This window comes from Heloderma suspectum, chromosome 16 (assembly GCF_057233095.1).
Source record: "Heloderma suspectum isolate Gila_16-S chromosome 16, 16-S_ref, whole genome shotgun sequence".
NCBI lineage: Eukaryota > Metazoa > Chordata > Lepidosauria > Squamata > Helodermatidae > Heloderma > Heloderma suspectum.
This window is the reverse complement of record NC_139473.1, coordinates 3397100-3629419: the sequence shown is the minus strand read 5'-3', so window position 1 is coordinate 3629419 and position 232320 is coordinate 3397100. Positions and strand designations below refer to the sequence as shown.

The window sequence follows — 232320 nt, the reverse complement described above, 5'->3', positions numbered from 1 at the left end:
GCAGCAGCTGATAAAAACTTCATCTGGAAGGACCCAGGAAAAGAAACTGTTCTCCCTGGCCTCAGCACAAGACACACTTGCCGAGAGGTTACCGAAGCATAAATTTGCAGATGTCTCTATTGCTTCAGAGAGCAACACAGCTAGCAAGAGATCATGCTAATTCAGTTAGAACTGCAACAGCTTTTGACTCTCGTGTGTAAATTCTCAGTGTGGCAGTATACCTCGAGATGGCTTCTTGATAGGGCGGGTGCCAAGGGTAGGCATGGTTAGGCACTTAATGAGGGCCCACACCCTAGCAGGGGCCCACTGACAAGAGCTCCCTGCTCCTCCTCTTCACCTCTGCAACCTGCTTCTTGCTCTGGCCCAGACCACAGTGGCAGTGAGGAGGAGGAGCAGGAGATGCCACGGCCAACTTGCTGACCAGCTTTCTGCCTGCTGAGCCAGCAAGCGGTAGCAATGAAGGAAAAGAGGATGAGGAGCAGTAGCAGCTAGCGACCAAAGTGGTGGGAAGGTAGTCTCATTGAGGAGGGGTTTTGCTCCAAAACCTGGAGACGGCACTGCTTCTGGGCTAAAAAAACAACAGAATAATGCCAAGCCGGGAAGTTAAACAGATTGGTGTCTATGCTTCCTAGTTTCCTTCCTTCAGCTACCAGGACCAAATCAGACGTGGAGACAGAATCCTCCACCAGAAACACAAGCTCCACATCGCACTCAGCGGGGGAGTTAGGGGAGGCTGAGTACAGATTCTTGTGCGGCTTCTGTTCCTTTCAGCGGAGCTTACACAGGCAGGAGGCATTCCGCGTTGCTCCAGTGCTCTTTGATACCATCAGTCTGAATCACAAAATGGGCAGCCTTCCCAGAAACTTTGTTCTGCTGAGTCACTGTCATACAGGCATTCCCCTAAGCTATCACACGGGGTGTGGGAGAATGTACTTTTATACCTCAAATATTGATCCATGGCTTATCCTCCTTAGAAGTTAACTTTGAAAGTCACGCAATAATTGGAAAGTGTTTTACAATTTCTAGTCTGTTTTTTCTTTCACCTTCTTCTAGAGACGTGATGGCCTGGAACCCCCCCAGAAAAAAATGCGGAAATTAGGGCAAAAATGTTTCCCCCCAAATTTTGCCTCTCTACCCCATTTTTCTGTTGGTTTCCCCAAGCCTTCAGATCTCTGCACTCTTCTCACCGCACTCCTAATCAGAATATTTTTCTACTAGATGTCAGTCTATCCAGGGTTATTGGGAGGTATACTTTGGCTAGACTGAGTAACACTGAATAATACTTTGTAGGGTGAAAACACAATTTATTTATTTATTTTATTTATTTCATTTCTATACCGCCCAATAGCCGAAGCTCTCTGGGCGGTTCACAAAAACTAAAACCAAACAACACACAATAAAACAATTTAAAATATATGGAACATTAAAACCACAATATAACAATACAACCACAATAAAACCTAGCAGCAGTACAGGACTTATCCACCAATACATCCTATGTCTGGACTTCCCAGAGAGAGATCCACGTGGCTGCTCTGGGAACAAAGTGCTAGAGTTTTAGATAGGCCTTTGGCCTAATCCAACAGGGCTCATTATTATATCCTTATCTTGGAAGTGGAAGAATGGAACAAAATGATTCCACGTTCCTATTCAAACAGCTTACTGTGCAAAATGGATGGAAAAAACAACAACCAGGCACGATGCAGAGGGGGAATGAACATGCAATGGAGTGGTCAGTGGTGGTGTGGGTTCACAGGGTTGAAGCCCTGAGATGGTTTTTTGGAATGCTGACATCATCCCCCGCCCCGCCCCGCCCCGCCCCGCCCCCCACTCCACTTCCTTGTTCCCTCTGAGCTTAGCTGCAGTCCTCATAGTAGCTGTGGGAAACAGATTTCCCCAACAACAATATATTGCTTTCAGCTATCCCTAATGCAATGCAAAGGATTTGGGGGTGGCTTGGTCTTGAATGGGCAATTAAGACCCATTGGCTTTACAAAAAGACCTACTCCTGATGGAGATGAAAGCTGCTGGGACTGGTTTGCTGATCTTGAGATCAAGTGCTTCTCCCCTGGTGCTGGGAACTCCTGGAAAAATACCCTTATGCTGTTTGGGGACAATTTGTATCCCTCTCTTTCCCTTTCTCATGCAATCTTGGGTCTCTTCAGCCAAGGTTCCACACACAACATTCAAGTAAACTGTGTCCCTGTTGAGTTAAATGGGAGTTACTCCCAAGTCAGAATACATAGGATTATTGTCTCAATGAGGCACATTTTTTTTTTTTATTATTGCATTTATATCCCGCCTTTTTTCCTCTTGCAAGGAACCCAAGGCAGCTTACATGATCCTCCTCCTCTCCATTTTATCCTCACAACATCCCTGTGAGGTGGGTTGGGCTGAGAGTCTGTGACTGGCCCAAAGTCACCCAGTGAGCTTCCATGGCCGAGTGGGGACTAGAACCCGGATCTCCCGGCTCCCAGTCTGTCACTCACCACTACACTACACTGGCTCTCATATGTCTCTTTCATGAGTAAACCGTCTCACGGGGAAACACTCCAGTCTGCCTCTTGATGCCCAGTGGAGGAGAGAAAAGGGGTGTAAGTAGCGAGTTTTAAAATGGGGATGAGAAACTTTATGTTGGTAAAACTCACAACAGACATGGAAAGATGATAGCGGGGGAGAAAAGAATGGCTGGAGAATGGGAGGGTTATGAGTTCAAGATGCCACTGTTTGGACCTCTGTAAAATTCCATGAATGAGGCAGGGCCATAAAAGCACCCCATGGATATCCAACGACCTTCCTTCCTTGGTACAAACTGAACGCAAACAAGTTTGACCTGCTGAGGTGGTTTGTGGAGGATTTCAGGTCTTTATGCTCACTGCTGAACAGGTGTAGGTGTGGACTGGAATTTTCGGCAAGCAAAAGGTGTAAATGAAGTGACTCATTTTAAACCACTGGGATCCATTTAGAATCGGACAGGAAGCATTTATTTTTGTCTCCTTCCTAAGTGCTAGAAAAAACAAGAGTTGCCAAAACTGGGGTTGTTCTTTTAAGATATTTTGTATTTATTTCTACTTTTAAAGGCAATTCCTGAAAAGTTTGATCATCAATGGTGGAATCTGGCTCTCGGGTTAGGATCCCCCCCCCGCCTTGTTTCTTTAAAGAAATTTCCAATCAACTCTGAGGACCACTTCACACATGATGCTCAAATCTTACTGTCATGCCATGCATATGTGTGAATGTCATAAATGTGGGATAGGAAGTGAGATGCTTTTAACTGGTATATACATCTGAGCCATTGTGGGTTTTCACTTTCAATTACAGGCAATGGAAATGCAAAAGATGGTTTAAACACTGCTTTGCGTGGGGTGAAACGCTTGTGTGGATCGGATGGGTGTTTCAGAATTCTTCATTCTATTTCTTCTGGATTTGTTTTGTTCCCAAGGAGGTGAGGTTTCCCCTTCCTTTTTCCTGGTGAAATCCCCCTGGTCTGACCAGACTGTATTTTCAGTTTTCCTTAAGTTGGCAGCCTCCAGATGTTTTGAACTACAACTCCCAGGATTCTTGACCATTGGCCAGCATGGCTGGAGTAGATGGGAGTTGACGTCCACAAGCAGGTTGGGAAGGCTGCTTGCTATAGATGCTACCAGCTCCCACCTATAAACCTTTGCTATGCCAAACCAGGCCACATCCCAGCAAAACCATTACATTTGAAACACAACATTGGCACCCCTATCCAACATCAAGGCTTGAGATATTCTCACGTAGCAGGCAACATGCTCAGAGGCTCTCTTGCTTGGTCATGGCCATGCCCTGCCATTAAAAATGGTTCTGGGGCTGAGTGAGCCTTAAGAAGGCCGGTGTTCAAATTACTACTAGGAAGAACTCCTGGAATGTAGCAATGGAACGGGAGCTAATTATTTTCTGTGGTTCAGTTTTGGGGTTCACAGTATCCAGTTCCCATTATCAGGAGTGACCTCACGCATCATTAAGTGAGTCACCGGATTTTAAAAAGAGGTTGACATGCATCATCCATGACTTACAGCTGAGTCAGTCCTGCTGTTTTTAGAATGCCTTGGCCTGAGGCATTAGCATTCTAGACTTTTAGCTCTGTTTTAAATTTGTTACTGTATTTTAAATCTCTGCATTGCTGCTAGGTTTTATGCTGGTTGTACTTTTATACTGTAGTTTTAATGCTTTTATATTTTTTTATTGTTTTTGGTGGTTAAATTTTTTATGAACCTCCCAGAGAACTTCGGCTATTGGGCAGTATAGAAATGTAATAAATAAATAAATAACCCAAATGGAGAAAAGTATCTAGTAGATCCCCATTTTAGGGTGATAGTAATAATCCTGGCAGGGCCGCGGTGGCTTAGTGGTTAAGACGCTGAACTGCAGACTGGAAGGTCGACAGGTCAGCAGTTCGAGACCCGAGTGCTGCGTGACGGAGTGAGCTCCCGTCTTCAGTCCCAGCTTCTGCCAACCTAGCAGTTCGAAAGCAAGAAATTGCAAGTAGATAAATAGGTACCGCCTCGGCGGGAAAGGTGACAGCGTTCCGTGCACCTCGGTGTTCAGTCATGCCAGCCACATGACCACGGAAGCGTCTTCGGACAGCGCTGGCTCTTCAGCTTAGAAACAGGGATGAGCACCGCACCCTAGAGTTGGACATGATTGGTTGGGGACACCTTTTACCTTTTTTTAATAATCCTGGCAGGGTAGGGCCAAGCCACTGGCCAGTTTCTGGTAGGCTGCCTAACAGGCACCTGCTGGCTATTAGGATCCAAAGCAAAACATAGTCCCTTGGTCCAGATCAGAGAGGCAGTGTTCCTCTAAGTACCAGTTGCTGTGAGGAGCAAGGATGGAAGAGAGCTCCGTTGCCATCTTGTCCTGCTTCTGGCCTTTTCCTGGAGGCATCTGGGTGGCCATTTTGGAAAGCCTTGATAGTTTCACCAGCAAATGAAATCACCAACAAATGCCAGCATATTTTAGCTTAAAGATTCTACTGCTAGTAACTAAGCTTTTGGAGAGGCATCTAAACCCTTTAGAATGGGGGGTGGGGAATGTACAAATGCTGGAAACCACCAAATGATTGGTGGCTAGGGGAAAGGGGTCTAGCCATTTGGGGAACCCCAGAGGACTAGATTGGGATTCCCGGAGGGCCGGATGCAGGCTACCAGCCTGAGCTTCTGCCCTCCTGAAATAGATGGACCTTTGCTATTAGGGCTCTTCTGGTGTCTTTTTGCTCTCTCAGTCCTGCAGTCGCTACTGCTGTCATCATGTGCTGTAGTGAACGGGCCTCCTCTCAATGTGTGCTGCTTTTGCTTTGCCTTGGTTAGAAAGGGGTTGGATGCTCGGCTGGTTGGACTGGGCCATGGGCGGCTCCTTGCTCTGTCCTTATGTTTAGAAGCAAGAGAGACATGTGGCAAGCAGAACGCAAGCTCTGACCCATACACTATGTTCAGCGTCTAAGTCCCTCGTCCAGGTGCCTCCTCCAAGGGAGGCTTGGAGGGCAGCAACAAAGGAGAGGGCTTTCTCAATGGTGGCCCCCCAACTGTGGAATGATCGCCCTGATGAGGCCTGCCTGGCGCCAACATTGTTCTCTCATTGCCAGGTTAAAACTGCCTTCTTCTCTCAGGCATCTGGTGGCATATAATGAGTTTTTAATCAAGTCCTGGATTGTCTTTGGTTGTTTAAACATTGTTTTTAGACATTAGTTGCCTCTGTGTATGCTATCTGGTTATATGCTTTTATGTAAATGGTTTTGAACATTGTATAATGTATTTTAATGGGTTTAACTTTTGTAAACTGCCTAGAGAACTTTGGCTAGGGGGTAGTATAGAAATATAATAAATGAAATGGTCCTACAATAGTTTTATAAAACAAAAAGATAGATGAATTAAAGGATGAAATGTCAATGATTCAATGGCTAAAACTAGCTGGGGGGATCAGCCCTTATTTGCCTCTCTCTCTTTTTTGACCTTAGCAGTCCTAGGACGTTTCTAGATACACGGCTCCTAGAGCTAACCCTCAGAAGGTACTGTGCAGCTATTCTTTTTTCTCCTTAACGGATTTTCCACGGTTCAGAAAAGAAGAGGCAGTGGGAGAACACGGGAGGGTTATGAGCACAAAATGTCAGGACTCCTTGTAAAATTCCATGAATGGGGCAGAGCAATGGTGCGATAAAGCCTCATCTGGAGGCACCCTAGGTTGAACCCGAAATCTGCGTAGTGCCTAGGAGCTCGTGATCTGATGCTGGCTGGTTGGGGATGCTGGTACTTGTAGTCCAACACATCTGGAGGGCACTAGGTTGGGAAGCATTTGCTCTGGCTGCTTCCAGATGGAGCGTTCCTAGCACAAACCACCAAAGGGATGGTGTGTTGCTATTCTGTCTTCCCTGAACAGGATTTTTTTTTTTTTCCAGGTAAGGGGAAAGACAAGAATTGGTGGGAAAGCCCCAGAGGGCTACAACGGCTGGACCCTTTGTGAATGAGGCTCCATAAAAGCCTGACCTGGATTTTAAGACAGTGACTAAATGCAGATTTGGCAGCTCCAACACCAATCCAGTTTCTTCCCCCCACCCCACTTGGTTTGCTTTACATCCATCCTGATGCAGAGTTCAGTGGAGCGCGAAAGCTTGCTCTCCATTTCATGACGTTCTGGTTCGTCCCGAGAAGGGTATCAGCCACCGTGTTAGGGTGGCCGTGTCCTCTTTCACAGCGGACTGCCCTCTATTGAAGGGCCGTCCTGTCCAATTTCGGCTTAAACCTAAAGAACCGTTAAAGCGAGTCGCCCATCGCCAGCGAGCGCCTGGAGAGGCCGACACGGACGTGCCCTGCGCACGGTGTCTTCCGCGCCGAGGTGCCCGGACAAGACCATATTTCCAAATGCGCAACTCTGCACAGTTTCTGTCTAAACTTGATGCAAATCACTGTCCACTTCTGTCTTGGCGATTCCTAAATGGGCACCCGACTTCCTCAGGGCCAGCGGGGCCGCCTCTGCTTTCGATCCCTTCTTCACCGCACCGCCCCTTCGGCGTCCCCCGTCCCCCCCAGGGGAGCTGTTCCAGCCAGCCGCGAATCGCGGGGGCTGCCCCTCCTGCAGGCCCGAAGGAGCCTCCCCCTCCTTCCCCGCCGCCGCCTCTTTCTCCTCCGCTCCTCCTCCACGTGGCTCCGGATCGGAGGATCTGGTACGGCTCTGCGGCGCCCCCGAGCGGCCAGGCCCGCGAGGAGCTCAGCCGGGCCGCCCCCCAACTCCAGCGCCACCATGGGCAAGGCGAGGTCCCCGGCGGCGAGCGCGAGGCGCAAAGGCCCCCCGGGCTCCGGGAGGAGGCGGCCTCCCGCCGCGCCGAGCCTCCCCGCCCGGGACCGGGCCTCCAAGGACAAGGGGGCGCCGAGCAAGGAGCCCCCCAAGGCGGAGCCCCCCAAGGCGGCCGCTCCGGGCGATCGCTGCGCCCTGACCCTCGGAGCGCAGAAAGAGCGCTGGCTCCAGTTCCAAAAGCGCCAGCGGGTGAGCTGCGAGGAGGCGGCCAAGCTCTTGCTGGACACCTTGTGAGTAAGGGGGGAAGGGCACGATCCCGGCCACGCCCTTCACCCCTCTCTGCAGCCGGTTTGGGGCGCTTGTGCTTTTCTTTTCTTTTGGGGGCTGCAATGTGCAGGGCGAGTCACCACTGCTAGCGCGTTGCCCGCCTGCATGCAAGGATCCCCTTTGGAAAGAGCTTTGCTTTTGTAGCTGCGGGGGCGCATTGCCCCCCCCCCCCGCGCTAGCATTGTTGCTGGTTTGGGACTCTTTAGCTTAGAAAAAAGGCGAGTAAGGGGGGAACATGATCGAGGTGTGCAAAACGATGCCTAGTGTGGAGAAAATGGATGGGGAGAGGTTTTTCTCCCTCTCCCGTAATACCAGAACCTGACCAGGTCATCCCATGAAGCTGAATGGTGGGAAATTCAGGAGAGAGAAAAGGAAGGACTTTACACAGCGCAGAGTTCAGCTGTGGAACTGCCTACCACAAGATGTAGTGGTGGCCACCCATTTGGGTGGCTTTAAAAGGGGGTTGGATAAATCCATGGAGGAGAAGGCTACCATTGGCTACTAGTCCTGATGGCTATATAAAAGAGCAGTATATCTGTGTATATCAGCTGCTGGGGAACGTGGGCGGGAGCGTGCTGTTGCACTCCGGTCCTACTTGTGGGCTTCCCATTGGGGCATCTGGTTGGCCACTGTGGGAACAGAATGCTGGACTAGATGGACCCTTGGTCTGATCCGATATGGCTCTTATGTTCTGCCGATTAGATAGCCCTTTGGTCCATCCCCCAAGGCTCCTCTTACGTTCTTCTGTTGTGGTGCAGCTGCATAGAAGGGTACATGGAAGCCACATGGCTGGCATTACTGTAAAGCAGAGTGAGGTAGCTGTGGGGGTGTCATGAAAGAGTAGCATGTAGTTATTATTGTTGGATTTTTGCTGTCAGGGAAGGGGGAACAGACATTTGTGGGATTGTTTGCCTCTGGTGCCAAAATAATTTTACTAGCCTTGAGTCCTATGCCCCTTGGCTTGGAGGGTGTGCGTGTGTTGGAATTTGCTCTTCTGCCCTATGTAGCAAAATGTCTTGGGCCAGTCTTGAGCCAGCCCTGGGAAGCCTCACCCTTCTAAACAGGAGCCCTCGTCTTAATGAATCATGTGAGTTTTCTGGGATTGTTTTTGAAAAACATCTGGAAAATGCCCCGATGTCCAAGACCAAATGAACAGGGACCTGAATCTCGAACTTGTTTTTCCCCAGTAACAGTGCAATCCTATGCATGTCTACTTAGAAGTAAGCCCCATTGAGTTCAACAGGTCTTTCTCCCAGGAAAGTGTGCACAGGATTGCACCCTAAATGTATTTGAACAGAAATATTTTATTGGGGCTGGGGGGAAATAATCAATAAAGCACACTGAACATGGTTTAAATGTTATATAAGATGGGGGATACGTGGCTCAACAACACTACAAGCGAGAAGGATCTTGGAAGTGTTGTCGATCACAAGCTGAATATGAGCCAACAATGTGATGTGGCTGCAAAAAAGGCAAATGCTCTTTTGGGCTGCATTCATAGAAGCATCGCTTCCAAATCCCGGGAACTACTAGTTCCCCTCTACTCAGCACTGGTTAGGCCTCATCTGGAGTCCTGTGTCCAGTTCTGGGCACCACACTTTAAGAAGGATGCAGACAAACTGGAGAGGGTTCAGAGGAGGGCAACAAAGATGATCAGGGGACTGGAAACAAAGCCCTATGAAGAGAGACTCAAAGAACTGGGCATGTTTAGCCTTGAGAAGAGAAGACTGAGGGGAGATATGATAGCACTCTTCAAGTACTTGAAAGGTTGTCACAGAGAAGAAGGCCAGGATCTCTTCTTGATCATCCCAGAGTGCAGGACACGGAATAATGGGCTCAAGTTACAGGAAGCCAGATTCCGGCTGAACATCAGGAAAAACTTCCTGAGTGTCAGAGCAATACGACAATGGAACCCATGACCTGGGGAGGTGGTGGGCTATCCCACACTGGAGGCCTTCAAGACGAGGCTGGACAGCCATTTGTCAGGGATGCTCTGACTTGGATTCCTGCACTGAGCAGGGGGTTGGACTCGATGGCCTTGTAGGCCCCTTCCAACCCTACTATTCTGATTCTATGATTCTATTCAATTCAAAAAGCATTTACTTGGAAATTATTTTTACTGGAAATCTTGTAAGCATTTTAAGGCTGCCCAACTGCATACGCATCCCTTACATTGTTTAGGTTTTAAGGAGGGAAAATGAAGCCACTGAAAACATGACATATTAATTTTGGTGTGCCTGCAGTGCTGTGCATCAGATATATGGGTATCTCCTTGGTATAGTCATATGAAAAAGTTAAGGACTGAAACTGCCCAATTTGGGAGGCATTGCATCCATTCCTGATGTTACCAATTACTTTTATGAAACAATGCAATTTTAGAAATGGCTAGGGCTGATGGGATTTATAGGCCAAACCATCTGGAGAGTCTTAAATTGCCAACTCTGCCATAATCCTACCTATGTAAGGACCGGCTGTGGCTCACCTGGACGCAAAATGGAAATTTTTCTCTTTTCTCCAGCCATCCTCAGTATATCTGAACCTTGTACATCTAACGTTTTAGTTCAGTTTAATTTTATATTTTAACTAAATTAAAATATCTCAGGGCAAGGTGCACACTAGGGCACTTACTTCGGGATGTGAAGGATTACCTCAGGATAACAGTGTTCATGAGTGAGAGGCTGGTATTGGAAGCAGTTGTCACATGCAAATGAAGGCCAGCTTGTGGGTTGCACAGAGCTTGTTTTCAGGTAGACTCACTAAGCACTTTCTGCATGTTGCTGGTTTGAGAAGTATAAATAATTGTGCGCTAAAGGCAAGCACTGCTTGGATGAATGAAGTGAATGGATGAGATGCAGGACGGATAATGACAAATCTCCATTCTTCCTCTGTCTCTTCCTCTCTAGCGAGTACCAAGCTTTGGTGAAACACACAGGGGGATGCCACTGTGGAGCCGTCCGTTTCGAGGTCTGGGCATCGGGCGACCTCCACGTCTTTGACTGCAAGTGAGTGATTGAGCTTCCCTTGCCATGGATGCCTTATCCTTTGTAGAGGAGGGGTGTGTTCGCGTTACGAGAAACCTGCAGAATGCACGTCCGACAGATGACTACTTGTTTCTGGTGAAGTCTTTTCACAGGCCTACCGATGTAAAAGGCTGCTCAAACACCAGCTGTAGTTAGAGAGATTTGTACCTGAAATGTACTGCTCCTGAAAGTTGTCAGCCATCCACCTCCTATTTCTCTCCATGCTTCCCCCTCCTCGCCTGGTCTCCCTCTTTTTTGTAGCATCTCGCCTGATGAAGAGATCTGGAGGTCTCGAAAGCTTGCACGCTTTTTGTGATCATTCAGTTGGCCTATTAAACGTTGTACGCTGCAGGGATTTTGGAATGTTTCTCATGGTTGACCCACAGCTGCCCGTTTGTTGTACTACTTGGGGTGTGATGGGGTCAGACGCTATACGATGAGTGGATTTTTCAAAGCATGTTTTCCTTCTCCTCTCTTTCTCAGTTGCAGCATCTGTGTTAAGAAGCAAAACAGGCATTTCATTGTTCCCGCCTCTCGCTTCAAGTTGCTGAAGGTAGGTTGAGGGAGCAGGGGGAGGAAAGCAGGCGTCTTGGTTAGCCGTAAGGGCTGTGGGACCATTCTAGCCAGATTCTGGGTGGTGGAGAAAGTGCCTCCTGAGAGGCAACACATCCAGCTTGCAAAACCGTTGGAAGGTTTATTTTTGACCCTAGTACTGCTACAGAGCACCTGCCACTGTGAAGTCCTGGGAGGCTGAGAGGACGGGCTGTTCCTCACTGCTCATTTGGCCCATCTCCACCCTCTCCGTCTACAACTGCACTTGTACCTCGCATCATGCAGTGGTGCACTTAGGCTGGACCAGGGACCAAAGCCCAGCACCCCTCAACCAAGGGAATCCCAAACAGCCGCCCAGGGAGCTGCAGGTCCAGAAGCAAAGTCCCATTTTATTCCTGTACTTGTGACGGTGCTATGGTTTAAATGAGGTTAAAATGCAGAACTGCACATGCTCAGAACAGTTTTTAAAATCCCAATTGGCAAAAAAGTTTTGTTGCTGTTGTTCTAACATACAGGGAATGGAGAAGCAGTTGTAAGGGATGGGATGGCTGTGAAGGTTGTTCTGAAGACAATCTTTAGAGACATGTAAGCCAGCTTTGCTGGCTGGGGAATGCTGGGAGCTGTAGGGCGTCTTTCTGTCTAAACATGCATAGGATTGCACCTTTGTTTATTTATTTAGAGTTGTACCCCGCCTTTCTACCAAAAATGGCACTCAAGGCGGCCCATAGTCACTAATGAAACTTGATAAAAACTCATGTCCTGCTTGAGTTACAACTTGGTCTGATCCAGCATGATTCTTCTTATGTTCTGATGTTCAATAAAAAAATACATTAAGCACAGTTAGGAACGATTAAAAACACAACAGTAACAGAGTAAAAACAGCCTCCAGCTCAACAGATCTGTTTATACGCCAAAGGCCCGCTTGAATAAAAAGCTCTTTGCCTGCCGGCGAAAGGACAGCAGAGAGGGAGCAAACCTAGCCTCCCTTGACAGGGAGTTCCACAGGCTGGGAGCGGCCACCAAGAAGGCCCTGCATTGTGCTGCCGCCAAACCTACCTCTGAGGGTGGCAGTCTTGAAAGAAGGGCCTCTCCAGAAGCACCTGTCTGAAGGGCCCCCCACATAAGATCATTACGTCTGGGGTCTAAAATAACCTAGTTGTACCATTTCTTGTTCCAGGCAGAGCTTAGCTGCCCTTCACACTCTCTGGCGTGCTGTAACTTGCCGAGAAACATGCCTGAGAACCGAGAAATAAGCTCTGAGTTCAGATGTTGCCTTAGTCATGACAGCAATAAGAGGGAGTGATCCTTTCATTCTGCCCCCCCATCCCTAACCCTGACATACCTTATAGGGTTGTCACAAGGAAGGAACAGCGCGCACGTACCGCTTTTCGCACTTCCAAAAAGCTAAGCATTGTCCTTCTTTCTGCCAAGGGTGCTGACAGCCTCACCACATACACCTTCAACACCCACTGCGCCCGGCACACTTTCTGCAAGACGTGTGGCGTCCAGAGCTTCTATACGCCCCGCTCCAATCCAGACGGCTACGGTAAGGACACGTCCACCGCTCGTTTAATTCAGGATGGTGGGATCAACTTTGTTTTCTTACTAGAAGCCCAAGATCCACAAACTAGAGCACGGTGCCAAATGGCGGCTCAGAGGGGCGGAGCCCGGTGCCAAATGGCGGCTCAGAGGGGCGGAGCCCGGTGCCAAATGGCGGCTCAGAGGGGCGGAGCCCGGTGCCAAATGGCGGCTCAGAGGGGCGGAGCCCGGTGCCAAATGGTGGCTTAAGAGGAGGAGCTGGTTACTAACGACACCCCCTGAGCCGTGTACTGGGATGCTGCATCTCTAAGCGCAACTCTACCTCTGGGTGACTACAGGGGAGGGATTCTAATACTGCTTTGCAGTCTCAGAATGGAGCTTTCATTCCTTCTGCACAAAATTCCACTCCTGGTTTTCCTGCCCAGGCTTCCTTAGTTTCAGCAGCCCAGTTTGAAGCCTTTTTGTGGTCACAGTTGTTAAACGACTGGGGGTCAGAAGCCCTTGGCCCACCCTGCCCCGATCTAGTGCCCCTCCAGCTGTATTGGACTGCAACTCCCAGAACCCCCCAGGCCAAATCTGGCCACCCTGGGCTCTCAGTTTAGCCCTCTGGGGTTCCCCAGATGGATACACCCCCTGCTCCTGCATCCCCCTGACCCCCAGTATATTGATGGTTTCCCAGCTTTTGTGCAGCTTTTTCCCATCTAAAAGATGGAAATGCCTCAGGCTTAGTTAGCAGGAAGAGCTTCAGGTGACAATATGCTGGTACTTTTGGCCCTGACACCTTTTGCTTTTGGGCTCACTCCCTTTGCTTTTGGCTCCATGCACCTCTGGAATGCCCCCCCCCCCCGAACTCCTCCAAAGTAGAATTCAGCCGTTGGGATGGAAGAGGTTCGACGCCTTGGGGTCTGGCTGTCAGGGGACACCTCTGTGAGGTGTACAGAGTTGCCTTGTCTGATACAGCTCTCTCTCTTTCCAGGAATTGCTCCGCACTGCCTGGACGAGGGTACGGTGAGCAGCGTCACCATGGAGGCCATTGACGGCAAGCAGTGGGAGGAGGCCGTGAAAGCTCACCCCAGTATCAGGAGCATGTCAAAACCGTGACCCAGCCAAGTCCAGAAGCATAGGTGCCCCCAGCTGGTCACATCCCACCCCAGCTCATCCATCTCAGCTCGCTCAGCATAAGGTCCCTGTTCCAAATACATTTAGGAATAAAAGTTATATTTTTGTAAAAGAAGTCGCTCTCTGCTGCCCTTTCTCGCGCCTGTATAAACTCACGGAATAGAAACAAGGCTGCTCCCCGAAGAAGAACCTTAGCTTTTATAGATAATTTAAAAAAAAAGACTTTGCTACTCCTCGTTGTTGCAACCAAAACTGCGCATATAATGCTTACTAAAGGCTCAGGAGCCAGAGAAGGGATTCTGTTGGACTCTGTAAGAATTAATTTTAGATCGAGCCTCTCCTGTTTTCAGCAACTAATGTAGGGAGATCTCTTTTCTGTCAGAACAGGATTTATCAGAAGAAAGAGCCTTGCTTTCTGGGGATATAGCATGGCGACACTGAGATGGTGTCAGTTTGTTTCTTTTTGTAAGAAGGTTCCTGGTTCTTGGAAGGGCCCTTTTTCATCTAGTGAAGCCCTGCGCCGTAAGGGTGCAAACCATTCCATTGCTCCTCTCGTCGTATGCCCTGATCGGCTCGCCTGATCATCCTCCCTCAGCAGGAGTAAAGACAGATGAACAAGGCGATTCGGGCGGGGCAGAAGAGTTCCTGGGCCTCAGGACTCGGAGATAAGGCACTGATAACGGCCAATGGTGACTTGAGGCGTGAGCCAAAGGTGAGGCCCTGGAAATGAATAACGTAGCCCATCCTTCCCCAGCCTGGTGTGCTCCAGATGTGTTGGACTACAACCTCCAGCCAGTATAGGTGGCTGGGGTGATGGGACTCATAGTCCAACACATCTGGAGGGCTGGTGTAGCCCCTCAGAGCGCAAGTCTTCAGCGGATGAGGTACAGGTACGGCTGAGCAGCTGAGCTTTTGGGACTCCAGGTATCTTCTGCAATGTCTCGAGTTAAAAAATGTGCGTTTCTATTTATGTTGCATTTATATTCCACCCTTCCACCAGGGAGTTCAGGGTGCCACGCATGGTTCTCTTACGCGTGCGCGCGTGCACACACACACACACAATTTTCTCTCAACAAACCCGTGAGGGAAGTTACACTGAAAGAATGCACAGTGGCTCAGGGTCACCGAGTGAAGTTCATGGCGGAGTGGGGATTTGAATCCAGTCCTCTCCAGTCCCAGCCCAACACTTTGACCACTGCAACACACTGTCTCCGTATCTGTCTCCCACCCCTTCCTCCAAGAAGCTCAAGGGGTAGTGTTAAGTTACTTTTATCTGCACAACAACTCTGCAAGGTAGGCCAGGCCAAGAAAATGTAACTGATCCAAGGGGACATTCTCGGCCAACATAAATGTTAAGTCCATCCTCCAAGCCTCCTTCCATGTAAGCTGCTTGGAGTGGGACGCAATATTAAGAGTCAGTGAATTCATTTCAGTGTAGTAGCCCCTCTGTCCTTAACGTTCTCAGTCAACATTTCAAGTTAGCATGTATTCTTTCTTTTTTTTAAAAAAAATATATATTTTAAATATTTATAGTGTCCTGGTATGGTCGTTTTGGGGTACCTCCTCTTCCACCTCCTTTTCTGGTACACCACATTGGAATGTTTCCTCTTGCCCGTCTTCATGGGAACTGACGCAAAGCCATCATTAGTTTTCTGGGCTTTTGTCAGCACAGCAAAAACGTAACTGGTGGAACGGTCATCGGCGGGAGGGAAAATCCTGCACAGCCGCGTGGAAGAACTTGCACAGCCGGATTCGCTGTGTGGCGGCGGCTCCCCACCCATTGGCGTAGGTCAGTCTGGAGCGGCCGCTGTTCCATTCCTCAGCTCAGCGAGATCTCGGAGGAGCCACACGTGATGCGTCTGTCAGTCTCTCTTTGCCCCCAGTCGCCCTGATGCCTTGAGCGAAGGCCCTTTCCCATTAGAGGGAGCGAAGGGAGTTGATCACCATGTAGCGCGAGAAGAAGGCGTGCAGGCGGCGGAACCACAGGAGCTGGCTGCGGTGGCACAACATGGCTCTCTGGAGAAGGGCGAGAAATACAACGCCCCCTTTTAAAACTGTCTCGGGCAAGGTCTGGCTCGTGGGACAAGCGTACGGAGAACTAACAAGGGGATGCTCTGGATGAAGCCGTTAGGACAGGAGTGTTGCTCCTCTTTTAGCCCAAGGGCTGAATTCTGTTTTGGAGAGGCTGATGGGCTGCACTCTAAAGGTGAAGCCCCTTCCGTGCCCGAGACTTGGGGGCCACTGCCAGTCACAGCAGACAGCACTCGGCTAGAAGGACCTATGGTCTGACTCTACGAGGCAGCTTCCTACGCTATTTAAATCAGCCCCTTTATTAAGAACCATGAGGACTGGAATCTTACTTTAATTTAAAATGGAAGAACCATAGCTCAGCGGCTGAGGAGGCAACTTCTAATGTTTCATAACACCAGGGGGTGGGGTGGGCGGGCTGGGAAGTCCCACACAGCCCTCCAGAGTTTTATTCAGAAACAGCCGTCTATTGCCTGGATGAGGACACAGTGTGCAGCATCCCTTGGCTATGCTGGCTTGGGCGGATAGGGCTTGTGGGCCAAAAAAACCAGTTGCCCACCCCTGCTGAAGAGGCTATCAAACAATCGGTCCTCGAACTCTGGAGCAAACCCCATTTCGCCGAGTAATTCCCCGCGGGAAACCTCAGGCAGTGCAAATCGAGAACAGAGTCTCTCTCCCGCATCGGAGAGTGGGGGCGGGATTATGGCGAGGGAGATGCAGCCCATGTGGGCTTCCCTGTGTGCACTTCCCTTCCTGAAGTGGCGGAGCGGTGTATGTGGAAGAGGCTGCAGTGGTGACTGGGGGAAAGTGCATTTATCCAGAAAAGCCCGGAAAAGGGGCGGTTCCCAGCACAGCTAAGGGAGGGAGAAAAACACCCCAAATTCACACATGGCTGGAGTGGGGAAGAGAGGGCCTTGTCGGGAACGCTGGATACAGTGTGGCTCTCACCTGTGCCAATTTGGCCTCCTCTTTTGTCAGCACAAACATAACATCTTGGCTGTGCAGGCAGCTGATGGGGGCATCTAGGATGGAGAGGTACTTCCGGAAAAGGTTGACTGTCTCCAGGGTAAGGACCTGACAACCTGAGCGAAGGAGCATAAAGATTGGGGAGATCCAGCAAACTCCCTGCCTTCTCCCCTTTACAGCGCAACCCTATGCACATTTACTCAAAAGTAAACTCAACTATGTCCAACAGCGCTCTCCAGTTAAGCAGGCATAAAATTGCAGCTTTAGATTTGAAAACTATTTATTGTCATCATTAATTATTATTAATTCACCTCCATGAAGGCTCTTTCTCCCTCAAGTGTCACTAACAGCAGCTGTTCCAGCAGGCTGTTCGGAGGGGGATGAGAGAGGGAAGAGAGGCCATTCCACCAGCCCAGCTGAAAGGTAGATTCCCCCCCGCCCCATTCCTTTTCCCTTGGGTGATGTGTCTTCCTAGATCGTAAGCCTGCGAGGCAGGGGCTCTCTGGTTTTACTGGTTATGTGTAACCCCTCCAGAAGCCTATTTGGCTGGGGAACAGAATTTTAAAAATACTTTAAATAAATATTATTCTTCCAACAGGTTACGGTAGCAGAATCTTATGCATGTATATTCAGAAGTAAGCCCCACTGCGTTCTAGTTCTTTCTTTCTAATATGTATACCTTGTACCTTCAATGTCAATTAGCAATCTTAGCTGACTTGCCAAAAACAGTGAAACACACACACGCGCGTGCACACACACACGTATGTGTACACAAAGTTATACAATGAACAGAACATATAAAACAAGCAGTACAACAGTAGCACACTGCAGAAGATAACAACTTCACGATCGTCTGGACTTTCTCCCTGGCAAGTGTCTACAGGACGGCAGCTGCTGTGTTTTGATTTCCTCTGTTTTAATGCTCTCCTCTTCTAAATTATTTGATGCTGGTCTTATTTGCTTCTGGTGCTGCTAATTATGAGCGCTGTTAGCTGTGTGTGTTTTACTGTTTTAAATGTAATTAGTTTTATGTTGTACCCTACTTTGATTGTGTGTGTGTGTGTGTGTGTGTGTGTGTATAAATAAAAATATAAATAAAAGCAGGATAGAAATACATGGAAAACAACAACAACAACAACAAGAGAAGGAAGAGGAGGAGGAAGAGGAAGAAAGATTGGTATCTTGCTTTTTCACACAGGATGTTGTGGGTGGATAACAAAGTAATATTTATTTATTTCATTTATATCCCACCTTTCCTCCATTGTGGAACTCAAAGTGGCTGCATGTGGTTCCCAGGTGGTCTCCCTTCCAAGCTTGGACCAGACTCAGACCAGGAGGGTCTAGCTTCAGCACAGTGGCTGCCTCACGTGCCTAATTAATGGCACAATCCTAAACACGTCTACTCAGATGTAAGCCCCCTTGAGTATAGTATGCGTCAGGGGTGGGAAGAAAGTAGATTTCCAGATGTTTTGGACTTCAACTTTCTGACCACTGGCCATACTGGCTGGGGCTTCTGGGAGCTGAAGTCCAAACATCTGGAGATCTACCTTCTGTGCCCATCCCTGGTCTACACTCTTGCCTGGGAATAAATCCCACTGACCTCAATGGGGCTTACTTCAAAGTACACAATATAGGATTCCAGCCTAAACAGTTAAAACACAATCTAACAAAGTAAGCCAAAAACAAATAGCAGCAAACAGCAGATCCATGCTAAAGCAGTCAGATAAGGCTTGTGTTCTCAAGCAGTAAAAAGCCTGCTAGAAGAGAAAGGACTTTGTCCTCTGGCAGAAAGCCAACAAAGAGATGGGCAGTGGAAAATTTTGATAATGGAGCAGAATGATTTAGACACCCGGGGTACAAATGGAGGAAGTGAAAAGGTCAGAGGAACCTAGCTTTTCTGTCCCAAACCTGCCATGACTACAGCGTATTCATTCCTGGCTCCATTGGGGTTTGCAAGCTAATCTAGGTGTCTGTAGAGGTTAGAAACAGAGCACTATTGCCTTGGGAGGTTGCATTCTGCAACCGGAAGCCGGTAAAAAGCACACGTCTGTGTCATAAATGGATAATCCCAACAGATGGCACTGTCCAACCCAAAACACCAACAGCCAAACCTGAACCAGGGGATGGATAAAAATTTCAGTTTGATTTTGATTAGAATTCACCAACATTCGCAACGTTCTCCATATTTAAGACAAAAAGAACGAGAGATTAAGGATGCAATCCTAGGTATGTTTAGACATAAAAACATCCTACAACTCCCAGCATTCCCCAGCCAGCCATGCAGGCTGGGGAATGCTGGGAGTTGTAGGAAATGTTTCTGTCTAAACGTGCCTAATAACAATGTGAATGTGGAAGAAACCGAAATGGACAGATTCGTCCCTCCAGACCTCTGAGTACTTAGCTCTTAAACGTTTGGGTTTAAGCCCCTTCGTATTAACCCACATAAGTGCTGGATTAGGCTTACCACCTCCATTTTTCCCCGAGAGGCTCATCATCTTGCAAAGCTACCTGGCGGGCGGGTACAACATGGTCCTCTCCACACTGGAAACAGCTGAACATACTCAATTTGGCTGGTGCACGTGGGCGAGAATTTCAGTTGGCTTGTTGTTTGAGAAGGACTTGCCAAAATTTGCAAATTTCTTCCTCGATGGGATGAAGAAACCTTTTTTTTTTTTAAGGGATGTGGGAGAGAGCAAAACCAACAGATGCGTCAGTCCCTGGGAGACGGACGCTTGTGGGCTGTGCATGCTTTATCCCAGACAGAGAGAGTCTCTTTGAGGTCAACGGTCACTTTGTTCCCTCCCAAGCTGGATTTGGGGTGGAGACAGAGTGGCTGGACCCAGGAGGAAGATGAAATATGGGTAACTGTCTGTGTTCTTTTCCCCTACTCTTAGAGAAACAGTCAGGAACAGACAGCAGTAGCTACCAGGGAAGATTGTAACGTTCATTCTGTATTAGCTAAACTGGAGAAATGTCATCTTTGTGTTCTATTACTTTTGGATTTTTGCCTGAATGGGTCTTATGGCTGTAATAAAGTGACTGACCAACTGTAACATCCGGGCCTTGTCTGAAGGTACAAGAGGCAGCCTCTTTGCTGAAGCTTAGCTGGTTGGGGTCTGGTCGGTGCTCGGAGGGGAGACCACCTGGGATGGAACTGCATGGAGCCACCTTGAGTTCCATGGTGGAAGAAAGGTGGGATAGACATGTAATAATATGTAAAATAAAAAGCAATTACGTGCATTGTTGCAGGGGCCACAGCCACACAGGACAGCCCGGGTGAGCTTGGACATCGGCCGGATGACAGCCTATCGGATTTGCTGGCCCCCCACCCCGTTTAACAGACAAGCGAGCAGGTGGCCCCAGTGGACAGATGTGCCTTTTCAGCTGCCTTCCAGGCCCTGACGTCATTGGCTTAAGCCCTTCTAACATGACAGCCCCTCACGCCTGCCAGATCGAATTAAGGCATGCCGGGAGTTGCAGCTATATTCGGAGTGGCTTGGCCTGAGCGGTGGGGCGGGAGTTTCCCCCAGCCTCGGGAGATTGTGGGTCAGGAAAGAGGTGACGTAGTCCAAGCTGGCGGTGGGCTGAGGGGTGGCAGGAGGAACCCCTTGGGGATGGGGGCACTTATGTGAAGCTGTCCCGATTGCCGCTGGAGCAGTGCCCAGAACGTTGGGTGACCCTTGTGGAAACAAAAACATGTTTGCAGGATCTCTGGGGGGAAGAGATGCCGGTTGAGATGAAAAGGGGCTTTAAAAGGTTAGACAATCCACGGTGGAAGAGAGGTGTAAGTGATGGCTATGGTGAGATGCAGCCTTCCCCAACCCGGTCCCCTCCAGAGCTGTTGGACTACAACTCCCATCATTCCCAGCTGGAAAAGGCTGCTTCCTTCGTGCCCTGCATGGCGGCTTTCAACAGGCACCTGCTTAGCCACTGTTAAGAACAGGATGCTGGAAAAGATGGGCCTTTGGGCTGATCTTGCAGGGGGCCCCTTATGCTCCGAGCCCAGTATCCTGTTTCCAGCAGGGGCCAGCCAGATGTCCCCGACTCCCCTGGGAAGTTCAGGTTGGGCATGAATGTGATCATTCTCACCTACTTTTTGACACCCCCAGTCTCCTGGTATTCAAAGGTATACTGCAGGAGTGTCAAACCTCAGCCCTGGGGGCCAAATCCTCAAACAGTCACACTCTTTTTATCCCCTATGATTGTTTTATCGTTCTCCTGCAGCCCTAGGACTGCAAGCAGCCCCCGGACAATTTCATGCGGCCCTCGGACTCATTTCAAAAGCCCTGTGCACAAGATCAGTTCAGAGTTCTGGCAAGAGTGATCTGTCGCTTCCCTGGCTGCCCACTGAGTGGGAAGGAGGAGGAAGAGAGAGAAAAGGGGATAATGGAAAGAGAAAGAAAAGGGGGTGGCAGGGAGAGAGAAGGAGAAAAGGGGTGACCCCATCCACTGCTGACATGAAAAGCAGCCCACCCTTACCCTACTGCTTCAGTAGGGATCGTTCTTTGGTTGGGCTCTGCAAGGGCCCCCTTTAGGGCCAAAGGTGCGGGATAGAAACCGACTTACAAACCAGCATTCATGCACAGACCTCAACGTTGCAAAAGGGAAGAGCAGGGAGAGGGACAATGTAACACGGCGCATCACGTGGGGAAACATTTGTGGCGGCCTTGTAACCTACCTTCTGGAAGTTTCCCCTCTGTGTGCAGGTACCTGTGGAAGACCAACAGCACCAACGTCAATCAACATGCCATGGGGCAGTCCCCCCACCTCAAAATGGGTGTACTTGGTAGAAAATCCAAGTACTTGGACTTTCTTCAAGGGAGGTGACTATTATACACCTGGTACCATTCCAGCTAGGGAAAGTGGGCACTGTAATCCAACCCATCTGGAAGGAACCACGTTGTCGGATGGTGCATTACAGAAATGTCCTAAAGGTAAGAGTAGGGATGTATGAGAAATTCGTTTCAGTTGGTTTTTTAATCAGGATTTACCAAGTGCGCACTTTCCGGACTGAACATGGACTCAGACACAATCTGCAGTTGAAGTCTGTACATTTCCGAGCTTCCAATGGGATTTGCGGACCCCCCCAAATGTGTCCGTCAGCATGAAAAAATGCATACTTTTGAAAAATGCACACAAATACACTTTAATCAATGGGAGAAGAATGCGTACATTTCAAAGATGTGCACAATTGATGCGTACATTTGGGAAAATATGCACGGATTTTTGTGCAAAAAGAAAAAAAGCAATGCTTGCAACGTGATAGGGACTCGAGTCAACATGAGCTTCGAGAGGGAACTTGGAGACTTTTGACAAGCTCGTCTTTTGCTGATTCGTGCATCTCTCGGGAAGAGCTGTCTGACTCCAAGAACAGTCTGCCTCCAGGGGTGGAGCATTCTCCTTCGCTGGAGATATTTAAGCAGGAGCTGTGTGGCCGTCTCTGAGGAATGCTGTCGCTGCATCCTGCATTGCAGGGCCAACCCTGAGCAGGGTTTTTTCCCCAAAGCACCTCCGAGGTCCCTTCCAATGTTGGGATTCTATAGGTTGCATCCAGACTCAGTCATACTTCAGGGAGACCCGCTGAAAGAAAAGCGGGTCTTCAATGAATCCTGAATAATTTCAGTCCCACCGATTTCAAATCAGAAATCACCGATTTCAAATCATCCAGACTCAGTCATACTTCAGGGAGACCCGCTGAAAGAAAAGCGGGTCTTCAATGAATCCTGAATAATTTCAGTCCCACCGATTTCAAATCAGTCATCTCTAAGTGTGACAAAGTCTGGATCCAACCCTGCAGCTGAGCCTACCTCACAGGGTGGTTGTGAAGGAAATGGGGGCTGGGTAAACCACGCACACACACTCAGGAGGAGGAGGAGGAGGAGGAGGAGGGGCTAAAAAAGCAGACTGTGTGTGCACGCGCGCGTGCGTGGGTCTTTCAGCAATTTAACACTATGCTCCGAAGCTGCTTTATATACCCCTCTCCCAAATCCAACTGGCATGCTGCCTATAGATGGCCAGCAGGGGGCATCCTCCTCCTCCTCCTCCTCGAACCAGCCCTTTTCCCTTGCACATTTAAAGCATTGCACCATGCCCCATATGGCCTAAAAGGCCGGCATGAGTATGTGGGTCCATGTTGCAGCTACCTAACCCCCTGAACTATGGAGCGTGTTTCTTATTGCCTTGCCCCCCGGGGCACATCGTCAGACATGGGCCAGAGGCGGACAGCAGCTGCCTTTCCCCACCCCTGCTTGCTGATCCCCGTGCTGACCGCCGGTGATCTATTGAGCTTGCGCTTGAGGAATGAGGACTGGCCACAGGTGGGCAGAGGTGCAAAAATGGGTTACGAGCAGCCAAAGCCAGGGTGGGAGGGACAGAGGCAGGCCGGGATAACGGGACGCGGAAGAACGCAGCCAGTGGGGGTATGTTCTACGGCCAAGGCAGCCTTCTCTTGAAGGAAGGGGCGTAGCTCAGCGGCAGGGCTCCTCCTTGGCATGCAAAAAGCCCCAGCTATGATCCTGGGCTCGTCCAGGCAGGGCTAGGAAAGCATCCTGCCTGAATCCCTGCCAGACGGGGTCGGCAATCCTGGACTCAGTCGGTCTGATACAGCAAATCTGCGAAACTGCGAAAATTTCCCAAGAGTTGCGTTTCTGCTTGTGTCCGCGATCGCGAATGAGGCATGTTCACGTGATTTTTGAACAGGAACGAAATTCTCGTGCAACCCTATGCTGAAGCAGTTCTAACGGGTGGAACGGCTGCAGAGGGGGTGGGGAGAGAGAAATGTTATCTGTGTGATTCACAACTGAAGCCATGCGCATGGCCTTCTAACGGGGAGGGGGACCATCATATCCTAAAGTCCAGGGTCTAAAATTAACCAGCTTCACCTCTGCGGGGAGAGACAGTAGCTCAGTGTGGGTTCAACCGCTGGCATCTCCAGTTAAAGAAGGTAGCACCTAAGGGAACCCCCCCCCCCCGCCCCATGGGGGATGGGGCGGATCCCACTGGCGTATTATTCCCCCACACACCCCGTTTTGAGCCCATCTGCCAAATCCTCACATTTACTTTTCTCTTCTTACGAGCCAGACCCCGCCACGAGTCCCAGCTCTTTAAAACAAACACTCCCCAAATGGGAAGACGGTGCTCAGCCGCCCGCCGCAACCTCTCCCCTCGTTGGAGAAGATCCAAGCCAAGCCGCTCTGGTCACTCACAGGCTCCGAGGACAGGGCTGGGGGAGTGGAAAAGAGCTTAAGCGCTCGCTGTCTCCCCCCGCCAACCTCTCGTCTGGGTGTCTGCAAACGTAACTGAGCTTCCTTCCCATCTATAGACCTAAGAGAAAGGCCTGGATGCTTTGGGAGGGGTCTTCTCAATCCCCCCTGGAGGATTTCTTCCCTGGGGGGTTGCTGTGTCCAGCCCTGTGGCTCCGCTTCAGGGAAACACCCTCGAGGAAGCAGCCATAGGAGCGGCAGAGGAAGCGGTCTTATATCCCAGGCCATCTAGTCCAGTAGCGTCGACCCGCCAGGGTCTCACAGACTTTTTCAAGCTCTGTCTGGACACGCCAGGATTGGATGTGGGACCTCTGCGTGCAAAGCAGGGGCTCTGCCGCTGAGCTATGGCCCTTCGCTTCCACAGTAAAGTAAAGATTCCCGTCCTCATGGTTCTCAGCAGAGCCAATCTGGGGCAGTGGTTAGAATATTGGACTGGGACTTGGGAGATCGAGGTTCTAGTGCCCCGTTTGACCATGATGCGCACGGTGGGTGACTTTGGGCCAGTTGCTGGCTCTCAGTGGCACCTCCCTCACAGGGCGGTTGTAAGGATGAAATGGGGAAGAGGGGGACCATGTAAGCCACCTTGGGCTCCTTGGAGGAAAAGCAGGGAATAAATATAACGAACGAACGAAGGACTGATTTAACTAGGGACCCAGGACGCTTCCTTATGCAAAGTCAAGTCTTTGCCCATCCGGGCCAGTACTTTCTCCTCTGACCGGCACTGGCCCTCCAGGGTGGCTCATGAACTACAGGGTCCTGCCCATCATCCTGAGAGCCTTTTAACGGGAGATGGTGACACATTCGGCCTCACCTTACCTCACAGGGTTGTTGTGAGGATAAAATGGAGAGGAGGGCCACGTAAGCCCCTTTGGGAGAGGAAGAAAGGTGTGTAACTGTAAAAACAAGAGCTACAGCAACAAAAATGTTTGCCAACCCCGATTAAAAATATACTCATGCACTCTGAGCATGTGCCGGCAGCTTTGCGTCTGAAGCCCCCTTCGATCACTGCACCGTCTCGGCTACAGGAATAAAATGGAGTTCGCTTCTGCTGCCATCTGCTGCCGCTTTCTGGGGGTCCTTTCAGGGGCTCTTTGGGGCCCTGGACTTTGGTGCCACGGTCCAACTCTAGGGGTCCAACACTGCCTCTCCCAGGGACACAGGGAGCTGCCTCACACGGAGTCCGAGCATTGGCCCACCTAGCCCAGTACTGCTGACGCTGACTGGCAGCATCTCTCCCCGACATTAGGCAGAGAAGAGTCTTCTCTTGGACAGGGAACCTTCCGCATGCAAGGGAGGACCCTGTACCCGATTTGAGAGCTCCCTTTATACGCAGGGCCAACCCTACTATTCTATGATTCTATGTATCCCAATACTCCTGGAAAGCGCAGAATGCGGCCTCGGGCGTGTCCTTTGGAATTTGCCCGGAAGGGAATCCGGCCCTGGGGCCCTGTGGTCGACCGTACCTGACTGCGGCGTAAAGGGATCTGTGGTTGGCGTGGCCGCTCACCCCTCCCGCGTCGAAGGTCACGACCTGAAGGGGAGGGGGAACGGGGGAGGACCAAAAAAGACAAGAAAGAAAAGAAAGGCTCTGTCGTATTCCTCTTGCAAGCGGCCTTCTAGACGTTGCACAAAGGCAAGATGTGCATCTCTAAGGAATAAAAGAAATGAAGGCCGCTGAGGTTTGGGCAGCAAGCGCCCCTAAACGCCACGCCCGGGGGCCCTCGCTTTCAGGGGATCTGGCACGTGCTTCTGGGGCGCTTGATCCTAAAAGCTTGATTCGGTGCAGTGATTTATGTAGAGAAAGGCGTTTTGGGGTGGAATTAAAAACAACAACAGTAAAACAAAGCAAAAAAACACCCCCAAATTAAGGGAAACCAGGGCAGAACAAAATGTTAGATTAAAAACCACTAATTGGAATGCCCGGGGGGGGGGGGGGGCAAGATTGACGGCCCACTGAAATAACCTCTGAAAAACTAAGAGGGAAGGAGCAAGGGAAGGAGGAGGCCCTCCCTGGGAGAGGGAATTGTGAAATATGGGAGCCACAGCTGAGAAGCCCCCCCCCCCCCCCCCGGTAACTATCAGCCGTGCTGCAGACGACGGCACAAAGCAGAGTTCCCTCGGCAGATCTCCATGGATTGCGTGGGGCCAGGCGTTAAGTATCCTGGGCCCAAGCTGCCTAGGGCCAACCCCAGCGTGCTCAGGCTACAGGCCTGGCTTGCCTTCTCGTCCCAAGAAGCGCTGCCTCAGGCCAAAAGAGCCATTCTGCTGAGCTAGCCAGGGGCCGCATCTGCCGTGTCTGCTGCCCCCTGCGGTATCCTGATGCGACTGGCCTCTGCTGTGGCCTGCTCTGCCTCAGCCCGTGGGAACACAGGCGCGGAGGCGGAACGCGCGGCCCGCCCAGCAGGCCGGGGCAGCTAGTCGGGGGCTGCGAAGCCCGTCCTGAGAAGAGGCACTTCCCCCAAAGGCCTCCAGAAAGTGCTCTGGATCCCTCTTTCAGGGGAGAAACAATGGCGCAAAGTCCGGGTCCCGAGCCCCCCTTCCGGCAACGGAACTAGCCTGTGATGTGCCGGTGGGTGGCGTCCGCGAGCGCTGCTGTTTGGTGAGCTGAGGTGGCAACCGGCGTGGGCCAGAAAAGCCTTGCCGGGCCGGTTTGGCTCCTCAGGGGAGGAGAAGCCGTGCTGCTGCCAAGGCTGAGGCTGAGGCCCGGGCGGCTCCTCCCAGCCGCGTCCTGGTTGCACAAGGCCGCGCCCGGAGGCGGTAGGGGAAAGGCTGGAGAGGGAGGATCAAGGGCCTGCTACCGGCTGCTCTCCACCCTGTCAAGGGGAAGGACATCTCTCTCGGCGAGGAAGGCGGGGAGCAGCCCAAACACCCCGAGGCAGCCGGGCTGCTGGGCTGGGGTGTGGCCCGCAGCCTCTTCCAAGAGGGCTGCCTGCTCCAGGCGGGAGAGGGAGCCCGCTCTTGGCGTGTCGCTGCCTCGGCACCCGGGCTGCCTGCAGAGTAACGTTCACGGCTTCCATGGGGCTGCTCATAGAGGAGCAAAGCAGGTGTCGCCAACCCGGCGCCCTCCAGATGGGTTGGACTACAACTCCCAGCATCCCCTGGCTGGGGATGCTGGGACTTGTAGTCCAACCCATCTGGAGGGCGCTAGGGTGGCGAAGGCTGGAGCAAAGGTGCTTCCTTTAATACAATGATAAGCCAAAGCATTTAAATCCTACATGGGAAGAGCCTTTGACCCCTTATCACCACCTTCTGCAAGCTGGGGCCCTCTGGATCTTTTGGACTCCGATTCACAGCATCCCCTGGCCAACAGGAACTGTAGGCCAGAAACAGCTGGAGCACACCAAATTCAGGAAGGTCGAGTGAGGTAGGTCTCCCTCAGGGGGGCATTCAGCAGCCCAAGGCACCGCCTTTGAATACCACCCCTGCTCAAGTTCCTGATATTGACGCATTTCTAGGATCACCTGCCAATGTTTTCTGGTAAGAAGGCTGAACATCCAGAAAACTTAGCTTAGGGGTGGGGAACCTCAGGCCTGGGGCCAAATCTGGCCCTCCTAGTGTCCCAATTTGGCCTTATAGGCTTCTCCATAAGACCACCACCCCTTTCCCCCAACCACCCCATCGGTGGGTGATTTCCCTGCTTTTGTGCAGTTTTTCCCACATTCTAAAAGGTCAAAATGCCTCTCCTGAGGCTTACTGACTGGCAAGAAGAACTTGAAGTGACAATATGCTGTTGTTGTTTTTTTAAGGCCCCCAAGAGCTTCTCCGAAATGAAATGCAGCTCTTAGGCTGAAAGAAGTTCCCTGCCCCTAGATTAACTGATGCTTTCAATAGCTCACGGGAAGCTGCCCTTTTATACCGTATCACAAAATCTGGGGAGGACCCCAGGTCAGCTCTGCATGCAACAGGTCCCAGGGCTCAATCCCCCTGCACCTCCAGTTTAAAAAAGGCTCAAGGCAGAGGTGATGGGGAACACCCTTCTTCTCTGCCTGAGACCTGGCAGGTGAGTCGACAAGGTTTGTTCCACCGCATGATTTTGGGCGGTTTGTTTTGGAAACAAAACTGGCTCCCAAGAGGTGACGAAAGTGGGTCAGCGGTCAAAGCTCCCCTCCGGCAGACAGGAGCGCCCCCTGCCTCTGTCACGCCAAGGGAGGCGAGCAGTCCGACCGGTTCTCTGGAAGGAGAGGCTGCGGCAGGTCGGCCTCTCCCGATGGGGCGGCTGTTGGTGCAACAGGAGCCCTGGCGCTCCCTTCTCGGCACTTGCTCTGCCGCGGGAGTGGCTGGTTTTCCTTGTCCGAATGAGCTTGGGCGGGGAAAATCATCCGAGGGGGAAATGGGCGAGGGGCTCAGCTCAACGCAACCTCAGCAGCCCTTTCCAAATGGGGTGGGGGGAACTGACTTGGATGTTAAGAGGAGAAGGGAAATCCACCTGCGCTCCTTTTGCAAACAGGAAAAAAGAGGAAGTTACGATGTATGGACTGGCACCAAATTGCGCTTCAAAGCACGGATCCATCTGCCAATGAAGCTTCTCTCTCTCCCTGTCCCTTCTGCTGTGGATAATTCAATAAATTAGCACCCTGTCAGGGTTAAAAGTGACACTCTCCCTCCACCTACACATCGTGTTGATAGGCCTAGCTCTCCTGAAAAGACCATAGGCCAGGGGTGGGGAACTGGATCGGTCATGCTGGCTGGATTTGGTGGGCCAGATGATGTCAGGAGGTGGGGAAAAGCCCCTCCCCTGATGACACCAACCTCCACCCCTTCCCCAAAGCCCCATCTTTTTCTTTTAATAACACCTTTAAAAATGTCCGTGAGTCTGTACTCTGTAGAAACTACTGCTTTTAGTCATTGGGTTTCTTTAATCTGCTGATCACCGTGTTTAATCTCGCTGGTTTATTTTATATGTACAAGAAAATTGTATTTTCTTGTCTTATAACTGTGTGAGCTGCCATATGACTGCCTGGTAGCTAAAGGCAGAATACACATCCCATAAACATAGACAGATCCCAGGTAGAAAGTGGCATATGCCATTTGAGGTTCATTTGGGGCCGACAAAGGACTGGCCAGGAGTCATTTCAGCCTTTACCGTCTAGCTGCGAAAAGCTGGGTTTTCCTCCGTTGACCAGGCACACAGGAAATCACATTTCCAATGGCCATATCAATTTGGTTCTGGCTTCCAAGCACAGAGAATTTTTCTGCGATGGTCCTAACTAGAGTTGTTAGGGAACCTAAGGTAGGGAACCTAAGGGCACGGGCCTTAGGTTCCCTACCCCTGCAGTTCAGTCTAAGGGATTTCCCCCTCCGTGAGCTATTTCCACCTCAGCTGCATTAACCTCATCCTGGGAGGGCAGGAGAAGACGCAGTCATGCTGAGGAATTCTGCGTGTGCTGCTGCATGGACCACGGGCCACAGAGCACACCTGCCCGGGCTCTCAGTTGCACCGCTGAAATGGAGAGCTATTCATTTCATGCCACTGTACCGCAGAACTCAGGCAAAGGTTCCACCCACTGGCAGCTATGGGTGGAAGCACAGCAATGTGCTTCAGTGCGCTTCGGCATCAATCACCTCACTCTGGATGACCCCACACAGTGTGCCAGCCAAGGGTGTGTGGCGATGGGGCTAGCGGAGGTGTTAAAAGGAATTGTAACGAGGGCTGCAAAGGCAATGGCATCCTCACCGCTCAGTGTGCACAAATTGTTACGTCTCTCTACCGACGTTCTGCCCGACGGTTATGCAGGAAAGAGGGGGTTTAATCCCCTCAACAAATAACCCCCACTCCCCCCACAATATATAACTATCATGGACAACAGTCAGGACAAAAAGCCATGGGAGCCAATTGCCGTCACTGCCTCTGGTTTCAGAAGGAGCAGATCCTAAAAGATCCTAAAAGAACGAGACGCTCAAGGTGTTTCGTTACCAGGTTGATTCGGTTGGTTTCAATGTGCTGGAGGATCAGGGCAGAGAGCAGCCGTGTGTCCCATTCGACAGATGGATGGTCTGGAAGGTCCCTAGGAATAATAATAATAATGATGATGATGTTGATACGAACAACAACAGTAAACATAAACCCTAGTTATTCTATCAACTCAGAAGGAATTTGTGGTACTTTGAAGAACACTGTTTTCTGTGATGAGCGTAAGGGGCCAGAGCTCAGCCGTAGAGCCCCTGTGTTCCACGGAGACACCCTGGAGGGCCACTCCCGGTCTCAGTAGACAATCTTGGCCTAGATGGACAAATCGAGGAGGCAGCAACTGCTTCCTAGATTCCTTCCCTAGCATCGCATTAAGAGGATCTCATTCATGGATTCCATTTCTATACTGCCCAATAGCCAAAGCTCTCTGGGCGGTTCACAACACGACAAAAGTCTAAAAACTGTGGATGTTGAAACCTGTAAAACAGTTCGAAAGCAAGTTAGAAACAACAGAAAGGATCAAGTGGCAGGGGGCGTGACAGACCCCTTCTCTGATGGAGACACTCCAGAGTTATTGGCCAAAGGTCTGATGCCAGGATAGGAGAGCTTCATATCAGGGCTGTTGAAACTCTTTGAACCCAAGGACCGAATTCCATTCCCGAGAAGCTTTCGGGGGCCACATTCCGGTGGCGGGCAGGGCTGCAGGCAAAAAAAGCGGGGCCAAAAAACAAAGAATACCAGTGTATTTTAGCTTACGGACGGAATCCTATGCATGTTTAGGCAGAAAAGGTCCTACAACTCCCAGCATTCTCCATGCAGGGACCTGCAGGACATTTTTCTGTCTACGCATGCATATTTCAACCAATCGGTTTTATTACGGTCGCAGACCAGCAAGTTAAAAGATAATTGCAATTACAACGTTTATGTAAACGATCGAATCTAAAATCAAAAGAAGAAATATCACTAAAAAATGGCATAGGATTCTGCCTTAACGTTCTTACTGCCAGTAACTGAGCATTCGGAGAAACATCTCAACCTTTCTGAATGGGGAAAAGAACGCCACAAAAGCTAGGAAACTACCCAGCGATTGGGGGGAAGCAGTGTGGGGCCAGGGAAAGCGGGTGTGGCCTTTTCGCAAACCATGGGGGGCCGGACTGGGACCCCGGGCTTCAGGTACTGCATCTGAGCTTTGTACGTTCCTGTGCACGTGATGCCCCGGAACCAATAACAGAGCACCAGACCAGGGAGGAATAGAAGAATGCCATTGTGGGGCCCGTCCCTTGAGATGGCGTTTCCCAACCCAAAGCTTCCTGAGGAGTTGGAGCACAGCTCCCATCGTGCCCAGCAAGCACGGCACTGGCTGAGGACAATGGGAGTTTGCAGCCCAATAGAAAATACCACCCCCCAGCCTCAAACATACAGTTAGGAGCCCTGGCTCCAAAGCCACCTTAGCTGTGGATCCGCACACCAGCTCTGCCTCTAAAACACCGCCGGTCAGCCAGGCAGGTTTTGACTCGTTTCGAAAGAGGAAGGTCACTTGAGTTCAATGGAAACCAACAGCTGGAGGCCGTGGATGAAATCACAGCGCTGTGACAGCGAGCCAAAATTAAATCCAAGGTCTGGCGGGGAGAGATAGGCAGAGAGAGAGAGAGCGTGTGCGTGCGTGCGCAGAGCGGGGCTTACAACTGCGCTGTGTGATGAAGGGAAAAAAAGTGGGCTAATTGGTCCCACACATTTTTGCCCATGAATCCACAAAAACATTCCGGCAGAAATGTAAAATGTATTCCGGATGAGACTCCTACAGTTCAGAAAGGGGTTGAAGCCCGAGCAGCGGTCTCTGAGAGACACATGAGCAGCGGTAAAGCGTGACATGCGGGCGCTCAGCGTCATGGTCCCCACAGCCACGGCCCCCAGGAGCACCCAAAATTGCAGGCGGTTGCATGGATCCATGTCAACAACCCAGTTCTAGCCGTTTTCGTCTCCACCCGGAGCAGGTCTTTCGGAAAGCCAATGGCTCTTATTTGCCCCTCCAAGATGAAGACGCCCCAAAATATGTTGCATCGTAACAGGGAACAATATATCATTGCTGGGAAAATTCATCTGCCCTGCGCTACTCCAGCCTACTGTCTGGATTGCAGCTAAGCTTGGGGGGGAAGCGGCCTTCAGTGCCAATTTTTGGTAGAAAGGCGGGGTATCAACCAAATCAATCAATTTGTTGGCTGGAGGTGGCAGGTGCCGTCGGCGTCCCTGCTAACCAAAAAGTGCTGCTGTGGCATCCTCGTACGTCCTGGCTGTACTACACCACTGTTACTTACCCGCCACTGCTAACTTTCCCTCCACCCTTTTGGTTGTAAATATCAGCAGCTTCACCACCTCTTTCTCCCTTGACTCCCTCTCGCAAATTCAGCCGAATGTTCTCTTCTGGAGGATGTCTGGCTGACACCACTCAGAACCGCCTGCTCTTTCGTGTCTTGCTTCCAGCCCCATTGTTTCTCTCTTCTGGGTGTGTGTATTTCACCCTTTCTCAAGGGAGCTGTTGGCCCCTCTTTGCCCTGACCACTGTTTTTACTTCCCAATGATTCCCTGGAATTGATGCCATGAAACAGCACAGCTGGTTGCCATTTTAAGGGAGGCGACTGGTGGGAGGCTCTGTCAAACTCCCCTCATTACCCAGAATTCCACCCGGAATGCCGAGACATCATCACAATGTGTCGTTCCAGGGGATCATGGGAAAAAATTAACCATTCCCTGTGCAAGGAACCAAGAGGTGCACCATTGAGTGGTGCACCCTAGTTCTTAAAATTCACATTCATTACCCCCTCCTAAATAGCTAAAACGGCCCTCTTGCATTTGAGGCCCCTGAATGGGGCAGCAAATGGGGTGATTTTAGCTCAGTGCTAGCCTGAAACTTGTTCAAGATGCCAAATCCATTCGGGTGGTCTTTGGGAACTAAAAAAAAGGGGGCAAGAGCTGCTTATGCCACCGTACGGAGTAAGGAAGTCAAGGGGCTACTGCGTTTGCCGTCGCAGGTTCCACTATCGTGGCCAGAGCACGGCGGGTGGCTCTCTGCACATCACAGCAGAACCAGCAGAACCTTCAATTGCTCTTTGGAACATCTGGATTGTCCCAAGTTGTTTGGGGACAACAAAACCTTTGGGCCCTGGTGGTGAGTTTCCAAACCCAAAGATGGGTAGGAGATGGTTTGACTATGCCAGGGCCAGAGCGCTGTGGCAAAGTATACCCTCTTTCAGCCAGATGGCTGGAGTCTATTTTGGAGAAGCTCTCGGGGTCCGCATTCCAGTGGTGGGCAGAGCCAACGGCAAAAGGGGTGGGGCCAAAAATAACAGCACAATTTAGCTTCAAGCTCTTCCTGCCAGTCACTGAGCCTTAGGAGAGGGATTTCAACCTTTTAGAATGAGGAAAAAACTGCAGAACAGCTGGGAAACCACCCATCGATAGGAGCTTGGGGAAAATGCAGTGGGGCCAGGGAAAGGGGGCATGGCCCTCTGGGGAAACCCAGAGGGCCAGATGGAGACCCCAGGAAGATTGGATGTGGCCCCCAGACCTGAGGTTCTGCATCTCTGGTATAGCATGACCTTTCCAACAACACAGGCAACTGAATCCAATTTAACTGTTTGGGGGTCTCACCAGGTATTTTTGGCATTTACCAGGTTAACTTGGCCAAGGTGCCTGGCTGCTTGGGAGCTCAAGGTTGCAGGCCTTGAGATAAAAGAGCAAAGAGAGATGTGAACTTTAACATATTTCCTGGAGCCTGTTTCCAAGGACGCATTCCCCCTCCCTCCCAGTAATCTCCCTGCTTTTCATCCTCCGATCCCATCCCTGGACCTCACTGGGCTGTCCGTCACACCAGCCGATCAAGATATGAATCGCAACGTTGCCAAGCGGAGAGAACTGGAAGGATTATACATTTACAGCCAGTCCGAACCCGTGACGAAGCACAGAGGGGCAGGCTGCATCCCCCATGGCTGCGGAAACCAGGGTGCCATGCCAAGGTAGAGCATGTGAGAACAGGTCGAAGTTCAAGCAGGAGTCTGTGCCCTGCTTTCAAACTTGGCTGCAGACCAGCTCAACCCCGGAGTGCCCTGTGGTTAGGTCAACTCATATTCTAGGTGCCTTGCTTGCTTCAATTAGGCAGTGGAAATCGTGTCCCAACAGTCTCGTCTGTGCAAGTTTGGTTCCAAGAAGCAAAGAGGGCTTTTTTTTTTTTAAAGGAGGAACTTGCACTGTATGAGAGAACAGGTCTCTGCCCCAAGGGGCTTACAACAAAAAAACAGACATAAGGGAGACAATAGAGGAAGTGGAGGCAAAATGCAGATGGGGTAAACCAACCAAAAGCGGGTAGGCAAAGTTAGCGGGTAGGCAAAGTTATGCCCCAGGCCTCAGTGCGCCCAAGGTTCCCTATCCCTCCTGAATGTTTAATTCAGAAATTTCCTTCCTGGTAGGTAGGATTCCTTCAAAGCAAAGCGAGGGCTTCCAAACTCTGGCATCGTCATTTCCCACATGGGGGCCCAGGGATATCCTTAGGAAATGAAGACGGTGAGTGCAGGCCGATGCTTTCCTTTGCAATGCGTGCAGCCACCAAGAAGGAAAAAAATGAAAGAAAGAGGGACTCCTGTCACTTCTGCCTGGTAAGCTAACCTCACATGGCAGCCATTTTGTGGGGGTGCCCAGGAGTTTTTCTCAACTTGCCAAACGTATCCCTGGGCCCAAAGGTTTGCCTTGTTGTTGTTGTTGTTCAGTCGTTCAGTTGTGTCCGACTCTTCGTGACCCCATGGACCATAGCACGCCAGGCCTTCCTGTCCTGCGCTCTCTCCCGGAGCGTGCTCAAGTCCATATTCATTGCATCAGTGATGCTATCTAGCCATCTCATCCTCTGCCGTCCCCTTCTCCTTTTGCCTTCAGTCTTTCCCAGCATCAGGGTCTTTTCCAGAGAGTTTTCTCTTCGCATTAGGTGGCCAAAATATTTGAGCTTCAGCTTCAGTGTCTGTCCTTCCAATGAGCAGTCAGGGTTGATTTCCTTTAGGATGGACTGATTTGACCTCCTTGCAGTCCAGGGGACTCGTAAGAGTCTTCTCCAGCACCACAGTTCGAAAGCATCAATTCTTCAGCGCTCAGCCTTCCTTATAGTCCAGCTCTCACAGCCATACGTTACTACTGGGAAAACCATAGCTTTGATTAGACGGACCTTTGTTGGCAAGGTGATGTCTCTGCTTCTTACTATGCTGTCTAGGTTTGCCATAGCTTTCCTCCCAAGGAGCAAGCGTCTTTTAATTTCATGGCTACAGTCACCGTCTGCGGTGATCTTGGAGCCCAAGAAAGTAAAATCTGTCACTGCTTCCATTTGTTCCCCTTCTATACGCCAGGAAGTGATGGGGCCAGATGCCATGATCTTAGTTTTTTTAATGTTGAGTTTCAAACCAGCTTTTGTACTCTCCTCTTTCACCCTCAACACGAGGCTCTTTAGATCCTCTTCGCTTTCGCCCATTAGGGTGGTATCATCTGCGTATCTGAGGTTGTTGATAATTCTCTTGGCAGTCTTAATTCCGACCTGTGATTCATCCAACCCGGCGTTTCTCATGATGTACTCTGCATATAAGTTAAATAAGCAGGGCGACAATATGCAGCCTTGTCGTACTCCTTTCCCAATTTTGAACCAATCGGTTGTTCCATGTCTGGTTCTTACTGTTGCTTCTTGACCCTCGTACAGGTTTCTCAGGAGACAGGTAAAGTGGTCTGGTACTCCCATCTCTTTAAGAATTTGCCACAGTTTGTTGTGATCCACACAATCAAAGGCTTTAGTGTAGTCAATGAAGCAGAAATAGACGTTTTTCTGAAATTCTCTTGCTTTCTCCATGATCCAGCGAATGTTGGCGAATGTTGGTGATTTGCCTACCCCTGCCCTAAAACAATGATTAAAATGGTAATGCTGACTGATCTTGAAAGGACTCAGACGTACCCATCATGTTGAATTTAAAAAAACACCATCTTAAACAGCTGCCCCTTTGCAAAGGATAACAAGCCTTGCTGGGAAGCATCTCTTATGAAGGCTCCCGTGACGTCTCCACAGAAACCCTCCAGATTTCAGGCTGCCTTGCGGGAAGCGTTCAAAGTATCTCCTTCGAACGATGCGTGTCGTGACGATAGATGATCATGAATTCTGGACAGTTTCCCAGCGGGAGCCCTAATACCTGTTTCTCAGAGATGACACAATGGCTTAATGTGATGTGAAATCTGGTCTTCGTCTGATGTTGGTGCCTCGACAGCCTGGCGGTGATCGGGGGGAGCGCAAGGTGCAGCAGGAGCAAGTTCGTATTCAAAGGGGAACAACCGGCTGTTGGCATGTGGGTGGGCAGGAAACCCGAGGGCGTGGGCATCGGTTTGGAACAGTCGGCTTTGTGTGGAGCAGGGGTGGGCAACTGGCGTGTGGCCTACTGGCCTTTTTTGCGGCCACCATTGCCAAATTTGGTGGGGAAATGACAAAAAAGCAGCGTCTTTTCCTTGGGGATGAGGGACATTGGAAGCTTTCTCCTTGACTTGAAGGAGAATCGCACTCCCAGAAGTTTTCCAGGAGCATAGTTTTGCTTCAAAACAAGGCGTGCAATGGCTATGCTGGTAAAAGTGGCAAACCCGTTGCATATCTGCATGGGATAAAATCACGGAGGAGGGCTCGTCGGACAGGAAGCCTGCGAGCAGGGCATGGAGAATGTCTGGCTGTCCATGGTTAGAAACAGGATGCTGGGACACTCCTTAGCCTATTGCAGCAGAGCTATCCTGATCATCTTGCATTAGAAGTCAGATCCAAAGGGTCGGTCCTATTGCTTCCTTCCTCCTCTGTTTATGCCGTTCAGACCTAATCTTGGCTCAAGGGGTTGATGAGACGATGCAAGAGAGGGAAAGGGAATGCCACCTTCTACCAAAGCCCCAAAGCTTTGAATCATCTGAGAAGAATCCTAGCATTGCAAATGGCATACGGTCCACAGAATCTTCTGGCCCTCATGAAGTACTATCACTGGCTGGTCCAGAAGCTTCAGCTATTTCAGAATGATGCGCCTGATCTCATCTGATCTCGGAAGCTAAGCAGGGTCAGCCCTGGTTAGTACTTGGATGGGAGACTGCCTGGGAATCAGGGTTCCTGCACTGAGCAGAGGGTTGGTCTCGATAGTCTTGTAGGCGCCTTCCAACCCCATGATTCTATGATCCCCCCCCCCTTACTCTGCATTTATGGCACTTTAAATGATGATTAGACCAATTCACGGAGGAGGAGGAGTCTATTGAGAGCAACTCGTCATGATGGCTGTATTGCACATCCACATCAAGAGAGTGAAGACAAGCCTCCCCCAGGGCGGTGCCCTCCAGCTGTTTTGGACTCCAACTCCCATCATTCCCAGAATTGCAATCCAACACATCTGGAGGGCACCAGGTTGAGGGAGCTGCAGAACAGGGATGGGCAGAAAGTTGATCTCCAGATGTGTTGGACCACAGCTCCCAGCATGCCTGAACGCTTGGCCATGCTGCCAGGGGCTTCTGGGGGTTGGAAGTCCCAAACCTCGTGAAAGTGACCTTCTGCCCACCCCTGCCATGGGAAACCAGTGGCAAAGAAATGATGGGGGGAGAGAGCGAACCCTTCCAGGTCCTCCTTGCAGGCTCCCCGGAACCAATTTAAGGAAGCCCTTGTGGGGAGCAGGGGGCTGGGATGGGCAGGCCTTAGGGCTCCTCTTAGGTCCTTCCATGCAGCCTCTCTGTCCTGGGATGAGACACAAGGGCGAAATGGAACCTCCTTGTTCAGAGACAGACTAGCCCAGCAAAGCAGGGGCAGGCGGCAAACAATCCAAGGAGAGCACTTGCCCCTCTTTGCCCATTCAGGCATTGGTCAGCCACTGTGGGAAACAGGAAAGTTGAAGTCGATTTGCCTTCTCTGACCTGGTGCCGTCGGCCATGCTGGATGGGGATAACAGGAGTTGTTGTTTGACACTTCTGGAGGGTACCAGGCTGGGGAAGGGTGGAATAGGCAGACCTCTGGTTTGATCCAGCAGGGTGCTTCTTATGTTCGGACTTAAAACACAGAGCCTTACATTGCTCAGACCGCAAAACCTGATGGAGTGCCTTTCCTGGCATGATGTTACCCATACACTACGCTCAGCATCTAAGGCCCTCCTCTGGTTGCCTCCTCCAAGGGAGGCTTGGAAGGCAGGAACAAGGGAGAGGGCCTTCTCAGTGGTGGCCCCCCAAATTTGGAATGATCTCAACAAGGCCTGCCGGGCACCAACATCGTTATATTTGGGGGCCAGGTTGAGAACTTCCTCTTCTTTCAGGCCTTTGGCAGCATATGATGAGGTTTTAATCAAGTCCTGGGTTTTTTAATTGTTTAAAATTGTTTTAGATATATGTGTGTCTCTGCTTGTGCTGTGTTTATACGTTCATATGTAAATGGATTTTATAATGTATTTTCAAGGTTTTAATCTCTGTGAACTGCCCAAAGAGCTTCAGCTATTGGGAGGTATAGCAACATAACAAATGAACTGAACTGAACTGAAATGTTTCCCCGTCTCTGGAAGGTGTCGTAGGGGAGGAACTGAGGCAGCAAATCCCAAAGAAGCTTCTGCCTTCCAATTTCTATCGTGTCAGGCAGGAAATCCACCCTGCTTGGCACAATGGAGATGCCAACTGGTCAGACAGAACAGGAATTCAGTGTGCTTTTTTCCAAGTCACTATTTTTTTAAAACACACACACGCACAAGAACAACACTGAAGCAACAGCAGGCTGGTACATGGTGTTCCCATGTAAGAAGGACTGGGTCCTGCTGCAATACACACGTCCAGGGAAGAGGGGAACAAAACCTCTCTCAATGTAAACCAGCAACGCTGAGGAGTGGGTGAAATACGGAGGTCCCCTGACAAACGAAGGCAGCCTTTGCCAACCTGGTGTACTCCAGATGTTTTGGGTTTCAACTCCCATCAGCCCCAGCCAGCATAGCCAATGGTCAGGAATGCTGGGAGTTGTGGTCCAAAAGATCTGGAAGGCACCAGGTCTGGGAAGCCTGTCCTAAGAACTTCCTACACTCTGGTCTTTGCCCCGGTTTCTCCTGGACATCTGGTTAAGTCATGCTGTTTGTTTTCTGGGCCTTTCACTGCACCGAAGGAGCCAATAAGGAGCTGCCTTAATCCGGATCCAGGCCAATGGTCCATCTAGGCCACTGCTGTCTCCCCTAACTGATAGCGGCTCTCCAGTTCTCAGGCAGAAAAGGGTCTTCCCATGCCTGTTCCTTGATCTCTGGAGATGCCAGGCACTGAACTTGGGACCCTCTTCATGGAAAGTACGGGCTCTCCATCAGGCTGCGGTCCCTCCCTAAAAGCCATTCCCATGTCAACATCGCAACCCTCTGGGGAGTCGGCCTTCCCACTCCCTGCCCCAAATGTGTAGGAACCCAGAAAATCCACCATCCTGTGGGTCGTTGCCATATTTACAAAGGAGAAGAGTCAGACCAAACCAGAGAACATCCAAAATAACCCGATGGAAAAGAGAGAAAAAGTCTCAGGATGGGCCAGTTTGGATGATACGACAGCCTGTCCTGGGTTCATTTACCTGCGAGGAGCTGTGGTGCATGCCATCCGACATTCTGAATACGTAACAACCCCCATATAACCCACGGCCTGTTGTAGGTTTATGCGAGGGTTGTTTAACCCTCAAATAACCCCTGCCACCCGAGTTTGGATGACACGGCAAACCACAGCAACTCAGTGGACGAGGTGAGCATATTCAAAATGTCGCACGGCACACGCGCTGCAGCCGCTCAAGGATACAGGGACGTTTGTAAACAGCCTGCAAAGTTCTCTGAAAAGGCGTCTCAAAGAACAAATCTGTTTCAGAGATCTTTGCAGGCTATTGACAAATGTTAACCCTTGAAGAAGGCCCAGAAATATATGCCACAGGGCCGAAATGTCTTGGGCAACTTGGAAGAATACAACTTTATTTACACTGAAAAAGTCCCCCATTTTGTTTTGACTCGCCTTTTGGACGGCTGTCCTTGCAAAACCTGAGTAAGGCCACAATCCTATGGAGGTACAACTCCCAGCATTCCCCAGCCAACTGGGAATGCTGGGAGTTGTAGGACTTTTCTCTCTCTAAACATACATAGGATTGCATCCTGAGATGATTACTCTTGAGTAAGATGCTGACTTCTGCAGAAGCATGGCTTCCACAGAAAATTGGCCTATTAGGTCTACATTGAAATTATATATATATATAACCCCAACCTGATTTGTTTTCAAAGTCTAAACTTTGGTCAGACTATTGGAAAACAAATTTTCTCAACTCCGGAGATCAAGAGGAGCCAAGAGGATCATTTTTGCATACTCCTTTTACCCATAGGCTGTATGCAAAACATTTTTTTTGCTTTGTATGCTTAGGCTGCAAGCCTAGACACACTTACTTGGGAGGAAGTCCCATTGTACTCCATGGGGCTTACTTCCCGGTAGACGTGCATAGGATAACGCTGCTAGAGACGTAACATTTCCAGAAATTAGGAAGCTGGGAATGGGGGCGTGCGTTTTCCTCACCCAAATTTTTCTATTTTTTCCCCGTGCCTTCATATCTCTATGTATACTTTAAAAAGACGAAGATTCTATTAAATTCATGGTTGAATTGATCTTTGTAACAGCTGTTGGCTGCACAATAAATGGAATGATGGAAGGAAATATTTTGACAGAGCTTTCCCCAACACAGCGCACTCCAGATGCGTTGGACTACAGCTCCTAATACCCCCAGTCAGTGTGGCCACGATGGCTGGGGACAATGGGATTTGTAGTCCAACACATCTGGAGGGGGCCAAGTTGTGGAAGAAGGCCGTATTAAAACAAGGCCAGTGTGATGGAGGCTTGGCCAGGTGTCACCGCCTGAAATTGCCTGTCAGATACAAAATTCACTGGAGGGACTTGAGGAAAGGGTAGTGTGCTCTCTCTCTCTCCTTCTCCCAGACTAACTCACTGCCACGGCTGTTGCGAGAATGAAACAGGCGGCGGCGGCGGGGAATTGCACAACCTCCTTCTGAACGCTGAAAAGAGCATGTGGCGGATTGCGGGGTGAATTGCCAACAGAGATAGGTTGCCCTGTTGGGGAAAACACACACAGACACTGTGGAAATCATATGCGGGTTTTCATGTGGCACTCCCCACTCCGATGAGTGGCTGTTCCATAGTTGGTGCGATAGGAACAGGGACGTCGGAGGAATCCATCCGGGGATGGATCACGCCTTGCTTTTATCGGATTGGCCCCTTGGACTTCAGCTCGTTTTCCTGTGAGCTGGACCAACTTGATCTGCATTGAGTCAGGCCAGTTCACAGAGTTGGGGGCTGGGCCCCCAGCGTTCCATGGGCTCCAGCCCCAAAACTATTTCCCAGGGCATCAGATCTATTCTACAGAGTTCTGGGTGTCATTTGGTGCCAATGGAAGGGATTTGTTTTGTCAGCTTAATTGCCGTGCAGAGGGCAATTCTTAAGGGAGGTCACAGCTGCGGAGACTCTCCCCTTCCCACATGCTGCCAATTTCCCCCCGTCCCCCAAAACCTTGCCTTGCTTGGCAAGGTTAGAAAAAAACACGTTTCCATTGGTTTGGGACGATCCAGATAAAATTAACTGAACAATGTGTTCTTTTGAGCTGATTCGGACGAGACATTAATTGGCTTTGCCAACTGTGAAACTTAAACCAATCCTAGTCATTATTTCTAAATGTGCAAATACAGATATTAATTAGCTTCCACTGACAGGTCCCCTGGGATGCCCACTCTGGCCTCCTCCGTCATCTGGTGAACCAAGGGCCGCTGGGAGGCTGCACCCCCTGCCTCCGAGGGTGAACATCACGGCAAGCAGGGAGACCAACCTGGCCCCATACACCGGCCAGAGGAGGAACAGCTGCAGGGAGCTTGTTTCTCCCTTCCCTGCCAGAAAGAACACCCCTAAGAACTTTGAAAGTAAGAACTGGTGCTTTTTCCCTCCTCCCTCCCCATCCCTTTTCCTTTGGTGTCATGTCACTGAGGTTGAAGAACACCTCTGAGAACTCTGAAACGAAGGACTGGTGCCTAAGTGTTGCCTTTCCCCCTCCTCCGTGCCAATCCCTTTTCCTTTTGCATTGCATCTTTTAGACTGCAAGCCTGAGGGCAGGGACTGCCTCACTATTAAACTTTACAGTCCACCCTGGCAGCCCTTTTTGGTTGAAGCATCAGGGTAAGAAAAGCTGTAAAAAAAGAAGGAAGAGCCAATGCGATGTGTCGTGATTAGAGTGTTGGGCTGGGGACTCAGTAGACACAGGCTCTGGTCCCAACTGGACCATGAAGCCTAGTGGGTGACGTTGGGCCAGTCCCTGACTCTCAGCCTAACCTACTTCACAAGGTTGTTGTGAGGAAACAATGGGGAGGAGGAGGAGGAAGAGGAGGATCATGTAAACTGCCTTGGGTTGCTTGCAAGAGGAAAAAATATGGGCTACAAGTGTTGGAATAACAAACAAACAAACAAACACATTCGCATATGCCAATGTTATGCAGGCTTGTATCCTATGGGCCTGGAGCCTAAATGTTTTAAGTGCCTAGCAACACCCCCAGGGAGGGTGACAAGCCTCCATATCCAGCTTGGGGTGTTCCCAGTAGCCCCCAGTCAGCTACTGAAGGGAAACCAGACCGACCTTTGGTCTGATCCAGCAGGGCTCTCTCCCAATGTTCGTGTTCCTTAAGAAGGGGAGGCTTCCAAAGAGCCAAGGCAGGGAGAACGAAGAGAGATGAACCAAACAACCTTCAGTCTTTTGCCATCTCCCTGCCCCCACCTTGGCTCAAATCTCTTTTTAGTGCAAACATGATGCAACCCCAAAGGGCTCCGCCACAGGAACCACAAGAGGAACTGGTGCGCCTCCTCCTCCTGTGAACTAGAGTAACCCTGGGCGCGGCCCCAGTGTGCACGGCCTGCTCTCGCCACAGGGACCCTCAACTTTGGCCTGCAAGAAAAGCTGCCCGCTTTGACAGATAGGGCTTGCTCAAAAGCTGTATACCCGGGTCACATGGTGGTGGGGAAGGACTCCTGGCAGCACATCAACAAAGAAAAAAAGGGAGGAAGGTCAGGAGGGGAGGGTGACTCTTCCGGGCCATGGTTTCTGCCTGCTCCCATTTTTGTTTGCTATTGCAGCGGAATCGCTGTTATTGCAAGGGCACGTTGACACTCATTCCCTTCCAGATCCTGGTGTGTGTGTGAAGCATGCAGAATTTCCCATGGTCCAAAAAATTAGCAAAGGATCCGGACGAGGTGCAGGGGGTGGGAGGAGGCAGCCGGGGAGGGTTTTGAAGCTCCTTTCAGGTATTATTTGGGTCCCTCTTGGTTTCCCAGTTGGTGCTGTGTCTCCTTGCACTGGACAGCGCAACAGCCTCTCGGGCGCACCACCCTCTGACCTCTAAGAAGCCAAGTTCGATCCCGGCGGCCTTTAACCTGCTTTTGGCAAAATGGATTTTGGATGGAAAGAGGAGGAGGAAGAGGAGGAGGGGGAGCGGGCTTCTGCTGCCACCCCCAAAGTGCAAGACAAAAGGTTGGCTCAGTGCGCGGCCGAAGGCACTGGAGCATGTCGTGATCTCAGCTGACGGTGCGGAGCCATGGGTGGCCTGCAGGGGAAGTGGAGATCACTGGCACAACTGTACCAGGGAGCGCGCCCGCCTGCCCATGCCACCCCCATCCAACCGCATGGAAGCAGAAGCCGCCAGCTGGACCTTCTTGGCAGGGTCTGCACAAATTATTCAGGGAACACGCCACTGACCAAATAGACCAGCCTTCCCGAAACTGGGGCCCTCCAGCTGTGTTGGACTACAATTCTCAGCATCTCCCAGCCAGCATGGTTCGGCAAGGCTGAAGTAGGTTATCTCCAAATCTCAGCTTGAAGCGATCTTTCCCAGGGCCAAATCCATTTTAGTCCTTTCCGAACATGCCTCAGAGCTGCACATTTCTCCTCCTCTGGCCAGAGCGGCCACATCGAGGCGACTGCAAGCAACTGGAGAGCGGCAGTTTGTCATTCATGTCTGAACTGGGACAAACTGGTTAGTTTCAGCGATGGTTTGTGCGAACTGCTTCAAACCACTGTTGATGATCCTGGCTTGTTCGGATAAACCTTCCTGGTTTGGATGAAACAACAAACTGTGTGTTTTTTCCAAAGATGAATCCAGTGTTCCAGTCTCCTCGTGGCTACACTGCGGGAGAGTGGTGGGGAAGCAGAGTGATGCTCGTAACGCTAAACTAAGGTTTAGACCAGGAATGGGGAACCTCGGGCGCGGGGGCCAGATCCAGCCCTCCAGTGTTCTCCAGGTAGCCCCACCCGCTTTTCCCCAGCCACTGATTTTTTGGTGGGTTCTTCCCTTTTGTGCACTTTTCCTCATTCTGGAAAGTTGAAATGCTTCTCCTAAGCCTTAGTTACTGGCCGGAAGAGCTTTGAGCTAAAATATGCTGGTATTTTTGGCTCCACCCCCTTTTTCTTCCACCCAGCCCACCCCTGGAATGCGGCCCCCGAGAGCTCCTTCAAAACGGAATCCGGCCCTTGGGCTGAATGAGGTTCCCCACCCCTGGTTTAGCGTTATGTCCGAACCAGGTTAACGTTTGCTAAAAAAACACAAACAGCACCTCAGTTCCCATGCTGCTTACGTGTCAGGTTATAAGAACCCCAAAAACTTAGTGGACATTTTCCTTTAAAGCAGAATAAATGCCCTGCCTATGCAGGCCCGTGTGGGTGTTGCGGGGCGCAGGACTCGAACCAGGAGCTCGGAATGCAGGAGCTATCAGGTTCGGAGTGCCTTGTGGTCTGAAGTTGGAGCCTTGTGGAGTGGAGTGCTCAACCCTCAGAGCCTTCTTCACTGAGTGAGGAACACACAACATCGGTCCCTGTGACTGGCAGGCAGCGCGAAGCCTCCAGGTTGCCAAGGCCCGATATAGATACCGGGAGCAGTGTCAGCTCCAGCTGTCTGGGCAAGGCACCCTCAATTTGCCCCCTCCCTCCACATGTCGACCTGCTCACCGCCATGGTCACCGGCTGCTCTTGCCCCGCATCCTCTGTCCCCTCATGGCCGCCACTCGCTTGCTTGGCAGGCAGAGAGCCGGGGAGCAAGGAGGCCGCGGCGTCTGCTGCTCCTCCTTCTTGCCAGCACCGTTGCCAGGGCCAGGAGCGAGAGGCACCAGGAGAACAAACTGGTTGCCGTGGGGAAGAGGAGGAGCGAGTCCAGGGGGCTGGGGTCAGTGGGCCCCTGCTGGGGGGTGGGCCCTGGGCAGGTGCCAACGGTGCCTACCACTGCCTCCAGCTCGGACTGGGAGCCTACTCTGGCAGCTGACCACAGCAGGGGCATCAGGGAGACACTAGGCCCTAGCTTTGGGCGTGGAGGCTTCTCGATGGGATCAGCAAGAGGAGACGGATTTCCTCGACAGACAAGCTCACCCGCTGCTCCGACAGTCCTGGCCAAGCGCTCCATGAGAATCGGGCACGCTCCCCGGATTATGCCCGAGGGTCCCACGCAATGCACAGGGCCTCTGTGGCAAGCCTGCCCGCCAGAAGCCTTCCTCGGGAGAGCTGCCACTGTGGAACAGTTCCCCTGCTGGGCTAAACGGCACGTTTTATTACGCCGCCTCCTCTGAAGAGTTCCCTCTGCGGGAGGTGGGGGACTGACATTTGCAAAACTCCGTTCCTTCCAGGAACTGTTGGCAGGCAAAGCTCCCTGTCTGTCGTCTGCACTGCTTATGTTTTGCTGTACTCTGTTCTTCGAGCCAACATCTGTTTGCACTGAAAAAATTATTTTTTTAAAAAAAAGGTCTGGGAATTTCTTTGCCAAGACCACAAGGGGGGGAGGATTTTGGCCTGAATGCTGTTCAGTGTTGTCACCGGCGTGGAAGACCCGTTAAATCAGCGTTTCCCTACCTTGCAGCATCCAGATGTGCGAGATTACAAGCCCCAGCATACTGGCAGGGGATGATGGAGGCTGGAGTATTCCCACACATTTGGACAGGCATCCTTGCAAAACCCGAGGCTGCCAGGCTGGCGGTGGCATTAAACACGGCAAACCCTCTCCAACTTCTCCCTGGCAAAACCCTGACGAACAACAACCCCCATCAAGGATCACTTCCCACGTATCACCAGAAGCTCAGTGGCGGGGTGGAAGGGAAGCCGTGTCGTGGAATTTGGCGTTCCAGAGAAACCACAAAAGAAGAATCAACTCTGCCCAAGCCTGGCTCTGATGGTCAGATCTGAAAGCACAGAATGTGTTTGCCTGTTTGGTTAAAGCCTGATGAAAAACTGTCGTAGGCCTAGGATACGGTCTCACCTTCAATGGCACAAGAGCATCTTTAAGTGCTGCACTGTTCACATTGGCAGATCTGCGCGTGGGCTTTGCATGCATGTGCCGTGGAATCAAGACATGGCTGCTGGCCTCCAGGTGCGGCCACAAAAATTTCAATGCCAGGGGGAAATGGGCAGTGCTTGCACGCATTTATAAATAAAAATACACACCCCTCCCAAATCTCCAGAGGCAAAACAAGGGAGCAGTGATTTTCCTGGGACAAGTACCAGAACACAGGGGCCATCCCTGATAAATTGGGATGGCGGGCACGATACTGAAGTCCTCGAAGCTCCTCTTGACTTTCTGGCTGGTGGGGAGTGTATTTCAGATTGGAGCTGCTCTTTCTTTAATCCTCAGCGTTGGGTTGGGGGTTTGTATGATCACTGAGTCCTTTGCTGGGTGTGTGGGTGTATGCCAAGAAAAATAAGCATGCTCAGAAGTCCAAGGCCGTCTTCCCCAAACGGGCACCCTCCAGATGTGCTGGACAACAACTCCCATCATCCCCAGCCAGCATGGCCAGGGTGGGCAAGGGTGGTCTAAGGCCTTTGCAAGGGGCTGGTCTAAAATTTATTTGATGTTCGGGGTTGTTCTTGTTTTTCCGGAAAAGGGAAAAAGCAGGTCCCTGGGAAACGTCAAAGGAAGCAGATTTCAAAGCCTGCTGAGCGCCCAGATTTAGCGCAAACTCCTCGCCCTGACCTTCAAAGCCCTCCTCCATGGCCTTGTTCTGCCTCCCCTTGTTCTCTTTCATCTCCAGATACATCCCTGCTTGCAGCTGTGGCTCCTGCATCTTCACTACCCTCAACCATGCGAACTTTTCCAGCTCCCTCGAGCGACTCCGCCCCCCAGCTGTACCTTCTGCCTGGAACTGGCTCCCAAAATCCCACCTGCCCCAAGATGCCCCCCTCCCCTCTTCCCTTCAAATCCTTCCTCAGAACCCATTTCTCCATTAAACCTTTGGTGCAATCCCCTAGTCCTCATGATCTGCTGTAACCAATACGAAGAACATCCAACTGAATCGATGTGTATTCCTGTCTCATTTATCCTCGCCTCCCTCCCTTGCTTGTCTCCTTAGCATCGCTATAAGACTGCAAGTCTGTTGGAACAGGCACTCTGTACAGATGGCGCTAAATGTAAAAAAACCCCAGACAATTCACACGGGATGGCCTTAGGGTCTATGCTCTCAGCCACAGAGCTCTACAACCTGTAGAATCAGGGCCAAGCTACCTCTTGGGACCGTTGTACAGAAGACTGAAAGCCGCTTTGGGCGTTTAAGAAACAAAACCCTATAAAAATGCTATTTTGAAAACTGGACAGGAGGACAAAGTGGGCATCGGTTCCCCTAAACCTTTATTACATGGCATTATCCTTGCTTTTCAGCGTGGGGAGAAAAAATTAAGCCTGCTTTCAAGAGGCAGAAGAAAAGCTAGAGAAATTAGTTTGCTCAGAGGCTCGGTGAGAGCAGAAGGCCAGGCAGAGAGGTCCAGCTGCAGCTTCTCAATCCAGTCTTTAGTTATGCTGGAGGAAGAAGTTGGAGACACAAAACACTGGACTGCAGCAGCAGCCAAGCTACTGGCTCAAGCTATTGGCTCAAGCACTGCTCAACAGGAGCAGTCTATCTGAAAAGAAGCTTGAATTTGGTCACAGACCCCTTAAGGGCACTCCTGCCATTATTAGCCCTGCGGCACTGTCAAAATATCCTGCCCTCCGAGTTCAGGGCGAGCGTATGTTTGTTTGTTGACATGATCCTGCCAAGGCAGGAAGGGAAGCCAGCTTTGCCCACTGCTGGGGCTGCCTTTAGTTAAAAAGCGGTCCGCCTTCCATCCACACAGAAGCCGGGGCGGGGAAGGGGGCTCGGTCTGAGGCGTGGATTCTGGGAAAAGGAAATGTACCATCTGTGGTGTCAGCCAAGTTCACTCCTAAACACTAACCACAGTGGTCTGCCCAGCAATAATTGAAGCCCGCTGACCTACTTTCCTGCATGAATCAAAATCCCTCTTGCCTGCCCTGCTCCCCTTTCAAATGCAAATCCGGTTTTGCAGTTTAGGAGAAAAGGGGGTGGGGAATTAACCCCTTAGGCAACCGGCAGAAAATAAGGAGCTAAAAAGCTCCAACAAATTTGTCACTGAAATTTGCAACTGACGCTTACCCCTCAGGGGAATGAACAGACAAACTCCTTAGGCAGTCATTGTAATTATGCTTCTTGACTGATTAAAGCAAATTTGAAATAGCTGGTCACCTATGGCGAATAAGAAACACCCTCCCGGTGGCCAGGAAAGGAGGCTTTTTGAAAGCGGACTCTTTTTTTCCCCTTTTAAGACACACATGCTACAGTATAAAGTGGTGGAAGAATCAATTGCATGTTACTGCACACAGGCTGCGCAACTTTCTGCCTCGGGAAATTTCAGTTGCCTTCCTTTTCTTATGCTTCAGGCGAGCTGCTAAGACATTTTTATTCTACTGAGCTGTTAGTGTGGGTTAAAGTTCTGTCTCCTTTTTATGCTGAATTGTTTTATCCTGCCCTTGGTTTGACTCTGCCACAATGATTTTAATTATTTGGATTTATTTATTTTTACTGTGTTTTATGTCATTTATGACCTTTCTTCATAAGCTGTTTTGAGTTTATTTTATGAAGGAAAGAGGGGGATACTTTTTAATAAATAAACCACTGTTCAAAATTGCTTCCCATGCATTATCTCTGGAATCCTTACAATGACCCTGTAAGTTAGAAGAGTGTTGTTATTTCCGCATCACCCCTTTGTTGCTGAGAGAGAAACCCTGCAGGTGGTCCACAGCCACCCAGATAGAGGTCTACAAAATTATGCAGGATGTGGAGAATGTGGAAAGCGAGGCATTTTTCTCCCTCTCTCAAAATACTAGAACCCAACAGGGTCATCCCATGAAGCTGATTGGTGGGAGATTCAGGACAGATAAAAGGAAAGACTTCTTCACACAGCGCAGAGTTAACCTATGGAATTCACTACCACAGGATGGAGTCATGGCCACCAATTTGGATGGCATTAAAAGGGGGTTGGATAAATTCCTGGAAGAAAAGGCGATCAGTGGCTACTAGTCTTGATGGCTATGTGCTACCTCCAGTACCAGAGGCAGTGAGCCTATGTACACCAGTTGCTGAGGAACATGGGTGGGAGGGTGCTGTTGTGCTCATGCCCTGCTTGTGGGTTCCTGGTTGAGAGCTGGTTGGCCACTGTGTGAACAGAATGCTGGACTAGATGGACCCTTGGCCTGATCCAGCAGGGCTCTTCTTATGTTCTTATATTTATGTGCTTATGAGAGTTCATGGCAGGAGTCAAATTCAAACCTGGTTCACAGTCCTATCTCTTAGGTTATAGCAGCTATAGCTTTGTTCAAATTTAAGTGTGTGTGTGTGTGTGTGTATAAATATAGTCACACACACACCGCATCTCAACTGCCCACCTAGGATGGCATGCAAAATAGCCAGGGCCTTCTCAGTGGTGGCCCAGAAACTGTGGAACTCCCTTCCTATTGACTTGCCCCTTGACCCATCTGAGCAGGCATTTTAGGTCAGCTTTGAAGAAATTCTTCAATGCTGCTTTTAACTTGAGGTCATAATTAGGGTGGCAGGCACAAAACTGAGAAGACCGTTTCTGCGGGGGCCTCATCCTTAAAGACTTGGATGCTCCCATCTCCCTTCAAATGAACGGAAGCCCATTTTTATTTCATATTTTAATTTATTGTCACTGTCATTTTCAATCAGGGGTGTTGAACTGCTTTCAGCCTGAGGGCGGAGTTCCATTTTGCAGAAGCTCTGGGGGCTGCACTCCAGTGGTGGGTGTGGCCAAAGAGAAAGGGGCAGGGCTGATATGCCAAAAATACCAGCATACTTTTGCTTACAGCTCTTCCTGCTGGCAACTAAGCCTTTGGAGAGGCATTTCAACTTCTCAAAATGCTTTCCGCTGCTGTTTGGGCTTAGTTGTGTTTTATATTTGCACATTTTCCCTTGTCAACCGCCTCAAGGCAGAGTTTGCACTTGAGAGGCAGCACAAAAATATTTCAAGCAAATAAAACAAACAACACCTCCTGGGATTAAGTCGAATCAAACGCAGGTCCAAAGGGTGAAGGCGGGGGGGGGGGGGGCTTGCCTCCTTTCTGCACACAGCTCTGGCAAGCAACTTTTGTCCGCGATTCGCCGATTCCCCTCTGTGCCCCCCCGGGTTGATCGCAACAGATAATAGGAGTCGCAGGGGCCTCGTTTCTATCTGAAGTTGGCCCCTTCCTAGCTTGGAAAGCCCCCTCCCAAATTTATAAAGCCTTCTTTTTTAATGGAACGTTGTTGAAGGAGAAGGGGGGGATCTTTTTAAAGTGTTGAGAAGGCGGGCTGTTCTCTTTCTTTTCTCTCCCCCGCCACCCCACTGGAGAGTAAACATTCAAGGCAATTAATGATGGTGGGGCACAAGAAAGACTTTCAAGAAGCCCTTGGCACATTTGCTGTTGCCAGCCCAGAAGGATCAAACGCCAATGAAAAGAAAGGGATCTCACCACAAATGACTGGAGAATTCCTTTTATTTCTTCTATGGTGGCACCGGTGGGGCGGGGGAAAGAAAGCACAAAAGTTTGCTGGGACTTGCCTGTTCGTGGCCCCCTGATGAAAAAAATGGCAAAGCCAGGAAGATCACAAAACAAGCTCTTGGCTCACAGATCAGGCGGGGTTTAGTGACAGCGTCTCAACGTTCGCGTAGAGCTGGACAGGAGCAAACAGGCACACAAATCGAAATGTCCTCATAACCACCATCTTCCTAGCACCATTTTTTTTTTTTAAGTTGGCCATGTTACTTACTCCCCAGGGGCTCAAAAAGATGTTGTTAGAACCCAACTCCCATCAACCTCACCCAGCATGGCCAATGATCAGGGATGATAGGAGTTCAGGTCCAACAACATTTGAAAATTCTCCTTCCTTCCTTCCTTCCTTCCTTCCACCCTTCCATCCATTCATCCATCAAAATTTTATAATAAAAAATAAGTTAATAAAAAGGTTTCCCACCTGTCATTTGCTGTGATAATTATTTAATTATTAAATTTGTATCCCGCCCTTCTTCCAAGCAGCTCAGGGCAGTATCCATGTTTCTCTCTTTCTCCAACTCTCCTTTTTTGTCCTCACAACAACCCTGTGAGGCAGGTCAGGCTGAGAGAAAGAACTGGCCCAAAGTCGCCCTTGTAGCTGAGCGCGGATTTGAACCTGGATTTTCCTGGTCTTAGCCTGACACTCCAATGCAGGGGTGCAGAACCTCTTTCAGCTCAAGGGCCGAATCCCGTTTTGGAGAAGCTCTCGGGGGCCACATTCAAGTGGTGGACAGGACTGAAGGCAAAAGGGGCAGGGACACCCCCTGCCCCCCCCCAATTACCAGCCTATATTAGTTTAAAGCTCTTACTGCCTTCACTAAGCATTGGGAGCAGCATTTCAACCTTTTAGAATAGGAGAAAATCTGCACAAAAGCTGGGAAACCAGCCAAGGATTGGTAGCTGGGGAAAGTGGGCGGGGCCATTGGGGAACTTCAGAGGGCCGGACTGGAAATCCAAGAGGGCCAGCTTTGGCTGCCAAACCTAAGGTTCCGCACCCCTGGTCTACCTACTACACCGCACTGCACTGCATGCATGCGTGTTTGTGAGACAGTGAGGGGTAGCTGTGAAGTTGGTGCTAATTTCTTCTAAAAAAATCTGCTTCCTGGAAACCCAAATTCCACCCCAATAAAAGCTGGAGGTTGGGGGCTCATTAAATGCTGGCGGGTGTTTCTGTGCTCACATGGAATCTCATGGCTTGAGATTCACATTTTTTCCCCCGGGACCGAGAGAAATGGAGACACAAACCCACCGGTCTTCAAAACCCGGCACCGGCCTCGATGTGATTTGTGCCTGAAGCGGGGAGCTCCCTCGCTCGCATAAATCCGGGCAATCACTTTTCCCAGGCAGCCTTCCTGGACCAGACCAGGCAGCGTCATCAGGCAGGAGCCACAATGTCGATATTTATTGGCATTGCCTTGCTGCGGAATGGAAATGCCAGAGTTGCTGCGAAAGACGGCCTGCTGCTGTGGTTGCTGAGAGCTGCAGGGGAAAAAAACCCGAGTTTGTGGGGAGGGGAGGGAAGAGAAGACTTGGGATCCTCTCTTTTGAATTGGCAATCCTCTTCGGGGGGGTGTGCTCGGAGTGGGAAGCAGCTTCAGCAATGTTTCCAGTGTACATCTGGGTGGGCTGGAGCTTTGGGAGAAACGGCCCAGCTTTGGGGGGAGCAACTACTGTCAATAAAAGACCCCTCCTGCACAGACATGTTTTCCTGCAATGTAGGGTGGCCAGGTATCCTCTTTTGCAGAGAACAGCACTCTCTTTGATGGACTGCCAGAGGGCTGTCCTCTATTGGAAGGGCTGTCCTCTATTGGATGGGCTGTCCTCTATTTCAGAGGTAGGCCAAAAGAAGATATCCAGTTGTTTTGGACTTCAAATCCCAGCATTCTGGTCATGCTGGCAGGGGCCTCTGGGTGCTGATGTCCAAGACATCTGGAGATCTACTTTCTGCGTCTCAGGCAGGTGACGCATCTTTCCTAGCCTTGTGGTTCGAGATCCTGCAGTCAAACTGGAGATGCCAGAGTTCGAACCCAGGGACCTTCTGAACACCACTGTTTTACCACTGAGCTATTTACGAGCCTGCTCTAGAACCAGGCGTTTCATCACCCTCAAACGGACTTGTGTAAAGGGACAATTACCCAAGCCTTGTCATCATTACACCCTTCCGCTGTCCTTGCTCCAACCTCATCCTTGCAACTAGGCACTGGGGCCATCGCTATACATAAATGTGTGTGTGTTTGTAGGTCAGCTGTGCCCAATAAAAGAGGGCTTCCTCTTTTGACAGCGGCTTCCTTGTAATATGCCCCCGCCCACCAAAACTCCTCTTGGGAAACTCTTTGGCTCTTGCATCATGGTTTGTTCAATGCTCCATGGGGGAATTCCCCAAGGTTGCCAAACACCATGGGGAAAAGGGCCTCTGATCAGAGCAACGGGGCTCTTGAAACATCTACAGCTGACGCTTACAAAGCAAAACCAAGGAAAAAGAAATAAACAAGAAAAGGAGAAGTGGAGATCATGTCTGGACAAGAACCTCAGGGCCTGAACAGAAAGTGACTCGAAACACAGTGCAAGGGCCTGGTGTATACATTGGTATATAGAATCAGAGTTGGAAGGGACCAACTCGCTTCCCGAGGCAGATGGCCCCACTGCCCAACAGCCCTCGTGGTCAGGAGGTTGCATAGCCAAAACGTGCAACTTCCAGCCACCAGTTCTAGTCCTGCCCCTCTTGGCATCCAAGCCGGCATGGACGCGACGGACCTCATCTGCAAAGTGTCATGCAAGCTGGTCACAACGGTGGTGGTCCAGAGCGCAACAGGCCTTTGACTGCCCCAAAGAACTCCTTTGGGTGACTCTGGACCAAGGCAACGGTGGCGGAGAACACTTGTTCTAGCCAGTATATGGTTGGGCTCTGAGTTTTCCGCCAGCATCGCGTTTGCCCCACCTATTCTATCATCCCAGTTCCCTGGAACACCAGTGAGCGTGACATTTATGCAGACTGAAGCTGCAATGTGCGTAATTTGCATAGAATTTAGGCTGTAGTTTGTGTAAATTGTGGCCATAATATGCTTAATTTGCACAAATCACAAGCGCAATTTGCTCAAGTTATGGCTGCAATATGTGAAAATATGCAAATCACAGCTGAAATTTGAGCAAATTGTAGCTGCAATTTGTGTAAATGTCACTTGAAGAAAAAAAAAACATGAGAAGAGTTCCTGGATTTAGGAAAAAGTCTGCAGCTTGGCTTGCAAATGCAACCCAAACTGGGGGCTCTGGGGTAATCTGAGCCTCCAAAGGGCCAGATTTCCCTGGGATGGCCATCCCCATCCAGAGGCCAACCAGGACTTCAGCATAATAATCTGCAACCATAACAAAATCTAACATTGCGTTTTCTCCCATGTATGCCTCATTGCCCTGTGTCCTCCCTGATCTTCCTCCTTCAGGGCAAAAAGCCAAGCGGATTGGATCCTCAGCAGTTGTTACCCCATGGTGTTGACTCACTGCGGGTTCCTCTCGCTTTCCCCGCAATCGACCGGAGATGACGCAAGTGAGATTGGCACATTCAGAGGAGGAAGGGGCTCTCTCGCCCGCTCCTGTCCGGAACATCCCCACCAGCCCCTTCCTTTTGACTGCTGTGCCCTGCACAGGGCTTCAAGGGATCTTGGTCCACCAGAGTAGAGGTGACTTGATGGGCAATATTTTAAAGGTTTTAAACAGCAATCCTATCCATGTTTAGACAGAAAAAAAGGCTGGGCCATGCTGGGAGTTGTAGGCCTATTTTCTGTCTAAACATGCATAGGGTTGCGCCCTTAATCTTTGTAAACTGCCCAGAGAACTTCGGCTATTGTGCAGCATAGGAATGTAATAAATGAATGAATAAATGAATGAATCCCTGAAGGTCCCGTTATAGCTAAAGCATATTGTCTGCCAATCCCTGGAGCACAGACCCCTGAGAAGCTACACCCCTGCCTCCCAAGAAGAACAGAGAAGGAACAGCTGCAGGGAGCTTGTTTCACCCTTCCCTGCCAGGAAGAACACCTAGAAGAACTTTGCAACTAAAAACTGGTGCCTGAGTTTTGCTTTTCTTTTTGTTTTTCTCCTCCCTCTAACTCACTTTTCCTTTTGTGTCGTGTAAGCCTGAGGGCAGGGATTGTCTCATTATTAGTCTTTATAAGCCCCTCTGGGAACCTTTGGGGGTGGGGCTGAAGAGGGGGGGTAAAAATGCTGTAAATAAATAAGCAAAATCAATCAGGTTGCTATGCCAAGGGGAGAGTGCTGTGGCAAGGAAAAACAAGAGCACACCCAGGCAGCTGCGGGGAGCCTACTGGCTGGGTCCCGGGAGTGGTGCCCATCTGTAGTGCTGCTGACTTTTTCCATCAGAGCTTGTAAGTATCATAGAATAGTAGGGCTGGAAGGGGCTTACAAGGGGCCTACAAGGCCATTGAGTCCAACCCCCTGCTCAGTGCAGGAATCTAAGTCAGAGCATCCCTGACAGATGGCTGTCCAGCCTTGTCTTGAATGCCTCCAAGCGTGGGAGAGCCCACCACCTCCCTAGGTAATTGGTTCCATTGCCCCTTGATGTCTTCCGTATAAGCCTCAGCTTCAGCACCGACAGCCTTAGAGGTCACTCCCAATTCAGAAGTGTGCTGTTCTGGCCGCCCCACTGATATTGCTGAGCCAGGAAAGGGATGCAGGAAAAGGCCATGCTAGCGATTCAGGGGTCTTCCACAGGAGAACTTCCACACCACCACAAACACAAGCCTTTTCAAATGAAGCCACTTTGCACACCGTGGCCTGGTTCGCACGCAGTGACAACCCAGGTTTACAAAGAAAAAACCCGGGTTGTTGTGAACGAGCCAGTCCCTGCGGTTTGAGCACTTGGTTCTTTCTGCTAGTGGGAGCGGCTACACAACTCGCAGACGCTCCATCCCTGCCTGGGTTGTTTAGCGCGACAGCTGAACATGGAACTCTGGCTTGTCTCTCCACTGACAACCTATGGTTTGGTTGATAAAAGGAAGGACTTCTTCACACAGCGCAGAGTAAAACTGTGGAATTCACTTCCACAAGATGGAGCAATGGCCACCAATTTGGATGGCTTTAAAAGGGGACTGGACAAATTCCTGGAGGAGAAGGCTATCAATGGCTACTAGACCTGATGGCTGTGTGCTACCTTCAGTACCAGAGGAAGTTAACCTCTGTACCGCCGTTGCTGAGGAGCATGGGCAGGAGGGTGCTGTTGTGCTCATGTCCTGCTTGTAGTTTCCTGGTCAACAGCTGGTTGGCCACTGCGGGAGCAGAATGCTGGACTAGATGGACCCTTGGCTTGATCCAGCAGGGCTCCCCTTATTTTCTTATGTTCTTAAAAAGGGTGCAGAACCAGATTAAGGTGGGAGCCTAATTGCCCCCTCCGCAGGCCAGATTATGTCAGTGGTTGGGTCCTGGTGGTGGTGATGCACAGTGGTGCCGTTCCCCTACCGCCTGCTCATTTTGCCTTTCTCCGGCTAGCCCCGCAGCTCAAGCACTCCCGCTTGTTTCCTCCTGCCAGCAGAAGCAGCTAAACAACCCAAATGGCTTTACACACGTACGAATACAGGAATCCGTAAATGATAGAACGAAAAAACAACCACCCCAAAATCAATAAAAACCACAGTCAGCACAACACAACAAATAAAAATAAACACCATTGTAACAGAATTGAAAAACCAGACAATACAAAGAGGATTCATCCACAATACACAACACCCCAGACCCCCATTACAGCCCAGAATGAACACCACAATATCAGCCTCAAACAAATGGGCCATAACCAATGTCCAACTGCTTGGGAAAATAAGGACATCTTCGCCTGGTACCAAAACTATTTTGGTGTTGGCACCAGGCGAACTTCCTTGGGGAAGACCAGAAGCGTGGAAAGTTACCTGTGGTCAACAATGGTGATGTTGGAAGAAGGGATCCCCAGCACCAAACAGCTCTCCAGGAGTTCCTTCTTACGGACGTCCCCTTGATGGTAGTAATTCCCTGCAGATACCGAAAGACAGCAATCACGCTCTCTGCCTCAATTTGGAACGTAACAAGAATCTTCCACCTGGCCCAACCAGTTATAGTTTTATCGTTCAGTGATTATCTTGTTGTATTTCATTGTATTATTATTATGTTAACCACTTTGATTGTTTTATCAGAAAATGGTATACAAATCTGTGTAATAAGTATATAAATAAATAAGGCATCAAGCACCTGGCAATAGCCTGTGTTAAAAGTATGGAGCTGGAGAGGGAATGTTGCACATTGGGGCAAAAAATCCCAACTTCAAGCATAGGCTGATGGGATCTGAGCTAGTGGTGACTGACCAACACAAAGATAATAAAAAATTGCAGTAGTATTATTGGGAATAAATTGTATTGCTATAACTAAAACACAAACAAAAATAGTAATTCCATTAGGGTGCCATCCTATGCATGTTTAGACAACAAAAAAATCCTACAACTCCCAGCATGCCTTAGCTATGCTGGCTGGGGCATGCTGGAAGTTGTAGGACTCTTTCCTGTCTAAACATACATGAGATTGCACCCTTAGTAGTTTTAAACAGTTACTACTAGCATGCCAGAAGGTCACAGATGGATAATCGGTGTCAGGTAGGGCTGACAGGAGACGGCACGGCACACTTGTGGGTGGACACGGAGATAAGGGATAGACAATTCTTAGTAATTGTTATGAAAACCCCACATCCCAGCTAGATGACTTCTGCATACCACTGGTTGAGAACCACTTCTCTAAAGGGAAGGTTCCACCACTGAAAAAGTTCTGCTGAATTAATCAGTACATTTGATGTCAAGATCTTGTGCTTCCTCATGTCATTTTTAATTTGCAATTTTTATGGTACATCGGAAGCTGCCTTATATGAGGTCAGAGGATTTGGATCGAGACCAGTATTGCCTATTTTACTCTGGCTGGGAGTAGCTCACCCGGCTCTCAATCAGAAAGAGATCTACCACCTACTACCTGATCCTGTTAACTGGAGATGACGAGGATAGAATCTAGGGGTGTCTGGATGCATTCATATGCGCTGGCAGACTTGGGCACAGTTCAGGAGCTAGGAGTTCAAAAGCTAGCAGTGACTGACCAAGAAAATGATCTTGGGGTTGTGGCGGACAGCGCAATGAAAATGTTGACCCAGTGTGTGGCTGCTGTGAAAAAGGCAAATTCCATGTTAGGCATAATTAGGAAAGGAATTGAGAATAAAACTGCCAAGATCATACTGGCCTTACACAAATCTATGGCGTGACCTCACTTAGAATACTGTGTACAGTTCTAGTCACTACACCTAAAAAAGGACATTGTAGAGTTGGAAAAAGTGCAGAAAAGGGCAACTAAAATGATCAAGGGGCTGGAGCAACTCCTGTATGAGGCAAGGTTACATCTGGGATTGTTTAGCTTAGAAAACAGGTGAGTGAGGGGAAGCGTGATAGAGGTGTACAACATTATGCATGGTGTGGAGAAAGTGGATAGGGAGAGATTTTTCTCCCTGTTCCATAATACTAGAACCCAACGGGGTCATCCCATGAAGCTGAATGGTGGGAGATTCAGGACAGATGAAAGGAAGGACCTTCACACAGCGCAGAGTGAAACTGTGGAACTCCCTGCCACAAGATGGGAGTGATAACCACGCATTTGGATGGCTTTAAAAGGGGACTGGACAAATTCATGGAGCAGAAGCCTATCAATGGCTACTAGTCTTGATGGCTCTATGCTACCTCCAGGACCAGAGGCAGTGAGCCTGTGTACACCAGTGGCTAGGGAACATGGGTGGAGGGTACTGTTGCACACATGTCTTGCTTGTGGGTTTCGTGCGGGCATCTGGTTGGCCACCGTGCAAACAGAATGCTGGACTGGATGGATCCTTGGTCTGATCCGGCATGGTTCTTCTTATGTTCTGAAGAACAAGTTTTCCAAAACACTAATGGGATTCCAGGAAGGGAAGAGCTGGAGGTGCACGTATTTGTCAGAAGTCTGTGGATGCAACAGACTGAAATCCTTCAGGATGGAGACAGTGTTGTAGAGGAACAGGGTAGGTGCAGCAAGGGAGACTGTGGTGAAGAAGCTAGGCTGGTGGGGTGGGGGAAAGGCGCATCACGGCTGGGCAAGCATACCCCCCCGCCGGTTCTCTAAGCTGTGGAAGGTGTTTGAGGAATACATGCTGTGTTATTTCATTTTGGAAATGTGTATCTCTCTAGATTGGCCCTAGTCCATTTGTTTTAGCTTCCACATGCGAAAATTAGATTTTAGTGGGCCAACAGTAGATTGGGAGTGCTATAAAATCTTCTGAGTTTCACAGAACTCTTCATATGGTAGAATAGTTCAGTGGAACTCAGAAGCTTGCATGGTCTTTCCCTCATCTGTGTGGACCTGATAAGAAAATGCCACTTTTAAAAACTCCTTTGTATCTTTTTTTCTATATTATAGCATAGTGTATAGCATCATTATGTTTTCATTCTTGCTGTAAACCAGTGAAATATAGCAGGATGGGTAGTATGATATATATGTCAAATACATAAATATGTATTTATGTACCACAGAAACCATACCACAGAAAGTGGCTACTCAAACACTGTTGCAGGCATATCAATAACATTATTAAATTAATACTATTATATTTTATTATCAACACTATTATTTACTAATAGTAATATTAATAATATTAACTATTATTATTCTTATTAATAACGACAGTGTTAATATGCCCATTTTATGGATGAGGCAAACTGAGGATGAGGAGCGCGCGAAGTGACGTCATACCACGCTGAGCTGCCCCCATCATCCCATCCCATAATACTACCTAGACTTGGGCTGTTTGTGAAGCCTTGACGTCGATCAGATGACGTCACAACGGCCCGGCGCTCGCGCGCGCATCCTCCTAATGGTATAAAATGGCCGAGCGCAGTGACGTCAGCGCGCGGTGTCGTCACGCGACGGCGCGTGAGGCCAACGCAGGGAAAGGTGGGAGAAACCCAGCGGGAGGAACGACGCCAGAGCTGGCGTCACGGTTGCTAGGCAACGCCGCGCACGCCCCCGCTCCCCTCACCTGTGGACCCGCAGAGCAGCCACAGCCTGGATCGAGCCAAGCTGAGGATGGTGGGGGCGAAGAACATGGCTTCGTCATCAGGGTGCGCCGTCACGAACAGGGCGCGGGGCGCGTCATCGCCGCGCCGCGCCGGTCCCTCGGCTAATAGGGTCCGGCCGTCCCGCCCGCGCCACTTCGCTCGATGGCAGCCCCGAAGCCGCCAAGAAGAAACCAGCCACAGCAGAGGAAGAAGGAGAGCGCACGCCACAGCTGCTGCCACCGCCATAACGCGGGAAAAGAAGACGGAAGTCCCATGCAGGGAGAGTCCGGGTGGAAACTAGGGCTGCGAAAGAATGGTTCCGGAATCGCGAGAGGGCCCGACTATTGAGGAGTGGATGAAGAGGTGGTACTCCCTTCACCTGCAGGGCGTGGGCAAAGTCCCCCCCCCCCTTTGCAGAACCAGCAAGAAGGAGCTCCCCCGGAGGGAGAAAGGGCCGGAGCCTTGGAAACAATAAATAAGAGGGCATGGCCTTAAAGTGCAAAGTGTGGTGCATCTGCAAAAGCTACGATGCTCCCCGGACTACCCACAGCTCTTCTTCTTGCCACAGCTGTATTTCCTTGGTCTCGTGGAGGAGAAGGCTATCAAAGGCTACTAGGCTACTAGTCTCATGGAGCAGAAATCTCTCAATGGCCAGTAGTCCTGATGGCTATGTGCTACCTCCAGGATCAGAGTACACCAGTTGCTGGGGAACATGGGCAGGAAGGTGCTGTTGCACTCATGCCCTGCTTGTGGGTTTCCCATGGGCAGCTGGTTGGCCACTGGGTGAACAGAATACTGGACTAGGTGGGCCCTTGGTCTGATCCAGCAGGGCTCTTCTTATGTTCTTATGCCTCTGGTCCAGCACACTGGCTCATTCCATGGCTAATGAAAATCTAAGGAGAGGATCCCTGTGGGATGAGACCAAAAGACCATCAGATCCAGGCCCCTGGTTCTCACAGTGGTTGACCAGATGCCTGTCGGAAACCTGTACCGTGAAGGCCATGGACTTACCCAGTTTTATGTCCCCAGCACCTGAGACTTGGAGATAGACTGCCTTTGAAAATGGAGGCTCAATTCCTAATTATTTTGGCTTATAATAACAGACCAGCCAAGGAGTGGTGGTGATCCAGCATCCTTTTCCTTGCAGGGGCCAACCAGATGCTGAAGGCAACAGCCCCCACGCAGGGTGCTGCCTGTTGGAAGGTCTTGTGCAGCTGTTCGGGGTTTTTTTTCTTTCATGAATGGATTTTCTGTGGGAAGAAAAAAGACAGAAGAAGCAGTGGGAAAGTTTGGGAGGGTTGTGAGTGGAACAAGACATCTGGATGCCCACATAAAATTCCTTGAAGGAGGCTGGGTGATGAGCCCCATAAAAGCCTTGTCTGGAAAGCCCTCCCCAGTAACTGGTATTCGGAGGATAATATGCCATTAAAGTCCCGGGTGTAGCGGATAGTCTTAACCTGGTGGCGAAAAGATGACAGTGTTGGTGCCTGGTGAGCTACAGTGGGGAAATCGCTCCATAATTGGGGGGCCACCATTGAGAAGGTGTTCTTTCTTGTTGCCACCTTCTGAGCCTCCCTTGGAGGAGGCACACAGAGGAAGGCCTCAGATGTTGATCGTAGTGTCCAAGTAGGTTCATGTCAGGAACGGTGCTCCATCAGGTGTTGCGGGCCTGAGATGTGTAAGGCATTGTAAGTTAAAACCAGCACCTTGAATCGGGCTTGGAAACACACAGGCAGGCCAATGCAAGCAGGCCAGAATTGGTGTTAAATGCGCAGACCTTCTGGTCCCAGTTAATCATGCTGCCATATTCTGTACAGGCTGCAGCTTCTGAACAGTCTTCAAGGGCAGCCCCATGTAGAGTGCCCTGCAGTAATCTAACTTGGAGGTCACCACAGCAGAGGTTACTGAATCCAGGTTATCCCTGTCCAGATAGGGGCAGAGCATGAACAATAACAACAAAACTGTTTGCCAACCCTGATTAAAAAGAATAATACCCCTGAGCATGTGCAGTTTTGCATTTTAAACTCACTTAAATCATAGCACCAGCATGACTTCAGGAATAAAAAAGAGTTTGCTTCTGCTGCCCTGATGTACTCATCACTTGCTGCTTTCTGGGGGGTTATTTTGGCCCTGTCTGGGCTGCAGGGCCCTGATCCTTGGCCCTACGTTCCAACCCTAGCTGCACCATTGCCAGCAAGGTACTCAAGTAAGTTGAATGACCACCATAATTTTCTTTTAACAGATGGGCACCTGACAGAGCAATCCTATGCATGTTTTTTGAGAAGTAAGTCCCACAGAGGATGTACTCCCAACTAACTACACAGGCTTGCAGCTTGAGTCCAAGAGCAATTTGTACGCCAAAACATCTGGAGAACTACAATTCCAGCACTCCTCACCACAGGCCAAAACATCTGGAGGGCCACCAGTTGCTCACCCCTGGCTAAGAGGGACTGGCTTGCCAAATTCTGTATGAGGAGCATGGTTGAAACAAATTTAAACTGGTGTTTCTACAGCTACATTCACCTCTGTCTCTAATACATTGGCCTACATGCTGTCGATTATAAGATAAATGGGAGATTTGGGACTGAGCTAACCAGGTTCTTATTTTTTTATTTTGTGCTAGGAAGGAGCTCTCCATTTGTGATTCATTTAGAATACTTTGCAAATCATTCCTAGTTGCTGGGGAATGTTGCTTTGTCTGTTTCAAAGAGATATTTCAACCTCCTGCAATATATCCCTGACGCATTCAGATTCTTTCAAGCCTGAATGCAATACAGATGGTTAAAAAAACAAACACACAAAGCCAGAACCAACCACTTAAAAAATGTGGGCCTGGGAGGGAGGCTATTAATCTTTTTTGCATTCTCTGTTGCTGTACCCGAAGAATTCTTTTTGTACTGGTATTTCTCACTATAGATTTTCTTTTAGTCGTACCTGCAACAGAGACAATGTTATAAATAGGACTAGCACCCCTTTATGGAAAGAGATTAAATGCTTTTTAACAGGTGAGAAAAGGAAGGTGACCCTTTTGGTCCCCACTGCAATTCTAGGAGGGTGGCAGGGGAGACACTTGTTGATTTCTGCCTTTTACACACGTCCTAAAGCTGCAGAGATGCTGTCTATAAAAAAAGGGGGAAAGTTGACAACCCTGATATTAAAACGTATTGATCTGATCTTGTTTGAGAAAGTGTGTTTAGGCGGATGGGTGATTTTCATCAAAGTACAATAAGGAAGGGTGAGGGAATCACCTTTTTGACATGGGTTAGGCCCTTCCATAACATATCAAGGGGAGAGAGACATCTGAAAGATGAAATATACTCTGATTAAAAAACAATTAATGAATTAATGAAATTAATTATATCAATTAGCTATAGTGATTATATTGATCACATGAATTAATGTGATTAATTCTTTTACTTAATCATATTAATCAAGTAATTAATTATTAATTAATTAATACTCTGCAAAAGGCTACACCGGAGTTTTCAGTGAATTACAATAATTGGCAAGGTCTCAGCTTTCCCATTGGAGAACTGCCCAATCAAAGAGATAGAAAAAATAGAGGGACCCATACCATTTCTTTGATAGCGTTCTTCTGGGATTAAATTGGAAGGCATCTTTTTTGCGTGTGTCTCCCCCACCCGGAAGTGAGCGCTGCCTATGGAACTCAATGGAGAAATCCAAGATTGTTGCAATATCCATGGGGCTGCGGCCTTAGCTACATTTGTTGTTGCGGCCAAAACAACAACGAGTCTGGCGGAACCCTTAAAGCCGAACAAAGATATTTTTGCACTAGATGAAAATGGGTACCAATATGTCCTCCCCCCTTCAGAAAAAGTAGTGGCAAAACCAGGATTTTGTTCTCCTTCTTTTGCGCGGGAAAACAAGGTGATTGTTAAAAATTAAGTCTATGGTCGTTTCCCGGAGATATTTAACTTGTTGGTCGCTCTATTTATTTTCGTACCTCTATGCTTCCCCTCCTCTTGTCGCCTTCGCCACGGGGGGGGGGCTCCTCAAGTCTTCTCGCCCATTGGTCGGCTTCTCGGGGCCACGCCCCTTCAGGCCTTGCGCGCCGATTGGCTACGAACTGGTGTCCTGCTCTCCCAACTCCAGCTCCCTCCGCGGGCGGATTCACTGCCGCTGGGTCCTGGAAGGGCGATAGTGAGCGTCCTTGGCCTGAGCGGTGGAAACGCCGCCTGTCTCCTTGTGTGTATTTTTTTCTTGAGCGAATGTTCGGATACATGACTCCCGTCCGGCTGAGGTAAATGTTGTTTCCGTGGTTATAATTATTTCCCGCGTTGTTGTTATCGGCGCTGCCGTGCCGCTGCCAGGACTGAGGGAGGGAGAGGAGGCGGTGGCGGCGGCGGCGGCGGCGGCGGCTCCGCAGGGCCGGGGGGAGGGGGAGCCAAGATGGCGGCCGTGGCGGAGGCGGTGGAGGTGCTGCTGCTGCTGCTCCGGCTCCGCCTGAGGAGGATGAGGTGAGGCGAGGCGCCGCCGAGCGGAGCGGAGCCGCCCCTGGGCTTCGCTGTGGGGAGCAGGGCGGGGAGGGGGCTGCGGAGTGGGGGGGGAGGGTGATCTGACAGGTTGCGGGGAGGGGCTCAAGAAACTGCCCCTGCCCGCTTTGGCCCCGTGCTCCCCCCAGCCCACTTTGGCCCCGTGCTCCTTCAACCCTGTTGCAGGCCAGAGCTGCAACTTGTTTTGGACCGTAACTCCCATCAGCCCCCAGCCAGCATGGGCAGGGCTCAGGGAATGATGGGAGTTGTAGTCCAAAGCATCTGGAGAGCACCAGGTTGGGGAAGGTGGTCAATAAACCACTCCAATCCTAAGCATGTTTATTCCCTGCTATGGGCTTGCTCCCTAATAAGAGTGTGTGCACTTGTGTTGTTGCAGACATGCAGCGCAGTTCTTACTATTTGCACCTCAGGAAGGATATTTTAGAGTTGGAGAAGGTGCAGAGAGGGGCAACTCAAATGATAAGAGCGCTGGAGCAAATCCCCTATGAGGAAAGTTGACAATGTCTGGGACTGTTTAGCTTAGAGAAAAGCTGAGGAAAGGGGAGACAAGGTTGAGGTGTGCAAGATTATGCACGGAGTGGAGAAAATGAAGAGGGAGAGGTTTTTCTCTCCCTCTCCTAATATTAGAACCCACTGGGGTCATCTCATGAAGCTGAAAAGTGGGAGACTCAGGAGAGATAAAAGGAAGGAATTTCTTCACACAGCACAGAGTTCAACTATGGAATTCGCTTCCACAAGATGTTGTGATGGCTGCCAACTTGGATTGGGGGATTAGACAAATTTCTGGAGGAGAAGGCTATCAATGGCTACTAGTCCTGATGGCTACATGCTACCTCCAATATCAGAGGCAGTATGCCTGTGTACACCAGTTGCTGGGGAACATGGGTGGTAGGGTGCTGCTGCATTCATGTCCTGTTTGTGGGTTTCCTGTTGGGGAAACAAATCCCAAATCCTGTTGGGGTTGGCCACAGGTTGAACAGAATGCTGGTCTGATGCAGCATGTTTCTTCTTACGTTGGGGTGGTGGTGGGGGCAGTGGGATAATAAATAGCATGGGGTGGGGAGGAGATGGTAGCAAAAGATCCCCCACTTCTTCCCACATCTCAGATTGTGTTCTGAAGAGAGGGACAGGTTGGGGAAGGGAGAGGGTAAGGAGACTAACAGTTCCAAATCCTGTGTACATGTTTTATTCAGAAGTCAGTCCCATTGAATTCAGTTTCTCCCATGCAAGAGTGGATAGGATTGCAACTGAGAGAGTCCAAATCCTATGCATGTTTATGCCATGGTAAGCCCCTGTTGGGGGCTTACTCCCATGTAAAAGAGTGTGTGTTCAGAATGCAGTCCTTACATGCATGTTTGTTGAGATGAAGAGAAGGAAGAGGGTAACTAAAGTCGCAATCCTATGCATGTTTCGACAGAAAAAAGTCCTAAAATGCCCAGCATTCCCTAGCCAGCCATGCTAATCTCTTGATACCGCCCCTCCCAATGTGGTCTCTCTCCTCCCCACCTGCCTGATCTCCTGTCTCCCCATAACTACCTCTCTCCCCCTTTCATACCCTATACTACCTAATCCAGCCTTTCCCAGCCCTCCATGTCTGGGGAATGCAGGGAGTTGTAGGATTTTTTTCTGTCGAAACATGCATAGGATTGCACTGTAAGCTGCCTAACCTCATCAGGTTCTGGGGAGAGGAGCAGGCAGGGGAGGGAGAGGATAAATAGCCCGAATCCTGTGCCTGTTTACTTGGAGTTAAGTCCCATTGAGTGCACTGGGGGCTTACTCCCATGTAAGTGCATATAGGATTATGGCCATCCTAAGCCTGTTTACTTAGAAGTAAAGGCCCTTGTCTTCCATGGCGCGTCTTCCTTCCTAAGTGTGTCCTTCCGAGCTTTGCCTTCCCATGTGATCCTTAGGCATGCTCAGTGATGCTATGCTCAAGAGGGCCTGCTGTGTGAAGCAGCCTTCCCAGCCACCTTGGATTACAGCTCCCATTGTCCCCAGCTATTGACCAAGCTGGCTGGGGGCTGATGGGAGTTGTAGTGTAAAATGTCTGGAGGCCTAGCTTGGCCTGAGTGCATCTTTGTAGAGTCTGAGTTTAAACAGATCAGCCCTCCCCAGATGGGATGGACTCCAGCTCCTATCAGCCCAAGATGCCATGGCATGATGAGCTTTCAGCACATCTGGAAGGCTGGGGAAGGCTGGATTAGGTAGTACTGGGTGTGGGAGGGGAAGAGGTAGCTGTTGGGAGGCAGGTGGGCTGGGAGAGAGACCACATTGAGGTGGTGGTGGTGGGGATAAGGAGATCAGCAACCTGAATCTTCAGCATGTGTACTTGGAACAAGCTCTACTATCTGCAGTGGGAATCACTTCCTAGTAATGAGTGTTTAGGATTTCAGCCCTACAGGGCAAGCCTTTCAGATTTTTACTCAGAAGTAAGCCTTGCGATGATCAATGGGGATTACTGCCTGGGATGTAAATATGCATCAGATTGAACTGTGAGGTTGCAGTCCCAATGCACACTTACCAGGGAATATCCCTCATGGAAGGTGAGGGGTGCTACTTCTACGTGGATGCGAGTAGGGTGGCGCTGTAAGCGTTGTTGTCTTCCTTGGGGTTTTCTCCCTCATCCTAGTACGTGTGTGAGTGAGAGGACTCCAGCCGCGCTATGCAATTTACCCTTCTATGTTTACTTGGAAATAAGCCCCACTGTGCTCCATGTGGATTTACTCCCAGGGGAGTAAATGTATTGCAAGGGGGGAGGAGATGGGTGTGAGTGGAGGGGGCTAAATTCAGTAGGACTGAGGGCATAAAATTGAGAGGCAGGAGATCGGGCAGGTACGCAGAGGGAGGGGTCAATCTGGGCGAGGTTTTTTTATACATTTCAGATTTATTACATTTATATTCCCCCTCCTTCATCCACAGAGTTCAGGGCAAATTATATATCCCTCCCCCCAGTGTTTTCTTCTCAAGAACCTGATGAGGTAGTTTAGGCTGAGAGATGGCAACCAGCAAGTGTTGCAGTTGGGTGGAGTTTCGAAGCTGGGTCCCTAGTCCAGCACTCCTAACCACTATGCTATTCTCCCCAACCTGGCATCTTCCAGTTGTGTTGGGTTACAACTCCCATCCTCCCCAGCTAACAGCATGGGGCAGGAAGAGGCAGGAGAGGAGAGAGGTGTGGGGAGAAACAGACTAGGTAGTGTGGGTGGGAGGAAGTCATGGGGTCCTGGAAAAGCCACTCTGTGTGTGAGCGTGTCTGTGGTGGTGTTGGAAATAATGTTGATTAAGCCTTTGGAGAAGGCTAATCTTACAAGGGGGCTGAGGTGGGAGGCGAGGCGATGGCCTAGGTGAGAAGTTGAGATGGGTAGGGGGTGAGGGTGGACGTTCAGAGGTTAGGGAGGTGATGAAGAACCAGGGGAGGTGTGGAGGGGAGAGGGCATTTGTTGGACCGTGTGTTACCCCAATTCCCAGCATTCCTGACCATGCTGGCTGGGGGCTAATGGGAGTTGTAGTCCAGCAGCAACTGAAGGGCCCCAGGATGAGTAAGGCTGGTGTCGATAGAACAGGCGTTGTTCTGTGGGAGGGTTGTGTTGTCATGGGAAAAACTGGCAACGGGTGGCTGCACTTGAGCCGGCCTGGGGAAGAGGAACATAACTAGGGGCTTGACAAAGGCTGCAATCCCATGCGTGCTTCCCTGGGAGTAAGCCGCACTGAACTCAGTGGGCCTTGCTGCTGAGGAGAAGCGCACAGGCTGCACTGCGGGACTAGTGGGGGAATGAGATGCTCTTCAGGCTTGGCGGGGGGGGGGCATTGGGGAGGGGGCCTTTCTCTCTGCTTATCCCACCCTGGCGTAGTGCTGGTGTGTCAACAGTGCTGCTTATCCCGCTCTGGTGAGAACTGTGCATCAGCTTGACTGGAAAATGATGAGAGACAGAGGGGCGTTCAGGGGTGTGATGTGTTTCGGGGAAGCGCGCGCGCGTGTGTGTATGTATATATATATATATATATATATATATATATGAAGGATGGATGGATTGACAACAGAGTAGTTTAAATATATTCTTAAATTACTCTGGTAATCTTCCCATCGTATTAAATATAAGTTTATTAGTACACTGAAACTCCTGTGATCCCAGTTGAATTTCCTATGTAATGTTTTTGTTTTCTTAGAATATTTTTATGTGCTCACTGAGTACATTGAAAATATGTGATTAAAACGCAATAAAAATAATTTTTTTAAAAATCTATCCATCGTGTGTGTGTGTATAAACAACAGAGTAGTGTGCGTGCGTGCGCACACAAAAAATTATAGACCTACATCTCCTACAACAGGGGTGGGCAGCTTGTGCCACTACAGCTGTTTTGGCCTCCAACTCCCATCAGCTCTGGCCATCATAGCCAATGGCAGGGAATGATGGGGGTTGGAGGCCAAAACATCTAGAGGGCCGCCCCTGTCATACAGTGCTGGCAACTGGGCTTTCCTGACCTCATGCTCTCCAGGTGTTTGTGGTTACAACTCCCTGTGCATTGGTCATGCTGGCTGGGGCTGATGTGAGTTGGAGGTCCAAACATTTGGAGGGCACCAGCTTGCAGGAAGGATGTCCTAGGCTGAAGGGACGTGGACTGGGTGACGGAACAAAGTGCTTTAGGCTGCAAGTTTTCCTGTTCTGTTGTTAGGTTTCATACAGCGGCCTTGGACACTGGTGGAGCTTTCTGGGAAAAAGCAGAAGCAGGGCTGGAATTGTGTTATATATAGGGGGAGAGGCTGAAGAAAGTGGCCGAGGGCTCTGATTAGGGAGGTGGGTGGAGTGGAAATGGTGGAGGGCAGTGGATGGGTTGGTGCCTGAGGCCGAACTGGAGGTAGGCGAGGCTTTGTTGGGTCTTGATGGGTCAGGGTCCCGCACACTGGTGTGTAATATTTGCTTTCAGGATGGGACAGGCTTCCACGGCCTTCTCTGACCAGAGCCCTCCAGATATGCTGGGACTACAACTCCCAGCATCCCCACCCTGCAGAGCTGGCTGGGGTGCTGGGAATTGTAGTCCCAGCATATCTGGAGGGTGGGGCTATAACATGGATCCCTTACAGCTTGGCACAGTTACATGGCGGAAGTTCTTTTCGGGGTGTAGGTAGCTCATAACACAAGGTTCGATGCAGGCAGCAACATTTGATAGGGCCAGGAAGAAGGGGGGTGGAGGATTCTGGCTAGGGGAAGTCCCCGGCACACGTCATCCTCGCCTTTCTGTGGGCATGCCACAAGAACGTTTGTCTAGACGCAGGTGGGCTGGTGGGCGTGGATGGCTCTCCCACTCCTCTGAGCCCTGAAGGAGGAGGAGTCGTCTCGCCATCCTCCTCTGCAAGGCTGCCCCGTTTAGAGAAGTTGCCTGCTGGCTGAAAAGCATCCCTCCCTCCATGCTGTCTAGTTGCCGGCTGCCCTCAGGTTGGGGCGTGCGTGTCGCGGATGGCAGCGGAGTTCAGCCATTCGGTCTGGAATTCTCTCAGCATGCCAGGCCTCTGATGGTTTGAGCGGCCAAGGGCCCCGAGGAAAGCGGTTTACTCTAAAGTGGCTCTCTGCTGATGTTGCAGGCTTCCCCCTGCAGTGTAGCTCTTCCCCACTTGTGGGTCTTGATTGACGCTGCATAGACTTGTGTCCTGTCCGGTGCATAACCCGCTGTGAAGGTCATCACAGCCATCCAAAGTTATTCTGCCACCTCTCCTCCCTAGCCTCTCTTCCCCACCATACTTTGCCGAAGAGAGGTGGCCGTTCCTCCATCTAAACAATCAATGATTCACAGATAATTTCTCGCTCTGGTGGGTTCAATCATTGTGTCAATGTTTCAGACACTTGGGTGTATGATTTCTGTATCGATTTCTCAACTTGTGAGTGGGAGTGGGAGCTGGTGTTTGGCAGGGTTGGCTATGAACCAGGAAGTCTCCGGTTTGAATCTCACTGCTGTCAGGGGTAGGGTCATAGCTTGGTGTTAAGGCACCTGCTTTGTGTGTAGAAGGTTTCAAGTTTGATCCCCGGCATCTCCAGTTAAAAGGACCAAGTAGCCGGTGATGGGGATAACCTTTCTCAGCCAGAGACTCCAAAGAGTTGCTGCCAGTCAAGAGTAGACAAAACAAGGACATATAGTCTGCCCTGGTCAAAGGCAGACTCCTGTGTTCCATGATCCAGTTCTGCAAATGTCTCTTGTTTTCTCAGGTGGCCTTAGACCAGGCGTGGGCAACTTTTGGGACATCTGCGGCTCATTTTTGCCTCCCCCTATTAGGCTGCATCTGCCCTTGCAGGTGTCAAAAACAGGGGAAATAAAAACAAAATGGCTCCTGGCACTGGTACAGAGTGCCAACAGGGTCAAAATTGGCTTGTCTGCAAGCTAATTTTGACCCCTTTGGGACTCCGTTGCAGCTATGGAGCACAAAAATGGTCAAAATTAGCTTGCCATTTTTTAAAAGATTTTTTTGTGTGTGTCTGCCTGGATTTCGGGGGGTGGGAGGTTCACTGGGGGAGACACATGTGGCTGCCTTAGACAAACTGCTGTCTCCTGGCCTCAGTCTCTCCATCTGCAATATGGGAATAATAGGAACATAGCTGCCTTATACTGAGTCAGACCCTGGGCCCATCTAGTCCAGTATTGTCGGCACTGAGTAGCAGGAATGGCTCTCCAGGGTTTCAGGAAGGAGGTTTTCCAGCCGGGGATCAAACCCAGGACCTTCTGCATGTGAAGGAGGTACGCTCCCAGTGAGCCACAGCCAGGGCCCTATTGTGGGATAATTCCGACCCACTGGAGAGGGCTCCTGTGGGTGAGGTAATGTACATGAAACATACTTGGAAGTGCTCAAGTTTATTGACAAAATTTTAGACTTCTTTCTACCCTATCATAGATGCTCTAAGGAAACTTCAGTCTTCATTTATATCCACAGAGAACCATGTAAAGTTGGTTAGGTTGACTGGTGGTGACTTGCCTAGTGATATAAAATTTCCAGACATTTTGAAACCATAGAAAAATAAGACCATTCCCTCCACTGTTTTTGAAAATCACACACCATGAAACACAGAAATATGGGGGGAAATGAAATATATTCAGTATCTACTTCCTTTTTAAACCTTTGTTTTATACTGCTGTAACAACAAAATGCATTGTTTATAGCTCAGTTAGCATATAAAATTGTGCTATTTGGCATATTATATTAATTTCACAGAGAAATGTTATCTATTTAATTTGATTAGGTCTTGACTGGGTTGTTGTGAGGATAAAATGGAGAGGAGGAGGACCATGTAAGCCATCTTGGGTTCCTTGGAAGAGGGAAAAAGGCGGAATAATTGAGCCCCAAAAGCAGTTGACAACCCATGCAGGTCTGTCAAGGCAAGTGTAATATTGTCCCGATCCCCTGCACCGCTTAGCAGCCTAGCTGCTGTGCTTTGCACCAATTGAAGCTTCCAGACACTTTTCAGGGGTAGCCCCACGTAGAGAGCACTGCAGCAGTCTAAACATGATGTGTTTAAACATGGATAACTGTTGCCAAGTCAGACCTGACTCAGGAAGGTGTACCAAGTATCATCGTGCAAAGGCCCTGCTTGCCACCTGAAGATTCAGCAACAGCGTAGGATCAAGGAGCACTCCTAAGTTACAGGCCTGATCTTTCAGGTGGAGCGCAAGCCCTTCCAGAAGAAGTTGTATCCCACTCCCCAGGTCAGAATTTCTACTGACCTCCATCTTGTCTGAGTTTAGCCTCGGCTTGTTCACCTGCATACAGCCTGTTACCAAACTGGGCAGTATTTAAGGGGTTTGACTGCTTCTTTGTCAGGCGAGAGAGCAATAGAGCTGGGCATCATCAGGATATTGGTGGCATCTTAGTCCAAAGCTCCAAATGACCTTGCCCTGTGGTTTCATGGTAAATATCAATACCAGTAAACTAATTCAATCCCTAACCTCTTGCAACCCCCAAAACAGAGTAGGTTAAAGGAAAACCTTTTATATCCAAAAATATAACAGCATTTTAATATAAATGCTGATATCTCACACAAAATCAAAACAATTGACTAGCAGTCGAAAAATGCCCATCAATGCAGCACATACAGCACTTATCATCATCATCATCATCTGTCAGTTTTTCACAGTTGCGCAAGTGTGCACTTGGGGCTGTCAGATAACGTCTAGCCTTGCCTTGGCATTATCCTTATATGTTTCAGCTGTCAAAAGGAATGAAGTGCAGAGGAAACATACATGGAAATTGACAAGACAAGACTGCATATAGGCTAATTTCACACTGTTTGACAGTGACAGGTTGGGAAAAGAGGACAAGATCGCCTGCTTAGCAAGGTGACCCGCAGGGTGTTAGATGTTGGATGCCTGCTTCCATTCCACGCTTCCCTGAGTATCCAGCAAGTCTTTTTAAGAAAGGTCTAGGCTCCCCACTTTTTGTGGCTCCTATTCGCAGTAACTGCTTTGAATGGGTTACTCTCTGGGATCTTTGTGCTGGTTTTGGCATCATGGTTTGGTCATATGCTAAGTATACCAGGGAGATAGCTGAAAATTAACACAAGAACATTGCAGCCCTGCCAGGCAGTCTGAAACAATACCATAGTCAATGGTACCGGAAGCCTCCAAGAGGCCCAGGAGAACTAATAGCGTTGTGCTTCCTCCATCCAGTTCCCGCTGTAGGTCTTCCACCAAGATGACCAAAGCACTCAGTCCCACACCCTGTTTGAAAGCCCAGTTGAAATGGGTTAGATAAGATAATCAGATGCCACCTCCTCCTCAATCATCTTCGCCAAGAACAGTTCATTTGAGACTGTCCTGTGTAGTTAGATGAATCTCCTGGATCATGGGAAGTTTTCTTTCGTATAGATCTCATGACTGCCTCTTTAAGCAAGAGGGAACAACCCCCTCCCACAAAGAGGCATTAGTCACTTTCCTTAGCCACAGCATCCGTCCCAAGTGGGCTGATTTAGGCAGTCAAAAAGAGCAAGGGTATACTGTTGGTGGCCCTTGCTGCTCCCAATACCCTGTCCATATCCTTGAGCCCTACAAACTGAAAAGAACGCAACACAACAGGGCGAGAGGATGTTGAGCCTCCATCAGTCTGACCTGCTCCAGCCTTTTAGTTCTGTTTTAAATCTGCTGTTGTATTTTAAATCTCTGCATTGCTGCTAGGTTTTATTCTGGTTTTACTTTTATACTATAGTTTTAAATGTTTACATTTTAGATTGTATTTTATATTAAATTGGGGGGGGGCGATTAATTTTTGTGAACCGCCCAGCAAGCTTTGCCTATTGGGCAGTATAGAAATGCAATAAATAAATAAAAATAACTCAGTAGGGGAAGGCCTTGGTGGGGGGAGGGAAAAGTGTCTTTCTCTCCCCTGCTTCTGCCCCCGGGGCACTACAAAGCTCCTCTTCCAGCCTGGGTGAGGCCCTGAACTGGAGCACTCCCCTTAGGGGCTGGGGATACACTATGAAGACACATGGTGAAGGTGTAATTTCAAGCAGGAACTTCCTGACTTTTAATCCATGGCCCACTAGACTGAACCGGCTCTCCCCCAACAACAACAACAGTGCAGAAAAAAGCACTTATTCAAGTTTCTCAGCCCGCCTCTTCTCCGAGTCCTTCCTCCGATTCCAGCTGTGCCTCCTGATAGCGATGCTCCTTGGGGTGGACATGCCATACTCAGATTCTGTTTGCATGTTATCCTGAAGTGAAATGAGTTCTATGTCGTCCCTCCTCCAGCAGGGAGTAGATTCATCATCTCCAAAGTGTTTGGCTGCTGGAGCAAAATGGGGCAAACTGTGGCTGAGTCTCTGTTGTGCTTTTTGCTGTGGAAGAGGGAATTAAAGAGCTCTTTTGCCCAGGCCTACTCACAGACCTGGAAAGGAAGACCTCATTTTGCCGACCCTTCAGCCATTCCTTCAGTTCAAAATACAGCCCATAAGAAAAAAGAGTCGCTGCCTCAGGGAGGGATCATAGCTTAGTGGTAGAGCCCCTGATTTGCATGCAGAAGGTCCAGGTTTGATCCCTGGTCTCTCCAGGGAAATTATCGAGTAGTCAGTGTTTATAACATAAGAAGAGCCCTGCTGGATCAGACCAAGGGTCTATCTAGTCCAGCATTCTGTTCACACAGGGGCCAACCAGCTGTTGACCAGGAACCCACAAGCAGGGCAGGAGCGCAACAGCACTCTCCCACCCATGTTCCCCAGCAACTGGTGTACAAGGCTCACTGCGTCTGGTACTGGAGGTAATATATAGCCATCAAGACTAGTAGGCATTGATAGCCTTTTCCTCCAGGAATTTGTCCAACCCCCTTTTAATGCCATCCAAATTGGTGGCCATCACTCCATCCTGTGGTAGCGAGTTCCATAGTTAAACTCTGTGCTGTGGGCAGAAGCCCTTCCTTTGATCTGTCCTTAATCTCCCACCAATCAGCTTCATAGGATGGCCACATTGGGTTCTAGTATTTTGAGAGAGGGAGAAAAATGCCTCCCTCTCCACATTCTCCACACCCTGCATAATTTTGTAGACCTCCATCATGTCTCCCCTGACCCTTGTTTTTTCCAAGCTAAACAATCCCAGCTGTTGTAACCTTCTCTCATAGGGGAGATGCTCCAGTCCCTTGATCATTTGAGTTGCCCTTTTCTGCACTTTTTCCAGCCCTACAATATCTTTTTTTTAGGTGTGGACACTTCTGTCTAGATGAGAGTATGCAACTAGAGATCTGAAGGCCTGGAACATGCCTCCACCCCATATCCATGGGGAAAACACAAACAAATCTAAAAACCCTGTTTTTTCCCTGAGGGATTTTTGGAAAATTGGGGTGGGGAAAACAGTTTTCTTCCCTGATTTTTTCAGTTTTTCCCCTCAGTATCCCCACCCCCCACCCCCAGTCTTCACATCTCTAGGCTACATAGATGAATAGTGCAAGGCCATTTTCTCTGTCTTTTTAGGGATGGCTTCAGGCAGCCTTGCTGATGAGTGTGTGTCTCTGGGATAACTGCGATGCAGTTTGTCTCTAGCTTGTCTGTATCTGCATGAAATCTCCCGAGGCAGATTTTCTTTCCCTTCATCGTCCATAGGGTCGCTCAGAGTGCACAGCTTATGGGTAGCACAGGTGTGTCGGATCCTCAGGCCCAGGGGCCAAGTCAGGCCCTCCGAGGTTTCCCCAATGGCCACACCCCCTTTCCCCCAACCACTGATCGTTTGGTGGTTTCACGACGCATGTGCAGTTTTTCCCCGCGTCGCAAATGGCTGAAATGCCTCTCCTGATAGTTAGTTGCTGGCAATAAGAATTTTAAGCTACAAGAAGCTGTTATTTTTTTGTATTTTTGGCCCCACCCCTTTTGCCTTTGGTGCCGTCGTCTTTGCTTTCAGCGCCGCCCAGCCCTGCGATGTGGCCCCCGAGAACTTCTCCAGAATTGAATTTGGCCCTTGGACAGAAAGAGACCCCGCAACCCTGGGTAGCAGTTGGACCCCGTTGAAATGGCATTGGCCCCTCTGGAACGGACATTCTAGCGGGGCTCACCCACCACACAATCAGGGCTCCACAGAGTTTTCGTTCCTTGCTGGTCTCAAAGTGAACGGCAACAGGTGACAGTTACTAGCAGCTGCGAATGATAGCAGAGGGTCTGGGGATGGGGTTTCCTCTCTGCCTTAGTTGAAGCTCAGTCTCTCGGCCTCAAACATAAGTGGTGCTATTTTTGAAATCTATGGGATTATCGGTTCAGCTGGACATGGTCCTTTCTCTCTGTTAAGGGGTGGATTCTTTGCAGTGCCTAGTAGAAGGCTGTCATTGTCCCAGGGCTGGTTGGTTAGAGGAAACTGGCAAACCTCAGGGGAGAGAGACAGAACATGAGCTTCCTGTCTCCACAATACACCAGTCCCATGTGTGGCCTATGAATCTAGGGCATAGCTCATCACCACTCATATTTCTGGGCTAATCACCTGGAGGGCAGGGTCTCTGCCTGCCTGGCTAGGGGAGCAACATTCTAGGTGCTGTCCTAAAGAATTCTGCCCTTGGGCGACCAGGCACTGCACTTCCTTTCTGTTCCTAGTAACAGAAGCATCAACCATTTAACTTTTTGCCTGGCACAGGGGAGTTATCAGTCTTCCTCATCTCTAGCTGGGATTTCCACTGCCCTGTCTCATTCATGTTAATTGGAGCTTTGTATAGCAATTCCCTCAATTACGGGAAGTGAGACGGGCTTTATGGGGGCGGTGGTTGATTGCCACAGTCGTTAAAACAATACAGCACCTACTTAGGAAGCACTGGACAGGGCTCTGCCACTTGTCCAGATGTTGTGCTTCCAAGCATATCTTGTATTTGTATCCATAAGGGCTAGGAACTTGCTTCTTGTTTTAAATGAAAGCCAACATTTTCCAGAAGCTGTATTCTGTGCCCATGATTGTGTTCTGTACTTCTTCTCTGCTTCTGCAGCACTGCAATGTCCGCACAACCCTGGCCTTGATGGCTCCTGTCTGCAGCAAAGTTTGGGGCTTATCAGCTTTGCCTCTTCTGTTTGCCTTCAGCAGCTGCCCATCTTCTTGAATAGATGGCCTAGCCTCATTGTGGAGCGTTGGGCTAGTTCGGAGGTAGCCAAACTGGTGCCGTTGAGATGTTTTGCACCACAGCTCCCATAATCCCCTGACCCCCTGGGCCATGCTGGCTGGGGGCTGATGGGAATTGTAGTCCAAAACAACTGCAGGGTGCCAGGTTGCCCATCCCTGGGTGAGCTGCTGTCTTGATCCCCCCTGCCAGCTTTCCCCTGCTGGCTTTGTGTTCCACAAATTGCTCAGCAGTTCAACCTGTCATCTTGGTGACTTGCTAGTCTCAGATGTGACTTGATCGGCTGGTTCTATGATTGCACAGGCTTCCCCGCCCCCCTCCCCCCCGCCCCTTCAACAGGTTTCTGGCTAAGTTGGCTGTCTGAAGAGTGATGTTGCACAAGGCTAAAACTGCACTACCTTGGCATGAAATGTGCATGGGTGTTGAGATCAGAGGTGGCAGAGGGCTGTTGTACAGGCTCAGCCTGGAATAATCATCTCTCTCGGAGCATTTGAGTAGTCACCAGTCCTGCTGTGGCACCGTTTTTCCCTGTTCGCCTATCTTCTGGTGAAGGTAGAGAGCTGCAGCATCTAAGAACACAGAACACCGCCTTATACTGAATCAGACCCTTGGTGTTGGAGCCATGAGGGCTCAATTTTGGAGAAGCTCTTGGGGGGCACATTCCAGTGGTGGGTGGGGCCTAAGGAAAAGAGGGTGGGGCCAAAAACACCAGCACATTGAGCTTTTATGGCCAGTAATGAAGCCGTCGGGGTGGCATTTTAATCTTTTAGAACTGGGGAAAAAACTGCACTGAAGCCAGGAAACCACCAGATGATTGGTGGTTGAGGGAATAGGGGTGTGGTCTTACGGAGAACCCTGGGGGGTTTGAGTTGGCACCCTGGTTTGAGGTTCTCCACCTGTAATGTAAAATTAATTTTAAAAATTGCCAGCACTGACCTTCTCCTCCTTACACGGGTGCTTAACACGCGTGTGTGCTCAACTTCTTTTTACATTGACGTTTTGTCACAAGCTCCTCCTCGCGCTTGGGAGAGCTCGCAGAATTTATTAGCGGAATGCCGGTTGAACCCAGAGGGCTAGAAATGTGAAACGTTAGCCCACTTGTAGTATTGTCCCACTTTGAGCAGCCTGTATCGATGCTAAAATTGTGTCTCACTTGCTGGAGTGTGTGTGTGTGTGTGAAAATGGTGTTGTATGCTTTGCTGTCTGGTTTTTATTCATTCGTTTCATTCATTTATTATATTTCTATACGTCCCATAGCCGAAGCAATCTGGATGGTTCACAAAAATTAAAAACCATTAAAATACTTTACGTGAATGGTTTTATATTTTATATAATGACATAGAACAAATAACACACACGCCACCACCACCACCACCACCACCACATATATCTAAAACAATTTAAAATAGTCAACCAGAGACAATCAAGCCTGGTTTTGAGCCATGTTGTATAGCCCAAGGAAGTTTCTCTGAGGGACAAGGCTGATGCAGTAGATGAGTTTGGCTCATGCTTCGGTCGATTGCCATTTTTGAAATCTCTCCATGCCTATGGCAAACCTGCCTCGTCCTGATCCATGTGCTTTTCTCTTGTTTTATCCAGTGACTCCATTTGGCTTCTGCATTAACCTGCAATATATATATTTTTTTAGGCATTTGCAAGAACAGACTTAAATGCGTGTTTTATCTCTCAAGAACAGATTTTAAATGAATCCTTTGATCTGTTTAAACTGCTGAGGACTGCATAGCAACAGTCGGGGGGAAAGTGTGAAATCTGCTGGATCGCTGAGTTCCAACCTGCACATTTAGTCAGAACGGGGCTATTTCATATCGGAATCTGCGAAAATATTGCTTGGGCTTACCTAGTCCTGACCCTTTGCGTCTGCATGTGGGGTAGGGAGCCTGCTTCGGCTTGCTTGAACCAGCTTGCGCTATTACTCAGTAACGTGGGTGGCCAGACCTCCTGCATGGATGCTGCTAGTGGCAAGCTGGGATCAGAGCAGAAGGGCCAGGGGCTGTAGTGATGGCGCAGAGGACTGGGTTTTCAAACTCTGCACCTCTCGAGGAGGCCTGTCTACAGAACGTCTGTACATCCATTGCAGGGGGTCCTGGTGTGTGCCCTCAGTCTGCAGAGGGCACCAGCTGGTAGAAACCTTGTGCAAACTGAGCACACGGCTTAGAACGGCCTTCTCCCAACTGGCTGTCCTCTCAGATCTGTTGGACTGCAACTCCTGTCATCTCTAGCCAGTGTGGCTATGGGGATGGCTGCCTTAAAACATACCAGAGATCTCGCCCTGCAATGGAGTGCGCAGCCGCAGGAGCAGGAGATGGGCTGTGTTTCAGGGAATCTTCTCTGATCTGTTCCTTCCTTGAAAACCACCAGCATGGAGTTGGCGTAGGGATGTCTGTTGCTGGGAAATCCGGTTCTTTCTTTGGTTCGATAGGGTTCTGTGGCGTATACAACTCACTTTGCGAGCCAAGCTGCAGGCTGTTCCCCAAACTCCGGGAACTTTTTTTGTGCATTTTTTGGAAGGTTCTGCAATCTGCACTGATTTCTGAGCGATTTGCGCAACTGGCCAAATTTGCGCATATTACGCAAATTCAGTCATAGTTTGCATAATTTGTGCATATCCAGCCATAATTTGTGCAAATTACTCAGAATTTTGTGCAAACTGAAGAACCTTCCCCCCAGATGTGCAAAATTCCTGGAAAATCTGCAAAGTGGCCCAACTTGCTGCAGTGGGAACTGAAACAAAGTGCAGGGGTGCTGAGCCTAGGAAAACTCACTGCATTCCACTCTCCCACAGATTTCCCCAACATCCCTAGTTAGGTGTTTCCTCTGGGGCGCTGCCTGTCCGGAGCTGTGCTGCTTCCAGCTTGGCCATGTAGCTCAGCTGCAGAGCCCCTGCCTGGCCTGCAGATGCCCCTTGATTCATTCTTGGGATTCTCCAGCTGAAAGGGTCTCGGGCAGTTGGTGATGGGAGTGCTCTGTCCCTGCTGGAGCCCCCAGGGGAGCCCCTGCCAGTCAGAGGAAATGACACTGGACTGCCTGGACTGGGAGTCTGACATGGTACATAAGGCGGCCTCCCCTGCAACTGGGCTGGGGCAAAGCCACACTGAGGCGCATGCCCAAATCTAGGCCCGAATGCAGCCTTCCCCCAAACTGTCTCCCTCAAGGTGTGTTGTACTCCAACTCTCGCTGTCCCCAGCTAGCATGCCCATTCATGCTGGCTGGGGTTGCTGGGAGTTGCAGTCCAACAGATTTCAAGGGCTTGGGGGAAGGCAGACCATGTGCAAACATGCTTCTGTTCCACTAGCGCCCATCGGTATTTATTTATTTCATTTCTATACCTCCCAGTAGCCGAAGCTGTCTGGGCAGTTCACAACAATAGTCGCAGCCAGGCTGAGGTGAGCTGTGGGACTACCACCGCTGTGAGTCTCATTGGCTTCCTGTCACCCATCTCTTTCCTTCTTTTTCCAGGTGGTTTCCTAGCAGCTCGATGGCTCCCCAGTCTTGATCTCACAGCCCTAGGAAGACATCTCTGAGAATGTCCAGCTCGGGCTACCCTCCGAACCAAGGAGCCTTCAGCACAGAGCAGAGCCGATACCCGACGCACTCGGTGCAGTATACGTTCTCCAGCGGCCGGCACCAACAGGCAAGCAGCGGCAGGCACCGTGGATGGTCTGTGGGGGCGGGCACTGCTAGGATCCCAAGTTTCCATGTATTTGCATGCATGCCAGTTCCTGAGTTTCCGTTCCCTGTTGCAGGGGTGTGGCCAAGAAACCTAGTCTGGGCAGGGTTGGGTATTTGGCTATTCAAAAAAGATCTCGTGAATTGACAGGTCAAATAATGGTCACGTTTTGGGGATGAGCCAAAGCTTAGCAGTGGTACTATTATTTTATCCTTAGTTTTCTTATTTTTATATAATTTGTATTATTGGATTTATTTTTTCATTTGATTTTGATTTATTTTTTCACTTAATTTATTTTCTCATATTTTTGTTCAGTATTTATTATTTTTATGTATTATTTTAAATTATTTTTAGTTAAAAACAGCAACAACGCTTGCCGGCCACCATGCTGGAGGGCCCGAACACATCTGGAGGGGCCCCAGATGTTGGGCAAGGCTGGTCTCCAGCTACAAAACAGGACCAGAAAAATGTAAAACGGAGTCACCACAATTAAAACAAAGAAAATCTGTTTTTAAAGGCAGCAGTCCTAAGGGGGCAGCATGCCAGTCCCTTATCACCATCGTCGTGGCTTCTTGGAATGTTTGGCAATATTTGACGCTGTTCAAATACTAGGTGGTCAGTTGTCAATATTTGACCGGCCAATTGACCGACCTGCCAATCCAAGCCTCAATCTGGGGAGGTGGTTATTCAGATGGAAGCAGGGCCAATTCTCAGTGGCTCCCATTCACTTTTTGAGGACAAGAAAAACAAGCTGCACTTGGCTGGGCTGTCGTGGGAGTGGGAGAGATACGTCTCACCTGAAAACAATGGAGTAGGCCATAGGGGTATGTTTTGTCTGTGGGTGTGTGTTTTAGCCTCTCTCCATAGAACTGTATGGATGTTAGGGATGTTGGAGAAGTCCGCAACAGAACCAAATGAATTAGGATTTTAATGAGTCTGAGCTGCAGATTCCACAGTGGACCGGCTTGTCCCGTCGGGTGGATTCTCTGGCATTGCGGACCGTTTTTTCTGACTTTCCCAAATTTTGTCACAGAAAAATATGCAAAATAAAAAGAACCTGGCCAAAAATGTGCATTTCTCCCGTAGGCTAAACCATGAAAATGCACATTTGGGGGAAATGTGTGCATTTTCGTACATGAAAATTGCACACATGCAAATTTGTGCAAATTCGGAAAAAAAAAATCAGATTCCGGTGATAGGCAGTTGCCAGAACCAAAGGCACCTGACAGTCCACAGAACACGAAATGGATGTTGCACAGTCCATACATCCCTAATGCTGCCATTCGCTCCTGTATGAAAACTCTGTTGGCACCTCAGTTAACAGTGGGGGCAAAACACCCTTTTTCCTATGCCCCCTCCCGCCTGCTAAAATAAGAATACTTTCCTAGTTACAGAATCATAGAATAGTAGGGTTGGAAGGGGCCTATAAAACCATCAAGTCCAACCCCCTGCTCAATACAGGAGTCCAAGTCAAAGCATCCCTGACAGGTGGCTGTTCAGCCTCGTCTTGAATGCCTCCAGTGTGGGAGAGCCCACTACCTCCCTAGGTCATGGGTTCCATTGTTGTATTGCTCTAACAGTCAGGAAGTTTCTCCTGATGTTCAGCCGGAATCCGGCTTTCTGTCACTTGAGCCCATGATTCCGTGTCCTGCACTCTGGGATGATGAAGAAGAGATCCTGGCCTTCCTCTCTGTGACAACCTTTCAAGTACTTGAAGAGCGCTATCATATCTCCCCTCAGTCTTCTCTTCTCAAGGCTAAACATGCCCAGTTCTTTCAGTCTCTCCTCATAGGGCTTTGTTTCCAGTCCCCTGATCATCTTTGTTGCCCTCCTCTGAACCCTCTCCAGTTTGTCTGCATCCTTCTTAAAGTGTGGTGCCCAGAACTTGACACAGGACTCCAGATGAGGCCTAACCAGTGCTGAGAAGAGGGGAACTAGTACTTCCCGGGATTTGGAAGCTATACTTCTATTTATGCAGCCCAAAATAGCATTTGCCTTTTTTGCAGCCACATCACATTGTTGGCTCATATTCAGCTTGTGATCTATAACAATTCCAAGATCCTGGGTATGTAGTCATACATACCTTCCCAGTAAGTTGGAAAGACAAACCTTAGCGCGCTGAAAGATCTGTCGATAGGTAGCAATAGTAAGGATGAGAAACCCTGTCCCGTCCCCCCCTTTCACTATATGGAGAGGAAAAAGCCCAGGTGATAGTGGGGTTTTGCCCCCTCTCCACCAGAAGTACAACTTGTCAAATTCAGGGCAGGGCCTAAGGTAAAGCGGGGGGGGGGGGGAAGAATACCCCCAGTTGCCAGCCTATTGTACCTTGAAGCTCTTACTGCCAGCTCTAAGCTTTAAGCCTTACGAGAGGCATTCCAGCTTTTTCAAATAGGGAGAAGAAGCTGCACAAAAGCTGGGAAACTGCCAAAGGATCCATGGTTGGGGGAAAGAGGATGGAGCCAGGGGAAGGAGGCGTGGCCCTCTGAGGAGCCCCCGGTGGGCTGAATTTGTCCTCCGGACTTGCGATTTGCACCTCTGCTGTAAATACTGACGAACTGTGCCCCACTCTTTATTTTGTAGGAGTTTGCCGTTCCTGATTTTCGCACTTCTCACTTGGAGACTACTCAGATCCTCCAGCAGCAGCAGCAGCAACTCCGGCGGCGTCCCTCCTTGCTGTCTGAATTTCATCCTGGCTCGGATCGGTGGGTGCTTTTCTACTGCGGCTCGGTTGCTAACAGACCACGGACCGGTCCCAGTCCGTGGCCCGGGGGTTGGGGACCCCTGCTTTAAAGCATCTAAATTGGTGCGGATTTGAGGCCGCTTCATGGCAGAAGTGAGACTAGATTGTGGAGGGTGGAATGGGGGGCATTCTGATTCATACTTCAGCCCCTTAGCTACTACTGTAGCTCAGCAACAGAGCATAAGAACATCAGAAGAGCCCTGCTGGATTAGACCAAGGCTCCGTCTAGTCCAGCATTCTGTTCCCACAGTGGCCAACCAGATGCCCCTATTGGGAAACCCACAAGCAGAACATGCGTGCCTATGTTCCCCAGCAACTGCTGTACATAGGCACATTGCCTCTGATACTTGAGGTAACATAGAACCATCAGGACTAGTAGCCACTAACAGCCTTCTCCTCCAGGAATTTGTCCAACCCCCTTTTAAAGCCGTCCATATTGGTGGCCATCACTCCATCTTGTGGTAGCAAATTCCGTAGTTTAACTCTGTGCTGTGTGAAGAAGTCCTCCCTTTTCTCTGTCCTGAAACTCCCCCGCCCCCGTCATCTTCATGAGATGACCCTGTTGGGTTCTAATAGTGTGTGTGTGTGTGTGTGAGAGAGAGAGAGAGAGAGAGAGAGAGAGAGAGAAATGTCTCCCTATCCCCTTTTTTTGCACCATGCATAATTTTGTACACCTCAGTCATGTCTCCTCTCACTTGCCATGACTTTGTCTAAACTCCTTTTAAAGCCCTCCACACTGGCGGCCATAACTCCATCTTGTGGTAGCCAATTCCACCGTTCCTTCCTTTTGTCTGTCCTGAATCTCAGCTTCGTGGGAGGACCCTGTTGAGTGCTAGCATTATGAGAGAGGGAGAAATGTGGCTCCCTCTCCACTTTCTCCTCTCTGCCTGCTTTGGAGAGCATCTGCTTTGCATGTGGACTGTCCCAGGTTCGATCTCTGATATCTCCAGGTTGAGCTGGATCAGATCTCTGGCTGGAAGCCCTGAAGAGCCACTAGCAGTAGGGATAGACTACTGGTCTTTCACTGGTGGCCTGATTTAAGGTGCTGAAAATGTAGAAAGTGGTTTCCCAAATGTATGTCTGGGCTAAGGGTGGGTCGCAGGTCCGAAACGTTTGAAGGCTACTGGCATAGGCAAAACTGAGCTGGATGGACCAGTGGTCTCCCTCGGTGTAAGACGACTTCCTCCCACACCACAGCTACACCCAAACAGGAGCAAACGTGTATGCTGGCCTTCCCCAACCTGGGGCCCTCCTGATGCTCTGGACTACAACTCCCAGCATCCCCCAGACAGGGCCCCAGGTTGGGAAAGGACAGTGCCTGACCTTCAAAAATACGATAAAATGAGAGCTCAGAATGCTTCACCGAGGTCATTCTGCATGGGAGAGGGTGTGTGTGTAAAAGCAGACGTGATTTCCCAGCCTCTGGCCTCTGCTTCTTTCCCCACTCCCCATCACCAGGGCTTCCGTGCCGTTTCTCGGGGCAGATGCTGGACCCCCCTGAACCTTCTCCAGCATTTCGCAGGTGACAGTGGTGTTGCCTCGGTGTTCACTTGCACGCTTTGACACGGATGTGTGCCACAGACTGGGTGCCTCCGGTCCAGACTCCAAGACGTAACCTTCTTGAGATGAGGGGAGGGGGCTGAGCCCCAAAGAACGGGAGCTCAAGCAGTCCCCTGCCCCCATCCCCAGCCAAAACAGGGGTGCATCTTGCTAGGGACGGAGACTGAAAAATAGAGACTGGCCCCCGTAAACGGGGGACAGTTGGACTGTGTGCAGTCATGGCTGCCATTTCTTTATGCTACTGCAGAGGCTCTTTCAGCCCAAGGGCTGAATTCCATGTTGGGGAAGCTCTCAGAGGCCACCTTCTGGTGGTGGGTGGGGCCCCAAATCCCAGCATTAGGAGGGTCTGATAGTTGCCGCTGGCTTTATGTTCTCCCCGCTGCCCAGGCCTCAGGAGAGGAGGTCCGGATATGAGTCGCAGTTCCACCCCGGCCCGTCACAAACTGACCATGACTCGCTGGATTCCAAGAGGCCGCGTTTGGATCAGGTCTCCGACTCACATTACCAGCGGGTCAGCGCTGCTGCGGTCCTACCGCTGGCTCACCAGCTGCAGGAGGGGCTGCGTTCGTCAGACCTGAAGAAGGTAAAGCCCACACATGGCGGGTGTGTTTGTGTGTGTCTCTTAGCTTCTCTCCCCCCGCCCCGGTCTGCTCCCAGCTTGCACCCTTGCCCAGCACGAAGTCACCTGTTCGAGGGCAGATCGCATACGAGGGATTGACCTCAGTGTGCCTGCCTGCAGGTGGATGTGGAACCACCCTGTCACTGGGACGGATTAAGTTATGTAGGGCGCATGTTCGGGCAGAAAGGAGCCCCACAAATCCCAGCATTCCCCAGCTAGCAATGAAGTAACTTAGAGCACAATCCTAAGTTACTAAATTTCAACCGAGAGAGCCTGAATCCTATGCCTGTTCATGCCATGGTATGCCCCTGTTGGGGGCTTACTCCCAGGTAGAAGAGTGTGTGTGTGTTCAGAATGTAGTCCTTATATGCATGTTTGAGAGGAGGAGAAGGAAGAGGGTAACTAAATACATGCTTAGGCAGAAAGGAGCCCCACAAATCCCAGCGTTCCCCAGCCAGCAATGAAGTAACAAAAGGTGCAATCCTATGCATGTTTAGGCAGAAAAAAGTCCTACAACCCCAGCCAGCCATGCTGGGAGTTGTAGACTTTTTTCTGTCCAAACATGCATAGGACCGTGTCCTTGTTTTCCTCTCCATTCCCCCCCCCCCAAAAAAAAACTACACAAGCATTGAAAAAAAGTCCACATAAAGCTCAGGAGGGGGTGGTGGTGGTGTCTGTTTATTTTTTAAAACATTTCTGTGTTGCTGATCAGGTCAAAGGTCCCCAAAGTCACGATTAGGAAGATAAGGCCTTGATTCCAAAAGAAATAAACAAAAGCAATAGCTATTGTATAAAATGGATATCAACAGAACCATAGCGCAGGGGCCAACTTTAATAAGGGGGAAATTGCCTGTTGTAAAAAGCCTGTTGAAACAAAATGGTCTTCACAGGGCAACTAAAAGTTTAAAACAGGGAGCAAGCCAAGGGGCCACCACACAGAAGACCCTGTTCAAAGCAGTGTCCCACCTTCCCTTGCATGGTGCTGGGAAGCAGGGGAGGAAAGCTGCCTCCTGAAAGTTCACTTCCTCCTGTCTGATTTGAGATCTTCAAGTACCCGCATGTTTGGCAAAAATAAGATACCGCTTGGCTCAGTATTCAGTTCCTGGGCTGGCTTGATAAGACCCTAAGTTCAGGCCAAGTTCATGTCCTGCTCGGTGGCTAATATTTAACAGGGGTGGTGTTTTCCTGAAGGGAGCGACAGCTGATGGGAGAGCAGCCCGGGCTCCTGCCCCTTTCCTCAAACTTGGCTCACCTGAGTGTGAGTCGGGTGACTCTTTAACCCAGACTTGGCACATTACCTGTCTCAGCTGTATTACCTGGACCAGTCATGAGCCGGGGCACTAGCAGATGGGAGCGAGCAGCTAAGGGGCATGATATAAAGCCCAGGGATGGGCAACATGCAGCCCATGGGCCACAAGAGGCCCCCGCCTTCCCCAGTGCCCCAGGGAAAGAGTGTGTTTGTGTGTGGGGGGGATATGTATATTTCTCCTCTTCCCTCCCCATTCCTTTTTCCTAGTGTGTCATGTCTTTTTAGGTCATAAGCCTGCGGCCAGGGGGCTGTCTCCTTTAATTTATTATATGCAAGCCGCTCTGGGAGTCTTTTTGGCGGAGGAGCAGTATAAAGATACTTCAAATAGATTTTAAGGAAGAGTGTGGAATACATAGCTCTACGGAGCGCCAAAGAAGGTCACATTTAGCTTGTTTGCAAGCTGAATTTGACCTCTTAGGCACTCCATAGCAGCTACAGATCCCATTTTTTTTCAATTAAAAAAAAAGTATTAATTGTTCTTTGGATCAGCTATGGCCTGCCAGGCGAAGGTTCCGGGAGGAGAAAATGGCCCCTGGACCTCCCAAAGGTGCCCACCCCTCAGATACAGGTTCTGCCAAAACTCTCTGCCGCTGTTCACGCTGCAGGCAGCGGCCATTTCCCTTGTCTGACTTGAGAGAAAAGTAACTGACGTTCCACCTCCTCTAAGGGTGGATGTTGGGAGTCCAAGACATCAGGCTGTAAAACATCTTCCCAATGAAAAAAGTTGCTACAAGCATGTCAACAGGCTGCCGCCACTCACTGCACCTATTTACCCAGGAGCTGCTCAGTCTTCAACGTGGGGCTTGGGGTATATTTTTGTAGCTGTGTATGATTTCCCCCCATTTTTTTTTAATGCAAGGAGCCAGCTTTCGGAGGCAAGCATGACGGGCCACCATCGCCCTTGTCGAGCCAGCAATGTGGGGAGGACCAGAACGCTTCCCCCTCCAAGCTGTCGAAGGAAGAGCTCATCCAGAGCATGGATCGGGTGGATCGGGAGATTGCCAAAGTGGAACAGCAGATCCTCAAGCTGAAGAAGAAGCAAGTAAGCCTCCGGAGAGCGCCGACGGCCCCGGGCTCTCGGTCTGGAAGGGAGCGGCGAGCTCGCTGGCTGCGGGGGGACGTGTGTCGGGTGCCGTGGGGAGGCTGGCCCTCCACCCTTAGCGAGGCTGCAAATGGCCAGAGGCAGAAGGGGTGAGCAGGGATGGTGAGCTGGAGCCAGGGCTGCAGTTCTGTGGCTGAAGGATCTTGGTTGAATCAGCTGGCCAGCTAGAGCATGGGGGCTTAACTTCTTCCAGCCCAAAGAGTGAATCCCATTTCGGAGAAGCTTTGGGGTGGAGGGTGCATTCCACTGGTGGGTGAGGCCAAAGGCAAAAGGGGTGGGGCAAAGATCCCCCCGATCCCCCAAATACCGGCCTATTGGAGCTGAAAAAGCTTTAAGTGCCAGTACCTAAGCTCTCAGAGAGGCATTTCAACCTTTTAGAATGGTGGGGGGACTGCCCCAAAGATGGGAAGCCTCCCAACTGCACAAAAGACAGGAGAATGGGGGTGGGGCCCAGGGAAGGGCATGGCCATTTGGGGCATCTCAGAGGGCTGGATTTGGTGCCCGGGCCCGAGGTTCTGCAGCCCTGGGCTAGAGGGCAAGAGCAGAAGGCAACTCCAGGCAGAGGCCTGGCCTGGGAGCCTGTCAGGTTAGCCCTGTTCCTCCCCATCATGACAGGCTGCCCAGACTGCAGCACGTGAGCAGGCCGTGGAGCTCTGTCACTCAGAGTGGCAGCCAGCTGGCTCTCCCGGATTGCCTGACTCCTGGCACTCGGAGCATTCTGGTCTGTGGCCTCTGGATCCCAAGCCTGCCGCTCCCTCCTCTGGCCTGTGGACCCTTGTGGCACAGGGAGTAAGCGGATCGATGCCTGTCAGGGCTCTAGGTTCAAGTCTTGCTGCACCAGACAGTTCGTGGGCCAATTCAGGGCCGGAGCAGAGCTCCGTGGTTGGGCCTCTGCTTTGCGTGCGGAAGGGCTCTGGTGCATTGTTGTTTACATTTATTACCTTTCTGTACTGTCCAATAGCCAAAATGTTCTAGGCGGCTCACAAAAATTAAATCCCTAAAATGCAACATGGTAGAGCGTAGTATTAAACCTTTAAAAGTTTTATATATTTGATTTTGTGACTGGCACAGCCAGCGGCTCTGAAAATCTGCTCTCCTTCTCGCCTGGCCAGTGTGCACCCTGGCGCACAACTGCTGAGCCAGGTGCTGGCCTTCATCTCTGGTGACTCGTTGCTGGCGAGAGGCCCACAGTGCAGATGGCTGACTCCCTCCCTCTCCTTTTGTCTCCCAGCAACAGCTCGAAGAAGAAGCTGCGAAACCTCCTGAGCCTGAGCGGCCCGTCTCCCCTCCTCCAGCGGAGCAGAAACACCGCAGCGTTGTCCAGATCATCTACGACGAGAACCGGGTAACGCTTCGCTCGCGTGTTTGGCGGGGCGCGTCTCGGTTGCAGATCCTTGCATCTGTGCACAAGGGGAGAGCATGTCCACCCTCCGCGGATCAGCCTTGCTGCAAGTCACTCAGGCCCTGGGGCAGGCTTGGATGGCCACCTGTTGACAGGCGCCAAATTCAGCCCACCTGGGCCCCAGCCTGGCACTCTGGCATTCCCCCAAAGGCCACCCCCTTTCCCCAACCTCCGACCATTTGGCTTTTCCGTGGATTCTCCCCCACACCCATTTTAGAAGGCAGGAGGGCCTCTCCTAAGGCTTAGCTATGGGCAGGAAGAGCTTTAAGCTAAAATGTGCTGGTGTTTTGGGGTTGCCCTGCCCCTGCTGGAATGCAGCCCCTGAGAGCATCTCTGAAATTGCATGAGGCCCCCGGGCTGAAAGAGGTTCCCCACCCCTGCCATAACTTGGCTTGGCTTTCCTAGAGAGCCTCGGCGTATATCTTCCTTTTTCCCGGTCTCTCTTGGCTTGAGCTGCCTGCAGCCGCTCGCTGCGGAAATGCCTTCCTGTGGTGGGCCTGCTCTCTGCTTGCCGCAGATTGTGCTCTGACAGTATAGGCAACTAGCAAGGGGTGTGGGCCGCGGTTTCAGGGCCCCCCCCGCATCTCGCATAATGGGCCTGTTACTGAGTCCTGTTGACGCAGGGGTTGCTCTTCCACCTTGCCCCCTCATTTCGCTTTTCAGGTTGACGGCAGGACACCGGGAGGGGGGGGGGGGCAGGGTTTGTATCAGGGACTGCCAGTTGCGGATCGTGCCCTTTTAGACAGGCAGCCTGGCTAATATGCTCTGCTTGGACTGCTAGTTTGAAGGGCTGTAGTTCAGTCAGTAGAGCCCCTGCTTTGCATGCAGAAAGTCCCAGGTTCAATCCCCAGTGTTCTCAGGTAGGGCTGGGGAAAAGCCCCACCTGAAAGCCTGGGGAGCTGCTGCTGCTAGTCAGTGTTGACAATACTGGGCTAGGTGGACCCAGGGTCTGGCTCCATATAAGGCCTCTTCCGATGTTTCAGGCTGGTACTCTCCAGATGTGTTGAACTCCAACTCCCATCCTCCCAAGCCAGCATGCTGTAGCCCAACATATCTGGGGGAAGCTTGGGAGGGATTACAGGAGTGAGTGGTGTCAATTTGTACCAGGGGTGGGGAAAGTGTGGCCCTTCAGACATCGACGAAGTGCAGTTCCCATCAGCCCCAGTCTGCGTAGCCAGTGGAGAGGGATGATGGACCCAGGGTCTGGTTCAGAATAAGGTAGCTTCCTAGGCTCCTATCCTTGTGTTCATGGGTCTTTCCCCCTTCCATAACAAGCACTGTGTGTATTCAGTAGAAGCTGGTTCTGGGTGCTGTGTTCAGCTTTGCGAGAACCTTCAATGTCTCCTTTAAATCTTAAGTTTCTAGTCCTCATGGCTGTGTGCTCAGAGGTCTGCACATTCTTTTGGCTGGCCTACGAGTATGGGTGACGCCTCCCCTCGCCCCACCAATTTCAGTGCAATCTTGTGCATTTTAATTCGGAACCAGGTCCTGTTGTCTTCTGGTAGATCTTAAATTTTGGTGCGTGGGAGGGGAGCAGGGTCTCTCCTGGGCGGCTCCACCTGCCCTGCAACCAGCAAGCTCCAGCCTTCGTCCTTAGCTTTGAGCTGGAGAGTGGGCTTCGTCCCTGATTGTTGCTGAGCTTTGGAAGGCTCAGTGCGACGACAGGGAAGACCCCCTATCTAGTTTGCAGGTGAGATCTTTTCTGTCATGGTGCTGAACTTACCAAAGCTCTGCTCAGTTGCGAGGCTGATCCCAGCCCCATCCGTAGCTCCAAGCCAGAGAGGCAGGCCAGGACTTCTCCCGTCACCTCCACCGGAGGATGACGAAACGCTCTCTGTGGCGATCTAAAACGTGGCCTTCCACCTCCAGATAACGTCTGGTGAAATCTTGAAAGCCGGCAGGTAGCCATGCAGAACTTCTTACAGGTGGTCTGGGCTCCCCCTGCGATGCAGAGCATGGATACTGCAAGCATTGTTTATATGTTTTGTATGTAAATGGCTTTATATTATATTACTGTATTGCATTTCTAAGGTTTTTAATCTTTGTGAACCGCCCAGAGAGCTTTGGCTGTCGGGTGGTATAGAAATGGAATGAATGAATGAAGCATGTTGCTGACTTGCGATATTGCGCTGGGGGACTGGTTTGCACCCCACCCCGACAGGCCCTCTGGGTGTCATTCCCTCCTGCCCCCCGTGCCCCTTTTAGCCTTTCTCACAGCATGAGGACAGGGACTGAGCTGCACAGAGCAGAGCAGCCGAAGACATAGGATTGCACGACAAGTGAGTGTGTAATGCTGCCTTTCCCAAGTTGGTGCCTTCCTGACTTGTTGGACTGCAGCTCCCAGCTTCCCCCAGCCCGCATGCCTCTCGGTGCATCAGTGTGTCATGCCTCTCAATAGCTGGCGAAACTCTCTGTTTTTCTTCTGCTGACGTCACCAGGAGAGCTCCCCTAACCGGGGCTGAGCGCTTTTTCTGATGAAAGTTCGTGGCGTTGCATTGAGGTCCAGCTCTTTGGTCAGCCCTGTAAGCTGGACAGTGGACATGTTGGGATTCTGGGATGTGGTGTCCTTCAGTGGCGGGGTGGAGGTGGGGACGGAGCTCCTGTGTCAGGCTATGGGAGGTTCCATCAGGCCACTTTTCTCGGGGACTGCCCACGCAATTTGGAGTACAGCCATGGGAACGGTATTCTGCACCCAGTTGCCAAATGGCCTGCCTTGCGCAATGCGACCGTGGTGACATCGAGCGTTCACAGACCTGGCTGTGACCTTCTTGTATGGGTGTGTGTGTGATGTGTACTCTCCTTGTGCAAGAGGGCAGCCCCCTTGCAGAAGACCGCAGTCAAAGAGGAAGGAGAGGTCAGCATGGCTAACTCTCCAGAGTTTGAAAGTTCAGCTGAGCTCGGAGGAGGAAGAAGATTTTGCCCGGAACTGTGAGGGCTTAAAGTTCAGTCCCCAAAGAGCTGTTTGGAGACCAAACAAACCTGCTGCGTCCAGATGCACGTTGTCAAACAGCCACCTAGGCCTCCTTCAGGCATCAGAAACCTGCAGTTCCCCACCCCCCACCCCTTTGGCATAGAGGCATTGCGGGGGTGAGTAATGGGGAAAGCATTGCAACTTGGTTTGTTAGTTCCTTTTTTTCTTTATTTGAAGTGTTTTTATCCTCCTCGTCAGCCAAAAAGGCTCCCGGAGGGGATTACGTACAATCAGTAAAACAAGACGGTCCCTGTGCACCAGCATATGATCTAAAAAGACACGATGTGCAAGAAAGAAGAGATGGCGAGGAAAAAAGAAAATAGCTTTTCAGCAGGGCTGATGGAATGGTCCTGCTTCCCCTTCTCATCTGCCTCTGTGCAGCCTGCTGGAATGGCTGGTGGCGGCAAGGGGCCTTCATGGTGGGAGGTCTTTCAGCAGGGCTGAAAGAGCAGGAGAGGGGGCGGGGAGGAAAAATTAAGGTCCTCTCCCACGGGGCGGCAGTGTTTCCCCTGCTTGTGGGCTTCTCATGGGCATCTGGTTGGCTAGTGTGCAAGCAAAGTTGGACTATCTAGGCCAGCCTTGCCCAACTTTGTGCCTCCAGGTGTGTGGGATTGCAGCCCCCATAATTCCCAGCCAAACATGACCATACCCCAGCTGACATAGGCCTTTGGTCTGACCCAGCACGGCTGTTATGTTCCTTTGAGGTCTGCGTTGGCAACGTTTTGGGAGAGCTTGCTGGGTGGGAGAACCTCCTTGTGAAACCCTTCGGCTTTCAGAATGAAGGGAGCAATCCTTCCGAAAGCCACGTTTTTAAAAAAAGAACGTCCTCTTAGCTGCTCTCTCGGAGTCACATGGCCTGAAATAAGGGGCAGATGATATAGGAAACCTCCTCTTGAAAGGCTTTTCTGATTCTCTGGATAAGTGAACAATGGCTTTTCTTTTTTCCCCTTTGCAGAAAAAAGCAGAAGAAGCCCATAAGATCTTCGAAGGCCTCGGCCCCAAAGTTGAACTGGTGAGCAGCCCTACGCCTTTTTGTGTGTGTTTTGCATCACTGGCTTTTAATGGGTCTTGAGCTTCCTCGGATGGCGATGAGAAAACTGGAGTACTCAGCCCTAATTTTGGGGGGTGAGGGCCAGAGGTGCCCTTGTTTTGGTTAGACTGGCTTTCTGTCTGCTGCACAAAACGTTTGTTTGAGAGGTTTGGGACTAGCGTATTCTGGGAGCACTTTCTTTCTTCTCAGCCTCCCCATGTAGCACAACATGTACAACTCCCAGCATTCCCCAGCCAGGAGTGCTGGGAGTTGTAGGACTTTTTTTTCTCTCTAAACATGCATAGGATTGCCCCCTAACTGTCAGTGATGAAGGTGGAAGCCAAAATGTTTGATAAAAATGCATTAATATACATTTATTCCTGTTTTGCCAATTGCTTTAATAGAAATACAGATTCTTATTGCGGTTGGTCATATCACTCAGGAATCCAGTCTGACTGATTGCATTGCTTTTTAGTTTCTTTGTCTATTAGTCTCTCTCTGTCTTGATTGATAGATAGTCATTTAAATATAGATTGCTTATATATTTGAATGAATGGATATATTTATCTTCATATTTATAGTTATATTTATAATATAAAATAAAATACCTTTGTGTTCTTCAGCCACTTTACAACCAGCCGTCGGACACAAAGGTGTACCATGAAAACATCAAAACGTAAGTACCTCTCAAGAAATCCGGGGTTACATTTACCTTGGGATTTGAACATTGATTTATCTGTGCTATTTTTCGGCCGCCCAATAACACATGTTACCTGAGTGGATGACATAAAGCTAAAAGAATATAATGCAAGGCTGAAAGTAGGCAATACAAAAGCAAGAAGCAGCGGAAGAGAAACAATGCAAAATATGTAAAAACAGCCATACAGTCTAAAATCTAAAATGCCTTAGAAAAGATAAATGTCTTCACCAACATTTAACAGTGTGGGCACCTCCTTGGGGAGGGTGTTCCATAAACAGGGTGCCACCACTGAGAAGGCCCCCTCTCCTGTAGGCAGGCACCTGCCTAAGTTCAACTGGGTGGGGGCGCTAATGGAGAAGGGCCTCCAAAGATAACCTAAGGGTCTGGGCAGGTATATATATATTTAATGTTACTTATTCATTACATTTATATCCTGCCTTTTTCCTTTTGCAAGGAAGTTTTGGATGAGAGCCATACCACAGGCCAAATGATGCCCCCACCCAGCCCTCAGTGGGCCGAATGACATCAGGGGGTGTGGCTGTTCCACCTGGCATATTGACCAGAGCAGCTTTGCCCTGCCCTCTGCCTTCTCCCATTGTGTGAGGTCGTAGGGCGGGTGAGCCAAGCCGGCCGTGTCCCTCCTTCATGCACCACTTGCTATCCCTATTGGGGACATGACACGAAGGGAGATGGCCAGCGCTTGCAGAATTTCCTGCAGTGCTGGCCGAGTGCGCAGTACTTTGTATGCTCCTCCTCCCTTGTTATCTGAAGTCATAAATCAGAGGTAGCAAGAGGATTCCTCTCCCTGTGTCGTCCGCAGGCCCCCGGTAGCCTCCAGGCCAGGGGGCAGGCCCACAGAGAGGGGCTCACGGTTGGAGATGAAGCCTCTGTGGGCTGGATGGGGAGCAGCAGTGGGCCAGATTAGGCCCGCAGCCCAGAGGTCCCCCACCTCTGGTTTAGTGCCAAGTGCATGAGCAGGAAGGTGCCAGAGTGAGCCTCGGGCTCCAACACTCCCCTCTCCTCCTCCCACGTGGCTGGGAGAAGTTGTTCAGAAGCCTCCTTGCTTTGGATTAACCGCAGCTTGTCATCTGGAGCAACAAACTGTGATTGACGCTATGGCTTGTTTCAAACATGCCAACTTCAAACGATGAGTTATGGAATTGGCTTGTTGAAACTTACTGTAGCCCTAACCTCAATTCCTGGTCCGGTCAGTGCAGCAAACCACCCTTCACCTCCAAATCGCTTCTGGCGTAGTTCTGTTACTTACACTGCTCAGTAGTATTCATAGCATTTACAATTTATTTATTTTTGAAATAAGTGTTTGGGATTTTTTTTATTCGCATGCTAAATTGGTGGACGTTACATTTGTCAAAATACCAATGCACAGATTGAGTGGGGCAGAAATCCTCTCTCACCGTGTGTGTGTGTGCGCGCTTTTCTAGGAACCAAGTCATGAGGAAAAAGCTGATCTTATTCTTTAAGAGGAGGAATCACGCGAGGAAACAAAGGGTACGGCTATCTGTCTCGTCTCTGGGTGGAATTTCCTGTGACTGGCCAGCTGATTGTGTGGCCTTTTTATCACCTGCAGAATGGTGCAGCAGGATAGGGCAGTGTTTTCATGCTATGAGTACACATGAAAGTTGTCCTTTGGTCCTGGGCTAAAGGGACAAAGAGTCTGATTTGGTATACGGGAATTTCCTGTACCAAGGGGGGAACATAGCTAAGTGGAAGAGCCGCCGCCTTGCATTCAGAAGGTCCCAAGTTCAATTCCTTGCATTTCCAGTTTTTTAAAAAAGCTCCATTAGCAGCAGATGGGAAAGACATGGAGAGGGGAATTGGGACCATCACATCAGGCCTGCTGAAAGGCCTCCCCCATGAAGGCTCCTCTTGCCTTGGCTGTCGCCCCCAGCAGCCGTTCCAGCAGGCTGTACAGAGGGAGATGAGGAATAGAGCTAGGGCCATTCCTCCAGTCCCGCTGAAAGCCTCTTCATTTTTTTCCTCTTCTTTCCTCATCCCCTTTTCCTTGCATGTCACTAGATTGGAAACCTGCGGGCAGCAGCTGTCTTGTGATTGTACTGGGCTGCCCCTGTCTGCTGTGACTGATGCAGTCTGCTTTGACAGGCAGCTGCTTTCCAGCGTCTCCAACCAGTGGGGGTTGGGGAGAGAGAGATCTTTCCTTATGTCCCGCTGGTGATGCCAAGGCTTGAACCTGGGACTTCTTGCATGCAAAGCAGCTCCTCTTCCACTCAGTTACGGTCACTCCTAAGTCTCCATTTACTCTGAAAGGCACCATCGCCTTCTGATTTTGTGGCGGGGCTCCAGCATGAGCTTCTCTCTCTCACGCAACTTTAATTTTTTCTTTTTTAAACCAGGAGCAGAAAATCTGCCAGCGTTACGATCAGCTCATGGAAGCCTGGGAGAAAAAAGTGGACCGGATCGAGAACAACCCCCGGCGCAAGGCAAAGGAGAGCAAGACGCGCGAATATTACGAGAAGCAGTTCCCCGAGATCCGGAAGCAGCGGGAGCAGCAGGAACGGTTCCAAAGGTAAATTCTGGCCACTGGGCCAAAGCTGCTTCCGGTGATGGAAGTGCTTTGATTTTAGTATTATTATTTTTTGAAATGCCCTTGGGAATTAAATTTCCTTCATTTGAGTTGGACGAATATGGCAATCTCGTCTTTTCTCCGTTTTCCCAATCTTAAGTTCTTTTTGTCCTGAATGTTGTTAAAAAAAATTTTTTTATGTTTTCATGAAAATCTGTCCCTGTTTTTGTGCAAATTTCTCCTTACCCATGAATCTTTGTATGCAGTTTTGCCTAACATACTCATCTTTTGCAACCAGTTTTCCTAACGTAATGTGCTTTTGAATGCACTGTTGTTGTTCAGTTGTTCAGTCATGTCCGACTCTTCGTGACCCCATGGACCATAGCACGCCAGGCCTTCCTGTCTTCCGCTCTGTCCCGGAGCGTGCTCAAGTTCATATTCATTGCATCAGTGATGCTATCTAGCCATCTCATCCTCTGCCGTCCCCTTCTCCTTTTGCCTTCAGTCTTTCCCAGCATCGGGGTCTTTTCCAGTGACTTTTCTCTTCGCATTAGGTGGCCAAAATATTTTGAGCTTCAGTATCTGTCCTTTCAATGAGCAGTCAGGGTTGATTTCCTTTAGGATGGACTGATTGGACCTCCTTGCAGTCCAGGGGACTCGTAAGAGTCTTCTCCAGCACCACAGTTCAAAAGCACCAATTCTTCGGCGCTCAGCCTTCCTTATAGTCCAGCTCTCACAGCCATACATTACTACTGGGAAAACCATAGCTTTGATTAGACGGACCTTTGTCGGCAAGGTGATGTCTCTGCTTCTTACTATGCTGTCTAGGTTTGCCATAGCTTTCCTCCCAAGGAGCAAGCGTCTTTTAATTTCATGGCTACAGTCACCGTCTGCGGTGATCTTGGAGCCCAAGAAAATAAAATCTGTCACTGCTTCCATTTCTTCCCCTTCTATATGCCAGGAAGTGATGGGGCCAGATGCCATGATCTTAGTTTTTTTAATGTTGAGTTTCAAACCAGCTTTTGCACTCTCCATGTTCACCCTCAACAAGAGGCTCTTTAGATCCTCTTCACTTTCTGCCATTAAGGTGGTATCGTCTGCATATCTGAGGTTGTTGATAATTCTCCCGGCAATCTTAATTCCGACCTGTGATTCATCCAACCCGGCATTTCTCATGATGTACTCTGCATATAAATTAAATAAGCAGGGTGACAATATACAGCCTTGTCGTACTCCTTTCCCAATTTTGAACCAGTCAGTTGTTCCTTGTCCGGTTCTTACTGTTGCTTCTTGACCCTCGTACAGGTTTCTCAGGAGACAGGTAAGGTGGTCTGGTTCTCCCATCTCTTCAAGAATTTGCCACAGCGCCGGGTCATTACTGACCCCTAGAGGGACACCGCTTTCACTGGCGTTTTCATGGCAGGCTATAGTGGGGTGGTTTGCCATTGCCTTCCCCAGTCGTGACCACCTTTCTCCCAGCAAGCTGCGTACTCATTTTACCGACCTTGGAAGGATGGAAGGCTGAGTCGACCTGAGCCAGCTACCTGAGACCCGGCTTCCGCTGGGATCGAACTCAGGTTGTGGGGAGAGTTTCAGTTGCAATACTGCCACTTACCACTCTGCGCCACGCGAGGCTCTTTTGAATGCACTACACCATTCCAAACTCCAGTTCCCAAGATGCACCTTGATATCGCGCATGCACAAAAACCTGCAGACATGGGACAAAACTTTGTATTAAAGGCAAACTCTTGCCCAGACTCACATGGATGAATCTGTTACTTTCCATGTCAATAACAAATTCACTTGGGGGTAAATTCGCCCATCACTATATACTCTGTGCCATCCTTCTCTCAACCTAGTTCCCTCCAGGTGTGTCAGACTACAACTCCCATCACCCCCAGCCAGCCTTGTCAAAACATCTGGAGGGTACCAGGCTGGGGAAGGCTGGCCTAATAGTTGTTGAATTCATCTCGCCCTCTTCTTGTTCAAGCCATCTAAGTCAGGAAGGTGGGCAGAAGGTCAGTCTCCAGATGTGTGGGACTTCCAACATCCAGAAGCCTCTGCCCCCTTGGCCAGTGATCAGGAATGCTGGGAGGTGAAGTCCCAAACATCTGGAGATTGACCTGGTTTAGACAGCCTTGTAAAAGAGCCCAGGAAAGTTACCAAGGGTCTGTTAACCTGCATTTCCCTGCTAGTCGCTATCAATGGCCACTAGTCAGGATGGCTAAATATTATCTCCAGTATACCGGTTGCTGGGGAACAGGGGTGGGACGGTGCTGTTGCACTCACTTGCTGCTTGTGGGCTTCCCCACTGGGGCGTCTGGTTGGCCCCTGTGTGAACAGAATGCTGGTCTCGATGGACCCTTGGTCAGATCCAGCACGGCTCTTCTTCTGCTCTAAGGAAGAGGCTGTCAGAGAAGCGACGGAGCGATCCATCCCTTTTCCCCCAGCCTGCTCATCTGTATGGATTTCCTTGTCTCCTATGGGCGACCATGTGAGTTGTCAAACACAATATCCATCACGCCCAGCAGCACTCAGTTCTCCGGCAGCAACAGCCAATGATTGGGAATGCTGGGAGTTGAAGTCCACAATATCTGAAGATCTACTTCCAGACCACCCTGGGTCTCAGCTGGTGGCCCACTGCCGCATCTTCTGGTGTAGTCAGTTTTGCACGTTCCTTCCGTGTTGCATGAAGGAACTTTAAATTTCTGTCCGAATCTCCTGCTGTCCAGGTGACCCTCAGTTGTATTTTTACAGGCAAGAGGGCAAAAAACCAGGTTGTGTTCTGTTCTGGAAGGGTTGAGCATGGTCGGGTGGACTCTGAAACATCTCCCGTCCTTCTCAGATGCATTTTCAGCCTGGCCTTCTCTTCTATTGTGATGTCCCTAGGGTCGGTCAGAGAGGGGCTGGACTTTCGGCAACTATCGCCCGGAGCGAGCACGAAATCTCTGAAATCATTGACGGGTTGTCGGAGCAGGAGGTGAGAGTGGGGGCAGGGGGCTAGGCTTTGTCTGGAAATTTGGGAGAGGGTGTGTGTGTATGTGTGATGACATCTTCTTGTACAAGTACCTCCTTCGGCAAGGCTACTCCTGTTCTCTTTACCCAGACCAGGGGTTTGGAATCTCGGGTCCAGGGACCAAACCTGGCTTTCTGGGGATCCCAGCCCAGCCCTCTATGGCCACGCCCCTGCCCCCAGCCTCAACCTCTTTTCCCCAACTACTGATCATTCAGTAGTTTCCTGGCTTTTGTGTCGTTCTTTCCCCATTCGTAAAGGTCAAAATACCTCTCCTGAGGCTTAATTACTGGCAGGAAGATCTTCAGGCTGAAAGAGGCTAGTCGTTTTTATATTTTTGGCCCTGCCCCTTTTGCCTTTGGCCCCACCCACTGCTGGAATGTGGCCCATGAGAGCTTCTCCAGAACAGAACTTAGCCCTTGAGTTGACAGAGGTTCCTCATCCCTGTCCTAGTGGCGTTGCTGAAGGGGGTATGGGGAAGGGTCATTGCTAGTCATGGGTGATTGGGGACCCAAGTCCTGAATCTTTTGGGGGTGGGGGCGTGTTTCTGAAACCTTGCGGCAGGGGAGTGGGATTAACATTCTCTGCGTGAGGCACTCGTGGCTTTTTTGTCTCGCTACTTTGCCCTCTTTTAAAAACAACGACGATATCCTTCTGCATTGGCTGGCAACCCCCCCCCCCCGGCCCTTCCAAGAAAGCTATATCAGCACCCCCCAGCCTAGCACACTCCAGATGTGTTGGACTGCAACTCCCATCATCCCTAGCCAACATGATGGGATTTGCGGTCCAGCATCTGGAGGGCCCAGGTTGGGAACAGCTGTGCTACGTTCAAGGGCATTCTAGGCATTCCACAGCCACACACAAAAAGATCTGTGGAAACTTGCCTCCTGTTCAAAGGTGGCTCCCTGGCTTGAGGGGCCCGCTTTCACCCTGGGTCCAAAAATCTCCCAGCGAGAAGAACGTCGGCGCCCCTCTGAGTTCCGCAGTTGGGAGGCCCAGGATCCAAGTGACATCGACTCGAGTCCCAGAGCAGGTTCCCCCTGGCTGTTTTGGACTACAAGTCCCATCAACCCTGACAGTACACCAGTTCTGGGGAACACGAGCAGGAGGGGGCTGTTGCATTCATGTCCTGCTTGTGGGCTTCCCATGGGCAGCTGGCCGACCACTGTGTGCACAAAACACTGGACATGGACCCTTGGTCTGATCCAGCAGGGCACCTTTTAGATGCCTATGTCCACTGGCCATTTTGGCTGGGGCTGGTGGGAGTTGGAGTCCAACACATCTGGAGAGCACCCGTTTGGAGAATGCTGATCCAGAATTTGTTTGCGTTTTTCATCAACTTAAATCTTATGCCTTGTCTAGTCTGGCATGCTTTCCTATCCTAATGTGATACATTTAAAAAAAAATAGCATTGGCAAAACCCTTAAAATTTTTGCGGTGGAGTGTAGCTTTTCATGAAAGATTGCCACTGCCTTGCTGTTTTGAGCGTTGCACTGGGACCGGATAGGGAAGCTGTTGCCAGAGAGAGGAATCCTTTTTCAGCCCTTTAATGGATGCCGGGCTGTAACTGCGAGAGCCGGCCCTTTAAAAGCACTTCCGGCTTTGGGTTGGCTGATTTGGGCTCCCATTAGGCATAGCCAGAAGTTGCGTACTAATGAAATGCGTGTGGCTCCCTCCCTCTCCCCTGCTTCTAGAATAACGAGAAACAAATGCGCCAGCTCTCGGTCATTCCTCCCATGATGTTCGACGCGGAACAAAGGCGCGTGAAGTTCATTAACATGAACGGGCTGATGGAAGACCCCATGAAGGTGTACAAGGACCGGCAGTTCATGAACGTCTGGACCGACCATGAGAAGGAGATCTTTAAAGAAAAGTAATCTTTTTGTTTTTAAGTTTGGCATTTTGCATTTCGTGCAAGAGACATATATGTCGCGTGTGGACCACTGTAGTCTTCTAGGGCCCTTTGTGGGAGGGTTGTAATCGAGTGGTGGATCACTTGCTTTGCAAGGAGAAGGTCCCAGTTTCAGTCCAGGGCATCTCCACATAACAGGGATCAGGTAGGAAGAGGTGGAAATAGCCTCTCTCTGCCTAGAGTGCTGCTACCAGTCCTAACAGACAATCCAGAGCTCCCCACCCCTTTTTGGGTCAGTGGGCACTGTTGAGGGAGAGTTGCGGGTGCTCTCGCAAAATGGCTGCCATGGTGGGCAGGGCTTGCCCACTCCTAAAGCAGCTGCCATGACAGATCACGGAGGATTCATTTCCCAGAAACCATCGAGACTGAAAGAAGAAAAGCAGCCTGCCCCAGAACGTAAGTACAAGGTGCACGGGGGGTCTGAGCTCCAAAACAAAACCACCCTTTTTGAACCCAGGTGAAGCAGGCACTGGAGGGTGGCCCTTTGCTGTGCAGCAGGCCAGCCTCCCCTGTTTTAACTGAAAACAAATTCTTAAGGAATAAAATAAAAACCAGGAGGGGCAGGGACCCCAGCAGGTGCCACGAAAAGTATCCGCAGGCACCACGTTGGAGACCCCAGTGATAGGACAATGGCCTGACGACTTACGAGGCAGCTGAGAGCACTTAAAAGTGAAAGTGCGCGAGGGGGCAAAGAGAACCTCCATGGCCAGAGGTAGTCTATCCGGATTCCTGGTTCTGGGGATGCAGCCACGGCCACTGCTGCAACACCGAATGCTGGGCTCCATGGACCGTTTTGGTCTGATCCTCCAGAGGGGCCTCATAAAGACAGGAGCAACTTGCAGTCCGAAGTGCAGGGATCGGCAACCGGGGCTTCCTCCTGAGTTTTTGGCCCACAGCTCCTGTAACCCCTGGCCGGGGCTGATGGGAGTTGGAGTCCAAAGCTCCTGGGCGGCACCAGCTTGCCACCTGCTGCCTAAGTTTATATGTTCATGTGAGCCGCACCAAAATGGGGACAGCGTCTCTCTTTGCAGGGTGCCTCCATCCGATGCAGCGCAGCCGAATTCCCCTGTGGAATAGCCTGTGGGTTGCCTCTGGAAAGGTGGGGATGGTTGGAAGGGCCATTGCTCAGCGGTAGAGCCAGGCTTTGTGTTTCAAAGGCCCTGGGGGAGCGGGCGGCACCTCCAGTTCGAAGGATCTGGTCTCATGTGACAGGAAAACCCCTTTTGTACCTTAGGCCCAGGAGAGCTGCTACCTGTCATGGAACAGAATCGTGGACTAGTTGAGCCATCCCCAACTGGCTGCCCTCCAGATGTGTTGAACTACAGCTCCCGTCATCCCTGATCTTGGCCTCACTGCCTGGGGCGAATGGGAGTTCTCCAAAGCATCTGGAAGTCACCTGTCTGGGCAAGGCTGGCCAAAACCTGGCTCTGGCGACACAGAAGCTGTGGCGTCTGCAAGCCCTTCCTGAGGTGTGGCCAGAGTGCCCGGGGAGCAGGCCTCGCATGGGTTATTAGCCACTGCAGCCGGAAACCTCTCCTCCATTTTCAAGGGCTGTGTATTTCTGAGTCTCAGGTGTTGGGAAGCTGGCAACATGCTTCCATGCAGCATCTCATGGGGGACGCTCATGATGGGAGTTTAGCTAGACTTTGATTCCCAGCCCAAGGTTTTGCCCATCTCTCTTTGGCGTTTAGTGCACCAACAGAGCTTTCTAGAAATAGCCTATGGGAGTTGTAGACCAACTTCTTCATAGAGCAGATCGTTTACTCTTAGTCATTTGAGGCTGTATATAGATTGTGCAGTTTCTGTGCAAGCAGCCCCATGAGGGTGGGATTTGCTACTGGATCTTGGAATGCTCAGCTTTCATTCCAAATACCAAACCCCAACCTGAAGTACAAGTTTCTAGCCCTGATGGCTGTGAAGAGAAACTTGAGACAGCATGGCTGAAGCTGGGTGAAATCTCAGAAGCCAGCCGGGGTGGCTAAGCAGGGCTGCCACTTGTCAGCGGCGCAGTGGTGATGTGCATTTTGCGTGCCTCCGTTTAATGTTTCAACAGGATTTGTGCAGGCTACAAAGGTAATTTAAGGGAGAAATCCAAGGGGTGTCGCTGGAACAGGCTTTGTGTCGGAACTTGACTTTTCTCTGTGTTTTTATACAGGTTTGTCCAGCACCCTAAGAACTTTGGCCTCATTGCTTCCTACTTAGAAAGAAAGGTGAGAGGATGCAGTTGTGTATGTGTGTGTGTATTTTGCAAGATATACCAATGCCGCAGAGTAGAGGGTTCCTCCTTTTCCGTGTATTTATACTGCAGTGTTACTCCATGTGTTCCCTTTCCCTGCCCCAAAGAGATGGGGGGTCTGGCCTTAACGTTCTTGCAGTCCAAATTTTGCAAGTGGAAATGACAATTAGTCATGTACACCATGCCCCAGTCCAGATGTAACTATCTCGACCTGAGAAGCAGTGGTTTATTGGAATGGGCGCTGTGCCTGCGCACTCCCTCCTCCCCTTCCTTTCCTTGTCACACCTCAGTGTAATCCTTAAGGGAGACTGTGGTTTAATAAACCCCAGAAGGCATTGTGTTAAGGTGCATAAGAGGAGAGGGAGCGTGCGTGTGGCACAACAGCTCATTTTCCGGGAACTTGAGCCTCTTTCTGCTTGAGGGCCAAGCTCAGTTCTGGAGACACTTTTGGGGGCCACATTCCAGTGGTGTGCAAAGGGGGCGAGGCCAAAAATAGCAGCACATTAAGCTTTTACTGCCAGAAGCTAAGCCTTAGGAGAGGTATTTTAATCTTTTAAAATGGGGGGAAAGCTGCACAAAAACTGGGAAACCACCAAGTGGTTGGGGGAAAGGGGGGTGGGGCCAGGGGAAGGGGGCAGGGCCATCTGGACAATGTCGAAGGGCCAGATTTGGCCCCTGGGCATGAATGAGGTTCCCCGCCCCTGTTCTAAGCTGGCGGCAGAGAGAGTGTTAGAATTAGATTTTTGCTTTCATTCTGAGAACCGTTCTTTCTTTTTTTAAACCAAACCACAATCTTCTTGCTTTAGAATGTTCCAGACTGTGTCTTGTATTACTATTTGACCAAGAAAAATGAAAACTACAAGGCCCTTGTGCGAAGGAACTACGGCAAGCGGCGAGGGAGGAACCAGGTGCGTTGCGTTGAGTGTTGCGAGCCGCTGGTTTTCTCACGACTGAAAAAGGCAATTGGAAATTATTATTATTATTATTATTATTATTATTGCTGCTGCTGCTACTACTACTATTATTATGAAAAAAACTGTCTTTTGTATGGTGATTTTTGTTGTGTGTTGCCTTTGTTTAAACTCAGTGTTCCTTCTCACCCTTGTCCCCCACCCCAGCTTTTCTGATTCCCGAGGCAAAAGGTTGTTTGCTTTGGATTGAAAATGCAGACGTACTTTGCTCTTGTACAAAACAAAAAGGAGATCACGTATTAATTAAGTAATCAATTTCATTTATAGACTGCCCAACTGGCAAATGCCCAATGTAAAAAAACACCCCAAACAATAAAATGACAAATCAAAATAGTAAATATAACAATGAAAAATATCAAAATATTGCAACACTGAAAATATTCAAAAAGCTGTACAGTTAACAGTTGAAGCAGTGGAGGAAAGTTTAAAGGCCTGTTGGAAGAGGAAGGTCTTAACCTGGGGTCTGAATGTATACAGTGAAAACACCAGGTGGTTTTCCCTGGGAAGAACATTCCACAGACAGGAGGCTGCTGCAGAGAAGTCTCTGGTAGGTACCCATCGCACAATTGTGGATGGCGTCACCCAGATAAGAGCCTTCGAAGATGATCAAGGACATAGAGGAGAACATATTAAAGCTTTCTCAACATGGAGACTCCCCAGTGGGTTAGACTGCAACTCCCATCATTCCCAGCCTGCCTGGGAATGATGGCAGTCCAATTTGGCTGCTGGGCACCAGGTTGGGGAAGGCTGATATATCAATATATGGTGTGTGTGTGTGTGTGCGTGTGTGTGTGTGTTTTAATGAACCCTATTTATTCTGTCTTTGTGCCCCCTTGATTTTTATTTCCTGGTTCTCTGTGTGTTGAATCTGACACTGTTTCATTGATATTTTTTGTTTTCACCTTCTCAGTCTGAATTCTTACTTCGTAGGCTTGTGGGAGCTGGGCCCTAAAAAGGCAGGGCAGAAATAACTTCAAAGGAATATGTTTTGCAAGCAGAATGTCCCAGGTTCAATGACTGGCACCTCCAGTTAAAAAAAGGACTGGGGGGCAGGTGATTGCCAAATAGAATGACCCAGTAGAAGGCAGTCCTGCACTCCTAAGTCTAGCACAAGGGTGTTGAACCTCTTTCAGCGTGAGGGCTGGATTCAATTTTGAAGAATCTCTCGGGGATTGCATTCTAGTGGGGGGTGGGCCAAAGGCGAAGGGGTGTGGCCAAAATACAGAAAATGCCAGGATATTTTAGCTTAAGTCTCGTACTGCCAGTAACTAGAATGGGGCAGGGGTAATCCGCAGAGAAGCCGGGAACCTGCCAAAGAGGGGCCTAGCCATCTGGGGAATCCTGGAGGACTGGATTGGGAGCAAAAGTGGCCCCTATGCGGGGGGGCATCTCTTTTGCCTCCCCCGGTTGCATGTGGCTTGGCTCTTGTGCTGAGTCGGTCACCTCTGTTTGGGATGAATTTGCAGTCTGAGTGATGTGGGTCAGTGTGTAAGAGCATAATCCTTCCTCCTTGGAGAAGAGGTTGGACAAGATAGCCCCTTGGCTCCTTTCCGCTTCGGGAGTCTGTGAATTTGAGCGACAGGGGTGAGGGTTGTGGAGAAAACCAGGAGACTGTCTCGTGCTAAGATTGGCACTCCGCTGCTTCTGTATGCCCTTGGCGCGTTCCAAACCAACCATGTAAATGAAATCAGAACTGCTGTAGGACTCCAGGTTGGGGGAAAGGCTGCCTGAATGTTCCAAGTGAACAATTCCTTGGTGACTAAGGGTGCAATCCTATGCATGTTCAGCTAGAAAACAGTCGTACAACTCCCAGCATTCCCTAGCATGGCTGGCTGGGGAATGTTGGGAATTGTAGGATGGTTTTCTGTCTAAGCACGCATAGCATTGCACCCTCAGTTAAACTTTGCACTTGTTAATTGAGAGAAAACTAGCGGTGCAGCCCTTGTTGATTATGACCTCGCAGCAGCGCACTCTGTGTGCGTATCTGTGCGCTCTTGTTTCAGCCCTTTCGTTGGGCCCTTCCTTGTGGTATCCTGGTCCACCTTCTCCTTGTCACGTTCCATCTACTCACTTGGCCTCCAAACTTGAATCAGTTGAACAAAAGCTCAAGTGTTTTGGTCGATTTTAGCCATTTTTACTTATTGACGGTCCCTTTTTAATCTGCGAGATGCAAAAGCGAAGGGTGCAGCTGTGCATTTGGATGTTGTTTGGTCCTGGCGTGTGACTGTAGCAGAGAATGAAACAAAAGCTGAGCTTTCTTTCCCTGACTGTGAACGATGCTACTTCTTCTTAGGATGAAAATTTACTGCACACGTGCTTCTTTATCTCCAAAGACCTATTTCTGAGTTGAGCGTGGGGTTCTTTGAGATCTGCAAATATTTAAATTTTAAATCATTTAGCCAATAAAGCAACTAAACAATTCATCCATTTTATGCAGTGTTGCTATCAGTGAACATTGTGCCTCAAAGTTTCGTTTAATATTTTATCCATAAAGGACTTCATGTTTTCAAAATGTTGTGCAGCAGTGGCAGAGTACAGAACAAGATTATATTAGACTACTCTAACGCGCTGTACGTGGGGCTGCCCTCCTCTGCTGTACAGAGATTAGGAAAATAGAGTCCTGCCTACAAGCTTCCTTGGCATATGATGGGCTCTTTAATGCATTAGTTGAATTCTTTTGATTCTTGCTGATATTTTAGTTGTTTTATGGGCTGGTAAATAGGTTAATGGATAACTGTTTTTAGCGGTTATAAATCACTAAATTTTTAATTCTGTTTTAATTCTGTTGCAAAATGCCTTGAATCTTTTTTTGAGAAAGGCATCTAAGACCTAATAACAATTAATAATAGTAGTAATGTTACAAATAATAGTAATAAAGGAAGTAACAGAAAGAAATAATGGACAAAATATAACATAAGCCCTACTTAGAGTAGACCCACTGAAATTAATGGGACTTCAGTTAATCATAACTAATGTAAGTCCCCTTTATTTCAATTTGGCCTACCCTAATTAGGACTTGCATTAGATTTTACCCAATGGAAATTATAGAATAGAATAATAGGGTTGGAAGGGGCCTACAAGGCCATCGAATCCAACCCCCAAATAATAATGGAAATTATTATTACTATTACTATTATTTTTGTTGTTGTTGTTCAGTCGTTCAGTCGTGTCCGACTCTTCGTGACCCCATGGACCATAGCACGCCAGGCCTTCCTGTCCTGCGCTGTCTCCCGGAGTGTGCTCAAGTTCATATTCATTGCATCGGTGATGCTATCTAGCCATCTCATCCTCTGCCGTCCCCTTCTCCTTTTGCCTTCAGTCTTTCCCAGCATCAGGGTCTTTTCCAGAGAGTTTTCTCTTCGCATTATTACTATTATTACTAAGAAGTAAATAATATCTAATAGACAATACAGGAGGAAAAACAGATAGGAAAGAAAGAGAAAAACAAACAAACCTAGGAACTAATTCTTCAGAGTTTTCATACACAGAAAAAAGTCCTTGTTCCAGAGGAGTTTAGCTCTCAGGTCGACAGCATGGAAAGAGACAAAGACAAGAGAAGGGAGAGATGAGGGTTAAAAACTCCCTCTGCTGCCAAGTGCTTCAAAGCACTGTGCAACACCTAAGTGTGCGGACGGGCCCAGCTGCATAACCTTGGGGCAGAAATGACTGTGAGTTTCCCCTCCCTGGTCCGTTGTGGGGGTGCGGGACGTGTGCCTGATCCTTGGCTGGGGAGCCCCGGCTACACAATTGGCATGAGCCGCAGTGCCCCCCCCCCCGCAAGCCGGTCCGCATGTCTCTTGCGGCAGGTGGCACAGCTGAGCGATCTGACCAGACGGAAAAGCGCGGCGCGTCTGTGACAGCCAATCAAGCCTTCCTCTCGGCAGGGGGATTACCTCGCGTGACCCCGGCCGGATTAGAAGCCCGCATGTGAGATGGTGAAACTCTCTTCAGTTAGGAGGCTTAAGTAGCTAGGATGACACCGATCCCCCCCCCCACTTCCTGGAATCGAAACTTGGCTGGGTCAGGCTGTCTTCTCCTGCCTTCCCCTGCCCCTTTGAGCCTTAATCTTTGCCTTATTTTTTTTTAAAAGCCCCTACGGCAGCCGCCCCTCCCCAGCTGCGGATAGTAAAAGAGTTTTTAAGCGACAGATGAGCATGCAGGTACGTCGGTCCGCAAGGCTTCAGCCGATCGAAGGTTTGTGTTTCCAGAACTGCCTTTTGGGGGACTTCTGACGGCTCATGTGTTCGGTTTGCCGGATAAGCCAGCTCTGATCCCTGGCTTATTTTGAAAGGGGGGCATCTTTAAAATTGGGAAGCGAGTGATTGGCTCCTTCTAATTGGGGTCAGAGAGGGGAGTCCCCCCTCTGCTAACTTTGCAGAGTTGACCCTTTGTGTCTCAGGTTCTCTGAACTTTTTAAAAACTTGGCATGTCCAACATCTTGTTAAACAAATACTTGGAATAACCAGCTAATGCCAAAGTTCAGCTGTAAACGCTTTGTAGTGCAAGCAAGGTTTCTGCATGCGTTTTTGTTTTAAAAGAGTGTCTCCTGTAGTGCTAAAGCTTTGAGAGGTAATCCTGTTTTTCTTCTAAAAATGCTTTTTTAAAAAAAAGTGCCTTCCAATACTTTTATAATTAAGCTATCTCTTGCTAAGGCAAGGAGGTTTTGGGAAATGCATATGCTGCCTAGTTGTGTACATTTAAGACTCCTTTAAAATAAAAAAGCCCTGCTTTTAAAAGTGTACCATATCAGTTAATAATATGCAGCTGTTTTTTCTTTTGTTCTTTTTCTTAACCCTTTTTATCAGGGCCGGCGTGAGGGATTTTTGTATCTGAGTTGGAAACACCCAACTCCCCCGCCCCCCCGCACATAGTAAAATTTATTTATTTATTTTATTAATAATACGTACATACCACTTAATATAATACAATCTCTAAGTTGTTAATTAAATGGGTTGCAGCATCCAGCTGTCCATGAATTGAAATGGGTTGCAGGATCCATCATGTTCCATGCATAGCTGTCCCCCACTTCCCTACCCCAGTTCACCTTCAACAGGTCTTGCACTGACAAAGAGCCTGGCGGTTTGCACCCCATGGATCAGATTTGCCTTTCTCCCCCCTGTGCTGTCTGTAGTTGCGGCAGGATTAGTTCCCAGTGTGGCGGCCTCTGCCTGTTGCAACCAGCTGCCTAACGGATTGAGAGGTCCAACAAGTTTTGAATCTCCATTCCATCCTAGAGGAGGGAGGGATATTCTTTCGTCTTCCAAGCCTGCAAGTTGAGGTGGTTTTGCCAGTCTCTAAAATTTAGTAAACACTCCCTGCTGCACACACACAAATTCTCTCTCTCTCTCCCCCTCTCCCTCTCCCCCCGCCCCCCAATCTTTCATGTTCTTCATCCCGTCTGAGAGCAACGTGTATTTATTTGGGTTGGCAACCCTTTTGGTTATTCTAAATAAATCACGCAGACAGGGACATTCTCTCGGGTCTTCCTGTGGGCCAGAAATATAATCCAGCTCTCCCCCGCCCCACTTCTACCCGTCCCTGCTCTCCAGCCTATCAATCTAAATATTACTTGGGTATTTTAGGATTGAAACAGCCAACTTCTTGTAACTGAGGCTATGTGTGTTTTTGTGTTTGTGTGTGTGCCCATGTGTGTCTGCATGGTGTTTGTGTGTACAGAAAGAGTTGTCCTTGGCTTGGGAAGAGGAGCATTTTGATTTGCGCATGTGTGTTTTAAGTAAATATTTGTTTTGCCAAACCATGAGTTAATCTCATTACATTTTATATTCCACCCATCCAACGAAGAGATCGGGGGCTGTATACTGAGGTTGCCCCAATCCCCCCCCCCCACAACAACAACCCAGTGAGGGGATTTGGCCGACAGAGTGACCCGGTCCAAGATTCACCGTGATGAATTTCTTGGGCAAGCCGGGATGTAAACTGGGGGCCTCTCTGGTCACTAGCCGCTACACATCCTGAAGCGTGCTCTGAGAAAAAGAAGCCATTGGATTGGGAGTTTAAGACTCCTTAGTTTTGGCCTGAGCTGACCTAGCCCCCAATTCCCACTGCCAGTTTTGGGAAAGAAAGCAGCATATTATTTTAAAAAGTAATTTATTTATTAAAAATATTTCTTAGCCACCTTTCAGGGCAGGAGCCCTCCCAAGGTGCATAGAACAATAACACGCGTAAGAAAAACTGATGTGGCAATAAAAACAGTAATAACACAGTAAAAACAGCGACAGCAGCAAACATTCTAAAAAACATCAAACACTAGCATAAAATAAACCTTACAACGGACAACTGCAGCTACAACCCAGTCTGATAAAACATTCTGGGGAAGGCCAGAGTGAAGTAGTAAGTTTTCAGGGCCTTCTTGAAAGCCTGCAATGATGGGGCCTGGCAGACCCCTGATGGCAACTTATTCCAGAGGTATGGGGCCACTGCGGAAAACGCCCTTTCTTGTATGGATGCCACCCTAACTGCACTCACAGGTGGACAAATGAGGTGGCCTCTCTCGCTGATCATAAAGTGTGGGCAGGCTGATATGGGTGAAGGTGGTTCTTCAAGTCACTTGGTCCCAAACTGTTTAAGGCTTTAAAGGTCAAAACCAGCACTTTAAATTGGGCTCGGAAACACACCAGTAATCAGTGCAGCGGGCGCGGTACTGGCATTATATCAGGAGTCCCCGACCTTTTTGGACCTGTGGACACATTTGGGAATCTGAGAAACAGCTGTGGGCACCACCACAAAAGGCCTCATCAGTGGCTCGCCACTTTGGAGTCTACCTGTCGCATCTATGGATCTTAGGCTGCGTCGTATTCAGCAAAAACTTTTGTTTCATGTCTGTTGGACACCGCACTGTCTCTCTAATAAGGGATTGTCTGATTCAGCTAATTGCTGGTGGTGCAGTGCAGCTAATGCTTCTTTTAAACATGTTTTGGCAAGGTTCAGTAGTTGCTCCTTTGGGGGAGGAGATTATTACACAGATAAATTTTGTACTGGAACAGTCTTTAATACTGAGTAATGTACACAGTCTTTTAAGTTATTTACTTGTTTTATGGGATTTAAGGAAAGGTCAGCGTAAATGGATTCTCCATGCCTTTTTGACAGCTAAAAGACTGATCTTACAACACTGGAATGCCCACCTCCTGTAATGCAATGGACTCAGGACCTTATAACACTTTCAATATTTGAACGGGTGGCATACAGATGCCACCTTCACATGGATACTTACTTGGATATTTGGTCCGCTTTTGTTGAAGCCTATGTATAATTGCTAGAAAGCTGTATGCCTTTCATATGTATTCATTGCTATGGATATATACAAATCCATGTACGTATATCTAAAAACTGGGGAAATAAATATAAACTAAATAAGCTTTTGTGGGTGCCCGCTGGCACCACAGTGAGAACCCCTGCATTATAAGATCTACTCACCCAGCCCCCACCAACACTCCGGCGGCCGCATTCTGCACCAGCTCAAGTTTCCAGGCCATCTTCGAAGGCAGCCCCACAAACACCGCATTAGAGTAGTCCAGCCTGAACATCACTGGTACATGGATAAATTTACAAAAGGACCAATAAATGGAGAGCCCTTCTGGTGCAATGAATGGAAGACACACCGTGTCAGATTAGATCAGGGTCTGCCGAATCAGGCTGGACTTGTTTCCCACAATAGCCAAACAGATACCTCTGGGAAGCCCCCAGCAGGACACAGGAGGGAATCGTCTTCTGCCATGGTTCCTCCACAGCAGCTGCTCTTCCCCAGTAGGCTGCGTCTGGGCCTAGAAGTTCCACTTAGCCACTGTGACTAGTAGCCATTGACACCCTCCATTTGAGTGCTCAGGAGTGTCGGAATGTATTATTTCTTTGAAGTATTTTAATCTTGCTCCTCCGTTAAAAGGCCTCTTGAAGCGTCTTGCATGCAGCCAGGAAAAAGAAGACAGTCCCCTACCTGCAGGCTTGCCATCAAAAATGACACGACACGGAAGGAAAACAGGATGGGGAGGGAAGAGGGGGGAAAAAGAGCTTGTTTTTCAGCAGGGCTGGCCCCCTTTCACTGTCTCCTTGCCCTCTGCGCGGCCTTCTGGAATGTCTGCTGGTGGTGACAGTTGAGGGAGAAGAACCTTCACGGGGGGTGGTCTTTCAGCAGGGCCCAGGTTCAAATCTCCACTGGATCACAAAGCTGCAGGGGTGATCTTGGGCCGGTTGCCACTGATCCTGCCTCACCAGGGGTTGGTTGTGAGGATAAATTGGGCAGAGGTGGAGGAGAAGAAACGTCCACTGCTCTGAGCTTCCTTGGAGGAAGGGTAGGATACAAACACAGAGCACACTGACAAGCAAGCTGGATGAAGGGAAATAGTGAGGCTGCATCTGTCCTCTTGGACCAGGCACTGGACTTGGAGAGGTTTTTGAGTTTGACTAGCAGCTGGCTCAGGCCGTGCAGAAAACAGAGGAGAATTTAAATAGCAGTTTGTCGCGAGCATGTTGAAAGTGCGTTGGAGGGGGTAGGGTCAAAAGTCGCCTTGGATTTGCCTAAAGCAGCCCTCACCCTCCAGATCTGTTGGGCTGCATAGGTGGCTGGGGATTCTGGGAGTTGTAGTCCAATGCCTCTGGAGGGTATCAGGTTGGGGAAGACTGGCCCAATGGTACTGTTCTGTGTGGTAGTGGAAGACTGCAAGCTACGTATCGTCTTCCCCGAGGCAATGCAAAGCCCCCCACAAAGTGAGCTTTCATTGGCTGCATACCTCTGGATTACTGTTGGTGTCCTTCAAGGTGCCCCTTTTATATTAGTTTTATACCCTTCAGCAGATTTCCCCCAAAGCATCCTGGGAATTGTAGTTGAGCCGGGACACTAAATATTCTCTCCTGGAGATCCTTAGCTCTGTAATGGAATGGCATTTCCCAAAGTTCTTTCGGTGTGTGTGTGTGTGTGTGTGTGTGTGTATACAGAATGACTGTTCTAAACCAGTTCAGGTCTGTGGTTTGGCTCTGCTCCCTTGGCAGTAGGCAGGGGGAACATCCATTTTATTTATTTATTATAAGTATTGTTGACTCTAGTTTCTTTCCCCTTGCTGTTAATAATTACTTTTTCCATGAAATTCAGAAGCTAAAGTTCATCTCAGCCCTCTCCGCTGCCCTGTATGTAAATCACCACTTGACTAATCACCTATGGCGAGTTAAGAATTATCTCTAGGTGACTAGGCGAAGAACCTTTTTTGTGGTCAACTGGAAGACGATTGTTTTAGTTTTTCTTTCAGGCCATTCTTGTTTTTGAGGCTGTTTTTTTTCTTTCAGGCATCTGAGATGTATATGAGTGCTTCTAACCCTTTGTTGTGACAGCATTTGCAAGGCTACCCCATGTGGGAGTATGCCATGGCACAGTCTCAATTTTTTTTCCTTCCCAGAACGTCCATTGTGTGCATTTGTGTATCTCACCTTAGTTGGGAGTGAAGAAAGAGTTTAGTGTGTAACCTTATGCGCTCTCATGCAACCCCGGACCCGATCCCCCAGTTAGCCCTGTTGTGTAATTCAGATTACTTCCATTTCAGCAACAAATCACACGTCCTTCACAAGAAGAAAAAGTCGAAGAAAAAATAGAGGAGGAGAAGGCGGAGAAAACTGAGAAAAAGGAGGAAGAAAAGAGAGATGAAGAGGAAAAAGACGAAAAAGAAGAGTCCAAGTGAGCCTTTTCCAATGTTTGTTTGCCCTTGTTGTGTGTTGTATGCTTGTGCATTTGTGATCTGTGTCTGTCTTTCTTAGTATTTGTTTTAAAAGTTAGTGGAAACGTTTTGTTCTGTTCATTAAAAATGTTTTGAGACTGCCTGGTCATCCTCCTGGATACCAGGCTGGCATACAATAAACATTAATAAAACCAATCCGAACAGTACAAATACCCTAAAACCATCATCATAAAATAATTCAGGGGCAGCTGAAAACAAGCCAAGCAGCCCTAATAACATACCCATTTTTAAAATGCTTGGGTGAAGAAATAGGTTTGGGCCTGGCGCTGAAAAGATACCAATGTCGGCACCGGTCCTACTCCTAAGGGGAAGGCATTCCGAAGTTAGGGTACCACTACAGAGAAGGCCTCCTGTCTTACTACCACTTGACAAACTTCCCCTAACAAGGGTACACAGAGAAGGTCTCCTCTGATCTTAAGACGGATGGATGGATGGATGGATGGATTGATTTACAGCACTTATATACCACTCCACATCTAAATACTTTCCAGAGTGGTGAACAATAAAAGATAAAGAGATAAAAAGATAAAAGAAATTAAACATCATATGTAACATTGTAATTTTTAAAAAGCAGAGTACTAAAAAACCATAGCTGGTGAGTCAAGGAAATCTTCCTGGAATAGAGCTGTTTTCCAGAGGCTCTGGAAACAACACAGTGCTGGCGCCTGCCTGAGCTCCAGAGGCAAGGAGTTCCACAGAAAGGGGGCCACCACACTGAAGGCTGTTCTCCAGTTAGACTCTAGTCATGCCATAGGTCCATGGAGGATTTAATTTAATCCTTCATTTAAATTTGAGATGGAGTGGGTCTGATCTGTCCTTCATAGGGTAATGTGCTGTTGTCCCTCCTGTGGGCTTCCCATTGGGGCATTGGATAGAAGAGGCAGGGGAGATAAATAGGCTAGAGGCTGGAAGGGAGAGGGAAATAACAAGGTAAAGAGGGGAGAGAAGGAGCAAGGTTAGAGGCTGGGAGTGGGGAAAAACAGCAAGGTAAAGAGATGGGGCGGGAAACAGTGAAGCTAGAGGCTGGGAGGGGGAAACAGCAAGGCAGCGGGGGAGAGCGCGAGCATGACTAGATGCCAGGAGGGGGAGAAACAGTGAGCTAAAGAGGTTGGGGGAAATAGTGAGGTCAGGAGCTGGGAGGGAGGGGAAATAGCAAGGCAAAGCGGGAGGGAGAGAGAGAGAGAGAAAGGAAGAAGAAGCCTGCCCTAATATTTTCCAGTGTTCTTGTAAAACAATTTTTTTTGAAGGGGACAGGGAGAGCTGTGTGGATGTCTTTGGAGCTGCCTGTGGGCGCACGTTGGGGACCTCTGCAATACTGGGTTAAACGGATCAGTGCCATGACTTGCTATAAGGCAGCTTCCTATGCTCTTATTTAAATCATCCTGCTTTTCCAAACCATGAGGACCGGAGTCTTACTTCCTTTTTTTTTAAAGAAGGAAGGACCATTGCTCAGTGGCCAAGCCCTCACTTTGCACGCAAAAGGTCCCAGAGCGGATCCCCGGCATCTCCGCTCAAAAAGGTTCTGGTCGTAGGTGAGGGGGAAAGAACTTGCACTGCCCAAGGTTCTAGAAAGCTGCTGCCAGTCGGAGCAGGGCAATATTGGGCTGGATGGATAAGGGGTTTGGCTTGGTAGGAGTGAAATTGTTACATGTCCGGGAGGCTGACGGCACAGAGGTGCCTCAGCTTGACTGGGAAAGACTGAAAGTCACCCCTTGAATGACTTTGGTTGAGCAGGGATTCGAACCTGAGGCTCGCCAGTCCCAGTGCGATGCACTGTGCAGCACCTTCTGGTCACAGTTGTTAGATGAATCGATTTACAGTTGGTGGTTTTTAGCTGCCTGCAAACAGACTTGCCCAGCTGTGCTTCCATGTGTGGTTCAGCATCAGGAATGCGGCTTTGTGTTAAAGTCATTCTAAGTTACCCTTTACTGGGGCCGACTTCAGGCGTTGTAGATTCTTCAGGCTTTTGAGTCGCACAGAATTCTTCACTGGGTGGGAGCCTTCCCCCCGATGAAGGGCACTGCGGATACCTGGAGCTCGCTACTTGGACCCGAGCTGGCCCAGTCAAAGGGATTGTTTTACGAGCTTGGGAACTCTTGCCTTTCGGGGAGCAGTGCCCACTGTCCATGGGTCAGGGAGTCACGCTTTTCCTCGGTTCTCTTTGCGTCTCCTTCTCAGGGAGAATATCAAAGAGAAGGACAAGGTCGAAGCTGTCCCCGAGGAGCCCGAGGAACGGGAGCAGGCAGCTCCACGAGGCCGGAAGACGGCCAACAGTCAGGGTCGGCGGAAGGGCCGGATCACCAGGTCGATGACGAACGAAGCTGCGGCTGCTAACGCTGCGGCGGCAGCAGCAACTGAGGAACCACCCCCTCCGCTGCCTCCCCCGCCAGAACCTTGTGAGTAGAGCTCGAAAGCGGATCAGTGCTGGTAGAAGGGCCCGCGGCCGGTCTAAGGCTGCCTCCGTGCGGGGCGAAAATGCCTTTTCCTGGCGCCCTTCCTCAACCCCTGGTTTTCCTCTCATTTTGAAGTACGTTGAAGGAGATTTGAAGCAGCAGTGGGGGGAAGTGTGAAGACCCGACTCTTCGCCTTTGCTGGCTGCCCCCAGAAGGTGGGAGGGGACTGCAGGTCATGGAGAGAGCCCCTGGCTAGCTTGCAGGAGGCCCTCAGGTCAAGCCTTAGTATCTCCAGTTAAAGCAGGGGTGGGCAGCGTGTGCTCTGTGGGACGCATGCCCTCCCAGTGCAGCCCCCCTGCCCCCCTGCCATGCCCCCAAATTAGAAAGCTCCCCTCCCCCATAGCATCTGTAGTGGCTATGAAGCACCCAAAGGGCCGAATCTAGCTTGTGAGCTGCGCTTGATCCTTTTTGCACTCCATGGTTGCTACAGAGCACCAGAAGGGTTAAATTTAGCTTGGAAACAACCTAAATTCAACTCTTGTCGTGCTACAGAGTGGTTTGCCGCTGAATTTTGACTGCAAATCAGTGATTCCCCCCTCCCCTTTTAAGCTGGGGGCGGGGGAGGGAACCCCATAAACTGTGCAGCACCCTGGGGTGTGCCACAGGTGTGGGGAAGGGGGTGTTTCAAGGGGTGGAAATGGCCCCTGGAGCTTCCACAATTGCCCACCTCTGAGTCAGATGATGGGGAAAGAGTGGGAGAACTGCTCTCTCCTGATGGAAGATGAGTAAAGAGGGGTGGGAAAGCCAGAACATTGACCCATGCAGGGAGACAGCAGGGAGGTCTCCTCTCTGGGTGGGGGATTCCAGCCTCACTAGAACTCGCGATCTGTGTCCGCCTCTCTCAAGGCCCGTTTGTACACCTCAGTTTGTGCCTCATTGTCCTAAACATTGTGGGAGTCAGGGAAAGCAGGGGAGAGGAGAACACAGGGAGCTGGTATGTTGCACATTGGCCATGTGCCCCCCTAACATCCAGCTCCTGTGTCGACCTTGTGCTCCCTGAGCGGCCCATGGGAAGCCACGATCAGCCTTGGCAACCCCTCTGTGTGAGATCTAATCCGTTCATGGTTGTGATCTGCAGGAGCCGCGGCTCTGGGATAAATCCATGCTCCTTGCGCACAACAGCAACACAGGTTCAGTTCCTGGCATTGCCTGTTAAAGGATCAGGTAGCAAGTGATGGGAAAGCTGGGAGCTGCTGCCGGTCAGAGCAGGCAATACTAGCCTGGTGGACCAAGGCTCTGACTGCGGCCAGGGCCATGGCTCACTGGTAGAGGCCTTGCTCTGCGTGCAGGAGTTCCCAGGTTCGATCCCCAGCATCTAGCCATGCAGGGCTGGAAACCTCCCGCCTGAAACCCTGGAGAGCCGCTGCTGCCAGTCAGTGTCGACAACACCGGGCTTGATGGACCCGGGGTCTGACTCCCTATCAGGCCGCTTCCTGTGTCCCTGTGATTTTTCCACCTTCAAATGGGCAGGTTTAAGGCAGTCTCTGTAAGCAGTACTGGCCCACCTTACAGGGTGGTTCAAGGAGTGAACGTACTTCAGGAAAGCAGTCTGTAAAAGAATTTGGTGTGTGTATGTCTCGTTACTGAAAAGCATTTCTCTCCCGCCTGGCTCTCGGCAAGACACCCTGGACAGGTAACATAGCCCAAGCAACAGTATCGGAAGGTGCCTCCTTTGGAGTCCAACCATTAGCCCTCCCAGCCCTGCGTCTTCTGCTCTGACACGCAGCAGCTGTCTGGGTATTTCCCGTCACCTGCACTTTTTAACTGGAGGTGCCAGGGATCGAACCTGCGGCCTTCTGCATGCAAGGCAGGGGCCCTCCCACCGAGGTATGGCTTCTCACGCCAGGTCGGCCCAGTATCTGCAGCTGCTGTCATTGGCCTCTGGCACGGGTGTTTCTCATACTTATTGACAGCCTTTTCACCCTGATTCTTCAGCCGAGAAAGGCTCCCCGAGCAGCCGAAAGAGATTAATATTAAGACAGTCCCTGCCCTCCAGCTTACTATCTAAAAGACATGGCACAAAAGGAAAAGGGATTGGGAGGGAGGAGGGGAAAAAGCCAAATTCAGGCACCAGTTCTTTGTTTTGCTCGATGGCAACTTTAGAACCACCTCCTTGCAGCTGTTCCTCCTCTGGCCGTTGTATGGGGCCAGGTTGGTCCCCCCCCCCTGCCCTGACATTCTTCCTGGGACACAGGGTGTGCATGCAGCCTCCCAGGGGACCTTGAGGCAGTATCCAGTGGTAGTCCTACATTAACTAGGCCCATTCACTTCAATGGGTCTACTCTGTGTAGGTGTACCATTGGATACTGCTGTTTGTCCTCTAGCCTTTAGATGAGGCCAGAGTTTGTGGTCCCAGGGAACGGTCAGTTGGCGTTGTTCTGGGGTGAAGCAATTTGCTCCCTGTTCATTTTAAGGGGAGGGGTGGCAACTTGTGGCCGTCCAGATGTTCCTGGGCTGTAGCTCCCATCTGCCACAGGCAGCATAGCCAGTGCTTGAGGTATCATGGGAGTTGCAGGCTGAAACAACTTGCCCACCCTTGCTTGAACAGAAGAGTTTGGGATTTTCTGCGTGCAAAGCCAGGTGCTTGGGCACCGATCTCTCCCTCATAATAGAATAATTGAACATATTGCTAAATTAATATTAATCATGCCACAATAAAACAGCTGGTTATACATGGCCCTAATCACAGTATACAGCACATAAAAAAATAGAACCATGGGCAGTCGTTCAGATAACACAGAACAAAAAAGTATTTTATACACTCACTTTTTCTTTCTGCCCCCCCCCCCCCCCCGCTTTTGTAAATATAGTTTCCAGACAAATTGGTATGAAGCTTTTCTTTTATCTGTGAGGACTGGCTGTCCTAGTTGAAAGAATAGGAGGCAAATAAAAACACATAAACGAGGTCAATCCATCTGCTGAGACATCACACATATGGCATTGATGTTTTAAGAAATTCAATGAATGTTCGCTCTTTACAATAGCCCCAAGTCTGTTAACTGCAATCCATCGCCTGTGTGGGGAATAACTGCTGAATAGATACATCTATGTAGTTATTTCTTTTTAAAAAAATAAAAGGACGAGGCGATGCAATTCTGTGCTCAGGAGATAAGCCGAAACCAAAGAGAAGGAATAAATAAGAAATAAACACCACCTGCAAGCAACGTCTTGGAAAACAAAAGCACTGCTTCATTTAGGATCTCCAAGTAGAATAGTTCCTTCTAATAGTGAATTCAGTTGGTGAGTGCCAACAGAAATGGAGCCACCAAGAAACAAGGAGGACAATAAACAGTATTCAGGGGAACCTCAAGGTTTGCAGAAGTACATATTGTACTTTAAAAAACAATAATGACTTAGTGGTAAAAATGCACACGGGGCGTGCGCATGTGCGCACCCCCCCCCAAAACCGCCCAATGAGGGTTGAACATGCTCAGTAGCTAATAGGAGTAATAGGATGTTGCATGTCTGTTGGGGTGGGAAATGGCTCAGTGCTAGAGCCCCTGCTTTGCATGCCGAAAGTCCCAGGTTTGATCCTTGGCACTCCCAGGAAGGGCAGGAAAAAAAACCTTGCTTTGAAACTCTGGAGAGCAGGCGCCGCCAATCTGTGTTGACATTACTGGGCTAGATAGACCAACGGTGTGACTCTGTAGGGCAGTTTTCCTGTGTTCCTAATGGACCTCCAGGGCTGGGCTGGGGAGTGATATGCCATGCTTGAGCTCCTTTATAGCAAGGGTTTGGGGACAGAGGGCTCACCTGTGTGCCTACAGAAGCTGGTCTCCAAGCCTCCACCATCCCTGACTGTTGGCAATGCTGGCAGGGGCTGGCGGGAGCTTATATAGTTATTGATGACATTTCTGGCCCGCCCAGTTGTCAAAGTTCTCTGGGCGGTTCGCAAAAATGTGAAATCCTGAAGTGCATGATAGAAGCATACTTTAAAACCTTAAAGTTCAAGATGAAATAAAACCAAGAGTAAGAAACCACCAGCAGGGAAAGATCTAAAAACACATCACACCTTTAAAAACAAGAAGGGAGTCCAGCAACTTCTGGGGACGGCCACAGGTGTCCCCTCCCCCCCACCCCACCCCACCCCACCTTGGCTTTCCAGCATCATGGGGGAAGGTGTGTACGGCTGGCCAGAATCTAGCACTACCGGAGCATTCTTGGTCGGCGGTGGGGATATGGCGCAAACCTTTTGCTGTAAGGTCCCGCTTGTACTTTAATCCTGCACCCAGATGGGTGCCTGCGTCTAGTCCTTTGAAAAGGGAGGCTGAGAGGGATCCAAAGAAAAAGAGACGCCTCCACCCCAGCACCTTCTGCGTGAAAAGCCAGTACCCTCCCGGAGCTGGGAGGTGTGTGTTTGTGCCCGACAGCCTAAGCTCTTCCTAAGCGGCTCGGGAAAAGGTGCGCTGTCTTTGAATGCAGCATGCAAAGGCCGCTTTTGAGGGGGGCAAACCTGTCACTGGCTCTTGGACGATGTGGTTCATGCCAGATTTTGGGGGGCACAGAACTGGCATTGCATCGTCAGTCCGGGGAAAAGAATTGTAAGCATCCCCACCCCCAGCTAGTTTGGTAAGGACACTAGTTACGAGCCGTCAGAGGTTCCCTGTGTGTTCAGGTCATGAGGTATAAAAGGGTTCCCCCCATCTCCCACACCCCCAGTAGTTGCCTAAGGGTGCGAGCTATGAGCAGGAAGTGGTATGTCTGCCTCTGTGTCTGCCTGTGGTTCTCTGTAGGTCAGTTTGCATGTCACGGCAGCTGACGGGCTAAACAGCCGGCGGGCTGTCAGGACGAGCAGGAGAGAGTGGGCACACTGCATGCAGCTTGCTGGCCGCTTCCCCTCTTACTCAACGACCCACGAGCAGCTCCTTTGTAGGCTGCTGTGCATGATGTGTGAATCAGGGCCACTGGATTGTTTAGGGGCTAAGCCCAACAACTAGCCATGGGTTAACCCCTGGGTTGTTTCACCCCTAAACAATCTAGCTGTCCGGGTTCGCACAGCAGCCTAGTTTAGGGTGCCAGGCTAGAACGGGGGAGGGGGGCGTTTGAATCCCAGCTCAGCCACAGAGCTCTCTGGGTAGCCTTGGGCCTGTCACGCACACCCTCTCCCAGCCTGGCCTGCCTCACGGGGTGGTTGTGAGGATAAAATTGGGGGAGAGAACCATGCATCCTGGCATGAGCTCTTTGGAAGGAAGGGTGGGCGGTGATAAATGTGATAAAATAAACCAACGGAATAATGAAATGAAACGTGTGGCATAACTTGCCCCCGTGTCCTGACCCTAATTTACACTCTGCATTTCCCTGCAGCCAATCATGTAGAGTGGGGGCAGAGAAATGTACCCTCAAGTGATGGCAGGACAGGGGATCATTGCACTATACATTACAGGGGAGACTTGGGCTGGGCAGGGACTCTCAAGCAGGACTGCTCTGTCTTTCGGTTCGTTGGCCACCCTGTGTTTCTTCTAACGCAGAGTTTTGTTTCACCATTACGCTGGGAGGGGGGCACAACCCCCCCGAAACGTTCGTCTGCACCAGCCCCACCAAAGTGAATGGGAATTGTTCTGCTCCCCGGTCACTTCGATGGGGCTGACTCAGGAGACCTTCCCGGCAGGTTATGCCCCATGTTAGTGTTACCATCCTGCCCGTGGGACACGGAGGGGAGATGTGGATTTTCACAACTGTTTCGTGCGATCTCTTGACATGCTCGCACGCCACCCCCTCATGTTCATGCTCACCTCCTCACGCACAGGGGATCGCTCTCTCTCTCTCCCCACCCCCTCCTCGGTTTTTGATGTAATAAGAACTGACTGCCTCCCGCCGTCAGTGGGCATCTTTCCCGAACGGCCTGAGCAGGCCTTAATGTAAACAGATTAGTAGATTACGCTGAAAGCGCGAGTCTTGGCACTTTCGCCATCTGACGGCGTCCTCCCTCCCCTTCCCTCCCTCCCGCCTTCCCTGTCTCCTCTGTTCCAGCTTCAGCAGAGCCGGTGGAGACCTCCCGCTGGACGGAAGAAGAAATGGAAGTTGCAAAAAAAGGTAAGGAGCTTCCTCTCTTGCTTGTTCTTCCATTAAGAAGAAACGCGTTTGGAGGGCAGGGTGGGGGGAGTTCTGTTCCTGTACGAGATGGGTGTGTGTGACTGATGCAACGTATGTTCTTTCACGGAGACCCGGAGTGTTGCTAACCTTTCTCTTGAGAGCTAGAAACATAGGAAGCTAACGTCAATCAGCTCGGGCCATCGGTCGGGCTGGGTTGGTATGGCCAGGGCAGCTCTCCGGGGTCTCTCAAGCGGGTGGTCTTTCTCTGCCTGGATATGCCCAGGGGAACTTTGTGCATGCAAAGAAAAGTTCTTTGCCATTGAGCTCCAGCCTCTGCCGGCTTGAGGCTTCCACCCCACACCTGAACGACGTGTATCCCCACCCCACCTTTTTTTTTTTTTTAACAGGATGTGATGTGAAGCCAATTTTTTGCTTCTGTTCTGTAGTGGTCCTATTCATGGTTTTGGATAATTCTCTCAATTGGGCCTGTCCTGCAAACAACCCCAAGCATAACGTCTGGGGGTTTGATAGCCCTTTGGAGAACCAATGGGCTGAGGTTGTTCCAGCGTGACAGAATTTTCTAATTTTACAAGGCGGATTGTACTCTGGAATCAAGGCAATGCTGGCGGGCTGAGGAAAAGCCCCACACAGAGGCACTAAATACCATTTCAAACCGTTCTTCCCCCACCTTTTCCCTGGACCGCAAACTAGTGTTGAAGAGTGATAGTCAATCTAGGCCAACGTTCCCCAACCTGCCGCTCCCCCAATGTGTTGGGACTACAACTCCCAGCGTCCCCCAGCCATCTGGAGGGCACCTGGCTGAGAAAGGCTGTCCTTGCAAGCTTAGATGCGCTTGAATTCTTTTAACAAACCCTTTGAGGCTGAAACAGGCAGATACCGGTTAAAGTGGGACTCATTTGTTCGTGGATATTGGAGGTGGGTTCTTGCAGAACTGTTTCTCTGGGCTAAATGTCTGTCTGCATGTGTTCTAGAGGGTCCTTTTCCAAAAATTAACATGCCCTGTGAGAAGTAAACTGTTGAAAAAGTGTGATGCGCATCAGTCGGTTTGTCACGGTAGAGCTCCTGCGTTGCGTGCAGAAGGACTCCGCACCCCGGCTCAACTGGTCCTCAGTAGCCAGGCGGAGGTAGAGCTCTGCCAGAGATCTTGGCGAGGGCTTTTTCTGTTCAGGGTGAAGTCGCATCGGGCCACATGGACCAGCCTCCCCCGTTCCTGTTGTGTTGGACTACAACTCCCGTCATTCTTAGCCAGCATCATGCTTTGGACTACAGCTCCCATCGTTCCCAGTAATAGTTGATGCACCTGGAGGGTAGCAGTGAATGCTTTGGCTTTGGGATCAAGCAGCTTTTTTTGCTCAGACCCCTGATCCCCCCCCCCGCTCCCCCAAATCTTAGCCAAGAAAAACACTGGATAACAGTGATTGACATACCTGGTCACCTGGGATTTTAAAAAAATTATTTTATAAAGTTTGACCACGTCAATAATATTGACCTGCAAAGTGGGTGGAGCTAGTTAACGGATGTCATTCGCTCCAGCTCATTGTCAGCCTCAGGTACAGTGAAGCACGTGGGGATTTAATAGCAAAGTTTTAAAAAAAACAACCCAACATGCCTCGTAGCAAAGTAGTTCTCAATTCGGACAAATGTGTTTTACTCTGGTTTGTTGCAAAACAAAGCAAAACAAAGAAGAGGTTCACGGTGGTGGTGGCGATGATGATGATGATGATAATACAGTTCAAACAGATTTAAATGCTGCTACCATCCAATGCATGTGTTTACTTTGATCTTCTCAGCCCTTGAAAAGAGGGCAGAGGGCAGTTCCCTGGGCAACCTACAAATGTATAAAAACCATCCCAGATGTTTTGGGTTTTCTGTGCTCGTGACTCATTGCGTTTAGGGCCACCAACCTTTAATTTTAATTTTATTTGTTTTTATTTTTTGTTGATATCCTGGTAACTTTACCATTTTTCTTTCCCTCTATTCTGGTTCAGATTCCAATAAAACCTTTACTTAAAAAAAATACTGGTTCAGATTCTGTTCTGGTTTGAAGACCAAGGGAACAGCGAAAGATTAATGTTCTGTCTGACTCACTGACCTCAATATGTCTGTGGGTTATTTTGTTTTGCTTTCCCCCTTATCTGGAGCCAATCTTCTAGTTTCACTTTGCAACACCGCTTCTTCCTGGCTGTCTCACTATCTCTGTCTACTTCCCACATCTGATGAAGTGGTTTTTGTCCCCTGGGGAAGCTTACGCCACAGTATATATTTGTTAGCCTCAAAGGGGTGTATTCAGGGATGCATTGAGCTGCGCTCCCCTTGACAATTTGCCTCAAACTTGCTGCAATCTGCATAGGCCTGGATGCTATTAGCTGGTCACACCAGAATGTGTCAGAACATATTTCTATCTAGGTGACTAGGGCTTGCAATAAAATGTTGTAGTATATCCTACCTCCCCCCTACACACACATAGGGTCCTCCATACCTTCCATCAGGATAACTATGTGCCAGCCTTTCCTCTGGTGCCTTCCAGATGTGTTAGACTACAACTCCCATCAGCCGGGAGGGCACCAGGCTGGGGAAGAATGCTATAAGCTGTAAGGGGCTCGATTCATTATTCCTCACTCTCCTTTCAGTTTTTCTCCCATTTTCTACCTACTCAACATTCCTTGGTCCTGGGTGATGCCTGAGCATGGATGATACTTGTTATTTTCTTTATTTACAGCATGTTAACCCCGCTCCTCAGCCAACACAGGCTCCCAAAGCTGCTTACCATGATTAATACGAAGACATTGGGCTGTTAACGGTGTTTTTTCCCTTCCTTTCTTTGGTACTCCTGCAAGCATCCCCTGAGCACACAGATACCTCCTCCTCATTTCTCAGTGGAACCCTTTCCCTCCGAGGCACTGAGTTCTGCAGTTAGAGGGAACGACAGCCGCAAAGCCGTAGCTCTGCAAAACATCCCTAGGCAGGATTTCAACCTTGCATCATTCTGCTTCCTCTGAATGGGGCAACGTCCTTGCTTTTAGCTCCGTTTTTTCCCCACCATGTCTGTCTGTCTCTCCCTCTCTGCTGCACCATGCTTAATACTGGCTGTTGGGAGGCAGGGGGAGGAGGAGGAGGTTAGCAGCTTTATGGCCTAGGGAGAATTAGGATATGTCAACCAGGGAGACAGCGGATACTGCCGGGTCAGGACAGCTGGGTGTTGTTTTTTATTCTTGGTGCTGACATGGTGTGATCCTAGAAGAGTTGAGCTCATCCCCCTCTCCTCAGAGCACATCAGTCCTGCCATATGGGAAATGGGGCCAATTCCAGTCTTGGGAGGGAAGAATTGTAGGCCCGGCTGCACATAGAGATCCTCCAGCTCTCCCTTCCCCAACCTAGCTCCCTCCAGATGTGTCAGACTGCAACTCCAACACGTCTGCTCCGGTCCAACCTGTTTTGTTTCTCTTTTTTTGTCTTCTGGGGCTTTCTTAAAAACATGGAGAATGCTTGCCCGTCTTTCTCACATCCGCAGCCTCCATTTCTTTCTTTACTTTGCTGGTATCTGTGGTTATAGTCTCTCCCCGCCCCCCAAGTCATTGCATGCTGCAGATGTCTGCTGTGTTCCTTCTGGTGTCCCCCCACCCCAAGAGTCTGTGCTAAAAGTTGAGCATCAATCCCACATTGCGCTTTAATAAGGAAGGAGGAGCCCAGCGCAGAACTGCCTCTCTTGGCCATTCCGCTGCTTCGTCTAGACGTTTATGGAGCTGTATTTTTTTACTTGGGGACTGAAGTTGCTGGCTGTCTTCTCCCTGCATCTCCCCACTGCCATCTGTATTGTGTCTATTGATACTGCTGCATTGGGTTTCTGAGGCCCTCCTCCTCATCCCTTTGCTGTCAGACGTTCGGCCAACCAGTGAGATGGGGATTTTTCAGTTGTGGCACCCAAACTGTGGGCCAGCCTCCCAAGGGTGGCTCATGCGGCACCCTGTTTTTAAACGAGCACTTCAGAGTGCAGCCTAAGACTGTTCTATTTGGGTGGCTTTTTTTAAAACTTAAGAATGTAAGAAGAGCCTGGTGGATCATTGAATCATAGAATAGCGGGGTTGGAAGGGGCCTACAAGGCCATCGAGTCCCACCCCCTGCTCAATGGACTCCTGGGTCAGACCAGGAGTCCATCTAGCCCAGCATTCTGTTCCCACAGCGGCCAGCCAGCTGCCCACAGGAAACCCACAAGCAGGACAGGAGCGCAACAGCATCCTCCGCCCATGTTCCCCAGCAACTGATGTACATAGGCAGACTGCCTCTGATCCTGGAGGTAGTACATAGCCATCAAGACTGGAAGCCATGGATAGCCTTCTCCTCCTCCAGGAATATGTCTGACTCCCTTTTAAAGCCATCCAAATGGGTGGCCATCACTACGTCTTGTGGCAACAAATTCCGTAGTTTAACTCTATGCTGTGTGAAGAAGCCCTTCCTTTTCTCTCTTCTGAATCTTCATGGAATGAATGTGGAAACCTTATTTATTCGTTACATTTATATCCCGCCTTTTCCTCCAAGGAGCCCAAGGCAGCGTATGTGATGCTCCTCCTCTTCCATTTTATTTTCACAGCAACCCTGTGAGGTAGGTTAGGCTGAGAGTCAGGGATTGGTCCCAAGTCACCCAGTGGGGGACTAGAACACAGGTTTCCTTAGTCCCAGTCCAACACTGTGTAACCACTGTACTACACTACGCTGGCTCTCAATGTTTTATCTGTGTGCCAAGGTGTTTTATGATACTGTTATGTGTCTTTCGTTTTATGGCGGTGAATGTATGTGATGATTTATTCCTCATGTGTAGTAAGCCATCTTGAGTGTGCTTGTCACAGAAAAGCAGGGTAAAAAGACTAATCTGAATGAACTATTAGATTGTAAGCAGGTGAGCGGCAAGTTTTTTAAAAATTCAAGGCACTTTGTAAATGAATTGCTGTTCTCTTCTCACTGAGGTGACAACCCGGTGTTTTCCCGCAAGCGTAGGGTGAAAAGCAGAGATTGACTGAGTGTTGTTCTTTTGTTTTGACAGGGCTGGTGGAACATGGGCGCAACTGGGCGGCCATCGCCAAGATGGTTGGGACGAAGAGCGAAGCCCAGTGTAAAAACTTCTACTTCAACTATAAAAGGAGGCACAACCTTGACAGCCTTCTCCAGCAGTACAAACAAAAAGTGAGCAGGGCTGGACTTGCATCGGGCACTGGGGTGGGTGGGAGGGCAAGGCATTCCTTCCAGCAAGGCGAGGTGAGCTCAAAGAGAGCGCATGAACTGAGAGCTGTAAGCCAGGAAGCCGGAAAACCTTCCTTCCTGCGAGGAGAGCTGAGCTGAGGTACCAGGCCCAAAGCGAGCACGTGACTTGAGAGCCATAGGCCAGGAGGCAGGCTGGGGTCACACCTGATGGGTTGGCAGGTGGGTTGGCAGGGCTCAGGATATGCTGCAGGGAGGCTTGTGATGCCAGGAAGGTAAAAGTGGCAAGAGGCAAGAGCAGGAAAGTTGTGTAGAGAGCGTGGGCGGCAGGAGCAGGTCAGGGGAACATCAGGGCCTGATCCGGTTGGACTAACACCCACACACACTTTAACAGGCCTGTGGGAAGGAACATCTGATGTGGACTCCTGCTCGAGTGGATCTGGTTGTGTTGTTCAGTGTTGCCTTTGGGAGGACGGCATTTGTCGCTGTATCTGTTGTATTCTCTAAATGTTGTAAGCCTCTTTGAAGACTCCAAGTCGAAAAGTGCATATATAACTATAGCAAAATAGATAATAAAGGAATAAACCGGTGCCCTCCAGATGTTTTGGACAAGAACACCCATCAACCCTGAGCATTGGCCCTCCTGGATGGGGCTGATGGGAGTTGCAGTCCAGAACCATCTGGAGGGTGCACTGGGCTGGAGGAGGCTTAGCTGATGCTGTTTGCCAGGAGGCCGTTCTTGGTGCTGGATGAGGGTTAAGAGCACAGTGCTGGGGGGAGTCCAGCCAAAGCCACAAGCCCAGGGGTGGGAGGGGATGCGTGCAGAATGCACCCGCGCTGAGACCCCGGCGACTCCGGCCCCTTTTTTCTCCCTGCTTTTTTTAAAGTCTTCCCGAAGGCCCCGCGAGGAGCGCGAAGTCTCCCAGTGCGAAAGCGTGGCCTCGACTGTCTCAGCACAGGAGGACGAAGACATTGAAGCCTCCAATGAGGAAGAGAACCCAGAAGACAGCGAAGGTGACTTCAGAAGTGCCAGACCTGTTAGGATGTCGAGGTTCCAGCTGGAGTTGTGCATTTTGCAGCTTTGCCTGGGCTCTCAAATGGCCTTCAGATGTTGGCTATTTATGACCTGCTGGTTGAAATGCACCTGCTGACCTCTGCAGAGGTTTTTAAGCAGGCATGAGAGATGCTATTCTTCCAGCAGGCCTTCCCTTTTTCAAACCCTTGTTCCATTTGCTGACCTTTGTATACTGCTTTTAAGCTGTGTTGTTTTATTGGATTTTTTAAAATTGTTTTTAGTTCAGAGTTGCTTTTAGTTATATGTTGTTTGCATATGAGCCTCATGTGGCGCAGAGTGGTAGGCAGAAACTCTCCCCACAACCTGAGTGCGATCCCAGCGGAAGCCGGGTCTCGGGTAGCTGGCTCAGGTTGACTCAGCCCTCCACCTTTCTGAGGTCGGTAAAATGAGCACCCAGCTTGCTGGGGGAAAGGTGGTCACGACTGGGGGAGGCAATGGCAAACCACCCCGCTGTAGTCTGCCATGAAAACGCCAGCGCAAGCGGCGTCCCTCTAGGGGTCAGCAATGACCCGGTGCTTGCACAGGAGGAACCTTTCCTTTCCTTTCCTTTCCTTTCCTTTCCTTTCCTTTCCTTTCCTTTCCTTTCCTTTCCTTTCCTTTCCTTGTTTGCATATATTGTCCGTATGCTTTTATGTAAATGGCTTTTCAACTCTGTATATTGTATTTTAATGTTTTAACTTCTGTAAACCGCCCAGGGAGCTTTAGCTATGGAGTGGTATAGAAATGTAATAAATAATAATTAAGGCCACCTTCCCCAACCTGGTGTCCTCTGGATGTGTTGGACTGGAACTCCCATCATTACCAGCCAGCAGCAGTCTGGAATGCTGGGAGTTGGAGTCCAACACATCCAGAGGTTAGGGAAGTCTGTTCTGAACAATGAGAAGGAAGTGGCAGTCGAGTTGTGGATGGGGCGGGGAACAGCACCTAGAAGAGAAGACCTCAGTAGTCAGGGCCAGAGAAGTCTGGAACGCGAACCAGCTGTTGTAGCCAAGGAGACGGCAAAATGGCCGAATTTCCCCCACATGGCAGGGAGCGGTTTGGCTTGGTGCAGGTGGCAGGAATACAGATTAGAAGCTGATCCCCGTGTGCCATGTGGAGCTAAGTGGAAAATCATCCGGCATCCACTTAAAGCTTCTTAATTACCTTTCGGACGTTTACACTCGACTTAATGCCTTTCCAGGTGCCGAAAATAGCTCGGACACCGAGAGCGCACCATCGCCTTCTCCGGCGGAGGCCGCCAAGCCCTCAGAAGATGCCGCTCCCGAGAGTGGCTCTTCCAGGATCACCACCGAGTCGGAGGTTGAGCAGGAACCGGCGGTTACCTTGGCCCCCGCCGCATCCCCTCCCTCGGCGGCTCAGAGCACAAAGTCGTCCGAACACGAGAGCGCCAGCTTGCAGGTAAAGGAGGAGGCGACAACCGAGGTGGAGGAGCCGATGGATGTGGAGAGCCAGGGCCAGCCGGCCGACACCAAACCCGTCCTGAACCTCCCCGCACTTCCCAAACCGGAGCCCGACGACCCCGAAGCCAGGCTCCTGGAGGATGTTCAGGTGAAGACGGAAAATGACACCCAAGAGCGGGACGAGGACCTGCCCAAGGAGAAGCTGGAGCCCCCTGAGGGGATGGACTTCGGCCTGGCCCCACCCACCGGTGCCCAGAGGGTGGACCCCAACTCAGACAATGACTCAAGCGCTACCTGCAGTGCTGACGAGGACGTGGACGGGGAGCCCGACAGACAGAGGTGAGCTGTGCTGCCTGGCACTGTCAAGGGCCCTTCCTCTCCAGTGGAAGGCGGAACTTGGGGAGTTTGCCTAGGCACGAGAGTGAGGAACTGGCGCTTCCGGCAGCGGCCAAAGAAGGAAAACGTTCCGACAGGGTGTATTCCAGCTCCGCTGTAATGTTGTCCAACTAAGGTGGACAGGCAAGCGGTGCCGCACGTCCCCAATTAGAAGGCGCTGTTGGGCAAGGTCCCTTTACCAAGGCTCCTTTATCCAGAGCATTCCTTTATGCAGAGCTAAGAATGCTCAAGTTGGTTGGATTAGCCCAGGGGTGGGCAGAAGGTCAGTCTCCGTAGGTTTGGGGCTTCCAATACCCAGAAGCCCCTGCCAGCATGTCCAATGCTCAGGAATGCTGGGAGGTGAAGTCCAAAACATCTGGAGATTGGCCTGGTTTAGACAGCCTTGTAAAAGATCACAGGAAAGTTACCAAGGGTCTGTTAACCTGCATTTCCTTGCTAGTCGCTATCAATGGCCACTAGTCAGGATGGCTAAATATTATCTCCAGTTTGCCAGTTGCTGGGGAACCCAAGCGGGAGGGTGCTGTTTCACTCACGTGCTGCTTGTGGGCTTCCCCACTGGGGCGTCTGGTTGGCCCCTGTGTGAACAGAACGCTGGTCTCGATGGACCCTTGGTCAGATCCAGCACGGCTCTTCTTCTGCTCTAAGGAAGAGGCTGTCAGAGAAGCGACGGAGCAATCCAACCCTTTCCCCCCAGCCTGCTCGTCTGTGTGGATTTGTCCCCGACAGGCAACCATGTGAGTGTGGAACACTTGGCTGTTTCAGACTGAAGATCCATCAGACCCAGCAGCGCTCAGTTCTCTGGCAGCAACGGCCCTGCTGCCTTGCCCCGTGTCTTTTCATGCACCCGCGATGCCCGGAGCGATCTTGTATCGCTGGGGGATGGCTCCAGAGAATTCCACCTCCTTGCTCCTTCAGAGGGTTCTGTGCCATCGCCGAAAGGGCTCTGTGTGACAGAAAGTTTCCTGTGCCTGGGCTTGGAAGTGTCCCATGGGATGGTCTTAGTTGGGCTTGCCCTGGAGCAGGTGTTAAATGCCAGAGGTATCGAGTTGCTCCATTTCCACTTTTTTCTTCTTTACAAGAGGGTCTTCCAGAGAATCTTTCCCTCAAGTTCTGTGGAGGGGCTGCGATCTCTTTACTTGCGCACGAAGCACCAGACAATGCTTTGGTCAGCATTCAGTTACCCAGAAGATAATAATAATTCACATAACTTGTATTTTCTCCTTTTGGGGATGTCTGAGTTAGTGCATCCAGGATGAGTGATTGCTTAATGCAGGGGTGTTGAACCTCGGGCAAATCTGGCTGCCTGGGGTCCTAATCCAGTCTTCCAGGATTCTCCAGGGGGCCACACACCCCTTTCCCCAACCACCAATTGTTTGATGGTTTCCCAGCTTTTGTGCATTTTTCCCATTCAACAAGCTTGAAATTCCCTTTCCTCAGGTTTAGTTACTGGCAGTAAGTGCCTGAAGCTAATATAGAATTATTAGAATATTGGTCCCCAAGCTATAGGGATGTCAGAGAAATTTGCAATGGAATCAAATGAGTTTGAATTTCTATGAATCTGACCCGCAGATTCCTCAGCAGACTGGCTTTTCCAAAACTGCATGTATTCTACGGACTTGTGGACCATTTTTTTTTACTTTCTGGAATTTTACACAAATGTAGTCATAGAAAAAATGTAAAATTAAAAAAACACCAGCTGAAAATGCACATTTCCCCCATAGGCTAAAGCATGAAACTACGTCTTGGGAGGCAAGTTGCATATTTGCAGTGGTTGCGTATTTGGGGAAGTTTGCACATTTTCACAAGCGCAAATTTGCCCAAATTCAAATTTGCCCAAATTCGGGAAATGGGGAAAAATACAATTACACCAGTGAGCGGAGGATGGAACAAAAGACACCTGACAATCAATATTAGGGAGAAACATTTCTCTCTTTCTCAAACCATTCTTGAGTCCATAAATCTCTAGTTAAAAATCAGTTTTGGAGGTCTGTGGTATTCTAAGCCCTGTGCTTAGTTGATTTATCGCTCTTGAGAGAGCCATGGAACATGCATCTGGTTGCCGGGTGGCTTACAGCGCCTGACTTCTTAACTTCAGCAATAGAATGCAATTCTCTATCATGGGGTGGGCAACTTGTGGCCCTCCAGATGTTCTGGCCTACAACAGAGGGGGCAGATGTTTTGGCCTACAACCAAAGGCATTTGGTATGTTTCAGACGCCTCCCGAAAACACGCTTGTTCTCCCAGTGTTTTCCCAGCTTGTCGTTAATGGCATTTAGTCATATCTGCTCCATCAAATGCTGCTCTGTGTAGGCCAAAACATTTGGAGGCCCCCATGTTGCCTGCCCCTGCTTTTTTATGACCTTTATGTTACTTTCATCTCATTTCCCCCTACTTTCCAGAATCTTTACGATGGACTCCAAGCCTTCCCTGTTGAACCCCACCGGGCCGCTGCTCATCCCGTCTGCGGTCAAGCAAGGGCCGCTGGACTTACAGCAGCTTCAGCATCGGGCGGCCGTCATACCGCCTATGGTACGCTCGGAGCAAGGGCGGGGGGGCTGATCTCTCGACGGGCCACAGCTCAGCGGGAGGGCATGCGAGGCATCAGCCAGCAGCTCGTCTAGGGCAGGCTTGTGCCCATGGGCACAGTTTTCTTGGCACCTTCCAAGAAGCCCTGCCTGTCCCACTTTTTTTTAATTAACACATTTTCTGACCGGTAGCTCAGATTGCTGTGAAATCGGTTTTTCCTGTTGGTGCTGAAAACTGGGTTCAAAGGCATTGTTTGGTGTTGCGATTCAGACTCAGTCTTCGGGGCAGGTTGCTTCTCCTTTGCCACGCCTTCCATGGTGGCCATTTTGTGGCGGCACCCAAGACAGGTTTCCGAAATTACCAAACGTGTCCCGAAAAGGTTGCCAGCCCTTGATCTAGGGCAGCCTTTCCCAACAGGGTGCCCCCTTGCTGTGAAGCTCTTCCTGGGAGGCAAGGGCAGGCTGCCTCTCAGCAGCCCTCAGTCCCCTGCCTGATGGATGAGGCCCAAGGGTGCCTCCCGTTCAGCGGTTGCCCTGGGCCTGCAGGATTGAAGGAGAAGCACCAACAGGCCTCATCCATCGGAGGGCCGCTGAGGAGCTGCACCAGCGGCTGGATGGCAAGGACAGGTGCTGTACAGCTGCCCCTCAATGCTTGCTCTCCTGCTGCTCTCACAGGTCTCTTCGACGTTGCAAGGGCTGCCCCAGGGGATCCCGATGAGCGGCTACACGCTCTTCCAGCAGCACATCAAAGCCATGCACAAATCCACCATGCTGGAGGAGCAGCAGCAGCGCCAGCGGCAAGAGCAGATGGAGGTGGACTGCCGGAGGTCGGCCAGCCCCTGTGGCCCCTCCAAGAGCCCCAGCGTCGAATGGGACGGTAGGTGAATGGGACCCACAGCGACAGGATAGAACCTCACCCGTGTCCCGTTTCGCCCTGGGTTGCCTTGTCTGACTGGCTGCAGATGTCCAGTGTCCAGGGTAGAGGAGGGGCTTTCCCATCTCCTGCTACCGAATCCTTTAACTGGAAATGGCAAGGACCCAACAGGGGGCCTCCTGCGTGCAAAGCCGGGCCTCTGCTCCAAAGGCCCTTTGCTGAGGCTTTGTTTTGGCTGGGGTCGAGGACCAAGGGCAGGGCTGTCGAGCCTCTTCCGCCCCAAGGGTCAGCTTCCATTTTGGAGAAGCTCTCGGGGGCCGAATTCCAGGGGCGAGCAGGGCCGAAGGCAAACAGGGCGGGGCCAAACATAGCCCATTTTAGCTTCAGGCTCCTACTGCCAATGACGCAGCCTGAGGAGAAACATTTCAGCCTTTCAGAAGGGGGTGGGGGTGGAATGTGCAGAAGGCTGGAAACCACGAGATGATTGGGAGAAAGGGGGTAGGGGGAGTGGGGCCTCTTGAGGAATCCTGGTGTCCTGGATTTGGCCCCCGGGTCTCCTGGATTTGGCCCGCAGGCCGGAGGTTCAGCACCCCTGACCAAGGGAGTAGCCTTGAGACCTCATAGGCAAGGCAGGCTTTGAAGCAAGGAAAAGAGAGGGATGGCACATGCAGCTGTTCTGCGAGGTGAGGGCAGTTCCAGCTGTCATGGACAACGAGGGGAAAGTGGCCAAGCTGTTTTAAGGGCGAGCTGAAGGCAGCTGAAGATGCTGGAGTCGGAGAAGTGGAGGCGGCAGACAGGGACACGTGGCAGAAAGCTAGGCTGGGGCAGGTCTGGGGGGTGGGGGGGTGTTAATGTTAGGGACATCTGTTGTTGGGAAATCAAGCCCATTTGGGCTCGTTGGACTTCCACGGTGCACGACTCAGTTTGCATTTGTGAGCTGAGCTGCACATTTTCCTCGAATTCCGGGGACTTTTTCCTTGTTTTTTTTAATTCGTGGAAACAGACATTTGTGCAAATTAAGGCCGCAGTTTGTGTGAACACCTATTTCCGCAAATTAAAAAAAAATAGAAAAATCCGCCAGTTGGCCCGATTTGCTGTGGACCGAGTCGGGCCAGCTGGAAAGGAGTCCAGAGGGCCAAGCCAATGAAAGCTCATCAAGCTCCACCCTCCAGCCGGATTCCTCCAACATCTCTAGTTAAGGGTGAAGGACGAGGGTTGTGTGTTGTGCACAAGCGCCGAGAGGAAACCTGTGAAAACACGGGTGTGCTGTCTGAACGGTGAGGGAGAAGCCAGTGATTTTTCCAGTGAACTGTGGAGCAGGGAGGAGAGGAGAGGAGTTTGCAGATGGTTGTTGTTGTTGTTCAGTCGTTCAGCTGTGTCCGACTCTTCATGACCCCATGGACCAGAGCACGCCAGGCCTTCCTGTCCTCCGCTCTCTCCCGGAGCGTGCTCAAGTTCATATTCATTGCATCGGTAAATGCACCCAAACTCTCTTTAAAAAAACCCCACAACAACCTTATTTTAAAGAGCAGGTTTAAAAAAATCAATTTGAAGCATTTTATCTTGCTCCTCAGCCAAAAAAGCCTCCCTGAGCCGCTTACCTGCAATCAGGAAAACAAGACAGTCCCTGCCTGCGGGCTTACAACTTAAAAAAGACACAACACACAAGGAAAAAGGGAAGGGGAGGGAAGAAGGGGGAAAAGAAATGAAGCTCGGGGCTGGTGGAAGGGCTCCCTCCCCTCCCGTCTCCCCTCTGTACAGCCTCCTGGAATGCAGTGCCTGTTTGTGTAGCGTGCTTACTCTCCACGGCCGTGTCCTGGGTCCTGCGCCAAGCACCGCCACGAGACAGGGACGGAGCTTGAGAGTAGGCGGAAGGGCCCCCGCGGTGGCCGCAGATGCCGTTAGACTGACGGGCCAGTCCCTAGAATCGGGGGATGACGTTGGCAGCGTCTTCTCTCTTCTCGCGTGGGAAAAGCTGGATGTCCCAACTCCTTGGCCAGCCAGTTCCCAGCTGGTTGTGTGCGGTGGCCAAAAGTGGGGGTGGGCAGGTCTAAAAATAGGGAGATTGATGGGGAGGGGAGACCACACGGGTTTGCATCCTTTGGCCATTTGGCCAGTCTGAGCATTTGTCCATCTTGCTCTGCCCTCCAGATGGGTTGGACGACAACTCTCAGCATTCCCCAGCCAGCATAGCTTGTTCTCAGGAGCGTATGCCTGCGCCAGCCGCACACACCCCTTTTCTGCTTTGCCCATTTTACCCAGGCTGCAGCCTTTGCTTTGCGATGCATGAACCAGCCCCGAGCCTCACGATCTAACTTTTACATGCTAGCCCGAAGGAAGAGTGCATAAGGTTGGGGGAGAAGCCCACGCCAGGGCGATGAAACAGAACTTCCTCTTCTCCCTTCCGCCTGCTCTTTGCTTCCTTTGCCTCTTGCTGAAGACAGCCTGCCCCTTCCCAGCCCTGACATCGCTATCCCCCTCTACCACCCCATCAACTGGAAGAGCTGTGGTCCCCTTATACAGAACCCAGCATTGCTAGAGTGTCAGTGTGTTTTTTCTCTCTGGAGCCTTGCCCGGCCAGGTTCTATTTTAGACTTTACAGTATCTATCTTGGGATGTTTTCAACGGGTGCCTGGGTTTCTCCAGCCCCAGCAATGGCTTGTTGATGAATTCCGAGAGCCTTTCCCCCTTGGCGCAGAATCCTAGGTGGATGTGGGTGGGTGGGGACGGAGGTCTCTCCCCGACCCCCTTTAATAAATATGACATGGGGAATAGCACTGGTAGTTGTACTGCAGAGGCCAAAGGCGCATTTTCTCTGCTTGTTTCTGACATAGAAGGTTCAGACTGTTACTTCTCCGTGTCTCTAGCCTCCACCACGACACTTCCTTGGAAGCTACAAACATAAAACTATTAAATCATATATGTGTGTGGATCCAGATAAATTGGAGCGAGTTCCGAGAAGGGCCACAAAGAAGATCGGGGGGCTAGAAGCTAAGCCCCAGGAGGAAAGGAGTAGCCTTGAGAAGAGCAGTCTGACGATGGATCCAAATTCTTAGGGAGGTGGGGGGCTCTCCGTCGCTGGAGGTCTTCGAGCAGAGACTGGGCAGCTGTCTGTCAGGGATGATTTAAAGTGGATTCCAGCACTGAACAGCGGGTTGGACTTGAGGGCCTAAATGGCCCCTTCCAATCCAGCTCTAGGATATTCTCATTCTCTGTGTGTGAGTGTGTGTGTGTGTGTGTGTGTGTGTGTACTGCAACAAGATATTGCAGCGTATTTCGCCTCCTAGCCAGAATGCTCCTGTTCAGGGCACCAGCCAGCCCCTATTCCATTCTCCTGCCCAGCCCAGGTTCTCAGTCTTTCATTTTCAGTGGACACGTGACATTCTGCGGCCAATGAGCATGTTCAGCCTTGGTTGAGCTGTTGTGGGGAGGGGAGGGGAGGGGAGGGGAGGGGAGGGGTGGCTTAAACGTTCTTGTACTTCTGCAAACCTGGGGTTCCCCGAGCATGCTGACACCTCCCTCCTCATTTCTCAGTGGCGTCATGTGGGTTCCAGTTGTGCCGGCACTCACCAGCTGGGTTAACGCTTAGAAGGCTGTTTTGTGTGGACGGACGTCAGAAGCTGCCTTTTACTGAATCAGATCCTTGGTCCATCTAGCCCAGTATTGTTGGCATTCACTAACAGTGGCTCTCCAGGGTTTCAGGCAGGAATTTTTTCCAGCCATACCTGGAGATGCCGGGACCTTCCCTGGGACCTTCTGCCTGCAAAGTTGGGGCTCTGCCACTAAGCTATAGCTCCTCCCTGTTTGAGGAGTGTATGTGTTTACATATAGATATTTATTGACGTTTAAACACTGCCTTATCTGCTAAAAAGCCATCAGGGTAGTATATGACAATTTAAAACAATCAAACCCTAAAACAATGAAAACAAGAATATTAAGAATAGTAAAAACATTAAGGATGCAATCCTATGCATGTTTAGACAGAAAAAAGTCCTGTAGCTCCCAGCATGCTCCAGCCAGCCATGCTAGGTGCTGTAGGACCTTTTTCTGTCTAAACATGCATAGGATTGCACCCTAAAAGATTGAAACTGCATACCTTAAAACGCTAAAATGAGAAAGATGCTCCTTATTAGCATTTATAGATGCATTTATAGATAGATACATTGATAAACACACAAAATAACAAAATTATTAAATGCAATTTCTGTATTATATATCCAAATATCCTTCAGCCCAGCACTCTGTCGCAGAAAACGTCCCCAGGGACGTTTGCAAGCCAGACGTGATGGCTAATTATTTTTGTTCCTGGTACACAGAGGTATACTGTCTCTGCACATGGAGGTTCTGCATGTCTGTCCCAGCTGAGAGGTGTAGGAAAATCCATCTTCGTCAGTGACTCTGCCACTGAGCTGATGGCTGTGACAAAAGCCATGCTGTGTGTGACAGAATGAGCCCAAGCCCCCTGCTAATCCGCTTCGTTTGCACACACCCCAAAAGAGCGAGAACTCCGCTTGCCGCCAACCTCCATGGCCACGTCTTAATCCAGGAATCTTCCATTTTTGCAGGGAAGTCCGTGGCCTACATGCCTTATGCCGAAGTGAAGCGTGCCATGGAGCAGGAAGCGCAGATGCAGAATGCCGTGGCGAGGTCGGCCTCACCCTATCGCCTGTCTCCAAGGGAGGTCAGCAAGGCCTCCCCACAGCCGGACATGACTCCTGCTCGCTATAGTGTCCCACCAGGTAACGCGGGCTGACCAGCCAACCTGTCTCCCGCTGAGATGCTCTTGTTTCCCTTGCTGGGGGTGACTTCGTGAAATGTGTGTCCTCCTCACGCTGGGGCCAGGGTGGGAGAAGCAGCAGGGTTCAAGTTCTCCAGAATTCTCCAGTGGTTCACCTCTGAACTTGGTTTGTGAGCATTTTGTCCCCTTTTTGAACTGAAAAAGTGTGCATTTTTAAAGCACACACTCAAAACGCGCACTTTCCCCGCCATCGACTAAAGCGAAGAATGCTCATTTTTAGCAAGTTTTGGAGGCGAACGCAAGTTTGGGATCTCGCAAGCTTTTTTGGAAAATGTCAGGCCCGTTCATATTCAGCTTTGTGGATGGGGGAAATTCAAAGTGAAAATGAATCCAAATAAAATGCTCATACCTCCCTACCCAAGGGTGTGGGTCCTTTTCTGCCTGAGGGTTGATTGGTTCCAGCAAGCACATCAGGGAATCACATGACCCACAGTGGGAGGGGCCCCTGCTGGCCTGGAGCTCTGTGATGCGATTTCCCAGGACGCGCGCACGTATTGACATGCGCACACGGCAGTCAAGCTTTTAAAGGGGGTGATTTTTCAGCGGGTGTGTGTGCACGTTTGGGAAGGGGGCCAGTAGCCACCCCCTCCCCGGACAATCCTACAGCCCCGCCCCACCCAAGTACTGCAGTTGTGCTTGAAAGAAAGCTTCTATTAACTCCGAAGCTAGATTGCAACAAGGGAGGCAGGGCTCGGGGGGGGGGGGGTCACAGCAATGGGGAAGGGAGGATTACACATCGTGTGCATATACCCTTGAGAGCAAGCCCCATCCCCTTTAGTGAGACTTCCTTTTGAGTACAATGCATTGGATTGGGCTAGAATTATGTCTGTGTGTGGCTTGCTTATGCGTGCACAGCTGTATTTTCAGGTGGCTAAATGGTTTGTGGAAGTTCTTTAACATTATTACTATCATTTATACTACAAAACTGAGGGGAAATTAGAAAAGTAAGGTCCTATACACAACAGGTGCTGGGGCTTTGGAATTCCAGATGTAGTAATCTGAAGAAAGCACTTCTCGAGCTAAAATGGAGAGAAAGGGAGAAAGAAAATAAGCTCCTAGGTGGTATCTTGAAATACAGGAATAACACAAATTAGTAAAATAAATGTATTTGGATTTTAAATATTTCATAATTTAAAAAAAAACTCAGATACTTATATAAGACATAATAAAAGTCCATAATATTTTGACTTAGACATTTATATTATTAAAAGCTAAATTCTGCAGAAAATAATTTTGAGATGGCCAATCCATGGTGCGTTCACCTGGATTATATTATGCTTCCTCAAATGTGTTCTGGTTCAATTGAAACCAGCAAAGATGTAACCTGCTCACCTGCACTGATCTTTGGTTTTCCTGATGAAAAGACCTGGATGGAATGCTGCTTAGTGTAACATCCAGTAAGTGTGAAATCAAGCTTACAAGTAACATAAAAATCATACAGTCACGATAAATATATTGACAAAAAAACTCACCTAGATCCTCCCCTGCCCCCCCCCCCCCGGCAGCACAGCTGGTGGTAGATGGTGGTCTTTACCTGCCCATCTCTTTCCCTCTCCTTAAATTCTTCCCACAGGGCTGTTGATGGTAGATGGCCCAGGGTGCATGGGGGATCAAGCTCAAGCAGGCCCTGAGGAAAGCTTGATAATGGCCAACTAAAAGGCGTTCAAACCGATTTGAATTTAAATGTTAAATAAGTCTTTTGATGAGGGCTAGAAACTTGAAAGATACATTGCCGTGCTTATAATTTAATTCTGAGATCTGCTAGAGATACGGAGCACATTGTCCTGACTCACCACATTGTTTTATTAAGACATCTTCCTTTTCTTCCTCTTCTCCCCCTCCCCCAAGTCCTCCAACCTGCTCCACATCAGGTAATAACTAATCTCTCCGAAGGGGTCCGTCCCCCGACCACGCGGCCGACCAGGCCACCACCCCCGCTGATCCCATCCTCCAAAACGGTGGTGCCCTCCGAGAAGCCATCCTTCATCATGGGCGGCTCCATCTCTCAAGTAAGCGGGAAAGGGGGGAGTGCATTTTAGTAGCAGCTGGGGCTGGAGTACCGCTAGCTCCACCCTTCCTGGGGCCCTTCAGACGTGTGGAACTGCACTGCCCACAATCCCGCAGCCACCATGTGGGATTGTGGGAGTCGTAGTCTCGCAACTCTGGACAGCACCAGATGGGGGAAGGTTGCACTCAGTGTACTCTGGTACAGAGACTAAAGACAATACAGAAAAAGCATAGGTGAAGCCTGTCCTGGCTCTCACTGACTGTTACTCCTTGTTTGTCCATTCTGAGTACAGCTGTGATGAGTGGAGTGAGACCTGCCCCTGCATTTCATTCCTTCACCCCCCTGGGGTTCCGTTTTCCCTCCTCGAACAGTCATTTCGTGGCCACTGAGCACACACAGTCCTTGTTGCGGTGTTTTTGGGGTCCCCCCATTTTTTGTATGCTGGAAGGCTAGGCTTCCCCCCCCCCCGCAAGCCTGCTGATACCCCCTCTTTTTATTATTATTATTACACATCTACTCCGCCTTCTTTCCTCTTCAAAGGCCCACAGCAGCGCTCATAGCCCTCCTCCTCCTCCTTGTTAGGCAGATTCGGCTGAGAGTCCGTGACTGGCCCAGAGTCGCCCAGTGAGCTTCATGGCCGAGTGGGAACCCGAACCCAAGTCTCCTGACTCTGAGCCCAGCACTCTAACCACTGCACCACACTGGCTGTCTTGCATGGAGGAGAAGGCTGTCGATGGCTACTGGTCGTGATGGCTCTGTGGTCCCTCCAGTATCAGAGGCAGTGTGCCTGTGTACACCAGTTGCTGGGGAATGTGGGTGGGAGGGTGCTGTGGCACTCATGTCCTACTTCTGGGCTTCCCCGCTGGGGCATCTGGTTGGCCACTGTGTGAACAGAATGCTGGACTCGAGAGGCCTTTGCCCCGATCCAGGAAGGCTGCTCTTATGCGGGCGATGAAGTTTTGTCCGTGCAACGACTGGCACTCAGAGAATTGAGATGGCTCTTAGTATATATTGGCTTTCCCTGACCCAGGGCCCTCCAGATGTTTTGTGTTACAGCTCCCGTCAGCTGCTTCCAGCATGGCTGATGGTCAGGGATGATAGGGCTTGTAGTCCAAAACATCTGGAGGGCACCAGGTTGGAGAAGGCTGGTATATATGAGGATGGCAGTGCAAAGAGACAGACACAGGTACCCTGAACCGCATGGCAGAGTGGATCGTGTCTGTTCCAGCGTGTGATCGGCCCTTGGATCCAGCTGAGTCTGTGTTCTGCCAGTACTGAGATCAAATTTTTGTCCTGGGTTTAGCTGTCATTGTTACATAACTGCATTACAGGGTTGTTGTTTTGCTTCGCCCCCCCACTTCTAGGGAACACCCGGCACTTACCTAACCTCCCACAGCCAAAGTTCTTACAGTCAAGAACCAGCCAAGCCATCTTCAGGTTCCATCTCTCTTGGATTGCCGAGACCACAGGAGTCAACCAAGCCAGGTAGGGAATGCCCTCAAAAGGGCCATCTCCCCCCAACCCAATAGTTCCCTCATGAGTCTCTGGTGTGAATATTTCACAGAGGACACGAGTAGGGAAAATGGTCAGTGAGGTCTTGTTGTTCATACACTAGAATGGCCCGTGTTTAAATAGCTGGGAGCCAAAAAAGGGACTTGGCTCCAGAACAGGGATGCAGAACTTCGGACCCGGGGTCCCAATTCGGCCCTGCTGAGTTTCCCCCTCTGGTCTCAACCCATTTCCCCCAACCACCAATTGTTTGGTGATTTCCCAGCCATTATGCGTCTTTTCTCCCCATTTTAAAAAGTTGAAATGCCTTTCCTGAGTCTTAGGTACTGGGAAGAAGAGTTGTAAGCTAAATTGTGCTGGTATTTTGGCCCCGCCCCTTTTGCCTTCAGTCCTACCCACCACCAGAATGCGGCCCCTGAGAGCTTCTCTGAAATGGATTCCGGCCATCAGCTGAGGCTCAGCACGCCTGCTCTGGAAAGTGTGAAATATTGACAAAGCGGCAAAAGGCTCTTGGCTTGTGCGGAGAGCATTCTAGCTTCTTCATATCTATTTAGGATGTATTTATTTATGTTGGTGGGGTCCTGCCATGTGGTGCTTAATGTCTAAATCAGAGGTAGGCTGTCTGAGACTACAACTCCCATGAGCCCTAGCCAGCGTGGCCAATGGTCAGGGATCATGGGAGTTATAGTGCAGAACGTCTGTCGAACACCAAGTTGCCTACACTGACTGTCAGCAATTCTCTGGGGTCCCAGATGGGGGGATCTCTCAGCTGAGAGATGCTGGGGATTGAAACTTCGAACCTTCTGCATCCAAAGCTGGCGCTCTACCAATAGGGTTGTCAGAGAAATCCATTTGGGTGTGGCGTTCGACACGTCTTCCTAGGTTCGGCCCTCCGGACTTCATTTTGGTTTGTGCAAATTGCGCAGATTTATGCAAATTGTGGAACCTGCGGGGGGAAACACGCAAAAAAAAATTCCTGGAGTTCGGGGGGAAAGACCGCAGCTTGGCTTGCAAACACAAATCAAGCTGCACACGCCATGGAACTCCATCGAGTAAGAAAAGAACTGGATTTCCCAGCAGCAGACATCTCTATCTAGCACCGAGTGGGGGGAGAGAGTCTGGGCCCCCCTAGCAGGGCACGTGGGCGGTCTCTGAGGACCACACGCAGATTACAGGTTATGTATCCCTGCACTAAGTATTTGAAAGCTGCCCCAAAAGCCATTCTTGATAGGATGTTGTATGCGTGTGTTAAAATTTAAAATCTGGCTTGGGTGTGTGTGTGTGTGTGTGTGATTAGTGCTCCTAAGTTTGGACGGCTTGGCTTCTAGGCAGCCTGAGGTCCCGGCACCTCTTTCTATTTAAAAACGAGCCCCTGGTGACGGCCGGTGCGTACGCTTACATTCTCTGCGACCATGTGAGGCATCAACGTTACAGGCAGGCCACACGTCTTGATAGTGTGACAGCAGGACCTTCAGGGTGGAGAAAAGGGAGGACTTCTTCACACCATGCATAGTTAAACTGTGGAATTGGCTACCACAAGATGTGGTGATGGCCACCCATTTGGGTGGCTTTAAAAGGGGATCAGACAAATTCCTGGAGGAGAAGGTTATCAGTGGTTACTAATCCTGGTGGCTAGAGGCTACCTCCGGTATCAGAGGCAGGATGCCTGTGTATAGCAGTTGCTGGGAAACACAAGCGTGAGGGTGCTGCGGCCTGTAAGTCCTGCTTGTGGGTTTCCCACAGGCAGCTGAATGGCCACTGTGTGAACAGAATGCTGGCTTAGATGGCCCCTTGGTCTGATCCAGCAGGGCTCTTCTTACGTTCTTAAGTGAAACGGTTCTTTCTTTTCTTCGTTCCCTGCTGTGAAGCTTCCATGCCGTATATCAAGCAAGAGGAATTCTCTCCCCGAAGCCAAAACTCGCAGCCCGAAGGCCTGTTGGTCAGAGCCCAGCATGAGGGAGTGGTCCGAGGTGAGCACACCAAGAATCCGGCCTTTTGACGGGGTGGTTGCGCAGGGAGGTTGTCGTCCACAGAAATGCGGAAAGCTTAGCTTAGAAAAGTGGTGGCTAAAAGGGTGTTCTGGGCAAAATGGGGAAAGGTCGTGAATGAATCACTTGTGTATTTGCTGGGCCCTTTGGCTTTTAAAATAGTTTGGTTCTATTTTAAAGAAGCATTTTGTCTTTGTTTTTGTTGGATCTTATGGAATCGTACGTCTCTTTGAGAGGCCAGGTGGATGGAAAAGCAGTGAATAAATATTCTCAGTAAAGAATAATAAATGCATAATAAACCTTGTTGCTTAACACGACAGGAAGGAGAGAGAATATGTGTGTGTGTGTTGCATTTGTGTCACCTGCCTTCCATTTGTACCTGCCTTCAGGTACGACGACCATCCAAGAAGGAAGTATAACGCGAGGGACTCCAGCCAGCAAAGTCTCCGTTGAAACCATGCCGGCTCTGCGGGGATCCATCACTCAGGTATTGCCTTCTGCTGTGTGGCGCTGAGGCCCCAAGAGAGCCAACTTCCAAAATGATGCTTTGGATTTTTTTCTTTGGGAAAAGACTCTCCTAAGATACATCAGCAACAAGACAGGGGTTTTCTTTGTGTTTTCCTCTTTCTCTCTCTACACAGAAGGTAGCTCTCCAGATGTTTTGGCCTTTGACTCCCAGAAGCCACTGCCAACATGGCCAGTGGTCAGGAATGCTGGGAGTTGAAGTCCGAAGCATCTAGAGATCTAGTTTCTGCCCACTGCTTGGTCTACACCTCCTCCTCCCACTTTATCCTCCTAGCATCCCTGTGAGGCTGACAGAGAGTGTGACTGTGCTAAGGTCACTCCGTGAGCCTCCTGTCTGCTCTCCATCTACCCAGTACTTCTGGGCTGCCCGCAAGCAGGGCATGGAGGCAACAGCAGCCAAGGGTCTAATATGGTGTAAGTCAGCTTCTTAGGTTCTTGTTCCAATCAGTCATTTATTCAGAACCATGACGGCTGGAATCTTAGCTTTATATTCAGGGGAAGGATCATAGCTCAGTGGCAGAGACCCTGTTTTGCATGCAATAGGTCCCTGGTTCAACCCCTGGCATCTCCAGGTACTGCTGGGAAAAGCTCCTGTCCGAAACCCTGGAGAGCCGCTGCCAGTCACAGTCCACAGTCCTGAGTTCAGTCGGGCCAAGGGTCCGACCCTGTAGAAGGCAGCTTCCGGTGTTCCCTTTCAGGTGTCGCTTAGTCCGAGGCCCGCATGTCTTAGTTCTGCTGCTTTCCTTGCAGGGTACGCCAGCTCTGTCGCAACCTGGGATCGCAGCCGACGTGCTGCTGAAGGGAACCATCACCCGGCTGGCTACGGAGGACAGCAGCCTGGAAAAGTGCCGTGAGGAGACTGGAGCGTCCAAAGGCCACGTCATTTATGAGGGAAAGAGCGGGCATATCATAACCTACGACGGTGAGTACAGAGCTTGGGGCAGCTGGCGCCTGATCTGCAAAACGGCCTGCAGTTCTGGGCTGATAGCCGCCGCTGGACTTGGCCGACACAAATGCCATTTTGATCTTTTTCCCACGGTAATCCACCGGGCCTAGGAAAACTGGGGCATATATCTAAAATGATTTCTAGGCAGCCTTTAAGGGTGGAAACTTCTCAAGGCGGTGTATGAGATAAAAGCTGCATGAAGGGGATACAACTAAAAAATCCACAAAACCATGTTTCAATAAAATCCATAAAAACAGAGATTGCCAATTTGAAATCAATAAAAACACAACTGACCCGGAAAGTCCCATGGCGTAGACTTAAGGGAAGGCCAGCAAAAAAGGTGGGGGTCTTCAGAGCTTTCCTGCAGACCTGCAAAGAAGGGGGCTGAGGAACCCCCAATGGAAGCTGATTCTAGAAGTGCAGGGCCACCACCAAGAAGGCTCACTCTGCCTGTGTATTCCCTGCCTGTGTGTTGACCCATCTTGCTGCATCTCAACAGCCATTAAGAATGTCCGGGAAGGAACCCGAAGCCCAAGGACAGCTCACGAAATGAGCCTCAAGAGGACATATGACGCCATGGAAGGAAATATCAAGCAAGGGATGTCGATGAGGGAATCCCCTGTCTCTGCACCGTTAGAAGGTAAAATATGGTTGCTGCAAGTCTTTTTCAAAGAATTGATCATTTTTAATAAAAACAGCTGGCCAGTGTGCAGTAGAAAGCTTGCAAACCATGGCAGTGAGGTAACTTCTTTAACGGGGGATGAATATTGGGAAGACTCATTGGATGACGACTCTTATGGAGGACTGCTTTTGGCCCACTTCCTGGTTTCCCCTTCCGAATCCGCAGCAATGGGCAACTTGCTGAAGTGTGCATAATTGAACAAAGAAAGGTCTGTGTCAGGTGCACCCTTCTAACTCCTTCTCATCTTTTTAGGGTTAATCTGCCGTGCCCTGCCTCGGGGGAGCCCCCACTCGGACCTGAAAGAGAGGACTGTGCTGTCGGGCTCTATAATGCAAGGTAGAGAGAAAGAGAGGCTTTCTCTCCCTTCTCTTCCCATTCAGTAATAACTACGTCCCTGGTGCTGTATGTAACAAAAATTGTAACTTAGCCCAGTAGGGGGGAAGGTGGGGGGGGGGGAGAGAGAGTTTGTATGTATATTTTTAGTTTATTCTATTTATATACACCTGCCTGGACCCTAAGATCATCTTTACCAGACCCTCTCCGGGAGCCCCCACCAAAGGAAGTAAGGTGGGTGGCTACTAAGGCCTTTTCTGCTGTGGCACCCCGGAATGAGCTTCCCAGAGAGGTTTGCTTGGTGCCTACATTGTGCTCTTTCCGGTGCCAGGTGAAGGCCTTTTTCCCAGGCATTTTTGTTTTTCAGTTTGTGTTTTAAATCTAGTATTCTATCTTAAATCTTTGCACTGCTGCTAGCTTATATTTGGTTATTTTTTATCCCACAGTTTTAAACTTTTATATTGCATTTCCTCATCTTGTATTTTACAGTTTTAATTGTTGTGAACTGCCCAGAGAGCTTTGGCTACTGGGCAGCATAGAAATGTAGTAAATAAATAAGGTATTTCTGTGCCGCCTTCCTAGAGTCTAAACCAATCTAGGCGGTTTACAAAAGGCCCAAAACTCAAAACCCAGAATCAGATAAAAACATAGCAAAACAGTAAAAAAAAGTCTTAACAACCGTAACAACTTAAAAAGCCAAATGAAAAAGGATGTAGAGAGAGTGGCGACTGGTCATAAAACTTCCCAGAGGGAAGCATGCTCCCAAGTCTGGGAGCAGCGCGAGAGAATCCCGTGTGCCCGACAAGCAGGCGTGTCTAAGTGAGGGTGTCTTCCAAAAGGGCCTCACCTGCTGGTCTTAGCAAATGAGTCAGTTTGTGCTGAGGTAGGCGGTTCCTCATCTAAGTTGGCCCTACGCCGTTTGGAGCTGTAGAGGCAAAGCCCCGCACCTTCAGTTGAGCCCAGAATACAACTGGCTGTAGAGAAATAGACAGGGGTGTGTGTGTATCTATTTACTAGGTGTGTGTTTATATCTATTTATAAAACAAATCTGTTGTCAGACTGTACTGGTGTATCGTGCTACCAAGGCCCAAACTAGACATGGTGTCATGCATGCAATTACGTGAATCTGTTTTTTAAAAAAATACTAGAGTAAAGAGCAGGCACAAAGGGGAAGTCCTGATCCGATTTGGTCCCTGGCCGGAAGAGGCTGGTAGGGAGACACCCCCTCCTTACCCTTCTGCTGCAGCCCTGATCAGGGGAGGAGTTGGGTGCTATTTGCTTTGGAAGGGAAGCTCCATTGTGGGATATTTCCTTCTAGTGCAAAGAGCAGGGGGACTTGTGGGAGGGGGGGAGGAGAGAGATACAATTCAGAAATTCAGAAGGGGTAAACCTCCCCCTGCCAGCGGCCAGATCTGTATCAGGGCCCCTGTGCATGTTTGTTACTTTAAATTTTAAATTAATGAACAGGCATGCAGGCCCTAATACTGATTAACTTTTTAGAATGGGGTGGGGGAATGTGCAGATGCTGGGAAACCACCAGTCGAATGGTGGCTGAGGGGAAGGGGGCGTGGCCATCTGGGGAACCTCAAACGGGTCAAATGTGGCCCGCAGACCTGAGGTTCTGCACCCCTGCTTTAGAAAAAACAAAGACCTAACTGCATGAATGACATACATCATGTTTGGGCCTTACTTTGGATTAATTCTCAGATCCCCCCACTAGGTTAACTAGCCCAGGTTGCCTGAGATCTACTAAACCTTTGCCTGAGATCTACTAAACCTTTGCCTGGTCCTCTCTTTCCTGACCAGGCACCCCGAGGCCCACGGCCGAGAGCTATGAAGAGGGCCTCAAGTACCCAAAGATCAAGCGGGAGTCTCCCCCGACGCGGGCCTTCGAGGGTGCCATCACCAAGGGGAAGCCGTATGATGGGGTCACCACCATCAAAGAAATGGGCCGCTCCATCCATGAGATCCCCAGGCAGGACCTGCTGAGCCAAGAAAGCCGTAAGACCCCGGAAATAGTCCAGGGCACCCGGCCCATCATTGAGGGCTCCATCTCTCAGGTAGGCAGGCGTCGGGCAGATATATCCAAGGGATTGGGAGTCGTTGCGGGGACATGGACGGAGAAACAAACCCATTTTCTGATGGTGACCAAAGGCCTGCATAAGCAAAAGGATCGTAGCTGTTTGAGGAAAGATGGGTGGGCGAACAGGTTCCTGGGGTGAGCAGATTCACAAAGGAGGGTGCCATGTCTGAGCAGGCCCTGTTCCTGAGAAGAGCCTCTCCCAATCAGAAGTACTCCTAGGCTGGAGTGTTCAGTTGTTGGAAGACAATTCCCATTATAGAAAGCACATCCTACCGGCGAAGGCTGTTTGGCAGTGGAGCAGCCTGGCTTGGGAGCGCCCTGCTATGGCTGACTCAGACTCTGTGTAGAGCAAATTATGGGACAGTCCAAAAGGCAAGGCAGCAAAGCAGGCAAATGGCCATGCACAAAGTTCTAGCCCAGTCTGGGATCAGGCAAAGGCAGGAGTGGTCCAGATACAAGCAAAGGTCAAAGCACAGTTAAGCAGTAAGTTACCATGCACAGTCCAGAAGCAGAGTCAAATGGGAGTCCAAGGGCTAGTAGCACAGGAGGTCAGTCGTAAGCCAAGGTACAAGGCACAGGAGCGGATGAACAGTGTTGGCGAGGCTAAAACTGAAGGCTTACATAGCCAGAGCTTTCTGAGCCCCACCCAGGGCTCAGCTGCAGTTGCATCATAGGCCCCCAGCAGAAGTCCTCCTCCTTTGTACTCGAGCACTCCTTCTCAGAGGAGCCCTTTTGGCCCAGCCTCTGCCTCAGAGGCGAAACTCCCCTCCTTCTCCAGGGACGGACTCACGGTGATCTCCCCTGAGGGCCCAGGCTCCCCCTGGTCTCCTGCCCTGGGTGCCTCCTTGGCACTGTCTGCCTCTGGGAGCTCTAGCTCCTCAGAGGAGGATTCCTCCAGCAGGGGCACAACAGGGAGGTGGTGGGTCCTCCTCCTCTGGAAGAGTTTAAGCAGAAGCTGGGCGGCCATCCGCCAGGGATGCTTGAGCTGCACCCTGCATCGCAGAGCCTGCCTTGAGCAGTGGGCTGGCCTGGATTGGCCTTCTCCAACCTGGTGCTCTCCAGAGGTTCCGGCCTACAAGTCTCCTCAGCTCCAGCCAGCTGTGCCAGCTCTCAGGAATGCTAGGAGTTGTCGTCCAAAGCACCAGGTTGGAGACGGCTGGATTGGAGGACCTCCTGGGACCCTCCCACCTCTCACGCTCCTGTGATCCCTGCTCTTCAGGGTACGCCCATCAAATATGAGAGCAGCTCTGGCCAGTCGACCATCAGGCACAATGTAAAGTCCCTCATCACCGGCCCGAGCAAGCTGCCCCGCGGGATGTCGCCGATGGAGATGGTAGCGGAGAACGTGAAGGCGGCGGAGCGAGGGAAGTACGAGGACACCAAGGCCGGGGAAGTCCGCTCCCGCCACACCTCGGTGGTCAGCTCTGGGCCCTCGGTCCTCCGCTCGACCCTCCACGAGGCGCCCAAGTCCCAAGTGAGCCCCGGGATCTACGAGGACGCCAACGCCAGGAGGACGCCTGTCAGCTACCAGAACATGTCCCGGAGTTCCCCCATGATGAGCAGAGTAACAGAAGGTGCGTTGGCCAGGCTCCTCTGAATATGTAATGCCAGGCCTGGCCAAGCCGAGGGCCTCATCCTGTCTCAGAGAGCAGGGCAGTTGGCTAGTCTAACACTGTCAGTTGTCCCCCTGTTGTTGGACCAGGGTAAGATGGCCGGCGAGCGTTCCATGAGTTCAAAGAGGCCCTGACTTAGGTCCTTACATTCCTCTCCTCTAAGGCAGCCTACCAGATGTGTTGGGCTACACTTCCCATCACACTGGCTGGGGGTGATGTGAGCTGTAGTCCCAACACATCTAGAGGGCAGCAGATTGCAGAGGGCTGCTCTAAGGAGTTCAGGGCTCGTGGCTGTGGCTTTTCCTCCCCTCACCCCCATTTTAGGCCACAACAACCCTGTTGAGGTAGGTTGGGCTGAGCAAGATGGTGTCTGGGACAAGATCCTCCCATGAGTTTCTTGGCTGAGTAGCTGAGTGAGGATTTGAACTTGAGTCTCCCCTCTCACCCCCTCCTCCTGATCTGTCACTGTAACTAAAATGTTACATAGGTAACATACTTTTAAAAATAGTATGCTCATGTCACAGTGAAGGGTTCTGCTAACCCTGAAGGAATCGGGGGTGCCCCCTCTCCAAAAACACATACCATGCCCCCCCCCCCCATTTTAGGAACAGGCATATCTGCTCCTGTGTATTATGGCCGTAGCTGTGTTCAAAAGCAAACTCTTTTAGGCTGCAATCCTTTACCTGCCTGCAGGGAATAAGTCCCACTGAACACAGCATGACTTACCTCTGAGTGGACCCTGCTGGCGTGTGGGTCCTTGGCAGGCGCTCAACCATACTGACCCTTGACGCCAGTCCTGACATTCACCTTGACTTGTTTATCCTGCTAACATTTAATTTTAAGACGGCTGCCATGTGCGCCATTGCAAGAGGCTGACAGTGCAGCATGACAGATGTCTGCTGTTGGGTTCAAACAATAATGGAGCCGATACATGAAAAACACAGTGCCAAAGGCAAAGTCACAGAGTAAAAACCGCACCAACCCCAACAGACCAGCTTCGATGTAAGATGGTCTCAGGTTGCTCTTTGGCAGAGGGGTCATGCTGGGTTATGGGTTACTTTGGGAGAAAGGAGAGGGCACTGGGGGCTGGATGCATGGATGCACAACTCGATTTTGGTCGGGTTGTGCATCCATTCTGGGTTCCGGTCAGAACCAGCTAGAACTCTAAAGGAGCGATCCAAGGTGCTGAACCGATTTTGGGGCTGGGGCTCAGCACCTTCAATAGCTCCTTAAGAGTTCTGGCTGGTTCTGATCAGAACCCAGAATGGATGCACAACCTGACCAAAATCAGAGCCACCAGCCTCCACTGGGAGAGGGCAGCCAAAGTCACTAATCGCTGCCGACGTTTGGGAGATCGGCTGGACAAGCTGGGAGAAGACCTGCTCCCCTACCGGGGACTGGTTTCTTTTGGACCAGACGGTCTGCCTTGAAATGTCCTGTTCTTAGCTGGGCTCATTCCTAACCGTGACCGGCTTTCCTTTGCAGCCAGCATGACGCCAAGCAAGGCCGCGAACCACGAGAGGAAGTCTACCCTCACGCCGACGCAGAGGGAGAGCGTCCCGGCCAAGTCGCCGGTCCCTGGGGTGGACCCTGTCGTCTCCCACAGCCCCTACGACCCCCACCACCGGGGCGGGACGCCAGAGGTCTACCGGAGCCACCTCCCGTCACACCTGGACCCGGCCATGCAGTTCCACAGGGCTCTGGATCCCAGTAGGTGGCCTTTCTGCTTCTCCGCACATGAGGCGTTCAGCAGCGAGCAGCGCGACGTGCACTTTGTGTCCGTGCTTTTTCAGGCTTTTACCTTACAGGGCAGGGATGGGACTACAACACCAGTGATTCCGACCAGTGGCCACGTTAGCTGGGGTTTATGGGAGTTGTAGTCCAAAACAGCTGGAGGACTCCAGGTTGCCTCCCTCTGCTTTAGGGCAGGGATGGCCAGAAGCTGTTTGGGCCTTCAACTCCCAGAAGCCTCTGCCAGCATGGCCAATGTTCAGCAGTGCTGGGAGCTGAAGTCCAAAAGTTCTGGAGATCTACTCCTGCTTTAGGGGATCCTTCTCTCCCCCCCCCCCCCCCCACACACACACACCCATCAGCTTTTCACTGAGGGAACTCGACCTGCATCTCACCCACCCACCAAATGGTTGCCATTTTTGAATGTTTCCCTGTAAAAAAAAAAAAATAATAAAAATTAAAAATGATAAAGCCCTTGAAAACAAAAACTAGTACATCAGGGGGTAAAGTCCTAGCCCAGCCTGCTCCCTGCTGTACTAGCTTTCTGCTTTCAAGGAGTGAGTGTGTGTGTGTGTGTGTGTGTGTGTACACACACACACACACATACATATATATATGTATATACACACACACACACACACACACACACACAGAGTCCTGGTAGATCAGACCAAGGTCCATCCACTGCAGCCAGCTTTTTCCTTGTAGCACCTTAAAGACCTGAACGTAATTGTCACAGTCTGTATTTTTTGCACTCTGTGTGTGTGTGTGTGAGTGCGCGCGCGCATTTGTATCTGTGTGTGTGCGTGCGCGCATGTATGCGTGCATATATGTGTGTGCATGTATATATATCTGCATATGTATTTCTGTGTGTGTCTGTATATGCATGTGAGTGAGAGTGTGTGTGCATATATTGCGTGTGTGTACCAGCCTTCCCCAACCTGAGATGTGGTGGACTGCGACTCCCATAACAACCTCCCCCCGCCCCAAGCCAACTATGCTAGGAGTTGTAGTCCAGCTCACTTGGAGGGCACCAGGTTGGGAAAGGCTGATTTAAGGCCGGGTCCGCGCAGGCAGCAATCCCCAGCTGAGTCTGGCAACTCCTTCACGTTCCGCTCATGTCCCAATTGGGGCATGAGCGGCACAGGAAGGGACTCGCCTGGGGTCCTGCAAATCCTGGCTGAGTGCGGGGGATCCCCTTGTTATCTCCAACCAGAGATAACGTGGGGATGCCTCTCTCCAGGCTAGGGGGCGGGGCCTGCAGAGGGTGCCCAGCTCTGAGTTAGACTGAGAGACGTCAACTGGCCAAAATTCAGCCAGTGAGGTTCACAGCTGCGTGAGGATTTGAACCCGAGTCTTCCCAGTCCTCATCCGACACTCTCTAACCAAAGTGGCTCCTATCCACCGTCAAACCTTTCCCCCCTCCTCCCGCAGCCGCCGCCTACATGTTCCAGCGGCAGCTCTCGCCCACCCCCGGCTACCCAAGCCAGTACCAGCTCTATGCCATGGAGAACACCCGGCAGACTATCCTCAACGACTACATCACCTCCCAGCAGATGCAGGTCAACCTGCGCCCCGACCTGACCAGGGGGCTCTCGCCCCGGGAGCAGACGCTCACCCTTCCCTATGGAGGGGCCAGAGGTGAGTCTCCCTTCCCCAGTGAGTGCTTTTGACAGGACTGGGCGGGGGGGCGGTATCTAGAGCAGTGCGTTTAGCACATGCTCCTCCGATTCTGCAGTTTGGGTGGGGGAACGTTCTCTCTGTGGAGGGCCCCGTTGTCAGTAAAACCTTTTCTTGAAGTAATTTCAGCAATCAGCTATAAGCTTTTACAGTCCCAGTAAAGATCTATAGATAATAGTTTACAACATAGGTCCTTGGCCAGAATCAGTTCATGAGCATCAGAACAAAAGACCCGATCAGCCCTGGGTTCAGCACACAGAATAAATCCAAACAAGTTTACAGTTCCAGTGGAACCAGGAAGTTTTCCAGGTGACCAAGACATTGCTCCTGGCAAAGTCTTCTGCCCATTCCTCCGGTTTATATATAGGGGAGGGGCTCCTAAAGAGCACCGCCAGGCTTTCAATCCTGGCAGGGAAACCTGCCTCTCAGGCAGTTGCTGTGCCTCCCTGGACGCCTCTGTACCACCCTCTTTAGTTGATGACGCCTCTTAGGACACACCCCAGAAGCCCCTTCTCCTGCAGAGTCCTCCCCCCGCTGCCCTGTTCCCATGGAAGACGTCCCTGGTTGAGAAGGAGGGACCTCTATCGAGGCCAGGTCTCCCAGCTGTGGAAGATGGGCCATACCAGCATCCTGAGCCTCACCCCCTTCTGGCTCATAAGACAGTGGGAGGCCTGGTAGAACTGAGTTGCCCTCTCCTGCTCTAAACACCTCCCAAGGAGGTCTGATAGTCTGTCAACAAGACTGAGCAGCTCTCTCCCGAGCGGCGTCTCCGCTTTGAACAGCAAATCAGTCCTCTCCGTAACACCCGGTGAGATGGAGTCATCTTGTGCCCATCGCTGTAACGGTTTCTCTTCCCCTTAGGAATCATTGACCTGAACAGCATGGCACCCATCTTGGTGCCCAGCACCCCCCCGATGGAGAGGATCACCTACATCCCCGGAACCCAGCTTGCATTCCCAACCAGGCCATACAACCCTCCCTCCATGTCCCCAGGTAAGAGCCTCCGTGGCCCCAACAAATGCCAGTTTGGGGGAAACCAAAGCACTCTCAGGACCGTCTCGGAGTAGGGCGGTACCATTTTTTGAAGTTCTTTTTTCTCTCCCTCTCGTGTTCCCTACAAAAATCTCCCCTCCGAAGCTGCTGTTTTTGCATTTCGAGGGGAAGCTTCCCTTGGCGCCATCTTGGGACTTCCTGTCTGTGGGTCCGAGTGTGATAGCCTCAGGCACGACAGCTGCCAACTCGTGACGCTCATCTAAACTACAGGCTCCCTGGGCTAGGAGCCATTCCCTCTGCCTGGCAGCGCTCAGGCTGTGGAGGAACGGAACCCCAGGCCCGGGGACCAAGTCCAGCCCTTCTTCTGGCCCTCTGGGGTTCCCCCTTTCTCTGGCCCCACCCCCTTTCCCCCAACCGCTGATTGTTTGGTGGTTTCCCAGCTTTTCTGTGGGCTTTTTCCCCATCCTAAAAGGTTGAAACGCCTCTCCCAAATCTTAGCTGACTGGCAGTCAGAGCTTTATGTTACAATATCCTGCTATTTGGGGCCCATTCCCCTTTGCCTTTGGCTCTGCTCGCCACTGGAATGTGGCCCCTGAGAGCTCTTGGACTGAAAAAGACTCCTCACCCCTTCTCTGGGGGAAGGGGAGGAGGGACTCTTGATTTTTCTGTATTTTTCCCCCCAGCATTTATATCCCACCTTCCTAACAGATATTCAAGTTGCCTTCCAAGTGGAATAAAAGCAATTCAGAAGAATAAATAATAATGCTAATAATAAAAACAATGACATAATTTAAATAATATAAATAAGAACATTGGTAAAATCCCAGAGCAATCTAAACATGACACCTCAACTCGTTTTAGATCCATGCAGCCCACAAGGCCTGCCCAGGGACTTCCTTCAGTTTTAGCGCAGTCATACCTCCCCTGCACCCCCGGTAGGCAAGGTGGGGTGGGGGAACTGTAGCACACTTAGTAGGACGAAGGATTTCCCGCTGTTCTTAGTTCCCTCGCCAAACTGCACTTCCCAGGATTCCTCGAGCTGGGGGGTGGGAAAGGCCATGGGGATGAAGATGATGATGTCGATGGAGAAATGGGTGTAAATCCGGCTTATGTGTGTGGTGTCGACCTGCCTTTCCGTGCAGGGATGAGCCCCTCGGTCTGTTTCTCAGAGTCACGTCTCCATCTTTGCCTGCCAGGGCACCCTTCACACATGGCGGCCTCGGCGGTGGCCAATGTGGAGAGGGAGAGGGAACGCGAGAGAGAGAAGGAGCGGGAGCGCGAGAGGGAACGGGAACGCGAGAGGGAGCGGATCGCTGCCGTGCCCACCGACCTCTACCTTCGTCCAGGTGAGTGCCCGTCACCCCTTCCGGATGCGTCTCCCTCTCCTTTTCGATACCTTGCTGATGGGGTCCTGTTACCCCCGTACCCCTCTTACTGACTCTGTCTTCCTCCCTGTCCTGCAGGCGCTGAGCAACCAGGCAGACCTGGCAGCCATGGCTATGTCCGCTCGCCGTCCCCGTCGGTCCGGAGCCAGGAGAACATCATGCAGCAGCGGCCCAGCATTTTCCAGGGGTCCAACGGGACAAGCGTGATCACCCCGCTAGACCCCGCCGCCCAGTTGCGCATCATGTATGGCTTGTTTTGTTTTTGCTGGGCAGGCGACTCTTAGCGCTTGGGAATGTCTGTTGTTCCCCCGCTAAACCGTGTCATGTAAATGAGGCCCTGCGGGGGCCATTGCACTGCGGGGGTGAGAGAGTGCTTTGCTTGCAGAAAGTCCCAGGTCGCCTACCCTTGATGCAGCAACACCCTCGCACCTGGCGGCTTCTCCAGCCTTGCTGATAAGGTCTCCAGGCAGGGGGCAGAGGGGCTGGGATAGCTGAGGCCTGGGCAGAAGGTAGATCTCCAGACATTTTGGACTTCAGCTCCCAGAAGCCCCTGCCAGCATGGCCAAGGGTCAGGAATTCCGGCTGTTGACATCCCGGACGTCTGGAGCTCATACTTTCTGCCCACCCCTGAAATAGCCCACCCTTGATGGAATAATGTCTCTACCCTGAATAAAAAAAACAAAAATGGATAACATGGGAGATTCCACCCCCACCCTACCCCCTGCCCAAAGTTCATAACCCAGAATAGCCTTTTCCAACCTGGTCTCCTCCAGACGTGTTAGACGGCAACTTCCATAATTACCAGCCAGCATGTGCAGTGCAACACATCTGGAGCGGGCACCAAGTCGGGGAAGGCGGCTCTAAGTTCTAGTGTTATGGGGGGCCTGGGGGGAGATAAGAGAGATGCAAGCTGCTCATTTATACCGAGGGCTGTTCCAATCCCGTCTGGCCTCTTTGCATCTGATTTTTATATGCTGCCACCGCAAACGGAGTCCCAGACCTTCAGGCATTTATCTGGATGAGATGGGGGAATTTCTCCCCCATCCCCCCGCCCCCAGTGACAAGCATGGTTTTTTTAGGTCTCTCCACCACAGATAGAAACCTGTAATTCACTACACATAGGGCCTGTTTTGGCTTGTTTCACCCCATTCCTGTGTCACTCGTGATACGGACCACTGCCTTGTAACCGCAGCTGATGCTCCTGCACAGAGCAAGCCGAGATAAACCATGCAAGGGAAGCGAAAGGTGTGCCAGCCCCTCCCTCTCCGCCAGTCACTTTTAACCACCCGTGGAACTGGGAGGAGATGAAGGATTCTGAGCGTTACCTACCCTGTCCCTGAAGCCCAAATTCCTTGATTCTCATTTAGACTGTGTAGATCAGCTTCCCCCAGCCTGCGGCCCTCCAGATGTGTTGGACTACACCACCCACCATACCCCAGCCATCAGTGCTCGCTGGGGCATGCTGGGAATTGTAGTCCCACACATCTGGACAGCACCCAGCTGGGGGAGGCTGGCTTAGATCCTTGCGGCTGCATCTGATACATGAGGACCTCGGATCGTACTCAAGCCGAGAACTCCCACTGTGCCTCTCACCTCAGTCCCCTGAGCCGTGTCCTCTTTCGGCCCGCAGGCAGCTCCCTTCCAGTGCTCCTTCCATCACCCAGGGGTTGCCGGCGTCGCGCTACAACACCGCCGCCGATGCCCTGGCCGCCCTGGTGGATGCTGCTGCTGCCGCCCCTCAGATGGAGGTTGCCAAGGTGAAGGAGGGCAAGCACGACGGCAGCCGGATAGAGGAGAACCCGGGCCTCAGGGCGGCTGAGCAGCAGCAGCAGATGGAGCAGAAGGTGGCGGAGGCCGAGAAGAGGGGGCTGTCGGGCTACTCCTCCTCCTCCTCCGGCTACTCCAGCAGCAAGCCCCAGAGCCAGCTGCCGTCCTCGTCGGTCTATTCGGAGGCCGGGAAGGACAAAGGCCCGCCGTCCATCTCCAAGTATGAGGAGGAGCTGCGGACGCGCGGGAAGACCACCATCACGGCGGCCAATTTCATCGACGTCATCATCACCCGGCAGATTGCCTCCGACAAGGACGCCCGCGATCGCGGCTCCCAGAGCTCGGATTCCTCCAGCAGCCGTAAGTTGCCCTCCTCTAGCTCCGCTCGGTGGCGTTTCTGTGGCTTTTCTGGGCCTTCGTAGTGTGGCTCTTGGCTGGGCAGTTTAGGCACTGAATAACCCCACGGCAGGGCCAGCGCAGGACCTCCCGCTGCCCCCCTTCCACCCAGCAGCGCTGGTGACAGCCGCCACGTTCCTCCGCCCCCCGGCAGTGACGGCGGCGGCATGCTGTGGGCTTCTCCCTCGATGCCTCGCGGTGAGGGGTCTTTCCTCCGAGCACGGCCTTGGCGAGGAGGTGGCCCTGGAGACTGCCTGCACTGTGTCCACAAAGGCGCTTCCTGGGGCCACCTCCCCACCAGGGCCTTGCTTGGAGGAGTGAGGCATTTGGGCCGGGCGCTCTGGAGAGCCGCGCTGGCCTCTCTCTTCCGAGTGGCTGCCAGGGCTTCCCAGAGAGACTGTCCATCCGATGCTGAGCACTGACGGGTCCCCCAAGTGAGGCATCAGGCGGGTGGGGCACGCAGTTCCGGTGGTGGCCCAGGCACATGGGGTCTGCTGCCCTTCAGGGGCTGCCACCTAAGGCGGAGGATTCACCCTGCCTCATGGAAGGGCCGGACCTGTCCAATGGCCTGCCCAACCCGCCCTGGGTTGGGGCTCCTCTCTTGGCGCCTGAGAGGCTCCCTGCCCCTCATATATGTATGTATGTATATATGTGTGTGTGTGTGTGTGTGTGTGTTTAATTAATTAAAACGGGGAGGCTGGTCTGCTGCAAATCAAAGTGCTTTCCTCCAGCGGCACCTTTATTTGGGCTCAAAGGGGTGGCTTGAGCAAACACCACCACAGCGGGATCAGGAGCAGAGCGCCTTTGAATGACCTCCCCGCCCCCACTCTCTTCTCCCCCGACCTGCGCAGTTTCCTCCTCCCACCGCTACGAGGCACAGAGAGATGCCATCGAGGTGATCAGCCCTGCCAGCTCGCCCGCCCCTCCCCAGGAGAAGATGCCCTCTTATCAACAGGAGGCCCCCAAGATGAGCCAAGGAGAAAGTAAGTCTGACTGGGAGAGAACACTCAGGGGACGAGAGGGGGATATTCTCCCAAAGCCCACACCCCACTTTTCCTCTAATGGGTGAATCTCCCTGCACCCCCATACAGGATTGGGGCAGCCCACATGGAGTTTATTCCTCCCTCCCAATGCCAGGAATTAGAGCAGTCTTCCCCAACACTTCCCTCTGGATGTGTTGGACTACAACTCCCCACATTTCTAGCCTGCCATCATGGGTGGGAACGCTGAGAGTTGTCGTCCAAGACATCCGGAGTGGGGGAACAGTTCAGTGAGGCCTATTTTTGAGTCTTCTGAGGAACTTGATCGGCACTAGATTTCAGGACAGGTGAGAGGACTCCCGATCATCCTTCCCCCAAAGTGTGTGTCGCTTGGAATATGGCTGCCCAGGGCCCTGGCCGCTCCGACGGCCTTCTTGCAAGGGGGATTCAATGGAAGATGTGATGGGGCAGTATGATGGCTGCCCTTCGCCCCAGAGGGACTCCACGTCCAGGGGCAGTGGGCTCTCCGGCTTCAGCCGCCGGGAGAGGTAAAGCAATTACCTGCTTGCAGGATCCCTGGAGAAGCCCCTGTTCAGAGACAGGATGCAGGACGCGGTGGGCTCGCCGTGCTCCAATCCAACAGTGCTGCTTCGGGGGGCGAGTGGGGGACCGCCACTGCCATCTCTGCCTCAGCTTGTGAGCTTCTGGGGACCAAAGGACAGATGGGTCCTCTGGTCTGACTGAATGGAACTTTCCCCGTACTCTCAATCATCCAGTGCAGCGATCTCTTTTTTCCCCTCCCTCCCTCCCTCCCTCCCTCCCTCCCTCTCTCTCTCTCTCTCTCTCTCTCTCTGGGAAACTAGGAGACTGCAGCTGTCAGTACGAGGGGCCAATTCACCCTTACAGGCCCCAGCAAGACTCCCCTTCGCCTCAGCAGCAACAGCCGCCCCCACCTCCGCCTCCCTCACAGGGTGAAGCGGTGGGGCCCGTGCCCCGAACTCACCGCCTCATCACCCTCGCCGACCACATCTGTGTAAGTCTGCAAGCCTGGCTGGCTCTCCAGAGGGATGTACGTATTTACGTATTTATTTGTGGGATGTGTTACCTGCTTTTCATGACAAAATAATCCCAGGTAATAAAATGCAGCCAAATCACACGACGTCAAGCCAAAAGAAAACAAAACTCCCCCAAAACAGTCAAACGGTGGAGAGCAGTAGCAGATCAATAGTAGTTGACACCAGGGGTGGGGAACCTCTTTCGGAGAAGCTCTCGGGGGCTGCGTTCTAGTCGTGGGCAAGGCTGAAGGCAGGGATGTTTGAAAAATTCCTTTCGGGTTGTTATCGAACGGGCTTTGCCCAGTTTGTACCTTTGCGACCGAACACAGACTTGAACGCAATCTGCAGCCGAAGTCTGTACATTTCTGAGCTTGCGGACCCCCCAAAATGCATTCAACAGTGTGAAAAATGCACACAAAAAGATGCGTACTTTTGAAAAATGTGCACAAATACACTCTAATCAGCGGGAGAAGAGTGTGTACATTTCAAAGATGCACACAACTGATGTGTACATTTGGGAAAATACGCACAACGATGCACTCTTCATGCGAGAAGAAAAAAGCAAAGCTCACAATCTGATACGGACTTGTGTCTTCAAGATGGAACTCGGTGGATTTCAGGAAGCCCCAGTTTTGCTGATTTGCACCTCCTTAGCTGAAGGAAAAAAGGGGGTGGGGCCAAAACTAAATACTTACACCATATTTACTAAGAACTAATACTAAAACACCAGCATGTTTTACATTAAAGCTTCTGCTGCACGTAAACTTGGGAGAGGCATTTCAACCGCTTAGAATGGGGGGTGGAACTGCACAAAAGCCAGGAAATCAAATGATCAAGGTGTGGGGGGTCTCCTGGGGAACCCTTCATGGCAGGATCGAGACCTCAGGTGGGTCAGATTTGGTTCCCAGGCCTCAGGCGCTGCACCCCTCAAGTAGACAGTGCTGACCTGACTGGGTATGTTTTGTTTTTCCTGTTTCCCCTCCATGCCCCCGCCCCCCAGCAAATCATCACTCAGGATTTTGCCCGCAATCAAGCATCTTCGCAGGCCTCCCTCCAGACCCCCACAAGCACATTCCAGAACTCTGCTCCGACTTCCATCACAGCGACAAGCCGGGTGAAGGCTTCCAACCGCTACAGCCCCGACATGCAGTCCGCCCCCCACCAGCGCCTGGGGGCCCGCGTGTCCCCCGAAAACCTCTCTGACAAAAGCAGGGGAAGGTACCGTTTTGAGCGGAGATGCGCCGTTTTTGCTGGGTTCACAGCTCATGGTTTATTGAATGCCCTCCCGGATTGGGAAGGAGTTTGTTCTCTGACACACTCACTCACGCCCTCTAGAACTGCTCCTGGCTCTTGTTGCTTGCTGGGCTCATCAGGGACCATCTGGTAGTCCTGACTATGAAGGACCACCGATCTGTTTCCAGCCTCTTTATTTAAAACCATTCGTGCCCTGCCCTTCCTATGGCTTCAAGGTGGCTCTCAATGAAACGTGCGCGAAAAGCCTCCGGCGCTAATGAAACCAACTAGTCCACTGTAACAAAAATCCATTTCGGACCCACCCCAAATGTCCAGCTCCCCCTTGTCCTCAGTCTTCCTGGACAGGTTGTGCTTGCACTCTCTTCCCTGCCAGAGGCCTGGAGAGCCGGCCAGCCTGTCCCTTGGCTCTGGAGGCCAGCGGTGACACTCAAGACGAGTGTCTCCTCAGCTTGACTAAGATCCAGAATAGAGCATAGGGCCGTCTGCTTCCTCCCCTGCACAGCTCCTTGGCTTCACGCTAACCAGGGTTCCCATTCAATCAGCTTTCCCCAACCTGGTGCTCTCCAGATCTGCAACTCATTCCCAGCCAGCATGGCCACTGGCTTTAATAGGGGATTTGACAAATGCATGGAGGATAAATGTCAGTGCCTCTGTATACCAGTTGCTGAGGAAGAGTGTGCCGCTGTCCTTGTGTCCTGCAAGTGGGCTTCCAATCTGGGCACCTGGTTGGCCACTGTGCAGACAGAATGCCAGGCTAGGGAGGTCTTTGGTGGTCTGATCCAGCACAGCTCTTATTCTGTCCTTAAGATGGCAGTGAAGTTGTTGGTTGAATGCCTCCAAAGAAGAAAATTCCACGATTCTCCTTCTGTCAGCCTTTTAACCAGATCACTGCAATTTAAGAACCCCTGGCGGGCGGGGAAGCGTGTCCGTGTGTTTTTAATTTGGCCTGCGTTGGCCGAAGCCTGCCAGCTGTTTAACGCGCTCTTCTGCTGCCGCCTCTAGGCTTGGGAAGTCCCCTGAGAGAAGCCACGTCTCCTCCGAGTCTTACGAGCCGATCTCTCCGCCCCAGGCCCCAACCACACATGAGAAGCAAGACAGCCTCTTGTTACTCTCCCAAAGATCCGAGCCTTCGGAACAGAGGTACGCTGTTGTGCGCGTGTATTCATTCATTCACCCAGCAGCGGGGTTCAAAAGTAACGCCGTCCCGTGTGACATAGAGGTGGGGCACGCAGTCGTCCAAGGTACTTCTAGACAATCCAGAAAGCTCCAGGAATAGGAGCATGGCCAGCTCAGAATACTCCAGATATCCTGCCAGCGGTGGGTTTGGGGAGGGGGACACTTCCAGTAGCAGCCAGGAACACCCCCCGCCCCCGCAGTACACTTCACTTTTTGCCTGCCGAGATCTGTAAAGAGGTCCCTAGAAGCCTGCCAAAGCCACCGCCTGCCGTTTGAGCCTTTTTAATTTTCCTTTTCATATGTTTGGGGTGGTTGGCGGACTTTCTCTCATTTGCCTGCTAAAGCCGCTCTGGACGTTGCTGATAATGCTGACGATAAAGTTTTTAAATGATTCAAATATTGCCTCGGCTGCCTTTGCTGGAAAGGTGGCTTCGTACATGTTTTTTTAAACGTTAAAATGCGTGCATGCGTGTTCTTTTGAAATCAAGGCGGAGGGCTGGCGAGCCCCCCTCCCTCACGTTCTCTCCCTCTCTTTCGCCTGTGTGTCGTCTAATTCTTCCCCGGAATGCCTTGGATCTTGGCAGGACGGACTCTCGTTCCCCGGGGAGCATGAGCTACCTGCCATCCTTCTTCACCAAGCTTGAGAGCACCTCGCCGATGGTGAAGTCCAAGAAGCAGGAGATATTTCGAAAGTTGAACTCCTGCGGTGGAGGCGACTCTGACATGGGTAAGAGGGGGGTTGCCTTCTGTTACTTTCCCCCCACTCCCCCCCGCCGCCGCCTTCTTGATTTACCAAAGTAACTCCCAAACATGGGAGCTGTTGGCATGTCCCGAGGGAATACATGAATTCAGGGGTGCAGAATCCAGGATTCCCCCAGATGGCCCCGCCCGCTCTCCCCCAACCCTTTGGCGGCCCACCGGCTTCTGTGTTTCCCCCATTCTGAAAGGTCGAAATGCCTCTCAGAAGGCTCAGCAACTGGCAATGAGAGCTTCAAGTTAAAACGTGAGGCAACCGTCAGGGTGCCACAAGAAATGAATCTGAGCACAATCCCAGGGGTTGTGCCTGCGATGCTTGGAAGCCCCCCCCCCCCCCCCCGAACCCGGAGGCGCAGGAAAAGTGGCGGAGGTGATCTTCGCCTCTGCATCTTCCCGCCCTGCATTTTCACTAGATGGGCTTTTTTGCCCATCTAGCAAAAGTGTTTCGGAGGGGGAGGGAAAGAGGATCCTGGCCTCTCCAGTCTCTTCCTGTCCCTGCCCACCGAAACGCCCCCTTCTTCCTTTCTCTGGGGTTGTGTTCCTGTTCTCGGAGAGCAGCTGGCGCGGTTCTTTCCGTGCCAGCTGCAAGGGGGGGAGGTTAGTGGTCAGAGCGCCATTTCCCAGCTCCAACCATGGAGCTAGGAATCTGAAATACCCTACAGCCTCTCAGACGCTGTCTGGGGGCCAGAGGATTGCTCCCTTACTTAAGGAACTACAATGCGTAATCCAGCACTCAGCCCCAGAAAAGGCTGCATGTTGCATCTCTGCATCGTCTACTGCAGGGGTGTCAAACCTCTTTCAGCCCATGGGCCAAATTCGATTTTGGAGAAGCTCTCAGGGGCTGTGTTCCAGTGGTGTGTGAGACCAAAAATAATAGCATCTTGTAGCTTCAAGCTCTTACTGGCAGCACCTAAGCCTTAGGAGAGGCATTTCAGCCTTTCAGCACAGGAAGCCGCCAAGCGATTGGCAGTCAGGGGAAAGGGGGTATGGCCATTGGGGAAAACGTAAAGGGACGGATTTGGCCCACAGGCCTGAGGGTTCATCACCCCGCAATCTACTGGCTCTGGGCTGGCCTCTGGGGATGGGGGTGTTATTTGGCTGCATCCTTGCTGTGAGTGCGATCTGGATAATTCAGTCGCTTCCAGTGCCAAGCTGCGTCAGGCTTGCCTGCCTTCGGGGGGCGCCGTCCGTTGTGTCACAGTCTGAGCAGTTGCTCTGAGGTTTGTCTCCTCCTGATCAGATTCCACAGAAACCCAGGTTCCTGTGAGGCCAGGGTACCTTTTACTCTCCGATCTATACCCTTTTGGGGGTATAAATGTGGAATGTGCCTCCATTCTTAATTCAGCTTTTAAAAAAGAACCATGTGCCTCAGCTACTTTGGGAAATCCTTATAAAATGGGGAGGTTCGGGACAGTCAAGGTATGGGATGGTTTGTAAAGAGGCCTGCCCTTACAAATGTTATGGACGTGGCAGCAGGTTAATACCTGTTCTTCAGCGTACTATCTTAAATACAAAGAACCCTGGGGGGGCGGTGCTAATTGGGATGGGATGAGATCTAGACTGTGCGAGCTATTTGCAGAGCATTTTTTTATAAATCATGAGGACTAGAAGCTTAATTGAGAGCTTAATCTGTTTCCCAAAGTAGATATACTGATCAGACCCCAGATAAATGACAAAGTTCACGGTGCAGTTATAGGACATGCAGAGATCTGCCAGTGCAAATGTACCAAGGGGGCGTAACTGTCCTGTTGGGTTTTTATTCCTACAGAATCTGAATTATTTAGGAATGAGAGAATCTCATGTGGGTGACGGTGCTTCTTTAAATGTGGCTGCTTTGGGGGGTTGTTTCCTTAAGGCTAACTGGAACGGGTGTCTGTTTATTTTTCTCTCTGGTAACAGCTACTGCTCAGCCGGGGACAGAAATCTTTAACTTGCCAGCAGTCACTACTTCAGGTAAGCGTTCCTGAAACTATCGAGGAACTCCAGTTTGGCCCAGTTCCTTATGAGAGCCTTGCGCTCCTATTGTGCGAGAGAACGCTCTGCCACGGAGAGAGTGGTAAAACTGGAGAGTTTAAGACAGCATTCAGTGAACATTTGAAGAAACATTTGATCCCAAATACAGTGTGTGTAGGGGATGGGGGATAGGTGGGTGCTGGTGGGGGGGACCCAGAAGTGAAATGAAGCCCACATGATGAGGACTAGAATCTTAATTGATGCAACTAAGAGTTCACATTTCCCCCGAAAGTGGAAACAATGACTGGACCGCAGTCCAGCAAATGGCTCTTTGCATGGGAAATTGTGATGTCGTCCCCTGCGCGGTTTGACCTTTATCTCAGCTTATCACAAGGCCTGGATAAGCGTGAAGGGCAGTCGCTCCTTGTCTCTGATCACTTCAGAAATCAAAAGCCACTTGGATAATACAAACCTGAAAGCTCTGCGGAACGGTTCCAGGTTTGCAAACCTACAAAGTTCTTGATTCCCAAGGAACCCGTTGATGCAGAGCTTTGGGAAGAGGTTGGACCAGCCACCGCCGGGGCCCTCAGAGCAATGTACAATAATATCCAATAAAATCACAATGCCGTAAAGATGAAATAAACAAAACTAGAACATTCTTTTAAAAACCCCAAAGCAAATGCCATTTTTGAAAGCCAAGGGCTGGCTGCAATGATACAGTTTTCACTCCTTGCCTGACCTCTCTTGGGAGGGGCTCCTACAATTGAGATAGCCCATTCTTGTCCTCTCTTGGTGGTGGGATGTGCAACAGCGCCCCACCACTGACCCTTTGCCTTTCAGCATGTTTCCTGGGTTGTCTGCGGCTTACCAGGCCTGCAGAAGACATGCAGGAACCAGTAAGCAGACAAAATGGCCGTTTCAGAACCCCGATGAGAAACCATAACCACCAGGAAAGGGTTCCTGAAGGCTTGAAGGCCAGGGCCTGGCCTGGAGGATTTCACGCACCGTGCTGATCAGACTGGCATACAGTGCTGTCTTTAGCCTCCTTTATCCCTGTCCTTTTTTTATACACATATGTAACGGCCTCCCGTTGTGCATGTTACGAGCCTCCCCCCGCCCAGGGTACAGTCGGTCCCGCGGTAACGCCCGGCTGCTCACATGACCGACGATGCTTCTTTCTGCTGTTTCAGAGTTTGTTGGCTAAAGCATGTGGAGCTTTGCATCCACTGTTCTCACCTTCCGGCTCTCTCTCCCTCTTTCTCCGTCTCTCCTTTAAAAAATCCTTTCACCACGGCCACCTTGGCCATCCTCGCTATGGTGGGTTCGCCGCCTCCTCATCTTCCCTGCTTCCCCCCTCATGTCTCCTTCCCAGGTCCGGTCAGTGCGAGGGGTCATTCCTTCGCAGACCCTGCCAGCAACCTGGGTCTGGAGGACATCATTCGCAAAGCACTGATGGGCAACTTTGACGACAAAGGGGAGGACCATGGCCTCGTCATGGCCCAGCCCATGGGGCTGGTGCCCGGTGGCCCCAACTCTGCACTGCCAGCAAACAGCGAAACCCGGAGGGAAGAAGCAAACCCGTCCCCCAACCCAGGTAAGGAGGCTTGTGGAGGGTTTGAGTCCAGTTTGGGAGTTGCACGCCAAAACATCTGGAGGACCACACGTTGCCCACTCCCACTTTATGCTTTCCTCAGTACTGAGCTGTATATATTTTCTAAATTTCAGTGCTACATGAATGTTTAGTCATTTACATATTCATCCTTCCCCATGTTTGTTTTTTAAACCCACAAACCAGTAGCAAAAGTGCTTCAAGGATTCAGTGGGAGGGGGAAGAGATGTGTCGGTGACATCACAGGCGCTGATCAGTCAGTGCTTTCTGTGGCCCACTTTTCCCCATTTATACAGAGGTCCTATTTAAAAGGTGCAGGACAGCCTGGTTTTCTTTTCTTTTGTTTTTCCAGAGCTTGCCCTGGACCCAGGGTGGAGGTAGAGAGGTACTCTTGTACTGAATGCAGCACGGGTGCTTCTAAATTAGCCCTGAGGTTAATAAAATGTGATGTCCACCTTTCTCATTAGTCTGGGCTTCAGCGTTTCACCCTTTTTCGAGTGCTTAAAGCAGGCTGTGGTATACCACAGTGGAAAACAATACCGCTTGGTTCTGAAGACTCTCCCAACTCCAATCTTTCCTTTGGTTCTAGAGCTAGTATCATGTAGTGCAGGGGTGTCGAACCTCTGTCAGTCTGAGGGCCGGAGTCCATTTCAGAGAAGCTCTTGGGGGCTGCATTCCCATTTTTGGCAGGGCCAAAAATAGCAGCCTATTTTGGCTTCAAGCTCTTCCTGCCAGAAGCTGAGCCTTAGGAGAGGCATTTCAGCTTTTTAGAATGGGGAAAAAACCTGTGGCAACACCACGGAACAATTGGTGGTCATTTGTGTGTGTGCATGCATGGGGGGGTGTGCGGGGGGACCAGCGAGAGGGAATGGCACAAATTATGACAAGAAACAGGAGAGAAAATATTCTCGAGTGCCTGAAAATGCTTTAATAAACCTTGATGAGTTTCAGAAAGAGTTTTCTTTCCTCGGCGAACATTTTGAACAATCTTACCGGTTCTCCCTCTGTTTCTGTTTAGGGGTGAGGCCTTCTGGGGAACCCCAGAGAGAAGGACCCCAGGTGGGCCAAATACAGCCCCCAAGGTTCAGCACCTGTAGTGTAGTGGCCAAGACTGTGACCCGGCTGTGCCAGGAAGCCCAGAGCTCAAATCTCACCCCAGCCTGGGACTCAACCAGACCAGCCTTCCCTAGCCTGGTGCCCTCCGGATGCGTTGGAGGGTCCCTGGTTGGAGCAGGCTCACCGAGATGACCTCACAGGAGACTCACCAAGATGACCTCACAGGCCTCTCTCAGCCTGTCTGCAATAGACAATGCTGACCTTACAAGCATGTCGTAAAAACCACTGGGGCACCAACACATGTGAAGAACTTCCAGACAAAGAAATTCTTTGTTCTTTTTCTAGGAAGGTCTACTGTCCCCTCACCCCCCGGGCCAGCCCAATATCCAGTGGTTGCCTGCGTGTGGAGCATCCTCACCACACCACCCCCCACCCTCCTTCGACATTTTATTTATTTATTTATTTGTTTGTTTGTTTCTATACCACCTCATAGCCAAAGCTCTCTGGGTGGCTTACAAAAATTAGAAACCATCAAAATACATTATAGAAAGTGTAAAACCGTTTACATAAAAATGTATAAATAGACAGCACATACACAGGCAACATGTATCTAAACCATCAACCAAAGACAATCCAGGACCTGATTTAAAACTCATCCTGTGCTGCCAAATGTATGAGAGAAAAGGATGGTCTTCACCTGGCACTGAAAAGATAACAGTGTTGGTGCCAGGCAGGCCTCATTGGGAAGATCATTCCATAATTGGGGGGCCCCCACCGAGAAGGCCCTCCCCCTTGTACCGCCTTCTGAGCCTCTCTTGGAGGGGGTGCCCAGAGGAGGGCCTCAGATGCTGATCGTGGAGTACGGGTAGGTTTATGTCAGGAGAGGCGCTCCGTCACATATCGCGGCCCCGATTGTGTAAGGCTTTATAGGTTTGATGGAATCTTATTTTTTAATAGTATCTGTAGCCCAAGGTTATCTCTTAAAATTTGTCCCCCTCTTGGGCTCACAGAGCAGCTTTTGCGTGCAGAAATTTGGAGCCAGTGTCAGGGGGCGAAGGAGACAGGTTCTGGATCAAGGCATGATACACGAGCACGCACACAGAGCCTTGTGCAGCCTGATCTCCTCCTTCCCTTTCCAGGTGGGGGCATCAGCAAACAGAAGCTGATGGGGAAATCCGGCAGCCGGAAGTCCAAGTCGCCCATTCCCGGGCAAGGTTACCTAGGGACAGAGCGGCCCTCATCGGTCTCTTCGGTGCATTCGGAAGGGGACTACCACAGGCAGACGCCGGTGTGGTCGTGGGAGGACCGGCCCTCCTCAACAGGCAAGTGCGACGGGGGGGGGGGGGGGGCACTTCAAATGAGCAGCACGCCGTGCAGATCTGGATGGTGGTGATTGTTTTAAAAAGGGTAGCCTGCTCTTCTTCCCAAGCACCCAGTGGAAATTATAACCAAACCAAAAGCACAGTAAAAATAGAATTCCAAATGACACCCACATGCCTGTATCTACACACGACATGCTGGGAGTTGTAGGACTCTTTTTCAGCCTGAACACACACCCTAAGAGAGCTCTTGTGCTTCCAAATTACAATTATTATTCAATGCAAGACCACTTTTATTTACAATGCAGAGACATTTTTATTCAGACAGGCCTTCAGCATAGAAGCTGATCTGCTGGTGAGAGGCTTTAAATTGATGCTGCTTATTTCTTTGTTGTGTTTTTATGCTATGTTTTAATTGAGGTTTTGTTTCGATTTGTTTTTTATTGTTACTGGATTTTTAAAAAATTGTTATTGTTTTATCGCTCTACTGTTTTTGCCATTCTTTGGCCGAAAGGCTAGAATTATCCAGAGAGCCTCAGCTATTGGGCAATATAGAAATGTAAATTAATAAACATTAAGAACATAAGCACCCTGCTGGATCAGACCAAGGGTCCATCTAGTCCAGCATTCTGTTCACACAGTGGCCAACCTACTGCCTACAAATAAGACATAAATGCAACAAGCACCCTCCCACCCACATTCCCCAGCAACCCATGTACACAGCCATATTACCTCTAATAGCGGAGGTAGCATATAGCCATCAAACCTCACAGCCTTTGATAGCTTTCTCCTCCAGGAATTTGCACAGTCCCCTTTTATCTTGAAAGAAAAGTTAACTAAATAAATCTCCTTTTCAAGCCATCCAGAGCTGTGGCCGTTGCTTCATCCCATGGAAGCAAATTCCACCGTTCAACTATGCGCTGTGTGAAGAAGTAGCAACTGAATAAAACCGTTTTCTCGTGCATCTGCTCCGGGCTCTGCCAATCCGTGGTCGGGCTTGCTAAGAGCGCTTTTGTCCCAGCTCCGAATTACACTTTTCCTGCTCTTGTTTGCACACTCTGAGCCCTGCCTGTCTGCGGTTGGGGCTCGGAGGACACAAACGAAAGCCTCCGAGGAAAGCTCCCCCCACCCCCACCTTGGAAAGGGGCTGGTCTGAAAGGGGAGGCGAGTTGTGAGACATGCGCGCATGGCCGGGATCACGAGGAAGATGTCTGAACGATATTGTTGGTTCTTTTATTCCATTAGGATCCACGCAGTTTCCGTACAACCCTCTGACAATGCGCATGCTTAGCAGCACGCCTCCCACCTCGATGGCCTCCGCCCCGCCGTCCGTTGGCCAGGCTGCCTCTCATCAGCCCAACCGGATATGGGAGCGTGAGCCCGCCCCTCTCCTCTCGGCACAATACGAGACTCTTTCGGACAGTGACGACTGAACCAGAGGACAAAGAGCGCCCTTTGTGTTTTGTTTTTAAACCACAAGCAAACCGACAAGCGAAATGGGGGGTTGGGATGCCTGCTGTGATTTTTGGTCGGGTGTTTGTTCCTTTTAAATGTCCCCAAAGACTTTCGCAGAGAGAAGGGGCCCTTGAGATGAAGAAGTTACTGGAACCTGGGGTTTGGGGGTTTTTTTTGGTGTGAATCCAGTCAAAAGGCTCTTTTCTACATGAGGCGCCCTGAAGATAAATATGTAAAGAGGTGTTTTTTTTTTAAGAAAGAGGACATATTCCTGAGTGACATCTTTATTTGTAAAGAGAACCATCGCATAATGTCTCTTTAAAAAAAAAAGGATCATTCTTCTGTAAATAGAGTAACCTTTCTGCCGTGTTCCCCTCCCCGTCCTCCAAAACACCCCTTTGCTATCTGGTGTACTTTTGTTCAAATCATTGCATAAACGTTTTGGGGTCATTTTATAATATTTTTTAAAGCATTTTCTCAATGTAGAATGTTGGTGATCTTTACAGTGCAACCCAGCGGGAACAACTCTTGCACCCCTTGAAATGAATGGGAGATGTGCAAGGGTGCATCTCCCATTCGTTTCAAGGGGCGCATGCGCAAGACGCTCCCGCTGGGTTGCGCCCCTTAGTCACTCTGCACATAGCATCCTTGTAGACAGCGTTACTGCCCAGGGGTGGCTGTGCTCCTTTTCACCTCATTCTAGGTGCATTTCTTTTCTTTTTTAATTACTCTGTGGTTGTCAAAAGACCTTGTGGAAAGCATTTTTATTTTTTAGAAACTGACCCCTTAATGAATTCTGTACATTTTTAAGCCACCTCTGGTCTGCCAGGTCAACGAGAACATTTTAACGATTCTGCCATGCTGTAAATTTTCCCCAAACAGTTGGTTTTGTTCAGCAACATCGTGAAAATGCTATTGCATGGGTACATATTGGTGCAGTCTCTCTCACACACCACAACACACACGACCAGCATTCCTCGCTCAACCATAGCGAGCGTGACTGGTTCTTGCTACCGAGAAATTCTCACATCCCTCCACACCCAATGATCTCTTGCTTCAACTTCCACTGCTGTCTTGAAAACCACATTTTGCTCTTCACCAGGCAGCCGTCGTAAATTGTTTCCCAGAACCAAACGGCCCTGGATCCGTTCTCACCTTTCTTCCAGCAAGAAAAATATGCTGTAATCCTCCAGTTTGCAAATTTGTCAAGTCTTTGCAGAGAGTTCATCAGTTCCCTTCTGTTGCTCTTGCTACAGCCAAGGTGAAATGACGCAGCATTAACTTGCATGTACCTCTCCAAAGTCGATTTTTTGTATTTTATTTTTCCACCCACCATCTAATTTGGATGCCGGTACGCCTCTTGACCTACGGTCCCCTCCTAGATTTAAAAGTACTTAATGATGGACTAAGAAGCCGCCTTAAAGCACTGGACTCTGCTGGCGTCTTGGGCCAGGGTGGCCTTTGGGGACTAAACAGGAAAACCGCACTTATGGGTGAATCGAAACTGAAAAGGTCGCACTTATGGATGAACGAAAAACCAAAGCAGCCAATTCTGGGAAGACCTTTTTGTTGTGGTGAAGCTGCTGTGCTGCGTGTGTTTGTCTGAGCCGGGAAACAAGTGTCCAGACTTGCTTCAGAGACGAGGGTAAAGGTTAGGAAAGGATCAGAGTCGGCCTCGAGTAGCAGTTTCCATATGCTAGCTGCGGCAAATGTGTGCAGCGCTTCTTGGCCGTAAAAGAAAAGCTTGGAGTCTCCATACGCTCCAGGTGCTTCAACCCTTTTCTAAAAAGATGCTGTCTTCATTTCGCATCTTGGATGGTGCAAAGTTGCTAAAGAACTCCCTTTGGCAGTTGCACCACTGAGATGGCGGGAGTGTCACGCTGCTTTTCAATCTACACTCTTTTGCTTTTCTTTTTTAAAGCTGCCTGTGTATACTGAGGATCTGAGCTTCTCTGGAGAAAGGGCCGTTTTTCCTTCTTCCGCAAGCAGCTGCCTTTGTTTTAGCAAGACCCTCTATATTACTCCGAATCCAGCAAGTGTGACAAACTGGAGTCTGTGTTTGCAATATCGTCTGCACAAGAAACCAAAATTTGTTGGCGGCTTCCATTGTGGATCTGTCTTGTTTTTGCCCATTGGGTGTCGTTGCTCAATGGATGCTGTTTTTTATTATTGTGGTTGGGGAGGCGGTCCCAATTTTTTTTAAAGCTAATTATCAGCAGCGCCCAGAGCCGAAGTGGAAATTTGAGAGAGATTTTAAGAGGTTCAGAAAACTTTATTACGGCATGTTCTCATGCAGGAAGGTGTCAATCATTGTATCCAAAATACCTTAACATGGTTTGAGGTTTGTTATATATATTATACATATATATATATATATATATTTGATTTCTGATCACTGGTTGTTTTTTGTTCATCTTCTGTTCAGCAATTTTGTGCAAAAACACAAACCTTAATTTTGGGGTGGCGTGGGGGAGCAACTCAATGCCCATGTGTCATGAAACTTTCCTCTTTTATTCACACCCATGTCTTGAGTAAGATGGTGACTTCTGCAATTCAGACCAATCAAATAAAAGGGGATTGATCAGTACTCCCACGATGCTTTTTGTGATCTGTCTTGTTTCTGGCTGGCGGAAAATGAAGGATGGCCGGGTGGGAGTAGAGCTTTGAAGGCCACGAGCCAGCATGATCGTAAACACACCACCTGCTCTCTTCACTGTGGTTATATCGAGAATAAGCCAGAGGGAGGCTCCTCCTTTCTTGCCTTTGTGGAGCTGGTTCTAAGCGGTTGAATCCTCTTCTCTGTGCCAGGCCAGAAGACAACTGACCAGGTGACTAGGCTGCAGCAGCTTGTCCCTTCTGCAGATGAGTGGCATCTCTAGACCCCCGACCAAACCTGACCCCCTCCACTTCTCACAGAGGCCCTCTCCTGGCTTCTTTTTCTAGTTTGGGGGTGGGGATGTGTCACAGGTTGGGCATCAATAGGCAGAGAGGGACCAGGCAGGGAGGGTGGTGGTGGTCAGGGGAGGATCTGGTGCTTCAGCAAGATGTTTCAGCCCCATTAGCTGCCCTATCCAGCCCAGGATAACGCAGGAAGCTGCTTTGTCCAGAGTCTATCTAGCCCAGTATTCTCTCCAGCCTTCCCAACCTGGCACCCTCCAGATGTTCTAGAATGTAAGCATCATGGGACAGATCCCTGTCCTCGTTCTTGAAAAAGCAGTACGTACATGGCTGTGGCTTGCTGGGAGTTGTAGGCCAACGCAGCTTGACAGCACCAAGTTGGGGAAGGCTGCTCTATGCTTATTGTAGCTCTCATGGTCCCTGCCCCAGAATCTGTTTTAGATGGGGAACGGTATGTAAATGCTTTAAATAAATGCACCAACTGGTGAGAGCAATGGCTCTGGGGGGTCGGGGGGGGGGAGGCGTTCAGGCAGGATTTTTTTCCCAGCCCTACCTGGAGATGCCAACTTCAGACCTTCTGTATGCAAAACATATGCTTTACCACTGAGCTATATATAGCCCCTGCCCAGGAATAAACTAGTTACAACGTGTTCCTCAACAGCACTAGTGTAGCAGCTAGAACACTGGACTGGGAGTCGGGAGATCCGGGTTCTAGTCCCCACTTGGCCATGGAAGCTCACTGGGTGACTTTGGGCCAGTCACAGACTCTCAGCCCAACCCACCTCACAGGGTTGTTGTGAGGATAAAATGGAGAGGAGGAGGATTATGTATGTATGCCACCTTGGGTTCCTTGGAGGAAAAAAGGCGGGATATAAATGTAATAAATAAAAAATAAATAGATGGCAAACACGTAGGAGTACTTGCAGGGAAGCAACTCTGTTTCCCCTCCCCCTGCCCTCCTCAACAGAAAAACAGCGGTGCAGCACAGCAACTGGTTTCCCCTTTGCAGAGAAAGTGCCGGCCCTCAAAGTGACGCGGGGAAACGCACCCGGGGAAAAACCAACTGTCGTCCCTTTGCCGCGAACATCTCACACTTTATTGGCTGCCATGCTCGGAACTCTCACTTCTTGCCACCATTCTTTTCGAGTACAATGGCTACTTGAGAACCCTGGTCTGCTCCCACCGTGCATCGCTCAACCAGGCTCAGCCCGCCAGGGCTCTGCGCCAACCTCCGCTTCGAGCTGGGCCAGACGCCTCGGAGACCAACGGTTGTCCTGTGTTCACTGCGGCACCTTGCAGCACAAAAAGGGCACCCCACAGTTCCAAACCCTTCGCGGTAAAAATCCTACCACTTTATGCAAAGGCACAGCAGGTGGTACGGCCCTCACTTGCCACCGGATCCCCCTCTGTTCTGCACAACATCTGCCAATTTCGACTGCTTCCTCCTCCTGGCAAGTTCAGCCAGCTCTTTCCGGATGTATCGGGCGGAAGCGGCGTCGCCAGTTTTCTCCGCCTGCTTCAGGGCTTCTTTGTATGCTTCCTTGGCCTGAGAATAATCTTCTGTATTTGTGGAGGGAGAGAAGAAACACAGAGAGAAAGGGGACTGCGTTAATGCCCAGCCTTGAGATATTCTTTAATTATATAGTGCCATTTATGTACATAGTGCTTTACCAAGAACAAGGCCAGGTCTCTGCCCTGAGAGGCTTACATTCTCGAAACAGACACGATGAGGGTGGGAAGAAGGCTTAGTTATGGTGAAGCAACACAGTTATTACAGGCATACTGATTGGGCTTGGTTCATACAGCAGAGAGGAGCAAATTCTAGGAGGAGGAGAGTGGAGATTCCCTCTGTCAAATGCACAGAGAAGGAAACCGAGATGGATGGATCTCCGTGTGGTTGAGGGCCTGGCCATTAAGGCCTTGGACTCAAATCCATTCCGTGCAGCTGCCACAGGCCAGCGTCCTGCCTGGCAGGCATCGTGCTAGCACAAAGCAAGTAATGCTCCTCATGGGAAATGGATTAATTTGCTTTTAGCCCTATGGTAACAGAAGCCAAGAAGCTGCAGCAGCCTTCCCCAACTCTGTGCTCTCCAGAGGTGCTGGACTCCACAATGCCCCTGTGGTATGCTGGTCCCAATCTGGGCCTGCAGATTTCCCAAGACGGCGGCATCCTCTTTCCCCCAGCCGCTGATCGTGGTGGTGGGTTCCCGGCTTGTGTCATTTCCCCCTCCTTTTTAAAAAGCTGAAATGCCTCTCTGAAGGCTGAATGACTGGCAGGAAGAGCTTCAAGCTAAAACAGGCTGGCATTTGGGGGGCTTTTGGCCCCAGCGACCTATGGAATTTGACCCTCAGGCTGAAAGAGGTTCGACGCCCCGCTTTACCCCACGTCTACCACTTCCCCCGCTGAATGCCAACGGAGCCCCCAGCCTGTTGGTCTACCTTTATGCATGAGGATCCCAGCTAAGTTGTTCAACACGATGTGGGCCCCTGGGTGCTCGGTCCGCTGGGCCAGTTCCGATGCTCTCCTCACCCAGGTGTAGGCCTCCTCGTAGAGCCCCTGTGCGTCCAGAGCTGTTGCCAAGTCGTTCATCAGGACCACAGTCTGTGCCAGAGAACAAAATATCAAAGCAAGAAGGAGCATCTACTGTCAAAAGCGGCCGAACTTCCCAGAGAGCAATGTCTGGTCTGAGACCCATTTCAACCATGGATCCACTTGCATGTCGGGATTTACGTACCTATTACATTTCGATATACCGCCCAATTGGCGCATGGGCGACTCTCCCACATTCAAATTCTTTCAACCTCAAGTTCTTTCTGTCCCAAATAGGGGTCTCCTCCAGATGTTTTGGACTCTAGCTCCCATCAACCCCAGGCAGCATGGCCGTGGGTCAGGGATGATGGGCACTGCAGTCCAAAACATCTGGAATGCACCTACCCATGCTACCTCATTCTTTTTAAAAAACTGGTTAAACCCAGTACCCTCAACATGCGAAGCAGAGGCTATACCAGCCAGCTACAGTCCCCACATTTGAGCTTAGCATGCAGGGGAAAACATTCTCCCCATTGCCTGCAAAACTGACCATTTCCTCACCGTCCTCACCTGGGGGTGCATCTCCCCTTGAACCTCCGTTGAGATCTGCAGGGCCTGCTCGTACATCCTCTGTGCCATGGCTGCCTGCTTGTGGGCCAGCAGATAGCGAGCGTAAGCATCGAGGCTCATCCCGAGAAGGAGGCGCGTGTCTGTCCTCTCTTCCTCTGGGAGCAAGAGGGGAAGAGCATCGTCAAATCCCTACTAGGTGAGCTTGAGCCAGGTGCGATCTCTCCGCCCTCGCAGGCTCGTTTTTGATGACAAAATAAAGGAGGAGTTCTTTACTGTGTTAGAGGTGGGCAGACCACAGGCTTTCAAGACCTACTTTATCTTTCCCTAACCCCAACTAGAGCTAGGTGCAAAAGAATGACTTGGGAAGGTGGGGAACAAGGGTTCCTCTGAGCATGTACTCAGCCCAGGAATTTCTCTTCAGGATCAGAACTGGAGCTCCTCCCACACAAATCTACTTACTCCTGTTTCTCTCCTCAGCCCAAAGCTTTCTGGATTTTAGCAGCCCAGTTAAGGAAGGGAGAATAAAGGCATTTTGTTTTCGCTGTTTCTGAACAATTGGGAGTTAGAAATCTTGGGCAATCTACTGCCGATCACCCAGAAATCTACCAGTAGATTTTGATCTACTGTCTGCCCAGCCCTAACATACACCACCTTGTTCCTTGGAGGAAGGGTGGGAAAAAAAAAAGTAAATAAATGCTGCATTGGCTCCTTTCCTACCCAGTTCCATAATTTATCCTGTTTTCAGTTGTGGCAGTTGTTGGGACCAGAGCAGAGGTAAGTAACTTTGTAGTCCAGATGTTTTGGACTACAAAACCCATTGGCCCCAGCTAGCATGGCCACTGATTGGGGATTATGGGAGTTGTAGTCCAAAGCATCCGGAGAGCGCCAGGTTGTCTGCCCCGCTGGCAAGTGCCAAGGATTTCCTGTACCTGATAACACGTCAGCAGGCGCACCCTTCTGCTCAGCCATCTTCTCCTCCAGGGTCAGAATGCAAAATTCATAGCCAGCCAAGGCCAGCTTGTCCCTGCTCAACAAAAAAACAGGGCAAGCCCCATCACAATCCAAAGAGGGGGAGGTGAACAGTGCCCTTTTTTTTTTTAGCACAGCCCCCCCTACCCCAGGAGAAAAACACCCTAAGGATTTCTTCTATTTTAGGTGTAGATCTGGGCATGTTTGTGCCTCTAAAATGCCAACAGGATGGAGCATGCGGCCTGCTGGCGGAAGAAAAGCAAATCTATAATGGTCTGCATGAGAAACATAGTTTGGATCCCACAGCATTATTTGTGCATCTCTCTACATACGCCCCATGAAATGGTGAAGATGCATCGATTACTCCCGAAAGCGCTGTGTCTGCAAGTCAGCAGATACTGAGTGGCGGATGTAGGCACACGCCCCCGCTCTGGGAAGGCGCAGAGAGGGCAAAACGTACTGATCCTGTGCAGCGTAGATACTGGCCAGCTTGAGGGACATCTCGATGATGGCGTTGTCATCCTAGAGGACAAGATGAGAGAGGGAAAAAGAGAGAGTGGTGGGTGGACAGCATGACCTGACCCCGCCAGGATTGTGCCCCCTGTGTGGGGGCAATCGGGGCATGGGGTTAAGTGTAAGCGAAGGAGCGGCGCAGGGAGGCGCGGTGGGGAGAGAAGCCTCAAGGACTGAACCAAAGATCTAACAGGCTCAAAGAAAGCTACAGACTCCCCACTGAGGGACAGGGCTCTGTGTGTGTGTGTATGTGTGTGTATGTATATATATATATATATATACACACACACACACACACACACACACACACACACACTCTGCAGTTGAACAAAAAGCGCCACGGTTGCCTTATCTGACATTTCTTTTTCTGCTGGTTCTTTCTTCCACAAGTATCCTCAGCTCAGAGGTTTTGCCACAAAGGTCCCTAAAGCTTATGGATCAGGACTACGTTGCCTTAAAACAGCCTTCCCATTCCTGGTTCTCTCCAGGTGCGTTGGACTACAAAACCCAGCGCCCCCCATGTGGGGCTTACCGGGCTGGAGAAGGCTGCCTTGAAGCATGGACACGGAGGTCCTCCCTGTGCTGGGTTTTGTACAGCGGCAGACGTTTTCTGAATGCTGACCCTCTGGAGCTGACGTACACAGTCAGGCTGTTGGTCAAACCTCCCTCCCTGTTGTCTGCGCTGGCTGCATTCCCACTTGCACAGCTAAGACCAAGCTGCATGCTGCTCTGTGCGGCCCCCTCGCTCCTGCTCGGTTCCCGCACAGCCATGCTGGCTGGGAACGCCGGAAGTGTATTTCATGCATTTATCGGAAGCATTTTTATGCCGCCGCTCCTCCGCCAAGAAGGCCCCCGATTAAACAGCACAGTCCCTGCCCTGCAAGCTTCCAATCTTAAAAGCCACGGAATGCAACTAAAAGGCGATGGGGGGAGGGAAGAGGGGGGAAAGCCAAGTCTTTCGGCAGGGCCGGCGGAATGCCCTCCCGCTCACGGCCCTCAGCGCAGCCTTCGTGGGGGAGCAGGGCGGGCGGAATGGCCTTGCGCTTCCCCTCGCCTCCCTCCGTACAGCCTGCTGGAATCCAGTCCCGGCCCCACGCATCTGGAGGGCACCACGCTACGGGAGACTGAGCTACACTAATTGCTCCCAAGAAGCCAGGATCCAATGAAGCAGGAGTCCCGGTCTGGGCGGCCCACGAAGCTTCCGATTTCCAGCCCAGCTGCTCGTGCTGGTGGGAGGAGCCAAGCAGGAGAGGACCTTCATGGTAAGCCAGGACTCTCCAGGATTCTGGCGCACACACACACACACACGTGTGTGTGTGTGTGAGAGAGAGAGAGAGACAGACAGACAGACAGAGAGAGAATGTTGCCAGGCATTGAACTGAGGACTGTCTGCCTGCTTCCACTAAGCTACAGCCCCATCGTGACCTACAGGTTCCTATGTATGGTTGCAGAGAATGGAGAGCTATGGCCCCATCCATCGCAACCGTGAGAACGAGAACCTCCTTAAGCCTTAAATCCAAGATGTAGCTTCCTTCCTTCCCCCCACTTCTTCCACTAACCCAAAATGCTTCATGTACACATCAAGCATGTTTTACATTTCTAGATTCAAACATCTGGAAATATCAGAGCAGCTGCACCAGGATTGGGACTGGAGGGGGGCGGGAAATCCCTTACTTGCTTCACGTCTCCAGCCAGCAGGTAGCTCATTGCTGCTTTGAAAAGTTTTTCTGCCTGAAATGAGAGGGAAAAGTGGGCGACTGTCAGAACAGCCAGCATGTCCGGAGCCGATCCACAAAGGGAATGCTCCTTGGTTCCCATCCTGCACGCAACAGGCATCCGGCATTTACTTACATGCTCCAGCTGCCCCCTCAAGAAGGCCAGATTCGCCATCTGGAACATACCAAATGAAGGGTCTACTTAGAGGAAAACTTGGATCATGCTCTGCTTTTGCCTTCAGAGATTTCAGCAGGCATTGCTCACGTGCTTTCAACCATACAGCAAATAATGAGGACTAGAAACTTGTTTGTAAAAGCCAAGGTTTTTAGGCTGCTGAATTCTGCACTCAGTACCAATTTCTGCACTACATTTGTCTGCGTACGACAGGACTCTTACCCAGCCTTTCCCCTCCAATGAAATGAGTGGTTATATTTCCACCCACCTGCAGGTACATTAAAAGGACACAATCAGGGCCAGTGAGGCAGCAAAGAAACGGGAGAAAAGAACAACATCATGCAGCATCCAGGGAAGGAGGACAGCTTCCTGCCAGAGAGCAAGGGGAGAACATTCTGCTGCAACACGTAGAAGACCCTGACAGGCTAAAGGTAACTTAGAACGAGAGCTTCAGTATAAAAAGTCAGAACATAAACTACAAACGTTGCTAGGAAAATGAAGAATGTAATACACAAAATAATACTGTGAAATATATAAAAAGTTCATGGGAGTTGTTTTATTCCAGTGTTTGGGCACTGTATATTATTTTAGTGGGTTCGGTTAAGTTTGTGTTCCGACGTTTTATATCCAGTTTGAGTAGCCGGGTTACTCTCCTTGGTGTGAGTTGGCTGCCTCAGAGCTAGAGCTGCAGTGATTGATTTTTTAAGAAATTTATACCCGACTAGAAAGATGTTCCTGATTAATCGGGGAGCAAATTACTATCCTCCCCCACAGACACGCACGAAAGCTTATGCCATAAAAATATTGTTAGGGCGCCATCCTATGCATGTTTAGGCAAAAAAAAAGTCCTACAATTCCCAGCATGCCCCAGCCAGCCACAGACTCACCGTGTCATACGTGTAGATTATGGCCTTCTTGTTGTCAGACTGGTGTGAGAGTCTGGCGGCCTCGTGCAGGATCCTCTCTGCTTCATCCAACTCTCCTTTCATGATGTTGAGCTGGGAGGGGGGGAGGGAACCAGACTAAATGGCCCAGTGTGGACTGGTAACGCTGGGGGATGTTTTGAAGAGGTGGTTGTGTGTTAAAGGGGCGTGATTGTGCTGTTTACGCACACACGAATGGGGTGGTTTACTACAGGGCCCGTGGACTCTGAGGAGTTTAAGCCAATGGGGCCAGGAGAGGATGATGTCATGAGAAGACCATAGCTCAATGGCAGCGCACCTGCTTTGCATGAAGAAGGTTTCAGATTCAATCTCCGGTTAAAGCAGGAGTCATAGAATAGGCGGGTTGGAAGGGGCCTACAAGGCCATCGAGTCCAACCCCCTGCTCAGTGCAGGAATCCAAGTCAGAGCATCCCTGGCAGGTGGCTGTCCAGCCTCGTCTTGAAGGCCTCCAGCAGGGGAGAGCCCACCGCCTCCCTAGTGAATGGGTTCCATTGTCGTATTGCTCTAACAGTCAGGAAGTGTCTCCTGATGTTCAGCCAGAATCCGGCTTCCTGTCACTTGAGCCCATGATTCCGTGTCCTGCACTCTGGGATGATCGAGAAGAGATCCTGGCCTTCCTCTCTCTGTGACAGCATTTGAAGGACTTGAAGAGTGCAATCCTGTCTCCACTCAGTCTTCTCAAGGCTAAACATGCCCAGTTCTTTCAGTCTCTCTTCATAGGGCTTTGTTTCCGGTCCCCTGATCATCTCATCTCGGGCTGAAAGAGGTGTTGAACCTCTTTCAGCCTGAGGGCCAAATTCCACTTCAGAACATCTCTTGGGGGCTGCAGGGGAACGGGGTGGGGCCAAAAGGTGTAAAGAGAATGCTGGATGAGATGGACCTTTGGTCTGATCCAGCAGGGCTCTGCTTATGTCCTTATATTTCATTTTAGAGCTCTCACTGCCAGTCACTCAACCTTAGGAGAGGCTTTTCAACCTTTTAGAATGGAGGAAAAATTGTGCAAAAGCCGGGAAACCACCAAATAACTGGAGGAAAGAGGCTGTGGCCCGGGGGCGGAGGGGCGGTGGAGTGTGGCCATCTGGGGAAGTTTGGAAATTTGGGGCCTGGGTCTGAGGTTCTCCTTCCCTGATGGGAAAGACAGAACCCGGAGAGACACCACCAGTCAGGTGAAACAATACCAGGCCAGGTCAACAAATAGCCTCACCTGGTAGAAGGCATCTTCCAATGTTCTCTGTAAAGTGCAAAGTCCAGTAATTGCCCCCCGCCCGCCTTCCCCAAGATTAAATTCCTGTCCACTCCAGAGCCTCACCTTGGCTTTCTTCAGCAAAAAAATGATGGCATCTTCTTCCGTTGCAACATTCTCCTCTTGCTTTGCATCTTTCTCTGTCTCTTCCTGAGCTTCTTGGGAGAAAATGGAAAAGGCTGGAGACAGAGAGAGAGAGAGAGGGCAAACCAGCTCAGGATGGGACAAGATGGTTAGTCATCACAGTGCAGAAGGAGCAGTGAAATCAGGGCCTTAAAATCATGGACTACAAACCTCCAGAGCACTGGCAAAAATGGGTGGGGAACAGATTTTGTTGGACTTAAAATGTGAATACTAGTTTTAAATATATTTTGAAAACATTCGTAGGCTGGCTTTAAGGGGGAATGCCCTCCCGTTATTGATTTTAACAACGAATCACAAAACTAACAGCATCACAGATACAAACAGCAGAATTAATAATAACTTATTCTTTCTTTCCTTCCACCACTGAGGGTGGCCAAGTCCACATGCTAAGCCGTGACCCTCCCGACCACCAAGCTCCAGCTGACAGTTTCCCTGGGACTTCAGAGTCTGGCCTCATCCAGGGGCCAGAGCACCAAGGGCCCTTCGGAGGCTGCCTCCCAGGAAGTACAGCACGGCAAGGGGGAGACCAACCCGGCCCCATACATCGGCAGGAGAAGGAAGAACTGCAGGGGGGTTGTTTCCACCCTTTCCTGCCTGAAAGAGCCTTCTAGAAGATCGCTGAAAGTAAGAACTGGTGCCTTCTTTTCCTCCTCCCTCCCCGTCCCTCCTCCTCTTGTGCCATGTCACCGAAACTGAAGAACGCCCAGGAGGACTCAGAACCCAAGAACAGCTGCCAGAGCACTGCCCATTCCTTCCTTCCTTCCTCCCCCCCTCCCCTCCCCTCCCCTCCCCTCCCCTCCCCCTATCCCCTCCCCTCCCCTTCCACGCCCCTGCCGGCTAAGCCCCGCCCACCCCTTGAAGCCGCGCCCACTTCCCAAGAAGCCCGCCCGTCCCCACTAGCCCCGCCCTGGCCACGCCCCTTCACCTGATAGGCTCAGGCCGCCCGCCGCGGCGCCGGCCCCGCCCATCGCCACCCGGCAGCCGCTTCCCGCTCCCCGCGCTCCGTCTCCGCTGGGCCGAGGCCTCGCCTCCCGCGGGCCCGGCCTCGCCGCTGCCGCCGCCAGGGCGAGGCCGCGCCGAGGCGGCAGCCGCCGCAGCAGCGTCAGGAGCGACATGGCCCGGGCGGGGCGGGGCGGGGCGGGAGGCCCCGGATGGGGCGACGGGCCCCGCCACGTGATGCGGGCGCGACGCTGAACGGACGCCGGCTCTGCCGCGGACTTCCGCCGCGAGGCCTTGGGCGACGGAGGCGCCGCCGGCAGCTTTCGGGGTGAGCCAGGGGCGCCTCGTCTCCTCTCCTCTCCTCAAAATTTGGTCTCTCCCAGCCGGGGCGGGGCGGGGCGGGGCGGGGCGGGGCGGGATTTTATCCCGGTGGGGTGAGGAGAGGAGCCCCGGCCGGGCGCGGAGAAGCCCCCCACGCGAATTGCCGCTCTAACCGCTGCTAAGCAACGGCGCGGCGCAGGCCTCGCCCCTGTGTTGCTGATGTCGCCCTGCCCGGCAGCCGAAGCCCCCTGGGCGGGTCGCAGACGTCGGCACGTTGCGAGGGCGGAGGGCCGTTTGCGGAACCGCGCGTAACTAAGAGCAGCTGTGACCGGCCAGCCCTCACTCCGGGCGCCCCCGGGACCGACTGAAACCCATCGCGTGCTGCCAGATGCCCGGGGAAAGGGGGGGGTGTTAACCGGGCACCAAAAAGGTAGCGATGTCGGCGCTAGACGGGCCTCACTGGGGAGCTCGTTCCACAGATGGGGGGCCACCGCCGGGAAGGCCGCCTCCCTCGTTGCCGCCTTCCAAGCTTCCTTCGGGGGAGAGCGCCTGGAGGAGGAGCTGAGATGCCGAGCGGTTCAATAAAAAGTTATTTTTAATGCCCCCCCCCCGGCCCCTTTTTATTATAAAGCTGGAGGCGCATCTTCCTGCAGCTGGATCCATGGCAGCTGTGTTTCCTGCACAGTTTTATGTATCTACGACTGAACAACAACAACAACCCTGGATTTTAGGAAAGCTGATTTTAATAAACTCAGAACGGCGATCGGGAAGGTCCCATGGCAAGCGACGCTAACGAGAAAAGGAGCCCAAGATGGGTGGGAGCTTTTAAAAAAGGAAATTCTCAAGGCACAATCACAAGCAATTCCAACAAGAAGAAAAGGTGGAAGACAACAGAAGAAGCCAATGTGGCTTCACAAAAAGCTTAGGGGTGACCTGAAAACAAAAAAGGACACATATAGGAAGTGGAAAGAAGGCCAAGTAACACAGGAAGAGTACAGGCAGGTAGCACAGAATTGCAGGGATGGTGTCAGGAAGGCTAAAGCTGAGAACGAGCTGAGGTTAGCGAGGGATGCTAAAAACAACAAAAAGGCTTTCTTCAGCTACGTGCATAGTAAAAGGCAGAGGAAAGAAATGGTGGTTCAGCTATTAAATAAGGATGGCAAAATGATAACAGATGACAAAGAAAAGGCAGAGGTGCTCAATTCCTACTTTGGCTCAGTCTTCTCCCAAAAGAGGGTCTATGACCCCCCTGGCAAAGGCGAAGGACAGGCTGAAGGGGCAGGATTGCAGCTTGAGATCGACAGGCATATGGTCAAGGAACACCTCATTACTTTGAATGAGTTCAAATCTCCAGGGCCAGATGAACTGCATCCTAGAGTCATAAAGGAACTGGCAGAAGAACTCTCAGAACCGCTGTCTATTCTCTTTGAGAAATCATGGAGGACGGGGGAAGTGCCAGATGACTGGAGGAGGGCTAACGTTGTCCCTATCTTCAAAAAGGGTAAAAAGGAGGAACCTGGGAACTACAGACCAGTCCGTCTGACATCAATCCCTGGGAAAATTCTGGTGCAGATGATAAAGGAATCCATCTGGAAGCACCTTGACAACAATGCCGTGATTACTCGAAGCCAACATGGATTTGTCAAAAACAAGTCCTGCCAGACAAATCTGATCTCATTTTTTGATCAAGTAACCTCCCTTGTAGACGGTGGGAATGCTGTAGACATCATATACCTCGACTTCAGCAAAGCTTTCAACAAAGTGCCCCATGATATCCTGATGAGCAAACTAGCTCAAAGTGGGCTAGATGAAACAACGATCCGGTGGATCCACAGTTGGCTACAGAATCGGACCCAAAGAGTGCTTATCAATGGGACCTTCTCAAACTGGGGAGAGGTAACAAGTGGGGTACCGCAGGGCTCAGTCCTGGGCCCAGTGCTCTTCAACGTTTTTATTAATGACTTGGAAGAGGAGGAGGTGCAGGGAATGCTGATCAAATTTGCAGATGACGCAAAATTGGGCGGGATAGCTAATACTTTGGAAGACAGAAACAAAATTCAAAGTGATCTGGATAGACTGGAGCGCTGGGCAGAAAACAACAGAATGACATTTAATAGGGATAAATGCCAAGTTCTGCACCTAGGAAAAAGAAACCAAATGCACAGTTACAAGATGGGGGATACGTGGCTCAACCACACTACAAGCGAGAAGGATCTTGGAATTGTTGTCGATCACAAGCTGAATATGAGCCAGCAATGTGATGTGGCTGCAAAAAAGGCCAATGCTATTTTGGGCTGCATTAATAGAAGCATAGCCTCCAAATCCCAGGAAGTACTAGTTCCCCTCTACTCAGCACTGGTTAGGCCTCATCTGGAGTACAGTTCTGGGCACCACACTTTTAAGAAGGATGCAGACAAACTGAAGAGGGTTCAGAGGAGGGCAACAAAGATGCTCAGGGGACTGGAAACAAAGCCCTATGAAGAGAGACTCAAAGAACTGGGCATGTTTAGCCTTGAGAAGAGAAGACTGAGGGGAGATATGATAGTACTCTTCAGGTACTTGAAAGGTTGTCACAGAGAAGAAGGCCAGGATCTCTTCTTGATCATCCCAGAGTGCAGGACACGGAATAATGGGCTCAAGTTACAGGAAGCCAGATTCCGGCTGAACATCAGGAAAAAATTCCTGACTGTAAGAGCAATACGACAATGGAACCAATTACCTAGGGAGGTGGTGGGTTCTCCCACACTGGAGGCCTTCAAGATGAGGCTGGACAGCCATTTGTCAGGGATGCTCTGACTTGGATTCCTGCATTGAGCAGGGGGTTGGACTCGATGGCCTTGTAGGCCCCTTTCAACCCTACTATTCTATGATTCTATGACTGCAAAAGGCTGCTAAAATCTCGGGCTGTGGCATTTAGTTGACTTTACAACACAATCCTTTTCCTAGTAGTAACGTGAGAGCTGGACTATAAGGAAGGCTGAGCACCGAAGAATAGATGCTTTCAAACTGTGGTGCTGGAGAAGACTCTTACGAGTCCCCTGGACTGCAAGGAGGTCAAATCAGTCCATCCTCAAGGAAATCAACCCTGACTGCTCATTGGAAGGACAGATACTGAAGCTGAAATATTTTGGCCACCTAATGCGAAGAGAAGTCACTGGAAAAGACCCTGATGCTGGGAAAGACTGAAGGCAAAAGGAGAAGGGGACGGCAGAGGATGAGATGGCTAGGTAGCATCACTGATGCAATGAATATGGACTTCAGCACGCTCCGGGAGAGAGCGCAGGACAGGAAGGCCTGGTGTGCTATGGTCCATGGGGTCACGAAGAGTCGGACACGACTCAACAACAACAACAACACAATCCTATATGCATTGTCCCGCTGTGCTCAATAGGTGTGCTGCTCTAGGCTGCGGTTCTCGTCACACTTACACTGGAGTATGCCCCTTTGAGGTGAGTGGGACTTATTTCTGAGTAAACCTGCGTAGATAGACTCTGTCTGCATTATTGATCAGTATTTGGTTGGTGTGCCCGATTATTCAATAAGCAGACAGATAGATGACTGTAATGTTTAACAGAGGGGCATAACACAACACATACTTGCATGCTCTTAAAAATTCATTTTCTTTACCACTATTTTTCTCCACCATGCAAATTTATGCCAATTAATTGTCTAACAGCGCAGTCCAACACATCCTTACTTGAAAGTAAGCCCCACTGCCTCCAAAGGGGCTTACTTTCAGGAAAGTGTGCATAAGATCGCATCCTAATACAATCAGTCATCTAAGATGTCTTTAATTGGTTGTCAGCCATAATCTCAACTAAAAAAAGAAAAGAAAAACACCCAAAACTACGAGTAGTGTAAAAATCCCTGGCTTCCAATAAAACATGTCATTTGTTGCATGCTACAAAAATATAATAGGTTGGATCCAGACCTAGTCATACTTGGAGTAAACCCACTGAAATCGATAGGACTTGTTAGCTATGAGTAACTTAGGGCACAATCCTATGCATGTTTATACATAGGAGTTGTAGCACTTTTTTCTGTCTAAACATGCATGGGATTCCAGCATTACGTACGACTGACTTAAGAACATAACAAGAGCCCTGCTGGATCAGACCAAGAGTCCATCTAGTCCAACGTTCTGTTCCCACAGCGGCCAACCAGCTGCCCATGGGAAACCCACAAACAGGACTTGAGTACAACACCACCCTCCCACCCATGTTCCCCAGCAACTGGTGTACATAGGCATACTGCCTGTGATACCAGTGGTAGCATAGAGCCATCAGGACTAGTGGCCTTTGATAGCCTTCCTTGTCCGGTTGCCTGCCGCAGGTTATTACTTGCCATAGGTGACTAGGAAAGCATCTCTGTACAGTACGAGACCGTGCACTCCATGCTGTTCAGGGTTCCCAGCCTTGTCTTCCACCAGGACATTATAACTGGTATACTGCTAGAGACATACTGCCTCTCATACTGGAGGTAGCATATAGCACTCCTGACTAGTAACCAGTGATAGCCTGATCCTCCATGAATTTGTCCAGTCCTCTTTTAAAGCCCCCCAAATTGGTGGCTCTCCCAGTGGGTCTACTCTATGAAGCCTGCATCCAACCAAATATTCATGATAACGTACTGCTAACAGGAAGGTAACTGTGTGTCCAGATGCAGTCTTGGACTACGACACCCATGGAGGCTGCAGGGTGCCATGTTCGGGATGACCGTAGGCCCATACCCATGTTCTCAGGATGGGGTTATCCATCCCGAGGCCACGTTTGATTGTTTTCAGGGATCTACCTTTGTCTCCACTTTGGCGCACGTCTGTGTTTAGCTGGTGGGCGAGGAGGAGAAAGCGGAGCTTCGTGCCAGACCTCCGTCTGTTCTTCCCAAATATTAATATCCCAAGAGGTCAGACTCCCAGGATCTCCGGCTTTTCCAGCTGACCAATTATAGCTCTCCATTTGCCAAACATCTAATGCATTTAAATAATCAAAAGTGATCTCTTGGGGGCAGAGGGAACTGACCTGTGTGTTTTGCTGTTTTTGAGGAGCAGCCAGGCAAAACTACGTTAACTACCTTCAAATATAACTCATTTCACCGACTTCCCTTCCCACCCATTCTTTCTCCTCCTTGTTTTCTTTGCTTCCGACGGCTCCTTTCTCACACAGAGTTGCTGGGTTAATGGCAAGGCAGATGAGTTGTTCCCAAAGGGCAGGCAATCATAAAATAGATGAAATTATACCGTTTAACGAAGCTAACCTGGAGGGGCAGGGGGCATTGCCTCTTCCAAGAACTAATCTTTTGAGTCAAAGGCTGGCCCTCGCCTACAACCAGCCTATATAATATAATTTTACTGATACTGTAGATTGTCAGCCATTGTATTGTTCCTATGCTTTCAACAGCAGCCTGGTATGTAGATATTTAGCAGGTGTTTTCCCCCCTAGCGTGGAAGATGAGAGAGGAAGCTTTAGGATGCAATCCTATGCATGTTTAGACAGAAAAAAGTCCTACAACTCTCAGCATACTGGGAGTGCTGGGAGTTGTGGGACCTTTCAATGTCTAAACATGCATAGAATTGCACCCTTAGCTGCTTAATTTCTGCCTGCCAAACCGTTCGCTAACTCCTTGACTAGGCTTGTTTTGTTTGTTGGTTGGTTTTTATTTGTTTGTTTTTGTTTATTTTAAAAAATATACATATTTGTATTTATTCATAGCAATGAATACATGTGAAATGCATTTATATGAACATACAGCTTACTAACAAATCTGATCCAAAGGAGGTCTATTTGACAGAAAACAATGGGTATGGTGGAGAAATCTATATCTTGGGGACCCATACAGATGACAGTGAAGTAAACAGTGTTCAATATCAAGTTTGCCGGACTCACAGATGCAGAGTCGTAAATGAGGCAGGGTACTGTCAAACCAAAAATTTCGGCTTAAATTGAAGAACGTCGGGAAAACCACTAAACCATTCAGGTATGACCTCAATCCCTTATGAATATACAGTGGAGGTGAGGAATAGATTTAAGGGATTAAACCTGATAGACAAAGTGCCTGAGGAACTATGGATGGAGGTCTGTAACATTGTTCAGGAGGCAGCAACTCAATCCATCCCAAAGAAAAAGAAATGCAAGAAAGCCAAGTGGCTGTCTGATGAGGCTTTACAAGTAGCTGAGGAAAGAAGGGAAGCGAAAAGCAAGGGAGAAAGGGGAAGATATATCCAACTGAATACAGAGTTCCAGAGAATAGCAAGGAGAGACAAGAAGCCCTTCTTCAATGAAAAATGCAAAGAAATTGAAGAAAACAATAGAATGGGAAAGACTAGAGATCTTTTCAAGAAAATCGGAGATATCAAGGGAACATTTTGTGCAAAGATGGGCATGATAAAGGACAAAGAAGGCAGGGACCTAACAGAAGCAGATGAGATTAAGAAGAGGTGGCAAGAATACACAGAAGAACTATACAGGAAAGATCTTAATGTCCCTGACAGCCATGATAGTGCGGTCACTGAACTTGAGCCGGACATCCTAGAGAGTGAAGTCAAGTGGGCCTTAGGAAGCATTACTAACAACAAAGCTAGCTATTCCACCTGAGCTATTTAAAATCCTAAAAGATGATGCTGTTAAAGTGCTGCACTCAATATGCCAACAAATTTGGAACACTCAACAGTGGCCACAAGACTGGAAAAGGTCAGTTTACATTCCAATTCCAAAAAATGGCAACGCCAAAGAGTGTTCAAATTACCGTACAATTGCGCTCATTTCACTCGCCAGCAAGGTTATGCTCAAAATCCTACAAGCTAGGCTTCAGCAGTATGCGAACCAAGAACTACCGGAAGTACAAGCTGGGTTTCAAAGAGGCAGAGGAACTAGAGATCAAATCACCAACTTTCTCTGGATCATGGAGAAAGCAAGAGAATTCCAGAAAAGCGTCTATTTCTGCTTCATTGACTACACTAAAGCCTTTGATTGTGTGGATCACAAGAAACTCTGGCAAATTCTGAAAGAGATGGGAGTACCAGACCACCTTACCTTTCTCCTGAGAAACCTGTACGAGGGTCAAGAAGCAACAATAAGAACCAGACATGGAACAACTGATTGATTCAAAATTGGGAAAGGAGTACGACAAGGCTGTATATTGTCGCTCTGCTTATTTAACTTATATGCAGAGTACATCATGAGAAACACTGGGTTGGATGAATCACAGGTTGGAATTACGATTGCCGGGAGAATTATCAACAACCTCAGATACGCAGATTATACCACCCTAATGGCAGAAAGCGAAGAGGATCTCAAGAGCCTCTTGTTGAGGGTGAAAGAGGAGAGTGCAAAAGCTGATTTGAAACTCAACATTAAAAAAACAAAGATCGTGGCATCTGGCCCCATCACTTCCTGGCATATAGAAAGGGAAGAAATGGAAGCAGTGACAGATTTTATTTTCTTGGGCTCCAAGATCACCGCAGACGGTGACTGTAGCCATGAAATTAAAAGACACTTGCTCCTTGGGAGGAAAGCTATGGCACACCTAGACAGCATAGTAAGAAGCAGAGACATCACCTTGCCGACAAAGGCCCATCTAATCAAAGCTATGGTTTTCCCAGTAGTAACGTATGGCTGTGAGAGCTGGGCTATAAGGAAGGCTGAGCGCCGAAGAATTGATGCTTTCGAACTGTGGTGCTGGAGAAGACTCTTACGAGTCCCCTGGACTGCAAGGAGGTCAAATCAGTCCATCCTCAAGGAAATCAACCCTGACTGCTCATTGGAAGGACAGATACTGAAGCTCAAATATTTTGGCCACCTAATGCGAAGAGAAAGCTCTCTGGAAAAGACCCTGATGCTGGGAAAGACTGAAGGCAAAAGGAGAAGGGGACAGCAGAGGATGAGATGGCTAGATAGCATCACCGATGCAATGAATATGGACTTCAGCACGCTCCGGGAGAGAGCACAGGACAGGAAGGCCTGGCATGCTATGGTCCATGGGGTCACGAAGAGTCGGACATGACTGAACGACTGAACAACAACAGTTGTCAAACCTCCCCGCTAGATAAGCAGAGGGCCTGCACTGGAATCGTAAAGCTGTGAATGGTTTTTTTTAAAGAAGCCACACACTGTAAGCATTGTAAAGTATTACTCCAGACCAAATGTCATTTTATATAACGGATACCAGATTGAGTACGACATTTGGGTGATGGTATATAAGTCCCACTGCTGAAAATATAGATGGATTCTTTCTTTGAACAGCTGTTTAACTCTTTTGGAAGAGTAGGCAGGTAAGACCTCTGTGCTAATCCCATAAGTATGTAGGATATGTCTTAGTACCAGGGATGAAACTGACAAATAGTGCCTGCACAGGCCTTAAGTCTAGTCAATTTCACCTCTGGGGCTCTTGGTCTGTGCCCCTCCCCCCCACAAATCATGGTGGAAGGAGGAACTTGAGGAGGGATGAGAGAGAAATTCATTTGACTTGCATTTTAATACAAACCAACCCAATTCGCATTTTCCTGAACAAATGCCCTGGAACTTGGATGTTCAAGTTTCTCTGGATTTTGCAATGCAGTTTCATAATGAAAAAATTGCATACATTAGGGACCATTGCATACCAAAAGTGTGTACCGGGGATGGGGGTAGGGGGGAAATAGCGTACCAAAAAGGCACACATCCAGGAAAATTGCTTACAAGGAATGTGAACATTAAGGGGAAATGCTTACAAATCATCTTGCGCACAAATTTTTTGTACAGGCTTAAAAAAAAAAATTGGAAACTGATGCTGAAACAGAATGGAACAAACTTGTGCCTGGAAAAAAATGTGACCATTATAGAAACAGGTAGATTCGTCCATCCTTAAATGTGAGATACCTGGAGCCATCTTCTCCACAGGTACTGTGGCATTGTGTCTCCATGTCCTCTGAGCTCTCCCGCTAGCTATGCGAGGGTAGTTCTGTCATCCTCATTTGGCACAGGGGATTGTGGAATTACCATTTTCCCCCTTCCCTTTTCTGTTAGCCCTTTGGCTCTAGACAGAGGCTACAAAGTGAAGGTGACGCTTCATAAATGTTTGTGGGATTTGAAATTCCAAGCCTTATGGAAGATATTGGAGAGCCTTTGCCATTTAATAAAAAACAAACAAAACATGCGATTTATTAAGGATAAACAGTGAGGCCCCCTCTCTCTCCCTCTCCCTTGCCCTCTTCTGGAGACTAAAAATCACTTTTATTATCCTTTAATAATAACCCTCTGTGTGTTTGTTTTTTAGAGGGAAAAAGGTCCATGGTATGTTCCCGTCATGGGTGCCACTCTGCCTGCCGTTGCAGAAGAACTGCTGAAAGAGATAGGAAAAGCTTTTCGTGAGACGTCCCATGGTAGGTGGCGGGCAGGGAGAGATCTAGACTCCTCTTTCGGTGCCGACACAAAAGCCGGTGATAAAATCTAGTTCCAGTAGAGAGGTATTAAAAAATTATCCACTGCTGACCAGTAGAGAGTGCCAAAACATTGTCAACAACAGGGGTGTTCAAAGCAAGAAAGTTGATGTCCCTCGAGCTGATTTTTTCGACCTTGAGTGGTTATTATGATGGGCATGGAGGAATTATTGTTCTCTGCCTGCTGGATTAGGGAGCTATTTTGATAACCCACACAGACTAAATCCTCCAAAGTGCGCATCTATGTTTCCCCCTAATCCTCTGTGGTGCCTGCTGAAGCAGAAAGTATTAATAAAATTTACGCTTGGGCTAGAGGCTGAAACCCAAACGCTGTTCCTGTTGGGACATGTCTGTCTTAAGAACAGAAGAAGAGCGGTGCTGGATCAGACCAAGGGTCCATCCCGTCCAGCATTCTGTTCACACAGCAGCCAACCAGCTGCCTGTAGGAAGCCAAGTAGGACATGAGCGGAACAGCACCCTCCGACTTGTCTTCCCCAGTATACTGCCTCTGATACTGGAGGTAGCATATAGCCCTCATGACTAGTAGCCATTGATAGCCTTCTCCTCCAGGAATTTGTCTAATCCCCCCATCCAATTTGGCAGCTAACACAACATCTTGCAGCAGCGAATTCCACAGCTGAACTCTGCACTGTGTGAAGGCATCCTTCCTTTTATCTGTCGTGAATCTCCCACCAGTCAGCTTCATGGGAGGACCCCATTGGGTTCTCGCATTATGAGAGAGGCTTGTCTTGCTCACTCACATTTGGAGCATCCTTCTGTACCGGTCCAGCTTGCAATGCAACAGCTAAGAGAATGAGCTGCGAAATAGGAGGCTCCTAACCTCGGATGTCATCCGAACCACAGGATCGCCACAGCAAAGGTGGGCAGGTGTTAGGCTTGCGGGATCTAGTTGTTGTCTTTTTTACTAGAACTCCACTGCCCATCAGTTGGAACCAAGTGCAAAATAGGGACCTCCTAAAACCCATGAGCTGTACACACCGAGATATCCGGCAGGACGCACATACAAAGCGACATCTCCATTACTGCAGATCTCAGGGGAGTCTCCCGTCGTTCACAGTGCCAGAATTGGGTCTGCAGTCCTGTCACACACGCACAGATCCACACCTGGCCCCCCACCCCGTCCCAAAGCTTTGTTGGTTTTAGCAGCACAGCTGTTATCATTAAAATACAAGTCAGAAAGGTCTGAGGATGCTGAGCGGTGTGCAAAGCCAGTGCATGGCTTGTCCGGTGATTGGGAGAGCTGCTCTGACCACTGCCTGGGTCCCTTTCCCCATGCAGAGAGCGGCACGGACTTCGGAGACAGGGAAAATGGCCAAGGGAAGGGGTTTGGGGTGACCCGCCCCCCTTATGTCACCAGAGGTCTGGGGAGGGGGTTGGAATTGGGCCCCCAAAGTCACAAAGGTTCCCCACCCTGACTTACAGCAAACCACGCTGGGGGGAACACTGGAGTTGTAGTTCGACACATCTGATCCTAATCTGATTCTGCCCCAGCTGTAGAGACCTGGAACCAGCTCAAAAATTGACGTTGTTTTTTCTTCTCTTTTGCAGTCCCTGATGATCTCCTCTTGGCGTAAGTATCTGCTTTGCTCTTCTAATTTCTTTTTAACTTTCTTCAGCCCCTTTGTGTGTCTGATGTAATACTGACATCTAAAAGCAGAACATTTGCAAAATGCTTTTTGGACTGTTTGAACCATTAAACTCGCCTCCACCCTGTCCTCCTCCAGAGGTCTAGGGCCTAGGCACTCTCTCCCAATTTATCTTCATACCTGGGAAGGCCCTCCTCCTTCTTCACCACTCCCTCCCCCTTTCTCTCCACTCTGTTCCACTCTAACTGTGCTGATTTCTAGCCTCTCTTGGACTCCTTGGCAGAGGTCGTGCCCTTTGCTCTGTCATTAGTAGATCTCCAATTGATGGCGACCAGAAACAGGGCCTTCTTGGTGGTGGCACCGAAGTTGTGGAAATCTCCCACTGGCGATATCCAGCTAGTTCCCTTTCTTCCTTTTTTTAAAAGAAAACCTTGAAGCTGCTGTTGGATAGCTCTTTTTTTTTTTTTTTACTGGTTTATGGGGCTGCTGTTTTATTTTAAAAATTGATTCGCTTCAGCCCAGGGCTCCCCAACCTTTTTGGACCCGTGGGCACATTTGGGAGTTTGAGAAACTGCCCACGGTGGATGGCTGCCATGGGAGCCAGGCTAGTCAAAAGTTGAGCTGAAGGGGTGGTGGGGTGGGGGCGAGAAAGAGCAAAGCTAGAGGCTGGGAGGGAGGGGGAAAGAGCAAGCCAAAGAGGTGAAGGAAGAGCAAGGGCAGAGGCTGTAAAGGGAGGGAAAGAAAACTGCCCTCACATTTTGCAAGATTTTTCTTAAAGCAGTTTTTTGGAGGGGAGGGGGCCTGCAGGTGCCACATTGGGGGCCCTGCTTGAGCCTGTTTCCATTGCCTGTCGTTGGAAGCCACTTTCAGAGCTGGCGTTAAAAGCGGGGTATCAGCACCATAAAAAACAAAATTGCAGCCTATCCACCGAGCCGACGTTTCGGCAAGAGGCTTCCATTCAAACGTTCCCAGCCTCTGGCCACGACAGAAACAATACCGAGCTAAAACAACAACGCAGGGCAGGGAGAGGGAACTCAATCAACCCAGACAGCATGAAATAAAACCAACCCAGAAGCAGAAGCATTAAAGACATCCTCATTAACCAGTAACTATATTCAAAGAGCACTTGGCCGATGTGGTCAGCAGATTCCTGCTTTCCCCGAACTTGGGCCTCCCCCAGATGTGTTGGCTGGGGATGCTGGGAGTTGTAGTCCAACACATCTGGAGGCCCCAAGTTGGAGAAGAATGGAACATTCAGACAGCCCTCAGCGGCCATCTATCCCCACATGAAATGAGATAACACTCCTGATGCTTCGTAGCCGCCAAGGCCACAACACGGGGATTTGTCCTGGGCACGTTCCATTCCAAAGGAGCTCCCCCCGCCCCGCCCAGGAACGCTTCATGCGGACTCTTAAGCTTTTTTTCTGAAGAATAAAATGACGCGTTCCTCCTGGAATGCTCCCAAACGGCTGCGCCATCCAAGAACTGTAAATTCCGCTTAGCTTAGCGGGCTGAGGCAAGATCTCTAGCCAGGGGCTCCTTTGGTTTTATGATTCATGCTCTGACAGAGGCCATCCTGGGCGTGTTTATCCAGAAGTAAGCCCTACTGGGCTTAGTGGCGCTTCCTCCCAGCATGTACAGGACGGTAGCCCCAGCCAGCCTGCTTGCACCACCTTTGAATAGGAAACACTTGCTTGGCCTCTCCTGTTTAAACCTGGGGTGCGGAACCTCTTTCAGCCCAAGGGCCAAATTCCATTTCACAGAAGCTCTCGAGGCCGCATACCTGTGGTGGGTGGGGCCAAAGGCAAAACGGGCGGGGCCAAAGGACAAAAAAATATCAGCCTTTTCATTTAAAGCTCTTCATGCCAGCTTCAGGAGAGGCATTTCAGCTGCTTAGAATGGGGGGGGGGGCCCTGCAAAAGTGGGGAAACCACCAAACAGTCAGGGGAAAGGGGGCATGGCCAACCAGAGGGCCAGATCAGGAGGGCTGGATATGGCCCCCAACCTGAGGTTCTGCATCCCTGCTTTAAATGGTCTGCTAAGCCTTTGCGGCATCTGCACCTTGCTGTTTTCTCCTTCCACACTGTCACAGTCTCTCCTCTTTTGAATGTGCTGGTTTCCAGAGTCAGAAAGTGGTGCAGCTGCGTGTCTGCGTGGCCGTTTCATCCATTGCGGGGGGGCCGTGTCGTACTTACCCTGATGAATGCTGTTTCAGTCCGCTGTGCTTCTCCCCACATCCTCCCTTGCACCTTTCTCTTTCGAGTGCTGATTTCATGGGAGGGCTTTCTGGTGGAGTTTTGCACCGTTCTGAGTCACTGCGTGCTGTCTGTGCTGAGGCGGCACGGTTCAAAAGCAACATATATCTAGCATGACGTCCGTGTGTGACGTTACATGACTGCAAGATCTTTTCCACCTGGATGCATGCCTCTTTTTTGTATTTGTTTTTTTGGCCTTCTCTGGATATATACAATCATAAAATCATGGAGTTGGAAGGGTCCTCAGAGATCATCCAGTCTAACCCCTGTTCCATGCAGGCTTTGCACTGCGGGATGCAGCAATAGCATCCTGGACAGAGGGCTGCCCAGACTCTGTTTAGATGCCTCCAGCGAAGGAGTAACCCACCACCTCCCGAAGAAGCCTGTCCCGCTGCTGAATAGCCCCCATTGTTAGGACATTTCTCCAAATGTTTAGCCAAACTCTGCATTCCTTGCAATTTCCAGCAGTTAGTTCTAGTCCTGCCCTCTGGAGCAACAGAGAGCAACTCTGCTCCATCTTCAGCCTCTCAGATCTTTGAAGGCCGCTCTCACGTCTCCCCTCTATCCTCACTTCTCCAGGCTAAACACACCCAATAAAAGAGAATGTCTATCCATCCATCAGTGCCATAGCACTGAGACCGTGGAACCTAGACACCTGAAACTTGGCATGCCTTCTAAGGAGCCCCTAGGCAAGTGCACCTTGGGGTTATTTTGTTTAATTAATTTAATTATGTCCTGCACCACCATCTTCAGTCACTAGGTGGCAGAGTTCCCTAACCAGCACATAACTGGGCAATCCACAGAGTTTGAAGAGGAGATTAGCAGGCTGAGGGACATAGGGATACGCCTGCCCCCTCCCAGGGAAATGCAATGGACAGACCCCTCCCTCGGGGGGCTATAGGTGTGCATCACGGTAAGGGCCTAGGGGTGCCAGAAGGCACGGCATCATTCAAGATAGGGTGGGCACGATGTGCATATGTTTGTTTGACTGCTGGGCTGTATCAGACGAAGAGCTATTTCAACCTGGATCCGTTCGCTGGTATAAAACTAAAAAGTACATTTCTAGTCCTCATGGTCATTATCGAAGCATTGCCCTGAAAATATGCGAGCTATTTTCTGCTTTGGGGCTTAGAAACAAGGGTCAGCTTGAGGATTGAGGATGGGGTCAACTCAGTAATAATTGGGTGGAGGGGATACCCCAGGGACAGAGAGAGAGATGCAGGGGCCCCTGCATGCTTCTCAGTTTTGTTCAGCATTGCTTTCCAATAACAACTGAGAGGCAGTTGACATGCAGACGTAGTGCCTAGCTAGAGGATGGCTTCCTTCACATATTTGGCTTGAGATCCCTTCTTTTTTCTTTTCCCACGTCCCCGCCTCTGTATCCCCCCCCCCAGCTGCTGTGTTTTGAGTTGTCATCCAACTTCCTGCCAATGCGAAGACACAAAAGACCTTTTAAGAGTGCTTGAAAAAAAAAAAAGGAGGCTCGAAGAGAGGCCCAGATCCTCAGTTTGGAAATGGCCATTGTTCTGGGCCTCCGGAGCCCCTTTCGCCTCCTCCCTTTCCAAGCCCAGATCCCAGGACTAGAGGAAAGACATTTCTGTCAGCTCACTTTCCCTCCTCCTGCAAAGATAAGAGTTGCCCGGTTTTTCCCCATTGCATCTCTGCCTCTCTGATCCCCAGCTCTTATAGGCAAGTCCATCTGCCTTCAGCAGCAGTGATGTACAGATTAGGGTCAGCTGTACTGTAAACTGTTTTAAACCCCTTGAGTTCTGTCCTGGACTCTGCTGTGGAATTAGATCTGCTTTTCCCAGAATAGAGAACCCATCTTCCTGGTGCTGTTTTTAAACCAGTCCCTTCTCCTGCACCCACCTCCTTGCAGTTTTCAAACATTGAGCTCTGCAGCTTATAGACAGGGCCATGGCCAGGTTCCACATGGCTTGCCAGGTGCACCCCTCGCTTTCGAAATCCCCCCCACAAAAAACAAGCATGGGGAAGTTGATTTGCAGACATCGCACCTTGATAGCCTCATGTATTTGGCTCGCAATCCCTTCTTCTAGGATGTACTTGCCAAAAATAATGCTTAAGCTTCCCGTTCTGTTGGACAGCAGGCTGAGATTCCCTTGTGAATTGTACTGCCGCTCCTGACCTTGGCCGTGCGAAGGAACGGTGTCATCGACAGATTAATGCCTCTCAAACTCTTGTTCAGACTTGCTGATGATTCTGCAAAAGCTCCTGGACCACAAACAATGCTATATAATTAATTTGTGGCCCCAGAGGCAAAGCAAATCACCTTTTCATACATTTCATAAGAAGAGCCCTGCTGGATCAGACCAAGGGTCCATCTAGTCCAGTGTTCTGTTCACACAGGGGCTAACCAGCTTCCCGCAGGAAACCCACAAACAAGACTTGAGTGCATCAGCACCCTCCCACCCATGTTCCCCAGCAACTGGTGTACATAGGCTCACTGCCTCTGATTCTGGAGGTAGCATATAGCCATCATGACTAGTAGCCAGCGATAGCCTTCATTGTTTGATTGCCTGCTGGAGGTTATTACTCGCCATCGGTGACTAGGGAAGTATGTATGAGCCTATGCACTCCACGCTGTTCAGCGTTCCAGCCTTGTCTTCCTCCAGAATACTATAACTTCTAGGGGGTTAAGCAATCCAATTCCCTCCATTTTCCATTTTCCTCTTCCAGCTCATACTCAACATTTTGTGGCGCCTGGTAATCACTGAGCATGTTAATTCCTGATTCAGGTGATCTATTTGATGGGGAGGGGCTGTCCTTTGAGGTTTTTTTTTTTTAATTACGCTTTTACCCACCTCAGGTTTCCCCTGAACACGCTGATAACCTCCTTTTTGTTTCTCTGTGGTCCCATTTTTACTCCAGTCCTATCGGCACGAGGGCACTATGCTCGGTATCAGAAGGACTGATTGAGAAATGGCTTTCCCGCTTTAGTCCATGCTTTAGCACACTCCAGAGCTTGTCCACCATGCCCTGAAATATCTTTTTCTCTCCTTCCCACCTCTTAAAAAAAAAAATACTGAGTAGTAGCCGGAAGGAGCATCGTTGAGACTGTGAAAGTTTGCTCGCTATTTTTTGACGTTCTGGTTTGTCCTGACAACAGGTTTCACCCAACTTTGGGGGGGGGGGGTGTTTCCCCTCTAACAGACTAACAGGGCTACCTGCTGTTGTCCGCATCAGTGAACTATCATACGTGCAGATGTTATTGTTAGGAGCCAGAAGCAACCCCAGTCCATTTTTACAAAAAATTAGAAGAGCATCCAAATGTATATTTAATTTAAAATTTAAAAAACAGATGATAAAACCTTCACATCAATCCCCATCCAGGTGAAAGGGAGAGGGGGGAAACCAAAGCATTAGAACAAGGTAACTGAAAAAGATGCGCGTTCAGTTTTTAAGCCAGTTTCACAGTTCGCGCCGGGGTAGCCTTCCATTGACACCTGCCCTGCAAGCGCCAACCTGTTTTCGAACGGGTGTAACTCGTGGCGTCGCTCCAATACCCAAAGAGCTCTGCTCAGTTGGTCAACCAACCTTCACCCAGCGGTGCCAGATGGGTGTTGCAGTCCGACACCGCTGGGGGGCGCAGGGTCGGGAGAAGTCAGCCTTGAACCAAGGGGATCTTCCGGACGTGGACAGAAACCTAACCCGGCCTTTTACTTCTCCCTCTCTCTTTCCCCCTCACCCCCTCCCCCAGGCTTAAATTCATCTTCGGTGCTTCTGCCGTCCCTGCGCTAGACCTGGTGGATCGCCAGTCGGTCACAAGGATCATGTCTCCTAGCGGGAGGACAGTGTACCAGGTACAACCCGCTGCTTGCCCTGCTCTTTCCTTGGGTGCTTGACTTCCACAAACTGTGCCCATAGGGGCCGGTGTGAATAAAGTGAAGCATTGGGTTAATGGGAACGTTTAAATCTCTTTCTTTCTTTCTTTCTTTCTTTCTTTCTTTCTTTCTTTCTTTCTTTCTTTCTTCCTTCCTTCCTTTCTTCCTTTCTTCCTTTCTTCCTTTCTCCCTCCCTCTCCTTCTCCCTCTCCTTCTCCCTCCCCCCCTCTCTCCCTCCCCCCCTCCCCCCTCTCTCCCCCCCTCCCCCCCTCTCTCCCCCTCTTTCTTTCCTTCTATTCCTCCTGTGGGAAGAAGGGCTTCCTTTGATCTGTCCTGAGTCTCCTCCCAATCAACTTCAAGGGACGACCCTGTCGGGTTCCAGTGTTATGAGAGAGGGGGAATAATGTCTCCCTCTCCACTTTCTCCACGCCATGCGCAATTTTGGGCACCGAGAAAACATGGTGACCAGTTCCAGGCTGCCGGCAGTTGGGGCGCGAACCACTTCTGGCTGCAGAGACCGGTGCGGGAGCAAGGAGGTTGAGCCCATTGTTCCTGATGCCACATTGTCAAGAAACGGACCCACTGGTATACATCCAGAGGGCAGCTGACCAGGATGGTGGAGTGGTTGGGAAACATACCCCTGAGGACCGGTTGAAAGATATTGATGTGATTAGCCTGGAGAAGAGAAGATGATGGGAGACCTGATTGTGGCTTTCAAATATCTAAAAAGCTGCCATGCAGAAGATGCAGCAGAGTTGTCCTCTCTTATTTCCAAAGGCAGGACTGGAACCAACGGGGGGAAATTGCAGAGGGGCAGATTTTGGATAAACATTGGGAGAGCTATTCAGCCGGGGACCTATCTGCCTCGGGCTGTGGTGGCTTCTCCTTCGCTGGAGATATTTAAACAGGGGCTGGGTGGATGTCTGTTCAGGGACGTTGTCGCTGTAGATTTCTGCGTTGCAGAGCTTGCCTTGCTTGAGCAAGAGGACTGGACTAAATGACCTCTGAGACCCCTTCAGACTCTTCACTTCTAAGCCCAGACTGCTTTTGGTGTTTGTGTGTTTGTGGGTGGGGGAAATTTCTATGTTAGGCAACCGGACAGCTGGAAGGGAGGCTGCCAAAGAGCATGGGAAAAAAATATTTGGAGAGGAAATCACAATTGAAACGCTGGCGAAAGAATGACCAAGCGTGTCTGCGATGGAGTGGATCCATCCCCTGTATCCTTGATCCTTGTTTGCCTTTCCTTTCTCGCCCCCCGCCAAACCAGCTTTCTGTGGGGGACCAAATCAGCCCGAGGGTTCGGATGGAGGAATGTTCCCCCCCCTCACCCGTCCCATCCCAGCTTTGCTGGAGAGGTTGCGTCTTCTCTACTGACATCCCCTTCGGCTTCTCCAACTCATGTGCTTCCGTTCGTTTATCTCCTTTATTCTATTTTGCTTTTCCGTCGAGGGCTTTCATCTTAATTACCTCCTTTGTTTTGTTTTTGTTTTGCATGGCATCCTGCCCCCAGAGCTCTAATAAGTGGATTAAACCTGAAAGATGGTCTGCAGTTCCAGGGCTGAGACGTTAACTGGGCCACATTAGTTTCGTGACAGATGGCAGCAGGGAACTGGGCCGGTTGTGTCTGTTGGTCACGGGCCAGCTTGTCCCTCGGACGTGGAGGAGGCCAACGCTGCGTTCTCCTCCTGCGGAGGCACTCTGAAAATCTTTCGCTACGTGCCATGAGGTGGCAGGACGGGGGGACACAGGAGCAATTGTGTCTGTTGGTCATGGGCCAGAGTTTCCTCAGATGCTTAAGTAGTGGGAGCCTCTTTGGCACCCTGTTCCTAAGCTTTGGCTAGCCCCCAAATCTCTCATTACACCCTCTCCTGCATCAATTCAGGACAGCCGGCTGAGGAAGTCTGTTTTTTCCGCTCCCCTCTGTTGCTGCACGTCGATGGGTCCGCTAAGCTCAAGATTTGATGGGCCTATGCTGTGGAACCTGCTTCATAACATTATATATACTCTGTCCTTCCCCAACACTTCTGCCTCCTCAGAGGAGCACGTGACCGAGCCTCCGATCTCAGAGGAACGTGAGGGGTGGCGGCGGAGGAAATATTAATATCTTTCTCCCTGCACCCCTGGCAGCGTTCTCCCAATGACCTCCTCAAGCTGGGAGGTTTCTTCCCTCGCGATGTGAACTCCAAATACCAAACCGTCAAAGCCCTTCTGGGTGATGTCTGTTCCTCTTAATTTCCGCTATCTCAAACTTCTCAAAAAAATTCCCTCTGAGGCAGTTGTTGCTGTTGGCCCCAGAGACAGAATACTGGGTGCTGTGAAACGTTGCTGTTGTTTTTTATTTGTGACGTTTAATATCCCCCCCAGGAGCTCAGGATGACATGAGTGGATCTTTTCCCCCTCCCCTCATAGTATTCTCACAACAGCTCTGTGAGGTAAGTTAGGCTGACAGAGGACGAGTCTCCCAGTGAGTTTCATGGCCAAGCTGGGTTTTGAACCCACCTCTTCCTTCTAGTCTGACGCTACCCCTTCATACAGGGGTTCATCTATTCTGCTCTGTCCTTCTGCTCTCATTTTCTGCAGTTGGGGTGGGTTCCTTTAAATCAAGGCGGTTTTAGATCAGTGGTTTAAACTAGCACGAAGTCAAAGGGCTGTTTAAACTGATTTAGATCAGTTTGTCCTAAACAGTGGTGCAAATAGGACCATTAACAGGGCAATCCTTGTGCATCTACTCTAAAGCAAGTCCACTGAGTTCAACAGGACTTACTCCCCGGTAAGGAGGTAGAGGGTCCCAGCCTAAACCGTGTTAAATTCAAAGAAAACAGTATTATTTCTGCTATATGGGAAGGCATACGTTTTCTTTTTATGATAGCTTGACTTTTACAGAATACACTGTTTAATGCAGAGTTTCTGGGCAACTTCTGGGGGTCCTCCCCACATCAAATTGGCTGCCGGAATGTGGTGGCACGGCAACAGGAACAAACCTGGAGAGGGCTCCATCAGTGTCATTCTTCTATAAAACGAAGCACAGCCTTGCCACACACCTTGATTTACAACAAAATTGTCCGTTTTCTTGCCACTGCAGCAAATTCAGCAGCAGTGGGGGGGCGGCAGGGCACCCAAGAAGCAGGATGATGCCCTGCAGGCCGCATGTTGCTGACCCCTGGCTTGACGGATAGCTTTTCTGGTTTCGTCTGCATTATTGAGATTGTTCACTATCCCTCACATTATTCTTTGAGAGAGATGTAGTATTTACTATTTGTAAAAGGTAAATTCAAATCCAATTCAAATTTAATCTGTTCTTCTTTTTCTTAACTTGAAGAAAGAATCACTGATTTCTGTCCCCCCTTTTTCCTCAGGTGGTTGGGAGCTCAGGCAAACGCTACACTTGCTACGCCTCCTGCCACTTCTGCACTTGCCCGGCCTTCGTGTTCTCGGTCCTGCGGAAGGACGACAACCTGGTGGTGAGTTTGCCGGACAGAGGGAGGGAGAAGCCACCGTGGCGGGGCCGTGTGCGCGTGTGGGGCATTCTAGCAAAGGGGTGGGTGTAGCATACAGCGGGATGGTGACTCCATGTCCCTCTTGTCGTGCCTTCATTTCGCTCCCTTTGGGCAAGGGAGGAAAGAGCTGCTGAAAGAAGATGGAGAGCAGAGGGAAGGCACAAAACTCAGCTGTAGAGGCCCTGCTTTGCATGCAGAAGATGTCTGCTTCAGTCCCTGGGCTCTCTAGTTGCAATGTCTGGGAGCAGCTGATAGGAAAGAGCCCCCTCTCTGCCCGAGAGCTGCTTCCAGGCACAGGAGACAAAACTAGGACTGGTGCTCTGATGTGGTAGCGTCCTGTGTTCCTATTTACATCCGCCCTCTTTTGAGAACCATGAGGACGGGAATCTTACTTTATTTTTTAAAGGGAAGGCCCCCTAGCGCAGTGGACAAGCACCTGCTTTGCCTCTTGAAGGTCCCAGGTTCGACAAGGCTGGTATAACGCACCATCCCATGCAGCGCAGTGTGGTTAAGGGCATGAGACGTGAGCCAAGAAGTCCTTTTCCGCTACATCTCCCCGGAGTCACACCCTCACCACGTGTCCTCAGGCAGGGCAACGCTCTCAACCCCTTGGCTGCAGTCTTTGGCTAATACAGGACTGTTGTAAGGACACCCAGAAGAAAGGTTGAACCCAAACTTAGTGGAACCATTGAACTCGATGGGGCTTCAGTTAGTTCAGGTAAACTTCCGTCCCATTGATCTCAATGGTTCTGCTCCAAGCATGACCAAGCGTGGAGCCAAAACAATGCATGCGAATCACTTCGAACAGTCGGGGAAACGTCTATGAAAACCAGAAAGGGACTGTAGCTTGGTGGTAGAGTCCCAGCCTTGCATGTAGAAGCCGCATGATCATGGAATGTACAATTAAAATGGGGCCCACAGGCCAAATCCTGCCTGCCTGGAGGCCAAATCCTGCCTGCCTGGAGGCCAAATCCTGCCTTCCAGCGTTCCCCAAATGGCTGCACCCCCTTTCCCCCGCTGACCGTTTGGTGGTTTCCTGGCTTTGGGCACAGGTTTTTCCCCCATGCTAAAAGGTTGAAATGCCTCTGCTAAAGCTTAGTTACTGGCGGTAAGGGCTTGAAGCTCAAATATCTGTTAGGCCCCACCCCCTTTGCCTTTTGCCCCACCCACCACTGGAATTGGGAGCTTGTCCGAAATGAAATGCAGCCCTGGGGCTGAAAGAGGTTGGACACCCCTGAGTTAAAAGAACCAGGTGGAGGAGAACCCAGCAGTGAGCTGAGGGCTGTTTTCGATTGTGCTTCTCTGCCAACCCCAAATTTGGCTGTCTCCGCTCCATGCAGTGGGCCGCCCCGCTAATTCCGCTCGTTCCCTTCTCTCTCCTGCAGTGCAAGCACCTTCTGGCTGTCTACCTAAGCCAAGCCGTCCAGGCCTGCCAGGCGCTCACGGTCCCGGACAAGCAGTTGACGCGTCTCTTGCTACCAGAGATGGAGTGGAGAAGTTGACGCCTTTCAGCCTGGGTGAAGGGAGAGAACGTGGCGGATGCTGAGCCGATCTTCTGAAGATGCCCCCCAGGAGGCAGTTATGGCTTTAACCAAACTGGGCTTATGGGTGATTATTTCTTCCCTCTCCTTCGGAGGGTGCGTCCTCTGCGGAGAACCGACAGGAAAGTGGCGTTGCACGTGGCTTTGTCAAGTCATTGTTTTGTATGCAGGAGTGTTTTGCAGGATGCCTGTCACTGATTAAACTTTTATACGTGTACCTGTGTGCACTCTGGATTGAAACGGGCGGGTAGGAACGCCCCATGGGAATAGCCAAACACAGCTCCAGTTCTGTGTGTCCCAAATCTGTACCAGTGGCAGGACTTATAAAAGCCGTGGTGTGCTGGGATTCTGTGGGACCACAGGAAGGAAAGGGGAGGGGGCTCAGAGTCCAGCTTCCTCCAAATCTCAGCTTTCTTTTCCCAAACAAAAAAAGGTTTCTAGTCCTTATTGGTGGGAGGAGCTCAGAAGCCAGAGAGGTATCAGAATAAGAAGGGTGGGGTGGGAGGGGGAAACTTTAGCATAGTAGCCCCTTGATCAAAATTTTAAAAAAATGACGCAAAGGGAAAAGGCAGAGTAATGTGACAGGGTACAGACACCAGCTTTTCTTGGGTGCAGACTTCAGACTGCCTGGCCAGAGATGTGATTGATTTATGTATTTGCCTACATACGGCCCCGATCATAAAGAGACATCTGCACAGTTCTTGTTCTTGGTATCAGACAGATCTCAAACCTTACTAAGGTTTAAATGTTGGCAAGAATTAAAACAAAACACGTCCACCGCAACACAGAGGTTGCCCACAGCAACTCCCTTTTATTAAAAAAAAAAAAAAAGGAAAGAAGTGGCTTTAACCAGGCCTCTCCATTCCTAATTAAACCCAATTGTTCAGTTAAAGGCTGCAAATTCCCCTTTATTCTGCTCCTTTCCTACCAGTGTTTTGTTCTCTGTGTTGTAGTTTTTTAAAAACATGATTTAGACTTTAACTGGCTGAGCTCAAACGATTTCCCATTTGCGAACACCAGCAGCATCAAACAACTGATGACAAATTTAAATTAAAAAAGGGGTGTGGGGGAGAGAAACATTATCTTTATACAAAACAACCAGTTCTCACATAGGTAAAAAAAAAAACCCAGACTCCTTTGCTCCTCTTTACCTCCATAAGTTCTTTTCTGAGCAGTGAAAAATAAACACTAAAGATATCCCCCCACACACAAACAAACGAACAAAAAACCAAGAGAGAGACAGCAGCGCAATTGGAAACCTGCCCTGGTTACAGAGGCAAGAATGCAATGTGTCTTTAAAAAATGAAAATCTGGAGGAAAAGAAATATTTTTCCTCCCCAAATTTGATCTGTAAAGGGCTCAGACAGCATGGACATTAACCAAAGGGTTCCTCTGTGAGGCCCAATATTTAAAAAAAGACAAATCCAAAACACAAAATATATTGTAGATATATATATCATGGCATTTCATAGAACTGTAGCATTTTTAGAGTCAGGAGGGTCCCCTTCGGCCGAAGCCCCTGCTCGAGGGAGGGAGATGCAGTGTGTGTGTTTGAACAGCAGCAGTGCGAGGCTGCATGGTGGTCGGCGTCGCAGCCTCCTCCGGGGGAGCCGAGGGCCGCAGCCCAGCCGGCTCGGGGCGGGGGGCAGCGGCCCTCAAAGGCAGGTTGGGGAAGTGCTGATGTTGCTGACGGCCAGGTGGCGGCTGCTCCCGCCCTCCTTGGGGCACTTGGGCAGGTCGTCGGCCCTGCAGAGGATGTACCGCGAGAGGATCTTGCGGAAGGTGCACCGGAAGTCCTGGATCCGGTAGGCGTAAATGATGGGGTTGATGGCCGAGTTGGCGTGGGAGAGGATAATGGTCAGGTTCATGACCCAGGCGGGTTTGTTCCGGGACACTTCGTGCTGGAAGAGGGTGAGGCAATTCACAATGTGCAGCGGCAGCCAGCACAGGGCGAAGAGGCCCACGATGATGGCCAGCGACTTCGCGGCACTGACCTCCTTCTGCAGCGTGGTGCGGGCGTTCCCCAGGAGTTCCATCTGCCGTAGCTGCTTGCACGCCACCACGAATATCTTGATGTAGATGACCAGCATGATGAGCAGGGGCAGCAGGACGCAGCCGAAGAAGTTGAAGTAGACCATGTAGCTCATGGTGACCACGTTCTCAAAGAGGCACTCGACCCGGCACCTGGGCGCCCCCGTCTGGTTCGTCCAGTTCCCGGGGGCCACTTTCGCGGTGTCCCTGGCGTTCCAGCCCATCATCGGCGTCAGGCCGATGCCGAAAGAGAGGATCCAGAGCACGGCGATGAGGCCCTGGGCCCGCTTCCCCGTCACGAGGCTCTTGTATCTGCAAACAGAACGGACCCGGGATTAACAGCGCCATCCAGGTGCGTGGACTGCAGACCAAGATCGGCCCTTGTCATCTTCCCGAGGGTCCCTCCTGAACTCTCACCGCGTGGGCTGGACAAGTTAGCGCCACAAAGGTTAAGGGGAGGGGAAGGTGCAGAACACCAGGCCCACGGGTCAAAGTGGACCTGCCTGGGGTCCCAATCCAGCACTCTGGGGCTCCGTTGGTGGCAGTGAGAGCGTCGAGCTAAAATATGCTGGCAGTTTGGGCATTTTGGCCTCGCCCTCTTTTGCCCTTGGCCCTGCCCACCACCGGAATGTGGCCCCCGAGCGCTTCCCCGAAATTGAAACTGGCCCCTGGGATGAAAGAAGTTCTACAGCACCCCTGTAACAGAGTATGGAGCTTGCAACAGTACAGAGAGAATATTATCCTGTCCTAAATGTGCCTTTGTTTACTTTCTCCCATGCTCTTCCCTCTCGTTCCTTCTTTGCAAAAGTCATTGGAATCTTTGTCACCACAGCAGCCGGGATGCTTCTCCTCAGACCTATTTGCATGCCCAGCAGCCAACACACAAGGAAAAGGGCAAAGGCCGCTATGGCTACGAAGCCTGGAAACAAAGAGTCCAGAATGAATTTGGGTGCAGAAAAGTGGACAAGCATCCGCACATCCTAACCTTTGCAGTGACCTTACTGGCATAATGTCACAGTCCCCTACTTGGCTCCTGGCTGCTTCCCAGTTCCTTATCCTTTGTCCCTTCCTCGCACAGAGCTGTACGAAGCCGCTTGAACTGCTGACATCTCTAGATGCCCCAGAAATCAGATTTGGACTGCCACATTTTGTTTGCCTCCATGACCAGGAGAATCTCCTTTACAATGCGCTGCCAGGCTCTCCGGCTCAAAGCACCGTTAAAGACGGGATCCCCTCCATGCCACACTTGGGAATAAGGACGTGGGGAGGGGGTCCTGCCCCACGGTAAACGCTGGGCTGCCTCCAAACGACACCCTTACGAGGTATCCTCCTATGTCAGTCTTTGCCACCCTCTAAATGCTGGATTATGATGATTTGATCTCCATACATCCTAACTGACAAATGCCCTCGGGGCAGTTTACAATCATAAAGCCAAACAACAAAATAGCCATAAATAAAATAATTCAACAAGACAAGTCTCAAAATCCTACAGGATTAAACTTTTTTTTTTTAAGTAAATCATTGAGAACCCAGCAACAAAAATGAGTAAAGCAACCGATTAAAAGTTAAATGCCTGCTGGAAGAGGAAGATCTTAACCTGGTGTCTAAATGTATACAGGGAAGACGCCAGGCTGGATTCTACAGATAGCAGGGCTGCTACAGAGAAGACTCTGGTAGCCACCTGTCACACCCTTGTGGGTGTTGTCACCAAGAGAAGAGCCTCAGGAGACGATCTTGGCAACTGGGCAGAAACCTATGGGAGAAGCACTCCGTGGCAGCTGGGGAAGATGGGAGTTGTATCCTAACACATCTGGAAAGTGGGGAAGGTCGTACATTGCTTTTTGTGCAAAGCACTCGAGTGTGCTGCCCCCAACACCACTCTTCATATAAATGAAGAAGTGGCTGGGGCATGGAGCGGTCAAGATTCGGCCACCCAACCCCCACATGACACCCAGAGACTAGCCCAGTGTCCAACTTCCGTCCCATTTGTTCACCTGGCTGTCCTGGACAGTATTTGTGGGACAAGCAGATCCCCATCCAAGGAACAAGCATTTCCTGATGTACTGAAATCCTGCTGCATGGCTGGTTCCTTCCTGGAGGAGGAGGTTTTGCTGGTCACTTGAGGAGTCCCACCCCTGCCCTCTGCTGACCCACAGACACAGTGCCGGAGAACATCAGATGAACGGCTCAGCATCCTCCCCTCTTCTTAAGAATATAGAATATAAAGCAAGCCCTAGCAGGTTGGAGGAAAAGCTTATGTCGCCCAGTGCCCTGTTTCCGACAGAGGACAGCCAAGATGCAGGGAACGATAGGGTTTGTTCACTCACTCTGGTATATCCCCCACACAGACACACACAGACACTGGTCTGGCGCTCCTCCCAAGGCAACCATGTGTCCATTATTGCCCCCCGTCCTGCACACTGGGAGTTGTCCCAACCACAGCCGCTCGTTGACATGGCCCATCCTATTTCCCAGCAGCCACTGCAGGAGAAAAAGGCACCGTCAACCTAAGTCAAGTTCAAAGTCAACTCTTCCCTGCAGACACACACACACACGCACGCACGCACTCGGCCTCTGCTCTCCCCAGCGTGGGAAAGAGGAGAGCAGAAACGGCACGGCACGTTTTGAGAGAACAATGGGGGGATGTGAGGAGCAGCAGGGGCGGACGCGTGACTGGGGCTGAGGAGGGGCCCATTAAGGAGAACCGAAGCGACGTTCCCCTCCCAAAATTCCTCGGTTACCAAGAAGTCCATAATAATTATTATTACTATTATCTTCATCATTATTTGTGATGTGCATGTCCTGATTTTGTTCCAAGGAACAAAAGGTGGAATGCAAGATTCTCCCTGTCCCCTGCCCTGTTTGAGCCGCACAACAACCCTGCGAGGTGGGGTAGGCCAAGAGACAGTGACTCTGGGAGCCTCATGGCTAGATTTGAACCCCGGTCTCCGCGGTGCTAGTCTGGACATTCTAGGCCTGTGCCCTCTGGGTGTGTTGGAGTGCAGCTTCCATCACGCCCAGCCAGCACAGCCAATGGTCATCCGAAAGGTATGAAGAAACCAGGTTGAGACAGGCTGCTCTGACCACTCCACTGCACGAACTCTCGTACATCTCAGTTCATTGCAGTTGGTCAAGCAGCAGTCCCAGGACAAAAATTCTTCTCTCTGGTCGGCCATGCGCTGATGGCAGAAAACAATACCAAAAGACAAGCAAAAGAGTCCGTATTGGAAAAGATGCAAAGTGGTTTCACTGCTATGGTGTCCCCAAGTTCTGACATGCACACCCAGATTAGGAACTTTTTGGTTTTGCAGGGGCTGCTGAGAAGTCATAGAAGGGGATCCCTACGTCCTTTCACATTACATAACTTCCAGAGTTCCACAATCACTAGTCTGCAGGCCCCACCCATAAGAAAACCCAGTGGTGATCGAAACGGGTAGAAAATGGTTTAAATGGGCAGCAGAGTTGCACTGGCAGAAGCCAGGAAACAGCAGCTCTTGAATTACATCATTATTTAGGGGGCGGGGGGAGGGAGAATGTATCAGAAGAGAAATAGGCAGTGTTGGCTCTTCCGCCCCATCACACGCAGGGGAAGGTGCCCACACACACACACACACACACACACACACACACAGAGGAGAGCCCATTCTTCTATTTATTTGCATTTCTACTTCATATCCTCTATTTGGTTTTTTATTCAAGGATGTGAATGGGCCGCAGCGTTCTTCTTCTCTGCCCCAGGACTCCCATGGAAACGAAACTTCACCGCTTAGTTAGAATTTCATGCTTGAAACAGAGTGACAAAAGGGAAAGATTAAAAAAATATATTGAAAAGACTGCTCTCGCCTCTGCCAGCACTCGAAACAAAGACACGCCCTTCCTTGCTTGCAAAGAACCTGGGCAGCCGGCACGACGCGCTTTGCTCCGATCAAGCAATGCTCACGTCTTGCCCGGTAGGAAGCCTTGCAGAACGTGAGGTGCCCCAGGCACCCCGGCAAGCTTTGCATGACCTAAGCATCTTTGCAACTTAAAGGCCAGCCTTGCTGAGCCTGACCCGCCAGCTCATGAAGCTGAGCTAAGATTGTGCATGTGTGGACCCGGAGAAATGGTCCCGGCTCGGAAACTCGCAAGCGGACGAGCAACTGAAGATGAAAGGTCAGCCACATAGTTGAAGTCTCCCGGTGAGAATTTAGGATAGGAGGACACTCACTTAAATGCGGACATTAAAGATATGCATTCACAACTTTCTGGGGTTTAGTCTCGGCACGACTGGATCGGTGGAGAGAGAGCAGCAACCTCCAGATTCAAGGAGGAGTTTAAAATTCTGCAGGAGCCTGTAAGCTGCTTGTGGGCAGAGACCTGCCATTAATACACGATATGATGACAAAAGTATCCAAGTACCTGAAAAGCCCCTCAAAGGGGATGTGGTATTCATCTCTGGAAGGTCACAGACCACTCACCTCGCTCCCTGCATGATGGTTGTCCAAATCAGAGCTCCTGGAGGGTAACTCTAGGCTCTTGTTTCTGAAGATTTGTGGCTCATGGGACCTAGGATGGGTTCAGTGAGATGAACCAACCGATAGGCCATGGCACGCAGTTCTGCTGAGCCCAGAAAGCAACAAGGGATGGACACCTGTGGACCCAGCTGCAAAGGCAGCTCAGTCCCGGGATTACCTTAGCCATAGTAATTGAGGATTGGAGGCCGGGCTAGAGAAGTCCCAGCCTGCTTTTGTTCCCCCTCCTCTCTCTTCCTCCGTTTTCTACATCCAGTACAACCAGAACTGGACAGAACCAATGTGTAGTCTCCTCCCCAAAGACCAGACTTTTCCCCAAGCACTTAAAAAACACTCAAATATTAATGCCCCTGAAAGAGGCCTTTTGCGCTCTTTTGTCTCATGCGCCTGTGCATCAATTAATCGATCAATTATTGATCTGGCCATTAACACACAAACGTGTCTCAGGAAGCTTGTTCACCTGCCTGTGTGCCAGTGAATAATTAATGCGCGAAGTTGGGTGTCTGTTCGTTGCTTGACAAGCTTTCACAACAAGCCTTCTGTTGTGTTGCATTTTACGGTTTTAATGGCAGCAAACAGCCCAGAGACCTATTGGGCAGTATGAAAATGAAATCAATAAATGAAACCAATAAATAAATTTATAAGCCAGTGGGGGTGTTGTGACAGGGCGGTGCCCATTTCACAGACAGACAACTGAGGCTGAGACAGAATTGGCTTAGAAATCTTTGCCTGTTGAAGAGGCCCTGCAAGAAACTACATGACAGAGAGATGAACAGGAGCATTTGTGTCTCACCGGCAAATAGCTCCATGGAAGCCAACCGTCAGTTTAGTTAGCCCATGCTTTGTGAAGCCACACATTTTTCAGAGGGCTCAAAACATATACTTTATCTCAGTAATTGTTCACACACACTTCCACTGTTGTTTACATATACATTATCCCAGTAATTATTATTATTATTATTATTTATATACTGCTCCACATCTAAACACATTCCGTAGCGGTGCACAATAAAAGATAAAGAGATAAAAAAATAAAAGAAATAAAACACTGTCTTAAAAATTGTTGTTTTAAAAAAACGAGTATCAATAAAAACCATAGCTGGTCAGTCAAGGGAGGCTTCCTGGAATAAAGATGTTTTCAGGAGGCACCAGAAACAACACAGTGTTGGCACCTGCCTGACCTCCAGAGGCAGGGAGTTCCGTATAAAGGGGGCCACCACGGTGAAGGCTCTCCTCTGGGTGGACTCCAGTCAGGCCATCGGTCCATGCAGAACCACCAGGAGCCACCTTCAAACGAGCTTTGCCCTGTAAGGCAGGCCAGTGTTGATATCCCCATATCAGAGAAGGAGAGACCGAGGAGGAGAGCAAAGGTGCGACATCTAGCCCACCTGGTTTCCAAGTCCAGCCCTCTGGGTTTCAAGAGGTGGCCACACCCTCTTTCCCCAACCACAAATTCTTTGCTGGTTCTCCGGCTTTTCCCCCATTCTAAAATGTTGCAATGCCTCTCCTAAGGCTTAATTATGAGCAGTAACAGCTTTAAGCTCAAATATGCAGGTTTTTCTTGGCATTTTGGATCCATCCCCTTCTTCTTTGGCCCCTGCCTCATTTTGCCTCTGCCCCACCCACCCTGAGAGCTGCTCCCGGGGTGAAGGAGATTCAACACCCCATGAGTAAAGCCTTGTCTGTGCTCTTGTCATCTTGAGGCCGACGGCTATCCCAAAAATTCACCAGAATGACCCATTTTCAAAACCTTGGACTCAGTCCCTCTTGGAACCTCACCTTACCCCACTGTGCCTAGAATCGCCACCTCCTCAACCGAAGTATCTCGTTGAATGAGTTCTGCGGCTCACTCTCAGCTGCACCTTCAGGGCATATGTTCTCCCGGGGCGGCAAAGACGGCATTTCAAATGTTTCCATTTACAGAAGGCTGCGAGTATTTTGCGCAGTTGCAGAATGTGCTGCAGAATCCAGAATCCCGGTTTGTCTTCTTATTTTTACCCCCTTTTTTTCCATCTGCGGATGCACAAAGCTACTTTCACCATTAAAGGTTCAAAATGAAAGGTTAAGTGTTGCACAGGACAGGCCACCGTTTATGCATGTTTAGGCAGAAAAAAGTCATACTACTCCCAGTATGCCCCAGCTAGCCATGCACAGGATTGTGGGACCTTTTTCTGTCTAAACATGCATAGGATTGCAGCCTTAGAACCTTAAAACAGAAACAAGGAATCATCATTAAAAGAGAAACCCAGCAAACTAACAGTTTAAAACAACAGCAGATAAAAACCAAATCCAAAGCACCAGGTCAAAAAGCTAAGGCAAAGCCTTCCAAGCAGTCTTATTTTTAATTTTTAAAAGTGGGTTTCTAGATCTCATGGTTTGAAAACCGTGGGCAACGCATGGGGGAAAAAAGCACACCTTTTTATTTTTAATTTTGAGCACCTCTGGTATAAATTCAGGAGGTGATATTTATTTTCCAAAAATTGAGCAAGTGTTACAACTCATTAATCAATTTGGGAAATTGATGGCTTATGGCTTTTGAGTAGTGATATGGGTTTTCCAGAAAATTTAGAATTGGATTTCCCCCCTATGCATATTAGCGTAATTATGGTAATTTGCATAAGGTAATTTTCAGTTTGCATTGGAAAATTTCCTGATGCCCAGGAGAATGATCCAATTTGGCTTGTTTATTTTACTTGTATTGCGTAAACAACAAAATGAAGGGGAAAACCCCGTTACTTTTTTGTCCCAATACACAAGTATTTGACCTCAAATATTTAAGTGGGAAAATTAAAGCACACTTCATGTGATTGAAGTCGACATTTTTATTGGAATACTTGTAAAAATGTAAACAGAATCGCATGCGCATCCCTTACATTGTTTAAGCTTAAGAAAACACATAAATGTACTTAAAACTGTGTTTAAGAAAACACACACATTTGTGTGTTTAATTTGTTGTGTTTTCTTAAACGGTGGACGTACTAATACATTTTAGCAACCCATGATATGCTGAGAACCGCTCATCTCTTTCAACAGAGTTCAGATCTCTACCACCGAGGTTGTTCGGGCGCCTTCAGTTTTGCTGTCACTATTTATTAGCTCCCTTTCACTCTGAGACATATATGCATTTTGAGGACAAATCTGTATTCTCTCACATACTTGCTAGGGATAATCACCCGAAAAACATTAATTGCAACTTGGAAACTGCCGCGTTGGCCTACTATTGTATTTGCAACTGGTATCCAATCGTTGTTACTAACCGACTCACGAAAAGGGACATTTGCCGCGGGAAAGTTAAGTGCCGGAAAAATTTCCACTCTATGCCTGGTGCTCCTGGGTTCCCCAGATGGCCGCACCCCCGTCCCCCCGACCGCCAGTCATTTGGTGGTGTCCCGACTTTTGCACAGTTTTTTCCCCATTCTGAAAGACTGAAATGCCTCTCCCAAGGCTGGCAGGAAGAGCTTTAAATGAAGAGCATTTCATTTCTATAGCCCCCAGTAGCTGAAGCTCTCTGGGTGGTTCACAAAAATTAAAACCACAAAGTGCAGCATAAAACAATATAAAATATGAACGCTTAAAACCACAATATAACCACCAGAATAAAACCCAGCAGCAATGCAGAGATTTAAAATACAGATTTAAAACACCAAAGCTAAAAGACTAGGAAGCTAAAATGCTGAAATACTGGGAGAATAAAAAGGTCTTCACCTGGAGCTGGAAGGAGTACAATGTAGGCGCCAGGCAAACCTCTCTAGGGAGCTCATTCCACAGCCGGGGGGCCACAGCAGAAAAGGCCCTCTTCCTGGTAGCCACCTTCCTCACTTCCTTTTATTTAACCTAAAATATGCTGACATTATTTAAGCCCCCGCCGTTTTTGCCCCGCCTACCACTGTAATGCGGCTCCTGAGAGCTTCTCGAAAAGGGAGTTTGGCCCACTGGCTGAGAGAGGTTCAAGCTTGCTGTATTCAACGTGATTATTGTCTCGTATTATTGTCATCGTTGTCACGGTTTAGAAATAGCGGCATTGGAGAAGTATGTTTTGCCTTTCATTTCATAACTGCAGGAAATTCTGTGATTCATTGTTGTAGGAAACTCTGTGGACACATGGCTAGATGCTATAGTTACCGCTATTATTATTAATTGTTATTACTATTTATTTTATTTATTTTTTATTACATTTCTATACCGCCCAATAGCCGAAGCTCTCTTATTAGTCATTATCATCCAATTAACTATTAATTAGCAGCAAATGGGGGGGCAGCTGAGGTCATTTCTCATCTTGTAATGGTAGGAAACACTAACCAAGTGCAAGTTCTCTGAAGTTGCAGCGTGGGAAGCCAGTGTCAGCCCACACTCGGGGGATCTCATGACCAATTTGCTTGATAAAAATGGCAGCTACGAAGAAAAAAAAAACCAAAATACTTCCTTTCCTTGTGCTCTGCATGCCACAAACACGCCCCCCAAAGAAAACTACCCGGAGCCAAAAGACGGCTGGATTCAAGAAGGCCCCTGCTGATGCAAAGATGAGTCATTCCCAAACACGACTCCCACAAAAGGTGCTTTGGAAGCAGCCCCTACATGGAGTCAAACTGTGAGAGGTCTTTCTAGTGTAGCTTCCCCAAGCTGGCGCCATCCGTGGACTACAAGTCAGGGCAGCCAACAGTCAGGGAAAATGGGAGGTGTAGTCTTACACGATCTGGAGGCCGCGAGATTGGGGAAGGCGCATCTAGCCCAAAATTATTTGGTTTGACTGGTGGCATTTGTCCAGGGGTATTCCCATCTTCTGCTACAGGGGTGGGCAACCTTTGAGGTGGCCCCCGCCCCTGAGGGCTGCAGGGAGGGATGTGCACCCCCACCTCTCTGGGAGCCCTCTTTCCCAGCACAATTGTGCCACAGGAGAGGAAAGGGAATTTGGGGAGGTATCAGGCAGACTGGGCGCCTGCAGTGGGCCATGTGGGTGGCCTCTGAGGGCCGCAGGTTGCCCGTATGTGACCTATACCTGACTGGAGGTGCCAGGGGCCTTCTGTGTGCAAAGCCCACCACTTTGCACTTTAACCCTACCACTGAGCCATGACCACCCCCCCCCCAAGCATATTACCAGGGCCAGTTATTTGTCCATCTAGCCAAGTATTGTTTACCCCAGGGATGGGGAACCTGTGGTCTGCCAGATGTTGTGAGATTACAATTCCCATGAGTCAGCACAGCCAATGGTTACGAGTGGTTTCCCACCCCTGGCTTACTCCGACTGGTGGTGTTCTTTCCCCATGGTCTAGGGGAAAGAAGGTTTTTTTCCCATCATCTATCACCGGATGCATTTTTAGCTGGACATGCCGGGAATTGGACCTGCAACCTTCCCCCCCCCGCCCCCGAAGTGCTTCCGTATATGCAAAGCAGCCGCTCTACGCACTGCGCCGTGGGCAGTCCCTCCATCCAGCCCTTTTGAACCCCCCCCCCCCGGGCTTGCAGCCAGAAGGGCTCTCAATGGCATTCCAGGCACTGCTCTGGAACGGGGTCTTAAGCGGCATGTGGCTTGGCTCACTTAGAGTCATAGAATCATGGAACAGGGTTGGAGGGGGCCCATAAGACCCTCGAGTCCAGCCCCCTGCCCAATGCAGGAGTCCAAGTCAGAGCATCCCTGAGAGGTGGCTGTCCAGCTTCATCTTGAACGCCTCCAGCGTGGGAGAGCCCACTGCCTCCCGAGGGAAAGACGACTTTCTTGAGTCGTCTGGAGTTTGGAGACCGCACAGACTGGAGGGGCGGCCAGAGACCTGGCTGTGCAATGTGGGTTCCGCCCCCACCTTCCTAAATCAGATTTCCCCAACCTGCCCCCCTGCCCTCGAAGTGCTGGACTGGCTGAGAATGATGTGGGTCGCCATGCAACATGTCTGGAGGGCCGCAAGTTAGGGACAGCAGCCCTAAATCGACTGGGATCCAATTTAGCATGTTTGTTTGGCGCGTATATATATATCAAACCTTATGCTTAGCTATCAAAACTTATATTTTGTTAACAAAACTTACAACAAAAATTACATTTTGTTAACAAAGCTACTCCCAAAAATGCAGTGTTAAATTGCACTTAGTGTAGAAATATCTTTAAAGGTTTTTTTTCTCCCAATGGCCCAAAACATCCAGAATATTTGATTAGGAAAACACATGTCAATACTGCACGCTTCAGGCACAATCCTAAACACACTTAGAAGGGACCAAGCCCCACTGAACACAGTGAGGCTGTCTTCCGAGTAAGTGTGCCCAAGATGCAGCCGTTGACATGGCTGAAATATTACAAGCACATGCAAAGCTTGAACAGGAAATAATTTTAAATCTGGAATACTTGCAAAGCAGCCACCCCCCACCTGCCCCCTCCAGATTTGTCAGATTGCAGTTCCTACAATCCCCATGCTGGCTGGGAATGATGGGAGTCATGCTACGACACATCTGGATAGCCAAAGACTGGAATGCAAAGTATTTTTTAAGATAGGCCAAGTTTCACAGCATGCACTTTCCGTACATCATTTAGATTTTAGGAGGGGGAAAGCAGAAGGCACAGAAAACGTACCTTCCTAATTTTAGCATGCCTTAAGATCTGTGAGTGCGAGATGTACTGATATTTCCCAGGGGTAGTCCTCCGGACAACAAAGTCAGTTACAACTTGGAAGCTGACCAGTCGGACTTAATACTGTATCCGTTCCTTCGGTTACACCAGCTTTCCCCAATCTAGTGCTGTCCAGATGTGTTGGACTGCAATCCCCTTTATTTCCCAGCCAGCATGGGGATGTCACAAACTGCAATCCATCACATCTAGAGGGCACCAGGTTGGGGAAAGCCTGGTGACACATTCCTTTTTGTGAACCAATCAGTTTTTAGGACTGGAAATGCTACAATGGAAATAAATATATTTCTCACACTCATAAGAACCTAAAAGGAGCCCTGCTGGATCAGACCAAGGCTCCATCTAGTCCAGCATTCTGTTCACACGGTGGCCAACCAGATGCCCATGGGAAACCCACAAGCAGGACACGATTGCAACAGCACCCTCCCGCCCAGGTCCCCCAGCAACACAACACGTTCCTGCCCCCACGTTTCCACTTGCGTAAGATTGCTCCAGGTACACCAGTATCACAGTGGCAAAAGAGTAGGAAGAGGGGCCAAAAATGCTCTTAGAGCAGCCCTGCGCAACGGGTGACACACAGACTTGGTTTGCACATAACAACCCAAAGTACAGGTTGAGTGTGGGTTGGCGTTGAACCGTGGGTTGTCATTACGTGCAAACCCTGAGCTATGGTTTAAGTATGGGTTGTTAACCATGAACAACCCGAGAAGAGAACCCATGGTTTGTTGTTGGGTTGTGAACTCTGGCTTGTTCATGGTTAGCAACCCATAGTTAAACCATAGTGCAAGGTTACCATGTAACAACAACCCAGAGTACAAGTTGAGTATGAGTTGTCATTGAATTGTCAGTTGTCATTACACGCAAACCCTGTAGCTATGGTTTAACTCTGGTTTGTTAACCACAAACAACCCAGGGTTCACAACCCAACAAAAAAGCATGGGCTCTCTCCCTGGTTATCAACCCATAGTTATATCATAGTGCAGGGTGAGCATGTAACGACAACCAACGATTCAACGACAACCCATACTCCGGGTTGCCGTTACATGCAAACCAGGCCATCAAATCAAATGCAGCCTGCTGGCCCTGGATTGTGGCTTGCTGGGTGCTCAGCGGCGCAGCTAGGGCTGAGCCTTGGGATGGAAGTCTGGGGACCCTCAGGTGATGGGGGCAGCAGCAAAAAGTGTCAGCACCCAGGACAGCATGGGCATGTTGGCAATGTTGCTGTAGCTGCCTTTCTTCATATTTAGGGATGCCTTTTCCCTTACCAACCTGCCTGGTCACTGAGGTCATTGGAGGGCTTACTCCTGGTGGTCCCACATGGACCTATAGCCCAACTGGAATCCACTGGAGAAGAGCCTTCGGTGTGGTGGCCCCTTTCTATGAACTCCTTGCCTCTGGAGGCCAGGCAGGCGCTAAAACTTGTGCTATTTCTAGCGTCTCCTGAAAACATCTTTATTTCAGGAAGCTTTCCTTTATTTATTTATTTGCTTGTTTGTTTATTTATTTATTTCTATACCGCTCAATAGCCGAAGCTCTCCTTGACTGACCAGCCACGGTTTTTATTGGTACTCTGTTTTTAAAAACAACAATTTTTAATATAGTGTTTCATGTCTTTTATCTTTTTATCTCTTATTGTGCAGCCACAGTTTTAGTGGAATTCTGTTTCTTTAAAAAAAAAAAAGTAACATGGACTTCTATTCTTTTATCTTATCTTGTAAGATTATTATTATCATTTATTAGTAGTAGTAGTATTAACTTTAAAAATATCTCATCCTTTCCGACAACAAAACGGTGTTTATTGCCAAGTTTAGCGTGTTTAGCATCAGAGCAATGGATGTAAACGCTATTTTTTTCTCATAGTCGTGACTGAGCTATTTATTAAATTTTATTCATTAAATTTATTAATCGCCCCTCTGGCCCGTCACCTGGCCCTCTGGGCGATGTACGTCAATACAAACAGTTTTAAAACAATAACATTTTACATTAAAACATCATATTTCTAAAAATACCCTAACCCACCCCAAAAGCCTGCCTGAACAACCAGGTTTTTAATGCGTGGTGGAAGCTCATGTAATTGAAGTTGAAAATGCAAAACAGCACATGCTCCGAGTTTAAAAACTGCACATGCTCCGAGTTTAAAAACTGCATATGCTCAGAGTTTGTTTTTAAAATCAGGGTTGCCAAACAAGTTGTTTGGCACTGACAGGGGGAGAAAAGGAACGTTGGTTGTGCTTCACAACTGAACCAATCCACGTGGCTGTTTAAAAGGGTGGGCACCATAAAACCGTTAAGTCCAGGGTCCAAGCAGGTTTCCTTGCTGCGCTACCGCGGACACTGAACTCCACTTTTCGTTTATACAAGAGTTCAAATATGAACATACCAGCTTTCCAGGACGTTCATTGCAATTTGTAGTAACAACACATCCAACCTAACAATATAATATTGGCATGGATCTGAAGCGAAGATAACTTAAGGAAGTTCACCAAGTTCGCCCTTCTTCCGCCACCTGACCCTGCATTGCTTAGGAACCCCGCTACCCTCCAGGGAACGGGGCTGCAGAGGGGAGAAAAGGGGGTGAAAATGTTTCCTTCTTCATGTTAACTCATCTTCATATCCGAGCCATTGCAATGCAACATACATCGGCACGGACTTTACAGCCCCGTCAGGGTCTTGGACCACCCTCAAAATCTGTCCCACACTCTTCTGCAGTGAATATCTCGCCCCAGTTCAGATGAAGCCACAGGTGAGCAGCCGAAATGGAAGAGAGACACAAACCGCAGGGGTTTGTGTCTCTTTTCCATTTGAAATGGAAGAAATGCCTTCAGCATTTCAACCCCCGCCCGCCGTCCCCCAAGGAGCAACGGTGGTCTGCCCTCTGAGGGTTTACCAAATAAATAAACCAGCGCAATCACCTGCTGTAATCTGGAGAGAAGATGAACTTGCTGATGCATCATCTGGGGCTGGTTTTGCACGGCAGGTTTCGTTTTTGCACAAAGGTAACCCTGCATTTTCTTGTCACCTTTTTCTTTTTGTTTGTTTGGTGTTTCAAACAAAGTCACACCCCGGCACAGTCAGCGCCTGTCAAACTGCCGTGTTCTCTTTCCTGCCTCCCGACATCAAAGCAGCGTTCTTAGGTGTGAAAAGAAAACGTTGGTGCGGGCAGGACGGTGTGCACCCCCTAAGCTGCACACCAGCTCTTCAATGGGGTTGAGGTTCCGGCCCAAAACAAGCTGACAGACTCCTTTCCAAATTGCCAGAACTGAACGTCCATCTTGTCTGGGACGGACTTCAATTTTGCGCTCACTCTCTCTCACTCACTCACTCACTCATCCATGCCAACGTTTGGAAGTGGAGAGGGACAGGCTCTTAGAGATCCATATGAGACAGTCCTTGGCATCAGTGCGAGAGCCAGTGCGCTGTAGTGGCGAGAGTGTTGGACCAGGAGTCAGGAGGTCCGGGTTCTAGTCCCCACTCAGCCATGGAAGCTCACTGGGTGACTCTGGGCCAGTCACAAACTCTCAGCCTAACCTACCTCACAGGGCTGTTGTTGTGATCCCAGAAATAAAATAAGATTCTAGTCCTCATGGTTGTGAACAGCAGGCTGAAGCAGGGACCTGCCTTATTCACTTTTATAATTTGTTTAAAAAGCAGGGTATAAGTATTTCAATTAATCAATTGATTAAAATAACACTTCTCATTCTGTTCTGTAGTCACAGGATTTCTCCCACAAAACCCAAGGAACAAAAGCCGAGCCTGTTTAGAAATGGGAGATTTTCTAGTGTTCTAGGAAAGTTATGCAACGCCTGGTATCTTACATTTCCACTGGAGAACCAGATCAGCAAATACTATAAGGATGCAAGATTGCATGTAATACCCCAGAACAAAAGTAGTTCCCAGCAACTACTGATTCCTCCTTCCCTGGAACTCTATGCGAATTCTGGTTATAAGAACTCCTTCACCTTCTTAACTACTAATGCCCAGGTGTGTGTTTTTTGTCCTTCCTCCCAAACGCTTTCCCTTTTGTGTTGTGTCTTTTAGATGGTTAAGTCTGAGGGTGGAGACTGTCTCATATGGATCTTCGAGAGTCTTTTTTGGTTTTTTGGCAAGAGAGCAGGATAAAAACGCTTTCTACAAACAAACCACCACCATTCACGTCCCTCCATGACTACAGCCTCCTCTGCTGTTGTGGACCGCGCAAGCAGAGCGAGCACCTCTTTCCTCTCCCAAAAAGTACGCTCTTGTACAAGATGCCACGAGCGGGAAGTCCCCTGCAGGCTCTCTCTTTCTACAGGCGTCACATTTTCCTCTGCAGGAACTCCTCCACCGTCAACATGGTCACAGAACAAGTCGAAATGCAAGAGAGAGACTTACTGGCTCTTCAAATAAGCACATTTCTGCAGGGTGCTGGGAGCCAGCCTTTCCCCAAACCAAGCCCCCCCCCCGATGGATCGGACTACAACTCCCATCAACCCCCTGGGGATGACGGGAGGCGCAGTCCCATGAATGGAAGAGACACGTCTCAAGATGCTGGAACAAAGTTTGTATTCGTTAACAAAAAAAAAAAGGCCCACACGTTTTGGCCTATTTGTATTCTAAGGCCTTCTTCAAGGGGTTATAAAAACGTCTGCAGAAATTCCTGCTGCGCTTTTTAACAATAAAATCTTCGTTTCAGCATCTTGAGATGTGTCACTTCCATTCGTGGGTCTACTTTAGATGCTCTCCTGCTTTTTCACTCGTTGGAGATTTATCATCCAGGGCTGATGGTTTGGTGGTGTGTGTGTTTTAATACTGTTGTGACTATTTTATCGTTCACACCCTGCAACTTGGGCCCATCACTCTGGGCACTGACCAAAGCAGGGAAAGCAATGACTGCTGTTAAAAGAACAGGGGATAATCAGCAGGTGATGACAAACATCTCCCTAAAGGTGGGTGGGCGAAAGGAGAGGAAAATGCTTTCTTTGGTAATTTACTATACATCAAGCCCAGCAGAGGCGCTGTGAAGTTGGCAACCTGGCTTGGAAAGACCTGCGGAGACCTGGGGCCTGCAAAGGGAGGGAAGCCGTGGTCAAAATTTTGATCCTTGCATATAGGATCCTTGGGTATGTCGCAGTATCAAATAGGAGTGTGGACCCTGCTTCAGCCCAAGAGCCAAATTCCATTCCAGAGAAGCTCTCGGGGGCTGCATTCCAGTGGTGGGCGGGGCCAAACATCCCCCAAATACTAGCATATTTTAGCTTAAAGTTCTTGCTACTAGTCACTAAGACTTAGGAGAAGCGTTTCGGCCTTTTTGAATAGGGGAAAACAGCAAAGAAGCCGGGATGCCACCAAACAACCGATGGTCAGGGGAAAGGGGGCGTGCGTGGTCATTTGGGGAACCCAAGTGGGCCAAATTTGGCCCACGGGCCTTTGGTTCAACACCCCTGCTGCAAAACACTGTGGGTGTCAATACAAACATAGGAAGAGCCCTGCTGGATCAGACTGAAGGCTGCTCTAGTCTCGCATCCGGTTTCCCAGAGTACCCAACCAGATGCCCCAATAGGACGCCCACAAGCCAAATGCAAAGATATCTCCCATCCTGGTAGTTCCTCCCCTAATAATACTGAAAGGTATACTGCCTCTGAACTTGGAGGTTCCATACAAGCATCAGGACAACAAATAGCCCTCGACAGACTTTATCCTCCTTTGTGAGTTTGCCAGATCCCCCTTAAAGGCCACCAAAAGCCATGGCAGTGAAGCCCATAAATTAATGACGCGCCATGTGAAGGAGGATACAAGGAAGGAATATAAATATATATATATATATATACACACACACACACACACACACACACACACGCTGATTGCAACCTCATTCTCTGGGCAAAGACCCTCATGTAGCCAAAACAGCGCTGTTCATGCACAAGTGACCAGTTCAGGGCAGCCAAGTTTGCAGAGGTCCCAAAAATATTAACGGGGAAAAATATGAGGGGGAGATAAACCCCAAAAGCAACAAAACGAGACTTAAGTATGCTCAGTGGCCCCAGAATACTGTGTGAATGTTCTGGGCGGGGGGATGTAAAAATTGGGGAATGGAATAGAGTAAGTTTGAAAGGGGCACAGCTGACTGGCTGGCATCCTGAACAGGATCACTCCATGCTGCAACATTTTGTTGAGGTCCTTCTTGTACTAAGGAGAGCATGAGCATTCCTGATGCAAGGCCTTCATTGTTTCTCAAGGGATTGATTTACGGAACGCAGGAGACCAAATGATGCACAGCCTTTTTCTGACGTCAAACCTCTCTGGCCTGCCAGCAGGGAAGAGGTAAAGTTGTGACTACCAGGAGATGTTCGCCCGGAGGCCTCCACTTCCGCGCAAGAGGGAGGTCTCCCATGAAAGGGGTGGCCCTGGTCTCTGCAAGTCTCTCCCCCCACCCACCCCAAAATAGAACATCTATCGTGAAGACATACACACAAGACCTTGAGCTGCTCCCACAGCTGTCCTCCATCAGAGACAACATACCTGTCACACTCCCAGTCATAGAAGGAACCGTTGGGCATCACTTTGCCTGTGGAGGGACCCCAAGGGCTAGAGCCTCTGTGCACTCCACCTTGAACTACAGCCTCGACTCAGCCCTGATTGAATTCGTGGCCCACCCGACACCAGCACCTCCCGCAGCTGCATATCACAGGGAGAAACTGGTGCTGGGCAGGGTGTATGCGGAAATCTCAACTCCGGGGACAGACGTCGAAGAAGCCCAGAGGTTCCCGGAATGCAGCCGGGACAAGAAAAGCCCACATGGCTGCGTGAATGGGGCGGGGCCAACAGTGCAGTGAAGTGGTTAGCCTGTTGGGCTAAGACTGGGAAGAAGACCTGGGTTCAAATCCTCACTCACCAGGCCGACTCTGGGCCAGTCGTGCACCCGCGTGCATGCGTGCAAACTAACTCTCCCTCCCTCTCTCTCTCTCGGAACTAGTTTATCTCAACTGGATGAAAGCAGTCATTACTATTATTATTACTATTACATTCATTATATGCATTTATCCAAGATGCTCAGGAGGATGTGCGTGGGTCTTCCCCCCCTTTTACCTTCACACCAAACTCGTCAGGTCAGGCCAAGAGAGCAAGGGATTTTCTCTCTCTCCATTGCCTGTCGTCGTCGTCGTCGTCGTCGCATCGTTCGCAGTCACCGAAGATGCTCGGGGCGACTGAGGTACACGAGTCTCCCCCCACCCCCTTCGCCCCTCAACGCCCCCGGGGGCTGGTCTGCCCGAGAGAGCAAGGAACGCGCCTCGGCTCCCTCGCGAGGGGAAAGGGCGGGGCACAGAGGCAACGCACCGCCCCATCGTGCCCGTCCCCTCCTTCGCGCGCCGAGGGCTCCCGGCCCTGCCGGGTCAGGGCGCGCGGCCCGTTTCGCTCAGCGCCCTGCGCCCGCCGGATACGCCCGGCCAGCTCGCGCCCAGAGCGGGGCAGGCGCCGCCGCTGCCCCGGCTGGCCCCGGCCGCCCCGGGCGGCGCCTCCCACGAGCGCGCGCGATCCCGGCCGCCCCGCCCCGCCCCGCCAGGCGGAGGCGGCCGCCCACCCTCCGGCCGGCGCGACGGGAGCTGCCGTCCGGCGCGCGCTCGCCTGCGCGCAGCCTCCCCGGGCCGCCCTCGCCCGCCGGCTCCAGCCCGCGCCGCGCCCGCGAGGCGGCTCGTTCGAGGGGCGAGCGGGCCGCGGCGAAAGGGGCGCCGGCCTGGCGAGGCGGCTGCGCGCGGGCGGGGCGGCGAGGCGAGGCGCGGGCGGGCGGGCGCCGCGCGGCTCGCCGCTGCCGGGGCTCGCCGCCTGCGCCGCGCGGAAGCCGGGCGCGGCCCCCGAGCCGGACCTCGCGCCGCGGGCCGGGCACTCGGGGGCGGCCGCCCTCCCTCCGCGACGCGCGGCAGCTGCGGGCGGCCGCCCCGGCCGCCCCTCCGGCTCCCGGGGCCGCGCCGCCGAGCAGCCCCGGCCCGCGGGGCTGCCGGAGCCGGGCGCGGCGGGTCCGGAGCCGGGCGCTCCGGAGGGCTGAGCGCGCCGGGCAGGGCAGCGCAGGGCCGGGCAGGGCAGCGCAGGGCCGGGCAGGGGCGCGCAGGGCAGCGCAGGGCCGGGCAGGGGCGCGCAGGGCCGGGCAGGGCCGGGCCGGGGCGCGCAGGGGCGCGCAGGGCCGGGCCGGGCGCCGGGCGTACCTGAGCGGGACCTTGATGGCCAGGTAGCGGTCGACGGCCACGGCCAGCAGGCTGAAGATGGAGCCCTGCGTGAGCACCAGGACGAAGCACGCCAGGAAGAGGCAGCCGTGGAAGTCCGTCTCCAGGCCCACGCTGATGGTGACGGCGAAGGGCACGGCCAGCAGCCCCACGGCCACGTCGGCCACGGCCAGCGAGACCAGGAAGTAGTTGGTGGCCGTCTTCAGCGCGCTGTTGGCGGCCACCGCCCAGCACACCAGCGCGTTGCCCAGGATGGAGAGCAGGGCGAGCGCCAGCTCCACCGCGATGTACGCCGCGTCCATGCCGCGCGGCGGCGCCGCCGCGGCGGGGCGCGCGGGCGGGCGGGCATGGGCCGGGGCGCCGCCCGCCGCCGCCCGTCACCCCTCGCGGGCGCCTCCGGCCATCGCGGGCGCGCCGCCGCCGCTAGGCGCGCGCCTCCGCGGGGCGAGGGGGCCCCTGCGCGCGGGACGGGCCACGGCCGGCGAGGCGCGCCCGGGGGCCGCCACGGGGAGTCCCCGCCAGCCGCGGCAGCTCCCGAGTCTGGCCCTGAGAACGAGGCGGCCCGACGCGCCCCCTCCTGCTGCCGGGACGCCCCGCGCCGCGCCGCCGACTTCGGGGCCACTTCTTCCCGCGCGGGGGGCGGCGGGCGCCTCTATATCAGCACTTGGGGGGAGAAGGGGCGGGGCCCTGCGCGGGGCTCAGCGCCCCATTGGCCGGGCTGCGCTCGCCGGCCCCGCCCCTCCGCTGCTTTTGGCCGTAAGGCTTCTAGCCGAGGCGCGCTTGCAATTAACTCAGACGGGGGGGGGGGGGTCCCCAGTGGAGCCTGGTGGCTCCGATTCCGCTGGGGCTGTGCATCCATTCTGGGTGTCAATCAGAACCAGTCAGAGCTCTAAGGGACCTATCCAAGGTGCTGAACCCGTTTAGGGTTCAGCACCTTGGATAGCTCCTTTAGAGTCTTGGACAGCTTCTGAGGAGTTCTGGCTGGTTCTGACTGAAACCCAGAATGGTTCCCCCCCCCTTGTCTTGTCTTGTCTTGTCTTGTCTTGTCTTTTCTCCTTTCTGGGCGAGTCGATGCAGGCGCCACGGTTTCGTGAGTCAGACGCTCATTCATTCCTATCTTTTAAATAAAAGACAAGACAGGAAAAAAAAAAAGTGCTTATCTTCCAGCGCAGAAGGGCTAACTGCAAGATCGGGGGGGGGGGGCGGGAGGAAGAAGACGAGGAGGAGGATACACTCTGCACGTGCTCAGAGGCAAAGTATTGTGAAATCGGAAAGCGTCCAGGAGACCTTGTAAATCGCGGCTAGTCCTAAAACAGGTTAGCCTTGAGAGGGTTCCTCCTTTAAAAGTGGAGTAAAAACAATTTTTAGATAGATAGATAGACAGACAGACAGACAGACAGGAGAAGATTGCAGAATGATATGTCATATAGTATTTCGCCTGACTTGGTGAACCCTCAAAGCTTGCACCCTTAAAAAACGGCCAGTCAGAAAAATGCCCTTCCTTCAAGCTAATCGAGCTTATTATCCTGCTGGCAGCCCAAACCCCAGAAGCACAAACGTTCAGCCATTCTGTTTGTTCCCTTAATTTGAAACGCTCCTGAGCTAGTCTTTTGCCAGAGCTCCGAGAGCGGCGGGCAGAACCAAAGCCACGAAACGATCGCCAACAGATAGGCGAGAAGAAACAGCCTCCGGCCGGCAAGCAGATGTGTGGTCCTGCCAGCTCCGTTCCGACCTGAAATGTCCCGCTCCCCAGCGAGCCCCGGCTGGGCTCTCTTAGGGGCTCCCTCGCTGTTGGGATTTCCCCCCAGCGAGCCCCCTCTGTGCTTTTGCAAACCTCGAGTTCCCCCGCATCTGCTGGCATGTCCCTCCTGGGCGTGGTGGTGCTGTTTGGGCTACCGAAGCAACGGCACCCGCGCCCTTGGCGAAGGGGGGATGAGAAGACCCTGCTCCTACCTTAAGGGCGCGACCCTACGCGTGTTTGGACGGGGGGGAGGGGGGTGCCCCAGCCAGCATGCCCCAGCATGGGAGTGCATCCTAAATAATTATGCTATTCAAAACAGTATTTACAACACAACGAGGCAGATATGTTTGCGCCCAGCTGTGGAAGGGAAAGGCAGCAGCAGAATCCACTGTCTGGGGGTCTTTGCCCCGCCCCACCGCATCCCACCAGCTCATAGGACAACTCCGGCAGGTTTAAATGAAGGCCACAGGCCGATGAATGAAAGCTGGGTGGTTCAGCACATCTGCACGGATTGATTCGATCTCCTTACTTGCAGGGAGGTGGAGAAGGCGGGTTCTGTTGTTATGATAGGCTCTGTAGTGTCTACAGTTTCAGAGTCAGTCTCTCTCCGAATGCCAGTTTGCCGGGAAACGTGGGCAGGAGGGTGCTGTCACGCTCCTGGCTTGCTTGGGGGCTTTTCCCTTGAGGCATGTGGTTGGCCAGGGTAGGTAGGAATGGAGCTTCCCTGTTCAACAGCAGTCTACCTCAGATACTGGGGGCACCAAACCTGCAGGTCTTCACAGCCCAAGGGTATCTGACCAGCCACTGACAGAAACAGGATGCTGGGTGAAATGCAACCCTGGTTCTTGTGTTCCTTCAGGACTATTAAATTGAAGCCCTAAAGATGGCCTAACACTCAACAGTGGCCACAAGACTGGAAAAGGTCAGTTTACATTCCAATTCCAAAGAAGGGCAATGCCAAAGAGTGTGCAAACTACCGCACCATTGCGCTCATTTCACATGCCAGCAAGGTGATGCTCAAAGTCCTACAAGCTAGGCTTCAGCAGCATGCGAACCGAGAACTACCGGAAGTACAAGCTGGGTTTCGAAGAGGCAGAGGAACTAGAGATCAAATCGCCAACATTCGCTGCATCATGGAGAAAGCAAGAGAATTCCAGAAAAACGTCTATTTCTGCTTCATTGACTACGCTAAAGCCTTTGATTGTGTGGATCACAACAAACTGTGGCAAATTCTTAAAGTGATGGGAGTACCAGACCACCTTACCTGTCTCCTGAGAAACCTGTACGAGGGTCAAGAAGCAACAGTAAGAACCGGACATGGAACAACCGATCGGTTCAAAATTGGGAAAGGAGTACGACAAGGCTGCATATCGTCGCCCTGCTTATTTAACTTATATGCAGAGTACATCGTGAGAAATGTCGGGTTGGATGAATCACAGGTCGGAATTAAGATTGCTGGGAGAATTATCAACAACCTCCGATATGCAGACGATACCACCCTAGTAAGAAAGTGAAGAGGATCTCAAGAGCCTCTTGTTGAGGGTGAAAGTGGAGAGTGCAAAAGCTGGTTTGAAACTCAACATTAAGAAAACGAAGATCATGGCATCTGGCCCCATCACTTCCTGGCATATAGAAGGGGAAGAAATGGAAGCAGTGACAGATTTTACTTTCTTGGGCTCCAAGATCACCACAGACGGTGACTGTAGCCATGAAATTACAAGACGCTTGCTCCTTGGGAGGAAAGCTATGGCAAACCTAGACAGCACAGTAAGAAGCAGAGACATCACCTTGCCGACAAAGGTCCGTCTAATCAAAGCTATGGTTTTCCCAGTAGCAATGTATGGCTGTGAGAGCTGGACTATAAGGAAGGTTGAGCGCCGAAGAATTGATGCTTTCGAACTGTGGTGCTGGAGAAGACTCTTACGAGTCCCCTGGACTGCAAGGAGGTCAAATCGGTCAATCCTAAAGGAAATCAACCCTGAGTGCTCATTGGAAGGACAGATACTGAAGCTGAAGCTCAAATATTTTGGCCACCCAATGCGAAGAGAAAACTCCCTGGAAAAGACCCAGATGCTGGGAAAGACTGAAGGCAAAAGGAGAAGGGGATGGCAGAGGGTGAGATGGCTAGATAGCATCACCGATGCAATGAATATGAACTTGAGCTCCGGGAGAGAGCGCAGGAGAGGAAGGGCTGGCATGCTCTGGTCCATGGGGTCACGAAGAGTCGGACACAACTTAACGACTGAACAACAACAAAGATGGTCTGGAGCGGAAGCTGGGAAGATGGATTATGCACAGCGTCAGTGTGGTGTAGTGGTGATGTAGTGGTTAGAGTGTCAGACGGGACTTGGGAGATCTGGGTTCAAGTCCCCACTGAGCCATGAAGCTCACCGGGTGACATTGGGCTGGTCACTGACTCTCAGCCCAACCCGCCTCACAGGGTTGTTGTGAGGATAAAATGAAGAGGAGGAGGG

At 50.4% G+C, this 232320-nt stretch overlaps 6 protein-coding genes across 17 annotated transcripts; 3 read left to right on the top strand and 3 right to left on the bottom strand.

The window, feature by feature from the left end:
• Positions 1-7162: 7162 nt before the first annotated feature.
• CENPV (centromere protein V) lies at positions 7163-13992 on the top strand. Of its 2 annotated transcripts, XM_084822703.1 has the most exons (5): positions 7163-7544; positions 10485-10583; positions 11085-11154; positions 12585-12699; positions 13669-13992. In XM_084822703.1, exons 1-5 carry the CDS (start codon positions 7261-7263, stop codon positions 13791-13793), a joined length of 693 nt encoding a protein of 230 aa, XP_084678829.1. In that variant the 5' UTR covers positions 7163-7260; the 3' UTR covers positions 13794-13992. The 2 variants fall into 2 exon arrangements, with proteins under 2 accessions (XP_084678829.1, XP_084678830.1); XM_084822704.1 differs by lacking the exon at positions 13669-13992 and having other exon boundaries at positions 12585-13097.
• PIGL (phosphatidylinositol glycan anchor biosynthesis class L) lies at positions 11005-60294 on the bottom strand. The gene is made up of 7 exons (XM_084822705.1): positions 60009-60294; positions 56848-56947; positions 29982-30072; positions 25531-25598; positions 21484-21515; positions 16788-16921; positions 11005-15827 (listed from the first exon to the last, which is right to left on the bottom strand). Exons 1-7 carry the CDS (start codon positions 60271-60273, stop codon positions 15729-15731), a joined length of 789 nt encoding a protein of 262 aa, XP_084678831.1. The 5' UTR covers positions 60274-60294; the 3' UTR covers positions 11005-15728.
• A 4118-nt stretch (positions 60295-64412) lies between these two features.
• On the top strand, positions 64413-175388 carry NCOR1 (nuclear receptor corepressor 1). Of its 5 annotated transcripts, none has more exons than XM_084822532.1 (47): positions 64413-64505; positions 80569-80743; positions 83360-83481; positions 85467-85662; positions 87867-88049; positions 89341-89454; positions 93438-93494; positions 94136-94188; positions 95655-95721; positions 96585-96757; positions 99644-99734; positions 101462-101640; positions 103835-103889; positions 104722-104823; positions 114435-114565; positions 116805-117022; positions 123050-123112; positions 128172-128311; positions 129214-129340; positions 130582-131140; positions 133597-133726; positions 134398-134599; positions 139162-139335; positions 141243-141403; positions 142767-142887; positions 144780-144881; positions 145289-145386; positions 146175-146346; positions 146870-147010; positions 147305-147388; positions 149192-149445; positions 150688-151042; positions 152567-152791; positions 154247-154453; positions 155354-155485; positions 156682-156831; positions 156949-157114; positions 158501-158997; positions 159885-160016; positions 160877-161046; positions 162069-162286; positions 163325-163462; positions 164083-164225; positions 166154-166207; positions 167580-167801; positions 170012-170194; positions 171437-175388. In XM_084822532.1, exons 2-47 carry the CDS (start codon positions 80636-80638, stop codon positions 171622-171624), a joined length of 7557 nt encoding a protein of 2518 aa, XP_084678658.1. In that variant the 5' UTR covers positions 64413-64505; positions 80569-80635; the 3' UTR covers positions 171625-175388. The 5 variants fall into 5 exon arrangements, with proteins under 5 accessions (XP_084678658.1, XP_084678656.1, XP_084678657.1 ...); XM_084822530.1 differs by having other exon boundaries at positions 156628-156831; XM_084822531.1 differs by having other exon boundaries at positions 104722-104874.
• On the bottom strand, positions 171726-184581 carry TTC19 (tetratricopeptide repeat domain 19). 3 transcript variants are annotated; one of them, XM_084822534.1, is made up of 10 exons: positions 184273-184578; positions 183270-183382; positions 181904-182014; positions 180978-181016; positions 180801-180857; positions 179074-179135; positions 178574-178668; positions 177645-177799; positions 176984-177146; positions 171726-176104 (listed from the first exon to the last, which is right to left on the bottom strand). In XM_084822534.1, exons 1-10 carry the CDS (start codon positions 184460-184462, stop codon positions 175929-175931), a joined length of 1161 nt encoding a protein of 386 aa, XP_084678660.1. In that variant the 5' UTR covers positions 184463-184578; the 3' UTR covers positions 171726-175928. The 3 variants fall into 3 exon arrangements, with proteins under 3 accessions (XP_084678660.1, XP_084678663.1, XP_084678661.1); XM_084822537.1 differs by lacking the exon at positions 184273-184578 and adding an exon at positions 184035-184110; XM_084822535.1 differs by lacking the exon at positions 181904-182014 and having other exon boundaries at positions 184273-184581.
• ZSWIM7 (zinc finger SWIM-type containing 7) lies at positions 184519-206978 on the top strand. 3 transcript variants are annotated; one of them, XM_084822540.1, is made up of 6 exons: positions 184519-184614; positions 193857-193962; positions 195589-195610; positions 201600-201702; positions 205080-205184; positions 206606-206978. In XM_084822540.1, the coding sequence occupies exons 2-6, from the start codon at positions 193887-193889 to the stop codon at positions 206720-206722; spliced, it is 423 nt and encodes a 140-aa protein (XP_084678666.1). In that variant the 5' UTR covers positions 184519-184614; positions 193857-193886; the 3' UTR covers positions 206723-206978. The 3 variants fall into 3 exon arrangements, with proteins under 3 accessions (XP_084678666.1, XP_084678665.1, XP_084678667.1); XM_084822539.1 differs by lacking the exon at positions 184519-184614 and adding an exon at positions 185719-188056; XM_084822541.1 differs by lacking the exons at positions 184519-184614; positions 201600-201702 and adding an exon at positions 187413-188056.
• Positions 206979-207441: 463 nt separating this feature from the next.
• On the bottom strand, positions 207442-228717 carry ADORA2B (adenosine A2b receptor). 3 transcript variants are annotated; one of them, XR_014786108.1, is made up of 3 exons: positions 226976-228717; positions 215083-215316; positions 207442-209104 (listed from the first exon to the last, which is right to left on the bottom strand). XR_014786108.1 is itself a non-coding variant. In XM_084822538.1 (2 exons), the coding sequence occupies exons 1-2, from the start codon at positions 228405-228407 to the stop codon at positions 208417-208419; spliced, it is 1008 nt and encodes a 335-aa protein (XP_084678664.1). In that variant the 5' UTR covers positions 228408-228717; the 3' UTR covers positions 207442-208416. The 3 variants fall into 3 exon arrangements, 1 of the variants encoding a protein (XP_084678664.1); XR_014786109.1 differs by lacking the exon at positions 215083-215316; XM_084822538.1 differs by lacking the exon at positions 215083-215316 and having other exon boundaries at positions 228088-228717.
• Between the last annotated feature and the right edge of the window lie 3603 nt (positions 228718-232320).

Bases quoted from the DNA above. Each gene is read 5' to 3' on its own strand.
- CENPV (XM_084822704.1), top strand. From the start codon at position 7,261: ATGGGCAAGGCGAGGTCCCCGGCGGCGAGCGCGAGGCGCAAAGGCCCC. The intron at 7,545-10,484 runs GTGAGTAAGGGG...CTTCCTCTCTAG, and splicing joins AAGCTCTTGCTGGACACCTT to CGAGTACCAAGCTTTGGTGA. The intron at 10,584-11,084 runs GTGAGTGATTGA...TCTCTTTCTCAG, and splicing joins CTCCACGTCTTTGACTGCAA to TTGCAGCATCTGTGTTAAGA.
- PIGL (XM_084822705.1), bottom strand. From the start codon at position 60,273: ATGGCGGTGGCAGCAGCTGTGGCGTGCGCTCTCCTTCTTCCTCTGCTG. The intron at 56,948-60,008 runs GTGAGGGGAGCG...CGGTATCTGCAG, and splicing joins GCTGCTCTGCGGGTCCACAG to GGAATTACTACCATCAAGGG. The intron at 21,516-25,530 runs GTACGGTCGACC...GGTCTTCCACAG, and splicing joins TCCCTTTACGCCGCAGTCAG to GTACCTGCACACAGAGGGGA.
- NCOR1 (XM_084822529.1), top strand. From the start codon at position 80,636: ATGTCCAGCTCGGGCTACCCTCCGAACCAAGGAGCCTTCAGCACAGAG. The intron at 94,189-95,654 runs GTAAGTACCTCT...GCGCTTTTCTAG, and splicing joins TACCATGAAAACATCAAAAC to GAACCAAGTCATGAGGAAAA. The intron at 117,023-123,049 runs GTGAGTAGAGCT...CCTCTGTTCCAG, and splicing joins GCCTCCCCCGCCAGAACCTT to CTTCAGCAGAGCCGGTGGAG.
- TTC19 (XM_084822534.1), bottom strand. From the start codon at position 184,462: ATGTCGCTCCTGACGCTGCTGCGGCGGCTGCCGCCTCGGCGCGGCCTC. The intron at 183,383-184,272 runs GTGAAGGGGCGT...CTCTGTCTCCAG, and splicing joins GGGCGGCCTGAGCCTATCAG to CCTTTTCCATTTTCTCCCAA. The intron at 177,147-177,644 runs GTGAGGACGGTG...TCTCTGGCACAG, and splicing joins AAGGGGAGATGCACCCCCAG to ACTGTGGTCCTGATGAACGA.
- ZSWIM7 (XM_084822539.1), top strand. From the start codon at position 187,919: ATGGGGTCACGAAGAGTCGGACACGACTCAACAACAACAACAACACAA. The intron at 188,057-193,856 runs GTGAGTGGGACT...TTTGTTTTTTAG, and splicing joins CTGGAGTATGCCCCTTTGAG to AGGGAAAAAGGTCCATGGTA. The intron at 195,611-201,599 runs GTAAGTATCTGC...CCCCTCCCCCAG, and splicing joins CCTGATGATCTCCTCTTGGC to GCTTAAATTCATCTTCGGTG.
- ADORA2B (XM_084822538.1), bottom strand. From the start codon at position 228,407: ATGGACGCGGCGTACATCGCGGTGGAGCTGGCGCTCGCCCTGCTCTCC. The intron at 209,105-228,087 runs GTACGCCCGGCG...TTCTGTTTGCAG, and splicing joins GCCATCAAGGTCCCGCTCAG to ATACAAGAGCCTCGTGACGG.